Below are 288,358 nucleotides of genomic sequence, written 5' to 3' on the forward strand. Positions count from 1 at the left end.
TCCTCTCCATCTTCCACTTATTCATTTGTCTCATCTCCCCATTTTGTCTTAACCTTCCCCTTCTCCTACTTAACATCTTTGATTCCTTTACTTTCTTTTGCATCCTTCAATCCTTCTACCATCTTTTCCACCATCTGTCAGATGGCTTCTGGAGTCATAGCCTTTGAAGGCATTGAACTTGCTTCTAATTTTTCACAGTCTGACATACACCAAATCTTTCAAAGGGTGGCTTTGATACCACTCTGATGCAGAGAGTCTTGGAGCTTGTTCCAATCACCTTCTTGGTTTACTTGTCTACTCAACCCTCTAACTCCTCAAGCCCATCCAATGGCACTTGGTAGGGGTTTTTATATCTAGACCTCCAAGGTTTGATCCATTTTGGCTTGCCTCCCAAGTATAGCCACTTGAGCTTTGACAACTAACTGCCTATTGAGGATTCCACCTCAATCTCCAACTCCACTCCTAAGGCTCCAAGCACCTCTGCAAAGGATCACAATACACTAATTAGTTCTTGGTGTTCAAAATGCATTTACATTAGGTCTTTGATATCTTTGAGGGGTTTGGGCATCTTCAAACCCATCATTAAGGTTCCCTATCCTCTCTTTATCTCCACCAAGCTCAAATAGATCTAATTCAATTTGCCCTCCCTTGGCGATTTTAAGGACTTGGTTCAAAAACTTTCCACACAAGGATACAAACAAATTGTAGACTTGAGTACCCTTTTAGAGTTATAGACAATATTGGAAAAATGCATCTGGGTTATCCATACACATGGGGTTTCCAATAGTGCACTATTTTCAAGGGTTTAAGCCTCCGCAGGTGACTTGGAAAGATGGATTTAAAACCCTTCACCAGTCAAAACATCTACCAAATATAATTAGGGATTCTTCAAGGGAACTCAAAGGGATTTCCAACAATGTATCATTTTTTCTTCCACCAATCCATATGCGCTCAGAATTTGCATATCTTTTGTTGTCCTAACTCACCAACTCCTAGCGGTGAGCCTAGGGATTCATTATAGCTCCTCCACAAAGACCTGCAAGACAAAAAAACCTACTCTAATCATATGTACATACCCTAACCTAGCATTCCACTTTATTTCAATAGGTGCCATCAATGGATGCTCAGGGTAGAGCCATTTTACTCTTACACCCTACTTTGCAAGGGTTTTACACCTAGTTACAGAGAATGAATGAGATCTCTACAACCAAACACAAAAAAACTTACTGATCTACCTTTCTGGAAAGTAAACTCAACAATCACTCATTCCCTGCAATGATATTTCTCTGACAAGTCTGTATTGGACCGTACAATGCAATGAAAAATAAGGAAAAACTATCAAAAATGGTGAAAAGACAAGATTACTTGAAAACACAAAACTTGTTCTTGCATTCCATATTCTCCAACCCACACAATGAAGTATATTTTAGCTTATATGCTGATGGTTTATTTTTTTCAACCAACTTTGCAATGCCAATCATCAAAAATGCAATTTTTGCAAAAAGTTGCTCAGCAACTTTTACATCTTTTGACACCTGAGATGTAACTTTTCATTCTAGTGCTTTCAAAGGCTCCCAAAGGCCCTCAAGCATCCTAGAAGTCCTAAACACAAAACAATAGACCCCTATTACATGTTGACAATGATCCAGAGTACTACTCCTATGATCAACCTTAGCATTACAACTTCCTAGGTTGATAGCATACTGAACACAATTGACACAATCAATAACTTGGACAACTCAACCATGGCTCTACTGAGTCCCAAATGGTTGTTCAATTATTACATCATAAAAGACAACACACAAACTTAGAAGAACACAAAATTGTATTCTTGGAGCGTTAGGTTCCCTACACCACATATCTTGGCCCATTTGTTGTTTCATGCAGGCATGCATGTTTTGGGATAACTAGTTTGATTCATGGAAAAATGATGATAGTGTATGGCATTGTGAAGATCCAAGATCATGTCATAGGTTGTGGTGGATATGATGGAGTTTAAGGATCATCAGATGATCACATATGCATAGCCCAACCAGTATATAGAGCTGGTTAGAGCTCTGGTTTTGGACCTGACTGACATATCTTAGAAGAAAACAAATTTGTATGGCTGGAGCGTTAGGTGCCCTGTACCACATATCTTGGCCTAGTTGTTGTTTCATGCAAGAATGCATGTTTTGGGCTAAGTAGTTTGATTCATGGAAAAATGATGGCATTGTATGGCATTATGAAGATCCAAGATCATGTCATAGGCTATGGTGGATATGATGGAGCTAAAGGATCATCAGATGATCACATATGCACAACCCAACCAGTATATAGAGTTGATTAGAGCTCTGGTTTTGGACCTGACCGATAGTGTGAACCTGAGATGTATGACTCTCAGGGAGTTGATAGTCATGGCCTCTAACTTGTATCATATTTGTCGAACACATGGGGTGTGCAAGTGTCTATGGTTGTACCAGTGTGATGGTGTCTTTTGAAGTGTCCAGGGTTGTGAAATATTTCAATGTCTATCCAATTGAAATAAATTGGACCATCGGGAGTGTTGCTTGCTAAGAGAGAAACTTACCTGCACAAGAAAACATGTATTTCATATCAAAAGTTATAAATTGGTATCAATGTTAGCCTCAACACTTGGGGTCAAAATGGCTTTTGTATTTCAAGGCGAGATGATGCAGTCTGACCAGCTAGTAAGTAGTATATTTATAATTTGTATAAAATCTACATGCTCAATTGGTGTCATTTGATGGTTGAAGTCCTCCATCTCATGAGTTGTAACTTGAGAAATTGTACCAATTGGTATAAAAAGAGGAGATGCATCTGGTAAAGAGAAAAAGGGGAGAAAAATATCTGATAGTGACTGGTAAATACAAGGAGGTGAGAGACCCTGACAATGTCCTTTGTCATTGTTGTCAAAGGGGGAGAAGGATTTTGTAGTATGCCAGATACTACATGTATTGACATAAGTGCCAAAGGGGGAGATTTTTGGCATTGTGTTGTCATTGATGTCAACTGGTATAGAAGACCAACCGGTATGGGATTATTGTTGACATGAAGTCATTGATGTCAACCAGTGTTATAGGTCACCGATAAAGAAGAAGAATGTCATTCAGAGGAATGACCATTGGGGTCACTGGTACACAAGCTAGTATTTGACTTGTGTGGATGATATGCATAGGTTACCAATACAGTCTATCACCGATAAGGAGAGCATGTCAACTGGAAAGTGATGTGTTAAAATGGAGAAGTCAAATCAACCAAGTGAGTGGTTGTCAACCAGCAAGTTTATAAAAAGTGTACAAGAAGGATGTATAGGTCACCGATATGTTGTGTGGATGCAGAACAACAGGACTCCCACCGAATGAAGATGCAGTCACCATGTGAAGAGATGATTGATAGTGAGTGTGCCCCAAACTGGATCACATGTGCCTGTTTGAAGGTATGTTGCACAAACAAGGAAGCCACATGAGTACATTACAGGATGCAAATGACAAGGATCCACTACTACCGGTAAGTGGAGCTTATCTCCTATTATGCCTGTGAGATAAGGAAGAAGAGGTAAATGCAGATGTTTGAAGGCTAACATTGGATCTACCAATGAACCAAAGGGATGTCTCAAGTGCATGAAATCAGGAATATGCACTGGACTGACATAGAAGGCATGTTATGCCACTAGGATAGAAAAGGAATAGTGAAGAATTGATGAGTTTGTCAACTTGACAAACTGGCTGAGATAGTGTCTGGTCTAATGATGAAGAAGGAAAAGTGGCATAGCTATAGAGAGAGTGCAACCAGTATGCAGATGCCTTAGATGGAATTATTTGAAGGTTGATGACATGGTGTCATCAAGGTCCCTATCAATAAGTATGAGAAACGGTAAGGAAGAAAAGAGGCATGCTATGAATAGGCATGTCTGGCAACTGGTTAAGGTGTTCCACCTATAGATCAACAAAGTGCAAACATGATGGTTAATCGATAAAGTGTGAGAAACAAGGAGGGTTAGTGAACTGGCAGAGAAGAAGGACTGGTTGAGTGTTTGGTTGGCGATCATGTCTGAACTGACACAAAGGTCCAAGATAAGGTGGATGTTGACAAAGGTGTCACGTGGAGTCAAGGTGGCGGATATGCATGTAGTGGTAGATGGAGTATACACTGATGAAGTTGGTACAGAGTTGCTCAACATTAATTTTAGACCCCGTAAATCATGGGATGTGTTGCAGAGGCATTGCAAAAGTGTATGGCTCGAGGAAGGTAGAACAGAGGTGATCAATGCAGTATGTCCAGGTGCAAAATGAGATTGGTGTTTCAATCTGCAAAACCATTTATGATGATTGATCTTGTGTCTCATCGACTGACTGACTGTGTTTGCTAAAAATAGCAAATGTGTATTGGAAGGCACATTAATAGCGGTGATGTGTAGATAGTTGTCTTGGAGCTCAGAATGAATGAGATCTAATTGGATTCAATGTGCCTCGTGATCAATGGAAGAAACCCTAATGGCCTCAAGTTCAAACTCATGTCTTGATGGGAAAATCTAGCTATATATATGTATGTGAGCCAAAGATATTATTTATGATGTTGAAGGAGAGAGTGTTGTTGATGCATGTGAGAGAAAATGAGTCAAGTACTCATCGAGTATCTAAAAAAGGGACTGAGTGTGTATGATTGAGAATCAGGTTGAAAGGATCAACTAGCAATGGTGAGGAACTGGTAGTCTGCAAGTGAGTCTATGAGAGAAGTATACCAGTGGTGACCAAACCAGCAGAGAAGAGTTGCATAAGAGTACAGAGTAGGCAAGAAGGAACCGGCAGAAGATAGAATTGGTGGAGAATAGCAAAGTAGTTGAGAGAAGGGACAACCTGTGGAGAGAACCAGTTGAGGGAGAGAACCAGTAGAGAAGGAGAAAAGGCTGAACTGATAAGGTTGCAGCATGAGATAAGGTTGCAATAGTGAGAGGGTGAGAGAGAGAAAACCGACAGTAAACTAGATAGAAGATCTAGTAGAGAGTTTTGAAGAAGAGTTACAAAATCCATTTGTAATAAGGTTATTAACTTGTAAATGATTATGCTTTGTATTCACTGAGTTGTAGCTTGATGCAGGGGTTGGTGCTCCTTGGGTTGGGGACCTAAACATTGTATTCATAGATTCATTGTGAGGCTGGATTGGAGAAGTAATCTCCAACAGCATTTATCACCGATGTTTTTCCAATTTGGGGTTTTCCTCGTATATGTTGGTGTTATGTGATGTCTCTGTGTGTCTGATTGAATTTGTGTTGGTCTCCCCTCTAACTGGTAATTCTACATTGAGTTAGATCTGATAACCAGTATACTCACATAGGATATTTAAAGGGAAAAGATTGAGAACCACCGATTCCCCCCCCCCTCAGTGGTGCATTGTGTCTAACAATGAGAATCAATGATATAAACTTAAGAATTCATGATTTGATAGGATTGATAGCTTGTGTGACTTCATAATTGATGAGCATCACTAATAAGTTGAGTTTGATTGACCTCATGATTGATGAATGTTACTGATAAGTTGAGTTTGATTGACCTCATGATTAATGAGTTCCAATGATATAAACTCAAAGATTGATGATTGGTAGGGTTGATCAATTGCATGACCTCATGATTCATGAGCGTTACTGATAGGTGCTTGAAGAGATTGGTTAAAATCTCAAGTGAGTTGATAGGATAATTGATTGATATGATTGATTGATTTGATGGATTTGATGGATAACTAACATTTTCTTGATATTACCTTACAGGAGGATTTAGATGTGATGATGTCTCGGGAGAGATACCTAAAGAATTTTGTGATGAGAGGAGATCTCACTGATGTTGATAGAGCTATTATTGACTCTTGCAAGCTATCACACATTCTATTTATGCCTGAGTATAGGGTGAATAGAGGCTTGTTGACTGCTTTGGCTAAGAGGTGGCATAGAGACCACAACACATTCTGCTTTCCTACTAGAGAGATGACAATGACACCTGGGGATGTATATATGATTCTTTGCATCCCCTTGACTAGACAACCGGTTCAGTATGGTCATCATGAGATGGGAGGGATAAATTCCTTGTGAAGGATTTTTGGAGATGAGGAGATTGAGGGGCCTAATATTATTTTGGAGTACATGGTGGAGTTATATGATCCTTTACCATCTATCTTGGCTAGTTTGGTAGGAGGTTTCTTATGTTTGGATAGGAGATCGCATGGATTGGAAGTGGGGTGGGGCCAGATTCTGGAGACCATGGTGACACGAGGTAACCTGTTATGCCTAGGGAATCTTCTTGTTGGCCCACCTTTATTGTGATTTGAATTAGGTGGTGTATGATAGGGCAGCCAATCTATTAGTAGGAGTTACCTTATTACAGATATGGGCCTAGGAGCATATAGTAGTGACATGTCTAGTTGTAGTTCAAGCACAGGCACCTTGATAGGCTTACATTCATGCATACAATAGTTCAGTTTCCCAACCAATGCTAGGGAAACTAGAGTACTAGAGACAGGCCTTGGATGATCTTCATAGTGTGACATAGAGACCTTATCTTGATTGTAAGGTCTAGCACGAGGATGTTATAGAGGTGCCACAACTTTGTTTGTAAGTGCCCTCTATTTCAAATGTGCCAGAGTATATGTTCTATAAAATTTATCAAATGTGTTATAACAGAGTTCAAATGCACTAGCAGAATGGTCAAATGCACTATTAGAAGAGTCAAATGCACTATTCAAATTATCAAATGCATTATAACAGTGATCAAATATGTTATAATAGAGATCAAATGCACTATAAAAATGGTCAAATGCATTGATAGAATGATTAAGTGCACTAATCTACTATATTTTTGGGAATTTTCTAGATTTTTCAAATTTTACGTGAGTTTTCTAATTTTTTGGTCTTTTAGCAAGATGATTTTATGATTTCTAGCAAAAATATAGTAAGCAAACATGAACAATCAATGTGTTTTGTTTGTAATATAAACATCAAGTGTATGTTCTAGGATATTTTCAAATCCCATTGATTTCCATAGGTTTTACACAATTAAAGACACGTCACTCAGACTCTCCTATTCTCAAAGGTCATCATAATATCATAGACCATAGCTTGGAATCTTTGTCACCTCAAATAGCCTTGTTACACCCTAGGGTGCACCCTATTTTTTCCTTTTGCTAGCATTTGATTCAAAGAGAATCTATCCTCAATTGGATCATTTTCTTGAGAGCCTTATGTTGAGTGCTTAGGGGTAGATTCTTCCCCACCCTTGCACTGTGATATTATAATGTTTGGCTACTGACTCAACTGGATTCTACACTTGTGGCTCATAGTAAGGGTTTCCACTCAGTGTGTCAATGATAAACTCCCTCAATAGGCCTCCCAACCTTTAGAACAAAGGCTTTACACATCACAAGGATATTGGGGGAGGGCTATCAATGAATACTACTGTTGTTTTCATCACAACCACATTTGATTATACTAGTTTGGAATAACTTGTCTTTAGTCATTCCCACGTAGGTTATTCCCCTCTCACCTGACCTTATGGTCTACTTGGGAGGGTAGGTCTTCTAAAGGTTTTATCCCAATGCAATAAATTGAAAGAGTGAGTCTATATTTTTTGTCACCAAATTAAGGAGAGAGCATGTGCCTATCCCTTTACAAGCACGGTAGATGATGTTCAATTAACCCTCTACTTAAGCTATGTGCCTATTTTAAGAATGTAGATAAAATAAATAAGCAATTACATTGAGAATCTCCATGTTAGGTCCTGTAGAACACTGTCAGTAGTTTGCATTCTTCTCTATCTGGCTCTTAGTTGTCAGAATGTCACCTACAAAACAAGAGAGAAGCACTTTATCAGAGAAACTATGGTATTGGTATCAAATGCGCTAAAACATAAATTAAATGCACTACAAGAAAGGTTAAATGTGCCACAAAATATATTAAATGACTACATAATAAATCAAATGCACTAAGACAGATATTATATGCATTAAAAGAATTGTAAAATGCATTATAACAGAGATTAAATGCGTTAAAATAACTATTGAATATGTTATAACAGAGATTGAATGTGTTAAAATAACTGTTGAATGTGTTATAACAGAGATTGAATGCACTAAAATGGAACTCTAAATCTGTATTTGTCAAAAACTTGCAATAAAATGTTAAAAACGAGGCAAGGCCCCATGGTGGGCGCCACAAAAATGTCCTGCAAGAATGTGAGTCAATCAAATTGAACACTAAAACACATCAATGAGACTAAATTGAAAGAAAATTAAGAAAAAGGTTCAAATTCATCTTTCTTATGAATGTCCCATTGTCAACTATCTCCAAGGATTTATTCAGTCATATTAGCTCTCAGATTTGTGCAGTGATGGCTTTCAAAATGACAACCTAGAGAACGAGATTCAATTCAAAAGGCAAAAAATCCTTCCTACAATTTTATGATATTAAGCTAAATGAGATGCAATTTGGATTCTACATTATGTTAAAATGCACTATTGATCTATGCTAAATGATGAAAACTAGGCTATGCTATGAAATGCTTAAATATTACTAAAATGATGGAAATTCTTAATGCTCCTAGTTTGTGCAAAATTATCCTCTAGCTTCTAGACCTTTATTTATGCAAATGAAGGCTTATTTATAGATTTTCCAAGTCTCATGTCTTAGGTGGCAAAGATGGATGGTCTAGATTTGATCTAAGAAGATGAAAGGCTAGAGATGGAAAAGTTGGAGAGAAAAGTGGATCATCCTTCCTTAAGAGGAACCAAGTGCTATGTGGAGGATGGAGAGGAAAAAGGAATGCCAAGTGTCCTTAATTGGTTGCAAATGTCATGTGTCTCTCCAATTTTTTTGAATTGGTTGAAGATATTTGATCAATTAAATATTTGAGAATATTTAATTCATGAGACATATCGATATTATACTTTGATGTGGCATGATAAGACGAGTTGGTTAGATGATGTGGAAATGATTTTAGGATAGGAAGAATGAATGCCATGAATCACATAAGTAAATTAAAGAATTTATTTATAGAGAGAGGAATTAGACATTAGACATTAATTAAATAACATGTATTTAATTAATTTTTCTCAAGCCAATTATAGGTGTATACAGGTATGCTTCTACTATTCAATATTTAGTTTGATATATGTATGTTCAGATATAAGATCTTTTGAACTAAATCAAATTTGTATGTCAATAATTTGTTATGTAATGAATGAAATAATTGTTTGTTGTAATTATTGTTATAGTTAAGGTAATTTCAAGTGAAATATTGTTGTCAAATTCTATTATCTTGCACTGAACGAGACATTTCAAATGAACCATACTAATCAAATCAAACAAAGCATACAGTTAAAAAAGAAAAGAAAAATCAGATCCATGTTTCCTATTATAGTGGTCTCAGAGCACAAATCATCCTGCCAGCCAATGGAGTTTAGTTGAAGTGTGCATCAGATTTTATGAAATTCACAACTTGTTTAACTTAGAAAAAATAAAATGAAGCCCAAAGCAGATCAAAAAAGTGATCTTTTCTCAAAAGAATTCAATGATACATTTAATGGTGATCAGTTAAGGGATTTGTACAAAGAAAAGGAAGTAGGAAGTTGGCTCTATACAATTGGATTTGAATTGGGGTCTTTAAAACTTTCAGATGATTTTCTCTCTAAGTTGGAGGAATTATACTCATATTTGTCCAAAATAGAGTAATCAGATTGTAGGATTTTAAATTGGGCTTTGAATCTAGCAATGCTTGCTTTGGTCCAACATAGGTTATTAGAACATCCTTGTGAAGGAGTGAGCAGTTACCTCTTGTTGAAGTGAGATCATAAGAATAATAGCTCATGTAGCACCCTATAATGATGACATATTGAAGAAGGTTCTACAACTAATTATGGAGAGCCTTCATGGGTTACATGATGTCAAAGCCTCAACTTTTGGTAAGAGGGATAAGATTTTAGAAATTATGGAAAGAGATAGATCATTTGTTATTATGTTGGATCTCAAATGTGATAAAGTGATTCTTAAAATTTTTTAATGTTTTTTAACCAAAATCAAAAAACCACATTTAGATAGTATTAAAGTAAGTATGCAAACTATTTTGCCTCCAAACCCCCCTCAAAAATATTGGGGGAAACTGCACTGATAGAAGTAGGGAAAATTTAACCTTTCAGTCTAATTAGGCTCCATATAACAACAGATTGTGGAAGTATTAACACATTTTGATAGCACTCATAAGATCATTGAAGATCACCTTTGGAGGGTTCAACTTGAGAGAAGACAAAATGGATTTGAAGGAGAACTTTCTCATTTACAGGTAATGAAGGAAGCTATAAAAAAAAATAGATTATTTACATCTACTTTCAGATCGAGATCATCTCCTCAACCTAGCTGAAATATATTTTGATGTATTGAAAGGGAAAGAAGAAGTTGACAATCTTACCTATGAGCTTATGAATACAAAGAATTATTTGGATACTACTCAAGTGGCCCCATAAGAAGCAAAAAATCAAATTGATGAGCTTTGTTTAGAGTTCAGCTTGGCACATTTTTCTTAATCCAAATCAAAAAATCAGTCACTTATGGAAACCCTTACTAAAGGACAACCTAATACAAAATTATGGAGATCATATGTACAAATTATTGAAGAGATCAATGCACTTGGTAAGGATGAATTAATGGACAATGATTCCAATATGTTCCAAACTAAGGAGATCCAATATGTTGATAGGGACTAGGAAATACATCAAGAATCTAAAATCTTGAATTTGGAAGATCAATCTTCACATCATGATGTATATTGTAGCCTTGGGAATGCTGCTATAATAGGATATGCAAGTGGATTTATGTGGGGTACATTTGAGAGATCAACAACTGATGATGATCAACCAAAACTAGATGATAAGATGCATGAGACTGTTGATGTCAACAATAAAAGTGTACAATAGATTAAGGAATTTTCTAACTTGGTTCAAAGGATTTCTGTGAGTACTTTGATGATTAATTACTATCATATTATGTTGACCATTAAGTTCTTAAACTTTCATTGTGTTAGTAGCTGATTGCATGGGACGGGATGCACAAAATTGTTACTTCAATTCTTGGAATGTGATTTCCAATGTTGATGATTTAATATGTGATGCATATCCTTCCTCTTCGATAATTTCTAAAGAACTAGTTGTGGTATATGGTAATGTGGTGGATCCAACTGGGTTGAATATAGGGTCACCTAAGGTCTTATAGTTTACTTTCTGCAGTGGACTATTGTGGATTGGATTGTTTAGGGTTGATGCTTGTTTGAGGTTTACAAAATGATAGAGTAAATATAATTGATGTTGATTCTACAAACATCATCAACTACACTCTTGGTGGACATCATATGGGAATCAGAGTAGTGCAACGTCAGCATGGTGGAGTTACTCTTTGTGCTAGTACTTATACAGAAGGACCTTTTTAGGGGTTTTTGATGATTAATGATGATGGAAGAAATATTCCATGGGAAGTCAGGGACTCTAAAAGTGATATTGTTTTTATTGCTACCACTTATTTTAGAATACATAGAAGCTCATTTCAGTTATTATAGGTGGATTGGAGGGAGATTATGAATAGGATTTGGTCTCCTATAAAGTTGGTAACCTTTGGAAAGACTCTTTTAGCTAGGAGTACAAGAAAAAAATTATTTTTGGTCAAGATTTTTCAGTCCTGCATTGATAATTTTTCTTTGCATATGTTGCAACTTAAAAATTCAGAATTGCACAATTGCAAATTTGAGCTCTTGCAGTCCAATCAACTTAATGACAAAGCCATTTTTGCACCTCAAATGAGGATGATGACTGATTTGGTTAATTATTTTGATTATTGGTTAGATGTTTGGGCACCCAATTATTATTACTACTTGATTTCAAATTATACTCATCTTTGGAATAATAGATTGGTATTCAATATTAGCTGTTTTGGAGGAATGCAAGGTATTAGGAATGAGATAGTTTATGATGAATTTCTCAAGATTCCTCCTATTGTGTCTAGAATTGGGATCTTCAAAGGGAAATTATTAGAGGACTTGATTGATTTCTTTCTAGTTTTGGATTGCTCTTATTTCAAGTGGAGTTCAGGAGTTCTCTTGTACAGGTGATCAATAGAATAGTGTTTGGAGAAGATGATGCTATAATATTCCTAGGTTAACTAGGGACCCTAGGATCATTCTTGGTTTTAGTTTGGATTGATCAGTTGATTGTGGATTGCATTGTAATTTCTTGAGGACAAGCAATCTTTGGGAATGGTGGACTGTAATGTCCCCATTTTTTCAGGGTTCTCTCTAGTGTAGTTGGTGTTAGTTTTTGGGGGTTTTCTAATGCACCAATGGGTTCATATGCATTAATGGATATGAATGAAACCTTCTAGAGTGACTTTGGATAGCTTGTATGAGACTTTCTATTTTTATTAGTGGTCATTTTTAGCACTTACTATTTATAGTAAGTTTTAGTGCATCGTAGATTGGACCAATTTGATGTTTGGACAGACTTACTATTTTTATAAAGTCTCAATTTTTAGTAGTGAGTCAGCCTCTATTTTCCCAATAGTGAAATATGTCATTCTTGCATATTGGGTGAAGTTTAATTGTGTTAAAATATATATATTTTGATTTTTAGTTACTTAAGTCTATTATATTGTCACTTTACAACTTAAGTAAATTGTACCCCTTAGCCTTGTTGCACAATGTTGTTTTAAAAGGGGGCCCTTTTATGACCTTATGTGAGGCTTATTTATGAAGAAATTTTTTATCCCATATGGATTGGTAAAGAGAGTGGAGCCTCTTGAGAATGGTATACAAGCAAACTAGTGAAGTTCATTTGGGGCATGCTTGATTGGATATTGGAAAGAACGTTCATGTTTCTTTTGGAGGATTGATTATTCAAGGGCTTTGAGGATGAAATCCTTCATTGCTAATAGTCTCTATGCTATTTAAATACATAGTCTGGAGATTGGTCCTTTTTCCAATAAACAATGAATACCTTGGAGTAATGTTAGTCATCTTTAGTTGGACATTGTTGCATCTTAGTTGAGATTGGTGGTACAGTTTTCTAGGGAGATAATAAGAGGCACATGGTTCTTGTTTAGAGCTAGCCAGACCATAACTTGTTGGGGCCGAATAATATATAATAGGTTCATAAGTATAGTTGAAGTTGTAATATTGTTGTTTGGCACTCCCAATCACCCAAGCCATCTTTCATATTGGCTAGAGACTGAGTACTAATGGTTATTGTAGTGCATTGGAGGGAGTATTTATTGCTTTCTAAATTTTTTGAATTATTGAATTTGACTACAAGTTGCACGTACCTAAGAGTCCCTAACTGGGACAACATTTGGGGTCTTAACTATTTAGATTAGTGTATCAGACTTATGTATTGATAGATTGCACTAAAGGGTATGCTTATTCTATTCAATATTCAGTTTTATATATGTATATTCAGATAATAAGATCTTTTGAACTAAATTAGATTTGTATGTTAGTAATTTGTTGTGTAATGAATGAAACAATTGTTGGTTGTAATTCTTGTTATAGTTAAGGCAATTGCTAGTGAAATATTATTGTCAAATTTTGTTATCTTGCACTAAATGAGACGTTTCAACAAAACCATACTAATCAAATCAAACAAGGCATTCAATTAAAAAAAAAATCAAATCCAAGTTGCCTATTACAAGGAATCATGTGTAATATAAATATTTAGGAATCATCCTTTTCTTTGAACATGAGGATTTGATACATGAATACGAAGAGACCCAAGTGTGTATAATATTGAATACTATGTTTTAGGATGTTGAATTCTTATTTGATGTAAGAATATTCTTAGGTTGATATAATTTTAAATTACCAAAACTATTTTGTGGTTGATGTGGTTCCCCACATGAAATTCTAACTTATGTGCACACCTAATACTGTGGTAGTATGTTTGTATGCAAACTTAACATGTACAATCATGTTTTTATGGTGTCTAAGCATTTCCCTTTATATTGTGCATTCATAATTTATTCCATAATTTATTGGTCTTTGATATAGGAGCATCCAGAGGTGTAAGAGAAATCTTGCATCACCCAACAAAATTATTGTTGTTTTTGTCTGGTCTCTTTGGTAACCTACTATTTTTAGAAAGATTACATTTGAGTAAATATGGACGTAAAAAATTTCCTATAGCTTCAAAAGTATAAAATTGACTTTATGGTAAAAAATAGCCAAATACCATTTGCAAATAGTCGGATACTAAAGTTCCATGGTTCAAAAATCCTATAAAGATATTCAACTTAAATTTTAGGTTTTAAGTGATCAAAATAGGTCTTTATTGAAGTTTATCAATTCTTAATCTAATAAAATAATGACATATAGAAATTTAAGTTCTTTAATAAATAAAAATAAGCTCAATCGGGTACTTGGACAAAAAACTATATCTCTCAAAAGTTCCACTACTTTTAGGTAGGAAGTTAAAAATTTCAAAAATTTCCTAGATTTACCAAAACTCATTTAGGGCATATTTTGGGCCTTTCTCAAAACTTGAAAAAGGTGAGAAAAGTGGTGGGTCACCAAAAAATGGAGGGAAGGTAAAAATAAAATTCAATTTTAAGGAGGTTATAGAGAAGTAGAAGGATCCAAAAGAAAGGGGAATGAAGCTAAGATGTGTTAAAATCTTGCTTCATATTTTATTTCATATTTCTATTGTGTTATCAATCAAAATTTTGATAAAGGAATTCATATTTGCATGTATGGAATCTATGTGCTTTTTTTAGCCAACTTGTATTAGGTGGTGTTAGAGAAGGTTAATTTTTAGTATGTAAATAGATATCAAGGGTTAGGTGGTTCACACTAGAACCTTGAGGTTGTTTGTTTGAGGTGGAAGAAGAATTATTTATTTGAGGCAACTTTTCACTAAGAAGTTTAACAAAAAGTGTAAGAGGAGAAATATAAGATACCTCCACAAAGAAACCATGGTGGAAGAAATGATATAATAATAGAGGGAGGATTTAGGGTTTTGTAAAATAAAATTAATACAATCTAGGAAGAGTTGAGAAGAGGGTTTTAACCAAGAAGATAAGATGACAAGAGAGATGAAAATGGTGTGGCCCAAAATGATGCAAAATTTGAATCAAGTGAAGAGGAATTTGAATAGGTTAGGTTTTCAAAATCCATTACAAAAGTTGAAAGAGACCAAATATTGGTATATCCACATATTTATGTAGTATTAATTCTAAAGAAATAATGGATTCATTTAATGATATAGAAGAGTATTTTGAATATGAATAAACATAAGATCTTGAGAGGATTGAAATTGCTAAGGCCAAGCATAAGGGTCACACTGACATTTGGTTGAAGAAGGTATGATTAGAAATAAAATGAAGAGGAAAGGAAAAGATGACTAGGTGGGATAGAAACCCATTATCCAATACAAACTAAGCTTGGTTATATTGACAACCATTTAAGATAGATACTAGTTTGTGATGAAGGTAGAAGAAAAATTAAATAGAATATTTGAGAGCGAGAAAAGAGGAAGGGGTCATGGAAGAAGAAATAATGACATATCTTATGAAGGTCATAGACAAAAGGATGATAAAAATAAGAATGAGGATGCAAGAACAATAGAGAAAATACCTACCAACCTAGAGAAAAAAAATGATGAATATCAGAGAGGAAGATGAATATTTGGAAGAGGAGAATTCAAAGGAACGTGTCTTTAATATGGTGAAGAATCATTTAGAGATTATTATTGTCATTAAAATCAAGGAGTATCAAATAGATTAACAAAGGATAATACTATAATTCCCTATGTAGATGAGACTAGATTCGAGCATTTAGAAGGAATTGAAAGAGGAGAAACCCTTTTCATTAGTAGAGACATGTTGAAGAATGAAGGAAAACAAGAACCAAACCAAAGGAAAGTTTTATTCAGAAATGTGTATATTGAAATGTAACCCTATCGTAAACTCCTAAACAACCCAACCACTAGCTTGAAATCTAAAAATCAAATAAATAACACCAATAGAGCTCTAAATAAAGTATGCAAACAAAATAAATTAACCTATACCTTCACACACATGATAAGATTGACTTCATTGTTATCCAATCCTTCAAGGCCTTGTGGATAATAGTATTTCTCTCAGCATTAAGCACTAGCACAAGATGGAATAAAGAAATGAGATGTGGTTCACTGATGATGAAAACAAGATAATGATAATGAAAGCAATGATGACTGTACACAAATTTAAGAATAATAGATTTAGACAATAGTTGTAGATATCCCAAATGAGAGGAAAATGCCTCTTTTATAGAAATCTCCAAGAGAATCAAGGGCTTAGGTATAGAGGTTCAAGGATGAAAAGTCATGATTGAGATGTTAAAGGAGAATGAGATGAAGGGATAAGATTAAGAGGTGGAAGAGAGTGAATAAGATTAAGAGGTTAATTTGAATGAAGGAGTGAAATTAAGAGGTGAGCTTACTTTTTGAGTCTAATGAATCTACACGTGAAGAAAGGAAAAAGTGTAACACTTGTCACGTGACTATGAATTTAGATATAATCCATTTGAACAAGTTGAAGGCATAGAATTAATAAGAAGAGGATAATGAATTAAGTAAATAAATGTAGCATTTATTTAATAGTGGAAAAAAGATGGAATATTTAAATATAAATACTTAATATAGGAAATAAATAGCTAATGAATTATTTTTTTAAAAAAATTATTTATTGATTAATAGAATAGTTTAATAAATAAATAAAATATTAGTTTAATAAATAGAAGAAATAATGGTAAAATAATCAAATATATAATAAATACTTATTTAATCAAATGAGGATATTTTTAGGTGTCTACATTTTTCCCCTTTTTGAGACAATGTAGTTTATTACATTATTTCAAAGAAGAAAAATCAAGTGATACTTTCCCCAACATGCCCCAAGTAGGGAAGTAGTATGCCCCCTTGAGGGGCTAGATAAAAAATAAATAAAAAATTGGGTAATCTCTTGATAGGAATAAGGAGAAAGGTTTGTAGGCTAGGATGCAAAAATCAATGACAACAATACACAAAGGGACTAGGGCTATGGAGCCTATATATAGGAGGGTTAAGGTTAGTTTAGGTTCATTTGCACCCTTCACTTTAGAGAGAACCTTATCATAGACTAGAGAGCTACCTTGTTGCACAGATGATCGATATTGTAGTTGAAAACCATCAATTTGAGCACGTTTAATACAACCTTTGTTGATGGACATAGATCAGGATTTTCTCAACTTGTCTAGTTTGTGGCATGTAGTATCCATGCTAGAGATTTGAGTTAATCTCAAATTACTTACAATATTGGGAGAGAGATGACATAGTGAGAACAAATCATTTCACCTACCCATAGGCAAGATGATGGTGACACTTGAGAATTTGGATGCACCTAGTAGGGAGGTTTGTTGGAGGAAGATGGTATCATATTATGCACCATTACCATTTGTATTAGTAGAGGTTATCTAGGGATTGATTTGTCCCAATAGGAGGTCACATGGGCTATTAAAAAATAGGGGCATGCCTTGGAGCACATGGTCATGGATGTGGTGTGGTTTTCATGGGGGTCTTTTATATTGGCACGTCTCTATAATGACTTGCATTAGTTTATGTACTAAGGTGGAGCAATATTAGTAGTATGGCTGACTCTGCTATATATATGGGCCTGGGAGCACATCACAATTTTTAGACTGGTGTGCATGAGGTTTAGGAGTACTAGACAACCCTATGTCTATATGCATGGAGGTATTAAGTTCTTACCTAAGCTGGGAAAGCTAGAATATTGGCATCGAGTTGTAGATGATTTGGAGACCCTATATAGATTCTGAGGCCTAGGAGGAGGATGATGCAGAGTTTGCCTATGTGTTCTGAACTTGATGTCTAATAGGTAGGACACCCTAAACTATTAAGAGACACCTACTAGATCGAGTATTGGGATAGTTTGGATGAGTACAAGGTATCCCACAAGGTTCAGGTATGTTCACATAGACAATCTGGGACAGGGCTTGGTGGGGACCTACTCTGTCCTTTAAGGTGGTTATAGTAGATTTTAGGGCCTTAGCATTATAGCCATGGGACCTAAGGCAATATGTGGTAGATGTGGGGATGATGATAGAGTTCAAGGACTATTTTGTGTAGAGTAAATGGATTGAATACAAGATTCAATCTTCCAACATCCAACAATGAAGTTCATGTTAAACACACATGCAAACCAAAAAAATGAAAACTAACACACATGCATGATATGAGAAAACTACTCCATTACACTCCTTAAATTGATATCTTGTGTAACTAAAATGGCTCTCAGAAGAATTCACAAGAAGTTATGAATTATTGGAGATTTGAGATGATTGAAAGAAAGAGCAAAATGCAAGATAACAAGAATGCAGATGCAAAGATGGACTAAACGCTAGATTGCTAGATGGTTCAAATGAGAGGGAGGGGATGGGTTTTTATAGATATCCTCAGGGTGGAATCCAAGATGTGGTGAAAATGTGGGATAAAGAATAGGGTTTGAGAATTTGATCCCACATGCTTGAGGTGGATGAAAATAGGATAGAGGGAAAATGATAAATAGAGGATGTAGTTGATATAGAAGAGATTTGGAAAATGGTTTTATTTAAAATAGAATATGTATTATCAAATGGATGAATAATAGAATATATTTTGATTAAATGGATTTAATGGAATAATGGAGATAATGTAATTTCATATTATAGATGAATATAATAGAAAATAGGAATATTAAATAATGGATCCACTTGATCATGTAGGAAAATTTGAGTTTCATTAAGAGGACATTTTAATGGAAATTTTTATGTGTCTACATTTTGCCCCTCTTTGAGACAATGCAACTTGTCACGTTGTTTCAAAGAAAAATTGATCAACTGATATATGCCCCAGAGATATACAGGTAGGGGTGATGATTGAATGGTTGTGCCCCCTCAAGAGATTGAACTCTTGATAGATTATGAAAAGGAGATTGAATGATTGATATTGCACAAGTGATTAAGTTGAGATGTACATTTGATGGAAATGCACAGTTGATGAGATGTAACTGAACAATTGATGGAAATGAATAGTACAGTTGGGTTGATAAGTTGATTAAGCCGATTGAGCTAATGAAGATGGATGCTAGCACAAGATAAGGTGATCCAATGATTGATTGATCTAGGGGCATTGAGAGTCCAAGAAGCAAGTTGATTGATTTGATAAAATGATTAAATATTCAAAGATATGCATCAGTTGGATAAAGTGTTTGATCAATCTTGCTGCAATAAGAAGAATGACAATGGTGATGAAAGAAATGATGAAAAAGAGAAATGAAAGTGGGGATAAAAAAGAGAAAAGTGATGAGAAAGAATATATGAAAGTGATGAGAAAGAGGATACAAAGGTGATGAGAATTCTTGTTCTTTTTTAAATGCTTATATCATCATCGAGCTTATTATAGAAAAGGGATAAACTCATCTAGATATAGATAAGACCCAAATGAATCGTCACACCAATTGTGTGTAAGAAAACACATCAAATAGACAAGGAATGCCCCAGTTCAAAGGAGACCCATATGTCCTCGATAATCTTAGATGATCATGTCCTAAGATGAGTCGTCATATTACTAAAGAACATTCCACAAGGAACAAATAGGTGAAGATGCCCCATCCTCGCCTTTCTAGTCAAAGACATCCTCGAGATAAAGTCTCTAGTCAGAGACATCCTGGAAAAGCCAAAAGACATGTCACTAAAAAGAAAATCTGAAACAATCAAAAGACATAATCAATCAAACAGACATTGTGTTTTATGCCACAGTGATTGTTGTTCTTAGGTAATGTGTTCAGTTTAGAAGTTGATCAAATATTGTTATGTTTGCTCAATCGTAATGTCATCATGTCATGAGTTTGTTGAAGTGCAAAGTTGCATGCTTGTCCGAAGTGTTTGTGTCATTGCAATGTTTATTGCATGTTTTTTGGATTTTTATTATTTTTAGGGTTTTTTCAGGACATTTAATGATTTTTATGATTTTTTCAGGACAGTTTATGATTTTTTATATTTTTTTAGGACATTTTATGATTTTTAAGATTTTTTCAGGACATTTTATGATTTTTATAATTTTTTTAGGACCTTTTATGATTTTTATGATTTTCTCAGGACATTTTATGATTTTTTTAGGATAGTTTATGATTTTTTATGATAATTTCTTTTCAAGGCATTTTATGATTTTTTTATACTTTTTCAGGATATTTTATGAATTTTTATGATTTTGTGAATGTTTTCCCCTAGTGTCTAGCAAGGTAAAAGGCATTTTGAGTGGAAGCATAAATGAATGAGACATGATTGGATATGAATGATGGTAGAGGCTTATGCGATTTTCAAGGACTATCTCACAATAGGATAACATGTTAATCCAAGCATAGGGACCAAATATAGAAATTTATAAAGCAAGGATATGGTGTAATGAATGTCATGTGATCCAAAGGAATGGACATGTCAAGAGTTTTTTTCGCATTTTATGTCCTTAATTTTGATCAAGATCAAGAGATGGGTTTGGATAGAATAAGAAAGATCAAAGGGTGGTAATGAAGGATAGGAGCTAAAGGGTGTGGATCAAATGCAATAGATAGGGCACATGAAGCATGCAAAGATCCTTAACCTTGTCAAGATCAAAGGTGGAAAATAGATACATATGTAGGCTGAGTGAATGAGAGATAATAGAGGATGGAGGATAATGGAGGATGACAAATAATAGATGGATGTGGTGGATAAGATAGCATGGATCGAACTTTCCCCTAGTGAATAGTGCAAGAAATAATGGATTACACATGATGCATGTTTGCGAGGTTTTTATCATGGTACTTTACCAAGGTGCCTATTTGTCAGGTTTTCACCGGTGGACGGATTTTTTTTTCTTGACTTTTTTCAGAATTTTCACTTTTTTCTTTTTTTTTCCTTTTTTTTTCTCTTTTCTTTTTTTTCTTTTTTCCAATTTTTTTTTGGAAGATAATGGATGCATGGTAGGAGATGGAAGAAGGACTCCAACTTCTCAATTATTTGGATGGTGCCCTTGGAATATGTTTTGCAATAGACCATGGCTATGAAGTTATGCTCAAAGATGTTGGTAGGATGATGACATGAAACTAGGGTAAAGTATTATGCAAAGGATTGGATAAGAGGGATGGAAGGGTGAAAAAGAGGTGTTGGATAATGGATCAAATATTGAAGGGTTGGTTTATGAGTGAATTGAAATGTTGGTGGGATCAACATTGGCACACACCTTGAGGGGTGATGGAGTGATGGAGGAAAAGTGTATTTTGGATTTTGAGATTTTGATGGAAGAATGGCAATGGAGTTTGGAACATGAGGGCCCAAAACGGATTTGAAAGGTTGGAGAGATTTAGAAGTAGGGATAACAATCTTGGATGAAAACTCTAATTTATTCTTGGAATGTTGTGCTTCAAGGAGCTTCTTGGGAATCCACATAGTTTTTGACTTTTCTTTCGTTTGCAGTTCCTTGGGATGCATTGCTTATAGAAGAACCTTAGGAACCGATATGAATTTTGAATTTTCTTTCTTTTGTAGTTCCTTATAACGCATTTCTTCTACAAGTGCCTTAGGAACCCATATGGCTTTTGAAATTTCTTTCTTTTTCTCAATGGACCTTTGTGGCCTTTTGGATTTTTCTTTTTCTTTTTGGATCATATTTTTCTTTGTTATGACATGTCGATTAGATGGGACATGTTGATCCTTGAATACATGTGGATTGCTTGACTTATGACTTTTATGAAATGCATCCAAATCGCTTGGAGAGGAAAAGAAATGTGTGGATGGATAGGAATGATATGGAGATCTTTTGGATAGATGGAAGGTGCTCAAGTATGTGTGCCTTTGTTAATCTTGCATAAGGGATGGAGGGATGTAAGGACCTAAAATGAATGGAAGAGATGAAGGGGAAGGCATATGTTTGGACTTAGATGGAAAAATGTGGGATTTAGTAGGGATACAAATGTCCTAAAAGTAAGTTTGTTTGTTGGGACTATGAGTATCATAATTTTCTTTAATATGGTGGGCTTTTGATGTACCTTGTTCATGGAGGTCTAACCCTTTTCTTTGATAATGCATGCTTTGGAATATATTTTTAACAAAGGGTTTCTTATTACTTTTGATGCTAGAGGCAAGCCCATTTTGAGGTAGAGGTGACTTGCAAGGAATGATAGGATCATGAGAGGGCTTTATAGGCATGATGGACTCTTGAGGTAAACATGGAGAATCATGACAAGGGAATAAAGAGATACTATGATCTTGACATGAAAGAGGATCATTGGATATAGTAGGAAGGGTGTTTGACTCTTCATTTTAAATAGGATCATTTGAAAAGGTGGAAGAGGCATCATGATCTTTCTTAGGAAGTGGATTAGGAATGGGATTTGGAAGGATGCTTAGCTCTTGAGATGAAAGGGGATCATCTTGGAAGAAATAGAAAGGTATAAGAGGATCATCATGGGATTATAGGGAGGTAGGATCATTGTCAACAATTGGATGAGATTGGAGAGTTTGGTATCTTGATCTTGATTTATGATAGGACTCATTTCTTTATTTTTTAGATTATCTTCTTGACATGGAACCACTTCTAAGGAAGGGGTAGTATTTTCAATATTCATGGGGGATTCTTGGAAGGTGTTTATGTTTCGGCATGATGGGTAATCATTTTGGATGGGGCCTTTTAGAGTGGGTATAATTGTAATTGCAGTGCATGATGGCATAGGATTTAAGATATCCAAATCGTATAAAGGATTTGTATGAAAACGTGGATTAGCTTGGATTTGTAATGTTGATAGCCCTTGAGGGTCAACATGAGAAGTTTCATCATTAGGTTCATTATTTGAGAGATATGGCATGGATTGTTGTTGAGAAGCTTTAGAAGATGAAGGCATTGTGAAATAGATAGAGGCTACATGTGGAGCGTTCCTATACATAGGTTCATAATTTTGATCGTGCTTAGGAGTAGTGCCTTATTTCTCTTTAGGTGAGTCATTAGAATCTTCAATTTTGATGATACCATTATCAAGAAGGTCTTGAATCTTATGCTTTAATTCCATGCAATTTGAAGTCTTATGTTTGTTTTGTCTATGATACGAACAATAGTTACTCAAAAATATACATCCTCGTGGGGTTGTGTTAGGCAATATGGTAAGATTGTGCTTAAGAATCTCTTTCAAAGATGACTCAATAGATTGTCCCAAAGGTATAAATTATCTTTCTGAGGGATATTTGTTGGCAGTGGGCCAGCATCCCTCATGGAGATTCGCGACATGGTTTAACAACCTCTTGTGGATTCTATAAGTCTAGTGGTTGTATCGGGCATTGACGAGTCGATCTTTTGGTGCAACAGAAACCCTAGCTTGTAACAAGTGGTATCAGAGCTTGGTCACAGGTTCAAATCACGTAGGTCGTGGTGAGTGACACTGGGAGAGGGATTGTTGGTAGTGGTCCAGCGTCCCTCATGGAGATTCGCGACATGGTTTAACAACATCTTGTGGATTCTATAAGTCTAGTGGTTGTATCGGGCATTGACAAGTTGATCTTGTGGTGCAACGACAACCCTATCTTGTAAAAATATTTGGAATAAATGTCTTGTTTTCTTGGTGAAGGAGTCATGTGATCTTTCTTGAGGTTTGGCTTTTGATTTTCAACTATTTGTTGTTCCACCTTATATAGTCGTTTTAGCATTCCTTGAAGTTTGTCACTCTTGATATCATGAGTTTGTCTCTCAAAAGGGGTCATTGATTCATTTTGTTTGACTTCAATGTCATATATTTCCCTCTTGAGATCTTGAATTTATTGAGCCAAGGTAACCATGGGAATATGTGATAGTTCTGAATTTTGACCTAGGACAATGTATGAGACTCAAGATGGAATGCAAACCCTAAAAATATAGACTCAACTATATGATAGAATACTTATGATATAAGGCTCTTAATGAAGTATTGATGACTAATGGTGAACCTAGTATGATAAAATCAAAGGATTCAAGGCAACTCTAGGTTTGAAGGAAATTGTGGTGTAAGGTGTTACTTGTGCTATGATAGATAGACACAAGGAGAAGTGATCAAAGAGAGGGCATGCTATGATAGGATATGATGAACTCCAATCAGACTACCCAACTCAAAGATGCTAAAATGTTCCCTAACTCAAGGATGATGTGCCTCAAGTGATACGAGAGGATTAATAACCAATGTTTGTTTCAAGACCTTTTGAGAGTGACCTGAATGCAAGGCTAAGATTTGTCTGACCAATGAATGAATGCAAGGACTAAAATATGCAATGATATGAAGCGATATAAAGGATGTAAACACTAAAGATGGGATGCAAGGACAAAATATATGATTGAATGGGACGATCTAAAAGACATAAAGGAATAGGTATGACTAAGTGAAATATGCAAGGACTTTAAGATGTGACTAGGTGGAGACTATGCAAGGACCTAAAAGATAAAAATGGGAAAATGATGTGTCAAGAGATATAAAATGAGAGCACAGGTTCAATGTTTCAATGACAATGATATTTTGTAATATTTCCATTTTACAATGTGGATGGATACTTCAAAGTTTAGACCAGGGTTTTTGTAAAGTGTTTCAATTTCACGTGTGGTGTTGATTGTGAAATTTTCTTGTTTGTTTAGCACACACTTAGAAAATGCAGCAAATAGAATTTTTGTTTGATTTTACAATAAAAACACATTCAAGCACAATCCTGAGGTTGGCTAGAACAATAGTTGTTGAATCTCACTTGGGGGATTATCCCCAAATACACAATTCAGAGCGGATACTTAGATGCTTGACCCCACTGGCTCCATCCTTGGCACTCACTTCTCTAGGGTAGCCAAGAACCAGTCCCCACAAAAACTCCCCATGGTTAAGTTTGTATCTCTACTAAGAAGCATAAGAATGTGAGCTATTTCAGAGGTTTGGCCTCCTGCGTCAATAACTACAAGGTTTTTGGCTTCTAATAGAAAAGGTGTCTAGTAAGGGTATCCATTCGAGTGGCCATACATGCAACGGTGTATGCTCTGTTAAGGAAGGCTCCTAGTCTATAGAGGTTGTTCTCTATAGGGTTTATGAGGATACATGTCATCAATATTGATGGCTTTGAAAAGCACTAAGAGGGGGGGGTGAATCAATGACACAAAAATAAAACTACTTCAAACACTAACTGGTACATGAACTTAACAAAGCTTTTAAACACAATGCATGCAATCCAAAGTGATATAACATCATCACAAAAAGTAAAGCATCCACCATAACACAAGTGTTTATACGTGGAAAACCCAAGTAGGTAAAAACCATGGTGAGATGGAACTCACAAGTTAACTATCTACAGTAATAGCTAACTGATCGGTTAAGGTCTACAAAGTGCTCTGCTAGGAGCAAATCTTGTTAGACATCCCAAAGCTTTATTAGAATATTATACCCTATTAAAGGTAGTACCCTGTTAGCAATAACCTTGGTGGAGGATTTCAGAATCCAAACTAATAGATCACCCTATTAAAGGATTTATACATTGAAGCTTGTTAGAGCTTACCCGGTTAGGGGATTTGATTCTGCTATAATGGTTAGAAAACAACAAGAATGTTTTGATCTATTCTAAGTAGCACAATACTTGCTTAATTAGTTCCTTCTAAATATATTCAACACTTCTCTCCTTCATACTCTGCAACTTAACTCTTTTTCCTTTTGCTCATAACATAAGACTTTTCACTATATCAAATAATTCATTTGATGTCGATATATAGACCTTATGATTTTATGTCGGCCTTAAGAAATCATAACACAATTTCCTAGTTACAGTGTATCTAGACAAGTGATCATAACTCATCACAAAAATTACCGCCAAGCAGTCAATGCTAGTAACTCATCATGAAATGTGGTAACTCATCACATAATTACCAAATACTGGTTGGAACAATCAAATACTGGTTTGAATAAGACATATGAACCATTGTCCTTTAAATCTTTGCTTGATCTCCATCTTGATCTTCATCTTGATGTTGACTTATTATAATCACAAACTGTCTCTTATGTACATACCGGTTGACGCAAAGTGTGGGTTAGAGATAAACGTCTTGGTATAACCTCTAACATACCAGTTGACAGAGTAAACAACTGAAGTTACACCGGTTGTCAATATAATCATATGTGTGTGAGAGAGTGTTTCATCAATGACAACAAATGATGAATACATTATAATCATCATCAAGCCAACAATCTCCCCCTTTGGCAATGATGGCAACACTTAGAAAATTTTATAGTAATACCGCTAAGTGTGCATACACAAGAAATTTACACATATAATCATGCTCCCCCTTAATGCATACATTCTACAAAATTTTCAAAAACACACATACATATTTCTACTCCCCCTTTGACAACAAAGCCAAATTGAAAAATTAATATATATATATAGAGAGAGAGAGAGAGAGAAACTTTGTATCAAAGTTTTCAGCATATACAACAATAACTTAAAAGTTCATGCATTAGCTAATCTCATAAAAATAACATTGTAGCTCTTCTTCATCTATGACAAAGCATTTTCCCATGATTCCAATATGTTCTCATTATACTCAAATGTAGACAGTAGCTGTGAATGAAATTCTTCCATTGAGTCCAGTGTGCAGGTTTCAGGAGTTGCAAGAATAGCTTCTGCATTGGAGTGGGCTCTCTGAAGTATGTCTACCTGTGATGTGATCTGACTTTTGAGTTCTTTAAGAGATCAGAGTCTCTTTGCCTTCTCATTATCATAGATGTCCAGTCTACTATGCAAATCATCTACAGATTTGTTAAAGGCATGTATGGAGTCCTAGAATGGAACATATGCCTTGCATATCCTTTCCATTTCTTGCTCTGTTTCAATTTGACTTTTTGAAATGTCAAAATAAAAGAAAGTAACATTGGAGGTAGAAGCAAGATACTTTCCTCCTGTTTCAATAGCTTTACTCAACAGCCTTTTATTGTGTGATAGAGCCATTTTACCACTATCAATATCATTTGCCAATTTTTCTCCATATTTCTTCTTGTGACTCTTTTCAGCATACAGTTGACCAGCATCTTCTAGTGACTTGATTTGATTAGATGCATCTGCAACTAACTGACCAAGTTTTCTAATGGGTGTAGATAGATGTGTTGTAGATGTTTCTAGTAGCATACTAGATAAAATATCTACTACATTTTGAATTGTTTCAGCTTCAACCCTTTGCTCTTTCAATCTCTTCTTATGTGCTCTAGATTACATGACATTTGCAATCTTCATCATTTCTGATGCGCTCAAATTGTTCATATCGATAGGTCATGAGATAGTTAGAGAATCAACATCATCTTCTTCAATTTGTTTCTGATTTGATAGTTTAAGGGATACAACCTTAATGATAGCTTTCTCTGTGTTCTTCTTTGTTTCCTTTTCAGAGGATTGTGTGACAACATTTTCAGTAGGCTCCTTCTGAATAGCTTGAATGACCGGTGGAGATTGAGGTTTCTCTAGTTGTTCAATTGTCGGTGGATTGCCCACTTTTAGTTGAGTTGTTGATTGTTCAACTAAGGTAACCTATACATCAACATTTGCAGGAGGCTCCATATCTGCTGGAGTGTTATCTCCAAATAGGTCAATTATGTCCTAAACATAATCAACAACATGAATAATGGAGTCATCCTTTTTCTTGAGAGGGTAGACCTCATCAGGTTGAATAATCTCCTCTTCATCCATCTCTGGTCTATTAACATCATCAGCAACATTAACATCAATCATAGAGGATTGGATGAGTTCTTCCATCACTTTGATTTCACAAGCTATTTGATGGGTCTCGGTTTCAACAATTGTCTTCTTTCCACTAAGTAACTTCAATCTTCTTGCTTTGACTGTAAACAAATTTGTATCGAGCAACTAAGGCACTAATATCATCTTTAGAAAATTTAGAGAAATATTGTACAAATGCCTCATCAATGATTTCTTTTTCTAATTTAATAGCTTCCTCCCATTTATTCAAAAGAATAGTGTACAAGGAATTTGAGATATCCTTTTCTAGTTCATGTGGATATCTACTATAATGACACAAATGAGTGATTACCTATTGAATCACTTGTTCTTTCTCATTCTTAGTGAAGGAATCAAAATGCTCTTTTACATTGTCAAACCTATTCCTCCTTAATGTCTTCATTTTTCTTTCAAAATGGGTTTTTGGTTTAAAGGATGCTATATCAATAGGCACAGTTTCCTTTGGCACTTCCTTAACCTTCTTGGATGTTCTACTGGTTGCTTTTGTCTTCTTTGGATCTTCATCATAATCCATTCCCTCAAACTCTGGTTGCAAAATTAATTTTCTACCTCTCTTCTTTGTCTCCTTCTTAGTATATAGTTTGGGTTCTAGTTCCTTTTTGGTTCAGACACTCCAAGTAACCCTAGTACTCTTTTTTGCTAGAGATGCTTCATCAAATTTTTTATTCTTTCCTTTTGCACTTTTAACAAGTGCAGTATTGGTTTGTGGAGGTTCATCTTGGACTACCACAATGTCCAATTTTGCCTTATGTTTGTCTTTAGGTGATGCTAATAGAGTATTAGCATAACCAACCAGTAGGTCATATTTTACCTCATAGCTCATGTCATCCATTTCTTCCTCTCTTGGCTCAATTGCTTGCATCGGGCAAAAATTAGTGGTAACTATGAAGATTATATCCTTTTCAAAGTTCTTTACCACGTCTTCTGGTAGTCTCATTCTCATACTCATTTTCTTTTGGAACTCATTAAAATATTTGTTCATGGAAGTAGGGAAAGTATTCTTTACAGCCTTGATGTTCTTAATTTGTGTCGAGATGGGTGAGTCCTTTGACCACTCGATGTCTCCAATTCCTGGTAGAAAGTTCTGAAAATAGAAGAATAATCTGACCAATAGCTGACCATACTTGAATTTATGACTGTTATCCTTTTAACTGATTGCAAATTTTAAAATAATTGTCTTCTAATGGCTTCACAGAGATCATAATTTGCATTATCAACAATCATTTTATGAGCCGTATGAATTGTTGCAGATGGAACACTATTAAGTCTACTAGAGTAAAATACATGGTAGCCTATTACCATTGCTGCTAGTTTCACTACAAGGTCTCTAACATTGTTGATAGAAAAGGCACTCTTATCAAAAGTAGAACCGGTTAAAGAGAATACCGTGTCTTTTGAAATTCTTCTAAGAATAGGTACTTCACCGGTTGAGAAATAACTAGTTACAGTCTGAATGGCTTCCTTGTTGGCATATGTGATGACATGATGATATTGTATGTTGTCATTGATGTCAATATGCTAAAGTATGAACTGGTATATTGAAGATCAACAAACTGGCATGAGAATCAATATAACATTGTGAATCGGTATATGTGAAAAGGTGAAGCGGTATGTTTGTTCAAGGTGAACCGGTATGTTGGTATGAGAACTAGTATATGGAAGTTTTGCATAACTACCGGTTGGTAGTCTCAACTTCACAGTTTCTGGTTGAAGTGTTCCAAGCCTATGTGATTCAACTAACGACATCATGTGATGAGTTAGCATTGTAATGAAGATCAAATCGTGTTGCCACATCAGCCTTGTGCGCGTGAAGGATCTTGCATGAAGGAGATCGATCCTATCCACCTCAAGAATGTGTGAAGTCTTTGTAAATGGTGGAGCACATGATGAGTTATCACCTTCTTGAAGTGGCAAAGAATGAACGATGGAGAGTGTCTTGAGATTTGTTCAAAGACTATTGTATTCAATGCAGTATGTTCAATGGTCAGGATTGAACTGACTGAATTGCTTGACCTAAATATTTAGGGTTTAGGGTTTATGATACAGACCTAACTATTTCATATAAGGTTGATGGTTTTCATTTTGAATTTGTTGGTAAATGTTGTGTGTGTGTATCCAAGAGAAGAGATACATGATCCTTGTCAGACCAGATGAGAGAGTAGATACCTACAGAGTGTGATTATAGAAGGAAGGAACTAAAGCGAATATGCATTGTCATTGAGTGTTGTTACCAGATCATTGTAATACCTGTTGATCTCTAACCACTTCAATAGTTGGAAAATCCCTTAACAAGGTAGCTTTAACTGGCTTGCTATAAATCCTTTAACAGGGTGACTCAAAACCATTGAGTTCTTAAAATCCTCTAACAAGGTAACCTTTAACAGGGTTTAACCCTTAACCGGGTGATCCCTAGCAGGATCAATTCCTAACAGAACCTATTGTAAAGTCTTTAACTATACTAGGCTCCTAACAGAGCGGACTTCAAAAGGGTTCAAAGAACAGCTTGTGGGTATTCATCCCCACCGTGGTTTTTCCCAGTTGGGTTTCCACATGAAAAATATGTGTGTTATGTGTGATGCTTTTCATGTGATGCTTTGTTATTCTCTATCAAGCGGTAAAGCATGTTGAACCAGTAAGTCTTTACATTTATGTTGATGTGTTACTAGTGGGTGAAGTGGAAATATGATGTTAGATTGTGAGGAAAGCCAAGAATTACCGGTTTATGTCTTTCACATTCTTACTGTGTTTAACCAGTAGTAATCTGGTTTAGACTGGTGTTATTGCTTGCAAGTCAAGTGCAGTGTTTTTAGTCAACCCGGTTCAAGGAAAAGATATTTTTGTCAGTACTGATTCACCCCCCCTCTCAGTACCAGTTTGGTACTAATTGTTCATCATTGATTCATCATTCCTTAGTTATTGTGTGAGTTCTCTCTAAATACATATTCTCTCCATGAACTCGACTCAAAATGATTCTGATATGCTCATCCTAGAAATCTTCAAGAAAGTAAGCAACATTATGAAAACCCTTTTCGAAAACCCTAGCATACTTTGTTTCAATCTTTCTGTTCCTATCACAAAGTGATTTCGACTATGTATAAATGTATAGAGATCCTAAATCTTCTATTTTGCAGTCAATGTAACCAGACAAATCACCTTTGATCACAACTCCACTCAGAACTTGTGGCATTGCATTATACGACACAATTTGTTCTGCCTCTACAACTTCGATAGGCCCAGAAGTAATCATTAACCTCTCTATAGACTTTGAAGTTGATGCCATTCCAGATGAACAAGATTCAAAGTAGTATGTTCAAAGAAATACCTTGTTTAGCACACATTGCCTCATTTACTAGTTGAAATGCCCAAGTACACACCAGTTCGACCTTCTGCAACCTTCACTTCAGATTAATTTCACAAATCATGAAACAATTCGGCAATTTACAGCAAAACAATCTTTCTCAGCTCATCAAACACTTCAAAATTCTTTCTCAAATGTATTAGGGTTAAAATGACAAAGTAAAACTCACTTTTATCCTTTTTACCTGCTGCATTAAATGCTTGCTCGTTTATGGTTACAAACCCTAATTTAACTACTCAAGGGGAAAACCGATTGATAATATATTGACAAAAAGTTATCAAAATTTCATGTTTCAAATTTTTTTTCCCACTCATTTTTCTCAAGGGGTCCAGAGGTATTTTAACTGTTAAGCTCCCCTTAGCCATATTAAAAAGGCTTAAGTTACCAATGAAGGTTCTCTTCATTGGGTGAAGTAAAAGTTTCTTCTCTTGGTGAGTCATCACTTTTATTCTTCCAAATCCGATTCATTTCCTCTCTGGTTTCTTCAACATTAACTTTCTGCTTTCCTTTCCGATCCTTAGAAGATTTGACCGGTTTGTTGTTTCTGGATCTACAGAATTTTGCTAAGTGCCCCAGTTTGTTACAGTGATAACAAACCATACCAGATGATCTCCAAGGTCCTACATTTCCTCTTCTTGTTCTTCTTCTGTAGTTAATAGCCACATGACCAAAGTTATTATAGATGGTACAAATGACATTTGTTACCTTTTCCATCTCAAATGGACTAAACTAGTTGTCATAGGGTCTTTGCCAGTTCAGTTTTACTCGGTTGTCAAAATTCCTCATCCAGTCACCATTTGGTCTTGGATGCATGTGTGGTACAAGATTGTTTTCTCCATATCTATACTCAACAGATCTATGTCCATACATTCCACATGTGAAGCAATGACCTTCAAATTTCTTGGACACATACCTAGCATTAGTATTGTAACTTGCATTTTTGTTAGGTTTGTCTCTACAAACATTTGCAGTGTGACCAGGTTTATGGCAAACAAAACAAACAGGTTTAAAGACCTTCTTACCCATAGGCTTGTTGATCTTAGGAGCAGATTTAATCTTAGTATTGTTGCTCTTTGTACCAGAGGATTCACCTTTTTCAGTTGTGTGAAAACCAAGTCCGGAGATATTACCCTTCATTCTTTGTGATTGAATTTGTTCTTCCAGCATGGTAGAGCTTCTTTTGAACTTCTCCAATTTCTCATTGCCTTCAGTAATCTGTTTGATAAGATCTTCATTATGCTTTAACACGTTCTCTATTAGGTCCTGGAGACAACTGAGAGGGGCGGGGGTGAATCAGTTGTCCAATAAATTCAACCAAAATTAACTTAACCAAAACTTAATGCTTAATACCGGTAAACCAAACTTTATGCCGGTAAAGATTAATGCATGAAATAGAAGGACAATAACATCCACAACACATAACACAAATATTTGTACTTGGAAACCTTGTAAGGGAAAAAACCATGGTGGGAAGCCTTACCCACAATCAAATGATACTATTGTAGATATTATGTGTGTACAATATGGATTCTGCACATGCAGAAAGGCTAGTTGCCTAGAGCTCACTACTCAATCACAAAATGAGAGTCACACTGACTACAATTGGATGGTTAAATCCAATGATAATGTAGTGCACAAAATATCATCTTCATATGTTGGATTCAGTACCGGTTTAGTTCTAATTGTCTTCACAAAATCCTTCCTTCAACCTTCAAATGATGTATGTGTGTATAGCTCTGCTTATTTTTGCATATACCTTATTGCAATCCTTTTTGCATTCACACACTTGTCTCACAAATGAGATCTTACATTTATACCATAATCTAAGACCAATTTGAATAGGTTGGCTCACTAAAAGATATTACAATAAAATCAATTACAAATAAATCAATATCTGATGCATGATGTCGGCTCAATGCATTTACAATAATAATAAATCATTTCCATAATGTGTTGTATTGATCTAGAATAGATTTACCTATCGGTGCATATCCTAGACCAATTTGCTAATAACAGCAAATATGCAAACCCGAATAAACAATTAACCAAATCGCCAAAACCAAGTGATTGAATAATATCTTTGACATAACCAAGTAGTTTCCAAGTCATTCCAAGTGTCAGTGAACAATATAATCTATCAGTGAACCAAATACTAATGACTTTGTATAAGTCTGTGACATGTCATTGAACATAACCAAAATCTCTAAGTGCTAATAAGTGTTGAGAAGTGATGACAAGTGTTGACATCAATGACAAAACCATATCAACATATCCAAAATACCAACAATCTCCCCCTTTGGCGTTGATGGGAACACAAGATGGAAAAACCATCAAAGTGCCAAAAGAGAAATGCCAAAAACCAAAAACCAACAATCTCCCAAAGAGATCATTAACCAAAAATCAAAATACATAATATCTCTCCCTCTAGGAATAATCTCTCCCAAAAAAGGTAATGTGTTTTTCCATATCAATCTCTCCCCCTTTGACATCAAACGCCAAAGCAATACAAAACCAAATACAAAATACCAACTTATTTAATATACCAACTACTCCCCCTGAGAAGTAGCTCTCCTCATCAAAGTCGGAATAAAAGATTTCTCTTGTTAATTATGTCGGTTGATGAAAAACATCAACTGTCTAAGTCTCTACCGGTGAGGGTAGGACTCCAAGTTGTTCTCTGAGATACTCAAATGTTTCCTTAGGCAAAGGCTTTGTAAAAATATCTACAATCTACTCTTTAGTATTCACATAAACCAATTTCACTTCTTTTGTTTCAACATTCTCCTTTAGAAAATTGAATTTGATAGAAACATGTTTAGTATTAGAGTAAAATACTAGGTTCTTTGATATATCAATTGCTTCCATATTATCACAGTAGATAGTTATAGGTTCCTTGCATTTTACCTTTATGTCCTTCAACATTTGCTTGATCCATAAAACCTGTGTACAATTTGTTGCTCCTGCAACATATTCTGATTCTACTGTTGATAGACTTGTACAACTCTGTTTCTTGCTCAACTATGAAATTAGTCTGCTACCAAGAAAAAATGCTCTGTCGGTGGTTCTTTTTATGTCATCCACATCTCCTACCCAATTAGCATCTGTGTATGTGCATAAATCAAAATTTTCATCTCTAGGATACCATAAACCAATATTTTTAGTGCCTTCTAGATACCGGAAAATCCTTTTCACTGTTGATTCATGATTTTCTTTAGGATTACTCTGAAATCTTGAAACAATACATACTGCATTCATAATATCAAGTCTTGTTTGTGTCAAATACAGTAAACCTCCTATCATAGACTTGTATCTAGTTGGATTAACAAGTGTTGATTCATCCTTCAAAGATAATTTATCAGTTGTAGTCATAGGTGTGCTTACTGGTTTAAAGTTTTCCATGCCAAATTTCTTTAGTAATTCCTTTAAGTACTTATATTGACATAGGAATATACCTTTATCGGTCTGTAAAATCTACAATCCTAAAAAGAATTTTATCTCTCCAATCATAGACATTTCAAATTCTTGCTGCATTTTGTTAGAAAAATCTTTACACAATCCATCTTCTCCTCCAAAGAGTATATCATCAACAAAAACTTCAATAACCAAGATGTCATCATTAGTCACTTTGTAGTATAGATTGCTATAAACATTACCTTTAGTGTATCCAAGCTTCAAAAGATATTTGTCCAATCTAGCATACCAAGCTCTAGGAGCTTGTTTCAATCCATATAAATCTTTCCTTAACCTATAAACCATGTCTTTATTATCTGTCAAACAAAATCCATCAGGTTGTTCAATATAAACTTCTTTTTCAAGATCTCCATTCAGAAATGAACATTTAACATCCATTTGATATACTTTATAGTTCTTGTGTGCTGCCAAAGCCAATAAGAGTCTGACTACCTCAATTCTAGCTATCGGTGCAAAGGTTTCATTGTAATCAATTCCTTCTTTATGTGAATATCCCTTACACACTAATCTTGCTTTGTTTCTTATTACCATACCATCTTCATTAAGTTTATTTCTGAAAACCCATTTAGTTCCAATTACATTTTTGTCTTTAGGTCAGGGAACTAATGACCAAGTGTTATTCCTTTCAACTTGTTCCAATTCATCTTCCATAGCTTTAATCCAATATTTATCTTGACATGCCCCATTAATTGATGTAGGTTCAATTTGAGAAATAAGACATACTTCTTCATTTGTCAATCTTCCTCTAGTCATAACTCCTTAAAATTTGTTTCCAATTATCTAATCTTTAGAATGATTTAGTCTTACATACCTAGGTGTTTTTACTTGTTGTTTTTCTTCAGTGACTGTTGAATCTCCAGAAGATGTTGGGGTCACTGGATCACCATTTTGTTCTAGTGTATTCATAATAGGTTCATTTGTGATTATCTCTATTGTCGGTTCAGACTCTGTGTACCTTTAATTTCCTCTAAACTGTTCATCAATCTTCACATTTGCACTCTCAACAATTTTCTGCAATCTCTTGTTAAAACATCTATATGCCTTGCTCTTAGATGAATAACCAAGAAATATTCCTTCATCACTTCTAGGATCAAATTTGCCATTATACTCATCTCTTCTAATATAGCATTTACTTCCAAATATTCTGAAATATTTAAGAGTAGGAGTATTACCAAACCATAGTTCATGTGGGGTCTTACCGATTTCACATCTGATGTGAACTTTGTTGAATGTATAATCTGTTGTATTGACCACTTCTCTCCAGTATATATGAGGTAGATTTGCTTTTGATATCATACTTCTGGCTGCATCCAAGATAGTTATGTTTTTCCTTTCCACAACTCCATTCTATTGGGGTGTCCGGGGTGCTGATAACTCTCTTCTGATCCCATTCACTTCACAGAATGTATTAAATTCCTTAGATGTGAATTCACCTCCTTGGTCTGATCTCAAATATTTAATTTTCTTGCCGGTTTCATTTTCTACCATCACCTTGAATAGTTTGAATTTCCCAAATGCTTCAGATTTTTCTCTGAGAAAAGTAACCCAACGCATTCTAGAATAGTCATCAATGATTAGCATAGAATACCTACTGTTCAAAGGAAAAGGCATTATATCTTTTGATGGTGAGAACAATATTGATAATTTTTACAATGTTGAAGGTTTGAAGCATAATCTTTTGAGTGTTGGTCAATTAGTTGAGAAAGGATTTCAGTTACAATTCAAGAATGGTTAATGCAAAATCTTAAACAGAACTGGTTTGAAAATTGCAACCGGTAATCAGACTAGAGGTAATATCTTTCATTTGAACAACAATGAGAAAGCATGTTTGATTGCACATATTGATGAAAGTTGGTTATGGCATAAGAGACTTTTTCATGTAAATTTTGATTGCATTGTGAAAATCAGTACAACTAAGGCAGTTAGAGATTTACCTAAGACTGTTAAACCTCACAATCTAGTATGTAAGGAATGTCAATTAGGAAAGAAAGTTAGAGCAACTTTCAAGAGTATTCCGGAGAAGTATAACAATGTTCTTGATTTAATTCATACTGATTTATGTGGTCCAGCAACAAAAGCCCATCCATTGTCTGTCGGATCCTCATCAGAATCATCAGTAACTCCTTCATCAGCATAATAAAAATATTTGTCTCTATTCTTGAACTTGTATTTCTGATGGTCAGGGTTAGGCGTATATGTTCTTTTAGCTTCTTCTCTTAATCTTGCATGTCTATCAGGGCATCTAGAAGCCATATGACCAATTTATTACAGTTAAAACATTTAAAGGGTTATTTACCTTCATACTTACTTCCAATTGGACCTTTAGGCATTTTCCTTACAAATAGTGCTTCAAGTTCTTCAAGTTCTTCATTTTCTCTCCTTCTTTCTTCAAGTTCTCTTGGATAGAAGGTTTTCCAATCAGATTTATCAGATAATGATGATGATGTTGTAGTTGATGATGAAGCTTTAAAAGCTAGATATGTCTTGATAGTAGTAACATGACCAAATTCCTCAAGCTCAAAAGCTGAAAGTTTTCCAACCAAAGTGTCTCTAGATACTGATGCATTAGGCATTGTTCTCAATTCATTTATAGTAGTAACTTTCATTTTATATGCCGGTGGCAAAGCTCTTAAAACTTTATAAACAATCTCATCTTCACTTAAGGTTCCTCCACAACATTGTATGCATAAAACAATTTCATTTGCTCTTTCCATAAAAGAAGAAATTATTTCATCTTCTTCCATTTTTTAGACTTTCATACCTGACCTGGAAGCATTCAAGTTTTGCAATTTTGACTGTGGAATCTTCTTCATTCAATGTTTCCATTTTGTCCCAAATAGCTTTAGCAGTAGATTTGTCTGACAATCCCATGACTTGTTGATCTGGTAATGCGCTCAAAAGTGCTTCTCTTGCTTTGCAATCATTTTCCTCATATTTAGCCAAGTTAGGTGGATTAGGTTGACCTTGAGTAGGAGCGGTATAGTCATTCTTTGTAACATCCCATATGTCCTTTCCAATGCAATTCAAATGTGTCTCCATCCTGATCTTCCATATGCCATAGTTAGTTTCGTCAAGTTTTGGACTGTCCTTCTTGAAATAGTTAGAAGACATTGGACCTCCTCAAGCAGTCAAACTTCTTGTAAAAAAGAACTAGGCTCTGATACCAATTGTTAGGTCCCAAAGACAAATGAGAGGGGGGGTGAATCATTTGTCCAATAAATTCAACCAAAATTAACTTCACCAAAACTTAATTCTTAATATCGGTAAACCAAACTTTATGTCAGTAGACAGTCTTAATAGTTAATTGCAGTACCAGTAAAGATTAATGCATGAAACAGAAAGACAAAAACATCCACAACACATAACACAAATATTTGTATGTGGAAACCCTGTAAGGGGAAAACCCACGATGGGAAGCCTTACCCTCAATCAAATGATACTACTATAGATAGTATGTGTGTACAATATGGATTATGCACATGCAAAAAGGCTAGCTGCCTAGAGCTCACTACTCAATCACAAAATGAGAGTCACAGTGACCACAATTGGATGGGTAAATCCAATGATAATGTACTACACAAAATAACATCTTCATATGCTGGATTCAGTACCGGTTTAGTTCTGATTGTCTTCACAAAATCCTTCCTTCAACCTTCAAATGATGTCTGTGTGTATAGCTTTGCTTATTTTCACATATACCTTATTGCAATCCTTTTCACATTCACACACTTGTCTCACAAATGAGATCTTACATTTATACCATAACCTAAGACCAATTTGAATAGGTCTGATCACTAAAAGATATTACAATAAAATCAATTACAAATAAATCAATATCTGATGCATGATGTCTGTTCAATTCATTTACAATAATAATAAATAATTTCCATAATGTGTCGTGCTGATCTGGAATAGATATACCTGTCGATGCATATCCTGGACCAATTTGTCAGTAACAGCAAATATGCAAACCCAAATAAACAATTAACCAAATCGCCAAAACCAAGTGATCGAATAATGTCTTCGACATAACCAAGTAGTTTCCAAGTCATTCCAAGTGTCAGTGAACAATATAATCTGTCGGTGAACCAAATACCGATGACTATGTATAAGTCTATGACATGCTAGTGAAAATAACCAAAATCTCCAAGTACTGATAAGTGTTGACAAGTGATGACAGGTGTTGACATCAATGACAAAACCATATCAACATATCCAAAATACCAACATTCTCTCTCAGAGATGATGCTAGTTCAAGATCTAGTTGCAGGTTCTCCTTTTCTTCTCTTTCGGCAATCAAATGCTCATGCATAGTGAGACTTTCCTATTTGATCTTTGTGATCTCTTGATCTCTTTCCTTGATAAGATCTTCAGCAGCTCTTATGGCTTCCAATTCCTGACTCATGTGGATAGTGAGACCTTATAGCTCTCTCCTCAGATTCAGTTTCTCACCGTTTAACTTTTCAACTTCCTCAACTAATTAAACATCAATATTGGCTTCATCTGAAGAACTATTATCAGATATCTCTAATCATTGTTCAGTTAGCTCTCTCCTCTTGACTTGTGAAGCTTTTTGTTTGACCCTAAGGGTTTCAAGTTCATTTTTTCTAGCTTCTAGCTCTCTAGCCATCTCAAAGTAGCTCATGTCCCCCATGGTGGTTTCAAGGCTCCCTTCTAAGATATTAGGCTTCAAAGAAGTTAGGCTATGATACCAATTGATGGACTTGAAAAGCACTGAGAGGGGGGGTGAATCAGTGATACCAAAAATAAAACTACTTCAAACACTAACCAGTAGATGAACTTAACAAAGCTTTTAAACACAATGCATGCAATCTAAAATGATGTAACAGCATCCACAAAAAATAAAGCATCCACCATAACACAATTGTTTGTACATGGAAAACCCAAGTAGGTAAAAACCACAGTGAGATGGAACTCACAAGCTAACTATCTGCAGTAATAGATAATTGACCGGTTAAGGTCTACAAAGTACTCTGCTAAGAGCGAATCTTGTTAGAGATCCCAAAGCTTGATTAGAAGCTTATACCCTGTTAAAGGTAGTACCCTGTCAGGAATAACCTTGGTGGGGGATTTCAGAATCCAAACTAATGGATCATCATGTTAAAGGATTTATACATTGAAGCTTGTTAGAGCTTACCCAGTTAGGGGATTTGATTCTACTATAATGGTTAGAAAACAACAAGAATGGTTTGATCTGTTCTAAGTAGCACAATACTTTCTTAATCAGATCCTTCTAACATATTCAACACTTCTCTCCTTCATACTCTGCAACTTAACTCTTTTTTCTTTCGCACATAACATAACACTTTTCACTATATCAAATAATTCATTGTGATGTCAATATATAGACCTTATGATTTCATGTCGGCCTTAAGAAATCATAACACAATTTCCTAGGTGCAGTGTATCTGGACAAGTGATCATAACTCATCACAAAAATTATCGCCAAGTAGTCAGTGTTGGTAACCCATCACAAAATGTGGTAACTCATCATAAAATTACCAAATACCAGTTGGAACAATCAAATACCAATTTGAATAAAACATATGAACCGTTGTCCTTTAAATCTCCACTTGATCTGCATCTTGATCTTCGTCTTGATGTCGACTTAGTATAATCATAGACGGTCTCTTATGCACATACCGGTTGACACAAAGCACTGGTTAGAGATAAACCTCTTGGTATAACCTCTAACATACTGGTTGACAGAGTAAACAATTTAAGTTACACCGGTAGTCAATATAATCATATGTGTGTGTGAGAGTGTTTCATCAATGACAACAAATGATGAATACATTACAATCATCGTCAAGCCAATAGGTATGAACTAATTAGCACTCATTGCTTGCAACTTTCGTCACAAACACAATTATGTATAAGTGGTTTGGAAGCCTGTTACCACTTGGGTCGTTCCCTCTCACCGAGCCTTAAGGTCTTCTTGGGAGGTAGGCCCTCTAAAAGGTAAAACAAAAAGAGCCTATTTCTCAAGACACAAAAGAAACTGGTTAATTTTAGAGCACCAAATCTAAATGTGATCTAATCTAAAAATTAGGCAATCAATTTCAAATCACCATTTTTAACGACATGCACCCTGAATAATATGACATTAGTAGTTTCAAGAGATTATATTTGACACACGAGATTGGATGCCACAAGAGCGAACGTGGGTTGTAGTGGAGTTTCCTGTGTGAGCCTTAATGGCTTGGCAGTGTGGATAGATTTGCATGTAAAATGCAAAGCATAGAATAAGGCGATGTGAGACCTTTTTTTTTAAACTGTCTTAGGTATATTATCAAAGGAAAAGCAATGATTGCAGGGGCAAAATATAGATAGAAATAGCAAACCCCTCTAAATACTCAAATAATATTCATGCCCAAAATAGAAATTGTTACCAGACATGTAGAAATTGGATTCGTTGAAGTCCAGGCAGAAGATGTCAATTGGAATGCCAATTATTGCAATAAGTTTGTGTACCAGAATGTTATGATTGCAAGATACGTTTTTCTTTCTTCTCCAGCAATAAAGTGACTGCAAAATAAGTTGTCTCAAGCTTGGCATATTTCATAAAAGGATGTAGATATTTCAAAGGTATAAGGCATGCGATTGACAGAATATGGAAGCAAGCATAAGGGGGTGTGAAGCATAATATGTCGTCTCAATCCTGCATGGAGGAAGGAAATACATTGGAAATACTCTTGCAGACCTGTATGCAAATTCTAAAGCATAAACAAGGGATATTTATTGTTTGATAGAATGCTGCAATAAAATGTAAGGCATAGAGAATACTCTTAAGAATACACAGTGCCTACAAACACAAAACAAAAAAAATTCCTCAAAGAGATTCAATCATTGGCATTGCTTTGATCACCACAAACACAAAACAAATTTGTTAAAGAGGAACCAAAAAAATATGGAAGAAAAATAAAATAAAATGATGATTTTTTATTGAAATGAGTCTTCTTTGCCTGCAAAACTCGGAGAACTATTCTACCAGGCAAAAATTTAATCCATAAAGAGCGTGCCAATTGTAGACAGAGGAAATGGATTGAATACAAGAAGCTATGATTTATTGGAGATTTGAGATGATTGAAAGAAAGAGAAAAATGTGAGATATCAAGAATGCAGATGCAAATATGGACTAAACGCTAGATTGCTAGATTGCTAGATGGTTCAAATGAGAGAGAGGGGTTGGGTTTTTATAGATATCCTTAGGGTGGAATCCAAGATGTGGTGCAAATGTGGGATAAATAATAGGGTTTGAGAATTTGATCCCACATGTGTGAGGTGGATGGAAATATGATAGAGGGAAAATGATAAATAGAGAATGTTGTTGATATAGAGGAGATTTGGAAAAATGGTTTTATTTAAAATGAAATATAGTAGTAAAAGAATATATTTTGATTTAATGGATTTAATGGAATAATGGAGAAAATGTAATTTAATATTATGGATGAATATGATAGAAAATAGGAATATTAAATAATGGACCCACTTGATCATGTAGGAAAATTTGAGTTTAATTAAGAGGACATTTCAATGGAATTTTTTTATGTGTCTATAGTTTGCAACACACAACTTTACATGCCTGACAGGGCCTAAAGAGGCAATATTAAGACTAGATGATGATGAGGAGCCACAAACTAGGAGGAAGGTTGGGAGGAGGAGAGAGAGAAATGACTAGGGTAGATGGGGAGATGGTGCTAAGGGACATGGAGGGGTAGGAGAGGGTATCATCCAGGTATTGATTTAGAAGTTGGTAGTGATTCCACTACTACCTAGACCACAAGTGAGACCCCCGTATAAGACACATGTACAACCACATGCTCATCGATAGGATGATAGGGATGCATGCATAGTGGACTACAAGGTTAGGTAGAAGGGTTATAGGCACAAGTGGCTACCAAGGATGCATGAATCACTACATTATAGGGACAGATGAATACACTTGTGATAGAGAGGGACACTTCTATTATGAGGTATGGGAGGGTAGCGACTAGCCTTAAGAAGGAACATGTAGCTACATAGGGAGGTATGGGAGGGTAGCGACTAGCCTTAAGAAACAACATTTAATTTTTGGTTTTTTTTTTCATTTTTGGTAGAAACATAAAATTAATTTGGTTGGTAAATGTTTTGAAATTGGCCAAATCAGTAGAAAATGTTGGTGATGTTTATCTTTTATCCAAGTAAATGTGATAGTTGTTTTGGTGAATCATACATGCCTTAAAATTAAAATAATTGTTTTCATAAGCAAATTAGACTTTGATAAAATCAAATAAAATAATCTTACTAGTGAATTATATAAATATGCAAAATTATAAATTTTACTTTTGACGTATTATTTGTATATAAAAAAAATAAAATGATTTTAATGACGGATTAATAATTCATGTGACATAAAGTGTAAAAGTATTCTTTTAGATGATAACTACTAACCATATTGCTAAAATGTGAAAATTATGATTGAAACAAATAGTATTTCAGTAAATTTAGTGAAAATTTTCAAAAAAATTAAAATTTTGAAAAAAACAAAGATGAGACCAAGTCCTTGTAAGTATTAGCAAGATAGTGAAAAAGAGTGACCAAAAGCTAGTAAGCAATAAATAACCTCCATGTATTCAAATACACCCTTCAAATGCAATGACCTGGATGATAAAGTCATCAATCCAGTTGTAACCAATGGTGGGTCATATGACAAATACTTGTTTGAGGAACACACAAACCCTCCTAGTTTTATCTCAATGAGATGATGGAGTCATGTTACATAATTCTCTAAGAAATGTGTACCAATGAACATGTTCCTTAGACTCCCAGTACACCATGACATCTTGAGCCACAAGAATTCCATCACCTAGAAGAGAAATTGCTACTATTTCATCTAGACCGCCAAAGGAATTTTCACTAATCATCCCTTTACATAGTTCAAAAACCACAAGTCCACTCTCACCTATGTCCAAAAGAGAAGTAGCAAAGAAAGATAAGATGTTTGTGTTGACTCTGTAATAAGTCTCAGACATCATAAATTCATCGCCAAGGATCCATCTTGTCACAACATCCACCAAATCTATGTCAACTTTGAAAACTCATCATAAACAATTGACAATAATGAGGCAAACTAAGGCCATTTATCTCAAATCAAACATTAAACATATAGATGTTTCAACAAACATGGACAACTCCCTAGCCATGTTTAAATTTCAGCACAAATTTAAGAGAGGTGAAGTGAATCAAATAACCATATGCATGAGAATTTGAAGGCAAAAGGCATTAAATTTTCACAAGTGAAATCGATCTTAAAGATCTTTGTACCATAAATTCATCACCTTTTCCTTCATAGAGTAATAAATTTGAATGACTGATAGAGTCATTACTTTCAAAGTGGACACTTAATGTGACCAATTTTGTTGTCATACTCATTGAGGTTGGCCACTGAAACTTGAAAGAATAAATTAAACGATCTAGTGCATTTGTCGAGATGACATCATCATTTAAAATGATCAAGTAACATACACACTAGTTGCTTCAATAAAAGGGATTTGGATTAATAAATGAATGCTATTTGCGAATTGCAATAGAAAAAAAGATATTATTTAAAATTTAAAGGATTTCATAGCATAACTTTAAGGCTAATTAAGCCATAGTAAGTACTAAGCCAACAATGAGGATATGTAATTTACACAAGTTGCCACAAATGACATTAGATTAGCCAAATTGATTGGCACGTGAAATAATTAATTGAGACAAGTGTCACGTTTCTATTGCATCACACATGAATTTCATATCATGATTTTATGGAGGCAGTACCCCTACCAACTCAAATTAATAGTAGTGATGCTACAAAATTACTTGGTGTGACTGTTATTTACTTGACCCATACTACAAACGATTATTTGATCTAAATGTAAAATTCATAAATTTTGGGCCTCAGCTCTGACAAAACCAAATTCTTACTATAATATTTGTCTATGAAGGTATCCATCCAGGATCTAGAGGCCTAATGGAAAGCACAATAGAAAAAGAGAAATAATAATGAGACATAATAAATTGTATTCCTATTAGTGATGCAATAGAATCAATCAACTAGATTGAATTGGAATGAATAGTAGATAAAGGACTCCTTGGTTAAATGGGCCAAGATGAGAACATAGGAGTGTGCACGATTATGACAAGTGTCATAATTGTATGACATGAGACATAAAGTGATAACCTATCATCCCACCTAAATAGAAAAGTGATAGTGTCATAACACCACTAAAGGTGGATCACCCAACTCAGGGGGAAAAGTGAAACCGCGAAAGGTGGATGTGATAATGTGATAAGATCACTAAAGGTGGAGACACCACATATAGTGGAAATGACAACATGATAATGCCACCTAAAGTGGAGATGCTCCTAAAATATCCTATATAGTCTCTAAGTAAGATTAAGTGATGTGTAATGAGGATCTAGGTGAGGAATAAACAAGGTATAACACCTTAATTACACCAAAACCCCCCCTTAAGTGCAACTTAAAGAGAATGTACACAAAATATAACAATGCAATTGTTAAGCATTGTTTGTGACTTTTTCGAGAAAAAAATCATGAGGAGATTCTGAGTGACATTTTGATCCTGAAACTATATATGATATCTGCATCTAACACCTTCAAGACTAGGTTGCCTAGCTCCATAGTTCGTCATTTCCAAGCTCAAATTTTAGACACAAGTTCCTCTTTGCTTCCAATCTCCAGATTTGTAGTTAGAGTTTCCATATTTGTTCTAAAACTTCCTATTATTGCTTATTACTCTCAATTTCACATCACTAGCCCTAATTTTTATCATTTCCAATATCAAATCAATTCAACAAAAAGGAGAATAGTCAATAGTGCCCCATCAGCTCTACTTATCATCCCCTTAATGCATTTGAGGTGGTAATGTGTTTGATTCCTAGTTTGAGGTGGTAATGTGTTTGATTCCTAGTTAACATAATTAGACTAGTGGATCCCACTTACAACTACACTATACATTTTGGTGAACCTAGCGTGCCTTACGCTCACATTAACTTCTGATTTTTCACTTTTAGATTTGATTTGTATGCATTTAATTGACTCGTATTTACAATATTTTTTTATAAATCATTTATGCAATTACATTACATGCATTTAGAGGTCTAGTTCACCAAACCCTCTACATGTTGGTGAACTTGACGCTTCTTACAATTTTCATAATTATGATTAGGTGTTTTCAAATCTGATTTTTCACTATGGAATTTATTAAATTTGATTGGTTTGCTATTTCACATGTAATTACATTATTTATCAGCTATATTTTACTAAAATCATATGTTGAATGATGTTTCTTTCATTTTATGTTTCTTTCATTCATCCATAGCACTCTAATTTGTTGCACAATAATGGTTCCAAAGATGTTTCCTACATTCACTTAATTTCTAACAGCTTACATAAATGTTTCATGTTACCATATGATGATACTTTTAAAGAAGTTAATGGAATTTTTGGATTTCATTCAAGTTTTAGTAGAAATTTCAAGTAATACCTTTGATAATCCTTCTAGGCATGATGTTGAAATGAATCATTGCACATCTCCTAGATTATTCATGAGGAAATAGTTAATGCCTTCATAATGATCTCTTCAATGGAGATGAAGCATTAAGAAGTAATGATGAATCTTGTTCTCAAAAGGGTACTTTTGTGCAAGAGGGACAAACTAATAATGAATTTCCTAACACTTCTATTGTCTTAGATCCTCCTCATTCTCCAAGAACTTATCTTAGCCATCAATATGTTTTGAGACAAGATGATGTTATGCATTTCCATCATGATATGTCAACTAACATAACATTGAGTAGAGATGATTTTTTTGATGATGAGAATACTTCTTCCCAACTGAATAAAGTGGATAGGAATAATAATGATAGAGATAAGAATCTCCCTACAATAATTCATCCCCCTTCATGTATTCATCCCTTTGGTCCTTTAAAGTATACTTACACAACAAACTTCAATGATGTCTATGATGAAAGTCCCTCCCATTCAAAATTACAAATACATTATGAGGTTGGCTATGAAATAATATTTAAACAAGGATATAGTGCACAAAGCCTTGGAAAGATGGAACAAAGAGTCAAAGTTTCTATTGAACCTCCTTTGCAATGCACTAGAGAAGGTGTAGGATTTCTTCTCCCTTCCTTACCTATTTTGTTACCAAAGCCTAGTCCTCCTATCCAACAAGATACAAGGTCTACTCATTTCAATCTAGCAAAAAGAATCTTTTGTAAACTTAAACATAATAAAAATATTACTTTTCCTTACATAAGATATATGAATAATTCAAAGTATGGTAGTAAGGACACATTTTGTCAATTTCATCGAAGTCACTCCCTCTCTTGTTGATTGTTTTCATTTAAATGATTTGTTCAAGATTTATACGATATAGATCATATTCATATCACACTTGATCTCATTCTTTTCCTAAATCTAGATTTGGTAATGCCTTTGCACTCTTTCAGAGCCATTATGTTGCTCCTCACTATGTGACACTAGTAGCTTTCCATTTTAAGGATCTCTTTGTCATTTATGGTGGTACAATTTAATGTGCAATGATACTTGGCTAGCAACATAATAGCCTAGTTATTTTTATCTCCATGTTTGGGGGAAAAGAATAGTTTTTATTTTCTCTCTTTTCTAAGGATTCACTTTTCCTTTGTTGAGTTGCATCTTCTATACAGATATCCTTTCTTGCATAGAATTGTGTGTTCTTCATGACGATTTTACCCTTACCTTGAGGAGTGTATGACCTCTTCCTTTCTTGAAAGTGTATTGTCTTTATAAATGATCTCTCCTTGGTGTCGAGTGTGCAATCCTTCATCAAGAATTTCCTTCCCTAGTAAAAGGGAAGTTGTGAATCCTTCGTCTCCTTTCGCTTCTTGGATGAAGATGTTATTTGTGTTAAAGATTTCCTCTTGGAGATAAATGTATTTGGGAAAATATCTCTTCCCCCTTCTTTAATAATGACACATCCCTCAAAAGGATGCCTTTACACTTTGTGATGTACCCACCCTAGTCAGTCTTTGTAACTAATGGGTTAGCCTTTTTTTTTTGGACTCTCGTAGGCTAACATTCTAGATAGAGAGTCTTAGTGGCAGTTTCACTTCTTTAGTTCAGTCTTGGGTTTAGTTCTAGGGCCTTAGCAGTTGGTGTGTGGGCTTAGTTGTGGGCTTACTATTTTTAATAAGTCAATTTGGCATGTGTGCTAATTTTAGTCAGGGCACCTGGACACATGAAGGTTATTTAGTATTGACCCCTGCTTCTGACAATTTCTCAAAAGACTGAATATTGAGGGAGATATTAATATTTTAGTGGTTAAGTTATTTATTTAACTTATGTCCTTATATCATAAAGTCATAAATTGACTTTATTAATTTAAAAGGCCACTTAAATATTATAAAGTGATTTCTATTAAATCACTTAAATGATTTGGGAACCCAAGTTGAATATAAACTATGCAAATTTAATTAAATACATTTTAATGTATTTAAAATGCATTTGGACTTACTTATTCAAAATTGTGCCATTTAGGGGTTATAAGGAAATTGGAAGCAATTCAAAATCCATTATTGATTATTTGACATTGCTTGTTATTCTCTATGGATTGTCTTAGACAGGGGTTTCAAAGGGTTTTCTATTGAAGAATGTTCATTCTTCATGGATCTGTGATTCTGAGGCTATGAAAGATCAGCTGAATTATTGCAAACTAAGAGGGCTTTACATAGAAGCTTTCAAGTGCTTCATCAAAGGTTATTGGTGTTAGTTATTTGCAGATTTTGGAATAAGGAAGGAGGCAATATAGTTTAGAAGCCTCATTAGCAACATTATTTCAGTCAATAACTAGTCGTACAGGATTCATTGGTGGCCATACCAATCAAGTTGGCATGTGGGGCTCCAAAAAAGAGGCGTTTTGCCTAGGAGGCTAGAACGCCCACCCAAAGTGCATTTTGAATGCACAATTCCCAATGCCTAGTCTTTTTGAGCTATTCTATCTACTTTCTGACTGAGAGAAATTATTTCTTGGACTTGTACGGTCATTTGGGTCAGTTTCCCAGTTTTGGCTGGCAAACATCAAATTTGTTCATTTAAAATAAGCTAAGCACCCAAGGGTATGCAATTAGCAGTAGGATTTATTGTAGAAGGTATCTTATTCATAATATACTTGCAGTTACTCTCAATTTTAGTTCTATTAGATTTTATGTGCAATTCTTGTCTGGCACACATGTTATTTTATGCTTTAAATTTATTCAAAAACCTTGAAAATCCAAAAACACAACCACAATAGTATTTCAGGAGAGTTAGAACCAATAGGGTTCTTACAGTGGTATCAGAGCTCTAATCCTGCCTTCCTGGAGGGTTAGAAATTCTTATGCATCAACAACAGATTGGGCCTCATAGGTATTATACACACAGGAGACCTGGTTTGTAGGGTGGTCCTGATCAAATTGAAGGGATACCCTTGGAAATTATGGGGGACAGGAATGATGGTGAGCCACACAGAGAAACTGTTAACAATGAGGACCGAGAAGCTAAAAATATTATGAGGGGTCTTGTAACAAGACAGCGATGGGTGACAAATGTGTTGCAGCAGTTGACTACAACCTTATAGCAGATTACTAGGCCAAGGGGGCATAATCAAAACCAGGAAGAAAATGGAATTATTGTTGGTCACCTAAGGGGAAAAGTGACACCAAAACACACCTATGATAGGCCTACACGCCCAACCTTTGTTAGAAATGAACCTGAAAAAGAGGACGTGACTGAGGAGGAAGATGAGGTGGCCTTTATAGTTAAGCTAACCACACTTCATGATGAATGGGATGCATTACCACCAAGAGTTAAGGAACATCTTAACTTTGACAGGTTTATGAGTCAGAAGAGAGAACACAGCAAGAAGTGGAATTGGGATGACAAGAAACCTTGGAACAAAACTAATGATCTCAAATATGCAATCAACAAGATCACACTTTCTACTTTTGATGGTAGTGGTAGAGTTACAACCAGAGCTTGGATTACAAAGTTGGATACCTTCTTGACCCTACGTCCTATGTCAGAAGAAGATGCTATTAAGTTTGCATCTTTGCATTTGGATGGGTTAGCCCATGACTGGTGGCACCATGGGATGGTTACTTTGCATCATGAACTTATTACTACATACCAAGAATTCACTGACAAAATGGTTGAGCGTTTTGATAAAAGAGATCTAAAGTTGTATTTCAAGGATTTAGCTCAACTGAAACAAATGGGCAGCTTGAAATCTTACATTAGTGAATTTCAAAAGCTTTTGGTTATGGCAACTAACATCTCAGAGAGAAGGTTGGTCATTCTTTTTGTTGAAGGTCTTTATGAGACTATGAAGGGTTGGATTAAGGCTTTTGATCCCCTTACCTTGCAAGAAACCATGAGGAAGGCATGTAACATGGAACTTACCGCTCCTTGTAGTAAGTTCACTCCAAACAACTCAAAATTGTCCTCATCATTTAATGACAACAAATTTGATCCAAAGAAACCAGAAAATATGGACCAAAAGTAGAAGTTTGCAACACCTTTGGATAGGGAAACACTTAATGACATGCGTAGAAGTAAATTGTGTTTTCATTGTAAGGGCCGTTATGATGAAAACCATGATTGTCCCCTCAAGCCTAAGAGTCAAAATAGGCATATGGAGTGGTTTTGTGAGGGAGAAAACATGATTGATAACACAGACCAGCAAGCTGATCAAGATGATTCAGAGACTGAAACTCTAGAGAAGGGAGTTGAAAATGAAGGGGAATTTGATCTACAGAAAGCTCATATGTCTAGCATGTAGGGAGAAGGTTCTTTTAGGTTGTGTGGACTCTTGGCTGGTTAAAGAGTCATTTCTCTACTTGATACAAGTGCAACACATAATTTCATAGATGCACGGTTGGTGGAGAAGCGTGGGGTTCAAACTAAAAAGTTTGAAGGCATAAGGGTGAAAGTTGTTGATGGTAATGTTTTGACTTGTGATAGAATGATTTCAAACTTACCCATGAAACTTAATAACTATGAATTCAAAGCTGATTTTTATGTGGTTAGCATGGGAAACATGGATGTGGTCCTTGGCATGACATGGCTTCATGCAATGGGTGAATTTACACTCAACCTTAGAGATATGGAGATGAAATTCAAGGTTGATGGGACTAATCATGTTCTTAAAGCTATCAAGGCCAACAACTTAAAATAAATCACTCTTAAAATAATGGAGAGACTTATTAGACATGACATGGTGGATTGGGCAGCGAAGTGTAAACTAATGCCTACTTATGAGGAGCATCATAAAACACCTTACCATTCAAATATTTAGGATCTTAGAGTCAAGCAAACAAAGGTGTTCAGTGACATACCTCCTGCTAGGCCCCCTGATAGAGGCATAGAGCACATCATTGAGCTTGAAGAGGGCACCAAGCCCATCATGATTACACCTTACTAGCACCCCAAGTGGTTGAAAGATGAAATTGAGAAAACCATCAAAGTGATGAATAATGATGAACATCAGATACCCCAATTGGTACTGAGAGGGGGGGGGTGAATCAGTATAGGCAAAAACTTTCTCAACAAATTATCTGGTTAAAGCAATACCAACTGGTTGTCACCATCACTGAACTTAACCATGGCAATACCGGTTAAACACAGTAAGACATCAAACACCATAAACTGATAAGTCCGAACACTTCAAATACGATCAATACTTGATATCAACTTCACCTATAAACATATGCATGTGGTATACTAGTAATACCATAACCTAATAGCTCTGCATGCATAATCATTCAACCAAATAATACATAATCATCACATGAAAAATGCATAACACATAACACACAGATTTTTCATTTGGAAATCCAAATGGGAAAAACCACGGTGGGGATGAATACCCACAAGCTTGTTTTTGAACTCTTTGAAGCTCGCCCTGTTAAGAGCCTAGTCTGATTAAAGACTATACAATAAGGTTTTGTTAGGAACCGATCCTGTTAGAGATCACCCGGTTAAGGGATGGCTATATACCTTGTTAAAGGTTGAACCCCTATTAGAGGTTACCACACTAGAGGATTTGAAGAACTCAATGATCTTGAGTCACCTTGTTAGTTTTACAATAAGCCTATTAAAGCTACCCGGTAAAGGGATTTTCCAACTGTTGAAATGATTAGAAGACGACAAGTAAAACTTCTGATCTGATAATAGCACTACATGCCAAGGCAGATCCTTTTCATTTCCTCTACTCTGCAATCACACTCTGCAGTTTTCCTCTTACTGGTCTGGCAAGTATCTCATCACTCGGATACACACACAACATTTGCCAACAACTTTACCAGAACAAACATCATCGACCTTATAGACATCAACTAGGTCGGTAGCATAAACCCTAAACCCTAAGCATCTTAGGTTTACAACACAGGCGGTCCAATCCTAGTCGTCCAAACACTTTGCATAGAGCAATACAATTTCAAAGAGATCACAAGACAATCTGCATCGTCCATTCTTCACCGCACATAGAAATCAGTAACTCATCATGCTTTCTTCTCATATCACCAAAAAGAATGATCATTCCTGAGTTAGACATCAAATGCAGTCGATCTTCTCATGCAAGATCCTCGAGGAAATCCTTCACGCGCACAAAGTTGACGTGGCACCTCGATCTCATTCACATCACTTAGCTAACTCATCACAGAGTATCACCAGTTGCATCGCACAAGCGAGATTGCCAAACCGATAACCCTAGAGCTGAGACTGCCAACCGGTAGTCACACTTAGTGAAACCCTGACACCGGTTCACTGCATCTCCTCATACCTCTTCATACCAGTTTACTTGAACCTATTGACATCAATGACAACATATATTATCATCATATCAACGTGTCGGTTCATCGTATGCCAATAATATCCAACACAAAGAACTTGTAGCTATGGGACACATGAGGTCGAGTAAGTCTCCTTTCGCTTCATCAATTGTCTTGGTGAAGAAAAAATATGGCACACTTAGAATGTGCATTGATCATCATATGCTGAATAGAAGGACGATAAAGAACAGGTATCCCATTCCTCGCATCAATGAGTTGATAGATGAGCTTTATGGAGCTTGTTATTTCTCTAAGATTCACTTGAGGATAGGTTATCATCAGATTAGTGTTAGGGAGAAGGATATTGAGAAGACTGCATTCAGATGTCATTATGGACACTATGAGTTTTGGTTATGCCTTTTGGGTTAACCAATGCACCAGCCACCTTTCAGTCCACTATGAACAGGGTCTTCCAGTCTCAATTGAGGAGATTTGTTCTAGTTTTCTTTGATGACATTTTGGTTTACAGTTGAGCTTGGGAGGAACACCTAGTTCACTTGGATACTGTTTTAGGCATACTTGATAGGGAGTCCTTTTATGCCAAAGTCCAAGTGTGCATTGGGTGTGGTTGAACTCTTGTATTTGGGTCACATAATCAACAGAGAGGGAGTTCGCATGGATTCTAATAAGGTCTGTGTCATTGTTGATTGGCCTATGCCTGAGACCTTGACTCAATTGAGGGGATTTGTTGGTTTATGTAACTTCTACCGTTGGTTTTTTAGTGGTTTCTCAGGGCATGTTGCACCACTTACTGATTTGACAAAGAAGGGTGCATTTGTTTGGACACCTCTAGCACAGGAGTGTTTTGAGAAGTACAAGCAATTGATGACTACATGTCCAGTTCTAGCTTTACCAGATTTCACCAAACCTTTTGAGCTTCATTGAGATGCATGTGGAGAGGGTATTGGTGCAATGATTATGCAAGATCGTCATCCTATATCTTTCAAGAGTAGGAAGCTTAGGGGTCCTGAGAGGAGCTATAGTATTTATGATAAGGAAATGTTGGCCATCATGCATGCAATGGCTAAGTTCAGGTAGTACTTAGTTGGCAGCAAGTTTTGTGTCAAAACTGATCATAATAGCTTGAAGCATTTCCTTGGACAGCGGGATCTAAATGAGCGTCAATAGAAGTGGGTTAGCAAGTTACAATCTAATGATTTTGACATCTCCTATGTCAAAGGGACTCAGAACGTTGTTGTTGATGCATTATCTTGTCGTCCCCATTTGAACTCCATGGCAATTGTTTTCGAGGATTGGAAACACTTGATTATAGCAGAGTATGTCAAGAAACCATGGGCTTCTGGTATTATTGATGGTATAGTACAGGACAGTAAGTACTCTCTTATGAATGATCTTATAATCTACAAAGAGAGAATATTTTTAGTCCCAAATTCATATATGAGGAACACGGTATTGAGATTTCTATATGATTCACCAATGGCTGGTTATCCTAGTTACTTTAAGACCTATAGGCAAGTACGGGGGAGATTTACTTGGAAGGGTGTCAAATCTGATGTTCTCCAATATGTCAGGGAGTGATTTGTTTGTCAACAAAACAAGTAGGAGCATACTTTCCCTGTTGGGTTACTTCAGCCACTTCCTATTCTTGAGAGGAAGTGGGAATGCGTCTATGGACTTTATTACAGGCTTGCTGAAAGCTCAAGGGAGAAACAACATTTATGTGGTAGTTGATCAGTTGACTAAGTATGCACATTTCTTCCTGATCACGACTACTTATTTAGTTGCACATGTGGCTGACCTTTTATTTTGTGAGGTATTCAGGTTGCATGGATTACCTCGAAGTATTGTCAGTGATAGAGACGGTAGGTTCATGAGTAACTTTTGGTAGGAGTTATTTAGACTATGCGAGACAGATCTCACTCCGAGTACTAGCTACCACCCTGAGACTAATGGGCAAACAGAGATTGTCAACAAATGGGTGGAGAGATACCCGCGGAACTACATTTATGGCTAGCAGAAGGTTTGGGTGAAGTGGTTGCACCTTTGTGAGTATTGTTATAATTCTACTCACCACATGACTATTTAGATGACACCATTCAGAGCTTTGTATGGTTATGATGCTCCTAGTTTTTTGGATTTACTGCTGAGCAATTGCAGAGTACCGAATGTTGGGGATCTATTGCAGGATAACCAGGATATCATGAGCGCTCTTCGTCAGAACATTCAGAAGGCTCAAAATCAGCAAAAGCAATATGCTGATCAAAGGAGGGTTGAGAGATCTTTTGAGATCGAGAATATGGTGTATCTGATGCTTTAGCCCCATAGGCAGTCCTCTCTTAGGAACAAGGGCTTTGAGAAACTCAAGCCACATTATTATGGGCCATTCAGGATTATCAAGTGAGTTGGCGAGGTGGCTTACGAGTTGGATTTACCAACAAATAGTAAGGTCCATAATGTGTTCCATGTTTCGTGTCTCAAGAAGGCATTAGGACAACATATAGCTCCTTCTTCAGACTTACCACCCTTGGATGATGAGGGGAAGTTGATTTTAGTACCTGAGGTCATCATAAAGACTAGAGAGCATCACCTTCGGAGGCGAATCATTAGAGAAATTTTGGTTAAGTGGAGAGATCTATTGGATGCTACTTGGAAAGGTGAGAGTATTTTGCAGCATCCTGCATTGAGTTTGCTTGAGGACAAGCAAATTTAAGGAGGGCGGACTGTGATGTCCCCACCCTAGTCAATCTCTGTAACTGATGGGTTAGCCTTTTTTTTTTGGACTCTCGTAGGCTAACATTCTGGATAAAGAGTCTCAGTGGCAGTTCCACTTCTTCAGTTCAGTCTTGGGTTCAATTCCAGGGCCTTAGCAGTTGGTGTGTGGGCTTAGTTGCGGGCTTACTATTTTTAGTAAGTCAATATGGCAGTTTTGCTATGTTTACTCAGGGCACCTGGACACATGGGGGTTATTCGGTGTTGACCCCTGCTTCTGAAGGTTCGTCAAAAGACTAAATATTGAAGGAGATTAATATTTTAGTGGTTAAGTTGTTTATATAGCTTATGAGCTTATATTATAAAGTCATAAATTGACACTATTAATTTAAAAGGCCACTTAAATATTATAAAGTGATTTCTATTAAATCACTTAAATGATTTGGGTGCCCAAGTTCAATATAAACTATGCAAAGTTAATTAAATACATTTTAATGTATTTAAAATGTATTTGGGCATACTTATTGAAAATCGTGTTATTTGGGGGTTATAAGGAAATTGGAAGCAATTCAAACTCCATTATTGATTATTTGACATTGCTTGTTATTTTCTCAGTGGATTGTCTGAGACTAGAGTTCCAGAGGGTTTTCTATTGAAGAACGTTCATTCTTCATGGATCTGTGATTCCGAGGTTGTGAAAGATCAACTGAATTATTGCACACTGAAAGAGCTTCACACAGAAGTTTTTCAGGTGCTTCATCAGAGGTTATTTGTGTTAGTTATTTGTCGATTTTGGAATAAGGAAGGAGGCAATACAATTTAGAAGCCTCATTAGCAGCATTATTTCAATCAATAACCAGCCATACAAGATTTATTGTTGGTTGTACCAATAAGGTTGGCACGTGAGGCTCCAGAAAAGAGGCGTTTTACCTAAGAGGCTGGAACGCCTACCCAAATTGCATTTTGAATGCAAAATTCCCAACGCCTATTCCTTTCAAGCTATTCTATCTACTTTCTGGCTCAGAGAAATCATTTCCTAGACTTGTATGGCCATTTGGGTCAGTTTCCCACGAGTATGCAATTACCAGTAGGATTTATTGTAGCAGGTAACTTATTTATAATATATTTGGAGTTGCTCTCAATTTTAGTTCTATTTGATTTTGTGTGCAATTCTTGTCTGGCACGTGTTATTTTATGCTTTAAATTTGTTCAAAAACCTTGAAAACCGAAAAACACAACAACTATAGTATTTCAGGAGAGTTAGAACTAGCAAGGTTCTTACACACTTATTGCCAAATATCTCTATTAAAACTCTCTCTTCCTTGCATATAAGAGTTGTGGCCTCTTTCTAGCTTGGAGTGTATATGCATTGTTTCTTAAAGGGTATCTCCTTGAGATCAAGCTTATACATGACACATGTCCTACCTTTGATACATATGATGTTATATATTGCCATTTTACTACACAAACTTCCAAGAGCTATTATATCCATACTCTTCCACTCATTTCCCTATGTCATCTATTGTTGTTATGAAACCCATTTCTATTACTTAAGCCTCTCCTATGTGTTTCAATCCTACTTCAACTAATACACTTCACTCTCCCAATAAGATGTCCATGTCCATGTGGTCATTCCTTCCATAGCTTCTATATTCACTTCTACTACACCTTACCCTTGAGAACTCTCTTCTTCATTCTTCTTGTGAGATGTACTTGGTTGAGTTATCAAATCACTTCACCTCTATCATTGGTTGATTCCATATTTTGGTATATGTTATGTGCATGTGTGGCTTTTTTTGTTTTCTTGTTCCCATTTCATGGTAGCACAAATTCAAGTGCAACATCTTCACTTATCTTAGGTAATAGCACAGCCATCTTCATTTTTTTTGTCCTTACCTATCCTTTGGGGAAACCAAGTTCTATTTGACTATTTATGGGCAGCATGTCATAAACACTATGGGCATACATCCTATATTCATCCTTTCTAAGGATCTTTTCATTTTTTTAACCCCATTTTCATCTACCTTATAATCAATTCCACACACTTATTACATGAAAGTATTTTGGGGGGGCATACTTCTACCATTTGCATATTTTGCCATTCTTTCATGGTAGCTACAATTTGTGGCTCCAAGTGTAAAGAACACATGGATATTGCCACCTTTATCAAGGTTGTTTAGCAATTGAGCATGCTAACACATGCAATCCCTAGTATTGTACTTATGGATGAAATACCTAGCAATAGAATACACACTAATGTATGCGATTTGTTGGAGAATCATGAGTCACCTAGCAATAAAGCATGCAAGTACATGTGATTCATCTTGTTAACTAGTTTTCATGATTTCCTAGCAACAAAGTAAGCTAGAAATTGTGTCATGTGTTCTATTTTGTATCTTCTATTTTCATTTTTTTGTGTGCACATTAGTTTCTTATTTATGAAAAAAATATTCTCCTCATTACATTATTCTCGTCATATAATATTTCTTCTCTAATAGTTTCATTATGTACACTAATTTTATTTTCCCTATACATGTTTACAATGTTCTAACATAGTTGTTTTATAGGTTTTATGTTTTTCTAATATATTTGTGTTGCAGATCATGTTCTTCTAACACTTGTATGTTACTAGTGTTTTTTTCCTAACATGTTTTGCAGATCTCAGCATGGGGGCATAAATTCCTCACTCAAAGAATGTTGCAAATCTTTTTGTGTATTCTTTTTTAATATTTTCCATATTTTCATTTATGTGCATTAACATAATTAATTCTGGTGACCCAACCAAAAAAAGCGGGGGGGAAATATGAAAATTACACTCCACAATTTATATTTTTATTTTAATTGAAGAAAAGAATATTACATCTAGGAAAGAAGCTGGAAAAACACTGCTGTCAAAGCTATAACAGCAGTATACATCAAAAACACTGTTATAATACTCCAAAATTTTAACACTACATATTATCCTTATTTAGTGTCCACTCCTGTAGATGGTTTGAGGACCACTTTATCCCTCTTCCTAACACGGTTCCTAATCTAGATGCCAAGTTGTGTTGTTTTCATGTGTCTATGTTCTTGTTATGTAATTTTTAATGTTTCTATTGTTTATGCAACAATTTTGTGATGTTTCTTGCTTGTGTCTTCTTGGACATTAGTGCAGACAGACATCTGCGCAAGTGCACTGATGTCTCACAGCCATATGACCATACGCGCTGTTACTTGGCATAAAAAATTTGGGTCTATTTATCTTTTGGATATTGAATTGGGATTCCTCCTTCATACTTTGAAACTGATTTTTGGCTTCAAGTCTTCTTCACCTCCAAAATCTAAAGAACTCTATAACAGGAGCATTGTACACACCATGGACTCTGTTTTCTTGGGATATCGTTCTCTTTCTCTTTCCCTTATGTTTTTTATTCCATTCTCACATCTCTCAACTCTATTCCATACACAGGGATTATAGAAGACATTTATTATTGTTCCTTCGTCATATACATCATTACTTTTACTCCTAGATGCACACAGGATAGCAACACACACTCTTCCAATCTTTTCATATGACTACCGTGGAGGTTGTGGGGTTTGACCATATTGACAAGCTCCTAAGTAGTCATGAATATTTTTCATGTCAGAGCTACAAGTATTTCTTGGACACTCTCACATGAAGGTTTATATTTTTTAATCTTCACTTGTCATTTTGCTATTTCATTCAAATAAATTGGATGTACATTATAGTAACAACATTCTATATTTTACTGTAATGTTCTATGCTCTTGTCTTGGCTTCTCCCGTGCAGATATTGTAGCTTCCATACAGTCACTTTCAAACTATAGTGCAAATCTGAAAAGATAACATAAGCATGCTAGTGTTTGTATTGAGAACTCCAGTTTTTTAGTTTTATAACTCACTTTAATTGTCTTCTTGTTTAAGAACTAATCGTAGTACTAACTAAGCATCTATGCCTTCGCATGGAATGTATGAAAGCAATATGAATAAATGAATTAGAAAAGCCCTTTTCTCCACTAGTATTGCAATTAAATATAGTGAGAGACACTTGTTCTTCTGCAGGCCTTATGAGATGAGTTTAAGGGCTTTAGTGACATGAATCAAATTAAAAGTGAGAAACACAAAAGTACAAAATTCAGCTGTATAGAATTAAGTTTATCCACGTATAACATTTTACATTGTTGCAGCAAGAAAAACTAACAGGCATTGATACAACCAAAGTTTGCTGGCTGACGAGCATAAGCACATTCGTGGAAATGCTCATAAAGTACTGATGGCAGTGCCACAGCAACTATCATAAAGAGTCATCAAACTAAGTGTAAAACCTTCAAGCTACAGCCAACTCTAATCCTAACCTGAGAAACCCTTCTATAACAGCATCTTAGACGCTTCTTCTATATCTTGAATAAAGTTCACATGACAAGAAAGATATCACTTGCTGCAGAATGTCCCATTTGTACGGCCTATTGCTGTCAACCTTTGTGCTCAGAAATTTCATTCTCAGCTCTTTGCAAGACCAATACCGAATGGTCTACTAAATATCCTTACAGCCGAAGCTGTTGGGACTTGTGGTCAATACCATTAAACACAAATGTCGCAGTAAGAGGAACGAATTGCTTTGTAATTAGCTGCAAACAAATAGCTCATCACAGTAGTTAGCAAGTAAATCATATGATTAGCAATTACACACTAAAGATACAATATTTGATATTTAAAACATTAGAAAGCAAACTAACAGTTTTACCTTGATAGCTTCCTGTGATGCAACACCGCCCACAAATGCAGCAACACTGTGGATCTCAGAAGCTCCAAATCGACACATCTCACTAATGAGATCTTCTGATAATTTAGCACCATTACATCCCATGTCATTTAGGAGTCCAACAGCAATAGTTTTTAACCTTGAAACATCCTCGTCCATCTCCCTAGCATATTTACAGATTGTTGGCTTGAGAGTTAAAAAATCAATAGTTTAATTGTTAATGCCACCAAAAACCAGTCAATCTTAAACTTTTCAATTGAACCAAAGCAATACCGTATACATCAACATTAGAAAATATCACTATGAATGCTACATATGATTGACTCACTCTATTCGCGGTCTTCCAACAACTTCACTATGAACAAGAAGCGAGATATAAGTCAAAAGTTCTATCCTCAAAAGTCTGATAATAACACTGGTTTCTTGAATAAATTCTATCATGTTCATTGCCCCAAGCTTTCCAGGAAAATAGATTGAAAAGAGCATTATTGTATTCTTGATTGAGAACATACCCATCAAATACTCCAGGGTATCTATTGTATGCTGTTGCAAAGTGATCCACTGCTCGAAGAAGAATGTAAAAGCCCACAGCACCACTACAGACACAAAGCAACGACATCCTCTTGATTTATCATATCACCGACAAAAACAAGACAATATTATGAAAAGAATAATATAAAATAGATGACAAACCTATTCAAAAGTATGCATATGTGTAAATTTCAAATTTGATTCCATCTATGAAAGCCCCGTTCCTTGAGACAAAAATCTTGTGGCATGAACATGTATTCATAACTTTGAGAATTTGGAGCGTGCAAAATTCGATGACATTTTTCAAGGCAAAATGAAGAATTGTAATCTAATAAAAGACACATTGGCAAAACCAGGTCACATATCAATATCTTTATTTTATCATAATCCCATGGAGATGCACTAAATTATTGCAGTCTTCAAACAACGGTCCACAATTATCCTTGTTTATGTGTGATATTTTAGAACATATAATCTTAATTTTAGAAATCAATCAGTACTTAAAAAAAGTGATATTATAAATCCAATGGTGGTTATGCAGTGGAAGTTTGGAAACGATATGTGTGTTGACCCAATAATGAGAGATTTACTTGTAAAACAAATCTTAGTTGTTATACCTTACATATCTTCTAGGATGGCTTCAAACTTAATGTTAATTTCAGTATCAAAATTTTGCTGTGTAAATTAAGATCAGAATAAAAGATAAATAATACACAAAGCAGGGTTAATTTTCACATTCGTTGAACTGTGAAATTAATGCAAAAATAAGTATCAATATTGTATTCAATGCTAAAATATTTCATGTTTAGCATTACATGATCAAACTAATTTTCCAAAAAATCCCGTACAATAAGTATGCTTCACAAAAGTCTTTAATAAACAAAACCACATACTATCTGTATTGACATTGTTAAGAGTCAAGACATTATATGACATCTGTGGTTCCTCGTGGGTGTCAATTTATCTACTAGATTTCTAAATTGAAAAAGGATAGACCCTAGTAGAAATGCAATAAAACTGTGTATATTGGGTTAATTATATGTGATTATGTAACAACCAACATACTGCACATAAGTTTGACTAGGAAGTTAAAATTGGCAAAAACAAGTTAGCATGGAGAATAATTTACCTTCAATTTCTTAAATGAAGGCTATGTAATATGTATAGAAGTCAGGAGCATCATCAAAATCAACCACATAATTTGTGAAGATTATTGTTTGGCACTATTCTCTAAGGCAAAGTACCGGAAAACCAGACTTTACGCTCAAATAATAGGTGAGATATTAATCAACGATATTATGGAACTGTCTTTGTTTATTTGCTTCTATGATACAGTGTGTTTCGTCTTTCTCCGTTTCTGTATCTCAATATGTTTGTTTCCAATCTTGTCTCTCTGTGTTTCAATAGAGGATGTATGCGATTCTATTGTGGGTTTGTCATGACACTAAAAGAATGCCTTAAATTCTGATTTTTTCCTAAAATTTCAATTGTTTCTTTCCTTCGATTGTTTAATATTTTAAAAACCCAATCCCTAACCCAAATTTCATTGCAATTAAATTGTGATCAACTTGGCAACGTCATATTCTTATTATTGAATTCCTTTCAGCTGATGAAACAAAATTGTCCTAAAGTCCATCCTCGACTGTATAACAAATGAACTACCCTCTAAGAGAATAGAGAATTTGGTCTTCATTGATCGATAAGCAGGTGCCTGCAGGTTTCTATTTGAGCTTCATTGTTCTTCCACTGGATGGCATAGAAGACAAATACAGTGATAGTGTTATTGCTGAATTAACGAGCTGCTGGATTTTCTGAAACCCGAGGAAGAGTTAAACTCATCACCCCACCAATTTCCTAATTAGGTGGTATCATGCGGTTTATCTTATGTTTGCTGCTTAAGTTTTAGTAGTACAAGTGATTTTGTATAAAATTTTGAATTAAGCACAATGGATAATTTGGAATCTTCTTTTACAATAATGAAACTGCTACAATTTGATTATTGAAAATAAATTGTGAAAGAATAAAAGGCTAAAAGTATGCAGCCATTTTCTTCTTCTTTTTTAACATTTTCCTTCAAATTTTAACTCCAGAATTTCTCTTATTAAGATAATTTATACGGCAAAAATATTATAATTTTACAACAATTCCACAAATATTCCTCAAAATTCTAAGGACTACTAAACAAATAAGCTAAACAACCACATATAAGACCTTACTCTAATTTTATACGATATTTTAAATAGCTACAATTCTCTGTAGATATCTTGTACTACTCATTAATAATAATGTCTGAATATTGAATCATAATTCAGAGAATTTGATGTTTCATTCTAATTTCATATTTATTATTACAAAGAATTCGATGATTTCCATGGTGTATACATCTAATCCAATTTTGTAAGTGCAAGTCATTGTTCATATACACATCAACAGCGGACTTGTTCATTAACTCTACTTTCCACATTATATAGGACGTTCCCTGCTTTTAGGGGTCATAATCTTCATGTCGCTGGAGTTGCGGGGAGTTACCCTCTAACTATTTTTATGAAAAACCCAACCCAACATAGGCTGGAGTGAAGGAACAGATGGTTGTTTATGTGCTATCAAGGTAAATGAGCAATATTACAGTGAAAATAGCTCCTCTTTTGAATAGATAAAATCAACTTTGAAGAAGAAAGCTGTGCACAAAGTTTTTCATTTTAGGAAGAACTGATTATGCAGCTCATTACTAACAATTACCTTTCCAATTGAAGGCATATTTATTATTTCTATTAGTTTTTAGATGGAGGTATATCTACGTTTAAAAGTGCAGATATTGATAATTAATAGAAGACATTGTTAGGATTAGATGTGTTATTTACCTCCAGGTCTTAGTAAAGAAACATTGTAATCCCAACAAGAACTATAATGTTGTAAATATTATTCTGTGTATATCTCCAAACATTATGTGCCCATGCCATAGTTGGAGGCAGATTTGGAATGAACTCTCCAAGACAACTGGTAGTATAGGTTATAAGAGGCATAACGTGGGAGGTTTGTAAGATCCCTACTAATTTTTAACCCAATTTTTACAATCTTTTTTACGAGGAATTTTGTCAAACAGTTTGCTTGTCCAGAATTGTGAGAGTTTTCAGTTTGGCATTGGTACTGATCTTTGTTTATTGCAGATTTATTCTTATGAATTTAAACATAGAGAGGATGCAAAGAAGGATTATACAACTGGAATAGCTGAAGCAAGAACTACAAGCAGAGATATAAGATCTGACCACCATTGAAATTATCGACGGAGCATTATATACTCATAACAGTGAATTATGAAAGAAGATATCAATCTGAAATCAATGGCAGAGCTCAGAAATATAACAGTAGGGATAAAGAACTCATATTACAGCACCAGTCTTCATCAAACCCGCATTCAGCTCCCTTCATCTCAGTACATTCTTAATAGCAGACATAGACCAACAACTATGCTCTCAAACCAAGAAATGTGAGAGTATCGCTCCACATACAAGAAAGGGTTGCCCAGTCTGAGTGATTCTGCCCAGCATTAGAAGGATAACTCATATGTGGATTCTACATTAAGGAATACCATACGCCAAACACTGGATATCTGCTTACTCATTAATTCGACCCCCTTGAATCTTATTTCATTACCTGCTGGTCCGATAAAGAGAAAATATATACACTCAGACACAGAAGTTCATATTCATGCACTCAAGACAAGCATATTGCAACAGTAAAGAATAACTCCAGAGGCCCGAGTTAATTCTTTACGAGTGAATCATGAAGCGAATCCACCTCCAAGATGAATTGAGTTTTCGGTCAATTTGAGAGTAATCCCAAAGGTTTTCATCCTCGGGATACTGAAAGCAAGAATCTCTCAGAGCTGTTCAAAAGAAATTAATAAACCAAGCATACCTGAATGTTCCTCAAAGCCCTCCATAAATAGGCCTTGGTGTGACCAATCCTTTCAAATTCTAGACTGTCGGAATTTCTGTTCCTTTATTTGAATAATTGCAATTAATAATAAGTGACTTTTATTGTTTAACTTTTGTTGACAGAAGTCACTAATTGCCTTATTAAATAATTAAATTAATTTTTCATTATTATTCAACAGCTTAAATTTTAATTATTTAATTCATTTTTAATATCCAAATAAAGGGGTACAGTCTGAGTTGGCCTAGTGTTGGAGAACTTGTGCTCTTGAAAGAGAGGTCACAAGTTCAAATCCCGTAGGGAATAGGGTATGTACATCTTATCGGCTTCGGCCTATCACCGATCAAAAAAAATATATATCCAAATAAAGGGGACATTACAAGGTTACGCTGTAACGCATCCTTGACATTTGCATATATACATGTAAGGGGAATCTTTGGCACGGGTTACATGTAAGACAACTGTTGTGGAGGTTATGTGTAAGTCAATCATTGTGGAGGTTACATGTTGATATCTACCAAATGGGGTGCTTGGAAGACTGTGTTCATCATATTTTGTCCCTTTGTTGGGCTGCATTGTCCTATCTTCAGAACATCATGTTTGGAGGAAAGAGTGTAGAACCTTCTTTAGAGGTTTTTGAAACTCATAAACACGTCATGTGGTTGTCTTATATGGTTCTGTAATATCACTTGGTGATTTTATGCCTTGCTTGAACCATATAAGAATGCACATGGATAATGGTATTGTGTAGCAGCTGGATGCATGATTATGGTGCTAAAATGTTTTGGAATTTTAAAGTGTTGATCTCTTATTACTCTATGTTGTGACTTAGCAGTATGGTAATGTATATATGGTTGCCTGTGTTTGTTCAAGGTCTCTAGAACAATAAGATGCTCCTTGATTAATCATTGTATTGTAAATATGTTTTAATGTTAATGTAATAAATGTGGTGCTTTAGAAGTTGGGTTTTTTCCTTGAAGGGATTTCCCAAGATGCATTAATCTTGTGGAGTTTGCTTGTATTTCTTCTCTTGAATTCCCTATTCTATTTTATTTTCCAAGTCTTATTTCCAAGCTTTTGTGCTGTTGAAATTTTGTTAGATCTAAAAAATTGTAACTCTACTTATACAAATTATGTGGAAATTGTTTCTTATTTCCTAACATTTGGTATCAAAACTTGGTCAGCTTATGAGATTAGCGAGAGTGGACCATTTGTTTTAATCCTTGTTGCAGTGAGAGTTTTGCAATGATCTTGTTTTCAGGAAACAATCATGGCTTGCACTCGTATGGAGAGGGAGAGGTTTAACATGATACCATGAAAACTTCGGATCACATCCAATGAGAGTTTTTGGCAATGATGTGAATCTTGATCTTCTGAGATGTTGATTGTGTTATTGATTCCTTTTGAAGGTTAATTCAGTTTGAAGAAGCTTCTTGTTTTTCTGATGAGAGCTGAAAGTTACAACTTTTATCACTGATTCATTTTGCTCTTTGTGACCATTAACGAGTTTATTCTGAGAAAAGGGTGACATTTTTTCTTGGTTGTGATTTTTGGTTGCAAAGGGAGCATTTGTGTTTGTGGTGGAAATCAGATCCAAGGCTTGAAACAACAAGTAATTAAAGAGCTGAAATGAAAAAGCTCGACATGTAACACTGTTTTGAAAGATGAATTTGGGTTACAATCCTGAGTGATGTTGAATGTGTCATCCTAGGGGTATTTTCTGATGGGTAATTCTTAAACAATCTTTCATTTCCCTGTTTAGATTATCTGGTTTTCAAACAAATTGTATCAGAACCTTGTTTTGTTGGCTATAGTGTTCAACAGATTGATCTATGTTATAAGAATGTTCTTTTTGTTACGAAATGGTTCTCAATTATGAATGGATCTATGTTTATAGATGGTTCTATTAGGTAAATGGATGTGTGATCATAGACAGTTTCAATATTCATTGATAATATGTGTTTTGGAGCTTGTATGTAGGTTCTGTTTTTTTGCCTGGCATGAAAGTCTTGTTTGTGTGGCTTGTTTTGGGAGGAAGAGGGTAATTCCTTTTGTATGACAATCTTGGTACTGTGTAGGACTTTTGTGTGGTTGAAATCTGGTTTTACTGTTTTAGCAATGATGGCATGGACATTGATAGTGGAAGCAATCAGTATCTGCTGCTTGACGGAAGAATAGCAAGGGTGAAAGTCCTATTGCAATGTTCTCATGTAATAAATGTTGTTCTTATTAAAAAATGGATATTTCCACAATCAATGACATAAAAATTGTAATGTGTTTCTCATAGAAAACTGTGTATAGCTTTATTTACAGGAGTAAACTACTAAAGAGGAATAGTATGTGAAGTTATTATTGTGGTTAACTATAGGAACAAGATTGAGTAGAAATATCATGCATGATATTATGTAGTGAGTGGTTGACTTTGGTTGCAAGCTTGTGTGATTGAAGGAAGAATGACATGCGTGATATTGTTCTTGTATATGGTCTTTGTTGTAGATGTAGAAGAATAAATAGCATAGGTTTAAAAATATTATGAGATTTGTAACTATTTTGTTGATGCTAATATGGTGAGTGATCGTGTTGTAGATACATGCTACAAGTAGAAGACTAATGAAATGTTAATCATGATGGAAGATGTCCTTGATTGAATGCGATTTTTGGATAGTCATAACAGATCTGAAATCATTTGTCATGGATAATTGAGCTGGGGTGTGATTGCATGTAAGAGAAGAAGCCTCATCTGGTTATCTTGCAGATTATGTGCTTTTGAGTGTCTTGGGTCATGTTTTTGTGTTTGAAAGGCATTGAGAAGTGAACCATTCTGCCATGGAAACTGTGGATCACATGTTGTGAGAGTTTTTGGTAGTGGTTTGAAATTTTGAATCCATTTGTTGCAAATTGATGATCTTCTGCAAGGGATCTTAGTGTCATAAGAGGCTATCGGTTCCTACTACATATGAGCAATATATATTTTGACAGTTCTTTGATCTATCGGTAGAGGATGATTGATCTTCATTTTTCTGAAGTCAAGGTCAAATTGTTGCCTTGGAGGACTCTGATGCACTGTAAGTTCTTGGTTGTAAATTGTTAGACAGATGGTCACTTATATTGAGGATGTGTGCTACTAAGTATGGTAGATCCTAGGTCAGATGTAGGGATTGTTGACATGATATAGGTATTTTTACTATTTTAATAGATTTGCTAATTGGACACAAATGATCCTTTGATATGAAAAATAGGGAGTTCTTGGAGTATGCATTTTTTCATACATGCAATGCAAGAATTGGCTATAATTCAGGTAAAATCTACTAGATGAGTGCAAAGATCATTTTGCCTTGAAGACAGACTCCTAGATGTTTCAGTGATATTTTAGTGTTGATCTATTATAATTTATTGCTCTCTGTTGTGACTTAGTAGTATGATTTTGACAAGTTTCCAAAGGAATGAGATGTTACTTGAGGAGAATGTCATAGACAGTGAATATCTCTTGTGCAGCATGGATAAAATTATCACTGTTCTGTAGACATATTTTATTGTTATTACAATAAGTGGTTCTTTATAGGCTATGTTTTTCAACTGAGGTTTTTGTAAGAATATATTGATCTCTAATCTTGTGAGTTATGCTTCTATTACTTCTTTTTCCTTTCCTATTCTGATTCTTTTTCAAAGTGTTGTTTACAAGATCGTTATGCTGCTAATTCATTAGATTTGAAATTTGTAACACCTTCCTCATAGAAGTAGCGTACAAATTGTTGCTTATTTCCGAACAAACATGAACCAAATTTAAAGATTGAAGAAGCACAAAATTTCAGAATAAAGAAATCAAGATATTGGTGGATTTGGCGATGCCATATTAGAAGTTTGGAATCTGGACTCAGTCGCCTTCATTCAAAACAGTACGGGACATTTTATGAGCCAGCTTAAGCAAAAAGTATATAGTGTTTAATATTGTAAGGCTAAGAAAAAGAAATGAAACTATTAACAAAACATCTAAAATTGCTTCATGGAATGAAATAACTGAATACTTCAAGTCTAATGAAGTCAGAAAATAAGGAGAGAAAGCTACTGTGAAAACCCCCAACTAGATACAGACAGTTACAATATTAGGGGATTAGCATCGTCAAGAAGAGGCCTTCCTCAAAGTAGTTTAGATAAAAATGAAAAACACAATATGCTATACAGAGGGCCACTTATAGAAGTACGTGCAAAGAAAGGATGAAATTTGAATCCTACCTGTAATTTTCATCACCTAAATATTTTTGTAGCTCAGTTGAAACAGGAGCTTTGAATTCATCCTCCAAACTGCGGTAGCGACAAACCTACATCAATTAAAAGGATATAAAATTAATCATAAACAAGGAAATAATAATATTAAATATGATTTATCTTCAGCATCTATTTCTCTTCACAATACCTTGAATCAATAAAAATAGAAATCAATCTACCTGTGATTTAAGCTTCAAAAATTTATAGCACACAAAGAACAAGGATTTTAATGGCTTTATTTCAGTATTCATAGGACTCCTCATTGTTGATACAAATAGTTCTCCAGTCAATGTGTTCAGAAAGTAAACAATGCCAAGAAAGCAATTATATAGACATAATTCTATATCATGGCAAATCCAAGACTGTTATGAAGCGCGAATCAGAAAGTAAAACAGGGCAACAGTGACTCTGATTCTCATGACATCATATCTTAAAATAAATTATCTAATTTATTTTAATGGATTGAATCATTATACCAACCTGTGAAATCCTTAATACTTCAAGAATTAAACAAGAAAAAGATCTGCAATTACCTCCACTGACTTTGTAAACCTAACCCTAAAAACTAAGAAACTAACATAAAGAAAAGAGAGTTGATTTTCACATTCAAGTAGAGGAGCTGGAGAAAACAAGAAGAGGAAAACACTCAGCTAGAAAAAAATCAGACATTGTTGGAGCCCACGCACAAGTACAAGGAGCAAGGATAGCCATTCAAGCAGCTGAAGGCAGCCGTTACAGCTGCTGAAAGTGAACTAACACCAGCATATGAAATAAGAGAGGTTAGAAGCCCTAAATTAACCCTCTTTTGATTTTTTGATTTTTGAATTAAAAAATAGTACATTCCCTAGATAAAATTTCTGATTCTTTTTTCTCCACAATTCATTTCCAAACCAGCATTTGAAAAATAAAATGCTATTGAGTATTTCGCATTTGTAAAAATGAGTTCAGGCATGAAATTGAACACATTGAAGACTACATGGGGAATGATGAAACAAATTCAATTATGTACAGAAGCAGGGAAGAAGGGAAGCAGATGGGAAGGTGGAGAGGAAAGTGTGCTTGAAAGTGGCAGTGCAACTGGAAGAAGGGAATTTGAATGTCTTTCAGCTTTGTTGGGACCATATGCAAAGACTTAGTTCAAAGTACAAACCATAGTTGGAAGACTCATGGGACTCGCAAAGACTCACGAGTCCATTGGCAGGCCGAGTCAACTCGCCAAGGACTCGCGAGCCGAGTCCAGACAAGTCCTGGCACAAGACTCACGAGTCTGTGCCTCGAGCGAGTTTTAAGTCGGGACTCACGAGTCCAACTTAAAGACTCGTGACGCATGGGTAGATGCTCAGCCACATTAAAAAATGGGTTTTTTTTTTTATTTCACTCAGTTGCCTTTCTTATTTTCTCAAAACAGGTTTGTAGGGTTTAAAGGAGAGGAAACAAGATCAAAATAGCAAAAGAGATCTAGGTAAGGATTTTTCTTCTCTTTTTTGTTCATTTCCATTTTTTGAAAATCAAAAAAATCTTGAAAAACAAAGGGATATGCTGCCAAAAAAAATTTCTATTTCCCTTCCTAACTTATTTCCTTATATTTTTTTCTTGTTTTTGAATGCTATTTTTTTCAAATGATTCATTATCATTTTTTTTGTTTATTTCTCACAAAACCCTGCTGGTTTATTTATTTTTTCATGTTAAAACAGCAATGGCAAGTTCAACTCCAAGGACAACCCCAAAGCCAAGAAGACAAAAAGACAAAGCATGGAAGTATGGGATACCAAGAAACAAAAAGGGGGAGGTCACTTGCACCGGATATAAGAAATGGATGACTGGTGGAATCAATAGATTAAAATACCACCTTACACAAATACTTGGATATGGTGTGGAGATATGTGACAAAAGTACTCTGAAGATTATTAGAGAGATGAAGGCCCTTCTTGTTGAGTATGATATGCAAAAGGAAGAAAGGCAAAAAACAAAAGAAGCCATAGCAGCTGCAATGAATCCCACATTGTCCACTTTGAGTCCCCTTGGTCGCACTCATGGAAACCCAAATTTACGTCGATCGCTTTCATCTTTTGGTGACAATGAGGGTGAGGCTAGTGAAACTCCTCTTAAATCAGACCCTAATTATTTTGTTCCACGCAATGTTCCAAGAGCACAAACTTCACTTGAAGGTACAAGATGGAATAGAGAGAAGCATGAACAAGCAAGGATAGCAGCAGCTAACTTTTGGTTTTATAATAATATACCTTTCAATGCAGCGAACAATGCGTATTGGGAAGGTTTGATTAATGCATTTATAGTTGCAGGTTAGGGGTTTAAGCCCCCAACAAGTAAAGACTTTAGTGGGCCATTGCTAGAGCAAGCCGTAAAAAAATAGACAAGTTGTGGTTGATAATCAAAAAAGATTTTGGAGGAGAAAAGGGTGCAACATTTTATCAGATGGATGGGCAGGATGGATGGAATAGGACTCTCCTCAACTTCTTGGTGGCTTCAAATGGTGCAATGGTATTCCTAAAGTCTATTGATGCCTCAAATGAAATAAAAACTACAGAGACTTTGTGTAATCTATTGGATAGGGTGGTCCAAGAAGTTGGAGTTGAGAAAATTGTCCAAATTATCACGGACAATGTAGTTGTATACGTAGCTGCAGGTAGAATGCTTATGTAGAGGCATCCTACAATTACATGGAGTCCTTGTGTTGCACATTGCTTAGACTTGTTGTTAGAGGACATTGGGAAGATTGGATGGGTGAAAGGGGTGGTTGCAGATGCAAAAAGTGTCACCAAATTCATCTACAACCATACTTGGGTCCTGTTGGTGTCTGTTTTATCATCTACCAAACATTAGGATAGGATACCCGAAGGTATTCTATCCTCTCCTGAAAAATCACTACTGATTCCAAGGTCTATATGTGCGAACAAGCGACTTTAGTGGAATAGCTTCTTGGGTAGTGTATGTTGAAATTTTCAAGGGGGACTTACGTTTGACAAGTATTCTTGAACTACTGGACTTAGATGGATTTAGCAATTTAGGCTCTTCTTTTTTTGGGGGGGGAATTTTCTGGGATTTAGACTTTCAAAAGAAAGGGAAAAAGGGATAGGGTTCAGGAAGGCTAATCTAATCCTACGAATTTTGGAGACGATATCAACTGGGTGCTCTCGAGAAACCAAACCTTGCTTCGCCACACTAGGGACAACTACACAAGGCCGGTGCAATCTTCAATGGGTTGTGCTTATGATCGAGATGTTGGGATGCACAGGGGATGGGCTCAAACTAACTTTGCACGGTAGAATGGAAATCATCCATTTACCAAAAGTATGAGCGGAAATACACCATCAATTGATACTTATCAAATCCTTCATTCAAATTAACAACAATGAAAGCAAATCTAAATTAATTTTAACTAAGTGTTGAGGCAATTGAAACCATGCAAATCATTCAAATAATAGAGATTACAAAGCAGCGCACACGAAATATATTATCTGGAAATGACCTTAAGCAACAATACATCAAAAACCTCCCCTTTCAAATGAGAGGAGGCAACCTTATATAGTTTCTTGAAAATCAATGAATGGCCGAGATCGAACAACGATCAAGGGCCAAGATCGATAATCACAAACCCTAATTAGGGTTTCCCCAAAATACTACTTTCGACCAATTACATTTGGGACACTTGTCCTTCTTGCTAAAAATAAATCTTTTATGAAAATAGAATATTGTGACGTGTGCCCTTCTAGAAGCTTCTGGATGGGTCAGGTTCATTGAATCTGGACATGCTAACTTGGAGCGATCTGATTGGTTGGAAAAGATGACGAGACGCCATCCCAACATAAGCCACTTCTAATCTTGCTGAGGCGGTGCAGGAGCAGGTATGGGAGGTGGATTAACTTCTTGTTGTTCCCTCTGATTTTGTGCATCAATACGTGCGGTGATGTCTAACTCCTCGTCAAGGATAAAACTCATGCGATACCAATCAGGAGTGTTTCTCCCCACAGACCAGGCCAAGCTATACAGCTCAGTGATAACGTGTTCTTGTTCATCGCTGAAATCCAAGTCAAGTTGAAGCACTGGCTGAGGTTCCCTGCCTGGTTGAGGAGGAATGATGGGCATGCCCATGTTGAAATTTATCCGGCTGCGATCTCTATGATGATGATCCTACCTCTACTTCCTCCCGCGACCTATAAAACCAAAGGAAAAATAAGTTAGAAAATTTCTGCAAAATTTCAAAAAAATATATCGGGGTCGCGAAATGGCTAAGTGTTGGAAAATTTTCCATTTTTCACTCTCACACTTAGCCATAAAAATTGAATTTTCACCTCAAGACCCTCAGCCTTGAGGTTGGTTGAAGTCACCATCAAGTGTTAAAACTTTCGAAAAATTTTCATACTAAACCAAAAAAATATTTATTTTTTTTCAAAAAAAATTTGAAAAAATATTTCTCAAGTTCTTGAAAATATTCAGAAAAATCCATTAAATCTGCATTTTGAATTGGACTTTACCTTCGAATGTGCAGAACAGGGCTAGAAATCCTCTCGAAAATATTCAGAAAATTTTACGAAGGTTTTATAATCTTCTCGCGCTTAATTATTTTCCAAAAATCCGCGAAAAATCTGGTCTAAAGCGATTATCCAGCTTCCAAAAAATGTCAAAATCCTTGTCCAGATGTTCTTCGAACTGAACTTTTACCAAGCTTTCCTTAGTAATTTCGAACTCTTTGATGTAATAATGAAGTTAAAATGAAGTATTTGTAAGCAAGGTTAAATTCTCAAGTAGAAAACTTTAAAAAAATACTTCTAATTTCATCTCCAGTTCTTTCGGAAAGTTTTTGGTCATGTTTCCAATTTTGAAAATATCTTCCAAAAGTTTCTATTTTGGTTTATAAGTTCGAAATATTAATTAATCCTCCAATATTCTTCTCTGGAAACTTTCTATTTTGGTTGAAGTTGGAAAATATCTGACAATCCATGAATTTCCCTTTTTAGAAACTTTCCATTTTGACTTTCAAGTTTGAAATCTTTGTTAATCTTCCAATATTCCATTTTGAAAAACTTTCTATTTTGGTCTTCGAATTCGAAATTTTAGATAAGTTTTTTATGACATCATATTGATTGTGTTTGACTTTTCAATGCCCTGGTGAAATTTTTTAATTTTGAATTTCCAATTTTCTAGAATTTTGGCGCACTTTTGGATATTTTCCAAGGTATGGCGGACTTTAGCTAGAGCTCCTCCTTGGCCTCCATTATGGTGAAAATTTGGCTAAGGCATTGGGGCGGACTTTGACCCTTCTTCCCACATGACCTCCATCAAAGTGGGGCGGACTTTAGGCTTAGCTCCACCATGGTCTCTTCAAACATGGCGGACTTGGGAGTGAACTCCTCCATGGCCTCCTTCATGGCCCCCTTCAACCTTGGCGGACTTGGGCCTTAGCACCCACATGACCTGCTTAGGTGGGGCGGACTTGAGTGTTGACTCCTACATGGTGAAATTTTGGCTAAGGCATGGGGCGGACTTTGAAGGTCTCTCCTCATGGCTCTCCATCAAGGCGAAATTTTGGCAAAGGCATGGGGCGGACTTTGAAGGTCCCTCCTCATAGCTCTCTTTACCCTTGGCGGACTTTAAACTTGGCACCTCCTACCTTGCTCTCTTACTTTGGCGGACTTGGGAGAGGGCTCCTACATGACCTCCATCTTGGGCGGACTTTGGTGGCAGCTCCCATCTTGGGCGGACTTTGGTGGTCTCTCATCTTGGGCTGACTTTGGTGGTGTCCCCAACTTGGGCGGACTTCTATCATCTCTCCCACCTTGGGCGGACTTTGGAGACACCTCCTCATGGCTCTCTAACCTATGGCGGAGTTTAGACTTGGCTTCTCATCACTTGGCATGCTTGGGCGGACTTTAGGCTACACCCCTATGCACCCTACATATACATGGCGGACTTTGGAGTGTTGGCCACCATGGCCTCTTCAACCTATGGCAGACTTTGGAGTTGCTCCATGCAAGGCGGACTTTAGGCAACACTCCCACCTTGAGCGGACTTTGGAGACACCTCCTAAGGCGGACTTTAGGCATCTCTCCCACCTTGAGCGGACTTTGGAGACACCTCCTAGGGCGGACTTTAGGCATCCCTCCTCTTGGGTGGACTTCAAGCATCTCTCCCATCTTGGCGGAGTTTTGGTCTACCTCCCAACATGGCGAACTTTTAGACATCTCCAACATGGGCGGACTTCTAGACCTTTGCTCTTCAAGGCGGACTTTTGGAGGCTCTCAAGAGGGTGGACTATATATGAAATATAACATTTAAGTATAAGTGGCTTATAATTTAAGTTATATCTCATATATATTATCAAGATGTTTGAGAGTGGTTTGGGGCCTCTAGGACTAATAATGCAAAATCTAGTTTTTGGAGGATTCTCCAATTTTCTAGACTTAGTCAAATTTCAGGATCAGGATGACATTCCAGACTTAGCCAAATTTCAGGACATTTGAGGATTAGGATGATTTTTCGAGCTGATTATCCTTTGAAGGTGCCATGACCCCCTAAAATATAGGAACTTAGCTTTTTGGGTCAAAATTTCAAAATTTTGGATCGCACTTGAAGCAGGTCAGTGGTACAAGCATAAACCCTAGGTTTGCATCCCGAAAAAGCAAAAAGCCTAAAATCTAAGGATTTAGCTTTTTTAGATCAAAACTTGGAATTTTCGAGTTCCGGTCGAAGCTGGTCAGTGGTACAAGTGTAAACCCTAGGTTTGCATCCCGAAAAAGCAAAAAGCCTAAAATCTAGGGATTTAGCTTTTTAGGTCAAAACTTGGAATTCTAGAGTTCCGGTCGAAGCTGGTCAGTGGTACAAGTGTAAACCCTAGGTTTGCATCCCGAAAAAGCAAAAAGCAGACATCCCTAAAAAATAGGAAAAACTTTCTAAAAATAGCTATATCGGGGATCAGGCTAAAAATGCCAAAAAAGAAACTTCCTAAAAAATAGGAAAAAGCAAAAAAGCAAACTTTCTAAAAATAGAAAGTTGTCCAAATTCGTCCAAATCAATTGCGATCTTCGTCCTTTGGCCTCTCTAAGCACTCTGGTGGTGTTCACACTTCGGAATCACATAACTTGCAAAAACTAACTTTCAATCATCAAGGCCTGAAATGCTCTGAACTGGACAAGGCTTGGTAAAACTGCAGCAAAAGGTCATAGGACACTAACAAAACCCTAGAAAGCAGGAAAAGAGAGGGTCCCCATTTGCAATGGGGCGATGTGTGAAAAAGGTCACAACAGGTCCTTGCTTTGATGAGAAAACACACAAATGGCAAGGACCTTGTGCAACCTGGAGTGACAAGATTTGCTAGCCTTTTCTTCACTTTGCAAAGCATTCTTGGTGCCATTCCTCATCTTAAGCAGACGTTTGTGCTTGATGCTTGGTTGGAGTCTGCATACTCCAAAAAAGTTAAAGCGGAGAAGATTGTAAGCATTGTTTTTGATGAAGGGTTCACCAAAAGTGGAGGAGTTGATTGGGGTAAGTAACAAACACAAACATAAACTTTATACAAGATAATCTATTTGCTGATTTTTTTAGGGGTTAATTTTGTACTAATTTAAAATTTGTTTTCATTTTGTTTGGTGATAGAACCTTTGGTAAGAGTTCTTCGTATGGTGGATGGAGAGGACATGCCAATGGATTTTATTTATGAGGCCATGGATAGGGCCAAAGAGGCTATTTCACATTACTATAGCAAAAATACAAGAAAATGTGAAATCCTTTGGTGCATCATTGATCGTAGGTGGACAAACCAATTCCACCAACCGATAGATGCCTTCGCCTACTTCTTGAACCCAAAAAACTGATAACTCAATGATGAACAGTGAGTACTAAACCGGTACTGAGAGGGGGGGTAAATCAGTACAGGCACAAAAACTTTTCCTGAACCGGTTTGACTGCAAACAGGGAACTTGACTGGCAATCACTAACACCGGTCGGAACCAAATTACTACCGGTTAAACACAATGTGACTGTGAAAGACACAAACCAAAACACTTAACTTTCCACATAACCTATTTCCTCATTTCCGCTCTACCCTTGTGCATAAACAGGTAATCTAACATCATGACTATAATAACTTACTAGATCAACATGATTCACCGCTTAAACTGGAAATAACAAAACATCATAGGAAAGAGGCATCACACGTGACACATATTTTCACGTGGAAACCCAACTGGGAAAAACCACAGTGGGGATGAATACCCACAAGCTGTTTTGAACTCTTTAGAAGTCCGCTATGTTAGGAGCCTAGTCCGGTTAAAGACTATTACAACAGGTTCTGTTAGGAACCGATCCTGTTAGGGATCACCCGGTTAAGGGATGGCTAGAATACCCGATTAAGGGTTAAACCTTGTTAGAGGTTACCTTGTCAGAGGATTTTATGACCTCAATGGCTTTGAGTCACCCTATTAAAGGATTTACAGCAAGCTGGTTAAAGCTACCCTGTTAAGGGATTTTCCAACTGTTGAAGTGGTTAGAGATCAACAGGAATTACAATGATCTGGTAATAGCACTCAATGCCAATGCAGATCCGCTTAGGTCCCTTCCTTGTGCATACACACTCTGCAGGTATCACTCCTCTTATCTGGTCTGGCAAGAACCACGTATCTTTTCACTTAGATACACACACAACATTTGCCAACAACTTCAACATAAAACACAACATCGACCTTATAGGAAACAGACAGGTCGGCAACATAAACCCTAAACCCTAAACCTTTAGGTTGAGCCATTCAGTCGGTTCAACCCTGACCATTGAACACTATGCATTTGAATACAACGGTCTTGAACAGATCTCAAGACATTCTCCATCATTCATACTTCACCGCTTCATGGAGGCGATAACCCATCACGCGTTCTCCATCGTTTGCAGAGACTTCGCACATTCCCGAGGTAGATAGGATCAATCTCCTTCATGCAAGATCCTTCATGTGCACGAGGCTGACGTGGCAACACGATCTGATCTCCATTAGATCTCCAATACAACGCTAACTCATCACACAATGCCATCAGTTGAATAACACAGGCTCGAAACACTTCAACCGGAAACCCTAAAGCTGAGACTACCAACTGGTAGTCATACCATATTAAGCCTTGATAAAAACATTCCATATGCCGGTTCATCTTACAATATACCGGTTCACTTGAAGAAACATACCGCTTCACTATTTCACGAATATCGGTTCTCAACAGTATACCGGTTCACCTTGTCAGTTGCTTGGCTACAATTTACCGGTTCACTCTTTAGCATATTACCAGTTCACTCTTTAGCATATTGACATCAATGACAACACAATATCATCATGTCAACATACTCTGCACATATGCCAACAAAAACTACTTCTCTGATTCATTTAAAGCTGATGAATAGGTCATGGCAGGTGTTATTGCATGCATTGATATTGAGTTGAGAGACAAGGTTCTTTATGAGTTGGAGGTAAGATTTGACATTTGCTATATCTTTATTTATGAATTTGGAAATGTTCATTATTCAAGATGTACAAGGGTGTAGAGGGGAGACTCTTCTCTTCACAACAAGCAATTGATAGGAGAGCAAAAAATTTAGTTCAATACTAAAAGAAAAAAAATACAAACTTGATTCTTACACTTTTTTTCCCAATTATAATATTTCTAAATGATTTTTTGTAGATTTATGGTGGGAGAATTATGGTGCTAGCACGCCTAATCCTCAAAAGATAGCCATCCCTGTTTAGTCCCAGCCATGTAGTGCTTCTGAGTGTGAATGGAATTGGAGTTTATTTGAGAGCATTCACACAAAGAAAAGAAATGGGTTGACACAAAAGCACCTCAATGATCTTGTCTTCGTTCGGTACAACCTTCGCCTTCATGCTAGAAAGGTGGAGGGTGTTTCACATGAGGCCATTGATTTGGATGAAATTGATCCATATGGTGATTGGACCATCAATGAACAAAATGATGGTGATGATATCCTCCTTACCGAAAAAGATCTTGCAGAAATAGAAAGAAGAACAACACAAGAAGTAGAAACAGCAGGGTTGAATGAAATGGAGGAGGATGAAGATGAGGACGAAGATTTTAAAGAAGAATTATCTCACCATTTAGATACCTCAACGCCTATTGCTACTACTAGCTCAAGGCTTGAAAAATTGAGCTATATAAGGAGAGCAAAGAGGAAGATGTAGTTTTCTCTTTAGTTTCTTCATTGTTGTTTTTCACATTTGGACACATCATTATATGTAATTTTGTAAACATTTATAAACTTATGCTTCTTTATACATTTTAAAGTTTGAAACTATGAGTATGGATGATGAAATTTCAAATATTGAGCGTTTGGAGATCATATGACGTGTAATGTTTCAATTATGACTCTTATGTTCTCTAAACGCATTAATTTTTTTTTATTTTTTTTTTTTAAACTACAGTTTTTTTTTGCCAAGTCCTTTCACAAGTTTTTGCCGAGTCCGAGTCCGAATCCAATTTTTTGGGCTGCCAAGTCCGTGGCGAGTTCAAGTTTTCCAACTTTGGTACAAACAAAAGAAACCCTTACTTCGGTTTGTCAACATTTTAGAAAATAATGCGGCTAGAAAAAGTATTGGAAGCATAAACATATCAAATGGTCATTACTGCATTTCTCATCAAAAGCAGCTATACTAGCATTTGCTCTCACCTTCTATGCATACTTGGAGATGGTTTGTGGTTTTAAAGCAATATCACCCTTGATGAATGGGCTGAAATGAAAAGACTAAACACTGAAAGTACGCATTCAGCAAAATCTTGTGATTCCAGATCAGCTTTAAAAACTTCAAGTTCAGATTTGGGGCCACTCCCTCCCCACGTTCTCTCTCCTCTCTATCATGCTAAATCAAATATGAGGGCTGTTCATGTTCAAATTCAACCTAATGTGGGAGATGCGACTTCTCCTTTTGGTAGAACTTCAACTAAATGAAACGCCACCACAATTACAAAGATATATAATATACAAATATGTGAGGATGTGGGTGATGTTATTGCTGGATTGTTCTTTGCTAATGGCATCCAATTTGGTAAGATGCATTAAGTAAAGGAATTCAAGTTGGTCCATCCTGCATGCACTTATAAGAAACAGCAAGGATGCAAGAAACTCTCCTTGACAAAAACTATTCAAAGGTTAGCATGTTAACGGAAAAGTTAGGGAGGGTGGATGAAGTCAAGCTGCTCCATCATCATGGATGGGTCAACTGATATTGCACATAGGCTAGCCACTCATAAATATCATGGAAATTAGTCCCTTACTTTCTTAGAGCTATTGATTGTTCAAGAAAGTATTAAGATGCAACTTCCCCATCTTAGATATTTCAGGATGCTTTAGATGAGGTTGTGCCTTCCAATGTGGTTTAGGTGCTCATAGATGCAACCCATTTGTGTAGATTAATGGAGATGATCCAACACAATTCTAGACACATTTACTGGACTCTATATTGTGTTCATGCATTGAAAGGCACTAGCAAAACTTTGTGGGAGAAGTGTTGGCTATTGCTATAGAGATGTGCATATGTTTACCTCTCTAACACATTTCAAGTCCTTTTCAAAGAAGGAATTCCTCAAACTTGTGGAAATGAGATAAGCCATTTTTGTTAAAACTTATTTTTGCTAAAGAGGATGGTTAAGGTGCGGAAGGCCCTTTAGTCTATAGTTGTCAATAATTATTGAAGCAAATGGGAGACTCCAACATCATATAGTTGAAGCAAGCAATGCCTGATGCTAGAGATGAACAAATCTTTATATGCAACCATCACAACTCTGGCACATTACAAGTCCTTTTTGAAGAAGGAAATTCCACAAACCTGTGGAGATGAGATAGGCCATTGTTTAACTGTGCTATAGAGGATAATTGAGGTGCAAAAGACCCAATAGTGACATATACGTAATATTTATTTCAACAAAGCCATTAAGTTTGTAGCTTAAAGTGACAATGAAGGTGAATATGGTACATACATTATTCTATTTATAAGGGCTATTTTAAAGGTCAAATATGTGTATCTCTCTGTTTTCTTGACAGAAAACTATTTTGTTCACATGTCATCTGTGTCACATTCCCAATTTACAAATAGTACACTTATAACCTTTTATAGGATAATTGATTGAGATAAGATATATAAACAAAGGAGACTAACTCCTTATATAGAGATTACAAGAGATCTTTCCGTAATAGAAACGATCAAGAATAGAAACACGAATAAAAGAAAAGAAACTTCCTAAAACTAACTAAAGATGAAAGACATAAAAGGAAGTTTCTAAATACTAACTAAATGTCTAAAATGACCATTAAGTCAATATTACAATATTATTTTAATAACCTCCCTTAGTGGTCATTATACTAACTACCTCACACAAGATGTTTGCTGATCATTTGGCCACGAATGCATAGAAGGCTGCCCCCTTCTCAAAACGGTCTGTGACATGAGCCTACTGCTGAGATCCTCCCTGGTTTTGCAAAATCTCTAAATATGATCAAGTTTACCATAATCCTTTGAACCTTCCAACATAATGTTGGGTAACAAAGCCATCCCTCCCTTTATTCAAAGATACCGAGATCAACATCCCAAAACTTGCACAGAAAACCCATCATAATTTTTTGGGGAAAAATCTCAGAAAATAGCAACATCTTATTAAAAAATATTATATTTATTTTATAATGGTCATCTTAAGTTCTATTTAGTCTCTCTACTTTTAGCATCAGTTGTAACTGTTGTTAACAGTTAGTTTCTATTAGAAATAACCTCTTGTAATATATATTTAAGGAGCTTTCGTCTCCTTTGTTTAATATCAAATTATTTGAACATGGTATCAAAGCCTGTTTGGGTTTGACTCCCTCACGAGGAGCATAGGATTTTGGGAGGGTTTTTCCAATTCTGTAATTCGCGTAATTTCGTGGTTTTTTTGTGAAGCCATAATTCAAAGTTCCTTTTTTGTCAGCTTGTCTGCAACTCAAGATTTTCAAAGAGGCATTCAAGGTCCAAATTCGTGGGCATTTTTCACAAAATTTTTTGGAGGGATTTCCAAACAATTTCACGTTTTATGTGGTCGCACACGCACCGGGAATCTGGTCATTTTGCGACGGACACGTGTTTTGGCTCATGTCTATATTTTTTGTGCCTTGCCCGAGGGTTTCTTCCAAGCAACATCAGAATATTGTCCATGCATCTTTCTACAAATCGATGTGGTTTATTTTGTGCTCACAAATCTAAAAAATCACGTGATGTCAAAGGGCTTTCTGGGTGTCGTTTCTGTCTCTGCATTTTCCATAGATCTGTTCTTTTTTCAACCCTTTGTTGCCCACAACCTAGTGTTTTGCTGGAAGGTTTTCATGCAACAAGAGTTTTGATTTTTCCTAAGACGGGTTGTGTGTTCAGTTGTGCCTTCTGTTAGGGGTAAATAACGTATGTTAGCAAGAATAATATTTATAAGTGTGTTTATGGTTATGGTTGTGTTGTGACCTTTTCACACATCGCCCCATTAGAATGGGGACCCCCTCTTTTGTTTTTTGGTTTTGCCTTCTCTTTGCTTGTTTTTCTCTCTGCTTTTAGGATTTTGGGTGAGTGAGTGGTCTGTCTGAGCTAGCTGGATTAGGGGTTGAACTTTGGAGGCTTAGTATTAGGGTTTCATCCAAGTTAAGTCTAATCAAATTTTGGAAAATTGTTGGTCTTCCTAAAGGTTCAGGATTGTTAGAATGAGGTATACCCTTCAGGAGAGTCAAATTGGTTAGGTCAGGGATAGAACAGGACTCAGGACAGGTCTAGATTGAAGGAAGGGTTTGCCTGGGTAAGGTCCAGTTTGTTTCTAAGTCTGGGTAAGCTAAGCTTGGTTAGTGAGGAAAGTGAGTCTAGTGGGCTAAGTTAAATGGGGAATGAAATGGATCAAGAGCCTGAAAATGTCAAATTCGCTCCTGACCCTTGCTGAAGGTCCAAGGCGAAACTCTTTGTAGACTGGATTTCCTTCATAAATTTGACTAAGTTTTAACGTGTTTTGAGGTGAATTTGTGTGTTCTCGCCTGGAGAGGTTTTTGATCGATTTTTGGAGAACAAGATGATGCCTGAAATAGGGTATTCATTCCTAACCCTTGTTGAGGGTCCAGAGCGAACTTCATTCTAAACACAATTTCTTGTTTTGAGTGGACTTGCTAACTGGTTCCTGGCCTTGAAAATGACCTGACTTTGTCTTGTGAAATGGTTTGAAACTTAAAATTTGAGCAGTTTAGCTTGAAATGAAGATTTCGCTCCTGACCCTTGCTGAGGGTCCAGGGCGAAAATTTTGTTTAAGTTTATTTGTCACTAATTTTGGCTAACTTGTTTTGTGCAAGGTCTCCCGGAAGGAAGATTGGACATCACTTGATGCAATTGAGGGTTTGAAAGCATGAAAATTGATGAATTTTGGGCAACAAAGGCAAGTTCGCTCCTGACCCTTGCTGAGGGCCCAGGGCAAAATTTTGAATTTTCCTTATTTTGCAGTGAAAAAGATCAAGTTTTGAACATAAATAGAATAGGAGCAACTCCCTTTACCCACCCGAGAAAGTTTCAACTTGAAAAGATGAAGGATTTTGTTGAAAACCTAAATTTCGCTCCTGACCCTTGCTGAGGGTCCAGGGCGAAATTCCTTCAATCACCTGTTTTCCTGGCAAAATCAAGTCAAGCTTGGGTATGGATGAGAGAGGAATAGTGTTTTCTTCCTTGGAGAGGAGAAATCAACTTGAAGTGATGATGGAACAAGCATGAATTTAGAAATTCTCTCCTGACCCTTGCTGAGGGTCCAAGGCGAAAATCTCTATTGGATGTCATCTCTAGCCTTGTTTGGTCAAATTGAGGTGTTTAAGGCATGAACAAATGGCGAAACGAACATGATGAAGCCCCCAAGCGTGTTTGAAGATGAAAGAATTAATGAGTTTTGCCCAGGAAAGGCAAATTCGCTCCTGACCCTTGCTGAGGGTCCAGGGCGAAATTCCTTTCAAAAACATTTTTTTGGTTTACTTGGGCATGAAATCCTATTCATAGCATGGTACAAGATGAAATCTTACTTGGCAAAGAGGTTTCAAGGTGAAAAGTGAAACATTTTGGTCAAAATTGCAAAATTTGCTCCTGACCCTCTCAGGAGGTCCAAAGCAAAATTCTCAAAAACACCTTTTTTCTTGCAAGGACAAAATGATTTTTATGGTTGGAGTGGATGTGAAAAGGCATGTTTTACCCTTTGAAGATAATTTGGATGGCCAACAAGAAGCAACCAAGCCCAAAAAAGGAAAATCGCTCCTGACCCTTGCTGAGGGTCCAGGGCGAAATTTCCAAATCTTCCTATTTTCCTTGCATTTCGAGATGATATTTTGGTTCTCAAGACTCAAATAGGAGAGAGACATGTATGTAATGCCTTAGAAGTGATTTCAAGTTAAAAGCATGAAGAAATATGCCTAAAACTCAAAAGTCGCTCCTGACCCTCTCAGGAGGTCCAGGGCGAAAATCCTAAAATCTCCCATTCTGCCTTGCAAAACGAAATCAAACTTGGATTGGGAGCAAGAAGAAAGATATTTCCTGGCATTGTGAGGTGGATTGAAGTTGGAATGATCATGAATTTGCTCAAAAAACTCAAAATCGCTCCTGACCCTTGCTGAGGGCCCAGGACAAAAATTTGAAAAACTCTCATTTTACCTTGCAAAAACAAAGCAAACTTGGATGGAATCGATAAGGAAGGGCATTGCCTAGTGATGAGTAAAGGTTTCAACAAAAAATGATGATGGATTGAGTCTGGATTGCAAAATTCGCTCCTGACCCTTGCTAAGGGTCCAAGGCGAAAAACTTGGAAGGAGGATTTTCTTGCTTGATTTGGTTGAAATAAAGTATCAAAAGCGTGTTGAAAGGAGGAATGAACATGATCTTGCTTGGTGAAGAGGTTTTTAGATGCAGAAATGAGGATTTTTAGTCAAAATTGGAAAATCACTCCTGACCCTTGCTGAGGGTCCAGGGCGAAAATCTTTCAAACACGCATTTTGCCTTGCAATAACAAATCAAGTGTGCATTAAGGGAATAAAGAAGATCATTGCCTAACATTGTGAGCTAGATTGGAGTTAAAATGATGGAGGAGTAAGCATAAGTAAGAAAAATCGCTCCTGACCCTTGCTGAGGGTCCAGGGCGAAATTATTGTCGATCTTCATTGAAGCCTTAATCAAACATTGATATTCCTCAAATCCCCCAAAATTGCTAAGTTCGAGACATTTGGAAAGACTAGATCAAATTCGCATTAAATTTGGGGCATTTTTAATTTAATAAATTAATTTTTGACCTTGAAATAATCAAAAAGGCATCTTAGAGGCGTCTAAAATTAATTTTTTAATTTCAAATTTATCAATGAGCGCTCAAGGCATTATTTTTTTGCCTTTATTAGCAAGTCGGCTCACCTTTTTTTAAGGTTTTATTTATTTTTTACCTCCTTATTAGCAAGTCGGCCTTGGGGAAACAAGAGGTGAGCGCTCTATATAATGGGGATGCTTTGTTCAAAGTTTTAATCATTCATTCATCCCTTCTTAAATGAGAAGTTGAAGTGTTAATTTGAGGAGTGAAATATAGCATGTTTGAGGCGAATTTCTACTAAGTGTGGATAGTAAAGAGGGTGGAATTTATTCTTTTGAAGCTAAAGGAGGCGCAATCCATCCAAGGGAGGACTATAATCTAGGCCTTGTCTAGTCGTTCTTTCATCATTGTCAAGTTTTTTTTGAATACTCAAGAGGAGGTATGGCAAATTATCTTAATGTCTTTATTCAAGGCTTGATTTTAAAGCATTTTTTTAGAAAATGTCTAAGTGTTGGTTAATTAATTAGGAAATGGAGAATTATAGATCCATCATGAAAATTTCCTAATTAATATCTTAAATCCTCCTTTTGAGTCTTATTTTCTACCCTTCAATGCTCAAGGACTAATTTTGAAATGTTGTGTAGGTGTCAAGATGGCGACTCCAAAGGCCGGAGTATCTACTAGTCGCCCAGCTCTCATCAAAGAAGATGAGAAGAATGACGAATTGGAGACCAGGATCGTGTCCAAATGGAGTAATATCGGAGACACCAACTTAGGCAACTTCAACGTGAAGAAGTTTCGAGAGGTCCCCTACATTGGCAAGCCATCACCTGTTGCGAAGAAGATAATTGAAAGTGGCATCATCAAGGCGGCAGGTTTCCCTCCTGCAGTCAAGTGTCATGAGCTGATGATCGAGTGTGCCCGCCATTATGACTTACAATCAAGGACGATCGTATCTAAGGACGGGAACATCTTAGCTTACCTTTCAGAGGAAGCCATAAGCGAAGCTCTTCATCTTCCAGACCATAAAGATATGATTTACAAAAGCTTGGAAGGAGCTAGGTCGATCTATGAAGATGATCCTGAAACTTGTTTGAATCTCATCAATAAGAATTGGTTGCTCAAAAGTTGGCTTCCCCTGAACAAGATTCCCAATACACCGCATAGGATCGACTTCCAGGAGGAATACAGAGATTTGATAACTCTGCTCAATCGAGTTACAGGGGCTCCTCAAGCCGCCTTCTTCGAAAAGTGGATGTTCTTCTTCATTCAAGTGATAGTCCAAGGAAAAGGAATGCTTAATTGGGCCAGAATTATTAGCAATTGTCTGGACGTGCAGTTGAGAAGGCTACGACCCACCAAATCGTTCCACATGAGCTCATATGTTATATATGCCTTAATCAGGAGTTTCGAGTATGCAGGGCTACCTCATAGAGGAGTGATCGGAAGAGGACCCGGAGAAATGAGGGTTTGTGATTCCTATGTTCATCTGCATCATCCACCTAGAAGTGACTACAAGTTAGTCAATGACACCTTCATGATGAACATTACTAGGATATTGCAAGGTGGGATTCATAATCGACTATCTCTAGATGCACAGGAGCTTGTGAAGAAGTATGGTGCATGGTTCATCCAGTTTCAAAAGTTTACATACATCAGAGTTCAAGGGTGTCCTTCACCTCCCTACATGTTGCCAAGATATCCAACAGACAGGATAGTGCTACTTGAGGTGACTAGACAGTTGGCAGCTTATGCAAAGGCATCCAGACACAAGCACAGAAATGGGATTTCCGTGCCCATCATACTAGGGAATTCACTTGAAGTATGTCCTAACACTCAAGCCTCGGAAGATGCAGAGAAGGAATTATCTTTATATTCATTCACATCCTTTGCCTCGCGAGAGAATTTTGACCCTCACGGTTATATGGAGGAGACAATCGGTAAGAAGTACAAGCATGAGTTTCAGGTAGAGGACTTTTGGATGAATCTCCCAAGTGATTTAGAGGTTAAAAGAAAGATGCATTCCAGGCTACCCTTGGATCTCATCAGGAAATGCAAAGTTTATAGAGTAGCTGATCAAGCTCAGGATAATGGTAGATGCCTCCAGTCGTCCTATGAGAAAGAAGACAAAGGAGTGAAGATAGATTGGAATGAGCTCGAGGTTTTGGACTTGAGAGCTTTGATGGCTCCTGTGTTATCATGCACTCGCAGATGGGTGGATGTACAGCATCAGAAGTTGAAGGAGTAGAATGTATCAATGACATTCACTTTGGAAGCAAGACCAGAAGAGGGAGAAGCAAGCGTGAGTGAGAATGCTTCTCATTCCAAAGGCTCAAAGAGGAAAGAAAGACCTAAGAAAAGGGAACCCTCTAAGAAGAAGCAGAAAACAAACCCCGATCACCCACCAAGCACATCTTCTCGACATGAAAAGAAGGCAAGTCAAGGAGAAGATCAAGAGAGGATGGTACATGAAATGGATGAATCTATGGAATCCATGGTACAAAATGACAAGCCAGAAAAGGGACGGACGCCTCAGCATTCATCAAGTCAATCTCCCCAAATTAATGCTAATGAGTTACAAGAAGAGAAGAATGATGATGAAGCGACATCTCCTTTCCGAGAGGATGGACCACTGCTTAAAGAAATACAAGTAAGAGAAACAAGATCCGCCATTCCGGATTGGTTAAAAGAGAGACTGACAAGGGTAGTTGTGGTTGAAGAGGAAGAAGATGTATTTGATTTAGAAAGTCTTATAGGAAATTCTCAAGAGGCAATGGAAAAGAAGAAGGCCACAAAGATGTCCAAGGTAATAAGGGATGAGAAAGGATCCAGGAAATTGCAAGTAGCTACACCAATAGTGGACAAATATGAGGGTGAGATTCTTGCAGATGAGTATGACATAGAAACATTTGAGCTTGGTCCACTTACCACCGAACAAGCAATGGAAGAGGCAACCGATTCATTTGAAGCACTTAAAGACAAACTTAAAGAAGAAATGGAAAAGAATAAGAAGCTTGAGAGAGAGAGAGGTGCTTGGAGAAGCTATTTTAGTCATCTCAATCAGCCCTTGAGACGTCAAGATCTAGCAGTATCTCCTTTACAAGCACTCCCTCTTGAATCAGTTGGCGAAGCAGAAAGGGTCAAGAGCTTGGTTCAGCTTATGAGCTCTTGGATTGATAAATCCCACACGGTAGCCGTTGAATTTGCAACAAGAATGATGAAGACAGTTCATCGAGCTATCCAGGTCCTTGAAGTTATCCATAATCTAATGATAACCGTAGCCGCTTTCACTCACACTAGAGATGTTATCATTCCTGTCCTACAAGTGATAAGACAAACACCGAGACGGATTCTGGTACAAGAAAAGATAATGGATGGAGGAACCCATAACCTTCTACATCGGTCAGTGCTGCTCCAGATGAAAGAGGTCCTCTTTGAAGACATCAACACCAAATGCAGTCAAGTTGAAGGTATCATTCATCCAATTCAAGATAGGGTGTTTGAAGTGTTGTGTACCATTCTTGGCAGGCGGATCGAGATTGAGACAAATGTGGACATCCAAGAGTTGGAGGAGAGAGTCAAGGTCATCTTTTGCAAAGAGGAGAACATCATCACAGATGAGCAACGAGATCAGATGTTCACTACTATGTTCCTGATTGAGAAGATCAAAGAACTTGAACCTAGACGGGAGACAGCTCTTCTCACTGCTTTTGATCAAGTCCTTCACTTGGAAGAACGAATGAAGAATCTTCCTGAGATTCCCATTGCTGAAATTGAGGGAATTGTGTCCAGATTCGTTGGATATGCTAAAAGGGAGCATAGGAAAGGAAACAAAATTTTAGATGAAAAGTTGTTATAGGATGATATGGCAGCTTAATTCCTATTGGTCTATGTTTCCTCGATATTTGTGCCAATTAAATATTTGGCTATGCATTTAATAATGTTCATCTAAATGGGGACCTTTTTGTAACAAACCCTAATTAGGGTTTAGGTGTCAAAATCTCAACCATTGATCTTCTTTCGATCTGGGCCATTCATTGTATTTGAGGATGCTATATATACCCTCACTCATTTTCATTTTGATAATAGTTAGAAGTTAGAGAAGAGAGAGAGCTTAGAGAGAAGAAAGTTATTGTGTAGCAAGATTGAGTAGTGAAGAAAGAATTTTGAACAATTGTTGTCCATTTGGCTTTGAGATGAATAAAATATTGAAGTTATGGTGTTTTATTGCAATACTTGTGGCTATCTTCATGATTGTTTATTTTCTTGAATCACTCTCAGTTGAAGTAGTATTTAAGTTTAAGTTTGAAGGACTAAGTGTTGTGCTTGATCTTTGGTGAGATTCACGTTCCAAACCACTAGCTTCTTACTGATTGTAAGTACGCCTTGTGTGGTCAACTGAAAATATTGAGATTGCTTAAGAATTCAATCATTTTGGGAGTATTGATATGTATCTCTATGATAGTGTCTACATCCTTGATGATTTGAAAGTTACTGAATCACCTTAGAAGATCGCATCAATTCCAGTAGAGTTGTAATTTCTTGGCGATACTGAAATTGGTAGAATCTTACCAAGTCTAGCCTACATTGAGTCATTCTTAGGATTAGATTAGTATTCATTCCTTGAAACCCTTATCTTTTGATCTTTTTCGAAAATCTGTTAGTGTTAGGAAAATCCAGTTCCTGCAGTCAAAAGAGAGTAACACGGACAAGCTTTCTCAGAAAGTGCGTAAGACCCCTTGAAGAAACAGCATATATAACGACCACTGGTGCTTATCCACACGTAGAGATCCTACAACGAAGAACCTTGAAGTCATCCTGATTGATCCTTTTCGCGATATCTTCAGCATTCAAAGGCTTTAATCAAGAGAGGATAAGGTACCATTTGGGTATTTTATTTTGTGTTTGGTTGTGTACAAAATACACGTCAACAGGTTATCGTCGAGAGGTTCCAAACGAGTAGTTGGGAGTTGGTGACTTGGCCAACCATCGGGTCTATATATTGTCTAGATGGAACCTCGGTAAGGAAGATTTTATGTATGGACATTCTGGACACTTGAATAAAATATAACTCTTCTGGTACATTATTATTTATGTTGTGATGTATGACTGTTTTGTTACATGAGTATTTGGTACATGTGGAAAACACTGTATTATCTATTCATTCACCAACCTTACATTAAGGACTAAACATTTTGGCATCGTTGCCTGAACGAACCTGGAGATAACTATGGCGGCAGGCAGAAGGAATTAATGGGCCGGCCATTCAACCAGCAATTAATTGTCGTGGACAGCGACACGCACGAAGAGAGTACTGAGGAAGAGGAACGAGAGGATCAGTTGACGACAGACTTGGTGGAGTTGTGGGACGTGTCGGTCACGAAATACGTGCCAAGAGAGGCTCAAGAGAGAGCCGTCTCGAAAGGCACCGTACGTGGTGAACTCACCGTCAGCACCCCCGTCTTTGACCTGCTCGAAAGTATTCCAAGGTTACTCGCCAGAAATCTGATTGCACTCCAAGACTGAAGGGAGGAATCGACACAGGAACTCTGGCGGCAACAAGTACTCCGAAGGTACGAGGAGCGGAGCCATAAGGAGGAAGAGGAGAGCGAAGCTAGTCGGCGTCGTACCTCTGGCACTTGATGCCCCTATGACCAAACAAAGACAAACGTACCACTGCCACGGATGATGGTAGCGATGGTTTGTGAAAGGATTGGTACCGTCCCTGAGACGGACGATGAAAGTGGTCCCTTCGCCATCGTATGATGAAGCATACAACCGCACGATGGATATTGAAAGTGAAAACAAGACATCTCGGGGGAAGCGACGGTGACAGTATGGATGAAGACAGCGATTGGGGGTCCAAAACCGTGCAAGCACTCCGGAAGGATATGATGAGGATGATGAAGGAATTAAAGGGTGACAAGGAAAGTGGCAGGGAAGGAAAAGAACTATGGTGCACCGACTACAAGACTGAAGGACACACTAAAGGAAGTTGTCCCCGCAAATTTTTATGTGACATCTACCAAGTAATGGGAAATTCCACTAAGGAATGTCCATACAACTTGAAAGCACGAAGCACACAAGTGCTCTACGCCCATCTCGACCAAGCCACACCGTCGGCGACACCTCCGAAGCCAATAACAAACTCTAATGCCTCCCCTGGAGGGTACAGAAACAATCGGCGAGGTAACAATAGATCCAATAATAACACACTACGGAGTACAATTCAATACGACGCGAAGGGGCGACCCATGATTCAATGCAAGAAGTGCAACGAATGGGGTCACTTTGCGCAGGAATGCCAAAATGGGGGTGACGTAGGAAGTTTGTTGTGCAGATGGTGCGGCCTAGGAAATCACGAGGACATAGAGTGTCCAAAGCAAAAAGGGGTGAATATGCTGGACGTGGAAGGATCGGGAGAAGGCGTTTTGGAAATCACAAGATTGAAAAACAAGAAAGCCATGTATCCTAACCCCTGCACGGAAAAGGAAAGGCTTCAGGAAGTGAGGGCGGATATCAAGCAAGCGATGGCAGAAGAGCGGAGGACCTCGCACCTGGCTTCCAGTACACCACTCTGGTCAGGACTGGAGAAAACTATCATTAAGAAGATGTTACAAACCACAATACCCGTACGGGTATCCGATCTTCTACAAACCATGCCAAAATTGAGGATGGCCCTGACAAATGCAACCGGGGACACCACCCTCGGCCAGGAATACCAAACGGTGACGGAACCATGTAGTACGGACCCGGTGAAGGGACTTGGTACGGACGCCATGAACCCTATGCTACTCACGGTAAGCGTTGGACGGAAACCGGCAGTAGTAGAGATGAATATAATGGGACAAAATCTTACAAACACAATTGTGGATGGCGGGTCCAGAGTCAACATACTACCGGAGGAAACTTGGAGAAGCCTCGGCAAGCCTACGCTCTGGCCACCAACATTCCACTTGGTCGAGGTAGACCAACACGGTATCAAACCCCTCAGTACCCTCATGGCACAAAAGGTGGTAATCGGGACGCAGCAATTCCTCCTGCATTTCGCAGTTATCCAACTGGAAAGAAAAGCGTACGACGCCCTCCTAGGAAGGGGATGGCTGATCCTGGCCAGAGCCAATCATAACTGGAAGAAGAATACGTTCTCAATCGAGAGTGACGGTCATAAGTATGTAATCGATCTAAGGAACCAGGTCGTCAGTGAAGAGCTCATGTCATCCGACTCCGACTCAGAAGATTCAAAAAGATGGGAGTGGGGTTGTGAAGGGGACAGAGGAGGGAAAAAGCCCAACGAGGTAGGAGTGTTAGAACTGGACGGATGTTCCGAAGATGGAACTAGTTCACTGGCCGGACTCTTTCATTGGCAAATGGAGGACTATGGGGTATTCCACCCGGAGTGCCACATGTTGCAACTATGTCAAATAGGGGAATCAAGTGGAGGTATGGAAGAGCCGTCATTTCCCCCGGAGTACGGTAGGTGCCAGGAGGGAATGGCGTGGATGGACGACATGCCAGCCCACCAATTCGAACGAGATAAACCCATCAAGTACGAGGAAAGATGTGAAGAAGGTTAATCTCGGCAATGAGGAAGAACCACAGATGATACTTGTAGGGGATGACTGGAACCCCGTGTTGAAGGCAACAACCTTCAAGATATTTCTGGAATATAAGGACGTCTTTGCCTGGACTTACAAGGACCTAAAGGGGGTACCGCCGAAGCTATGCATACATCGCATAACCCTCGTACCAGGAGCCCGACTGGTACGAAGGAGGTTGTACAAGATGAATAAAAACTACGCAACTAAAGTAAATGAGGAGATCAATAAAATGCTAGAAGCAGGGATCATATTCAAAGTGGAAACTAGTGACTGGGTTTCCCCAATAGTCATCTCTCTTAAGAAGGAAGCTAATCAAATAAGGATATGCATGGACTTCAGGTACCTGAATGCAGTAACCATCAAGGATCCATTTCCGATCCCATTCACTGACAGCATCCTGGAAGAAGTCGTCGGGCATGAGATATACACATTCCCGGATGGATTCTCCGAGTACAACCAAATAAGTATTGCGGAAGAAGACAAGCTGAAGACCACATTCATGGTGGAGGAAGGGGTGTACGCCTATAATCGCATGCCCTTCGGACTATGCAATGCACCTGCAACCTTTCAGAGAATAATTTTGCACATTTTTGACAAGATGTCTGTAGGAAACTTCAGGGCATTCCTGGATGACTGGTCATTTTTTAGCGATCAGGACACCCACTTGAAGGCTCTGGGCGAGTGCATGGAAACGTGTCGGAAGGCTAGGCTAGCCCTGAACCCAAGGAAATGCAGGTTTATGGTACCACAAGGGAAGCTTCTGGGCCACATCGTTTGTAAAGAAGGTCTGAAGACAGACCCGGACAAGATAGGAGTAATTGTCAACATGGAGAGCCCAACAAATGTGACAAAGGTGAAATCATCCTAGGCCATGTCGGCTACTACTAGAGATTCATCAAAGGCTTTGCACAGGTTTCCTAGCCCTTAGACAAGCTGACAAAGAAGGGAGAGTCGTTCGTGTAGGGTACGGAGCAGGAAGAAGCCTTCAAAGAATTGAAAGATCGGCTGGTGAGTGCACCGATATTGGTATACCCGAACTAGAACAAAGAGTTTCACGTACACGTCAATGCCTCCAACTTTGCAATTGGTGCTACCCTAGCGCAAGTAGGGGCGCAAGGACTGGACCATTCCGTCTTTTTCACAAGCCGACTCCTATCAAGGGCTAAATGGAACTATAGCACAACGGAGCGAGAGGCACTAGGGATGGTGTACGGAGTACAGAAGTTTTGGCACTACCTGCTGGCTACATCGTTCACATTTTAGGTGGACCATCAGGCACTAATGTACTTGGTAAATAAACCAATCATCCAGGGTAGGGTAAGTCGATGGCTACTACTCCAGCAGGAATTCACCTTCACCATTATCGTACGGCCTGGAAAGTCCCATGTAATAGCTGATCAACTATCAAGGATCAAATTAGGGGAACCAGCCGAAGGGGTGAATGAAGACTTTCTAGATGCACACTTGTTTCAAATTGCAATACTACCAGCCTGGTATGAAAAGATAGGCGAATACCTATCTACCTCCACATTTCCGAGAGAGATGCCTTCATGGGAATGGAGGAAGATGGCGCTGAAGAGCAAGACTTTCCAACTAATTAATGAGCTTCTATATAAAATGGGTCCCGACCAAATCTTGAGGAGGTGTGTCATGGAGGAGGAAATTCGTGGCGTGTTGAAGGAGGCACACGACGGGTTAGCAAGCGGACATATGGGACCAGATGCTACTGCCAAGAAAGTGCTTATGGCCAGTCTATGGTGGCCAACTCTACACACCGATGCTCGAGAATGGGTGATTGGGTGTGACACTTGCCAACGGGCGGGAAAACCACTTAAGAGGGACTTCATGCCTCTCTTTCCTTCACAGCCGCAGGAGTTATTTGAACAGTGGGGTCTGGACTTTGTGGGACCTTTGAAGCCTAGTAACATGCACAGGTGTAGATATATTGTAGTAGCCACAGAATGCCTCACCAAGTGGGGAGAAGCTAGGGCCTTGCCGGACAACACGACTCTAAGTACAGCACGGTTCTTGTACGAACAGATTGTCGCAAGGTACAGGATACCCCTTCAAATCACCAGTGACAGGGGAGTGCACTTTGTCAATCAAGTAATTCGTACCATGACCGTAGAATTTAAAATATTCCATAACCTATCTAGTCTGTACTATCCTCGAGCTAATGGATAGGCAGAAGCAACCAACAACGTGTTGGTATCTATAATCTACAAATCATGTGGGGTGGAACATGAAGACTAGGAGGAAAGACTACCGGTCGTGCTATGGGCGTCCCGTACAACATACAAAGTCACTACCGGGCATACCCCATTCCAGCTCATGTACGGGCAGGAGGCAGTAGTACCAGCTGAGTACACCGTACCGAGCCTTCAGGTGGCGGTAGATAACAGACTTGGGGACAAAGAGAGCTTGAAGTCAAGGCTTGGCGGCCTGATAAAACTGGATGAACGAAGACTGATGGCACAATGGACGACGAAGGTGGCACAACGCCGACGGAAGCATTGGCATGACCAGCATCTACGACGGGCCAACTTACCGCCAGGGCAGTTAGTTTTGAAGTATAACGGCCAGAACGAACTTCGACCAGGGAAGTTCAAGGTCTATTGGCTCTGACCCTATAAGATCAAAGAGGTCGATGGGAACGGGGCAGTAAAGCTTTCGACTCTGGACAACAATCCGATTAGAGACCCTGCGAAAGGTTCCAAGCTGAGAATCTACAAGGAATAGAATAAACCTGTGATTGAGATTAACATGTTGGGATACACCACCAGAGGGCACTGGACCATTGGCCAGAGCAAGGAAGTCGAAGAAGACCCAGTGGTAAAAGGAGAACCCTACCAGACAGATGAAGATTGGGCGAAGCCTTTGGCAGCCATGGAAGAACGACTTGTACCGAAAAGGGTGGAAGGTGTGGCGGTTCCCAGGGTTCACAAGCACCTCACGAATGCGTATTTCAGGGACCCAGCTGTGTGTGCGGGTTTCAGGATATTGGATGAAGCAGACCCCATACGAAGGACTTCGGGAAGGGTACGTAGTATATGATATTGATGAAGAAGCGGAAGCTCGGAGGAGATCAGAGAATGCAAATAAAGAGGAGGTACCGATGGACCTAGAAAAGGAGCTCGACTTAGAGGTATATGGGGCAACCCTAGGTCCCTGTTTAAAAATGGCGCTGAAAACAGAAGATCTATTTGTCATCGCTTCCTAGCCAGGTGAGGTAGAAGCCAGACCCAATTCATTGTACCGGGTGATCCCTAACCCCGTTGGGCCACTGGAGGTTGACGGAGAGGGAGTAAAATGGTACCAATAGTACGGGGATCACTACATTAACCATTGATACAAGGGTGTGGGACCCACTCCATTGGTGGACAAGATATGGGATCTGGAGTACGTAGGGACATGTTGTACACAAGAATGTTATAGGAGACTCCCACACGTCTGTATGTGGTTGCACGACTCAGAGATAAGAATGAAGATGCAGAACGATCGCTCAAGAATGAAGAGGAACAACAGTGGGGATGAGGACACCAAACAGTAACCAAAGAAGAAATGGAAGGAAGACAGGACATGGAACAAAGGAACAGTGAAGAAGGTGAAAAAGAAGCATAGTATTCAGCCAACAAAGAGAAAACAAAGGGGGCAGAAAGATCATTCAGCAACAGGTGTAGACGCAATAAACTGGCCCATGGACCCCGGAAGACCACTTAGAAGGCACAACCTAACCAAGGGATACCTTGGTAAACTAAAGGTATGGGGACTGATATTTAAAAAGCTCTGCCAAATAAAGCAAGTGAAACGACTGTTAAAAAAGGGGGTACTAAAGGGTAAGGAGGAGAAATACATGGAGAAAGGAAAAAAATCAAAGCTAGCAAGTATTAGAAAATTGAAATGCCAAGTGAAAAAAAGCAAAATAACGAAGGAAAAACTAAAGCTGCTAAAAAGGCATTTATTTATATTCAGTTAATAAAGCATTTGCATCTAGCCCTAACCCTGAAAAGGAAGACTGATTATAAGAACCTTCAAAAGGCCCAATTATACACAGAGCAGGGGGGACAACGAAGAAAACCCGGTAGCCAGGCGAGAGTGAGGAGACAAAGACTGGTAACCGTACGATTGGGCCAAGGAGGAAGACTAAGTTCGTACACCGTACGAACCAATTGTATGGACGTACGAGAACACAAGGGAGCATTGACAACTCCGTACGGCGTACGGATTGCACGAGCTCGAAGGAAAGAGTGCCAGACGCCTAATCCGTACGATGTACGGCATACGGAAGACGTCGCCAAGGGAAGTGGGTGGGGTATGGTGGGCAGATCTGACACGTACAGTCGGCACCGACGGCGACGTACGGACGGAACAGAAGAAATCGGAAGACCACTGGAGAACTCGTACGACGTACAGAAAACACCACCCAAGAAGGCGGGTGGCGTACGGTGGGTATATCTGAGCCGTATGGTCAGCACCAAAGGCAATAAAGTATTCCATACGGATTTCAATTCAGACCGTACGGTCAGCACCAAAGGCAACCAAGTATTCCATACGGATTTCAATTTAGACCGTACGGTCAGCTAAGAAGCCGGTACCATAGTGTTCGGCCGCCAACGCAGGAAAGGAAGAGATTGTATGAACATAGTGACAAGTACTGTACGGAGATCAATACACAATAGTCCATACACGCAAGCAACAGGCAGGTATAAGAAGCAAGAGGGCCATTTGGCAAAGCACATTAGGGAAGTTGTACGGTAAGAGAGTTGTAGGTAGAACAATGGGCAGTACAAATTGGCGAAGCACACTGACCGATGGTTATAATAACGACCAAGGACAGGGCAAAGGAAGGAGAATAGAACAAGGCAGTTGCAGTGCAACCATGACTGCCACAGAGCTAGCCAGCAGCAAGAAAACGAGGTACAGGTCAAACGTACAGAAGGATTCAGAGGGAATCATAGCGAAGAATGTAGCATTTGAGAGTGTGACCGACAGCGAATGTCGTACCTGGTGGGAAGAAACCCCTCCAGACCATGTGACAAAGGATTCTCTCAGGAGGGCCTAGGTCGACCACGCCATCCAAATGCCCACATTCAGCAAGTTCGAGCCAGTTCTACGAACCATGGTGTCAGGATACAACCCACAGGAACGAGCTTCAATCATTCAGTTCCAAGGGTGAATAGTGCGAGTTTCGTTTAAACCAGAGGATTTCATAAGGGTATTTGGTATACCCAAGAAAGGGGCATCCGTAGCCAAACCAACCAAAAAACTCACCAAAGAAAAAAAGAAATGGTTGATGGATTTGGTATGCAGAGACGATCTCACGGAGGAGCAATGGAAGAGTGCCTGGGTTGATGGCAAAGGAATGAAGCGTGCGTTTATCGCACCAGGAGAATGGAGGATGTTAATGGAGCTGGTCAAAAGTCGCCTTACCGAAGCCAGTCGTGCCTCCGACATAGCTATCTGGATGATAGGATTAATGAATGGGATTAAATGCGGAAAGGTGTACAATTGGGGGCAGCTCCTGGCAGAGCGAATCCATGATTTCCTGAGACTGGAACACAAGACGTTCTACATGTGCCATCATGCTATCAGCTTATTCCTGGATGTCGTACGCCTGCAGGTACCACCAGAAATATGGGGAACATTTGAACCACGCAGACGGGTGGAACCGAACAAACCCACTATGTACTACTATATCCACCTGGACACATTAGGTGACACCGCGCAGCCGACCAAAAAGAGAAGGAAATTGGACGCATCCATCGAGGTCAAAGATGTCACCAGTGCAGAGGATTCAAAGGAAGAGGTGGAAGAGACTGAGGAGCAGGAAAGTGGTGATGAGGGGTTCCATATGGCAGGGCACATAGCTGTAGAGGAAGAAGGCGAAACAGAGTCGCAACAGCAGGAAGAGGAAGAAGAGGAGGAAGAGCATGGAGGGTTACAGCCCCAATGGAAAAGTACGAGGGTAAAATTTACACCTTCGAAATTATCCTCAACACACTTGGTACCACAGGAAGCACTCACGGTGGCCAGCCCCATGGGAGACGTACGACCAGTAGGGGTGTTGTTCCGAAAAATCAATGAAGGGGAACCACCAGCACAGCAGCGGGTATCACTACCACAGATCAGCTTGGTCGTACTTGCAGCAAAAACCATGGAAGGTACAACAGACATTGGTACAGCAGACACTGGTACGACAAACCTTGGTACAACAGACATTGGTACGACGAACCTTGGTATGACAGACATTGGTATTGTACCAACAAGTACTTGTACCAGCATGTGCAGGTACTGGTACGATCCCATTAGGAACTGGTACGGTACATGCACTGGTACGGGTCCATCAGAAACTGGTACAACCCTAGCAGGTACTAGTACGGCTCCAGCAGGGAAGGAGATAGGGAACATACGGATGACGAAGGATGACTGGAGGCAATGGCAGCACTGGATACTCTCACGAACGAAGATATAGACGCCTTGCTGGACGGATGGCTAGGGCAGTTCACACTCGCCCCGCACCTTCCCCCCTCCCCTGCACCGCATAACATGGCCATTGGGACGCGCATGACTCCGGACAGAGATATTACTATCTCAGACTTGGACAGAGGGAGACCAGAGCATCAGAACCCAGGGAGTGACAAGCAGGACCAACAGAGCAGTGGACCAGAGGAATCACTAGCAGGGCTCCACTAAACAGCTTCCATGTGGCTTGGAGTTTCGTTTTTTTTTTGTTTTTTCTTCTACAAACTGGTTTGTTGAAGGTTCTTCATGTTGCGTGAAGTCTTTGTTACTATGCCATGCGCTGACAAGGGTTTCAATTTTTTTCCTTCATTTTTATAATTTTTCCTCAAAAATTATATCTGAGCTTTATAATTTCTTTTTTTCCTTAAAAAACTATTCTAGGTTTTTATAATTTTTCCTCAAAAATTATATCTAGGTTTTATAATTTTTTTCCTTAAAAAATTATTCTAAGTTTTCTTATTTTTTCCTGAAAAAAATATTGTCTGGATTTATAATGATGGGTGTTCCTGTTGTAAGGTTTTTACCGTTTTTTCCAAAAAACGATGAATTGTAACTTCAGTTTTTAGGGTTTGATGGTTTTTTCCACAAAATTGTAGTTTCTTACAGTCTATTTTGGGTCACACCTAGAGTTGTTGGGTGAACATTAGCAAAAGTTTATACGGCTTTTGACAAAATCATGTTTGTTTCTCTTTGGAGGGTTTGTCGATTTTTCCTCAAAATCATGGTTTCAAGTTTTTGTCAGTTTCAATTTTGTTACCTGTTGTGACCATTTCACACATCGCCCCATTTAAAATGGGGACCCCCTCTTTTTGCTCGTTTTTGCTCGCCTTTCGCTTTGCTTTTTAGGGTTTTGGTAGTTCGTCAGTTGTCTGGATTTAGGGTCAAGCCTTAGGGTTTCCGTTACTGTCTTTTCAGGCCAGAGTCCAGTCAGTCTTGAGAGCTTTTTAAGCTTCCTTTTGTAGGATGCAATTTTGAATGGAATGAATTCGCCAGAATGGTCTATTTTCAATTGGAATTTTGAGTACAGAGTCTTAATTTGTCTAAGTGTTGATGATGAAAATGTGAATTTTATTCAATTGAGTAATTTTGACCTAAATTTTGAGTTTTTTGATATTTGGTCCTGGGCATGGGGAATGATTTGTTTTTGCCTTGTGAAGTGATTAAACTTGTGAAATCATGATATTTTGGCCTGTAGGAGCAAAATCGCTCCTGTCCCTCAGTGAAGGACCGGAGCTCGTTTTCAAAAATCTTACTATCTCTGCAGGATCAAGATGATTTTTCTAATGGAAGTAGTAAAGAAAGGCGTGATCTTTCCGTTGAATATAAATTGAAGAATTTCACGAACACAGAAATGCCTCAGGAAGCAAAATCGCTCCTGTCCCTCAGTGAAGGACCGGAGCTCAAAATCAAATATTGCTTTGTCCTTGCAGGATTTTAACAACTTGACGATTTGGAAAGGTCCAAGGAGATGCATTTTATCAATTGAATATAATTTGAAGGCACAAACATGAAGAAAGTGGACCAAATTGCAAAAATCGCTCCTGTCCCTCAGTCAGGGACCAGGGCGAAATCCATTGTAGCTCCCGTCCCTCATAAGGCATGTCTTAGGCAAAGATCAAGCAAGTTTTATGTTTGAAGGCAAGAAAGGAGGTGAATTGAACTCGTTGAAGACAAATTGAAGATTACCAAACATCTACAAGGGACCCGAATGCCCAAGTTCGCTCCTGTCCCTCAGTCAGGGACCAGAGCGATTTTTGCCTTAGACAAATTTCTTGCCAAGTAAGAGCAAACTCCAAGGCATGGATGAATGAAACGGAGCATAATAGGACCATTGAAGATAATTTTTGAAGTTAGCAAAGTGAGATGAAGCCTACAAGAGCAAGATCGCTCCTGTCCCTCAGTCAGGGACCAGGGCGATATGATGGTTATATTGCCTTTCCTCCAAGTTCAAGACACTCCAAGACGAAGTACAAGGTGGTGAGGACGTTTTAAAGCGTCTCAATGAAGAACGAAGTATCCAAGGTCGCCAATGTTGAAGAAATTACACCAAGACACCCAGTTCGCTCCTGTCCCTCAGGCAGGGACCAAAGCGAAAGTATTCAAATGAGGCTAAATTTGGGTTGCTATTCACATTTTGAATGATTGAAAGAGAGTAAAGGATATTGTTTTGCACTTTGAAGATAATTGCAAGTTAGTATGATGAAGATTTTGCATTAAATACCCTAGTTCGCTCCTGTCCCTCAGGCAGGGACCAGAGCGAAATTCCTATAAAGACCTAGATTTTGAAAGTTTAACAAGTATCAAGTGGCCAAGAGGGATCAAAGGACTTCATTTTACACGATGAAAGTAATGGCAAGTTGTTAAAAGCAAGCATGAGCTCAAAACCTTGAAGTTCGCTCCTGTCCCTCAGTCAGGGACCAGAGCGATATTTACCATATTGACCAAATCCTTCAAAGGATCACGTTAAGTCAAGGTTATGTGAGGTGATAAAAGGTCTAAGGTATCTTAAGAGGATGATATGCAAAGGTTTCAAACGTCAAATGACTATCAATTGAGCCAAGGAAGCTATATTGCTCCTGTCCTTCAGGCAAGGACCAGAGCGATTTTCATTAAATCCTTCATTTTCCTTCAAAAGCATGTCAAAACAAGGTCGCACAAGATCAAGATCGTCGTTTGGAAGGCAATGAACAAGAAGTTAAAGGTTAAGTACGAAGAATTTTGACTAGAACATGGAGATCGCTCCTGTCCCTCACCAAGGGACCAGGGCGATAATCCTCCAAACATCTATATGCCTTGTAGAAGTTAAGCGAAACAAGCGTAGAATGAAGAAGTGATGTTATTTTTCCCCTTATAAAGAGGATTGGTGATTAAAGAAGCGAGATCAAGGAGAGAAACACCAGGATCGCTCCTGTCCCTCACCAAGGGACCAGGGCGATATTTGTTAAAATACTTGTTATCCTTCGAAGATCATGTCAAAACGAAGTTACAAAGGGTTTAAAACGTCATTTAGGAAGCAATGAACGAGGAGTTGAAATCAAGAACGAAGAATTTCAATTAAGAACATAGGGATCGCTCCTGTCCCTCTCCAAGGGACCAGAGCGATATCACCTCAAGAGGCACTCATTTGCAAAGTCAAGTCACCCAAGTTCGAAATTCATAGCAAAAACGCCAGCTTCAACGTAAGGATGAAGATTTTGAACGTCAAAAGCACAAGAATCAAGACCAAATTGAAATTTCGCTCCTATCCCTCAGTCAGGGACCAGGGCGATGAGGTTTGTACTTTTCCATTTTCAAATTTTGGGCGCTCAAACATTTTTTAATTTATTTTAAATGCTAAATTCGATAAATTAAAAAATTCAATTAAAATAGCATTTAAAATATAGCGCAAAATATTAATTAATTATTTTGGCCTTGTAAAAAATCGAATTTGTTAATTAAAAAACGATGGCAATTAATTAATTAATTATTAATTAATTAAAAATCAAATGAAGCGCTTGGATTGAAAGGTCGGCCTTTTTATTTATTTAAAAATTGTTTTAATTACCTCATTTTTATCAAGTCGGCCTAAGGTAATTGTGAGAGGTGAGCGCTTATAAAAGGGAGGTGAAAGATTTCATTTTCACATCATCATTCAATCATCCCTTTGCATGCTATTTGGAGAAGACAATTACAAGGTGCGAAATTCCATTCAAAAGAGAAGTGCGAATTGTGTTTAGAGAGTGAGAATTTAGCATAGTGGTGCGAAGCATTATCAAAAGGAGAGTACGTGCGAACCTTAGTTTCATTTGTGCGAACTTGTCAAAGACATTGGAAGATCACGTCAAGGACATCCCAAAGATGGCGAAGTTGCTATTTTGAAGAGGAGATCACGTTAAAGCCATCTAATATCAATTTTGCCTAGGCGAATCCATTTGTTTTGCATTCTAGAGTTAGCTCTCAAGGGAGGTATGGCGATATGGTTTTATTGTTTTAATTTTGAATTGTTGATCGTCATAGCCTCGAATTTTGAATTTTGAAGTTTTGAATTCCCCTAGCTCAATCGTTTTTTTTTTAGGAAATGATAACTCAAAGGCTTATCATGATGTTTCCTAAAATTTACTCTCTAATTTATGATATATATTGCAAGATCTAGTTTCTCATTATGAAATGTTGTGTAGGTATGGCGACCCCGAAGGCGGGAGCATCCACCAGTCGTCCAGCTCTCATGAAGGAAGATCAGAAGACCGAAGAAGTGGAGACGAAGATCGTGTCTAAATGGAGCAACATTGGAGATACTAACTTGGGCAACTTCAACACGAAGAAGTTTCGAGATGTCCCTTACATTGGCAAGCCATCACCTGTCGCCTGGAGGATAATTGAAAGTGGCATCATTAAGGCGGCCGGCTTCCCTCCAGCAGTACAGTGTCATGAGTTGATGATCGAGTGCGCTCGTCATTATGATCCTCAGTCCAGAACGATCGTGTCCAATGAAGGAAACACTTTGGCGTACCTTTCAGAGGAAGCTATAAGTGAAGCTTTCCATCTTCCAGAGCACAGAGACATGATATACAAGAGCATAGAAGGAGCCAGGTCAATGTACGAAGATGATCCAGATGCTTGCCTAAGCATCATCAACAAGAACTGGTTACTCAAGAGTCGTCCTCGCCTGAGTAAGGTACCGAACACACCACACAGGATTGATTTCCAGGAGGAGTACAGGGATTTGATTACAATGCTCAACCGAGTTACAGGAGCCCCTCACGCTTTTTACTTTGAAAAGTGGATGTTCTACTTCATCCAGGTGATAGTTCAGGGTAAAGGAACAATTCATTGGGCTAGAATGATTAGCCATTGCTTGGACGTACAGTTGAGGAGACTCAAGGCTACCAAGTCCTTCCACATGAGTTCATACATCATCTATGCCTTGATTAGGAGTTTTGAGTACGCAGGACTACCTCACAGAGGAGTGATTGGAAGAGGACCTAGCGAGGTCAGAGTTTGTGATTCCTATGTCCACTTGCATCATCCGCCAGGAAGCAACTACAAGCTAGTTAATGATACCTTCAAGATGAACATCACAAGGACGTTGCAAGGTGGGATTCACAACAGATTATCTCAGGATGCACAGAAATTAGTAAAGAGGTACGGTGCTTGGTTTATCCAATTTCCGAAGTTCACTTATATCAGAGTTCATGGATGTCCTTTACCTCCATACATGTTGCCGAGATATCCGACAGACAGAATTGTGTTACTTGAAGTAACAAGACAATTAGCAGCTTATGCGAAGGCATTCAGACACAGACATGGGAATGGAGTTCCGGTACCTATCATTTTGGGCAATTCAGTTGAGGTATGTCCTAATGCTTTAGCCATGGATGACGCAGAAAAGGAGTTAGCTTTGTATTCTTTTTCATCCTTTGCTTTGAGAGAAAGCTTTGATCCACATGGACATTTAGAGGAGACAGTCGGTAGGAAGTTTAAGCATGAGTACCAAATTGAAGATTTTATGATGAATCTCTTAGATGATCTTGAAGTGAAACGAAAAATGCATTCTAGATTGCCTTTGGATTTCATCAGGAAATGCAGGATTTACAGAGTGGCCGACCAAGCTCAGGACAGTGGCAGACATATCCAGTCATCCTATGATCGAGAGAGTAAATCAGTAAGGTTAGATTGGAATGAGCCCGAGGTTGTGGATTTAGATGCTTTGATGGCTCCAGTCTTGTCTTGTACTCGCAAATGGGTTGACGTACAGCATCAGAAGTTGAGAGAGCAAGGCATAACTATGACTTTCACTTTGGAAGAGAAACCAGCCGAAGGTGGAGCTAGTGTAAGCGAAGGCAATCCTAATCCTAGAAATTCAGGTGAAGGTAACCTTCGAAGTGCAAGTGAAGGCACTCTCCATCCAAGAGGTTCGAAGAGGAAAGAGAGACCTGGAAAGAGGGAATCTTCCAAGAAGAAGCAAAAGGCCAACCGAGATCATTCATCCACTACTTCTTCTAGACCAGAGAAGAGAACACTTCAAGTAGAAGAATCCATGGAGTCGATGGTACAGAACGATAGGCAGGAAGAAGGATAGGCACCTCAAAGGTCACCAGGTGGATCTCTCCAGGATTATGAGCTAGATGAAGATAAAGAAGATAACAAAGTAACATCTCCTCCCAGAGAAGAAGAAGTAGTGCATAAGGAAACTCAGGTTCAAGAGACAAGATCGGCCATCCCAGATTGGTTGAAGGAAAGATTAACGAAGGTGATTGTGATCGAGGACGAAGACAATGTGATTGATTTAGAGAGCCTTGTTGGACATTCCCAGGAAGTGACAGAGAAGAGAAAGGCTACCAAGATGTCCAAGATGATTAGAGATGAGACTGGATCCAGAAAATTACAAATAGCTACACCGGCAGTAGACAAGTACGAAGGTGAGATCCTAGCAGAGGAATATGATGTAGAGACATTTGAGCTAGGTCCATCCACAGCTGAGCAGACACTAGATGATGCCACAAATTCCTTTGAGGCATTGAAAGACAAGCTTAGAGAAGAAATGGAGAAGAGTAGAAAGCTCGAGAGAGAGGTCGGTGCATGGAGAACATATTTCAGCCATCTCAATCAGCCTTTAGGACGTCAGGATCCAGCAAGATCACCTATACAGGCACTTCCCCTTCAATCAATTGGTGAAGCAGAGAGATTCAGGAGTATGCTCCAGCGTATGAGTACTTGGATGGATAAATCTCATACAGTTGCCGTAGAATTTGCAACAAGGATGATGAAGACTATTCATCGAGCTATTCAGGTTCTTGAGATCATCCACAATTTGATGATAACGGTAACCGCTTTTGCTCATACCAAGGATGTTATCATTCCTGTCTTGAAGGTAATTAGACAAACATCGAGGAAGGTCCTAGCGCAGGAAAAGATTATGGATGGAGGATCTCACAGTTTACTTCAGTGGTCAACCTTACTCCAGATGAAGGAAGTTCTCTTTGAGGACATCAGTACTAGGTGCAGTCATGTTGAGGAGGTGATCAACCCGATCCAGGACAGAGTATTTGAGGTACTACGTACCATTCTTGGCAGGAGGATCGAAGTTGAGACAGATGTGGATTTGCAAGAATTGGAAGATAGAATCAAGGTCATCTTTTGCAAGGACGTCAATATCACAGATGAGCAATATGATCAGATGTTTGCCACCATGCTCCTGATTGAAAGAACAAAGGAACTTGAATCTTCATGGGACGCAGCTCTTCTAGATGCATTTGATCAGGTCATCCACTTGGAAGAAAGTATGAAGAATCTTCCCGAGATTCCAATTGCAAAGATCGAAGGAATCATATCAAGATTCATTGCATATGCTAAAAAAGAGAATTGGAAAGGGAATAAGATTCTAGATGAGAGGTTGTTATAGATGACATGGCACCTTAATTGTCATTGGTTTATGTCTCCTAGGTTTTTGTGCCGAATTTAATATTTGGCTATGCATTTAATATTGTTCAGTAAAAGGAGGCCATTTGTAACAAACCCTAATTAGGGTTTAGGTGTCATGATCTTGACCGTTGATCTGCTTTCAATCTGGACCATTCATTGTAATTGAGGATGCTATTTATACCCTCATTTTCATTTTCATTTCATATATATATAGAAAAATAGAGATAGTTAAAAGATTAGAGAGAGAGTTTGATGTATTAGAGAGATTAGAGTTTAGAAGCAATTTATTTTGTAACAAGATTGAGTTTGAGGAAAGGAATTCAAGCAATTGTTGTACATGATGACTTTGGAATCAATGAAATGTTGAAGTTATGGTGTTTTGTTGCAACTTTCTTGGTTATCTTCATGGTTGTTCAATTCATTTGAATCATGCTCAATCAAAGTAGTGTGTTAATTTGAAGGACATAGTGTGAGACTTGATCTTTGGTAGGATTCGTAATCCAAACCACTAGCTTCTTGCTGATTGTAGGAACGCCTTGCGTGGTCGACTGGAGATATTTGAATCACTTAACCTTCAATCATTATTGTATCTTGCATATGTACCTTTGTGGTAGTGTCTTTGATCTTTGATGCGTTGAAAATCTTTTGTTACCTTAGAAGATCGCATCAATTTCAATTGAGTTGTTATTTTATGGCGAAATTGAAGTTGGTAGAATCTTGCCAAGTCTTGTCCACATGAAGTCATTCTTAGGGTTAGATTAGATTAGACCTCTTGCAAACCCTATCCTTTTGTTATTTTTTGAAAAAGCTTCTTTAGTTTGGTAAGACTTTCGGAGTGTAAGGCCCCTTAAGGATACAGCAAATCACATCATACCGCTGGAGCTTATCCACACGTAGAGACCCTACTAACCAGAACATTGGAGTCATCCTAACTGATCCTTCATGCGAATCTTCAGCAGTTAGAGACTTTATTCAAGAGAGGATAAGATGCCTTTAGGTATTTTATTCTGTGTATGATTGTGTACAAAATACACGTCAACAGAATTGGCGCTAGAAGGAGGGCTTGAACCTCCGAAAGTCCTAAAATTTTGAAGAGGAATACATTGCAAACATGATCATGAAGTACGATGGTGTTGCCACATGAAGGATTGAATCAAGTAGTGCAACCAAATTTGCAGATAGGCAATACTCAAGAAGATATCGTTTCAGGATTGAATCAAGTAGCGTGGAACGCAAGGAGAAGTCAAGTTGAGTATAACAGAGTAAGAATCATCTTGGAACAAGAAGAAGATAGAGCCGAAGAACATCAAAGGGTCATAGCTAGAGAACTTCGCAATCAAAGGAATCCACAATAAATCTTCGCAAGACTTCACGCTGGATCGCATTGGTTCTTTCTCGCCCGAGAAACATCAAAGGTTATTGAGGTCGACACCAGGCATCAAGAATCTAGGCGAACTTCAGTTTACTTCAAAAGCGAAGCGAGTCAAAAGAGAGGACACTCCCAAAGAATTCGAACTAAGATTGGAAGAATCTCCTGAGTCATCACAAGTTCTTCAAGAACAAGTACAAGCAGCGATCCAATCCAGTATCCAGGCAATTTCTCAAACAAAAGGCCAAGCTAGTTCATCAAGTTCAGTTTCAAACTCTCAAGCTTCAAAGAGTACGATGGCTCAACGTGCTCCGCCTCCTCCTCCTCCTCCTCATATACTTAATGGTGCGACTTGGCTAGTCAACAATCCATCACCATTGGAATTTGCAGTTTATCATGATATGCCGAAGAATCCAGAGCATTTTTGTTCCAAGTTTAATGTCAGTGATTTCCATCGCACAGCAGAAGATCATATCAAGATGTTCGAAGATCTTCTTCGTAACAGACAAATTGAATATGGAGATGTGGCATGCAGGCTTTTTCCCTACTCGTTGGGAGAAGAGGCATACTTTTGGTTTATTCACTTGCCTACAGGATCCATCAGGACTTGGGACGCGATGAAAGATGCATTCATTGCCAAATTTGGTATCCCAACTACACCAGCTGAGTTGTATAGACAATTTGTTGAGGCCCGAAGGAGAGAACATGAACCCATCACTTCCTTCAACAACAGGTTTCACCGCGCATACACAATGCTACGTCCTCCTTATCTCATTGCAGATCCCAGGGAAATTTACTATGGAGCTTTAGATCATCTCACTGCTATGTTTGTAAGGACGCATCCAACCCCGAATGATCTAAATGCAGCGTACGCAAAGGCTATTGAAGTTAGTAAGCACATGGGACAGAATATCACTGGACCGCTACTACATATGGGACCTGTCGCAGCACCAAACCAGATGCAGGCAGTTGGTACGGCGTTGGCCAACCAAACTCCAGTCATGAATCCAATTCCGCAAGCAACATATCCGAGCGTACAGCCGGCAAATCAGTTGGTCCTTCACCCTGGAGCTCCAATTTCTCAAGCTCCACCCGCACAACCTGTGTACCTGCAAAATGCTACGAGTTCATCAAGGACACAAGAAGAAAAAGATGAAATGAAAGAATTGATTGAACAAGTCAAGAGGTTATCAACTGAAGCGACTCACCTGAGGAACCAGAATAATCAACTCCAAAGCATGCAAAGGATCAATCACAATCAAAATTTCCAAGGAAACAACAATCAAGGGTTCAGAAATAACTATCAAGGAAATAACAACCAAGGCTTCCAGAGGAGACAATGGAACACGGCCCCCAACAATGGAAATGTGGTGACGCCACTAGATAATCCACCAAATTCGCAGAATCAAGAAAATCTTTCTACAAGTAAAGTGTTTTTAGCAGAGGCGGCCTTGTCCAGTTCGTGTAGACTCCACAATACAAACCAACATTCTGAGCTACAGTGTCCTGAATTCAAGATCGCGGCCGATATTTTCCAACAAGAGATGCGCAGCACTGATCCACCTGAAAATCCACCCACGACAGGATACGAAATGGTCCCAACCACGCAGAACGGTCAAGCCATGATTGTTGAAACCTGCAAGTATTCACAAGAAGAGATTAGTCAAACACAAAATGGGAGATTTCCACCAGAATCAGCTAATGGACCGATGGTACCACCAGGATCCCAGTTCCCACCTGCATCTGCAAATGGACCCATTGAAGATTCAGAATATTATTTTCCACCATTGAACAACAGTGTCTTGGTCGAAGGGATAAAAGAGGTATTTCACCAATCATCAGGGGGTGTAAACCAAAGGGTTTATCACAGAAATCAAAGGACTCAAGAACCCTTGACTACATCGATTCCCCCGAATAATTTCTCTACTCCACCGGATCCTCAAGCTAGCAATAATCCGAAGTACCCGCAGAACACACAAGAATACAGACAGAGGAATATTGCACCCCCCATGGGCAATGAAATGAAAAGATTGGCCGCATTGGTGTTAGATGAACTTAAGAAAGTCAAAGTGAGCCTACCACTCTACGAGTTGCTCAAGGTGTCAGAAATCAAAGAAGCAGTGATCAATGGCCTAAGTGAGCCTAGTACAGCTAGGTCAAATGTTCAAGCCACTATCAACGTGACCCAAGAGGAAGCCACTGACCAAGGACAATCCGAACAAAATGAATGCATGGTCCAGACCATAACCTTCCCAGCCAAAAAGGAAGACATGTTGGAAGGAAAAGTATTACTCAAAAGGGGCGAGACTAAGAAAACTCAGCCTACCGTCAAAGAAGGCCTCGCCACTAGCCAGACTCTTCCAGAAAAGGAAGTAGCGATCAAGAAAGATGTGGTCAAGAAAGGAAAATCCACAAACAAAGCCTATTACTCAAAAGAGGAGAGTCTAGCAAAGGACGATCATTCAAAGATTAATGAAGTCAAACATCAAGAACCAAGTCAGGAGACCTCAATCCCTTCCCAAGGAAAAGATGAACCGGCACCGTTCCTGCTATCAGTTAGAATATTTGGAAAATTACTACACAATTGCCTTTATGATTCAGGAGCTTCCAGTAACGTGATGCCCCTGGCCGTCTGTCAAAGACTAGGTATAACTCCCCCTCCTACTAAGAGAAAGGTCACTCAGCTGGACAAGACAGAAGTTCCAGTCATGGGCGAACTGAACAACATTCACATGCAATTGGCCGCGGACCCAAGAGTTCAAAATTTCATAGATATTTCAGTAGTGGATATTCCAGATTCATATGGAATGCTCCTAAGTCGAGATTGGTCACGAAAATTGAATGGATATGTATCGACTGATTTCGCACACATGTGGTTACCATGGAGAGGAGTCCCGAATCAAATCAAGATCGACAGCACTCCAAGGTTGAGATTAATGATAACTGAATATGGGGAAGACAATGAAGTCCTGTTTTTAGAATCCGACCTAGGGACATACAAGCCTAAGGTGGAAGAAGTCTTGATGATACAAAACGTAGAAGATGAAGATAGCCATCAAGAAGTGATAGAGTCTACAGAGATGGTCATTGAAAGTGATCAAGGATCCGACCAAGAGGATGAAGGAATGTTTGAAAATTTCAGGAGGTTCGTACATAGAAACATCCAGCAAAGTGTGCAACTTGGCAACTTAGCATCCGTCCGAGATTTGCTTCTTCCAAATTGGTGTAGAATTCACAATGCCGTCCACTCGGAACTATCTTGTGCTTTATGCCAGACTGCATTAGAACAAGTATACAAAAGAGCCTCACAAGCACTAATTATGGAAGAAATTCAAGATTCAGAGACCGAGAGTTCTGTGGAAGATGAAACTTTGTCCGATACATCAACTGAAAGTCAGGAAAGTCCAGAGATAGAAAACCAAGAAGATGCAATATGGACATTAAGGTTCGACGGATCTAAATCTAAACAAGGATCTGGAGCTGGTTACGAATTGATTAGCCCAACAGGAGAAACCTACCTTGCCGCTCACAGATTGCAGTTCCCTTGCACCAACAACGTAGCCGAATATGAATCCTTGATTCATGGGTTATTGTTAGCCATCAAGAAGAAGGCGAAAATACTACAAGTATATGGAGATTCAGAAATAGCTATAAGGCAAATCAGGAAGCAGTATGTGTGCCATGACAAAAGATTAACCAGATACAGAAATCGAGTCTGGGATCTCATTGAAAGTTTTGAAGCCTTCAATATCAATTCTATTTATAGACATCAGAATCAAGTGGCCAATTCACTTGCACAAGCCGCCAGTTCTTTGATACCATTAGCAATGGAAGGATTGAAGAAATTCACAGTCGAGTTAATATCAGTTCCTTCGGTCCCAGACAACATTACCAATTTTCAGGTTTTCAAAGACGACAAACACATTCTGGACTTCTTGACCAACACAGATGTCTTCTTAACACAGATCATTGATGAAGATGAAGTAGGTGAAGCAGAATTCGATGCTGAAGGTGTCCTGAATTTAAAGACAAACACTATTCCAAAAGGAATGGTAGAATTAGAAAGAATTTTTGATCCTGACAAGTTGAAAGAAAAGAAAAATCACAGCATGGAAGGAAACATGTGCGACACGATCAATTTAGGTGACGATATACAAGCTAAAAATGTCTTCATTGGAAAGTCCTGCACAGCGACAGAAAGAGATGGAATCCTGAAAAACATGAGAGACTTCCCAGATGTCATTGCATGGAGTTATGAAGATCTCAAGACCTATGACACTGCAATTATTACTCACACAATCCCGTTGAAGCCAGGAAGCAAGCCATTCAGGCAGAGACAAAGACCGGTTAATCCTTTATTGGAACCCTTGATATACCAAGAAGTTAAGAAACTGCTCTCAGCCAAGATCATCTTTCCAGTAAGACACTCGACGTGGGTCGCCAACCTGGTACCTGTCAGAAAGAAAAATGGAGAAATCAGATTGTGTGTTGACTTCAGAAATCTCAACCGAGCATCAGAGAAAGATAATTATCCACTACCATCATTAGATGAAGTGTTGCAGATCGTCAACGGATCGTAGATGATGTCCTTTCTAGATGGATATTCAGGATACAACCAAGTCCTAGTCGAACCTGAAGATCGACTGAAGACCGCTTTCACCACCAAATGGGGAACATTTGCATACAGGAGAATGCCTTTTGGACTTATAAATGCCGGGGCCACATTCCAGAGAGCTATGGATATCGCTTTCAGGGACTTAATTGGTAAATGTATTGTTATATATATGGATGACATCACAGTTTTTTCCAGGCGAAGGGAAGATCATGTGGACGACTTAAGAAGAGTCTTCCAAAGGTGCAGAAGATACGGTGTCAAAAGACCTACAGTGTCTTCTATACAGTAGTTAGTATGATGACCATTAAGGGAAGGTATTTAAATAATATTATATTTATTCTATAATGGTCATCTTAAATTTTGTTTAGAGTCTCTATTGTTAGCATTAGTTGTAATTGTTGTTAACGGTTAGTTTCTATTAGCAACACCATCTTGTAATCTCTATTTAAGGAGCCTTCATCTCCTTTGTTTAATATCAAATTAATTGAACACACTCTTCATATTTTTGTAGAAAAAATCAAAAAACCCTCCAATAGAGAAAGAACCCACAATTTTTGTGTGAAAAAATCATACAAAAAATGAACAGAGAAACCACAATTTTTGAAGAGAAAATTGTGCAAAAACCCTCCATGATTTTTTGTGGAGAAAAATCAAAAACTCTTCCATGATTTTGTGGGAAAAAAATCAAAAAACCCTCCATGATTTCTTTTGGAAAAAATTAGAAAACCCGCCATGATTTCTTTTTACTAAAGAATTTGCCAAAAAAGAACCTAAGCTTTGATACCATGAAATGATAATTGATTGATATTCGATATATACAAAAAGGAGACGAAGGCTCCTTGTATAAAGATTACAAGAGATCTTTCCATAATGAAAACAATCGAGAATAGAAACACGAAAAACAGAAAAGAAACAAAGACAAAGTAAGTTTCTAAATACTAACTAAATGACTAAGATGGCCATTATATTAATATTACAATATTATTTTAAGACATCCTGTTATGCCCTGCATATCTAGTCCCATCATTTTCATTTTTATGAAAATTCGGGTCCCCTCTTGTCTTTTTTTTCTATTAGTTTTTCCTTTGCTTTTTAGCTTTGGTTTTGTTCACCTTGAAACCCAGGTTCCCGAGTTTCTGAGGTGGGTTGTTTGCTTGTTCCCGTTTCTTTGTTCGGGAATCCGGGTCCCCAAGTTCCCGAGTTTGTTTGTGTCTCGTTTGTTTGTTTGTGTAGCCCCGGAAGTTCGGGTTTCCGAAGTTGTAGGTCGTGTTTATGTTTTCTTATTCGAAGTTCGGGTTCCCGAACTCTCGAGTTCGCTTTGTGTCATTTCAGAGCATCACTTCGGAACTTCGGGTTTCCGGAGTCCCGAAGTGTTTGTTCGTCTTTCGGTTTTCACCCCGGAAGTTCGGATTCTCGAACTCCCAGGCTGTTTTTTTGTCTATTTTTCCAAAACTTGAGTCCCCGAGGTTCCGAGCTTCTTGCTTGTGCATCTTCATTTTCGTGTGTGCGTTATTTCTTGTTGGTTGTTGTTGTTGTCTGGTTGTCTCTGTCTTTTGTAGGTTTAGGTTAGCATAGGCGTAAAAGAGATCCGCAAAATCAAAAAAAAAAATGAAAAACCCAAAAACCCTAAAAAGTTAAAAACACAAAATCCCTAAAAATCGAAAAAGCCAAAAAGTCCAAAAAAATTGCAAAATTGAAAACCATTGAAAATAAATTAAAAAAAAGTCAAAAACAAAATTTGTATTGATATTTAATTATATTAAAACTTAAGTTTAATTTCACTAAAATTTAAATTCTATTTAAATTTTAATATGCTTAAATCTTTGGAGTCCGAACTCTCGAAGTTGAAATTTTGAAATTAGAATAAGCTCCCCAACTCCTACCTTTCAAAACCCACAACATGCTAAGTAACAAAATCTGTGAATTCCGAACTCCGTAGTCCCGAAACCCCGGAATCAGTAGTGCATACAAAGGAAAAAAAAAGAGATTCCAGAACTCCAGACCTCTAAAGTCCCGAGAGAAAATTCTTGTGAGCTTGGGACCCCGTAGTCCCGAAACCCCAGAGTCCCCAATATATGCAGAATGTGTGATAAGGACAAGGTACAACACAAGCAAAGAAGCCTTGGGTCGCAATAGCAAAATCATTCATTGAGAGCACAATTTTTAATTTGGGTGACAAACCGACTGCAAGTAGTTTTGAAACTGAAATCATTCAACGAAGGCATTACTCATGGCATTCGCAGGAGATAGGAAATCAATTGTGCCTTAGATTGCAGGCCTCTCTACTCGAACCATCAAGGGAGAACAATGACCGAATTGCATCAGAAGATCAAAATGCACAAATGCAAATCATAAGAGGCATCACAATTGGATCAGCAACAAGAAAGGGCATCGTTGGAATGATCAATGAAGGCTTTCCGGAACTTCGGACTCTCGTATACACAGAGCAAAAATCCGGAACTCTATATTCCCGAACCTCCGGGGTGCCGAGGAAACAGTATTTTAAAGTTCGGAACTCTGTAGTTCCGAAATTCTGGAGAAAAAATGAATAATGCATCAAAACATAAGCAAGGGAGAATGCTTCCATTGAGGTTATACGTAAAACCAAAAGACTCCATTAATAGAAAACTTGTAAAGTGTGGAGTATAAGATTGCCACCGATAAGAATTTTTCCAAGAGAAGCGAATAGCCAAATTGAAACCTGCATGTTTAGAGAGGAAAATTCCAATTCGAACTAAGGGGGATTGCACAAGTTTAGGGTTCCAGGAGGAGATATGAAGCTAAAGCAAGGTTGCATGGGTACTCGTACCCAGCCCTTGGGTACTCATACCGGAGACTCGGACGCGTCTCCTACACCGGAAACTTCGTTGGAAACATCTCCATAGAGAGGAGACTTCTCGCTAACATATCCGCCCGTCTGCCACTGTCTCCAAGCCAAACAAAAAAAAAGGAAACCTTAAAATGTTAAAAAAAAAAAAACACAGGCAACAAAATAATCAAAATGTAGTACAAATGGACCAAAAAACAATGCTCAAAACAAATGCAGGTCACAAGGATTTCTTAAAACATTGCAACAGCCATTACTAAATTATTATATTATATTTAATGTCATTATATTTAATGTTCAATGTCATTATATTTTCAGAATTTCTATAAATTATTAAATTATATTTAAAAGAAATTGGCGTCTCCAAGTACCCACGTCTCGTATTTTGAAAAAATAGCCGTACCAGTACCAACACCAGTCTCCAAAGTCTCCAAGTACCCCCATACCCCTGCAACCTTGACCTAAAGGCTATCTCCGAGCGAAAATTAAGTTCTTCATCACTTCAATCTCGTCAAGTATAAATCAAAGTGGATCAATAACAAAGCCTCTGCGCTATAAAAATTCATGTTTGAATATACCATGACAAAGGCGAGTCGCCAAATTTCTAAATGTTGCAAAGCCGTGGGTAACAAGTGCGAATTCCTTGGAGAAAACAGTCCCCTAGTTCAATAAGAGAAGCCCGATTTTGGGCATCAATTTTGTGTAGTATTTAAAGCATCCAATCCCTCAAAACGTAAAAATATTGAATCTTCTTGAAGTCGCACCAATGAAAGGGGGGATAAGATTATGGTTTTCACATCAAGAATATGCAATTTGCCACGTAGAAAGAAGAGAAATACAAAATGAATTGCTAGCCATGGATAACTTAAAAGAAAATGCCACATAACTCCCGTGAGTGAAAAGCAAGTTAAAATTTATTAAACAAAGGGAAAAAAAATTATGAACATTTCATAGTTTTCATGTCCCACGTATTCCTTTTTACTTTGAAATGTCTTTATTAAAGTGTGTTGCCATATAATTTAGTTTGGAATGAATTTGGTTTCTTTCGAGGATTTGAATTTATGTAATTAATTTATAACTTTTGATTATAAATTATTTATCTTTTGTGATGCTCTTTAGAGGAAGCACGGAAAATCTATATGTGGTGGGGCATGAAAACATTTTGGTGGGCCATATCTATGAAAGGGGACTATTATTAGATTTTAATTTATTTTGAAATTTAATAATATTTGAGTTGCTTTATTTTATTTTATTTTATTTAGATTCACAAAGAAATTAATATTTTGTTTTCATTTAAAATTGTGAATTTAGAAAATAAATTAATATCTTCTCATTAAAATCTGGAAGTGATTTAATTGTTTTTTCTTTAAAGTGCAAGGTAAATATTGAATGAGAAGTTAAGTCGAGGCGAATTGGAGTTTACTCAAAGCACAAGAGGGAGAGTTGCCAAGATTGAAGAACTTCATATGTAGTCGAACTAGAGTTGAACCAAAATTGAACTCAGCATCAATATGAAAGACTACTCCAAATACTTGTCTGCATTCACAACTGAAGTTGATTTTGGAGTTGCAAGAGGGAATTTTTATTTTATTTTTTTTTTTATTTTTAGTATGCTTGCATGCATAAATGGGAGGTTTGGATCTGATGTTTCCAAAGGGAACTTTTTTGGGAAATTTCTATAAATTGGAGCTGAAAGCTCATTGTAAGGGGGTTAGGAATTCTGAAATCAGACTTTTCAGAATTAGGAATTTAGAACTTAGGAATAGTTTAGGAGTTGGAAAACTTTTGGAAAGTGGCTGAAGGTCATTCCAGATAGTTGTTCCTTTGCATTTCATCTTAGTATAGCTGGAAGCAACTTGATGTAGACAAAAATCAAACATTCAGTGTGACAATTCTGCTGAATAACTATCCTCATTCGAAGGCAAAATTATGAAAGTTTATTCGATTTCTTGTGTATTTCAGTTGTTTTCATCATATGGTGAATGTTTAATTTCATTTTATTTGATTTAACTTCCTGAATCTGGAGAGAGCTATGTTTGCATGGCTTCAATCTACGCATGTTTATGGTGATTGATGTTAATGCTAATATGGTTTAATATTTCCTTCCGTTGAATTTAGCTTCATTAATATGTTAAATTGATGATTTGCATGTTAATGTATGAATGTTCCATTGTCCTCCAGATTTAATTGATATTTTTAGATGGAATGAATGTTGAATGTTTGTCATACCCTTGCATCCCCTTTATCTTTTTCTCTTTCTTTCTCATCGGTTAGTTTAGTTTTAGTTTAGTTTTCTAATTTATGCAGATAAATCAGAAAGTTACGAATCAGCAAGCCCCTTAACAGGTACAGCTATGTCAACCACCGAGTTACCCAGCACTGTCGTGACCCGACTACAGAGACCTTGGAGTTGTCAATCTTTCAAGACTGGTTGTTTTTCAGGAGAGGTGGTGTGTGTGTTGAAACTTAGTAGCTTCGGTAAGATAAATGATTGAATGAGAGACTTCATTTTTCTCTCATTCAATCATCTACCTTATCGATATAACTACAAGCTAATGGTGGACTTCATGAAAAAATAAATAAATTTGTTATAATCATCTTTATATGCATTCACTATCCAAAACATCGGATTGCACAGTTTGACATTTGGACATCATTATCAAACATAATCGATCATGCTATGATCATATTACACATGTTGTGATTGTAATAAGAACAGACCGGACTTATGATAACTATCATAGCTATCATATGATAGCATCGATTGATGTTATCATATGATAACTATAATAGTTATCATATTAATCTCGCATTATACCGATCTATTATCGGTTGTTATATTAAATAGCATTTTGACATGACCCGATTTGTTATCGGTTGATTATATTAAATATCATTTGACATGACCCGATAGTTATCGGTATAACAATCTAATGAAGTGGTGCTTGTGCACCGATCAAGACACGTTTTGATTGGGCATGTCAAGAGACATGTCTGGTCAAGGCATGCCTTGATCGGTGGGCATTGCTTATTAGTATATGTCGTATGAAATGCTGTAGACACGTAGAAAAATATAATGTTATCTACAGCAACCTATAACATAAGAAGCAACAGTAAAATCAGTAAAAGAATAACAAAATTATACAACTTCAGACTTGAAAATAAATTTGAATAACATTTACATGGTATCAAAGCCATGCTGATCGAACCTAAGGCATTCAAATTTGAGAAGTTCAAATCGAAGATATAAACATCATATTTTCCATGGCTAATGCTATCAGATTAGAGGACAGACTTGAAGGAGGCGATAATTTCTCAGCATGGAAGTTCAGAATTAAGATGATTCTAAAAAAAAATAAAGTTGAATCATTCGTAAGAGTTGAATCTAAAGAACCAGAGAATGAACCTGACAAATCGACATGGATTGAGGGAAATGAAAAGGCCATGAAGATCATGGTCGATGGAGTGAGAAATCACATTATGCCAATAATAACAAAGCATGAGACTGCCTACCATACGTTCAAAGCACTCGAAAGTGCATTTGAGATAAACAACGCAAGTAGAACCCTGGCTCTAAAAAGGGAAATAAATCATATAACTATGAACAAAGGAGAGTCAATCAATGCATACTTTATGCGGATATCAGCCCTAAGGGAAGAACTGGCAACGCTTGGATATGAGATCCAGAGCAAAGAGCTAACGCTCATTGCTCTAGATGGGTTGCCTAGTACATGGGAAATATTCATCCAAGGCATTAGTGCAAGGGCTAAATGTCTGAAATTTGATAGGCTAAGAGCAGATTGTCTTCAAGAGGAGTCAAGGCTAAATAAGAAGGGGATCAAGCAAAAAAACATAGATGAAGATCTCCATGTTCTAAATACCAACTCCAACAAGAAAAACAAGAAGAAACATTTCAAGAAGAGAAAGAACCGACATGAGAAAAGGTCATCTAAGAAAGGTGCTTTAGGTGTGATCAATATGGACACTATGCAGCAAGATGTCCGGATAGAATCAAACAACAAGCTACATTTGCAAAAGTTAAAAGGGAACCGAGAAGCATGTATCCTACTCTGCCCTCTCCAGTCAAGTATCCAATAAATCTAACACCTGGATCATTGACAATGGGTCTTCAAGACACATCACTGGGTATAGAGAATTATTGGATTCCATGTTAGAAGAAACTCATGAAGAAGTAACCATTGGTGATGACTCTGCACATCTAGTGAAAGGCATCAGTACCTGCACCATTCAACTGAAGACAGGCATGTCTCTTCAACTCACTGGAGTTCTATTCGTTCCTGGCATCAAGAGGAACTTAATCTCCATATCTGCACTTGAAGATGATGGGTATGGAATAACATTCATGAATGGTAAAGTTCTAGTATGGCCACAAAACTCTTCCATCAAGAAGGCTACAACCCTAGGACATAGAAAAGGCTATTTGTACGAGGTATGTATTGAATCTAACAAAGCCCTACTTCATGAGATTGCAGATTCTAATGAAATTTGGCATAGAAGATTAGGTCATTTGAACTTTCGTGCTTTATGTTCAATGGAAAAATTAGTAATTGGTTTGCCTAAGTTAAAACAATACCATTCTGGTACACGTAAGGGGTGTGCCCTAGGAAAAAATACTAAGAGTTCCTTTCAGAATAGTTCTAGGAAAACAAGCAATGTTTTAGAACTAGTTCACTCTGACCTATGTGGGCCAATGTTTGTACCATCATTAGGAGGGTTCCTTTATTATGTAATATTCATTGATGATTTCTCTTGGAAGACCTGGATCTACTTTCTTAAGCATAAAGAATCTGAAGAAATCCTCAAGAGAATTAAGGAATTCAAATCTTTCTCTAAAAACTCTTCAGGAAGGAAAATAAAAACCCTAAGGACTGATAATGGGAGGGAATACACCTCAGACATTTTTACAGAATTTTGTAAAGAAGCTGGGGTTAAGATGGAGTTCACTATCCCTTACAACCCCCAACAAAATGGGGTTGCTGAGAGGAAAAATAGAACCATTGTAGAAGCAGCCAAAGCCATGCTTCTTGATCAAAACTTAGAAACTCATCTTTGGGCAGAAGCCTCCAACACTGTTGTATACATACAAAATAGATGTCCTCGCTCCCACATTGAAAATAAAACTCCTAAAGAAGTTTCACAACTATAAAACCTGATATCACCCACTTTAGGATATTTGGATGCCCTGTCTACTTTCATATACCTAAAGAGAAAAGAACAAAACTAGAACCCTCTTAAAGAAAAGGAATCTTTGTTGGATATAGTGAAACCTCTAAAGCCTACAGAATATTTGTGCCTGGACATAGCAATATTGAACTTAGTAGAGATGTAATATTTGAAGAAGACATAGCCTTCAAAAGGGCCAAATACTCTATTGAGTCAGAAATCTATATTCCATCTTCAGACATAGAAGAGGATCCCACTCCTGAGATTCAGAGGGAGCGTTCAGAAGAAAATGAAGTACAAATCCCTCCCCAAGAAATCTCTAAGAAAAGACCTCTATGGGTTCACAAAACAATGGAAGATGCAAGGGACTTTGCAGCTCCTTCAAAGACTTTTAGAGAAAGTAAGAGGCCCCGAAGATTCACTAGCTATGTAGCCCTAATGAATTATCTCTCCAAATCAGAACCTTCTAGTGTACCAGAAGCTCTTAAACATCAAGTTTGGAAAGATGCCATGTCGGAAGAATATAAATCCATCCTCAACAATTATGTGTGAGAAATTGTTCCTAGGCCAAAAGGGAAATCCGTTGTCTCATCCAAGTGGCTATTCAAAATCAAACATGTAGAAGATGGTAGCATAGAGAAACATAAAGCCAGATTTGTTGCCCGGGGGTTCTCACAAAAAGGAGGAATAGACTATGATGAGACATTTGCTCCAGTTGCTAGATACACCTCTGTCAGAACAGTATTGGCCATTACAGCAGCCAAAGGTTGGAAAGCACATCAGATGGATGTGAAAACTGCCTTCTTGAATGGTAAAATTGAGGAGGAAGTCTACCTAGAACAACTAGAAGGGTTTGAGATCCACAATGTAGAGACACGTGTGTAGATTAAAGAAAGCTCTATATGGTCTAAAACAAGCTCCCAGGGCCTGGTATGAAAGAATTGACAACTATCTGCTGGGATTGGGATTCTCAAAGAATGATGCAGATCCGAATCTTTACTTCAAGAAAGTCAAAAGTGACATGCTGATATTGATCTTATATGTTCATGATCTTCTGATACAGGAGAAGATCACCTTATTGGTCAATGTAAGAAAGACCTTGAAAAAGAGTTTGATATGAAGGATTTAGGCCTTCTACATTACTTCCTTGGATTGGAAGTTTGGCAAAACTCTAACAACATTATACTTAATCAAGGAAAATACACCTTAGACATATTGAAGAGATTTGGCATGATGAACTGCAGACCCATGACTTCTCCCATGAAAATTAATCTTCACAAACTGAAGGAGGCAGCAGCAGATTCCCCATTGGTAGATCCTACTCTCTACAGACAGATGATTGGATCATTAATGTACCTGATCAATACTAGACCTGATATCTGTTATCCAGTAAATGCCTTAGTCAATTCATGTGTGAACCTAAGGAGATTCATCTTATGGCAGTAAAACATATAATGAGATACCTTCAAGGCACTCTTAACTATGGAAGTATGAGAATATTGGTTTGAATCTTCACGGGTTCACTGATTCAAATTGGGTTGGGAGTGTGACTGACAGGAAAAGCACCTTAGGGTGCTGCTTCGGCTTGGGTTCAACCATGATATCTTGGATTAGCAGAAAACAGTCTTCAGTAGCTCAGAGTTCTACAGAAGCCGAATATATCGCAGCTTCCATGGCTGCACGAGAAGTTGTATGGCTACGGAAGCTACTTGTGGGATTATTCGGAGAACCACTGAAGCCTACTATAATTCATTGTGATAATCAAAGTTGTATAAAACTCTTCGTGAACCCTGTATTTCATGATAGATCCAAACACATAGAGATCCCTTATCACTATGTGAGAGATATGGTGGATTGGAATGTGATTCAGTTGCAGTATATCAGTACAGGAGACCAGACTACAAAATACTGACCAAGCCTCTATCTAGAGTGAAATTTGAACACTTCAGAAAAGGTCTTGGTATGATTGAGTTATAATTAGTTTTGTAATTTGTACTAATATATGAGATGTTTAATGTGTAAACTTGTTTTGTCGTGTTATGACTTTATGGGTTCCACCCCCTATGTACATTTCTAAAAGGTGACGATCTCTTAGACAATGAACACTTGTATTAAACATTATAAGGTGACGATCTTGTAATGTTGATATCATGCTGACTTGATATCACTCTGACTCATGGATGTGCCATGATATGTTATGGTAGACATTATGTGACATAATGTCAATGCACATACCATAACTTGGATATAAGGGAATTCAACATTCTCGAGTATTTTATATCCAAGGTCTCGCGTGTTATGCGATACTGATATCACGAGATGATGTGATATATTCCTGTGTCACTTATTATGTGATGCATCATGTCACGAGCATATCAGATATGATCATTTGTATTAAGAGGTCGTGTAATACATTCTATTATAAGAAATATGATGCTTATTTCAATATTTACATAGGTCTCCAGTTATCTTCCCTAGCTAAGAGGGAGTGTTGAAACTTAGTAGCTTCGGTAAGATAAATGATAGAATGAGAGACTTCATTTATCTCTCATTCAATCATCTACCTTATCAATATAACTACAAGCTAATGGTGGACTTCATGATTAAATAAATAAACTTGTTATAATAATCTTTATACGCATTCACTATCCAAAACATCGGATTGCATAGTTTTGTGAGGCCTCACCTCGACTCAGTCTGACATTCAGTGGATTTTATATTTAGACTATTATGGATACTTTATTTTGATGCATTTTGAGACTTAGAACTTATATGATTTCAGGATTTGGATAACATTGCTATGTTTTGATGAATTACTTATATGCTTTATGAGATAGAACACTACATGATTGTTAGATAGGATGATATTGCAATGATAGATGTCGTTATTAAATTTGCAGGACTTTACTATGATAATAGAACTATGATGTATGGTTAAGTTTATGTGAATTGGGATGAAATTGCTTATGTGAAATTGCTTGATAAAAGATGTATTTAATCTATGCACATGAAAATTGTATGCAAGTGATGATGTGTATTGTTATTCCTTTGAATTATATTATATGTGGATATTTGAAAGTACTAATGTGTAAATTGAGATGCGCAGGAAATTTACCATGTGACCATGGAAAATTACGGAGAACCAAACCTAGACTTATGTATGTTCATAAGCCAGGGGTTGTCTATTTGGAGAGACAACACCCCGTTTGTGTTGTATTTTATTCGTAACAGTATATGCTGCATGAGTGTTAAGTGTTACTTAAATTTAATGTGTAAAAAAACCACAAGAGACGATTTCATGTTTTAATTTGTAAAAGTGTTTTATTTGTGTCACTTGACACATGTGGATTTAAGTTTAAATGTTTTGTTTTTGTCTCTTGGTGGGAAAGTGTTCAACTATAGCTTTTTCAAATAATATAACGTGTTGTCATAAATACCTTGGGAAAGGAATCTTTGGAGAGGTCAACATATGTTTGCCCCGAAAATAAACTTTAGGGGGGTTTAAAATGGGTTAAATGAACACCTAGGGGTAGTTTAATAGGGTTTCCTAAAGCCCATAAGGTATACCTAGGGGTTAGGGGTAATTTTAGGCAAGTTTCTACTTTTAAGTGACCTTTTTGACGCTTTAAAAATTGGCTTTTTTGAGTTGTGCGAAAATTGAAAATTAGAAGTTTAAATCTAATTGAGATTTTTTCCTATTCGAATGGGAGTCTTTTTCCCATTCTGCTTTACTTTCCTTTTTGGTTTTTAGAAACTTGTGAGAACTCAGAGAATGAGCTTCTTGAGCAAGAATTTGAGAATTTGAGGGTAATCACCCACTCTCCATTTTTGGAGACGAGAGAATTTTTGAAAAGAAAAGAATAGTTTGGAATAGAAAATTTGACTAAGGGTAGAAGAAGAAGATCCGTGGATTGGGCAGCTCTTCCTCAAATATTATACTACCATTGGGCAAATTAAGGTTGGTTTCATTATTCTTTAAAATGTCTATTTTCTTGTATGTGTTTGAGAGTATGATTGGTGTAAGAAATCTGTGTTCTTGAATGTCTTCTTTTGGAATTTCATTTGGAATTTTTGCATTATGCTTTGTTGTGTTTTGGGAGTTTTCTCAAGACCTCTTACTCTTGGGAGAGAGGAGGATCTTGTGGGTGGTAGCAGTGACAACCCTCGAGTGAGAGACTCTCGTTTGAGAGCGATCACAAGGGATCTTTGTGTGACCCTTGCTGCATGGCCTGTTTGTGCAATGGGGGTCATAAGGAGGGATATAAGGCTAGAATGCCTTTGGGGGGCATAAGGAATAAGGGGTTGAGATTTTTGATGTATTTATTGTGCCATGAGGTAGCTACTTGTTTTTCCATACTTGCAATTCTCCTCAGGGTATTGGTCCACTACCACCCTTAAAAAGGTCATCACCAATGTGTGGTGCTGTGTAGCCAAGTTGGGAGTGTGTCTGAATATCGATGTGTGTGTATTTTTGTCTTCTATGTGTGTGCATGTTTGTTACCCGTCTAGGGCTTGGTTCTCCGAGCTCGGGGGTGGCTACCAGTTAGCCTAGGCTGGGAGGTGAGCACTCCATGGTCATATTTGTGTTCTATTATGCAGGAATGCCAGGAGAAAAGAATAGGAAAAGTGAGAGGTTGCAGAAGATTATTGTTGAAGAGATTTAAATTCATTTGCAGTTATTAGTTTTAATTTGATAGGAGAAATATACCCTCATTCGTTGGAATGAGAGGCAGGTTGTAATTTTGGATATAGACATGAGATTTGTTATTGTAGTTAAATAAAGAAACATCCTATATTTTTTTGCAGAATATCGTTAGAGTTGTAAAAAGCTAGATATGCTTCTATTTTCTATTTTTTTTTAAAAAGAAGAGGATTGCTTTTGGTTGCATGCAATAGTTTTTTTTGTAATATAAAGAAAAAAAAAAGAACAGTTTTGTTTAAATCTGAGTGCTTCTTTTTAGCTGAGAATCTATCTCCATTCTAATTGCAGAAAAAATATGATTTGTATTTGCTGTTAGCTTTTAAATAAATTAATTAAAAAAAAAACGAGAATGTTTAGTTAGTTGTTGTATTAGTTGTGAATTCAATGAATGTATTTATTGCAGAAAAGTATAATGCATTCCTAAAATAGTATTTCTTAAGTTCAAAAAAAAATAATAATTCTTAGAATTCTGTTTCCTGTATACCCATAGATTACAATATAGTTCTAGAAAATTTTTTTTTAAAAATAACAAAAAAAAAAAGGGAAAGGGCCGAGCACTGTGCATCGCACAGTGAACGGCGGCAAGCCGCGCACTGTGCAATGCACAGTGGACGGCGGTGCCGCACACTGTGCAGTGCACATTGAACGGCGGGGCCGCACACTATGCGCTGCACAGTGGGCGGCAAGGCCGAACACTATGCAGTGCACAGTGGGCGGCCATGGCCGAGCCGTCTCCATTGAAACCCCCGCCTCTCCTTGAATTCACCTCTTCGCCGCTAACCCTCTCTTAGTTCGGCCCTGCAACGCAGGGTTGAACAAAACAAAAAAAATATATCAAACCCTAGCCCGGGTAGGGCTAGGGTAATAAAATAAAATAAACTGTTTAACTCTTGTTTTATAATAAAAAAAAAATCCCTCATTAGGGATTACATGAAAATTATTTTTAAAGTTGTGGAAAAATTTACATTTAAAATTAGTTAGGGTTTCAATTTAGATAGATGGGGAAGTTTTAATTCCAATTAATTATTTTTAGAATTAACTATTTGTGAAGCCTTGATTAAATAGAAAGGGAAACTAATTCCTTGAAAACTAAATTTGGCTTTGGAAAGATAATTTTCCTCATCGAATAATGTCATTTAGAAATTAATTTGACACTTTAATCCATTAAATTAATTAATGATTTAAAATGTCTTTTAGACAATATGGATTCTTTGGAGATCAATTTTTTTATCTACGTCTACCATTTAAATGAGTTTAATAAATTAAACTAACGACTATATTTGATGAGAAAATAAATTAAAACATTTAGTTTTCCGCAAATAAATTTTAATTAAGTTTCGATACTTAGTTAGTATCAGAGTTAGTTCGATTTTTGTTATGGTCAACATGTTAACACATGTCGTGATAGCGAACTTTGTTAATTAACTAGTAGTTTAAAAAAAAAAACATTCCGTTTTTGCCCTAATTTTTGGGCATGACAAGTTTGACATTTGGACATCATTATCAAACATAATCGATCATGCTATGATCATATTACACATGTTGTGATTGTAATAAGAACAGATCGGACTTATGATAACTATCATAGCTATCATATGATAGCATCGATTGATGTTATCATATGATAACTATAATAGTTATCATATTAATTTCACATTATACCGATCTGTTATCGGTTGCTATATTAAATAGCATTTTGATGTGACCCGATTTGTTATCGGTTGATTATATTAAATATCATTTGACGTGACCCGATAGTTATCGGCATAACACTCTAATGAAGCGGTGCTTGTGCACCGATCAAGACTTGTCTTGATCGGGCATGTCAAGAGACATGTCCGGTCAAGGCATGCCTTGATCGGTGGGCATTGCTTATAAATATATGTCGTATGAAATGCTTTAGACACATAGAAAAATATAATGTTATCTACAGCAACCTGTAACATAAGAAGCAACAGTAAATATCAGTAAAAGAATAACAAAATTATACAACTTCAGACTTGAACATAAATTTGAATAACATTTACAGTGTGAATTCATGCTCTACTTGCCTGTTGGTGAGTGTGTCAAAACACCCGTCAACACATCCCTCTTGGCCTCATGTGGCTCTTGCCATCCATATGAGGTGGTGTACCTAGTGAGGTGTCCTATAACCATTCCCCTTCATCATGACATCCTTTTCCACTTCCTATGATTGGTTTCCTTAGCATAGTGATCCACCATGACAGAGGGTTGGGGTGCATTTACAATAGAGTGTCCTGGAAATCCTTCCCTTTTAAGCTCAAGGGCAGCTAGTCACCACCATGAGGTGACGTACTTAGAAGAGAATCCCAACGCTGTTTCCCCTCCTTGTAAGCCCCTAAAACCCCTATCATGACTGATTATAACATTTAAGCAAAACATATAAAGAGTCATCTATATATATATATATATCATAAACAAATATCATATTTCTAAACTGTATGCACATTAATCAACAGTGAGCAGTCATAAACAAGATTCATTATGCTATGTATATCACAAGAAACTCATAACAAAATCACAGTATATGATCAATCTGCTGTATACCTTAATTTATTATCGATATCAAATCAAATCTCTTAGATTGAATGAATTACTTAAATTGTATGACTCGAAATTGGTGAGTCATGATTAAGTGATGGTTGATTGAAGGTTGATGATGTAATGAATGCTGGTTTCATATATGGGTGAATGATGATTGACTGAATGCTGATTTGATGTTATGAGTTGCTGATTGATTGTTTACTTGATTTGATAATTGATGATTGCTTTTCTAAATCCATGAGTGATGAGTGATGATTGAGTTAGTCATCCTTGAATGCTTGGAATGATCTCTCCTTTATACTTTATTGGTGGAAGACTCACCACTTTTCGTTGCTACTTTTGAGAATAATATATAATTCTCCAAATTGATCTCGCTTCCATCTCTTCCTCAAATGAACCTTCTTCCTTTTATATATTCCCATGAGAGGGAGAAGTCACATCTCTTCATCATGCCTACCCTTTGGCAAGAGACACAACCTTTCACAATTTCCACCCTTTGAAATAGTCCAACCCTTCATAATCCTTGCTCTTTGGAAGAGACACAACGTTTCACAATTAGCACCCTTTGAAAGAATGCAACCCTTCATAATTTCTGCCATTTGAAAGAGTCACTTCCGTATCTACTTCCCATTCCTTTCTTCTTCCATTATCCTTCCTTGATTCACATGCTTAGTTCATTTCTATCCTCCTCCTTCCCCTTTTTAAATGATCTCTTCTCCCTTTTATATCTCATGTTTGAGAGAGTCACAACTCTTCATTCCATGCCTTTTGACCATTCATTAACTTATAACATTTTAATTATATTATATTATATTTTTATAATTTAATGTTTTCATTTATTATTATTATTTATTATTAAATCCTATTTCAAAATGGGTACATTACGTAGTCGATGTCATCAAATATATTCATACTCTCCTGGTCTTAAAGAGATTTATTAGTCTTTTGATGGCATGCTCAATCACATGAGGGCAGTTGTTGAAGGGAGGGATCCCACACTAGCATTTCATGACCAGCACATTCAACGAATTATTCAAGATGTAAGATAGAATGAAGACCCCATTGTATATGGCAGCATGTGTTGTTGATCCCAAATTGTCTGCATTGAGGACTAGGAAAGTACCTCCCATAAAGGAAAGTAAGGTAAAGAATGGGATCATGAAACAAATCAGAAATATGTACAGTATTGATAAGACACAAATGTTATAGACTCAATGGGTCAAATTTGTCAGGCTTAGAGATGAATTCTATACATGTGAGGCTAGAGACAATGGACTCAACACATTCAATAGATTATTCAAGATATGTGATAAGATGAACATCTAATTGCACATGGCAACATATGTTTTTTAATCCAAGAGGTATACATCGAGGCCTTAGAGAGTAACTCCTATAGAGGATAGTATGCTAAAGAAGAGGTTCATGAAAGCAATCAAAAAGATTTACACTAGTGATGAGACACAAAGGCTACGACCTCAACAGGTCAAATTTGTAGGGCTGAAAGTGAATTCAATACACGTGTGGCTAGAGAGAATAGACTCGCCCTTTCCCAAGAGGACCCCATTGGATGGTGGTGACTACACACAGATGCAGCTCCTTTACTACAAATGCTTGCAATTTGCCTCCTTTCATAGATTACTAGCTCCTTTACTAATAAGAGTAAATGGTCAACCTATAGAGTCATCCCCTCTATTGCGAATAGAATAACCTCTAGAAGTGCGAAGAAGCTAGTTGTAGTCCGAGTACATTGTGTCCTCAAGACCAGATGTTCAACAACAGGATGGATGTTGACCTTAAGGATTCAAGACAGATTGATGAGGAGGTGAAAGCAGCATTTTTAGAGTCTCACTACAAGAGCCCCATTATTCAATGTGTGGTGATTACGACATATTTGACATTTATGACCTAGGCCAAAAGCTAAATGTTGAGAATGATTGTTTAATGATTTTGAATCTATGATACATTATGGAGTCAGATTTTAATTATTTCATAAATTTGCTTTACTTTTGTCTATAGACTCTATACAATGAACATTTGATGTTTGAAATTTAAACTTCTGAATTCTCATTATTATAGCTATGAAATTTAGTGTTTAAAATTCTTACTTTGAGAATGCCTAATTGTTTGCTAGCAACTATGTGTTGACGTGTTTGAAATCGCATTGCTACAACTCCATCCGGTCAACACAGAATAGAATGTACTCGCTAAGTGTCCTATCCTCTCTTGAGATAAGGAAATCCCTAATGCTGGTTTTGTTGATCAAAGGGGACGACCTCAAGGTTTTGATTGTCAGGTCTTGACTGCGGGATTACTCAGCGGTTGATGTGATTTGTTGGGAGCACAAGGGGACTTACGATTTGCAACAAGCTAGTCTGTTGCGATTCTCAGACTACGAAATAAAATCAAAAGGGAAGGGTTCAGGAAGCCTAAGGACAAGGACGATAATAGCTGATGTAGTGGGTAGACAGATTTCGATAAACCAGTTCTTGTTTCGCCAGAGATACCCTCACAACTAGACAAAAACGGTGCAAGCTCCAAGGGATGAAGGATTTTCAGACCGGAGACACTCGTTTTAGGCACCCAATTCTGGCGTAGCATAAGACGAACACCTGTAGTTGAACTAAGCACAGTTTGGGTTCAAACTAACCATGCACGGTGACCTACAATCAACAGACCCCCAATGGTATGAACCAGAAATGCATCAAAAACCCCTCCACACTTCACCATTAAAATCCCTGCACTCTAAAATTTAACCAATTGAAAGAAACCATGCAAACAGGATGAAAACAAGACAATAAACACCAAATCAATGTTTATATATTGATTTCAGCTGCCTATTACAACAATTTCTGCAGCATCTCTATGCTACTGCTAAGATCTAACCTATTCTACCTTCTAAAATCTAACTACAAAATTCTAACCAACTGTCTAACTATCTTAACAAAAATCTCTAACCCTTTACAAAAGAAAGGCCTCTGCCTTTTATCGTTTTTACAATATTGAATCAGAGGCTAGGATTGACCGCATCCAAGGGCTGCAACCTGCCATCCAAAAGCTGGCAGCCTTAACCTATGCCCATTAAACTCTTAGTCATCTATCCAACTACTATCCCAACTACCTGCCACTATTTGGATTCAATTTGAGTCTATCCGGTAGTTGGACATCACTATCCAAAAAAATATCTTACGCGGGACCCATAGGCGGTTTTTTCAATAAAACAGTTTCAGTTTACAAAAACTGAACTTCTGGAATTAAACCCAATCGTGTGCTTTTCCTAAGAATGCATGCTTTGTAGTATCCGGAGTGTTCTTCGGTCTTTGGTGGTGAACTTTAGCTTGTTGTCCGGCGGCACGCTTCCCAATGCCTGGTTCAAATCTCGCGCTCTTGCAGCGCGTTCCTACATCCTTTTCTTTTCCAGCTTTCAGTGTCTGGCTCCTGGTTTTTTGCGATGACGTCCTACGACCTACAAACGATCAATTTCATTTTAATAAATCAATTTGAAAAATTAAATAATTTAACTTAACAAATATTAAATTTTAATGTCATCTGGCCCGAGAAGTTCTTTGTGAGATGTATCTTGAAATGTCGTTTTCTCTTCGAATGTGAAATCTGATCCTTGGTCTTGATGGTGTTTGGGCGATCTGAATCCACTAAAGCTTCTTGGCTGACTGGCGAAAAAGTGATTTTGCCCTATTGTTCAATTTCGGCCTACAAGTTGGTTTTGAAAATATCTAAGTTTAACACCCCTTTCTGCATTGGCATTTTCGAGCTAAAAGCCACTTTGCGAACTTGGTTTCAACGATTTTACCTTTTGCTTCTATTCGCCGAACTTCGGCTCAAGAACCGTTTTTGCAAACTTGGTAACTTAACGCCTTTTTATTTTTAAAAGTTTTCCTTTATCTCTCGAAAATCGGCAAATATGAGGGTTTTGGATGGTTCTTCAAACTTTTAACTTTTGTGTTTAACCCTTAGGCGTCGAACTTGGGCGATTTGCTCTCCTTCAACAAACCTTCAAACTTCTTCGTTTTACTATGTTGCCGAAAATAGGGTGTTTAAAGCTTTTCGCAAGGTTTATATTTCGCAATTTTCCTCATTTATCAAACTTCGGCGAAATGCACCATTTCACAAACCTTTAACCTTTTCGCGATTTTCCTCCAGGTTGCGAAATTCGGGTTTTGAGAGCTTTATGCAAACTTAGAGCATCGCGATTTTACCTACGACATTGAAAATGGGTTAGTGATCTCTTGAAAACCCTCTTATACCGCGATTTTGCCAAACTTCGTGATTTCTATGCCTTTTGCAAAGTTTTAAAAATCGCGATTTTCAAATGGATGCTGAACTTCAGCGAATGAGGGGTTTTATGCAAACTTAGAGCATCGCGATTTTGCCTTATGGCGCGATTTCGGGGTTTTGGTCTATTTTTCAACTTTATTAAATCGCAATTTTAGCTTTACGCGAACTTCGGCATTCATAGAGCGATTGCAAGGTTTTGGTGGATTTTGAAAACTTTTAAAACATTGCGATTCTCCCTTGTGGCGCGATTTCGGCGAATGAGGGGGGTTTGCAAACTATTAACTTCGCAATTTATTTATCTTGCAAACTCTAACCTTTTTCGCGATTTCCAAACTTCGGGATTTCGGACGCGGTTTATAACTATTCAAATTTCCTTGCAATTCTCCCTTAATCGCCGAACTTCGGAGTTTTGGGCATTTTTGAAAAGTTTTTTGAAAAACTTTGACACATTACATCTTGAAGGGTAAGTAGGTTGTAGGAATAGGACAGAATATACTTAATTGGACTGAAAAATAGCTATAACCAAGCAATACATCAGAAGAAAACAAGTACTAGTGACTACAATATACCATGAGAATTAGACAATTGCTCCCATTGAGGTCAAAAAGATACCATATGATAGTTTCCAATAAGATTCTATTCTACTACTCTATAACAACTTTAGCTAAATATGAATAGGAATGTAATGAAACATATCACATCATCACTATATTCCACATAACGAAAACCATTTATCTTCCTCAAATCATCAACAACTAGACAAGGGATTGGCAACGAAAGGTTAAGGATTGTCACCTTTCTGACCTTTAGACTAAGACATCCATAAGAATCTTTGCATTACAGTAAAACAAATTTGACCACTATACCTTGTTGCAAGTTCATAGTGTCAAGGATATCGTGAGCCACCTTTGTTGATTTAACCAAGAATGAAAATTATCCATGCCATTTGATAGCCACAAATTTTCCATAAAGCTAACTCCATATTTCTCTCATGACCACATCTTCTAAGTAGTTCGTGTTACATACAAATCCATTTTGTGCATATCTTGCAATCATTATAATCCCTAGCAATGCATATCTTTAGGCACTATGTCAAATGTTGGTCGTAAAATGGGTTTTGTACTGCTTGTTAAGCTACGTTGGTTAAGTATGTTAGTGTCGTCGAGGGTAGTTGTCTGTTGCACGACGGTTCCCCACGGGTGGTAACCGCAACCCTCGACCGTGTCTTTATATATGCTCTTGTACTTGTTGGAGACACGAATGCAGAGAATGATTATTGTACTAGACATTTTGGCATTAATGAAAGCATTGCTCTGAGTTTCTGGGTACTATTCTATCCTATGGTTATCATCTGACTGTTGATATGCAATATTAATAACACACCCCACGGGGTAAACATCTGGCGTCGTTGTCATCTGAATTTGGGTAGCCACAGAGCGTGAATGGCCTACGGAGGATAATGGGCCAGCCCATTGGCAATAGCATCGAGGGGGATGATCGCCGACTGAGAGAACTTTACGAAGGGGAGAACGCATTAACAGGCGACTTCGTGATCCATTTCCAAGCGGCTATAGAGACTTTCGTACAAAAGGGAGGCTAGACAGGAAGAGGTACCCGAGGGTGTAGTCTATGACGCTCTCAACGTCAATCCGGCGGCAAATAGGTTGTTGCACCAACTCCCGCGTCTCCTAGCCCAAGCAACCCTTGCCCACCAACACCGAAGGGAGGAAACCCAGCATGAGGAGCGACGCCAATAGGTCCTTCGGGACTACGAAGAAAACAACCGTCGCTGGGAAGAGGAGCGTAATGGCAAGCGACGACGGGAAACTTGAACCTTGAGCCTCAGGAGCAGAATAAAGAACACTCCTACATTATGTACAGGAATTAATGCCCAACTTATTAAATAAGGATAGAAATAAGAAGGCACAAAGTGAGGAGTGGGAGGCTGCACAGAGAGCCCTAATTCTGGAACAAACAAGTAGAACGTAGACGAAGGCTGAGGCAACTTGCCGAAGGACGACCTGTCGAAGGGTTGCCCAAAGGGAACCAAGGAGGTCTCACGGAGGGTGCAAGAGCAAAAACCGAAGGAGATTTCTACGTGTTGCCAGAACACCGTAGGGTGAGAAGCTACGAAGAATTTTTGGAGAAAACAAGACTACGAATAAATCTGGTCGAAGAGACCCGGGATCAGTTCAGGAATTTATCCCTTACACAGTGCACAAAGAACCACCGAAGGGAGCGAACAGACGACGAGAGTGAGAACGGAGGGGAGGGCAACCGTACGACCGTAGGTGCGGAGGAGGCACAGGCACACGGCAAGCAGGACCCCCTCTTGGGACCCATCACACCAAGCACAAGGGTACAAACCACCGTACCTCCAGTCACTCAAACAGCAAACACCACCGGCGTAGGTGGGAGTGGTGCAGGTGCACGACAGGTGACACAACCTCCATCAATGGCCAATAAACAGAAGTTGTCGAAGTTCATCGGCGATAGGAAGGAAGATCCCGCCCACCATTGCTGCACTTGCGAAACCATATGGTCAGCAAACGGTGTTACCGACCAGGATGAATGGGTAACACAATTTCCAGCAACCTTAAGTGGAGTGGCCATCAATTGGTACTCCAATACAGATAAGGCCAAAGTCGGCACATGGCCCAGCATGAAGGAGTTCGAGATAGAGTTTCGCCTCCTCAGAGACGACAATGAAATAGTAGCCGAAATCTATGGCACAAAGCAGAACAAGAACGAGACGGTCCGAGCCTATAGTCAGCGGCTCAAGGAATTGTTGGGGAAAATGGAGAGTCAACCAGAGGATGGGTTGAAAAAGAGATGGTTCGTGGAGGGACTGAAACACTCCCTCCAGAAGAAGATGAGAATTGTTCCACCAACCTCGTACGAAGATGCATATAATACAGCGATGGATCTTGAGAGCGAGACCAAGACATCCAAGAAGAAAAAGAAGAAGGATAGCTCGTCCGAGGATGATGACTCTTTTGAGGGACGCAGTAGCGATGGCGAGTCCGGCAAAAAGGTGCAAGCCCTGCAGAAGGACATGCTGAGGATGATGAAAGAGCTGAAGGTTATGAAGGGAGGTCCGAGGAAGACCGACGAAGGGGAGCTTTGGTGCATGGAATGTAAGACGGACAGCCACACAAAAGGCTCTTGCCCAAAGAAGGCCTATCGTGATATATGCCAGTTGATGGGGTATCCCACCAGGGAATGCCCCTACAACATGAAAACACGAAACCAACAAGTATTGCTTACATACGAACAACCAACTACATCGGGCGGTACCGACAGCTCCCAAGCGAACAACAATGCAACATCGGGAGGCTACCGAGATAACCGGTGAGGAGGACGAAACAACAAGAACAACAATAACAATACAAAGAGCCAGATCCAATACAACTCCAAAGGCTGACGGATGATACAATGCAGAGCGTGCAGCCAGTGGGGGCACTTCACCCGAGACTGCCCGAAGGGAGAGGCCACACAATATTTGTGCAAATGGTGCGGACCGAGAGACCACGAAGACGCCACCTGCCCGAAGTCCGGCGTCAACTTGCTCAATATCGAGGAAACCAAAGAAGAGGAAGTGTTGGCTGTAACCCGCGCCCAAGCCAGACAAGCAACGTGCCCTGACCCGGAGACGGAGAAGCGAAGGGTATGGGAACCACAGGAAGAAATTGAGAAAGAGATATGAGAGAGGGCGAAGGCAAAGGGTACGGCGGGTACTTCCGGCCGATCGGAGGCAAAGGAGGCTATACTAAATCAAATTTTCCTCCTCCAAACGATGCCTCAATTACGAATGGCATTGCTGAATAATCTCTCCCAACCACGCACCAATACCAACCACCGCACGGATGTTCCTAGGGGGTCTGCAATAGAACCCAAGCTGCTGGTAGTTAACACTGGAAGGAACCTAGCCATTGTGGAGATGGGTATCCTTGGCACCATTCTAGCCAATACCATTGTCGATGGTGAATCGGGAGTCAATGTTCTTCCAGAAGAAACCTGGCGGAAGCTTGGGAAGCCGACGTTGTGGCCATCTACATTCAATCTACTGGGAGCAGATCAGCATGGAATCAAACCCATCGGGACACTGATGGGCCAGCAAGTTACCATCGGGACGCAACCCTTCATACTGGACTTCGTGGTAATCCCACTAAAGAAAAAAGGGTATGATGCGATCTTAGGGAGAGGGTGGTTGGTGGCAGCCAAGGCCACCCACAACTGGAAGAACACTCTATCTATGGAGAATGGAGGAAGGAAGTTTATAATAGACCTTGGGACTCGGTTGGTTAGTGAGGAACTGGCATCATCTTCGGAATCAGAGGGTTAAGGAGAAGGCGACCTGAGGGACGAAGGACGGGGCTGCATGGAGCCCAACGACAAAGGGATTCTCAAACTAGGAGAGTGCTCCGAGGATGAGACGAGGTCATTGAACGGGCTCTTCCACTGGCAGATGGAGGATTACGAAATGTTCCAGAGCTACAAGCTCGAAGTAGAGGAACCAAAGCAAGTAACAGAGGAGGTGTACCTGTCGGAATATAGAGAATATTGGAAGGGAGAAGCCCATGTGAGTGACACCACTGCACACCAGTTCCCGAAGGAAGAACCCATCAAGTATCAAGAGGTAAAATTGAAGGAGACAAACCTCGGTGACGTAGATAATCCCAAGATCATTCGTGTCGGCAACGATTGGAACAATGTGTGGAAGGTCGCAGCCTTCAAAATATTTATTTTTCTTCTTCTCCTTATGTACGAGAAGGAGACTGTGGTCCCTGTAGAATTTATAGTTCCAGGTCTTTGGATGGCCATTGAAAACAGACTTGCCATCAACGGGTCCAAATTGAAACCCTACCACGAGAAGCGCGCAGGGGACCCGAGAGGCCGGAAGGACACCCGAGAGTTCGGAGGGGGACCCGAGAGGATGGAAGGGGACCCAAGAGGCATGGGATCAAAGCGGGAGACTCTCGGGTGAGGCAAACTGAGAAGGATGAAGGGTGATCCCAGAGGCACGGGACTCGAGCCGAAGACTCTCTAGACAATCAGATTAGGAAATTAAATTAAAAAAAAAAAATTCGATGGCCACGGTGGAACTGCTGTGCGTTGGGACCACCGTCGGGGAGTCCCCGTACGGTGGAACCACCATCGGGGGGCCACCGTACGATGGAACCACCGCGGTGAGACCACCGTGCAGTGGAACCACTGTCGACGGAGGTCACCGGCAGTGGAATACCACCGTAGGCCTGAAGGAGCACGGCGACGACGACAGTTTAAAAAAGGGTGAAAGGAAAAATACCACGGCACGGCAGGGATAAACAATGGTGATGGCATGTGAAAAGAAAAATGTGCCGACATTCAAACAAGCATGCATTTAATTTTTTAAAAAACGACGACCAGATTGAAAAATCATTTGGAGTCTGGAGCCAGGACGCTGAAAAAATTAGTGGAGAAGAAGGTTTTTGGCATCTTAAAATATCACAAAAATGATGTGCGCCATGCACTTCCGTGTGGTTCTGAAGGTTGATGTGCCCCTTGACCCCACTAGGGTGCTGCCCTTGACCCCACTGGGAGCACTGCCCCCTGACCCCCCCAGTTTATTTTTGAGCTACAATACACTTTTGAGTTGGGCGAAGGGCATCAAAGAAGCCACGGTAAGTGTTGGGGTTGTTCCGTACTGTGAGAAAGAAGCCTGAAGCTAAGCATTGGTGGGGAAGCCATAAGTCGTAGAGGGAGACGGATTTGGAGGTTGCGAACAAACAGAGTTTGAGGAAAGGCATTGCAAGAACGCGAAGTCGTACGACACCAGGGAGTTATTCAATTCATTTATTAGCCTTTGGGGAGTGTGATGGAGGATTTGAGGCGTCTCCTAGCCTTTGTGCCAGAGGGTTGTGGCACTTCCAGGCATGAATGGTACGCTTTGAGGAACTCAGAGTATGTCTCGGCTGCACGTGAGGTTGCCTTGGTGGATGCACAGAGGGCTCGGGAGGAGCTGACCACCAGGTTGGAGGCAGTAGTAGAGTGAGACTTAGCTCAGCATAACCAGGAGTTGGATGCCGAGAGGGCAGCGCGGGTGGCTATCGAGGACAAATTGGCTAGGGAGACTGTATCATTTGAGTAGTAGTTGGTGGAGGCTGAGACTGAAAAGCATGTTTTGCAAACAAGTTTGGTTTAGGCACAGGAGGACTGTGATGTCAAGGAAAAAAAGAACTGCTTGCGGAAGCAATAATGCTGAAATCCACACTTGAGCATCGGATGGTAGCAGAAAAGGGTTTTCAGGTGAGGACGTAACAGGTGTATGAGTTTCGGGCTCGACTGGCGTCAGCAGTTCCTACATCTTCTTCATCGGCAGTGCAATTACCTCCTTCATGGACACCCCCTCAGCCCCTTCTTCTCAGTGATTTTCTTATTGTATACAGTGTACTTCATCCCCATTTTGTTGTGTTAGTCCCGGATTTTTGTCCTTGTCGTCCGGAGACGACTTTTCTTAGGGGGGGGGATGATGTTGGTCGTAAAAAGGGCTTTGTACTACTTGTTAAGCTATGCTGGTTAAGCATGTTAGTGTCGTCGAGGGTAGTTGTCCGTTGCATGACGATTCCCCACGGGTGGTAATCACAACCCTCGACCATGTCTTTATATATGCTCTTGTACTTTTTGTTGGAGATACGGATGCAGAGAATGATTATTGTACTAGACATTTTGGCATTAATGAAAGAATTGCTCTAAGTTTCTAGTTACTATTCTATCCTATGGTTATCATCTGACTGTTGATATGCAATATTAATAACACACCCCATGGGGTAAACATCAAATAATCTACGTACATTATCTATGCTTCTGCATTTTACATACAAAATATGGCAATAGAAACTAACAATCTTGGTACAAGTATTTTGGTACAAGTATTTCTCTATCTTTTTGCTATGATGGATGCTACCATTTTGGTACAAGTATTTGTTTCTAGGCAGACCCTGTGAACTACAAACACTAAATATGAGAAAAGCCTCACACTAGAGTGGCATCGATCTTTTAATAGAATTTCAAGAAGTACATTTTACCAATGATCTTGGGAAGCAACATCACAACTATATTACAAAGGTCCATAGGTGTTGCTTTGTAGCTAACAAAGATGCATACAAGGGTGAATTTGTACTAGAAAGAACCTAGTACATCACTCATATAAAGCCAAATCACATCAAGGCTACATACCAACACTAAAGAAAATGTGTTGTTCCACTTTGCATTGTTGTGTTTTTTTGAATTCCATTGTTGATAATGTGAAGTAATCATTCTTTGAATCCAAACTAGGTATAAAAAAAATGCTCCCATTCTTCTAACAATAGTTAATCAGCTAGTTTCATTGTAGCATTGAACAAGTTGTAATGTCCCCTTCCTAATTTGACCTAGAATTTTCCCTAGAACCACAACTGCAACAAATTAGAGTTATGGCTACATCTTACCAAGTAAATATTTCTTTAAATAATGACATCCTTGATTTGAATCCTACAATCATATTCATGTACTATCAATAATATTATACAAGCATATAAGGGTTTGAAGAGACATGATGGGTTCACCTGAAGCTATTTCTACACCAAGCCCAAGAAAGGATGTCTACCACAACACTCTTGCTTTCTTGGCAGTTTGTACTTTCTTTCCCCATTCATGTCTCATCTTCCGGAAAATAGTTGTCGTCTTGTGGGGTTAGGGGGAGGTTGTAAGGGGTTACTTAACTCTGTAAGTGCCCTCTTTGTCCTAGGCCGCAATGGTCTTTCTAGGATGGCCTACTTCCAAGCCCACTCACCACCCTTCTCTTACACCTCAGGCCCTTCCTCTTGTTACTAAGAATCATCAACATATTAACACACACATGCATATATAAATAATGGATTGACAAATATATGCGAGTATCATACATACATATAATGGATTGACAAATATATGCGGGTATTATTTATACCAAGGAATGTTGAATGTAATGATTAGAATGAAATCTCTCAAATCTTGTTTCTTGATCGACTGGTTGTAACCTTGACTGATCTGATGTTTGATGTTATTGTTTCAGTCTGTAAGTCCTGGAGGATTCGATCTGCTTTTGTGATTGATGTTTTGCTGATGTGCTGATTGTTGTTGATCTGTAGAATGTCTTTAGGAATTGAATGCTCTTGACCGATTTCCCTATCGATGACAGATTCTGATCTAACCTTTATTGCTATTATGCAATTGCTGATGCTTCTGCCAATTGAATGGACTGCTGTATCTTAATTTCTTCCTTTTTCCTTCTGTATTCTCCCATCGTGGCCGTTTACCTTTATATCTTTGTGTCTCTTGAAGAGAGACAACTCTTGGTGGTTGCTGTCTGTTGTGACGTTTTCACACATCGCCCCATTGCAAATGGGGACCCATGTTTTTTGCTTTTTAGGGTTTGTTTTTTTAGGTTTTTTAGGGTTTTGTTAGTTAGCCTTTGCATTTTGAGTGTCGCCCAGGGGATCACATGGATAGCAAGTCCGGCTTGAGTGAAGTCTGGAATGTCCTGAAAATTTGGCTAAGTCTGATGTCCTGATCCTGAAATTTGACTAAGTCTGGAAACTGAAAAACCTCCAAAAACTAGATTTTGCAATATAACTCCTGGAGGTCTGAAACCACTCTCAAACATCCTGAAAGTATATATGGAATATAACTTAAAGTATAAGTGAAAGAAGGAAATGTCACTTATACTTAAATGTTATATTCCATAAAAATTATCCTGATAGAGAGTGCGAAAAGTCAAATTTCGCTCGTGTCCTTCTCCAAGGGTCCAAAGCGAAAAGCGCTCCTGTCCCTCTCCAAGGGACCAAGGCGAATCGCTCGTGTCCCTCACCAAGGGACCAGAGCGAAAATGCTTAGTTGAGCCATTCCTGACCTTGTTTGGACGAATCGAGACATCAAAGGCATGGTGAAGGACGAAATGAGCATGATAGAGCATCCAGACTTGATCAAAAACAACGAAATGATGAAGTTTTTGCCTAGAGGGTCAAATTCGCTCTTGTCCCTCACTGAAGGACCAGAGCGAAATTCTTCATAAGGTACGATCTGGGCAAAGATCAAGCAAGTTTTATGTTTTAAGGCAAGAAAGGAGATGAATTGAACCCATTGAAGACAAATTGAAGATTATCAAACGTCAACAAGGGACCCAAATGCCCAAGTTCGCTCCTGTCCCTCTCCAAGGGACCAGAGCGATTTTTGTCTTAGACAAATTTCTTGCCAAGTTACAATGAATTCCAAGGCATGGATGAATGAAAGGGGACATTACGAGACCGTTGAAGATAAATTTGGAAGCTGACGAAGTGTGATGGAGACTACAAGTACAAATTCGCTCCTGTCCCTCTCCAAGGGACCAGGGCGATATAATGATTATATTGCCTTTTCCTCCAAGTTCAATCACTCCAAGTCAAGGTGAAGGGTGGCGTGGACGTTTTAAGGCATCTCATTGAAGAACAAAGCATCAAAAATTGCCAAAGATGAAGGATTTGCACCAAGACATCTAATTCGCTCCTGTCCCTCAGGCAGGGACCAGAGCGAAATTCCTATAAAGGCCAGGATTTTGAAAGTTTATCAAGTGTTAAGTGATTAAGGAGAATCAAGGGACTTCATTTTACGCATCGAAAGCAATGGCAAGTTGAAGAACGCAAGAACAAGCTCAAAACCTTGAAGTTCGCTCCTGTCCCTCTCCAAGGGACCAGAGCGATGTTTATCATATTGGCCAAATCTCTCAAAAATCACGTGAAGTTAAGGTTTTGCAAAGTGGTAAAAGGTCCGAGGCATGATTAGAAGATGATATACAAAGGCTTCAAACGTTAAACGATCACCAATTTGTATAAAGAGCCTATATCGCTCCTGTCCTTTGGACAAGGACCAAAGCGATTTTCATTAAAATACCCATGTTCCTTCAAAATCATGGCAAGGCAAGGGTAGGCTAAGGTCAAGGACGTCCTTTGGAAGACAATGAACGAAGAACGAAGATCAAGTGTTTGCAAATTTGAGCCAGGACACTAGGATCGCTCCTGTCCCTCAGCAAGGGACCAGGGCGATATTTGCCAAAACACATGATATCCTTTGAAGACCACGTCAAAACAAGGTTGTACAAGGTTTTAAACATCATTTGGAAGGCGATACAAAGGGAGATGGACGTTAAATATTACCAATTTGTGCTTGAAATGGAGAAAACACATGGATCGCTCCTGTCCCTCTCTAAGGGACCAGGGCGATATCACCACAAAAGGACATTCATTTGCAAGAACAAGTCAATCAAGCTTGAAGGACCTAGTGAAAATGGCAATACCAACGTAAGGATGAAAACTTTGAACGTCAAAAACGCAAGGATCAAGACTAAGTTGATGGATCGCTCCTGTCCCTCAGTCAGGGACCAGGGCGATGAGGTTTGTACTCTTCCCAATTCTCCAATTTTGGCGTTCAAGCAAGTTTTGAATTTATTTTAAATGCTAAATCCGATAGGTCTTGAAAATTTAATTAAGTGGCATTTAAAAATAACGCATAACATTTATTAATTAATTTTGCCTTTTAAAGGCATAAAGTTAATTAATTATAAAAATAAGTTGAGCGCTTGAGTTTATTTTATGAAGGTCGGCCCTTGTTATTTATTTAAAAATCATTTTAATTGCCTCATTTTGGCAAAAGTCGGCCTAAATGGTGGTGAGAGGTGTGAGCGCTATAAAGGGAGGAGTAGTTTATTTCATTTTCACATCATCATTTATCATCTCTCATATGCGACTTGGAGAAGGCAAAAGAGGAGCGAATTTCATACAAAGGAAGGGCGAAATTATCATTCAAGAGGAGGTGCGAATTGTGTTCAAGGTGCGAGTCTTATCAATAGGAAGACACAAGCATTATCAAAGGAGTTCGAGTTTCAAGTTAGGCAAACTTGCCAAGGACATTGAAGAACACATCAAAGATTCAAAGGATGGCGAATTAATAAAGAGAACATTCATTATCCTTCAGGATCAAGTCAAAGGCTTCAAATTTTGATTTTTGCTTGGGCAAATTCCTTGTTTTGCATTCTAGAGTTAGCTCTCAACTAAGGTATGGCGATATTTGTTTTATTGATTTTGAACGTTGATCGTCATAGCTTAAATTTTGAATTTTGAAATTTTGAATTTCAATAAGCTCAGTCGTTTTTAGGAAATGATTAATAAAGGACTTATCATTAAGTTTCCTAAAATTTGCTCTCTAATTTATGTTATGTATTGCAAAATCATGGTACTAATTTTGAAATGTTGTGTAGGCATCAAATGGAGATCTCTTCAAGGAAAATCAAGCCGGATCCGGGACGATCAAGCCAGGACAGGGGCGACCTCTCTCAATCCAGCGTTCCAAGTACATCATCATCTTGCAAATCAAGGACAAAAGGAGTTAGGACAAGAGTTAATTAAAGATAGCCTCTCAACGACATCAAATTGAATATCTAGCAAGCTACAAGTGTCAGATGAGGTGGCATCCCAGTCATCACTCCTCCAGTCAGTGCGGTCCACCTCAGCATGTCCAGATTCAATGTACTTAACTCATGGAAGGTGGCACAAACTCCGATGTACCTACCCCGGCTATCCATTGGTCGATTTTTCTAGAAGGGACATGTGTCCAAGAAATACAATTTTATCATTGGTCAAGCATTAAATGTTATGTAATGGTTGTAACAAACCCTAATTAGGGTTTTCATTGTTGAATCTTGGCCATTGATCTTGAATTGATCTATGCCATCAAATTGTATTGTGGGCACTATATAAGCCCAGGCATTTCATTTGTAAAGGCTAATTAGCAATTGTTAGAGATAGTATGTAAATAGTTAGAATAGTTAGAGAATAGTTGGAAGCAATTAGAGTAGAATAGGAGGACAAGGCAAGAAATTGTTGCCATTGATTGTAAACAAACTCCATTTTCATTGAAGTAATGGTGAAATATGTCGTTTTCTTGCAATTTGCATGGTTTCTTGTTGAGTCTTCAATCTTAGATGGTAGATGATTAGATGAATGGAGGAAATGTGATTGATTGATGGTGGAATTCGTATATCCATACTACTAGCAGTTTGTTGATTGCAGACTTGCCTTGCGTAGTCAACTGGAATCGTTCAGCTTAAGCTCAATTTCAATTTGTTGCCTCTTCATTGATATGCATCAACTTGGATGGTATCTATGCTTGCGGTGATGATTTGAACATCATAAAGCTTCCCTTAGGAGATCGCACTAGTCTTGTGTAGATGTTCCATTGATGTCAAAACAAGATCTAGTTAGAGTTTCATCAAAAATCAAGTCATTGCTCCTACATTCTTAGTATTAGGATTAGATCCTCTCTTCACCCCCATCCTTTTTCCATTTTTTTAATCTAAGTTAGTAAGAGCTTGTGTTCTAGCAAAGTAGATCGGAAATTCAATCACCAAATGTAAGTCCCCTTGTGATTCCAGCAAATCACATCATACCACGGCGAGCTTATCCACATGTAGAGACCCTACTAAAAGGAACCTTGGAGTCTACCTAACTGATCCTTTACGCGAATCTTCAGCAGTTAGAGACTATTTTCTCAAGAGAGGATAAGATACCCTTAGGTATTTTATTCTGTGTTAGGCTGTGTACAAAATACACGTCAACACTGTCCCAATAGGAGGGTTACACCCTTTCCTACTAACATTTCTTCATAACCCTAACTAATCACTCTTTAAGTGATCTTTAATTGTTAGTAATAGATTGCTATGATGTTGTCTCCTTAATATTAATTGATACTCCTTCCTAAAAGGGAATTGCTGTCATTGCACTGTCCCTTCTATTAATTGCCGTCCAATTTATGGTTCTTATTAGTCACTGACCTAAGGAGTGACTTCTGCTCATTCTAGTGTGTTGTGTTTGGAGATATTAATCATCTCCTACCTTGAGGAATTTCCAGATCGCCGCCTTCGTATATTATTTTCTGGTATTTCTAATTCCAGTTAATCTTCTCTGCTTCTGCAATAGATGCGCATGCCTTCCTTTTTCTTCCTTCCCCCACACAACATATATATATATAGATACACTTTCAAAACACCCCTTTGCCCAAAGGAGGTGACCTTTCTAAAGAGGTCAGCCTTGTTTATTAATAGCTTTAATTTTATTTTAATCTTTCCATGTCGGCAGGCACCAAGGGGTCAGCCCATTTAGAATTAAATGCAAATTTATTAAATGCTAATTCATTCATTTTGAGTAGGCCCTATCACTTTAGGCACTCAGCATTATTACTTACTAATGCCTGAGTCGGCCCTATCATATTTATTTCATTGCTTAAATTATATTTATTAAATCTGTGATTAGTTTGTCTAAGTCTCCATGGCAGGGGCATGACACAAGTCCAAGTCAAGAGTCAAAGTACAACTTCCAAAGCTTTCTTTCCTCTTTTTGCACCCTATAAGAAATTAGGGTCCTGAGTGTGCAATATTCACCTCCATTATGGGCAATGACATGATTATCAATAGAAAAAGCAGAGACCCACATTTTTACAATTCTTATTACTTTATTGATTTTCCATAAGGCCAATCACTAACAAGATTAGGAACCATCTGAAGTGGAATGGATGGACTTAAGTCTATCTGGATAACATGCTTCATAAAGGAAGAAATATTTCATCATGAACAACTAAGAATGGAACAATATCTTGAAATAGTTTGTCTCTAGGCCATCCATTGCCTTCTTCAAACAACTCCACCAATTACACCATTATATTCTACTCCAAACCACAACAATTTAAACTACAGGCTTTAAAAAGATCTCAAGGCTCTCACTTACCCCTCTAAAGAGACACAACTATTAGATTTTCTAATGGACTTGATATATTTAATAAAGTAGACTAGAAAGTATTCAAGGGCTATATCATATGCCCTTTGATAAAGGACATTATATATTAATTAATAAGATCTATGATTATTTAATAATAATTTTAAATCATTTGATGTACAATAGATTAAACTATGTATATTTATATTTATAATTATATCTATTTGTTCAAATATATATATAACGAAACTCTAAACATTTAATTCTTATTAAGGTCCTTTAGTGTTACTAATTGTGATTTGAAAGATTATGCCTAACTCATAATGTATGATGGGTTTGTGTTTCATGGTCAATGCAAACACAATATTAGTTAAAAAATAAGAAGTAATTGGGATATGTTGTATTACTTAAAGATATGATGCCAGGAAGTAAATGTTGGTCATCGATCTAAGAGGAGTTGATGAAAATGTTGGAAATAATTTATGATACAAATCATTCCAATAATTATGGCTAGAATTTTTATTTGTCAAAGCTTTTACCCAATCACCATAATGTTCAAGCATTTCAAAAGAGAGGTATGGCTCAAGATACACCTTAGTATGATTCAAGCACATTGGAAAATATATTTTTTTGTGGAGGAACATGCTACCTTTCTATTATGGGCTTACATCTATCTATCTATATAGTACGTTATGGTGAGTTAGTGGTAGTTAAATACAAAAAAATCCTTGACAAAATGTATTTTAGCAGCAGAAGAAGCCATTGGAGGGAATTTCATGAACATTTTAGGAAAAACTAAGTTGCAAAGTACACAGGTTCTACCTGCTGCACCCACAACCAATTCGCCTGGGTCTGGGTTCGTCAGGTTATATGCCCAAGGTGTGCCCCAAATGCACCAGGTTACCTGTGGGTACACGCGAGCATACTCAGCACGAACCAGCAGGTCTTGGGGCTAAAAAGCGCCCAAAACAAAATAAAAAAAAACATTTTTTTTCTTTTTTCTTTGTTCTTTTTTCTTTTTGCATTGAAACCCTAAAACACCCCTAAAAGCATCATTTCACCTTAGATAGAACATTTTGCTCTCTTCACTATCTCTTTTCTCATTTTAGCACTTTGAAGGGCACCTGGTTTTAAACAACATTAGAACAAATAAATTTTACTCTGTTCCTCCTGCAATATTCTGACCAACATGTCTACATGATTATCTATGCCATTCAAAATGTGTGTTAGAATCTAGTGTGAGTATCATCATGATCATACAAACCAAACAACTGAGCTATGTGTAAATGGATTCAACTGTAGATAGTACATTTTAAATCCAGCGAGTCAAAGGAACAAAAGACAGAAAATCTCAGTAAACAACTGACTACACTCGGAGAATGGCATCTTAAAAAGATTACCATGTAAACAATTAAGCTTAAAGAGATTAGGCAATTTTGCCTTGAGCTGAACTGATATGCAATTTCCATTGTATGACTAAAGTGGAAACCTGAAACTCTGATGTGATTAAAAAACAATTAATGAACTCAAAGCTGTCAAGAAGAAAGGGACGGAAAGCAGTAAGCATGTGGGCTTCAATACACAAAGAAAAAATCACAACTCATAGAATTATCAATAGTTCACTTTATGAGGGAGCACCTAAATTTAGTAATTGTCTCTTAACAATTGGAAACTTCAGTAAAATTATTCCAACCCTTATGTAACCCAGAATTGACATTAATTAAATGTTGGTAACTGCTTACATATTTACACATGCGTGGAGAAATTAACAATAATAGAGATCAAATGAACAGAAAAGCAACAAATACATAAATAAACAGAATATATATGTTACAATCCAATACAACAGCTATAGAAGCACAAAAGAAATGAAAACTTACTCTTAATTTTTTTGCATTTTTGCAGAAGTTTTTAATGGCAGCATTTGGAATGGAATCAGGATCCCTTCCAATATTCTTTAGGATGGTTCTAACTCTAGATTCAACAGCAATGGAATCTGCTTCAGCCTTTGCTTGATAAACCTTTTGCAAGTCTACATAATACCTGTCAAGACAGTTATAGTGGCAGTAAACATAATATAACAATATTTCTGTAAATTTCAATTTCAACTTTTCTTCAAATAGTTATGGCCTGAAAAAAACCAAAGTGGTGTTTTGAATCTGCTTACTCTGTTAAGGAGGTCATATCAGGAATCGATCCCTCAAGTGGAACCTCCCCCTCGCCTTCATTTGCAACAAATTCCTAGAGAAAAAAAGAAGACCACAGAAGTTTAAGCATCAACTTCAATTGCATCATATTAACCCAGCTAAAAAATAGCAAATCAAAAATTTACACAAATCTCTGCCTATTGCCTATTTATACCCCAGTATTTAAACAAAACCAAAATTGAAACATGGATCTCCCTTGACAATGGGTTAAGGAATGATAAATCTTAGAATCTGTGTGGCTTGGCACATGAGAAGCTTAATGTGAGATGCCAAGCCGAGCAGGAGAAACATCTATGACATTGCACACAACAAATCTCACAGTTCATGATGTGCTTAGCAGGAGTAACCCTGGAAAGATTAGAGGAAAGATTTGATAGGTCGAGTAGCACATGAGGCACCTTCAGGCCTGTGTTGATGCCCTTGCTCATGCTGTGAAAATACCTCTTCCAACTGAACCAGCTCCCAGATCTGTTTCTGAAGATGTGAAATATGAGGGTATCAATCTGGACTGCACGTGACCTATTATCTTGAGAAGTTTGGCTAATGATGAACATGAATATTCAATCTGGTTAAAGAATATGCATTACTAGTTCCCTTTTCTAAGGCTGATTCTCAACCTATTAGAAAGCATCCTGTACTTTCCAAAATTTCCCAGCTGTTTCAAAGCATAAATTAAAAGACACATGTTACGACATTTTTATTTTTAAATGGTTTTGTGGAAAGTCAGGTTTTGCTGGGTTGATCTTTCTGTTCTACCCATACCTTTGCTCAAATGGCATGTTTGAGTAATTTTTAAGACACAAATCATAAAAATTGAGAGAATTGAACAGAGTACGATAGATATTAAGGGACCCTAAATGCAAACGAAGTGACCTCTCCTTGGCACCTCCTCCTCCTGTGTAATCATACTGTGATGGTATATATAGGTTGTTTTTGAAGATATTATCTGCTTCTGACCTTTACCTGAAAGAAAGACAGTTTAGATAATGTGAATCATGTGGCTGCCTACTACTTTAGTAGCAGAGGGCCATGGAGAATTTGTTGAGTAGAATTTCTTCTTTCCATTTCCATTGTTTTCTCTGAAGAATGAATGAAAGAAAATCAGTTTGATCCTTACTTTTACTTGATGATGATGATATGAAACTTCAAGTATGGAAGTAGAGAGAGACCATTGTTTTAGTTCTGTCTGACAGATTTTGGCAAGAGAATGTACTGCTTGTTATCCCCTTTTATCCTTAAACTGCAAGGTGCCAACTTGATCTAGATTTACTCAGATTCTCTTTTATGGAGAGAAAAATATCCCCAAAATGGCACAGCACAATGTTAGGAAATGTTGCGAGAAGTTTGGTCATCCTAGGTATGGCTGGGGACATCTAAAGCATCCCATGACTGTCCCGGAGACTTCAGGCATCTTGAACAGAAAAGGGAAATTTCACATGTTTAAAAAAATACTGAATTTATGAAAGAGCAAAAGTTTAAAAATTATAAGGCATCCCAGACATGCAGGTTTAGTAGAACTGTAAATGCTTCAATTATCCGAGCAATTCTTATTGCATTATGCCTAGAGTCTAAGTCACAAGGTTTGAATTCCAATTCCAATTCAGCGACTATAAAATTCGGATAAAGTTCGACAAGGGTAAAAATTCGAAAAAAAATTCGGTATAAAATTCACCTTATATAAATTTAATTTATTAAAATATTAATAACATATTGTAAGAATTTGTTGAAAATAGCCAAGATCAAGAGCACATTGAATAGCACAAAAGTAAGACAAATAGATTTGATAAGAATAAACTGTATTATAATCAAGATGCAAAATACTGATCAACTAGATCATCAAAAATTACATACAATGTAGATGAGCCTTCTTATAAAGGCAAGGCCATATGGATATTTGAGCACACAATCATGACATGGCTCAATGAAAAACAAGGGTAGGTAGGAGAAATAATAAAGTATTCCACAAGAGGTGGATCACCCACCGAAGGTACAATGTAACAACAAGATAAGACCACAAAAGGTGGAATTTCTCATACATGCATCATCCCTATGTGCACACCCTATGTGCACACTTCCCTAAGTGTCTCATATCCAAAATACTATGAAATACATTACCCTAAGTCAACTTAAGTAAAGTATAATTATGAGACATAATTTACACCAACACCCCCCCTTAAGTGCAACTTAGGGGAATGCACTTAAGCTAACAATGCAAGATGGATTCCGGCTATTAGACCATGTTAGGTACCCATGTACAAATGCAAATGCACGCAAACCAATAAAATCTCTCACAAACGAAGAAAGAGAGAAAAACCCAATGGGAAAAAACTCCCCCACAAAAGAGAGATGAAAACTATACATAAGAACTCTCAAAGTAGTATGAGAAGGACAAAACCCCATGTGAGGAAAAAGTCCCCCCCATATGAGAGAACAAGAGAGACCAAGTAGCCCCCCCTCAATGTAGAAACTACACCAATGGTAGAAGCTCGAAACTGAATGAAGAAACTGCTCCATGATCGTCGAACCACATTCCTCCCCTTAGGAAGAAACAAAACCAAAGGTGTATCCATGAAGTCTCCCCAATCATGAAGGGAAGATGTAGGAAAAAACTCATGATGTGTAGAGTCTCTAAAACCTGCTCAAGTGTCCCCATGTTGATGTTGAAAGTTACCCCCTCCAAATCAGGTGTACTGATCCACACTGCTGAAAAAGGCACTCCAAGATCTAGTGGAGATGAATGTAGAACATGATCCCAAGACTCACATGTCTCCTCCAAGGATAAAGAGACCTCCTCCAAATGTTGTACATAAGTATCCATAATCATGTCAACCTCGAAAGAATGATCATGTAGAGAATGAACAAGAGGGTCAGAATGTTCCCTTGCAACAATCAAAGAAGGATCATCTTCATCAAAGAGAAGTTGAATTTCATCAATGATGTCTCCCAAATCTGCAATGTAGGACTCCACAAACAAACCTGCAATGTTTGTCAAGTAGTCATCCCAAGAAACTGAAGCTGGAAGACAATGTATATCTCGTTGCACTGAATCACAAGAAGGCAAAACTGTTGCAATATCTGCATCATCAGGTGCAATAGTAGATGTGATATCAATAGGAGGAGATGAAATGCAAGGCTCAAGAACGGGTTCACATGTGAGAACACCCAAGTTCAAGTACCCAAAGTTCTCGATATTTGAATCATAAATATGAAGAATCAACCTCATCAATAGGACCAAAATGAGAAAAGGAGTACAACCGAGATACACAACCCACCACCCCAGTTGCAATAATAGCTCTAGTCTCCAAGTCTCTAATGATAATTGAATCAGAGGTGAACTCCACAGTTTTTCTTGTTGCCCCATGAGTGATCTGATAGATGGAAAAAAGATTGTTTGTCAAATGGGGTACACACAACAAATCATTGAAGGAGTTATCCTCAATGGCAATAGATCCTTTCCCAATCACATCCATGTATGTATAATTGCCCATCAAAATTTGTGACATGTGGCAAGGCTCAAATGAAGAGAACATAGATTGCGAAGATGCCATATGATGAGAAGCTCCTGAATCTAGAAGCCATCTCCCTGAATCATGACTTGTAGTAGCACAAAGAGCTTGTCCTTTATTTGTCCCAAAAGAGTGATCCTTCCCTTTATCCTTTTCTTTGGAAGAAGAAACCGAAGTAGACATTCTAGAAGGCAGACTGATTTTGTTCTTCTCAAGAAGATGTTTCAATTAATCAATATCCTTCTTGTAACAATGTTGATCATCATGTCCTAACTTCTTGCAATATGCACAAAAAAGATTGTCCTTGTATGATTTCCTCCTAGGTGAGGATGTAGAATCACCTTGTTGTGGAGAGGATGATTGTGCTCCATCTTGTTGTGGCTTTGGCTTAGGTTGCTTTTGGTTTTTGCCTTTTCCTTGATTGCTTTGATTCCCTTTATTAGCCACCAAAGCTTGTGACTTTGAAGACTTGAGAATCCCCATCTTGGTCAACTTAGATTGCTCAAGTATCAACATCTCTGTGAATGCATCAAATGATGGTGGAGTGTAGGAGGCACCTTGAGCCAACCGATGGGTGTAAAAATTGGAAACAAAGGCTGCATATTCTGATGGAAGCTTGTCCAACAAGTTGTAAACCAATTGAGCATCCTTTTTGTCAATGCCACAATCCTTAAGCTTTGCTCTTAGCTCATTTGCTTTCGTGACATAATCTTGGATTGTATCAAAATCTTGGGATCCAATGTTGTGAGTTTATCATCAAGCTTGTAGCCCTTAATCTCATCAACTTGACCATACAATTTCTCAAAAATATTCCAAGCCTTTTTTAACTGTAGTACACTTATCATTGTGAAAAATGAGGTCATCTGATACATACTTTCTCAAAGTTCCAAGAGCCATAGAATTTTTAGTGAGCCATTCAACTTGAGCATTAGGATCAGCCTTAGGATTAGGTGGTGCTGTTATTGTTCCATTTACATAATGAATGAGTCATTTTTCCATTAACATACTCCATGCTTTAATTTTCCATGATGCAAAATTATGTGGAGTTAAAAGTGGAAATTTAGGAGAACCCGTAGCACCACAATGAAAAACATAAAATAGGAGGCACAATCATACCATTTCACGTCTGACTGTGTGTACTCCTGGCACGTGGCAGATGACTCAATTATCTGTGTGGTAGGTTATGGCAAACCAGAAAATGTCGTGTGTCTACTAACTGTCGATGTGCACAGTTGGGTACCGCCACGTGGCAAATGTGTAACGAACTACATGGCGAATTATCGGGTGTCGCATGGCAAATGTTGAAGCGAGGGTTGTGCAGTGCAGAAGGGGCGTCGGCAATGAGGAAGGACGGTGGGCAACAAGCGTCAGCGGTGAGGGTGGGCACAACGACGGCGACCAAACACAAGGAAGAAGCCGACAAGTGTTGATGGGCAACAGCGCTGAAAAAGGACAGTCATCCGACAATGAGCGACAGCCCGACAGCACAACAATTGGCCGGAGAAGACACGCTAGTGAGCAAGGGTATACGAGCCTACAAAAAACGAATGCAGCGATGACGGCGAGAAGAACAATGTCGAAGGAGAGTACGGGATCATCGGGGAAACAAAACTCGACAATGCTGCAGAGAAGGTGGCAAGGCCCACAAAAAAAAAAAAAAAAAACCCTATAGAACTTAAACACAATATGGGACGGGAGCGGGGGGTGAAAAGCCCCTCGACAAAATTTTCTATTTTTTATTTTTTTTGACAATAAAAACTTTTACAATAACTTTTAAAACTACGAAACATAAAAATAAGAATAAAAGTATTTTTGCAGAAAATAAATAATTTTTTAATATTATTTTTCTTTTGAAAAATCTGTACCACTTTAGCCAAATTGGCTAAAAAAATTCTCCAAGGCTTGAAATTCAATTTTCGCCAAATATAGGCGAATTTATACTCAAAATTCATGGAAACGGCCTCCTAGTCTCAATGGTGAGATCAAATCGCCATAAAATGCTCCTCAAATCCGAAAATAGAATGCTTCAAAAGCACTCCAAAAGACTAATCAATGAAGCCCCAATGGCGCTGATACCATGTAAGAATTTGTTGAAAATAGCCAAGATCAAGAGCACATTGAATAGCACAAAAGAGAGACCAATAGATTTGATAAGAATAAATTGTATTCTAATCAAGATGCAAAATACTGATCAACTGGATCATCAAAAATTACATACAATGTAGATGAGTCTGCTTATAAAGGCAAGGTCATATGGATATGTGAGAACACAATCATGACATGTGGCTCAATGAGAAACAAGGGTAGGTAGGGGTAGGTAGGAGAAATAATAAAGTATTCCACAAGAGGTGGATCACCCACCGAAGGTGGAATGTAACAACAAGATAAGACCACAGAAGGTGGAATTTCTCCTACATGCATCATCCCTATGTGCACACTTCCCTAAGTGTCTCATATCCAAACTACTATGAAATGCATTACCCTTAGTCGACTTAAGTAAAGTGTAATTATGAGACATAATTTACACCAACAGATTTGCAGATCGAGGAACACGACAAAACTTAACACAGCCACGCCCTGGAAAAGACCTTGGCAAAATCCAAGCAATGCTTGGGAGGATCAGGATAGGTTTTTTCATTCCCACAAGCAATGGGGGGAGGCAATAGCAACACGAGACTCCAAATATTTGAGAAAAGAGAGTCTCAGAGCCCAAGGGCATCGCAATAAGGAGTATGGCCCGAAAACAATATGGCAGCACTACCAAGAGAAAATATGGCGACCAAGAAGAAATGTTCAGAAGCCAAGGAAGTCCCTGGAACGTAAAGAGGGTATGAGAACGGAGAAAGTATCATTGATGATAGATAACAAAAGCTAGAACGACTCTGTGACCTTTTTCCGGAATGTTTTGGGGATTGGCCGTCGGTGGGAAAGATGAAAGGATGGTGTACTGAAAATTGGAAATGCAAAATCGAACTCAAAACCCTTCCGAATAGGTTTTTCTTGGTAATCACAGAAGACAGTAAGGATAAGCAAGGAATTTTAAATAATGGACCCTTTTTCATGGGCGGAAAGGGTTTGTACATTAGGGACTTGGAACCTAACTTCAACCCACTGCTGGCTTCGATTGAAGTGGTACCTATCTGGCTCAGATTATATAACCTACCTAGAGAATACTGGAATGAGGAGTTCTTCCAAACTTTAGGTAACAAACTAGGTTTCTACATCAGAGTGGATGAGGCTATTGAGTCCAAAGACTTTCGCATGTATGCACGAATATGCATTGGATGGAAACCCCATTACCCACTTCCAGAACAAGTGGAGATCATAACAAATGCAGGACAATGGCTCCAAAAAATCGAGGTGGAGGAATCTAACGAATCTGCAAGCATTGTAAAAAAGGACATTCGGAGGAAACTTGCTTAATAGGCCCTAAAGGGAAAACTGTGGAGACAACGATAGAAGATGAGGTGACCTATTATGTGAACAGGGATAGTACAAGAAAGGAGATGAGACCCAATGAGGATATGATCCAAGCTATGCAACACCCTTTCGTGCAGGGCGAGGCCTCAACGGCTCTCAATAACACCACCCAGGAGGTGGAAGCGACTATAACAGAAGTTGCTCTTATCAACAAACATAGGGAGGCCGCAGGTTGGGTAGAAGATGCCATTGCAAGAGTCGAGAAAGCAGTTGATATTCTGGATGAGGTTAACACCAGGGCTTTTCCCCTTGCAGAAACAGGAATCACTTTGGAGACTCTACAACACTCGGAGAAGAATAACGACTCGAGGTCTGATAAGGAGGAAACCAAAGACAATAAAGAATCTGATGGAGTCGATGAGGAAGATGAATGGGGATGGATGGATGAGGAAGACATTATGGAAAACAGAACAATAGAGCAATCAGAACCTGTATGTAACAAGGTACGAATAGGGGAAAAGAGATCGAGAGGCAGAAAGTCAAATCAGTTCAAGATTGCAATGGCTGGTAGTGCCAATGGCCAAAGTAAATTGATAGTAGGGAAGGGTGTCACCCTTCCTGAAGGACAATGAAAATCATAACCTGGAATGTCAGGGGTTGTAATGCCCTTGACAAACGCCGATTGATCAAACGAGGGTTGGATCAATTAAGGTCAGATGTCGTTTTCTTACAAGAGACAAAGATGAACATGGTGGAAGCGAAGACACTCATGGGATCATGGAAGCAGTGGACGAGGGTCTTTGTGGAGTCGAAGCGAGCTTCGAGAGGTCTGGGTATCCTTTGGAATGCAAACAATCACAAGGTGGAGGAAGTATGTGCCTCCAATATGTGGCAGGTATGTAAGGTTCACTGCTACCCTCTAAATGCTGATTTCACATTAATCAATGTCTATGGACCATCAAAATCCAATCTTCAAAGAAATTTTTGGAGCTCCCTGTCCTCCCTCATTCAAGATATGGAAGGGGGTGTTTTCATTATTGGGGGTGTTTTCATTATTGGGGGTGATTTCAATGCTATATTGGAACTGAGTGATAAATCGGGGGGCAAGGGAGGATTTTCTGTGAACCAAGTAAATTTTCAAAATTTTGTGACGGACAATGGACTCAAGGAAGTCAAATTTAAGGACAGTTCACATGGTCTAATAGAAGGATCTTAGGACAGCATGTTGCAGAGAAGCTGGACCGTTTTTTCTTGGGTGAGCCTTGGGCGAAAACCAATCTCCTTTTCGCCTCAAATATCCATCCAATGGCTTCTTCAGATCACCTACCAGTTGAACTCACTATAGCCTTTGATGCCCCCCCCCATCAGATGCCCTTTCAAATTTGAAAAAATGTGGTTGAGGTATAAAAGCCTGAAGGAATTAATCAATGAATGGTGGTCAGGGGCTCCGGAGATGTGTGGTACTAAGGCCTTTGTTTTTGTCAAGAAATTGCAGTTTATTAAGTCAAAAATTAAAGAATAAAACCGAATCAAGTTTGGCAATATTTTTGCTAACAAAAGAGATCTGGAGGACAGACTAGCGATCTTGCAAGAAGATATAATACAAAAGGGGATGACATCCGAGATGTTCTGGTAGGAGCGAGAACTCAAAGGACAATACAGTGAAGTGTTAGCTCGAGAGGAGATTTATTGGAGACAAAAGTCAAGAGAGTGTTGGCTACAGGAAGGGGACAGAAATACAAATAATTTTCATAACTCGGTTAAGGCGAGAAGATCCCAGAACAAAATCACAACTATCCACAATAGGGAGAATGTCTTATTAGACAATGTGGAGGATATCAATAAAGAGGTGGTTGAGTTCTTTCTAGCATTACTATCTAAGGAAAATGAACCCAACTTGGAGCACCAACAGAATGGCATAATAGTTATCTCGGAGCTGATAACAGCTGCGCAAAATCAGGCACTGATGAAACCTATTCAAGTTGAGGAGGTTCGAAATGTGGTTTTCAGTATGGAAAGTGATAAAGCGCCAGGGCCGAATGGTTTCCCGACCTTTTTCTACCAAACTTTCTGGGAGATTGTAGGAAATGAGGTTTGGGTAGTAGTGGAGGAGTCACGAAGCAAGGCGAGTGTTGCAAAGGAGCTTAACTGCACACTTATCGCCCTTATACCCAAGGTGGAGCACCCTGCTAATTTCAATGAATTTAGGCCAATTTCCTTGTGCAACACCATTTACAAAGTGATAACTAAAGTGATCTCAAATAGAATAAAACCTCTGCTGAGTCTTATTATCTCAGAAGAACAGAGCAGCTTTGTCCCAAGTAGGTCAATTGTGGAAGGAATAATAATTGCCCATGAGGCCATTCACACAGTCTGTCAGGCGAAAGTGGATAGAATGATGATCAAATTAGATATTAGAAAAGCATATGACATGGTGGATAGGGAATTTCTTCTCCGGGTCTTGCAAAGATTTGGCTTCTCCAAAGAACGGATTAGCTGAATACGGGCCTGTATAGGGGGGGTGTGGACTTCTATATTGGTCAATGGTAGTGTTGTGACGTTTTCACACATCGCCCCATTGCAAATGGGGACCCTTGTTTTTTTCGCTTTTTAGGGTTTGTTTTCTAGGTCTTTTAGGGTTTTGTCAGCTGGCCTTTGCATTTTGAGTGTCGCCAAGGGGATCACATGGATAGCAAATCCGGCTTGAGTGATGTCTTGATCCTGAAATGTGGCTAAGTCTGGAATGTCCTGAAAATTTGGCTAAGTCTGAAAGTCCTGATCCTGAAATTTGGCTAAGTCTGGAATGTCCTGATCCTGAAATTTGACTAAGTCTGGAAACTGAAAAACCTCAAAAAACTAGATTTTGCAATATAACTCCTGGAGGTCTGAAACCACTCTCAAACATCCTGAGAGTATATATGGAATATAACTTAAAGTATAAGAGTACTTAAATGTTATATTCCATTAAAATTGTCCTGATAGAGAGTTCGAAAAGTCAAATTTCGCTCCTGTCCTTCCCTGAGGATCCAGAGCGAATTTCGCTCCTGTCCCTCCCAGGAGGACCAAGGCGAAGCGCTCCTGTCCCTCACCAAGGGTCCAGAGCGAAAAAGCTTAGTTGAGCCATTCCTGACCTTGTTTGGACGAATTGAGACATCAAAGGCATGGTGAAGGGCAAAATGAGCATGATAGAGCATCCAGACTTGATCAAAAGCAATGAAATGAAAAAGTTTTTGCCTAGAAGGTCAAATTCGCTCCTGTCCCTCACTGAAGGACCAGAGCGATTTTCTTTATATGCACAATTTTAGACCTTTTTTGGACATTAACTTTTATTCATAACATGAAGCAGGATGATATCTTCCCTAGCAAAGACATTTCATGGTGAAAAGTGAAGCATTTGGGCCTGGAGGACAAAAATCGCTCCTGTCCCTCACTGAAGGACCGGAGCTTGAAATCCAAAATTGCCTTGCCCTTGAAAGATTTGAACGATTTCGCAAATTGATAAGATCAAAGGAGATACATTTTATCGGTTGAATATAACTTGAAAGCGCAATCATGAGGAAAATTGACCCTAGAAGCAAAATCGCTCCTGTCCCTCTGCCAGGGACCAGGGCGAATTTCAATGATAGCTCCCGTCCCTCTCTCAGGGACCAGAGCGATTTTCTTATAAGACAAGTTTTGGCGAAGTGAAATGAGTTTTTTTAAGTTTGAGGCAAGTAAAAGGAGGCGTAACGAATCTATTGAATATAATTTTGAAGAGTGCAGGACGCCAATGAAGCCTATTTTGTCCTAGGCGCTCCTGTCCCTCTCCAAGGGACCAGAGCGATTTTTGCCTTAGGTCAATTTCTCGCCAAGTTTGAACAAACTCCCGGCCAAGGATGAATGAAAGGGGACACAACGAGTCTATTGAAGATAATTTTTGAAGTTAGCAAAGTGTGATGGAGCCTACAAGTCCAAATTCGCTCCTGTCCCTCAGTAAGGGACCAGGGCGATCTTCATTTTATTAACCAGTTCATTCAAAAATCACGCCAAGTCAAGGACGTACAAGGTTGCACAAGGTCGAAGATATCATTTGGAAGGCAACGAACAAGAAGCAAAGGTTGAAGGATAGCAAATGTTGGCTAGAGCATAAAATTCGCTCCTGTCCCTCACCAAGGGACCAGGGCGAAAACCATTTAAACATCGAATATGCCTTGTTAACGACAAGTAGAATATGCATGAAGCGAAGGGATAACGTCATTGCTTGCCATATAATGAAGATTGGTGATTGAAGAAGCAAGATCAAGGAGAAAACACCAAGATCGCTCCTGTCCCTCACCAAGGGACCAGGGCGATAATGGTTTGTATCTTTCCACCATCTCCAAGTTTTGGCGTTAAAACATTTTTTTTGAATTTTATTAAATGCTAGAAAAATCGATAAATTGGAATATTCAATTGATAGCATTTAAAAATTAACGCATGAGCATTTAATTGATTAATTTTGCCTATTTAAAAAAAAAAACGAATTAATTAAAAACAATGGCATTTAATTAATTAATTATTATTTTAAATGAAAACTTGGAGCGCTTGGATTTACTTGTTTTATTCTTACAAAGTCGGCCTTTGGTTTTATTTTAAAATTGCTTTTAATTACCTTATTTTGCAAAAGTCGGCCTAAGGTAATGCATGGGGTAAGCGCCTATAAAGGGAAGGTGATAATTTCATTTTCAAATCATCATTTCACCTTCATTCATATGCGATTTGGAGAAGACAAAGAGAGGTGCGATTTGTATTTACAAGGAGTGAATTTCATAAAGGAGAAGTGCGAATTTAGCAAAGGGAGTGCGAACTTGAAGTTAAAGTGGGGCGAACTTGCCAAAGACTACATTGAAGACCCCCCCCCAAAGGTGGCGAATTACTAAAGAGGATCGCTCGTTTGAAGGAGATCACGTTGAAAGTTTCAAACATTAATTTTTGCCTAGGCGATTTTCTTCATTTTGCATTTTTTGAGTTAGCTCTCAAGTAAGGTATGGCAAGATCCCTTGTTTTAATTTTAAATTTTGATCGTCATAGCCTTAAAGTTTGAATTTTGAAATTTTGAATTGTGATAGCTCAATCGTTTTTTAGGAAATGATAACTCAAGGACTTATCATGAAGTTTCCTAAATTTAATCTCTAATCTAGTTATTCATTGCAAAATCATGTTACTAATTTTGAAATGTTGTGTAGGTATCAAGATGGCGACTCCCAAGCTCAAAGGATTTACAAGTCGGAAGGTTCTCCTCAAGGAAAATCAAGCCAGATCAAGGATGGTCTCCTCAAGGACGATCAAGTAAAGACAAGGGCGGCCTCCTCCAATCCAGCGTTTCAAGGCAAGGTACAAAATCATCCTGCAAATCAAGGACACAAGAAGTCAAAGCAAAGGGTTCGTTGAAGAAGCAGATAGTTCCAGAAGAATTAATTAAAGCTAGCTTCTCAACAACATCAAGTTGAATATCTACCAAGTTCCAAGTGTCAAATGAGGTGGCATCCTAGTCATCGCTCATCCAGTCAGTGTGGTCCACCTCAGCATGTCCAGATTCGATGTACCTAACTCATGGGAGGTGGCACAAACTTCGATGTACCTACCCCGGCTATTCATTGGTCGATTTTTCCAGAGAGGACATGTGTCCAAGCAATACAATTTTATCATTGGTCAAGCATTAAATGTTATGTAATGGTTGTAACAAACCCTAATTAGGGTTTTCATTGTTGAATCTTGGCCATTGATCTCGAATTGATCTAAGTCATCAAATTGTATTGAGGGCACTATATAAGCCCTGGCATTTCATTTTGTAAAGGGGGATAGTTAGAGTTAGTTAGTGAATAGAGAGTAGCTAGAAGGTGATTAGAATGGCAATTAGAGTAGAGTAGAGAGAGAAGGCAAAGATTGTTGCCAAGAGGTTGTTGTAAAAGACTTGTAACTTCATTGAAGAAATGGTGAAATTTATGGGTCGATTCGACAATTTGCATGGTCTTTATACTTCTCATGTTTGATTTCATGTTATTAGATGAGTGGAAGAAATGTGCTTGATTGATGGTGAAATTCGTATATCCATACTACTAGCAGTTTGTTGATTGCAGACTTGCCTTGTGTAGTCAACTGGAATCATTCAGCTTAAGCTTAACTTCAATTGTCGCTTCTTCATTGATATGCATCAACCTGATGGTGTCTATGCCTGCAGTGATGATTTGAACATCATAAAGCTTTCCTTCGAAGATCGCACTAGCCTTGTGGAGATGGTCCTGCGATGTCAAAACAAGACCTAGTTAGAGTTTCATCAAAGATCAATCATTGCTCCTACATTCTTAGTATTAGGATTAGATCCTCTCTTCGCCCTCATCCTTTTTCCATTTTTTCCAAATCTAAGCTAGCAAGAGCCTGTGTTCCAGCAATATTCAAAGCAAATCAGAAGTTCAATCATCAAATGTAAGTCCCCTTGTGATTCCAGCAAATCACATCATACCACTGGAGCTTATCCACACGTAGAGACCCTACATACAAGAACCTTGAAGTTTCTCCGATTGATCCTTTTCGCGATATCTTCAGCATTCGGAAACTTTATTCAAGAGAGGATAAGGTACCCTTGGGTATTTTATTCTGTGTTAGGCTGTGTACAAAATACACGTCAACAGGTAGCCCACAAGGCTTTTTTCAAACCACACAGGGGCTTAGACAAGGAGACCCATTATCACCTTTTCTATTCATTATATTAGCAGAAGTCTTGGGAAGACTAATTCGATCACACCAACAACGAGGAAGATAGCAAGGAATTAAAATTGCGGAAGGGATGGAGCCAGTTACTCATCAGCAATTTGCGGATGATACCCTGCTGTGTGGACAGTCTTCACTTCAAGAGGTCCGAGTGATTAGCAAGACAATAGATGATTTCTGCAGAGCAAGTGGTTAGCAGGTTAACTGGACGAAATCGGAAGCTATTTTCTTTAATATAGAGATTGACAGACAGCAAGTAATTTCAAATATCTTAGAGGTCAAAATGGGTACCCTTCCTGGAAAGGGTTTGGGTACCCCCTTATTTGGTGGGAAGAATGGCCCTACCCTATGGAACAACCTTATTGATGCTTGTGCAAACCGCCTTGAAGGTTGGAAGAGTAAATGGCTTACTCTTTCTGGGCGGATCATGCTACTCAAAGCAGTCCTCTCTGCCCTCCCCATATTCTCCATGACAGCCCTAAAGATTCCGGAGAAAGTGATAAATTGTATAAACAGGGGGATGAGAAAATTTTTGTGGAATGACAAAGAAACAAATGACAAAATTCCTTTGGTCGCGTGGGATAAAGTCTGTTAAGACAAACAAGCAGGGGGAGTAGGACTGAGAAACTAGAAACTTTTAAATGAAGCAATGGGGGCAAAAGTGATTTGGCAGATCTACGCTCAGCCGAATCAGAAGTGGGTACAAGTTTTAAAACACAAGTACCTAAATATGAGCAGGGAACGAATATTCACAATCACCTCCTTACCAAAAGGCTCAGCCATATGGAATTTTATTGCCTCGTGCAGACATGTCATCACAAAACACATCAATTGGGAAATAGGTAATGGGACAATGGCCAAATTTTGGACAGACTCTTGGGAGGGAGACCAGCCCTTTCAGACAGACAAGATATTAAGAATATTAAACAGGTTACTAGAATCCAATGGGGAGAAAAGGTAGGAGATTTTCTCTTGAAAAACAAGGTCCAGGGGGTAGATATGTGCGAATGGAAAGACGTAGAAACTCTTCCATTATCAGCAAATCAAAAAGAGATGTTAAAGGGGATCATGCAGGAGTACACCCCTATGTTGTCTACAAAGGAAGACACTTTGAGATGGTGTGGTTCAAAATCGGGGCAGTACTCGGTGAAGATTGGTTACAACATTCTTGACAAAACGGAAGAAAGAAAGGAATGGCCAATAAAACGTATGTGGAGCTCCCCAATTCTACCAAAAGTAGGAGTCTTCACATGGCTGGCTCTGAAAAAGCGCATACTGACAGGGGAAAGATTGCGCAGATTGGGCTTCTTGGGCCCTTTCAGATGCATAATGTGCAAAAAGGCAAAGGAATCCCTGGATCATTTGCTTCTACAATGCGAGGAAGCGCAAACGGTATGAAGCTTCCTTTTAGGGTAGCTAGGATGGATGGCTCCTCTACCTAATATAGTCCTTGACCTTTTCTCTAGCTGGAATATACCGAGCCGTAGATCAATCTTTTCCAATCTATGGCTAGTGGTGCCATCCCTTGTAGTATGGGAGATTTGGAAGGAAAGAAACAGAAGGATATTCCAAGAAAAAGAAGACTCAACGGAGAGTTTGCTGTTAAGAGTTGAAAGAGCGATAGCGGAATCAGTCTTAGAGGCAGCCAGAAACCATAATCTGGCAAAACATCCCTATACTAGAGAGGACAGAATCATTCAAGCCAATTGGCCACTTGTGAATTGCCAACCCGTTAATGGGTCCTTGAGGGTTAATCCCCCTTTAGAAAAAGAAGAGGTTAAATGGGATCCGCCAACTAAGGAGTGGATAAAAATAAACTTTGATGGGGCATCTAGAGGAAACCCGGGAACCTCAGGAGTGGGAGTAGTCGTGAGAGATGATAAAGGGGTCATCCTTTTCAAGGGTGCATGAAGATTGCAGGATGGAACAAATAACAAAGCAGAGGCACAAGCGGCACTAATGGCCACTGAATTGGCTATAAACATGAAAATCCCAAAGTTGCACCTGGAAGGAGACTCCCAAGTGATTATCAATGCAATAGCAAAGGGTAACACCCCGTCATGGAAACTATCCCATTGGGTGGAGATCATTCGAGAAAAACTTAACTCCTTTGAGGATTTTCGGGTCTCCCATGTCAGGCGAGGTGCCAATGTAGTGGCAGACCTCCTCTCCAACATCGGATGTGACATGACAAGCCAAATGGCCAAGTGGTGGAAGGGAGATGGCAAAGTGTGGAAGTGGAATTAATGCAGTCCTAGAAGTATGAAAAAATCAATAAGCACGCAAGACATCCCGTAAGGACAAGGACACCCTTTCAAAAGCACTGCAATTAATGAGGCAGTTACTGAGTGTTGAGTGTCTGATCGAGACAATGGCGGAGGACAGCAAATCTGTTGTGAAATCCTTTTCCATTTATATCATTGATTATGCATTTATGACCCGTCGCAAATGACGGCGAAGGAATTACCAATTTGGCTTATGAGCAATGTATTATCAAAGAATCGGATTAATGTGAGTTTTTATGTCTTTTGCAGTGTAGTTTTTGGAGTTAACAGGTTTTGAGCAGGTTCAATGGAGGCAAATTTTACCCTAAGAACCGAGAAGAAACTGGTTCCTTTTCTGGGAACAGTGTCAGATAAAAGAATGCAAGGACTCTTCAAATACAAGGAAGAGAAACTATGGAGTGCAGCGCGTCTAATGCTAGGGGAGGAGTTGGTGCACATTCACTTCAGGTACAAGACGAACATGGAGATTTATTCCTTGATTATGGCTCGGGCATGCGAATTTGAACCAGAGGTGGAAAAAATTAAGCTCACGATGACAAAGTTGATTGATGGGGACTATTTGATCAACCTTGACTCCATTTTGGAGTGGGTGATCCCTCAGACTGGAATCCGCATTCGGGAAGGAGATGTCGAGGAGATATTACCCTTTGTTTGCGGGTCGGAGAATCGAATAAAGGAGCAATGCAGAGAGCGAGATCGCATAGGCTGGGAAGCCATGAAGCTCTGCGTCAAACTCATAAGAACAGATGAGGTACTGAAAGCCCTTAAGGTGGTGGCGCGCATGGAGGTGGGAAGAGAACTGCGAGACCGGTTTGAGGAAGGGCGGGCGGTCCAGTTTTTAGCAAGTCTAGAAGGAGACCCAGACTTTGGGAATTTGGATTGCATCCTGAAGATGGAGACTGAAGCAACCAAAGGAAAAGCTCTGGCAGACATTGCAGATGAGGAGGAGAAGTAGACGAACCAGAGCGATACCGACTGAGGGGATACGGTGCTAAAAAATCGTTTTTTGCTTTCTGCTAGTTGTTGGTTTTAAAAAAAAAAACAATATTTTATGGATGATTGTAATATTTAGTGCAGAAATGCACAATACTGGTTTTATTTCCGTTTTAGCTTGAACGCTCTTCATAGTAGGCTAGGACTGTTAGTTTTTTGGGCCGATTTTGAAATTTGTATGGCCTCGGATTATTGTAGCCTTTTTTGGAAATCAATATAACACAAAAATTACCAATCAAAAAAAAAAAATCATAATTTGTGAATTAAATAATAATAAATTTTAAATATATATAATACTATATTTATTAATTAAAAATATTAATATTTACATATAATATTTTAGACATATATAATATTATATTGATAAATTAGAAATATTTAACTTGAAATAGAATTATATTACATGTTAAAATCTTAAAGTTTAATTCTAATAAATTCATAAATTAATTATATTAAGACTATTGTTTAACGTGTATAGTATGTTATGTTGAGTGTCAAATTTTCGAATCTATCACTCCATGCAAATTGTTGCAGAGTCCTTAGAAAAGCCCTTTGCCATTCGTCAAATGCTTCAGAATGTCTAATGCTAGGTGATGTGATGTAAATTCAAGAAAGACTATTGAACCCATTGATAAAGGCAAAACCCTAACACGGCGGAAAAAATCATCCTGAACCCTTAAGCGATGGGGAAAAACACCTACAGAAAGTGGTTTCCTCAAATATATTTTATTAAAAATGTTACACCATTTAATCCATATGAATTTGGAGCGAATTTCAACAATTTTTCAGCAGTTCTTTGAAGTTCGCCGAATTTCGAATTTCATGGGGAAAATTTGGCGAATCCTATGACTTAGCCTACAATTAATCAATAAATATTACATGTGCATGTTTAACTTTCAATTCATTCTCAAATTGAATTGGTGTCTCCTATTGCAATTTGCCAACAATAAAACATTATATATGCATGTTTGACCTTTTAGGCCATGCTTATTTTGAAGATGCACCACACTTAGTCATAAGAATGCCATCAAAACCCAATCAAGATGTGTTTTCTCTGTGCTTGTAGTTCACACAAAAATATAGGGCGAGGAGAATTTATGCTGAGATTCCTTTTTCAAGTTGGTATGAAGTTCATAAAATGGTACATGCTTTCTGTTGAGGAGGCAGATCACACCAACAAAACACAGATCAATGTAAATCTGGAGAAATTATGTTGAAGCATATATTCCAAATAGAAAGAAATGGACTCCATAAAATGGTATACACAAGTTGAGGAGGTAGTTCATATGGAAATATAGGCCTATAAGATACATGGTGTCACTATCTTAATGATATACACAGCTGCCACTGTTGTCAGATACATTTATTGCTCATAATTTTTAATTGCTGCTATATTGCTGTCAACATTTTAATTTTGATGTTACATATAGATAAACTTGTAGAAATTTGAATACCCTATGTAATAATAATTTATATATGTATACACACTGCCAGCTCCCCATCATCCCAAAAAAGGGCTCCCACACTGCTATCCCTATACTGAAACACCATTGGAACATAGCCATAAGTAGTATGCATGTGAAAAAGATTGGTTATTGTCTAAACTTCTAAATAGCATTTTTTTCTTTTTCTTTAAAAGCAGTATGATGGAGGAAACAAGCTGGAAGCTTCTGTTATGGTGCATTCTTTTTATTACTGACTCAGTGTGATAAGTAAAAGCCATATGGATGTTGTCATCCCACCAACCTTTTTGAGACTAGTGTCCCAAAATCCCTTTATATGTTTAACAGAAAAAGTAAAGGCCTTATAATTTTCAAGAATGGCTACTCAAAGATAGCATCATTAGAAAAAGGACTTACGTAGAAGAAAAGGCGTAATAATATTGTCAAGCCAGGACACTTTTATATTCTGGAGAAGAAAAAGAAAAAGAAATTATTGATGAAGCCTATTAACTTATAGGCTTATAGCAAGATGAAGAAATCAAAGTTGTGCACACATACACGTTGCATATACAAATGATCACATATGAATATTCAGAATGTAAAAGTATTCAAATTTATGTTCAAAAGTGGAATGTTAAGGATTTTGTCTTTCTTTTAATTCCTTAGACAATATTCAATGCTATTAATGTATGCTCTCTAGTTATCTCTGATTATGAACTGAAACTTCTTTGTTTGCAGGTGGCTGTAGATAATATTTATTGATTTTGATATTTCTCCAGCATTCTTCACAGCACATATATATAGGCATTGCCTTGTAAGATCAAGGCATGCCTTGACCGGACATGTCTCATGACATGTCCGATCAAGACATGTCTTGATCAAGGGTGGTGCCTCTTCATAATGCAAACTGATAACTATCAGTTAATATAAATGCCGATACATAACAAATGATAATCGATGCCAATCGGTTTGTGATTTAATGCGGTTTGATTATCATTGTAACCAATAATGAATCGGTTAGTTTCTAATGCAATTTTAGTTATCATTAACCGATCACTAATTGGTTTATTCTTAATGCTATTTCATGGTAATCGATGGTAAATGCAACCCGATTATGGATCGGTATAAGAGAAAAATATGTTAATACGATAACTATTGTAGTTATCATATGACACCACTAATTAGTGTTGTCATATGACAACTAGAATAGATATGCAGAACCGATTACAATCCAAACGAGCTACTTTATGAGGACTTGGTCCTGAAGTTTTCTTCATCCTCTTCACTCGATATTGATTGTACGGAGTGGTTGTTTTCTAGGTCGACAAGATCTTCGTCGAGGAGTGGCAGGTTTTTGGCAATTTCCTCCCACTCACTCCACATACGACGTGTTGTGCCTTCTTCATCGAACGGTTTGGTTTCATGCACCCTTTATTAAATAAACCTTAAAGACACAATAACATCATCCAAAAGAATCTAATTTGATCACATAAGTATAAATGCAAAGTGTAGCTAAAAGAAATAGCACACTTAGATATATAAATATTGTCAAATATATACAAAACTCATAAAATATGAAATCCATGAAATCAAAAGTTCCATACAAATATCAAAACAATAACTAGAAGTCTATGGCTTGGAGGAGCCTGCATCCTTCCCACGAAGGCGTCTAAGGCAAGTCCTAGATGATGTTTCAGCCATGACATTTTTTAAACTATGAATATGTAAAGATTTGGAACAAGGCATATGTATTATGTAGATTTTTATGGCCATGATTCATCATTGGCCTAACTTGCATAAACTTATAGTTTGATGAAGGTTTGAGGGCAACATCAAAACAAGGTTGAGGGTGGCACACCTCATGGGGATCTGGAGGTGAGAGAGAGAGAGAGAGAGAGGTAGAGAGATAGGTCTAGATCTTGGGAGAGAGAGAAGGGAGTGAGATAGAGAGATAGAAAGAGGGGATAGAGAAAGTAATATGGTCAAGGTAGATAAACAGAGTGAGATACATAGAGCAAGACAATGTTGATAGAAGCTTGCTAATTACTTAAATTTGAGCAAGTTTAAAAATTTATAAGATCTTCTAAAACCTACAATTTGCATTATAACTCCTAGAGAGCTGAAACCACCCTCAAGCATCCTACCAATATATACATGAAATATAACTTGAAGTATAGAAAGGAAAAACACATATTGAAATGTGACTTATACTTTAATGTTATATTTCATGTATATATTTTGATGAAGATAATGAGACTAACTTGAAGACAAAGATGTGGAGTAAAATGTTATATTTCATGTATATTCTGGGGGCATTTCATAAACTAAAAAAGTATTGAAATTTTGAAACTTGAAAAAAAAAATTGAGTTTGGCAGATTCCAAGTAATGAGACTCACCTAGACTCAACTTGTCTGGCTAGTCCGTCAAACTCAGCGAGCCTATCCCAGACTCAGCCGAGTCCGAGTCCGAGTCCGAGGGTGAATCTATGACAATCTTGTTTCTATGGTATATGTATATTCATTTTAGTATTTAAATATATATATATGCCTCCAAGTACCCACCTACAACCTTTTTAAAAATGGCATACCAATACCCACCCCACCTCCTATAACAATAACAGTATCCATCTCGTAGTAACTATGTATAACACTATGATGTGTATTGCACTCCTTTTTGCTCCAAAATTAATAGAAAATATACCTATGCAGTCTCTAAACTCGGTTTTATCAATGTTTTTCCAGGTTTTAGGAATGGGCAAAAGGAAGCCATGGATCTTAGGGGCAGCTAAAAGATTTCAATTTTAGCAATGGTGACTAAAATACTGTATAGAAGTTAATGTTTGAAATTTTAAAACATGAACTAAGTTATAAATACCTAAAAATAACTAAACAAACTAAAAAAAGCTTAAATTTTGAGAAGTACTAAAGAATAAATATAATGTGTTGAATATGCAATACCAATCCATTGATTCCACAATTTATCTGATAGATTGACAATCAATCATGAAATTTGATTTAACTTCAATGTACTAACCTATAATAAAATCCAGGCAATTTGATTGTTTAAAGATATTGAAAATTATGGATGATAAAGGTTCAAATACCATCTGCCTTGTTCTATACAACAAATCCTGCTAGATGAAATGAAATCAATAATCATCTCTAAAATAATTGTTGAACAAAACAAGTAACTTCAAATTGTGCTAATTTTCATACTCTTTGTAAATTTCTCAACAGCCATAAGAGCTCAATTGGAAACGATTGCCTACTTACCATAGCAGAGAAGGCCAGTAAGGTTCTACTACGAATCCACCTTTGCACACCATGTTTCTAAACTTTAGATATTTTGGTGTTTTAGTTAAGTTTAGATATTTAGGTGTTTCAGTTAAGTTCTAAAACTATGTTAGCCCAATTTTGGGGGACAGGAAAGGGGACCGAGAGACCTGTTGATGTGTTTTTTACGCACATGCGAATACAAAATAAAATACCATAAGTATCTTATCCTCTCTTGAACAAAATCTCTCAGATGCTGAAGATTAGCTTAACGATCATTTGAGACAACACCAAGGTTCATGAATGTAGGGTCACTATGTGTGGGTAAGCTTGTTGGTTGATGTGATTATGCTGGAATCACAAGGGGACTTATATTCGAATGCCTGAATGCTTGATTTGCTGGAACTTAGGTCCTATCTACTCAATTAGAAGATTTAAAAAAGGGCAAAAGAGGTAGGGTTCGAGAGAGTCTATTATAATCCTAAGAATGTAGGAAGATGAGTGAATGACTAGATGAAATCCTACTGAGCGAGGTCTCACCATCAACTTGAACAATTTGACACAAGCTCAATGCAATCTTCTAAGGATCTTTCAAAGATATTTGAATCAATACCATCAAACATCAATTACCATTCAATTTAATGCATAAGCAATGAGTGTAGAACGATTCGAAGTTAAGCTCATATCAATCCAGTTGACCACACAAGGCACACTCACAATCAGTAAGAGGCTAGTGGTGTGGACTAGGCGGATTCCACATTAATACATTAAACAACTTCTTCCATTCAATCTAATCAACATGAAAATAAATTGAGAAGTAGAACCATGAGGCTTGTTGAAATAACAAATTTCACCATAACTTCAATGAAAACAATATCTCATTTACAAGTCATACCAACAATTCTTCCCTCTCCTAATCTACTTCTATTCTAATTGCTATTCTATTATTTCCTAACTATTAGCTATTCTCCAACTATTAACTATTAACTATTAACCTTTACAAATGAAGAGCTTGAGCCTTTTATAGTGCTCTCAATACAATTCAACGGCTCGGATCAATTTGAGATCAATGGCCAAGATTTTACAATGGAAACCCTAATTAGGGTTTGTTACAACAAACTCTCCTTAGCCAATGAGAAAATTGCATTTCATGAGTGTGGACCAATCATAGTTCCCAAACTCGCCGCAAGTCGTGCGAGTTATCTAAGTCGCCGAGCCGAGCAGACCTCGCCGAGTTTTTGAGACTCGGCCCGAGTCATGGGATATGATATATAATTTTATATATATATAATTGTAAAAGTATATAATTTCAAGATTTTGCCAAGTCATTGTCGAGTTGTTGCCGAGTTGTAGCCGAGTCACGAGTCGAGTTGGCCTTGCCAAGGACAGGACCTAAAATAAGGTTCGTTGGCTGACCTTCATAAAACATGTTCTTATCAATTTGCTGCATGTTATTTGAGTGGTTAAGATCAAGATAAGCATCTCGCTCTATGTCCTTTCCAAGGAGAGGCCCAAAATGATTAAATCCGCTCCATGACCGACTTAGGGACAAGACCTATAATAAATTCGCTTTTGACCTTGCTAAGGACAAGATCAAAATTAAACTGCATCATTTGATTTGATCGATCAAGATCTGAAACAAGTAGTTCTCTCTCTAACCGGCCTAAGGACGGCCCTAAAATGCATTTCACTTTGTGTCCTCTCCAAGGACAGGACCTATAACATGTTTTGCTTCGAGTCCTTCATGAGAACAAGGTCAAGGTAGGAAGTTGTTTGACAAGTTAGTCTTTCCATCAGGATTCATATATGGAATATAACATTTAAGTATAAGAAAGAGAAAAGATATTTATACTTCAAGTTATATTCCATATATATTGTCAGGATGTTTGAGAGTGGTTTCGGACCTCCAGGAGTTATAATGCAAAATCTAGTTTTTGGAGGATCCTTCAAATTTCCAGACAGACAAATTTCGGGGCATTTCAGGATCAGGATGGCATTCCAGACTTTTAAGGTGAGTTTGCTCTGACCTTGATGTAAGGGATGGGACCTAGGAGGACATCATGCATTCAACCAAGGTTTGATTTAGCAACTTGAAGCACGACCAGATAGTACACAAAAAATCCTAGGAATGATCCAAATAACCCCTAATCACTCAACTGACCTGACCTCCTTCACTCCATCTTGAGGAGATCCACCTAACTTGATGACCATTAAGAAACTTAATCCCTCAAATGCAAAGGCTAAGACACTAAAACGACTAACAACAAAACTAAAAGAGCTAACCCTAGAAAGCAAAAACGTGGGGGTCCCCATTTGCAATGGGGCAATGTGTGAATACCTCACAACAAGACCCTCAAAATTATAGACATAAAAAACATACCAGTTGTGACAAAGGGGTTCCACTAAAATATATAGAAAAAAAAAAAGAATTATTCGCATTATGATGAATTGCAAAAAAGTACATTATTATTTGTATTAATTCTAGAGACTGAATCACAGTTTCATAATATAATACCAGTTTTTATATGTTCTTTAAGAATGGAATCCTACATCTCTTTCCTTTCTTCCTTTTTGCCTATTCTTCCAGTGGGTTAGATGCTAAATCAGCTTGTGATGTCACTGGAGATGCCCAGGCCCCCGGTTATGCAACTTAGGCCTAGGTTTCTCCTTACTCTTCAAAAAAATCCAAGGTCATTTCTACGATTCACCAACTTGACAATGGATGAACCAGAGACATCACCAACATTTGGAGTGCAAGTTTAGAACATTTTCACTCAGTTTCTTTGTCTTCTGTCCCAGGAAGAAAGTGGAGATGTGTTTCACAAAAAGTAAGAATGCATGCCCAAGTAAAAGCTCTTCTTGAGCTATTTTTTATTGGTATCAAATTTTTATTTGAGAGATTAATTTCGTTGTGAATAAAACCAGAACATTTTTTGTTGCTTTCTTGATGGACCCGTTATGTTCTACAATCTCATATATTGTGTTGAGATGGAAATGGATAGAGTATAATCCTTCTTCTGGGATCCAAATCTACGTTTCTAAATTAAGAAAATATATTATAACATGAAAAATGCAAGCTGCTGAGCGTTCACAGATAGGTTCAAGAGGGTTCAAATCATCAATACAAACATAGAAATAACTCAAGAATTTCTTTTCAAAAACAATCTACATAGGGAAATTCAAGAAATTTGGCCAAACTATTTTACAATGCAGTATAGTCAGAACATTGGCCCATCTGGCAACCTATGGAACTTAAAAAGTCATTTAATGATTTGCTTTAACTAAATTTTCTTGGCTAAAATGTAATAACTCAATAAAATAGACACAATTTCAATCAGCCAATGTTTGAATTCATCATGAAAGATAAGTCTATTCAGACTATAACTGCCAGGATATCAAGAACATAGCATTACCTTCAAAGCTGCTACCAGCACCCAAAAGTCAGATGAATTAGAGCTTACTTCAGCTGAGCTGTCATTAATAATACAACGAAGATGTGAACCTGCAACATGTAAAGATTATTTGGTAAAAAAGAAACTTTGCATATGAAATTCTCCAAAGCATACTACTACTCAAGTTACACAAGGCCTGATAAAAACATATTACTGTAAAGAGTTACATCAACAATTTTCACCAATACATCTTATGTACCATTCGAAAGATCTGCATGAATGTTTTCTGGCTGCCACTTCAACTACCATAGCAATATAAGGGGAAGAAAAAAACAGGATTAAGAAGGAAGCTGCAACCATATTAGATACACAAACAAGTAATAAGACACGTCATGAGGTATAAAAGTGCCACCTTAAATAACTGTGGATCTCAGAAATGGTATAAAGTAAAAATTAGGCAATCTGAAAAGAAATGTGGACAAAAGAAAAGATAAAATGACCTTTGAAGATGAATAAAAATATTAACATTCAGGTGTAAAATATGAAAGTGATGAAACAGTTAAAATACATCTGGTACAATGTGCTAAAACAATTAGTAGATCGTTACTGTAGCTAACAGCACAAAGAAGGAACATAAACATAAAATATAGCATAAAAAACAATTTTGAATATCAGACAAAACACAATTCCTAAATTAGTAAAATTTAGTGCATGCTTCTGAGCTCTTGAACCACAAGTCTTATCAAAAATTATTGTAACTATTTTGTTATTAAACACTTTGTAAGCTTGAATACAGAAAGTCACTTATGAGGACACAATAATCAGTGGTTCATAATACTTGAGGCCAAGTCTGATTTGTATGTATTCCTTTGAAATTAAATTAAAACTTCATGTGCTCTGAATCTCTTGGATGCCTGTCAGGATTTGTTTTCTGCACCCAAAACTGCCTAAACTTGCTCATTGGATTCAAAAGTACTAAATAACATATCAAAGTTTAAAACAAAACCCTTTTTCCTATAAAATAACTCTTAAAATGTCATGATCCCGATCATGTCATAGCAAACATAATAACCACACTCACTGTCATATCAGAAATTCATAAATTGATTTAGAAAGACTTCACAAACAATATCAATTACTATTATTAATTCCACCACGAATAATATATATGGGAGGAAGTTCGAGTAAACAAATATCGATTAAGGGAACTAACAATTTCATTGGTTAGTTATTTACATAATGATTATATTAAGTTGTAATATCCCTTATATTATGTTCATTTATATATATATATATTCATTTTATGGATTACTTTAATCATTTCAGTACATTATTATTATTAAAAAGATTATTATTATTCCCAAACTTATTATCCACAATTTATTAAATATATATTATTAATTTACAAAGTTTATTATTAATATTATATTACTTACAAATTAATAAAGTCATCCACAATTTAATATCTTTGTTTATGTGCCTTACATATATTAAAATTTGTTTATATATCTACCAAAGGCACCGGGTAATATTTAAGGATCCTGACGGCATAGCCCAAGGGATCGTGTTCCCTTGGAATGTCACAGCCAATCGCGTTCCCTTGGAAGGTCACAGCCAATCGTGGGCTTCTAAATATTAGCAACCTCCCTCTCCAGAAAGACACGGATAGGAAGAAGGGAGGAAAAATATAGGAAGAAGAAATAAAGAACAATGAAAAGGGAATCGCAGGAAAATATCTTCAGCCATCTGACAACTCGGCAAACCATTTAGAAGTCTGGCTTTCTTCCCACGGACAGGTAAGATAAAGAAAATAAAAAGAAAGAGATCAGCAGTCACTTTGGCTGATAACATTACGGTAAGAATATAAAGGCTGTTAACAATATCATAGAGTGGTATTGTTAATACAATTTAATCCTGTTATTAATACAATTTAATCGTGTTATTACAATTAATACCACTAATACAATTTAATATGATTAATACAAATATGATACAGCTAGTATAATACAATGCTGTTAATATAATAGGGTGCAAATAAATAACTGTTAATAGTGTTAATATAATACAATATGTTAATTCGGTCACATATTAACACAGTACTATAATTAATGTAATATAACATAAAAATGACAAAATAACATAATGATGTCAATAAAATCTAAAGCTCATAAGGTTAATTAAATCTGATATAATATTGCTAATATAGTAATATATTAGCAATATATTACTGTTGTCATGATAATAATAAAACATGGACAATTCACACTCAGGTAATTAAGGACTAAGTAAATAATTGACAATGTAATTCGAGTAATGCCATATCAAATGTAATTCTTAACCTATAGATTCTAGTGATCTGATTCTTCATCTTTCTGTAGTACTTTCAAAGATAGGGAGTGTGTGGGGGAAAGGCAGAGTAAATCAGTCACACGGCGAAAATGTCCCAAGACAGGTAGGAAACCTTGAGGGGGCCACATGTAGACTGTGTCATGCGCCCTTGGCACAATAAATCTTCCATCTTGTAAGGATTAGCAGAATAAGGAAGAAGAGACTCATGCAATCTATGATATGTAAATCATACAACAATTGAAAATATTTTAACATTTCATTATTGGCATAAGTAAATGATTGATAGGTATGCATAATAATAGCTATGGTTGGATAATATGGAAGAAAGTCAGGATGAGCTCCTAATCCTAAATCCTAAAATTATTGCTAATTTATGTTTTTAGGGTGAATTTAGGAAGGGGAAACCTCATAAAAGCTGCACAAAATTAACATAAAAAGCTTTTGAATACACTTATACTATGGTGAGTAGAGAAGATCCCCTCTAAACATTTTGAATTCATACAAATTCAATACTAAAAGCACATTAAATCATTACTCTAAAATATGAAAAACGTGTCCTTACAGCTCATCAAAAAACTTATTATGAAGAGAACTCAATCATATCCAAAGGTGAGATCCTTGTTGCCACCATGATCCAATATGAGACGACTGTCACCAATATCATACTAATCTGGACTTTGTGACTTCGTTGAAGTTGCATAAATCAAAATTGGCAAACTAACGAACTTTACCGCAAAAATTGCATTGAACTCAACACTGATTGTTGTTGTGATTGGGAGGTATCAAATAAAAACGGGACCACATTTAGCTGACCATCAGCCCTACTGCCTTAGGTCCACTAGATGTCCTTCTTAGGTGCTTTTGTCAACCCAGCACTGAATTACTCCATCTAGGATTCATTGGAATTAGAAACTTCCTCACCAGTCATAGGTCCCTTTAAAACAGACTTGGCACATGCCCAATTCATCACTCTAACTTTAGGACAAATTTTTTGTGTTGTATCAAAGATAAAGATGACATAGGTATATTAAACACATATGTAATTAACATTATAAAATAAACTTTTCATTAACTTTTCAATGTGCTACCTCATTGGAGATTTTTGAGTTAGAACATTGAGTGCATGTGTTATATTTCTCACTGTTGATATTTATTAATATTACATATAGATAAAAATATTAGCTCATAATGTTGCATGTGCATCCATCACACAACCCACACCAAAACTCTAGGTTGATGTGGGTTGTAATGTTAAGAAACAAGGTGAAACTATTGCAAGAAAACTCATACAAGTGCATGCAAATCTGAAATTTGTTTCTTTAAACAGGGATTACCATAAGATTATTAAAGTGATTTCATAATCAGCAAGCCATGCCAACACAAAATTATGTAGAGAAACCCTTTCGAGAAAAAACTTCACACAAGAAAGAGAACTAGAATTTGTTAATCTGACACTAACACTCTTTACTCTAACAACAATTCAACAACACCTATGTAGTTGTAAAACAATCTCAATATAAAATTACTATCTCATGTCTCCAACTTATAGAGAAACAGGAGATGAATACCACAAATGGTTTCTCAAAACTATGTACCATCAAACCATGGTAAAACACAAAAACTCCCACATCCAAAATAAAGAGGTTCTCCTAAGAATAGTAAATGCAACTCTTGATGAGCCATGACCATACTAATAATAGAAAGCATCTTTGATTTGTAACTCCTCCAGAATGATCCATATCCCAAGGTGGGCTTCCAAAATCATTACCCAATTCATAAGGGACTTACCAACAACATTCAAAATGTTCTACTACTCAATTCCCACACCCAAGTTGAGAAATTTGCTAAAAATAGCTTCATAACTGTCACTGCCAACTCCACCCCTTCATGAAAGCATATAACAATTAATGTCGAAATTCTTGAAAAATCTAGATTACAAATTAATTTCCAATGACACCCTATGTGTCCAAGGACACATTCAAAGAGTGTTGGAAACACATGAATAATGCATAGGATCGAAACGTAAATGGCTCCTTAATCCTAACATATAGAACACATCTGTTGTGCAAAACACCACTCTTAACATCATGAAAAATAATTCCATCAATTAAACAATTGCAAATGATAAGGCATGCCCCCAGACAATTAAAAGTTTAAAAAAATTGCCACTTACACAACATAATTACCCACATATCTTATAGTTTGTTATTGAAAAAAATACAAATAGACTTATGCACAAAGAAGCAATGCTAACAAAGCCTTAAACTATGTTGCAGGATTCAACAACCCCCCCACCCTTGTGGGTTCAATTCAAGGCCGGGAAGGCCACTTGAACAGGCTGGACCAAAGCAAACCGTGGCATAATTACAGCTGCCCGCTCAAAAATAAAAAAAGTGCCTCAACACCTAATTTTGCCTTAAAGTGAGGGCTCTTAACCTCTTTTTGTTAATTTCACAAACACAACTAAAACAACATTTTTACCTCCAAGCTACCATTATTGATTTTTGAAGGTTGCTACATATTTCTGTAAAGATGAAAGCTATGAAAGAGAAATATCTACACCATCAGGGGAAAAAAACTTACATGGAACAATTTATCTATCAAGGGCTTTTTGTCCTTTTAATGTTTTGAACATTTTTTAAACCTTTTAATATTTTTATGTATAATATAAGGGTTATAATGCTGATTTATTTTTGTTTTTCTAGGTTGTGTTGTAAATTTGTAATATTTTTTTTATTTGTCATATTCGTACAAAAGCATTGGTAGTCTAGTTCAATTGCCCGACATGTAGAGAGTTCATTTAAATAAGAGACACCACCAACTCTTTGGCATCGTAGCCAATGTGGGAATGATATAAGACCTCATATAGTCAAGTGAATCTTCACCTTTGAGTTTGCACTATTACCTGCTTAAGAATAAAAGTTTGTCTAGGGCCGAGTAAAAAGGGCCAAAGCAACAAATAATGGGATATATCAAAGAACTAAAGGATGTTGACATGGTAAGTAACAAAGCAAAGAAAAGAAATGATCCTCTTTCCAAGAAAGGCACACAAAAATCTCCTAGTGGCTTAACACAACCTGTTGGAAAGTTTATCATTGATGTCAAAAAGGTACTCATTATCATTAAGGAATGAATGAGATTGATGGAGAAATTGTCATTGATGTGTTTCAGTGTTACCTAGAAACGCGTTTCCGGCCTTAAGGCACTCGTTTCGGAAACAGAAACCGTTTCGGGGACTTGGGGACAGCTGGAAACGTTTCCAAGCCGTCCCTGATCCCCAAAAATTTCCGGAAACCATCCCAGAAACTCGGAAACGGTCAACTATTTTTCCGGGGACCATTGACTGTACCGGGGACAGCAGGGGCGCCCAAGCCATCCCAGGGACAAGTAGCCGTTTCCGGCGCTAAGGGCAGTTAAAAAAAAAATTATAAAAAAATCTAAAAATATTATTTTTCAATTTTGAAAGCACATAATTTTTTTAAGGAAATCCGAATCCTTGATCACAGCGAGTAAAGTTTTTCTGATTTTTAAAAATTAATCGCTTGTAAATTATTATAATATTAATTATTAATTAACAATTAATAAATTATTAATTTAATAATTATTAATAATCAATAAATATAATAATAATTTACAAGCAATTAATTTTTTATTTTTTTCAAAGTTCCGTTTCGTTTTGACTTTGAAGTTTGAGACTTTGTCACTTTGAGTCTTCTCACTTCTGACATTATATGATGCATTGATACATTATCTTGATATATGATATTCATATGATACTTTAAGTCTTGACTCTTTATCTATTACTTTAACTTTTCAATGTTTCATTTTGTTGAAAGTTGAAACTTGAAACTTGCAGCCATTGCTTATTTAAATATTTTGATATATGAATCTATGATATGATACTTGATAGTGATACTTCTCATTGTTTCAATAAATTATATCTATGAATGTATGAAATTGAAATTTGAACTCTTATTTGATTAATTTAATCATGATGCTATCCTATGTTCTTAATCTTATTCAATGATGATTCGATTTTATTCGTTTGATGCTATGTTCTTAGTTCTATGATGATTTGATGAATGATCATTGATTCAATGATATTAGAATTAGAATCAAAACTCTAATTTATAAATGTTATTATGTTGCTATGATTAAATTTCAGATATATATATATAGCCGCCCCCAGTCGTCCCCTGTTCCGGGAAAAAAAAAACGTCTCGGAAACCCATTTCCCCGTCCCCCCATCCCGGAAACTCGGGGTAACATAGATGTGATTTGATTTATACACTATTACAGTGATTGTATCAAAGAGCAAAAGATTTTTAATAAATATTTGTCAATGATCAATAGAACAAAGCTGCAAAAGGTGAGGTTTATGATAAGTATATTAAAGAAAAAGGTATTGTCTTAGACAGCAATGAATATTCCTTCTATAGTTATACAGCGACTTCATAAAAAGGTGGCCAACTAGTTTGAACTGACTTCATTAATATGCAATCGAATCAACATGATGGCCAATTATGTAAGAAGCACTTATTCTATTCTAATTAAATTATTTCTTGGCTGACTATGCTTTCGTGGCTGAGGAAAAGGCATACATAAGTTTAATTACCCAAGTTAGATATGTAATAGTGATCCAAGAGGTGAGTGATTTAATTAATAAGCAGAAGCAATTAAGTCTTCACAAATGCAACAAATAATATGATAAATGGAGTGTTAATGTCTTAAAGAGCGCCAACTAACGGAAGATATGAGATGAGCAAAGGCAACAATTTATATGAAAAGCAACGATTCTATATAAGACAAAGACACCAATCTTCCATGGGCAGCAATTAATATTGTTAATGGTAGTGATAAAGAATAAAAGAGCAGCGATCAAGTTTATATTAAAGCAGCGATTATGTTTTAAGAAAGATAGCAATTAGTAAAGGAAGGGTACCTCCCTTGGAAAGCAATGCATCCTTTGTGAAGTGTTGTATCTGTTCATAGAGATATGAAGATATAAATAGAGTTTATGGAATATGAAGAAAAGGTATATGAAAATAAAGATATATCATATATACCCAACAGAACAGATAAATTGCAGAAGCAAATTTGAGGAGATAGAAGTGTGGATAATGGAGCAGATATAAATTTGGAGGAGAAATAAATATGAAGAATGTTGCAAATTCATGAAGCAATTAAAAGGAAGATTCAAGCAGAGTTGTGAGTAGATTGTTGAAGACATTTATGAGCAGATTTGTGAAGAGACTTTGAGCAGATTTGTGAAGAGACTTTGAGAAGACTTTTTAAGAGAGCTTGAGCAGATTTGAGAATATACTTTGAGCAGACTTGTGAATAGATTGTGTTGATTTGAAGATCTTGAGCAGATTGATGAAGCTTATCGATCAAGAAGTTTGTGCTCATTCATATTATATTGTAAAGTGATCGAAGGTTTAAGCCTTATTGCGAAAGAGATTAGAGTCTCTTACTGGATTGGAGTCCAGTGATAAGGGGATTGGTGTCTCCTATGGGTTGGGCTCCTACAAAGCTTGTAAAAAGATATATATATATAAAAGCAATATTTTGCCATGGTTTTCTCCCATAAGGGTTTCCACATAAATATTGTGTCAATATGTTCTTCTCATTGTGCATAATCATTGATGTTGTGTAAATGACGTTATTGTGATTGCTAAAGTGTTAAATTAGTAAAAAGTTGCATCAAACATTTATTGGACCCCTTGTTGTGTTCAGGCCCTGAACAACACATTGAAAGACATTGGGAAAATAAATTGGGTTATGAAGGTGGTATCAAGAGCTAGAGGCATTCAGACAGTTATTTGCAATCATCACAAAATCACAAATCACTTGCTCTGTTTAGGACTTTTTCGAGGAAGGAATTCCTCAAACCTATTAATATCAAATATACTAGCAACTTTATTTTGTTGGACAGAATGATTGAGATGCAGGAGCCTTTACAACAAATGGTGGCTAGTTCAGAATGGACCACATGAGAAAAGGAAAACACATCTGAAGGAAAAAGTGTCAAACAAATAGTCCTCAATGATTATTGGTAGTCCACAATGAGGTAAGAGAACGTTCTTTATTAAATCTTAATGCGTTGCTGATTTTAGTATTAATTTCTGATTTTATTATTAACCAATACATTGCTGATTTTATATTTTTTCTGGTTTCTAAATTTCTAACTTGTAAATTTACTAAATTATCTTTTTTCTTTGCAAATATACTTGCTCCATCATCTCACCTGTTGTGCAGGTCATAATATATGTTGATACTGACTCTTGTAGCTTTGGATAGATTTATGAAACATTTGACATTGTGCTTGGACCAATGATGCAAGCAATTCATAGCAGGGACCTGTTGTGACCACATCACACATCGGCCCATCAAGATGGGGACCCCCCTTTTATTTTAAGGTTTTGCCTCTCTAGTTTTAGTCTCTCTTTGCTCTCTCCTAGTGAGTGGAGTGGAATAGATCATCAAGTGTTGCAAAGAATTGATTAGTAGATGAAGGACTCAAGATTCAATAAGATAAGCAAAGTTAGGTGAAATAGTCAAGTGAAGAGTCATTCATAAGGTCGCCTACCTTGACCCAACTTGAGAGCAAAGTTTTCCTCAAAACTATTTACCTTGGTCCCTCATTGGAGCGAAATTTGCCTAAATGTCTTGACCCCATACCTTGCTCAGGTTCTAGAGTGAATTTTGTTTTAGAACCCGTCCTTCTGATGGTCACAAAGCAAATATCCTCCTTTGGCGTTCTTAAGGGTCGAATTGATGATGCTTTCAAGTGAAGAGATTGGAAAACTTAAGGCTCAAATCGATGAAGGAAAAGAAAGTGGTGAATTTCAAGCCATGACCTTAGAGAAGTCTTAGAGCGAGTTTGGTCCAGAACATGTGCGTACCTTTCGAAGGACACAAGCGAACTTAGACTTATTAATGTACTTTCTTAAAGATCCAGAGCGAAATTTGCTAAGTTGGGCGAATTTGTTCAAGCATGTACCTTGCTGAGATTTGAAATCAAAACTAGTAAGTCTTGTCCTTGCCGTGGTCCAAGAACAATTTTTATCTACCTTGACCTTGTCCTTCCAAAGGACAATGAGCGAATTCTATTTTTAGGTCTTGTCTGTTGTGATGTTTTCACACATCACCCCATTGCAAATGGAGACCCCTTACTTTTTAGGCCCTCTCGGTCTTTTGGCTTGGATTTTTGGGGGTCTTTTTGCAGCAGTCTCGTTAGTCTCTCTGCTTTGCGAGTGTTCGGGGGTCAAATTGATTAGGTCTTCTTTTCGTTTGAGCAAGTTTGGTAAAGTCTAGGGCCTGGTTTTGTCTTTTTTTAGGGTTTCTGCTTTTTGTCCTAGATTGTAGGGGTTTATGTTAGGGTTTTGGAAAAATTGAACATACGACTGGAATCGGGACCTTTCAAGGAACCTCCCAGTAAAATTTGAGCCAAAATGGAGCAACTTTCTATTTTTAGAAAGGTCCTATTTTTTAGGGATTTTATTGAGTCCCAAAATGTTGTCATTTTGCCAAAAATCAAAACTTACTATTTTAGTAAGTTTCTATTTATAGTAAGTCATTCCTGTATCATGTCTAGGGGTCTAACGCTGACACTTTGAAGGTTTCTATTTTTGGAAAGTTTGTTCTGATAGGACCATTCGGGCAAGGTGACAAAGATCAGGCATTCGCGAATATTTCTAATTCCAGAAAATCAGAAAGCAAAGAGAGAAACCCAAAAGATGGTTGAATGCGGGAAGCCCACTTCTGAAATGGAAAGCTCGCAAAAATTCTGTAAGTCTGGAAAAATGGAGGTCCCGTGGAGGATTCACAAATTCATTGAATCCTCCACCAGTGAGAAAATCCGCCCTACTACCCATGAAGGCGCCAAAGTTGATGCATCATGGAATTCACTCCGCAATCTGTGAATCCTTAGCCAAGGCAAAATTCCGCCCTAGGAGTTGAAAGGGCGCTCAAGGAGAAGTGTCATGGAAAAGCACAAAACAAAGAAATTCCATGCTCAAGCCCAAATAGCGCCCAAAGGGAGTAAAGGGCGCCAGATCCATGAAGGCATGGAGGAATGCAAGATGCAAGGAATTCCTTCCTTAAGTCAAAAACCCGCCCTAGGAAGATGGAGAGCGCTAAACTAAGCATTCCATGGAGAATGATGAATAATGATGAAGTCCTTCACCTATGCCAAATTCCGCCCCAGCCTTACATAGGGAGCTCAAAGAAGGTATGCATGGAAAGATGGAAAAAGTATGAATTCCATGACCAAGAGTAAAATGCACCCTTGCACTATGGAGGGCGCCAAAATGAAGTGTGCAAGGAGAATTGAAGAAGTTGAGAATTCCTTCCCTTAGGCAAATTTGCACCCTAGACCAAGGATGGGCGCCAAAATCAAGCATTCATGGAAAGAAGGAAAGGTTGTGAATTCCTTCCTTAGGGTGAAATAGCGCCCAAGAGAGGGAAAGAATGCCAAATTGGGGGATGCAAGGAATCCATGGAAGTGAAGAAATTCCCCACCAAGTGAAATTCCGCCCAAACACTCAGCAGGACGCCAAAATGGAGGTCTCATGGAGGATTCACAATTTCATTGAATCCTCCACCAGTGCAAAATTCACCCAAGATGAAGGACAGGCGCCAAAATCAAGGAGGCATGGAGGATTCACAAATTTCATTGAATCCTCCGCCAGTGCAAAATTTCGCCCAAGATGAAGGATAGGTGGCAAAATCGAGAAGGCATGGAGTATTCACAAATTTCATTGAATCCTCCACCAATGCAAAATTGCGCCCAAGAAGAAGAAATTCCAGGAAAGGTGAAAATTTGGCGCTGTTTCGGAAATTCCTTCCTTCAAGACAGAATTCCAGGAAAAGTGAAAAAATTGACAAAGTGACGGAAATTCCTTCCTTCACAACAAAATTCTTAGAAAAGTTGAGAATTTGGCCAAGTGTTGGAAACTCCTTCCTTCACGACAGAATTCGTAGAAAAGGTGAAAATTTGGCTAAGGCATGAAGAATTTCCTTCCTCGGGGGTAAGGAACAAATTTCTTTCCAAAGGAGAATTCCTTCACAACATGAATTCCATGCTGGGATGAATTGCAGGTAAAAAAAACAATTTCCAAGGCAAGCAAGGAATCAGGTATGAACTGAATAAGAAATTTCCCCTCAAGAATTTTTTTGAAAAATCCATTCTCGGGCATCAAATCACATCGAACTTTCAAAATTTACATAGATTTGGATTCGTAAGAGAATTCTCTCTCTCCTAGACCCGAGTCCTATATTTTAGGAAAGTTCCTAAAAAATAGGAGATGGTGAAAATTGATGGAAAATCTTCTTCAAGCAAGGATAGTTGAGGAGACTTCAAGAAAATTCTTCCTGAATCGAATTTTCCCTCTCCAACAATTCCAGATATGCAGGAGCAAATATACGACAACGGGGTCCACTTGCATGGCGAGGAACTATTGAACACGTGGCAGTAGAGTGGCGCATTCATTACCGAAATATTTGACCAAATGGCGACCCAGTCATTGCATGTTGAATTTATGGCAGATTCCTTATGCATGCAGTCATCACGTTCAGGAGATGATAGTGCATTTATGGCATCATGGGCAATTTTTTGCATGAGGGTACATTCATTGCATAGTGGGCACTTTTTAAATGTAATGGTTAATTAATGCTTTATGGGTGCCATTTCTAGCAGGATTGTAATTAATTGTATATGGGCATAATGGGCATTTATTGTTGATTCCCAACTTGTTGCATCTTGAGTGGAGAATTTTTAGGGAAAACGCTAATTAGGGTTTTGCATGTAGCCAGGGCTTGAAGCCTATATAAAGGGGTGACCCCCCTCATTTGTAAAAAGGGAGGGAGCTTTGTATGAAATTGTTGCGATAAGTTTTGAGATAATAACAGTGAAACATTGTTCTCTGATGGTGTCCACTTAAGTTATTTTTTTTAAGCTTGCATGGTTTCACCTTCCTCACTTAGAGTAGTAGTATAGTGCTTTGATTTCAATGGAGAATGTAATGGTGTGATGAATTTCCATGGTTCATACTTTTTGCATCTTGCTGATTGTAAGTTGCAGTGTAAAGTTAGCCTGAACCCCCTAAATTTGTGCTAAGTTCGATTGTAGATGGTCGTTTGGATTGCGTTGTTTTTGGGTATTCAAATGTACTTTCTCGATTTGAAAATCCTCTAGCATCCCCAGAAGATTGCACCGGTTCTTGCAAAGTTGTAGTTGATCTTGGCGAAGCAGAGCTTGGTTTATTTGGAATTTGTCCACCAAAGCACTATTCATTATTATCACTGCCCTTAGGAGTAGATTTAGATCCTTCTAGACCCTTTCCCCTTTACTTTTAGTTCATTTTAGTCCGCTTGAAGCAGCAACATCGCAGAATTGCCATATCCGATTATGGAGTTCCAGCCACAACAAAGAAGTGAAAGAATGATGCAAACGTAAGGCCCCTTGGATTACCAGCAATCACATCAGCCAACTGAATCACGTCCGTAGCATAAAGGAACCTTGGAGTCGATTGTTTGAGCTTCTCGCAGTCTTAGCATGCAATCGTACTTTGATCAAGAGAGAGTGAAGTGACCGTTAGGCAACTTTATTCTGTGTTTGACGTAGTCATAAAAAACACATCAACACTGTCCTTCCAAAGGACGGAGAGTAAATTACATTGAGTCTTGTCCTTGCCAAGGTCAGAGAGCGAATTCCATCTTGTCCTTACCAAGGTCTTGGAGCGAAATTCTTAGCCAAGACATTGAGCAAAATACCTATCTTGACCTTGTCCTTTCAAAGGACATTACTGAGCGAACTTTTTCACTTAACCATGTACCTTGCTCAAAGCTTGAGGCGAAAATTTTTATCAAGACCTTGTCCCTCCGAAGGACAAAGAGCGAACTTCATACATTGTCCTTGTTGAGGGTCCAGAGCGAACTTCATGCCTTGTCCTTGTTGAGGGTCCAGAGCGAACTTCATGCTTTGTCCTTGCTAAGGGTCCAGAGCGAACTTGAATATGTCTATCTTGGAGAAATGTTAAAGCGAACTTTGCCTAGAATCATGAGCATACCTTGCCAAGGTACAAGAGCAAACTTTATCATTTTGAGCTTACCTTAGAAAGGTCTTGGAGCGAATTGTCATATAGGTCATGTCCTTGTCAAGGACATAGAATGAAATTGTCATATAGGTCCTATCCTTGGAAAGGACATAAAGCGAAAATTTCACTAAGGTCATGTCCTTACTAAGATTCAAGAAGCGTTGTTCATTATAGGTCCTATCCTTGCTAAGGACATGGAGCGAATCATCTATCTTGACCTTGTCTTTCCTAAGGTCCTAAAGCGAACTTGACCTTGTCCTTCCTAAGACCTAGAGCGAACTGATTCCAAGATGCATGTCCTTGTCAAGGACCCAAAGCGAAACTCTTAAAGGCAAGCATTTTGGCGCCAAAATTCCATTTCAAATTCGAATTGGTAAATGGAGAGTCTGATCTGTTAAGTCAGCCAGCATCAAGGAAGACAATTTATATTTTTTTGTTTGCATTAGATCAAGTCGGCCTATTACCCAAAAGACACATCTCTACCCTAAATCGCATATAAAAGAAGGATCAAGATATTCATTTTAATCATCAATTCATGTATTTTCTTCTTTCAAGTATGAATTTGAGAGCAGGTTGAGTGAACTTCTCCAGCAATCAACGAATTCCAAATTCAAAACAGCGAAGTACATTAAGGAAGGAGAATTCAATTATTAGCAAGGCGAATTTACCCAAAGAAGCAGCAACATCATTCTCACAAGGGCGAATTCTAGCGGATTGGAAGGCAAAATTCATCATTTGAGCAGCAAAAGATTAAGGAGACAGCGAATCCTTGAGCATTAGCAGTCACATCATTAATCAGATTTTGAGGTTAAAAGTTCTGAAATCGGAAGTAAGTGCATCATTTAGACTGATATAAGGTCAGGAGCAGGTCTGATTTAGGATTGGTAATGATTTTGTTAAAGCCAATTAGACCCTCTTAATGCATATAGTAATTGATTTCATATTTTAGATGCAAGGTTCAGTTCATGCTCAAGTAGATAGGTTTCAATGCATTGATAATTCACCAAGACCCTAACTCGAACATCTCTCATAGGTGAATGATGGCAGCGCCCAAGGCAAATGGATCTACCTCCTGACAGGCTCTCATCAAAGAGGACCAGAAGAATGATGACTTGGAGACCAATATTACGTCCCAATAGAGCAACATTGGAGATACAAATCTTGGGAACTTCAATGTGAAGAAGTTTCGTGAGGCACCATAAATTGGCAAACCATCACCTATAGCCAGGAGGATAATAGAGAGCGGGCTCATCAAAGCAGTTGGCTTTCCTCCTGCAGTTAGGTGTCATGAGTTGATGATTGAATGCACCACACACTATGATTCACACTCAAGGACAATTGTGGCCGAGGATGGAACCGTTCTTGCCTACCTATCAAAAAAGGCCATAAGTGAAGCCTTCCACCTACCAGAACAAAGGGACATGATTTATAGAAGCTCAGAAGGAGCCAAATCGATTTATGAAGATGATCCTGATGCATGCCTATCAATCATCAATAGGGATTGGTTGCAAAAGAGTAGACCTCGCCTAAACAAGATACCTAATGGGCCACACCGAATTGACTTTCAAGAGGAATTCTGGGATTTGATCACCTTGCTTGGTCGAGTTATAGGTGCTCCTCAAGCCTTTTGTTTTGATAAATGGAGGTTCCTTTTCTTTCAAATAATTATTCAAGGGAAAGGAATGATTAATTGGGCAAGAATCATTAGTAATTGCCTAGATGTACAATTGAGAAGGTTAATTCCTACCAAGTCATTCCACATGAGCTCATATGTCATATATTCTCTAGTAAGGAGTTATGAATATGAGGGGCCACCACACAGTGGTAGAGTTGGAAGAGGGCCCAAAGAGATAAGGGTTTGCGATTCTTATCAAATATTGCATCACCCACCTAAGCAACACTATAGCACAATCAATGATACTTTCACAATGCACATCACCGGGACTCTACAAGGTGGGATCGATCCATCAAAGATTGTCTCTAGAGGCACAAGCACTGGTCAAAGAATATGGTGTGTGGTTCATTCAATTTCCCAAATTCACATATATAAGGGTCCAAGGATGTCCTTCTCCTCCTTATATGTTGCCACGTTATCCCACAAACAAGATAGTACTTCTCGAGGTGTCAAGACAATTGTTAGGATGTACCAAGTCATTGAGGTACAAACACAGAGTTGTCATCACTAATTCCATTTCACTTGGGAATTCAATAGAAATTTGTCCTTCCCTCCAAGTAGCTGAATATGTCGAGCCAGAGTTATCTCGATATTTGTTTACACCATTTGCTTCGAGAGATAATTTCGATCCCTATGGTATTGTAGAAGAAATGACTGGAAGAAAGCATAAGCATGTGTTTCAAGTAGAAGATTTTTGGATGAACGCACAAGATGACTTCAAGATAAAAAAAAAAGATGCACTCCCGGCTGCCTCTTGATCTCATCAGGAAATGCAAAATCTCTAGTGTCCGATCAAGCACAAGATAGTGGTAGATATATCCAAGCTCCCTATGAGATGGAGGATAAAGAAATAAAGATTGATTGGGATGAAAAGGAAGTCACAGATATGAGGGAGTTAATGAATCAAGTTTTAACTTGCACACGAAGATGGGTAGATATTCAACATCAGAAATTGAAGGAACAAGATGTGCCAATGACATTCAATTTGGAGACAAGGACAGGAGAAGAAGAAAGGGCAAGTGTCAGTGAAAACACCTCTCATTCCAAAGGATCAAAAAGGAAGAATGAACAAGGAAAGAAAGAAGCATCCAAGAAGAAGCAAAAGACAAATTCCGATCAGCCTCCTAGTGCTTCTTCTAGACATGAGAAAGAAAATCAAGGCAAAGATCAAAGAATAGATAAGGCATGATCCACGAAGTAGATGAGTCAATAGAGTCTACAATACAAAATGATAAGCATGATAGGCAAGATAAAGAAAAAATGCCTCAAGAATCCTCAAATCGAGCCCTTCATATCCAAATTTGTGATGATGAAGAACAAGGAGACAATAATGAAGTAGCTTCCCTTCCCAGGAATGAACTATTGCCCGAAGAAGTGAAAGAAAAAGAAGGAAGATCTTCTATCCCCGAATGGCTCAAAGAGAGGCTTACCAAAGAGGTAATAGAGGAAGAAGAAGAACAAGCATTTGATTTAGAAAGTCTTCTAAACGGACCTCAAGAAGTCATTGGGAGAAAGAAAGCTCCAAAGATGTCTAAAATAATAAGAGATGATGCAAGCTCTAGAAAGATACAGATTGCCACTCCAACAATAGATAAAAATGAGGATGAGATTATGGCAGAGGAATATGATTTGGAGACATTTGACTTAGGTCCACTCACTTCTGAGCAAGCCATGGAGGAACCAACCGACTCAATGAAGGCGGTCAATGAGAAGCTAAAGGCTGAAATAGAGAAGAACAAAAGGTTAGAAAAGGAGGTGAATGCATGGATAAACTATATTCAACAATTTCAGCAATCATTGACACATCAAAATCGGGCGGCCACACCAACTCCCTTGCTTCGCACAGAGTCAGTTGATCATATGGAGAAAATGAGAAACTCAGCAAAACTTCTAGAGGCATGGATCAACAAATCCTTCACGACGGCCAATGAATTTGTAAGAAATATGATGGAAATACTTGATAGAGCCATTCGAGTTCTTGAGATAGTTCATAACCTCATGGTGACAATTGATGCCTTCGCTCATACTAAGGACGTCTCCATTCCAGCATTGCAAGCAATAAGGAAAGCACCTAGACAGATAATGGCACAAGAAGGGGAAATCAGAAAAGTATCAACTCCTAATCTATTACAGTGGTTGACCTTGCTTCAAATGAAGAAACTCCTTTTTGAAGACATTAGTAACAGATTTAGTCAAGTTGAAGATACTGTCCATCCATCCTATTCATGACAAGATAATTGAGGTGATGTCAATCATTCTTGACAAAAGGGCAGAAATTGAAGCAAATGTGGACATTCAAGAATTGGAGGACAGGATAAAAGTTATCTTTCAGGGAGAAGGTGGACCGATCACAGAAAAACAGTTAGATCTTATGCATGCCACTATGTTCCTTATTGATAAGACAAAAGAACATGAGCATGGACGGGAGATAACACTTCTTGCAGCCTTTGATGAAGTAATCCACCTAGAAGAACGTATGAAGAATCTACCTGAGATTCCAATTTCTAAAGTTGAAAGTATGACGTCCAAATCCATTGAATATGCCAGAAAGTAGGAGAAATGAAACAAAATTCTAGAAGAAAGTTTGTTATGATTCCACTTGGCATTTCATTTCCCTATTGGAGGATGCTTCCTCGATTTCCGTGTCAGCACGTGTTGTCTTCTTATTGGTTGATTCATGATGATGATTATCATGATAGGATTTTCATTTGTATTAAACCCTAATTAGGGTTTAGGTGGCAAGATCTTGACCCTTGATCTTCATTCGATCTCGGCCCTTCATTGTATTTGGGAGTCTTATATAAGCTCCACTCATTTCATTTATAATGGTTAATAGCAATGTTAATGATGTTAGTAATAGCAATAGAGTAAAAGAGAGAGTACTAGTATTAGAATATCGACAAGAGAAAGACTTGAAGAATTGTTGTTGTTTGGCTATTGGATCAATCAAACATTGAAGTTATGGTGTGTTTGCTCAATCCTTGAAGCTTATTGCATGGTTCTTTTGTCATCTCAAGTCAATCTTTTATGTTAGTTTTAGTGTTTAGATCAAATGATGGAATGTTGCACTTGATATATTGTGAAACTCGTTATCCATACCACTAGCCTCTTACTAATTGTAAGCGAGCCTTGTGTGGTCAACTGGAACTCCTGAAATTGTTTAAGTTTGATTATTGCTTGATCATTGATATGCATTCAACTAATGATGTCTATGATTAGTAGTGATTTGAAAATCTCTAAACATCCTTAGAAGATTGCACTAGTTCTAGAGGAGTTGTTCAAGCTATGGCGATGCTATAACTAGTTGAGTTTCACTTGTGTCATTTCTTCATTCATTCATTTTAGGATAGCTTAGAACTTCTCTAAACCCCTATCTTTTGCCATTTTTTGATAATCATTTAGTAGTCTTAGGAAGAAATTTTATTGCATATCAGCTGCCAATGAATTCATGAAATCTTTTCGAACCATAAATGCCCCTTGATGAAATAGCAATCACAACGACCAACTAAGCTTATCCACACCTATTGATCCTACATATATGAACCTTGGAGTCTTTTTGGGTGATCCTTAAGCTAATCTTCAGCATCGAAGAGATTAAATTCAAGAGAGGACAAGACCCCAATTTGGGATTTTATGACCACATTAGGCCCATTGTGATGCAACAATGGAGCACTATGAACACCCCACTTCATACGACAATCTACACTCTAAATCCCAAATGGTATGCAGCTAGACCTAGAAGAGTACTTGTATTTTCGGTCACTTGACTCACTTCAACATCATAGCAAGCTTCGGCTCTCTCGGCGAGCACCGGCCTATGTTAGCATTATTGTATGGTTTTCACAAGACCACCTCAATAGTCTATCACCCTACCTCTATTCTACCCAACATGGCAATGCTCAATGATGACCTTTAGCCAACAAACTAAAACCTCCAATACACTCTTCATTAATCCATCCCTGGGTTTTCCATGCAAGATGCAAGTATGTCATGCCACTGTGAATAAATACATCATCATAGTCATAGACTTCTTTAATATTAAATCTAGGTGTTAGAAAAATAATATGAGCCAACCTCCATAAATTGACGTCATCCTCTTTATGGAAAACAAGATTACCTTATTCTACTCCTAGCCGACCTCCTACTATGGTGCCCTTCACTAAAAGAATAAAATTTTAGGGCTGACTTGTTATTATGGCCAATTAGTTAATAAATTATGCTGGCCAACTTCCTTGGTGGTTATAAAATCATTTATGTAGGTATGTATGTGTAGCGTCCTAAAATTGCGACACTTGCAATTTCGACCGCATTTGGGTCTTCATGATGGCGATGCAACACTGAACCTGAATGGAGACCCCGAAACTTGCTCATGACACCAAAAACTGCATTTTTCCAGCACCCTGCCTGATCCTCCTTGCACCCTGTTGTCCCGGGAGGTGGGACCAGAGCGCCCAGTGCCCTGGTCCCTGGCCCTATTTTGGGCCCGGTCTCCTATGGGACTTCGAGCCTTTTTGTTTGCAAATTGGAAAATAACATTTCCTGGTCGGCCTAAGGTCGGGAAAATCAGTCTTTTAACCCTAATTGGCAAGTATAAAAACTACATTTCCTCTCCCATTTGAGGGGGAAGGACATATGTGTACAAGACGTGGAAACTCTATTCAAACATTCAAGCATTCAAGCATTCAAGCATTCCTTCAAGCAATTGATCATTCTAAGTCTCCATTCAAGGCTAGGTGTTGCATTCAAGACAAGGATTCAACCATTGAAGAGGAGATCACATACTACAACATACAACATACAACATACAACAACATCTATACCTTCGCATATAAGGATACAAACATCCTTACAACAAGGTATTAGTACTTGTTTTACATTACATTTACAGCATTTCTCATTTCTTGGTTAATTCCAAAACCGGGGTTTGACCTAAGGGCAAACCCCTAATCCCTAACCCCCCAATCGTCTTCGCTTTTCTGTGTGTAGGTTGCAGGTACGCGGCTGAAATTGAAGATCTGGAATCCTTGTGCAGAGACGAACAGATCCCCCTTCGTTTCGCGGATTTTTCGGAGGACCGTGTGCACGCCGGGCGCCATCATCCCGTCAACTTTTGCTCAAATTTGCAGGACAGCGCCGTCTCGACATTTTACTGCTAATTCCAGGTCCGCAGCTTCATATCATATCCCTATCTCTATTTATAAGTGAATCTTTCTCACTTTCTATGTATTCCTAGCTTAATCTTTCTATCTACATTCTTTACAAAAGAGGGTATCCTTGCTATCACAACCCTTGAAACTCATATAGAATCCAATCTTGCATTGCGTGGGATTGGATCTTGTGGGTTTCAACCCCTCTTTTGAATGTAAAGTCTCCCCTAAGTGAAAACCATCAACCCTAGTGACTCTCCCTTCTCTCTCCTTGGAGTTGGGGAGGGGAGAACGACTAGGGTTCGATTTTTTTCCGCTTTACAGTATGCATGTATGCATGTATGTATGTATGTATGTATATATAATGTATATGTATGTGTATGTATGTGTATGTATATTTATAAAATATGTATGTATGTATGTATGTACATATATATATATATATACATACATATATATATTGCCTGAATTGGGAAGGCCAAGAGAAGGATTGAAGCGATTGATTAGAGACCCTCCTCAAAGACATAAAAGGGCATTCCATTATGAGGAAAGGCGAGATCAAAGAATAGATATTTTTGATCAAGGAAAAACACAAGCAGATCTAACTATACAAAAGCTATGTTACCCCAAGTTTCCGGCATGAGGACGACAGGGGACGGCGTGACGAGTTTCCGGGACAGCAATTTTCTTTGCCAATTTTGGGGACAGCGGGGGATGGCTATATAAAATATATAGGGAAATTTTAATTTTCATATGAAAAATAGATAAAGCATGTATATATACATTATATTCATATAAAAACATGGATAAAGCAGCTATATGTACATTATAGAACCTTAAAAATACCACAATTGTGTTCAGAATTCATTGTCAATACTCAATATACATTCATAATTCAAAATTCAATGTCAATACTCAATATGCATTCATAATTGAAAATTCATTGCCAATATGCCAGCACTTTTTGATTTGCTGAAAATTTGATTTCTCTGCTTGAACAATTATCACCGGAAATAATTGTTTTTATTGCCTGTATCACATATCCTTCCCTTTTAAATATATGAATATCATATAGTAAGAGATGAAATATTTATATTGTTCCCTTTTAAAGGTTTAGATATATCATATAGTCAAACATGAATATTGCAACGATATTATGAATTATCACATAGTCAAGACACACATTAATAATTTAATATCGTTGCCTTTTAAATTTTTAATAATGTTGTTATGTGGAGCCTAATCAGACTCGGAGATTAAATTTTCCCCACTTTTCTCGATGCAATTCCCCCCCAAATTATTCAAGTAGGGTTTGGGGGCAACACCCCCGAAAGCTCAAACAGCTTTTATTATTTTATTTGCATTTAATTGATATTTTCTGCGTGCAATTCCTAACAAATAATTGGAACGATTTCGGGCAAATAATTTGGGGCCCATATTAGGAAAAAAATAATTTAAAAATGACATTTTTTTTAGTTTTTAACTAACCCCAGCCGTGGGGAACATCCAGTCATCCCCGGGATGGATTGGGGACGTCCCAACTGTCCCCCTCCATCCCTGGGATGTACAGACGTCCCCCGTGGCTGGGGCAAACGTCCCCAACAAATTCCCACATTTTGGGGATGGGGGGAGGGAAACATTGCCTAGCCGTCCCCAAGTCCCCAAAACATCCCCAGGATCAGGACGAGAGCCAAGGACGCGTCCTCGGGTTACGTAGTACAAAAGAGATCAGTTTACAAAACAACAGCTATCAAGCATATAGATTGATCGGTTCAGAAACCACTATATATTGCAGACCATAGCGATATTATTTATATGTGGTATGATAATAAGTAGATAATCTATTAATATTATGTGATTGCATATATGATCTATATATATCCTTCATGATAGTAATTAATCATTTGTTTATTGAAATCTCCTATGAACCACCATGTAAGGATTAGGGAGGACCTCAATAAGGTCAGCAGGTGCATCTTCCCCTTCTAAGTAGCCCACCTCATGTTGGATGGACAAGAGTTCCTGCCACCTGGGGCCAAGTATGGATATCCCCCACTCTTTGTCGTGGTGCAGTTAGAGCATCTTATTGAAGAGTAATAACTAGGGGGGTAGGTGTGTCTTCCCCTTCTAAGTAGCTCACCTCATGCTGGATGTACAAGAGTTCTTGCCACTTGGGGCCAAAAGGTCAAGTATGGACACTTTGCACTCTTGGGCTTAGATGTGGTGAAATTAGGGCACCCTAACATGCTTCCTCTCCAATCCCTATTATGGTGGATTATGGGAATGAAACTATTGATTCTCGTCTTCTTCAATTAGATTGAAATAATGAATATTTTATATGCATTTATATGTCACCCTAAACCTCATTAAAATATTGGAAGAATTATAACTTTATAAGTTATCTAACATGATTGCAAGGCCTATTCCAAGGTTTTATCTTGCTAAAAACATATTTATTCGTAAAGTTAAAATTCTAACTATATGACACTTATTGTTTAATTAAACTTGTGATTCTAGGGCAAAATTTAGGGTAATCCAAAAAGAGGATATTACAGAGTACACAATCATGGCACATGTAACCTCATTTTATATGCATGTAGCCTACAACAAAGGTGACATGCCCATTGGCCAAAAATTGAAATCAAAGAAAAGCAAACAAAAAAAATGCAAATCTCAAAAATTGTGCGAATTGGAACCAAGAAAACTTGTTAATTCAACCCTCCAATATTAATAAGGAATAAACAATAGAACTGAAACATAATGTTAATTCTTATCATGGCACAAACATCAGATCTGAAACATCCTCAAACACGAAATGCCATAAGTCCGCAACTACAAGACAACTGTAGGTCAAGAACCAAAGACAAATGAACAGGCCTCACCATGATCAAAAGTATTCATGCATATCGGACACTTGGGAATTACAATCCAAAAAAATAATCTTCCACAAATTTGCAAATAACACATACAAGAAAGTGTTTCCACAATCCACAATAGTGATTTAAGTGTGTTTTTTGAATTTAAATGTGTATTTGTTTTTTGCATCAACATTTTGGATCACACTATGTGATCCATCATCATGATGAGGAAAAGCTATTAGCTAGATTTCCGAACTTCCTCCTTGAAAAAAGGAGCGGGATCAAGAAACATTAGATCGGGAAGCTCACTTCTTCAAAGAACACATTTAAACAAAAATATTGCTAAACATACATTAAATAATGAATGCCTTGTGTGTACCAACAAGCCACACACAACCACCATGCATATTTGAATCAACTGAAACACATCCAAAGCAACCCTAAATCTGCAACCACAAGATTCACATTTTGAATGATGGAATATCATAAATCTACAACATGCAACACCATGAATCTGCAACATGCAAGTGTTACGAGTATTTGTCATTGATGTCAAAATATACGATGCAGATGCAGGAATCAATGTTTTGGAAATAAAGATTAGAATGGAGAACATGCATATATCTTTGATGCTTAATTGTTTTGTCTATAACAGAATTGATGTGATTTATAATGTTCGAACTATATGGATTCATGGTTCTGCACAATGTATATACCTTCTAATGTACATGGAGACTATATTATGTTTAGACTATTATGTAGATTTTCCATACACAGAATATAGCGGACAGTGACTAATACGTTTGAAAATGCTTCACTGACTTCTTTTTATTATTATTGATCGATGCATTATTTATATTGCCTTTGATAAGTTTTTAGAACCTTGTCCTTCATCGATATAAGCATTCAATGAGAAAGAAGTTGGACAGTCGGCAGCAGTTAGTTGATTGGTTGCAACTATATGTAACTCCCTAACCATATGGAATTAGTCGATTCTTTTAGAGCATTTCTATATATACTCTTTTTCATTCGAATGGTTTGAGATGAGAGGGTGTGTGAAATGAGATAAAGCAGTGTGCTACGTAGAGTCTGAAGAAGAGAGTTTTCACAGCGTGAAAGATGAAGTGTGTCACATCATATGCTTAACCTGTTTTGAAAAGTAATTGGAGTTGTGATGAATTGAATGCTGTTGAGATAGTTTGAGTTAAGATAAATACTTTGTGTACATTGATTTTGATGATGACTTTTTCAAGATAGCTTGCTGATGGAGTCTGAAGAAAGAAACGTAATCTGGAAGTAGAAATCAGGTATATCAATAACAGTGATTCTTTTTCTGCCTTTACTTGCAGTACAAGTCTGATTATTATTCTGTCAAATATAAAGACAAAGTTGTTTCAGATATTGCTTTGGCAGTGTTATTGTTTCAGTTTGATTTCAATTTGCAGAGGCTGTTATAGTTTCAGTTTGAATTCAGTGTGCAGAGGAATAGCTGTTATGATTTCAGAATTGATTTCAGTTTCCAGAGGGGCAATTACTTTGTTGTATCTGGAATCTTTGTTCATGCATTTTTACAAAAAGAAGTCATAGAACTGTAATCATTTGTAATACTTAAAAAAATTCTGAGTTGGTGCTCAGATCATTGATGAGTTGGTGCTCAGATCAGAAAGAGTTGGTGCTCTTAGAATAGGGGTTCGGTGACTCCTTACAGTTGGTGCCCTTAAACATTTTAATTGAATTTAATTGTGAGGCTGGATTAGGACAGTAGATCCTAGCAGCATTTCTCACTATGGTTTTTCCCATCCTGGGTTTCCACATATTTTCTTGTGCATTGTTGTCTCTTTCAGATTTCAGTTTGGTGCTTTCATTTCAAAATTCAGATTAAAAAATTTTAATAAGGCTATCATAAGTTTTAGTTGGATAAGGATTTAAGTTTTATTTACTACTGATTCACCCATCCCATGCCCGCACCCTCTCAGTAGTAAATATGTGTTCTACAGCAAGTATGTGCATCCAAAGCACCAAGGGCTAAACAGGAGCTTGAGGTCACCATATGACCAACTCCACAACATCCACATAACTAGAGATTTATACCATGTTGTTTTGTAACTAATTTGGAAAATATTTATAATGGATTCGAATTGCCAAAGGCAACATTCGAATCCATTACGATTAAATAGGGTTGGGCCCTATCTCAATCTAATATGTAAAACAAATAGGGCTGGGCTATTCCAATGTTGTTCGGATCATTATAGGGCTGGGCCCTACTTCCCTTATATTCCTAACATATAATGTTCAAAACGCATGGACCTATTTACCAAACGTGTGGGCTAACAGGTGGACCCATCCTCATTATGTGTTGTGTGAATTAAAGTGAGTTTAGGCGCCAAAATGTATTGGGCCCTATATGCATTCCCTCTACCTTGTATAAATACAGATTCATTTTGGAAGGAAACTATTCAAGCAAGTTCACAAAATATCTCTGCTCCAAAAGTGCGATTCAGATCTGCCCTAGGTGCGAAATCTCCAGCTGTGCAAATTATCCTTGAAGGTCTGCAAACTCAGTTAGGAGGACAGCGAATTGTCATTGTATGGTGCAAATTACATCTGCTGGGTGAAATCCATCTGCAGTGCATCTATTGTATGAAGACAGTGAACATCATTGATGGGCAGTGCAGCATATCATCATAGAAGCACAGTGAACCATCATCGAAGGAAAGCGAATTCATTGTCTTGTGATTTCCTTGCATCCAAAGGACTGAGATAAGTCGGTTTCTATCTATTGTCATCTGCTGTTATTGTGCCTTAGCTGGGTCAGACTTGTAACTATAATTTATGCCTATTATAATGAGATCTGAAGATCTGTTGTTGCTGGGTTTTTCCTCCAAGGGGGAGGTTTTCCCAGGGTAGTCTTGTGTTGTGTGCATCTCTATTTATGTGCTTTATTTCTGTTACTGTACATTATCTACTTCTGCACCTATATGTTAAGCGATTGCAAATCTGATTACTAAAATCTAACATCCCATACTGCCAAAGAAGAGCTTTGGGTCACCATATGACCAACTCCACAACCTTCACATGACTAGGGACTTATTTCATACCACCAAACAAGAATGACCAACTCCAATAGTATGAGAATGAACTCCAAAGAAGCTTAAAACATGATCAATCCACTCATCACGAACAAGAAGCAAATTCTCCAACTTGAGCCTCTGAAGCTCGAACCATTCTCCATCTCCATTCTAGAAGTGCTTGCCATGATTGTCTCTAAAACATGATCAATTGCTAAACCCCCACTTGAGCAAGGATTAACATCACACGGAAGAAATCCCCTCATATCACTCAAAACCAAGCTCTAATACCAAATGGTAGGAAATACAAAACAATTTACTCCTTAATCTTATGAAGAGAGATGTTACAAGTTTATGATCTGTACAAATTTCAACAACATTCCAATATGGTAACACTAAAGAAATAGAAAGAATGGAAGAAAAACAGAACCACACAATAGAGAGGGACACAAATATACCATTAGAAAACCTAGTTAGGAAAAACCAGACTTTGAAGCACTAAAACCAATGCACTATTAGCAACAAGTTTACAATACAATATCAAGCTTTAAGCGTTCACATGATATCATTAATCACAATCGAGGAAGAAATCACCATGCAAGATATGTCTTTCTTTAACGATAGTGACCAACCTAATTGCACTCCTCGTGAGATTGATCCAATAGTACTTGGGATCCACACATCCCACACCATGCCTCTCAAGTCTCTCAACAACCAACTATTCACTACTCAACCTTGTGGTAGTACACCGAATTTCACTCTCAATAACCATACACAATGCACAAACAATCTCCATCACAAGCCCTTGATATTGTCAATAAAGTAACAATAAAACTAAGTAAACTAGCCACCCTTAATCAATGCCCCCAAGTGGTATTTTCCAAGGTGGCTGCCGAGATTTGACTCTATTTTCAAGATATTAGAATAATATCTTTTTATTTTGTTTGTTAATGATCAGCTTAGTGTAATTAGTTAGTTTCTAATTTCGTCTTGTGTTATCAATTGTTTCTTTATGGAAACATCGATCTTGAAACTCTATAAATGATCTCTCGATCCTTCATTTGATATATCCAATTACTTCTGTAATATGGTATCAGAGCTTTAGGAGAATTTTTTCGGAATTTTTTTGAAATTATTCGAGTTATTTTTTTTAAACCCGTCTAGGGTTTTTCAGTTTTTTTCCTGGCTCCTGTGTCTGTATCGTGAGTCTGCCTTGGAGAATTTTTTCTCCTACCCGCATTTGTTTTTCAGCTCTTGATCGTGGTCAATTTACTACAACCCAAAAAAACGCAATTTTGTGCCTGTTTTTTTCTGGGTTTCTACGGCTCTGGGTTTGCGTTCATTTATAGGCTTTAAAAAAAAGGCCCACGCGAACTGCTTTTCTTCGTCCATCGTGTCCGCGTGAATTCCTTTTTGCCCAACGGGAAGGCTTCTACATTTTTCGGCGCCCGTGTCTCGGTCTGCGCAATTTTGTTTCGGCTTTGCATTGCCCATGGTTGATTTCCGATCGGCTTCTAATATTTTCGGTGGTGATTTTTGAAATATCTCGTGCTTTTTTTCTTCTGTGCGAAACTACGGCTTCCTACTTGCGTGATTTTTCACGATCTGGGTTTTCTTCTTCTGCAGGCATATGTTTCTTTCTTTTCTGGCGTCATTTGTATTCCGGCTCATTCCGCGATTTGATTCACGAGATTCTCGTTTGCTAACTAGAGTTTTTCTTGAACCCTCCGTACTGTTTCCGCGTAGCTAGGGTTCGTGCTTCTCTTTGCCACCGGCGAACATCATGTCTCTTCCACAAAAAAATTTTGCGATATGGAGTTTTTTAATTTTTAAAAAAAAAGAATTAATCAGTGAGTTTATAAATTTACCCCTTAAAAAATTATTGGTGGGTTTTTACTTTTAGTGATTTTTATCCCTTGAAAAAATTACTTCTTGGGTTTTAATAATTTTGTCCACAAATTATATTCTGATGGGTTTTCATAAATTTTTCCCTTAAAAAATTCTGCGAGGGTTTTAATAATTTTTATCCCTAAAAATTTATGTTGGGTTTTACTATTTTTCCTCAAAAACGAAGTTTTGTATTTTGGGTTTTGATCGATTTTTCACCTCAAAAATCGTGTCTAGTCATCTGTAATTCGCAATGTTCGCATGAGATTCTAGGTTTTGCCTGATTTTATCCTCAAAAATCAAGGGTACAGGTGTTCCTGTCTTAGGGTTTTTACCGTTTTCCAAAAAAACGATGCTTTGAAATCTTCAATTTCGGGGTTTGGCGATTTTTTCCTTAAAAGTTGTGGCTTCTTGCAATCTGTTTTGGGGCATCATGCTCATCTACAAAAGTTTGTGGATGATTTGTGTTATCCAGAAGTTCTCTAGATTCTGGGAGGGTCAATGGCTGGCTCATCTCAGTGACAGGATCAGTGGCAGGCTCATGTTGCAGAACGCTCTGAGAAGAAGGGGGCAGCCTTCTTTGTTTTTCTTTGGGTAGTGTTGTGACCTTTTTCACACATCGCCCCATTGCAAATGGGGACCCTCTCTTTTCCTGCTTTCTAGGGTTTTGTTAGTGTCCTATGACCTTTTGCTGCAGTTTCACCAAGCCTTGTCTAGTTCAAAGCATTTCAGGCCCTGGCGATTGAAAGTTAGTTTTTGCAAATTATGTGATTCCGAAATGCGAACACCACCAGAGTGCTTAGAGAGGCCAAAGGACGAAGATCGCAATTGATTTGGACGAATTTGGACAACTTTCTATTTTTAGAAAGTTTGCTTTTTTGCTTTTTCCTATTTTTTAGGAAGTTTCGTTTTTGGCATTTTTAGCCCAATCCCCGGTATGGCTATTTTTAGAAAATTTTCCCTATTTTTTAGGGATGTCTTCTTTTTGCTTTTTCGGAATGGGAACCTAGGGTTTGCACTTGCACCACTGACCAGCTTCGACCAGAACTCAAAAATTCCAAGTTTTGACCTAAAAAAGCTAAATCCCTAGATTTTAGGCTTTTTGCTTTTTCAGGATGCAAACCTAGGGTTTACACTTGCACCACTGACCAGCTTCGACCGGAACTCGAAAATTCAAAGTTTTGACCTAAAAAGCCAAATCCCTAGATTTTAGGGGGCGTGATGCCTCGGATGATCCACCTAAGCATGGATTTCAAATTTCAAGTTAATCCGGTTAAATTTGATTAAGCTGTGAAATTTTGAATTTTTTCTAAGAAATTTGGCTAAGTCTGGAATGTCATCCTGATCCTGAAATTTGACTAAGTCTGGAAAATTGGAGAATCCTCCAAAAACTAGATTTTGCATTATAAGTCCTAGAGACCTGAAACCACTCTCAAACATCCTGACAATATATATGAAATATAACTTAAAGTATAAGCACTTATACTTAAATGTTATATTTCATATATAGTCCGCCCTCTTGAGAGCCTCCAAAAGTCCGCTTTGAAGAGCAAAGGTCTAGAAGTCCGCCCATGTTGGAGATGTCTAAAAGTCCGCCATGTTGGGGGGTAGACCAAAAGTCCGCCATGTTGAGAGGTGTCTAAAGTCCGCCATGCATGTTGGAGAGGCTATGAAGAGGGAGCATAGAACTCCGCCCTCAAGGAGACCTTCCTAAAGTCCGCCTTGAGAGGCTTCAAAACTTCGCCATGTCTTGTGGACTCTCCAAAGTCCGCCCAAACTTGTTGGTGAAGATGGTAAGGACATCAAACTCCACCCAAGCATGTCAATTGGTGGTCATGCCTCTTAAACTCCGCCCCATGCGTTGTGGAGTGAGAAAAGAAGATGTGGGAGCACTCTCCAAAGTCCGCCCAGCCTAAAGAGGCCAAGGTGGCCAACATTCTAAAGTCCGCCATAGGCTAGGAGGGTTATGTAGGAGCTATGCTAAAAGTCCGCCCAAGGTGGAGAGCCTTCCAAAGTCCGCCCAAGGCTAGAGAGGTCATGTGGGAGCACTAACCAAAGTCCGCCAAGGCTAGAGAGGTCATGGGGGAGCTAACACCAAAGTCCGCCCAAGGTGGAGAGCCCTCCAAAGTCCGCCCAAGGGGAGGTTGCTTGAAGTCCGCTTAGGGGATGGGTTTGAAGTCCACCAAGGTGGGAGCCTAGCCTAAAGTCCGCCAAGGTTGGGAGGCTAAGGAGGAGGAGTGATAGAAGTCCGCCCAAGTTTGGGACACCACCAAAGTCCGCCCAAGATGGGAGCCGCCACCAAAGTCCGCCCAAGATGGAGGTCATGTAGGAGCCCTCTCCCAAGTTCGCCAAAGTAAGAGAGCAAGGTAGGAGGTGCCAAGTTTAAAGTCTACCAAGGGTAAAGAGAGCTATGAGGAGGGACCTTCAAAGTCCGCCCCATGCCTTAGCCAAAATTTCGCCTTGATGGAGAGCCATGAGGAGAGACCTTCAAAGTCCGCCCATGCCTTAGCCAAAATTTCACCATGTAGGAGCAAAGGCTAAAGTCCGCCCCATGCCTTAGCCAAAAATTTCGCCTTGAAGAGAGCCATGAGGAAAGGTCTCCAAAGTCCACCATACCTTGGAAAAGATGGAGATAAATTTCAAAAGTCCACCTACGCATTGAAAAGTCAAACAAAATCAACAAGATGCCAGTGATGTCACAAAATCCACTGAGATTTCAAAATTAAATCCAAAATGAAGAAAATATCTAAGGATTATTAAAAATCCTTGAAATAAATCCAAAGTAGAAAGTTTTCAAAAGGAGAATATTGGAAGATTGATAAGGATTTCGAACTTAAATCCAAAATGGAAAGATTTTTTAAAGAGAATAATGGAAGATTAATAAATATTTCGAACTTATAGCCAAATTGGAAACTTTTGGAAGATATTTTCTTTGAATTTGGAAACATGACAACACTTTCCAAAAGAATGAAGTTAAAATTGGAAACATGCTTTGGAAGAATTTTCTGGGTTTCTGATTGAGGATTTAACTTTATTTACAAATACTTCGTTGTAAACTTCATTTCTAGACCAAGAAGTTCGAAAATATTAAGGAGAGCATAGTAAAATACTTTCAGTTTGGAGTTCATCTAGAGAAAGTTTTGGATATTGCGGGAAGTTGGATAAACTTTTTTGACAAAAGTTTCACAGATTTTTGGAGAAAGACAACCAATATAAGGACGAATTATTGAATCTCTCCTGAATTTTTGAGTATTTTTGAAGGTGAAATTAAATTCATGATGCAGATTTATGTATTTTCTGAGTTTTTCCAGAGTTTGAGAAATGATTTTTAGTGAATTTGTTCGAATTTCTAAGGGACGAAAACCATTTTTTTGGCTAAGTATAAGAAATTTTCGGAGTTATAACACTTGGTGTTGGATTGTGATCACAGTTATCTTGAAGGTTGGAGAATTTACATGTGAAAATCCCATTCTCATGGCTAAGTATGAAAACGAAGTGAAATTTTCCGAACACTTAGCCGTTCGCAGCCTTGATTTTCTTTAATCCAAGATAGATTTCTAACTTATTTTCCTTTGGTTTTACAGGTCGCGGGAGGAAATAGAAGCGGGATCATCATAGAGATCACAGTTGGAGTTTCAAGCCAAACGAAAGATTGAGGACAAGTTCACAGGCAAGGTTCATCCGAGCATGAAGATAGCCAAAATTTGGCTAAGTATGGGAAATGTTTCACAAAGAAAATTCCAATTTCCTCAATCATGATGAAGGCATGTCAGGATATCGAGAAGAGGACATGATCACAGCGAATGCCTGAACAACTTGATCCCATCATTTCATATTTGCAAGGGGTTATCTAGAGCTTTTACCCTCCTCCCACGCAACAAAAATTGGCAACTGAAGGCAGGATCATCACAGAAAACACAAATGGAGTTTCGAGCCAAATTCAAAATTGAAGACGGGACCATGAGCAAGGTTCATCCGAGTATAGAGAGGGCCAAAATTTGGCTAAGTATAAGAAAAACTTCACGAGGGGATTTGTTCTCCAAATTCGAGGCACTTGAAAGAATCTCAAGGCATCAAGAAAGAAAAGTTCTCAGACTTGGTGAAAATATGGAAAAGTTAGATAAACTTCATCAAAAAGAATTAAAAAAGACAAGCTCCCAAACAGAATCAAATGGTGACAAAAAGGAATCAAATTTCCATACTTAGACAATTTCTTGACACAAATTGGAGAATTCAAGGAAGACATCCAACACGTTGAGGTGGCACCTCGTCATTTTCCAACCAATCAGATCGCTCCAAGTCAGCATGTCCAGGTTTGATGAACTTGACTTATCCAGAAGCTTCTAGAAGGGCACACTTCACAATGCAACAACCTTCTATTTTCATTGATGGTTCATATTTAGCAAGAAGGACAAGTGTCCCAAATGTAATTTTCTCATTGGTCGAGGGTAGTTAGTTTTGGGAAACCCTAATTAGGGTTTATAGCTTTCAATCTGGGCCCCTGATCACTGTTTGATCTCGGCCATTCATTTATTCTCGAAAACTATATAAGGTTGCCTCCTCTCATTTGGAGAGGGTGAGGTCTTTTGATGAATTGTTGCTTAAGGTCATTTCCAGATAATATATTGCATGTGCGCTGCTTTGTAATCTCTATTATTTGAATGATTTGCATGGTTTCAATTGTCTCAACATTTAGTTAGAATTAATTTAGATTTGCTTTCATTGTTGTTAATTTGAATGAAGGATTTGATAAGTGTCAATTGATGGTGTATCTCCGCTCATACTTTTGGTGAATGGATGATTTCCATTCTACCGTGCAAAGTTAGTCTCAACCCATCCCTTGTGCATCCCAACATCTCGATCATAAGCACAACCCATTGAAGATTGCACCGGCCTTGTGTAGTTGTCCCTAGTGTGGCGAAGCAAGGTTTGGTTTCTCGAGAGCACCCAGTTGATACCGTCTCCGAAATTCGTAGGATTAGATTAGCCTTCCTAAACCCTATCCTTTTTTCCCTTTCTTTTGAAAGTTTAAATCCCCAAAAAAGAAGAGCCTAAAATTGCTAAATCCATCTAAGTCCAGCAATTCAAGATACTTGTCAAACATAAGTCCCCCTTGAAATTTCAGCATACACTACCCAAGAAGCTATTCCACTAAAGTCGCTTGTTCGCACATATAGACCTTGCAATCAGTAGTGATTTTTCAGGAGAGGATAGAATACCTTCGGGTATCCTATCCTAATGTTTGGTAGATGATAAAACAGACACCAATAGGTAGTTAGGACAATGACCATTAAGGGAGGGTATTAGAATAATATCTTCTTATTCTATTTGTTAATGGTCATCTTAGTGTAACTAGTTAGTTTCTAATTTCGTCTTCTGTTATAGATTGTTTCTTTATGGAAACATCGATCTTGTAACTCTATAAATGATCTTTTGATCATTCATTTGATATATCCAATTACTTATGTAATACAAGAGTCATTGCAACCTCCAAGACAAACCCAAATGCTCTCTCCAATCCAAACACTCAAGATGGCTTGTCTTCAGGTTATTGCACATTAAACGCATTTTACATGACCTCCATAAATTAAATGTATTTCTCCAATGCACCTCTAACATTAAATCATGAACCCCAAAGCCATGTGCACACTAAACGATGACGCCCTATATTAAATGCATTCCCTTAATGTGCCTCCCATGTTGAATGCATTTCCAATGTTACACACAACTACCTAATAGAATATTACACTACCTAAAGTGTGGCATCCCACTCCAAGGTGCAAAACTTCACAAAATATTAAGCATTTTGTACAACATATACAACACCTTTTCCAACAAGAAATTTGTCAAGTGACAGCATCAAACCATCTAAAGTGGATGGGCCTTCTTGCACGTCACTCATCTAAATGGAATTCTAGAGACAGCAATATTAACATGAGCATTCATGCATTGTTACTAATGATAGCAAAGGACATAAAACCAACCAAAATAGTGAGATAAATTAGATTGAACAATAATGTGAATCAAACAATGAAGAAAGAGGAAACCACATAAGGTTTGTACGATCCATAAAAGCAGGTGTAAAAAAATTGATTGATTGTAAACCACCGCTGTTGAGGTTATTAATTCCTCCTTTAGTCACTCGATCCTTCTAGTATAACCAATTTGCTTATATATAAATTGCTGGGTGAAGATGCACAGCAAATGATCTTTATAAATTACACAGCAATTGTAATATCCTGACTTCACACGTATATTTTCTGCAGACCACAAACAGATATATATGTGTTCGAAGAGAACAGCATAACCCTCTATATCGTATACACTAAATTTACATCAGCCTCTCCTATGACGTATATGTCCGATCAGTATTGGTCTCTCACAACCACACGCCTAGCAATTGCCCCCGATAGAAGATAAATACTCATTCAATTTCGGTGAGGGGTTGTGACCTCAATCGGGGTGGCATACCAAATGAGGGGGTGCGATGTGTAATCACCGATAGGCAAACAAGACATAATACGTGCTAACTAAACATAAATAATTAATGAAAGCAATGTGCATATTGGTGATTAGAATGATATATATATTATTAAATGTTGAAGGCCTTAAGGCCAATTTAACATTTAATTTTATCCGACTGAAGCTATAAATCATCAACAACCGCAGGTTGCAATTTTCTCCATATATGAATCGCTAATTTTTGCCAAAACTGTGGTCAACAATTTTGATCAATCTTTGCAGTGTAATCATGTTTAATCATGACAAAAACATTAAAACAGCTGACATGGATTTTCAAAGCATTTTTCACCTACCCATGATTTTTTTTTCATTTCACTTTTTAGTATTTTTCAAGCAACATACAAATTATGATGAAGGATTTTTTGATGGTTTTTAGCATTTTGAAGGCACGTTCCAAAGGACACAGCTAGGGTTTTTTTCTGCTATTTTTCTCCTACTCCAAGTTTGGTGACAGGCAACAGATTTCCAAGGTAGTCACACTGTCTTTGTAAAACTCTACATATTTTCGTGGGTCTCCTTGTTCAACAAAACCTTAAGTCTTGAAACACCAGCATTCTGAAGTTCTTTTAATATTGCTAATAAAACAAAACTTTCCTCACCTCCCTGTTTAAATGTTAACTTAGAAATAAAGGAAATTTTGGTTTTTCCATAAATATGAGGGCATTGTTGCATTTTTTAGTGGTTCTTATTGAAGGTTTTCCTCTGCATATTTTTGTTGTATACAGCTGGAGGAATTTCTATTGATGTGCTGTGAGTTTTCTTGATAAATATATTTCTTTTTTGTCTACTGTGCTTTGTCTTTTTGTCTATCTGTGAAGTAGAATAGGTTGTCATAGATAAGGGAGTGACTACAATGTCAACCAATAAGTTAGACATGTAACAAAAAAAATCAATGAAATGACTTGTTCAGTAATGTCAAAGCAATAATCTATAGAAGAAGCAATGCAAAGTTACACCGATAGGAATATTACAAACAACTGATAGGAACAAGAAGAATTTCAAACAATGCTGTTGATGTGACAGCTGCTTTTAAGTGTAGCAAACCCCATGAACAAACAAATCATGCAATTACCACACATCCCATGATATACACAACAATAGACATTGCATACACATAGAAATCAAAAATGCTTCTTAGAAGTAGTGTGAAAAATTGGGCAATTTAACATTATTGGAGTTGGGAGCATCCTATACTCTTAAACATTTGTTTGAAGGTTAATTTTTCATACAAAATTAATAAGGCCTGGACTTATAAGCTAAAGAAAGCTCAAGATTACACTTTTAATATAATATATTTGCAATCATAGATATAATTGTATTCATTATTTTTTCACTTTCAATTGCCAAGACTAATTTCTACATGGAGAAAATCAAGTACTTTTGAGGATGACAAGACAATTGACCTTGATGAAATTGATTCAAAGTCTGAGTGGATTACAGATGATGATCACTTTCTCAAACCTAAGGATTTTGATATTTTAATGATGTTGATTGTAATTAGGGAAAGGCGGATTCCAATTGCCTTGGGCAACATTGGAATCCGCCCAAAGGGCTGGCCCCTTTCTCCAACGTGTAGGGCTGGGCCCTAAACCCCACGGCACCACTTAAACTTGCTCACGCCACACTCAACGTGCTCCCCCAAAATAGGGCCGACCCTATCAAGGCTAAAAAGGAAAAGTAATAAATAAATAAATTATAAAGCAAGCTGACATGAATAAAGTCATTGCTAACCATATAAATAAAGAACAACTTCACATTATCATTTACCAATTCATCATTCCATGCGAATTATACCTCTGCCTAAAATGCAAAGTTTGAAGAAGTAATATTGGCGATTTGTATCTGTCATAAAAGGGCACTAATATCAAGAGCAAATGCCATTGCAAGGAGGGCGAACTATTCTGCAAATACCATTACTTGGAGGGCGAACTATTCCAGATTCAAACAGCTAGGGTTGCAATCCAGTTTCAGGCAAAGGGGCAGACTTAAGATACAATAAAGTGCTGACCTAGGGTGTGGATCTGATTGCTGATTACTGTGTTAAATGGGGCAAGCTTGAGACTTACAAAAGTGCAGACTTGTTGAAGACCTTATCAGCCCTATGTGCAATCATCTTCAAGTACTAAAGATAAGTGTTGTAATCTTCATATGAATATAATCCATAATCAGATCTGAGGATCTTTTCTAGCTGAGTTTTTCCTCCTAGGAGGTTTTCCCAGGGTAACCATGTCTTGTTCTTACTTTGTTCATTTCTATGTGATGCCTAAACCTAGAAAACTCTAAATCTTGCATCTAATCAATTTAGTTAGAAACTAAAATCTGTTTTCTAAGTTTATATTAATCTGAGAGTGCTAAAAGTTAACAAATGAGGGCCAACGTTGGTAGTGATGTGATGGAAGAAATTAGAAGAGGCTCTGACCCAGGAGCTTTGTTGTTAAGACCTGCAACCCTCTAGTGTATCTCTCTTTGTAGTAGCAAGAGTCATTGGCAATGTCTGTTTTATGGAATTTTGTACATAGTTTGTATGTTGACTTCAAACAAACTAGATTGAAATTGAAAAGTCTTTAACTCTTTAGCATCTAGTTATTATTTATGCACTATGAAGTATCAAGGTTTTGTCCATTTTTCTACATTTTTTAACTTTTTAAAAAAAACCAAATTTTTCCCCATTTTTTCAAAAAATACTTTTGGTTTACTGTTTTTTTCCCCAAAAGGTTTTTGCTGTTATGTTGCAAATGGCAATGCCCTTGACAAAGGTGATGATTATGATCTCCTTAAGGAGTGCAACTATGATAGTAATGTGGTTGACTGAATCAAGGGAGGCTCTCACTTGAGACCTTCATCATCAAGACCTACAACTCTCTGGTGTAACTCTCTTCATAGCAATGAGAGTTTTTAGGAATTTCATACTCAATTTGCAGGTTGAATTTATATGGAGTGGTTGAAAATTTGAAAACTGTTAGCATCTAGTTATTATTTATGCACTATGCAAAATACGTTGTGCAATGCAATGCAATCAACAATATGAACATAAATGACAAAAATCTATATTTCACAATTCATAGGCCAAGCTCTCAATTTTATTTACTCTCTATACCTCTATCTATTGAAATGCCTTTCAATTTTAAAAATTGACAGATTTTTCTCCTTTTTTTCTTGCATGTTTTACTCTTCAATGTTTTGAAAAAAATATTAATCTTTTGGTTTGCCAATTTTATCACCAAAAGATTTTTTGCTGCTCTGATACAATCCACCAATCACATCCAAAGGGAAATCATTGCTCTGTCATCAAAAAAACCCCATTGTGCCTCTTCTTTCCACCCAACAGGAATTAACTACCAAAACACTTTTTTCCATTCTATGTCACCATGTTTCAAAATTAGGCAACTATATCCTCTACTTTTTTGCATTAGAGGTTGTGAGACTCTTCTCACTCTGCAGTGATAGGTTTGAATTGCATCTTCTGCTTTGTAAATTATTTTTCTTCAACAAATACTTGTTGGCAAGCACCATGGCATTTCAATGTTTGCGGAGGAAGTGGCTGCTTGGAATTATCCTCTTTATTTTTCTTTTACTCAACCAATCACAACAATTTACAAAAGGCCATTCTGCCACTGCCAAATTCATCTCTACAAGTGTCACCTTCCACTCTCTCATTATTCAGGGTTTTCTTAAAAGGAAAATGTTTATAAGTAATACAAGGGTTTTGTTAAAAGCTGATGATTAGATATCTTTAAGGTCCCAATTGCTTTTCTTTTCTATTTTTCAATTTTGACTTCGCTGTATATGGGGTTTCAATACATGTGATTGTGTACAATCCTTTGGGTGGAAAGTGAAGACCGCAGATGTAGATAAGCTTGAGACAATGTTTAGCCACACCATGCTGTATGAGTTCAAAGTTTGGATAGGGAAGGCTGTAATATCTCTAAGGCTATCCAAAAGTAAAATTGAGAAAGTTTTTGGATGATTCTATACAATAAATTTGATCGCTGAGCTGGCTGAATTATGTGTGAGAGTATGCATAAATATACATACATACATTTATACATGTGTGAGTATAAAATGTGTGTTTGTAGATACATATACACAGGTGTGTGTGCCTATACATACATACATTTAGACATGTGTGCGTATGTCATGTCCCCTCAGTTTTCTGTGTATTACCGTATTCTCACAATGAATCATAATAATATTTCTTTATTATTTACTGATTCTTGTATCCTTAAAAAGAATTAATAATAATATTTGTTAATCATTTACTGATTATTAACTTACCCATAATAATAAAATATTATTGATCATCAATTATCTTTAAATGGAAATATTTGTTTTTTATTATTATTAATTTAAATAATAATGAAATATTATTCACTGTATTAATTATTAATTATCTGTAAGAGAACATTAACAAAACAATGTTAAGAAAGATATCGATATTAAGGTTAGCGCTGGAGAGGTAGAGCTTCAGCAATGACACGAATGGTGGAAAGCGGTGACTTTCCAAGGAGTCACTGCCTTCCAAACTTACCCCAACAGACACGCCTCGCTGCTGCAGCCACAAAAAGGAAATAAATACGAGGTTTGGGCTGAAGGAAGATATACGGAAAAAATAGAAAGTGGAAACCTCTGCTTCAACGAATACGTCCAGCATTTCACTCCAACTCCGGTAAGACTATCTACCCTCGAATTCCCTCCATATTGATAGATAATTTTTGAATAATAATGCTGTACTACTGTAATTAAGAAATTGACCCCGTTGAGTATCCATATATAAATATTAATGCTTATTCGATAGCATAATCTACAGTGAGAATTAATCCTGCAATAATTCTAATTAACTGAACGATTTAGTTATCATCTATACTGCATATAGATTAATAAATGAATTATAATGTTGAACTCTGTACAGACAAATAATTGATAAATAATCATATACTAAAGAAGGCACACAAACTGAAGATTATCACAATTTACAGATGATAGATAAAATGAATATTATTAAACTGATAATCAATCTGAGAATATAAGATATGGGTAATTGTATTAATGATAACAATCTGGAAGTTAAACTTGTCCAAATAGAGGGAACCGCTGATCAAGGGCACCTTATACAATAAGGGGAACTGCTGTACAAGGGCACCCTACGTAATAGGGGGAACTGCTGTACAAAGGCACACTATACGATAAGGGGAACTGCTGTACAAGGGCACCCTATATGGATACATTGGGTAGGGGGAACCGCTGTGTTAAGGTACCCAACGAAAATTCACAATGAACATCACTACGCTCACAATTTTATGTTTCTTAAATATTCACAAGAACCCCTCTTTTGATTATTAACAGCTAATTATATATTAACTCTTTACATGATCCTTCTTTAATATAATTTGTAGTACCTTTTGACTCTGTTTATGCAGGTTTCTTTGATAACAGCAGAAGATTAAGTGCTCTTCCTGATCCCGTATTCTAAAAACTGAGACCAATAACTCAGAAATTAATAAACAATCCACCTAGGGACATTACAGCGTATATAATATGTGTGTTTGTAGAAACATATACACAGGTGTGTGTGCACATACATAACATACATTACATATATACATACATATGTTTTATTGTTCAGAATGTTGACTATTGTTATATACTATGTAGATGTTGAATGTGCCTGCAACTTATGGATATTACAGCATGCATACATACATATATATATGTTTTATTATTGTTCAGAATGTTGACTATTGTTATATGCTATGTAGATGTTGAATACACACACACACACATGTTTTATTATTGTTCGGAATGTTGACTATTGTTATATACTATGTAGATGTTGAATGTGCCTGCAACTTATGGATATTACAGCTCACTACCATCCCTGGATGCAGCTATAAGTTATGCCTCTTGGTGTAACAATAAAACAGTTCTACTTACCATCAAAGATACCATAAGTAGCAATTGAAGTTATCCTTCTCTTTTACAATTGTATCCACCATAAAAATAAACAAAACTTACTTATTCCAGAAGAGGCCCAGACTTCAAACGATGCTTTCCTAGCTTCTTTATAATTGTCCTCATCCAATGAGATCATCTTGTTTATTAAATTATCCTGGACATATAGGACAATAAATACATACATGTTGCATTCCAAAAAAAACAAGAAATGCACCAGAACATAGTAATGCAAAAATTAAATAAACTGCCTCACCGTAAATTGTTTCTGCTCCTCTCGTTTTACTGGTAGCAAGCCATTATGCATATGTTTCCACTCTTCAGCCAACTTTACAAGAATCACAACATAGGGTATATTTTTGTGTATAACAGGATCCTCTATATGGATATTAAATCCATCCACAAACCTGAAGCAATTCCAACCAGTATTAGTAATATAAACAACTGTCACTTGCTGATAATACTTTTAGAAGAAAGTCAGGCAAGCTTGCTTCCAACTCAGTGCACATTTGCACCGGATTCATTTGAACTTGGAATTTAAAATAATCTCATTTAATAACCTTTTAAGTTCAGGCCATGGTTTATGGAGTCTGAGATCACTAGCAAAATGCACTGGCTTGGACTCAACTACATCATGCTCCTGCAAAATAAAAGTACAGACATATGGTTATTTCACATAGCCATATTGTTTTATATAGAGAAACAAATAGATTTTCATTTTTTGCATTGATAGAACATTTATGAAAATCGAAACATGGACCTCAATCATTGACCTATATAGTCTTGAATCACAATACCTTCAAGCTAATCCGAACTAGACCAGTGAGTCCATAAGAACGTGCAATTATAAGAATCCCATTCTGTTGCCTGCATATTCTATCCAATTTCAAAAGTGCATTTTCTGGGAGCTGCAGTATTAACAAATTAAGAAACCAACAAGAAATCAGGCTTTGGATCTAAACCATGGTTGGTTGGTATGTTTATTTTCTAAAATTCTTATTTACTTTAGAAAAAATTAAGAAGGTTTTCTTTCCTATTATGGAGAAGTAGAAAGAATCCACAGTTCATAAGTGCATGAAAGGAAAGAGAGAAATCAAGGTACCCTAGAAAAAAGCAATGCTGCAATCCATTCAATAGCAATCGCTCCCTTGAGCAGGGATTTTACTTTTTGAACATCAAAAATTCAGTCCAAGAAACAGATATATAAATATCGAGTTATATTGGCCATTTTGACAGTTGATTAGTGAAAATTTACAATAGTGTATGGATCGTGCATATGGTACAGGTGATGTTTTATCATAATCAATGCTTTTCTTTAGTTGTTGCAACCATTCCATCAAATTTTCATCAAATCAATAGACTTTAATACACACTTTGAGTAGGTGACAATTGTATAATAGTCGGTCAGATTCTGCAATTCAAATTGATCCATCCCTTCCAGACTATTTTTCAATTTTAAAATTTTAATGTCTACCAAGAAAGAAGAATTTGTTACAGTTGTGGCAAAATTAAGGTTATGAAAACTTGCCCTAAATGATCTAAAAAAAGGGTGAAGCTTCAATGATTTTGCCAATTATGTGAAGCTGCATTCAAGAAAACAAAATATACTCATGATCTTTGAAAACCTTCACAATAGCTGTCATGAATATTTAGTGAGAGAAAGTTGCAATTCGTGTGCCAAAGATTCAAGCTTAACTGGTATCTAATAGGAATTTTTCTAGTTGTTTATGTTTGGCAGATCCTCAAATGTATGTTATCCCTTTATCATTCATAAGAAAATAATATACAAAGGATCTTTTCTGCTATCTTGCCTGGATTCTTTCCTGTGGCAGTCCAACCTCATCCAGGTTCCACTGGCTGGAGTCCACAGCAATTTTAGACATCACAGTTTTCAAAGACATCTTGCATTATCCAGGCATTCACTGTCTATGTTGCAAGAAGCAGCGTGGGAATCCTGCATCCCAGCCTTTTCTTATAACCTGCATTTTATGTTTTATTCTTTGTCTCATTTTCTGGGTCAAGCAGAGCTCAATTTCAAATCCAACACAAGCGGGATGTGAGAATAAGGGAACCCCAGGTATGACAGCAACAGTGAATTGTTTGTGGAGAATCTCTCGACAGACCATCAGGTTGTAAGACAACAGATCAAGACTGGAAATAGCAAGAGAAAAAGATTGCTAGCACTCTAAAAAACAAACAAGGATGGTGAATGATGTACAAGAACTTAGAGAGAGATGGAGGAATAACAATAATGAAAAAATAACATGTTCTGATACCAATCTCAGGCTTGGGAATAGAATGCCAGAAAAAGATTGGTGTATGAAATGCACAGGCTTAGAGCAGCAAAAAGATACGCAATAAAAGCTTATTCCATACAATCAAAATGTACGTATTTAACAATATAAAAATGACTGTTTCTTAAGACTCGATCAATGATAACTGCTATGGCGTTTACTGTTTGCTTCAATACAGTTGTAATATTTACATTTATGAAGGTGAAATCATAAATGTAAAATTCTAGCTCAACTTAGAGATATAAAAATGACTGTTCAGTTCACCTTCTAGATAACTGTCCAGCTTCTACTATAGCTACAAAATACAAAATATAAAATATTTTTCTACTGCTAAGATTATGTACATTACTATTACAGTTCTTAAGACTCAATCAATGATAATTGCTATGGTGTTTACTGTTTGCTTCAATATAGTTGTAATAATTACATTTATGAAGGTGAAATCATAAATGTAAAATTCTGGCTCAACTTAGAATTAGTTATATGAATTTTAAGTCTAAAATCTTATGAAAAAATATTGCCATCTCTGTAATTTTTACATCAAATACATATTGATGTTTCTTGTGTGAAACATTTGGATCCCTCGCCCTCTTCTATTTGTCATTTTAAGATTCCTGTGTTATGCATTTTCTTGTGTATTTCAGGTTTGTGACTTCTAATAGCTATGCTATAATCTTTCCAGGGACGATATTCAGAGAGAGAGATTCCAAAAGGTTTTGCAAAACCAAAAGGAAAAAGAAAAACGAAAATTTTCTATGCAATTCTCATGTGATTATACTATCTTTAAAAAGCATTTGAATCTTCAAACAAAAGAAGATGCTTGATTTTGTTCAAATTCCAAAGGTACTTACCTGTGTTGCTATAATCAGAGTGAATTGCGAGAAGAAGGAAGGATCTCTCTCAAGTAAAGCCTCGGGTGGCTCTTCCACAAACTTAGCTCCAACAGCATCATTTAGCTCTCGCAGAAATGTACACACACACTTTGCCCTCGATTGGCCAATGCTATTATTGTCAACTGCACAAACCAACAACCAACTTAAACTCCACTACAAGAGATAAGATTAATTCTAGTACAAAATCTCAAGCTGTAACAAACAACCAAAAGACATACCCAAGAAATTGTTTCCAAGGTCTGCCACTTCCACTTTTGAGCCATCAACAACCATGACACTTCCTACACCTCCTAAAACAAGATTTTTCAATGTTTCTGAGCCTGTGGGGCCACAATTCAGCAAACAAACCCTTGCTCTCTCAAGAGCTGATTGTCCCTGTTCTCCCCATATCCTGCATTAGCATTCCAGTAAAATTATCAATCCAAAGCAAAACTTCTTGATGCACATAGTTATTCTTTAAAATTCTGTCTCTGCGACTCTGTTACAGAATCATCAAACATTCAGATGATCAAATTAAAATCTTTGCCAAGCATGTAAATAGAGCAAATTTGTTCATTTGCAATTATAACAGAATTTATCATTTCCCTGTTCATCGGATGGTCATAAAATCAAAGTATTGTTCTAAATGTCATTAGAATCCTCCTAAGAAGAGATATCTCAAGTTGAATTTTGATGGTGCAGCAAAGCATATCCTGGTCAGACTGGTGCAGGGGTGATCATCTGCTTAAATCATTGGTCTTTCTTTAAAGGCAATTCTTACTTTCTTGGTTTTAAATCAAATAATGACGCAGAAACATTGATGCTATTGGAAAGCATGAAGTTAGCTAAATCCATAGATTGTAAAAGCATAGAGGTGGAAAGAGATTCTCAGATTATCATCAACAGATATGTAAGTATTTATTTAAAGAATTGGAAACTAGAGAATATTGTAGATGAAGTGCTGCTCATAGGTAAAAACTTCTCCAATAGTTTAAAACATTGTCATAGGGAAGGTAATAGGGCTGCCAATCGGATGGCCAACTTTCAGTTTTCCCAACTCCCGTTCTCTGCTAAACTAAACATTAATCCCTCAGAATGAAATTTAAAAGGCTTTCTAAAGAAAGAATCACTGTACCATTTTCAACCTCCCTTTCCAAATTTTTAATCTCCACCTTGATTTTTCATTGAATTCAGAAATGCAATAATATTGTTTTATTTCACAGTACATGAATATGTGAGACCACAAAAGAAAAATTATGAGAAACATGGCAAAGGGATTATATTTGTGAAGGTTGTTTCTCTGGTTATTGCATTCCATAAGAGAGAAGGTGACATGCATGCAAGTTTTCAATCTCCTGTGTCCGATTAAGTGTCAATATTGTCTATGTGAAGGATTTAGTAACCTTGGTGTTTGTAAAGCGCTGGGTGTTGATGGTGTGGGCAATAGTGGTACACTGTGTGCAAGAGCCTCTATAGCAGATGATTTCATGACAAAGCTAGAACAGTAGAACAGAATGTGTCTGATGATATGGTCCAATGTTAGGAATATTACATCATTAGGTTCACTAGTGTTTTATTTTTTATAGTTAGAATGAACATTAGAATATCATGTGTAGAATAATATAATATTATAATTGGTTGTGCAAGAATTTGCTTGTATCATGAGCTGTTAGAAACTTAGAACCATAGTTCAAAGACTCTGCAAGTACCCTGCAAGACTAGCCAAACTCATAAGTCGCTAAGCTGGCCAAGCCAAGCCGACTAGACTCCCACGCCGAGTTTGGCAGAGCCCTACTCCAAGACTCTTGAATCTTAGGCTCGGACTTTCAAGTCCTAAGCTCAGACTCTTCTGGTGCCTGAACATAACAGAAGTGATGACTGAAGTATCAAATCTTGAGAGTTTGAGGATCATATGACATTGTAATGTTTGAATTATGACAAATCGCCAGTCAAATTAGTCTTTTATGTTCTCTAAATGCATTGATTTCTTTTTTTGTGTAATTATGAGGTTTTTTTGAGTCCTAAGTCTGAGTCAAAATTTTGGGCTGCCGAGTCGAGTCGAGTCTGAGTCTGAGTTTTTGAACTATGGTTAGAACAATCATCTATGTAAAGGAGTGATTAAAGGAGCTATCCTGTAATATAGATGTAAGTTCTGTAAATTAGAATTATGTATTATCAGAACCATAATTTGAAGATTTGGGCTCGGACTAGACTTGGCAGCCCAAAATTTTTACTCGGACTTGGGACTCGGCACTAACTTGGGAAAAAAAAACCTCATAATTACACAATAAAAAAATGAATGCATTTAGAAAACATAAAAGTCTTATTTGACTATCAATTTGTCATAATTCAAACATTACACGTCATGTGATCCTCAAGCTCTCAAATTTGAATTTTCTTAGTTTCAAAGTTGAGAAATACATTATAATACAACAAAATTATAAATAATAAATGTATAACATTATAAATATTTACATATGATAATATGTCAAAATGAAAAGAAAAAAACAAATACAACCTACATCTTTGTTTGACGTATGCCCTGCCTTACATGAGTCAGACTACAAACTGGAAGTTTCCTGACTTACGCACTTTAGCTGATAATAGAACTGAAGTTAAAGATGGTGTCTACCTAAACCTTAAAAAGCAAGTTGCTAAAAACAAAGAGAAAAAATCAAAGTTTCTAAGCCTCAAACGCATTCTCCTTTTGAATGAGGATGAGATTCGCATCCTACAGGCATACACCAATAAGGTCCAAAATTACCTACTTAGCAATCTCCACATTACATTTATGCACTCATTATGGTGTTCATTCCCATAGACATGATTAGGACTTACCTGGCTTAATCTTGGCCTAAAACCAGTACTAATATGTTTTATGCTGCCCATAGACCTATACTTACAGTAAAATCAAACCTAAAAGTCTCAAGTCAAATCCAATTTTGGGACAATTTGCATCCAAGCACTAGTGAGGACAAATTACACCTGGGTACAATAGTCTAAATTAATTCTGTTTGATTCTAAATTTAGAGTGTTGAAAACCTAACCTATAGTTGCCTTAATCTGAATTCAAATGGTCACATAGAGTGGAGAATAACAAACTTCCTCCATTTTAATATCTAAGAAGAACCCTCTCTAATTTACACTCTCTTCATACTAAGTTTTTCCTCTTCAAGAGATCATACTAAGTTTTTAGACCTCTCATAATTATTTGCTAAAACCTGAAAATCCCCATTGTTGAACCTCTCTTAGTGATCATCATTGTTTCCCTTCAGCATTAGACCCCAATCTTGCTCCTATATCCTCTAGAGCTTTCCTTCATCCTAATGCTTCTCTCCTAATCTCCCACTGATGTCAAATCTCCTCTCCAAAACTCTTATTGCAAACATATCTCTTAATTCTTTCTGCCAAGTTCATCGGTGATTTCCATCTTATATTGTATCCCCAATTGCACAAGCAGACACCAAAACTTAAGCAATTGACATCCTCTTAAGGTATATTGGTAGCTACAACACCTTGCACACACCACAACAAATAGGAGACTGACTGAGGTAGTCTCCTAAACAGCCTAAACCATTTTTCTTGTCCCCAAACTTAGAAGTGGAATATCCAAAAAATAATACTTATAGACAAGGTACAAGTGGATATGGAACCAACAGAGGCAGGTGATTCACCCGAAATTTCAAGATTGTAGCAAACGGTAATCCAACTCTAGCACTAGTGCCTGCATTAGCTCCCAAATTCAGTGCTAATGTCTACTCCAATGCCCAAGTACTGGGGTTTCTGAAGACTCCCCAGCGCCCAACCACAGTGCTAGTGTCTACTTCAGCACTAATGTCTACGTCAGCACCACCTTTAGTATCAGTATCTACTCCAGCACCTAGGTTCATGTAACTTGTCATGCACAAGTCACGAAAAGCTGAAATTTGTCCAATACACTCCTTCAGCCTTCCTCAGTCTTCTTCTACAGTCAAATACAACATTCAAACACTTCAGGGACTCACACTCTCAACTCTTCTCAATTCCTTTACACATTTACATTTCCCAGCTCATGATTTAAAATTTTAATCTATTTGAATAAAAATCTGATTTTTGATAACTACTGCTGTTTTCAATGTCATATTTCAGTTTATAATATGATTTAGATAGATTAGTGCAAAGAAAGATAGTGCAGTCCCAGGTTATAATACCCCATTTATCAACATCTATTTAACCTATGGTTTCCAAATTTATTGTTTCAATGCCCTGTAACATATTCAATAAATTTTTCAGTTCTTATGTGATAAAGTCCTTCTAAGAATCTTCCTATACTCAGCTTATTGACTATCACATTTGAAAAATCTACAATCGTCAGTGACACATTCACCAGAGTTATCACAATTTATTAAAACCTTCTACCCATGAATTAGCAAAGTATCCTTGATACTGATTAAGCATTTGTTTAATTACTATTAAGTCTATCTAATCCCCTTTCACCTGAACCTTCCTGTAGGACTCAACCTATTAACTACCACACTTGGCAAATTTACATTCCATCGGTAACTCTTTCACCAGAGTCACCATAATTTATTAAAACTTCTACCTACAAAGTTAGTAGCTATCCTTATCTTGATCAAGCATGTGTCTACATTAGCAAAAAGTTCATCCAATTCAGTTTTAGCTTTTTGTAAGTATCTAATAACTAGCGAACTTCCCTGCACATCATCATGTTATCTTGCATGGAATAAGCTTTGACAACCTTCACATGGGATGTAAAACTGTCTGCGCATGAATTACAAGTCATGGAGAAGGAACGATCAATTGCAGTCCTAAAGGCTATAATTGAAGTTGAAGACTGCGTGAATGCTGTAGAGGAGCGTTAAACATGTCTTCATTACCTTGAAGCCCGTTCCACATCACCCTGCCCAATACATACATGTTTGACAGTAATATGAAGATGAATAATATCGCACAAATGAGCCAGTACCCACTGCTGCAAGTCAAACTCTTTTGAAGTGCATTAGGGATCAAAGGAGCAGAAAGTTCACTACAGGTAAATCTACTTCAGAGTTTTGATGTTTTATTCATTTCAAAGTTGTAAAGGTTTAAAAGGAAGATATAATTTGTTTGCATTATAAAAGGAGTCTTACATTTAATCACATTTGGGAATAAGAGGAAGGTGTGAAGATTGAACCGTCAAATTTGTCAAATATTCAATAAGTTTTGATGGAAATGAGAATTGAATAGCTATCTTAAAAGAATCCACCAATATTTGGGATGTGAAAATTAATTGGCAAGTAGTTTCAAATTGGTTATAAACTTATAAGGTTTGAAAGGGTAGTGATTGAGTTTGTGGAATTTTTTTTGAAATAAAGAGAGCAATTAGAAAAACAATTTAATGCAAGACAAAGCAAGAAGACTCCAAAGTGCATTATAGGGGAGATATTGTGTCAAAGTCCAATTTTATGGAGATACAAGGTTTGAAAATGATTATACCTAGGATTGAAGTCAAAATCTTTTTCATGAGGACCCAATTTAAAGTCATTGAGGTAATTTATGATGGCAATGCAAAAGAACTTGTTCAGAAGTGTCTTGTGAATGTTTTTAATTGGGCTCTTGGAGGTTCTATTACTTCATCTAGCGCATCCTTGAAGTTCGATCCTTGATCAAATATAGATTGGAGGTTGGAAGCAATCGAGGCAGAAGGTGTTTTATCATCCCAAGCTAGCTTCTCACTCTAGGATGACTCATTGCATAAGAAGCATCCTATTTGTGTCCTTGAAGAAAAGAGAGGGCTTGGCATTATGTGTCCCTTCAAGCAGTAAAAGGGGGCAAGATTTCTTATGGGTTCACTTGGTGTATTCACATTTGGTTGGTGATTTGTACAGCACTCGAGGCATTAGACACACTCGGAGGAGATGTGGACTTTCGAAGGAAAGATGTCTCATGTGCAAACGTTTGGTTGGTGATTTGTATAGCAGAGGGGGGATTGTTTCCACAGCACTTGAGGAGGCATTAGACGTGTGGACTTTCTGAGGAGATGCGTCTCATGTGCAGCGCTAGAGGAGGCATTAGACACACTCGAAGGAGATGTGGAATTTTGGAGGAAATGTGTCTCATTGTGTATGGAGGTTGGGAACACTTTTATAATCTCTCATGATGTGCAGAAGGTTACAAGTTCTACAGTCAGGAGATCCACCGATGCAGTCAATTTGGTGTTTCCTGGGTGAACGAGGAGGATTGGTGAAGGCACTTCATTAAAGTCTCTAGAAGGGTTGTATTCAACCCTTACAATGTTCCACTCTTGTTCGATTAATGTAATAAGAGGGGGAATGTTTGAGATTTACATTAATTAGTATAGTTTTAAGTTGATAGTTAAATAATTAATAAAAATTAGGTCGGTTAGTTTTTGGGAAGTTATTCCCATAGGCATTTTTCATAGGGGAAAATAAGGCTTTAAAAAATCTATTGCACTATAATGTAGCATCAACTAGTTGAATCCCGATTGAATCAATTGATTATCAGGTTCTGTTTTTTTTTTTCCTTTTGCGCTCACATAGAACTCAAAAACTAACAAGATCAACATTTTGAAATTGGTGCAAGTGTATATGAATAAATACGACCATGGTAAATCTAAATTTTGTCACCAGGACTTGTGCCTCGCTGAACACAAGATTCCAGGTATGTTGAATAGAATCCTGGGAGCTAAAAATACTACCAAAAAGCTGAAATACCCCACTGATTTAAGGAATGGACCTTAGAAAAAAAATTGACTTCTATGCAACATCAAAATGGACCTAAATTAACAATCCATTTTTCTGGTAAAACATAAAACTTGCCCTGCTTTAAACCAAAAACTGGGAATGCACAATCAAGGTTTTAACACCTTTCAGGTTAAAAGCCATATTTCTAGTGCTTTAACTCCGCCAAAATATCTCTGGATTTGCTTGTAACCTCTTACCACTGCAAATTGTTTTAACATGGTGAGCATGTCCAGGAAAGCTTGAACCACATCATCATCTACATAGCACTCCTTATTTATCCAAATCAAGTAAGTCTTCAGATTTGAGATTGTTTCAGAGGCTCCCATTATATCTCAAAACTACTCTATGATATCCTCTCTAGTAAAGAAAACTAGATAGAACACATTTCAAAATAATTTCAATCTTTTTCACCATTGAATTCTTAAATAAGCATTAGTTCAAAAATATTCTCATATGTTCTTAAGTTTCATAGGTCTTACATACAAAAAAGATGAATTATCACTAGGAATTGTACTGGACATTGCAGTGAATCTTAGTGTTCAAATGTTCTCAAATTGAGGATATTACTGGGGAGATTTTGACTTAAAATACCACTGTCAAATATTATACCCTAACTTAACAGAGTGTAATACTGTTGTTTTGTATAAATTAACGCAAATCTTGATTTTCAGAATAACAAATATAATCCAAGCCCCTAAAACAATCCCTAGAACACAGTGTATAATTGTTTACTAGAAATTGAGACTAATCTTGTTTTTCGAGTAATCTGTAACTGCAGATATGCCGGAAGGCAAAAAGGACAAAAAAGTAGCCTCTTAGTGATTACCAGCCCCTCAAACTGGATGAAAACAAACAGTTGGCACTTGTTAAATGGGGTTTTCGACGTTCCAAATAACAAACAATATGCTGGCTGTTCAAGCTCTTTGCCTGAAATCTGTTTCCAAATACACGTCCAAGAAGCAACTCTTTGTTTGGAGATTATGAGATCCTATGAAGCTGATTCAAGAATGAAACCATGGGAATCGAGGGATATACATTGCTTAGTAAAAACGCAGACAAAAAAAGAAGTGTCGGGGATTTGAACCCACAACATAGTGTACCTTAGTTGCCGATCATATTTGCTCTTGTTGATTTCGGCCATTGTTTTCTTCTCCTGTAAAATTTAGCGAGGAAAACTGAAAAGAAATTTGCAAAGAATGTAGCTCCCAGAAAAGGTGAATTGCTGACTTATGACAGTTAGGAATCCGTTGATGAGTGTAATATTTTTCTGTTCGCAATTTATTTTAGGAAGTGGTCCCGCCAGAAAAAATTATCTCCTTTTTAATTCCATAACCTAGGACGTACTACCTATTTGTTCTAACCCGTTTTTAAAGTTTTGTAATGATATGAATGAATAGATTTTAATAACTTTCACCAGATTAAGTGGTCCAAGGAATCAAGAGTTCCAAAACAACATTAATTCATATTTTTTTTCATTTAAGTTCTTTCTTAATGAATCTTGATTAAAAAAGTTGCAGTTTTTGTGAAGCCTTGCTTTTTCAAATAGATTGTTCAAATTGTCTATCTTCAAATTGATGAATAATCAAAATTTATTGATTAGATTCAATTATTTATTTATTTTATATATATATATGTTTTGTAATTATTATTAATTCATATTTTTGTTTTATATTTATTTTTTAGTATAGTTGTAAATAATGTCATAATGTTTAAATTGTTTTGTTTTGTAGACAAATCAACTCAAACCTTACATCCCTAACTTGGAATAGCTTCTTACTCGTCGTAAAAAAGGTTAATTTGAATTCTCTATGATTTCTATCATCTTGAAGTAATAGCATATTGTTATGTCATCTATGCTATATCACATCATGACCTTGTCTCTTGATTAAAAGTTTCAAATTTATTACTCTCAAGGTTGACCAAGTTCAAATTTTGAGTTACCTATCAATTTGCATGCTAAATACCTAGAATTGAGCATCTAAGATCTTGTATTGAAGAAAAGTCATAGATCATTAGTTGTCATCATGAAAGGGAATCACAATGCATTATCATGGAGTGTACATCTACATTATATCTTTGCACACATTATTGAAGTGGCATCATAGGCACTTGCATTACTTGTTTGATATTTCTTTAATATTCGTTTATTAGCAAGGGGTTGAGGAGGTTACCAAGGAAGTCATGAACCTTCCTTTTTCACACCACAAACCCTCATGATGCTTTCTAGCACCACCTCTTTTTCAAACATAGGTAAAGGCACAAACAAGCAAAATTATACATGTTAGTTTTAATGAGGATAGAACTACATTGAGAAGTATGTGTTTGTAGGAGACAAAATGTCTAGGGACTAAAGCACTAATGTATAATAGACGTACAATGCAAGTCCCTCACAATATGATTAGTATGGATCCAATTATAAAATCTTGATTTTAATCATTGATGTTAGTGTGCCACAAAATATCCACATATATTGACAACAGTTCAATTCAATAAGAGTTAAGCCCATATAACATCTTTATAGCTCTCTCTTAGTAATTTATGCATTATTTGTTACTGAATTCATTCATAAATATCTTTTAGAAGTTACTGAATACCATGTTGTTGTAAATAGAATTATATTTTAATGACAAAGTTCATATACTTCCATAAATAATTTACTACGTGAAAGTGGGGATGACATTATCTTATTGATGTCACAAAAAATTATATGATAAGAATAAGAAGTTTGTGAACCTCTTTAAGTTTACCTAATCAAATATTTGTATGATAATAATTCAATTGCTTAATTGAAGTTCTTAAGGCCTAGAGTTGTATATGCTTTATGATACAAATAGGATTTGACTTGTGTATTAACAAGACAATGGGTATGATGATAAATAAATAAATGAATTAATATATTGACTTTGATAGTTTATGGCTTTGAATGTCGATGAGAAAATCAACCACACGGTCAAATCCAAAAACTATCAAGACAATTTATAATGGACTGTGGAAATTTCATGCATTTAAATGAATATATGTTGAGTATAGACAATGTAACCTCAATATAGGAAATATCCAACAATATCTCCATATCACATTTCACTATGATTGATAAAAGAAGAATATGCTTTGGCCTCAAATAATGCATATTTTTAGTATAATAGAATTCAATCCTCAAATATTAAATAGAAGTCGAGATAAAAAAATGGTCTAAGGCTTTCAAACCTCGAACTCTTCATTTACCCTAATCTTTTTGTAGTTTCTACTATAGGAACATCTTAGTAAAAAATATTTTTAAAGAATTTGATAGTCTTTATGGTAATATTCTACCTATAGATTTCCAACACATGTTTCTTTCTCCCTTAAACCTACCCTTAGACATTTGTTTAGGAAAGGTTTCACAAATCATTTATTGTGACCCATCAATTATTCATGTTACCATAGAGGATAAGATTAAATATAATCTCAAATTTGTACAAATATAGTCCTAATTATTGTTAATAGAATTATTTTCCCATTTTTAAAATTACTCGTGATAAATATATGTAACACTCCAATAGACTCAACAAAAACCAAACTATTATTTCTTTTTTCTTTTGTTTGTACTTCACAATCTCTCACCCATACTATTTGTCATAAAAGAATGTGTTATTTCAATAGTAATAAATTTGCTTGGTAAGTAATCCATAGATTCTCCTAGATTTGGCATACTTAGCCACTCTAATATGATATTATCATCCAACTCTTGCATTTGTGTTCGAGTATGAAAGAGTCCTTAATTTATCTAAATGTAAGAGATATTTCAACACTAAGTCTACTTTGAGATAAGCCATCAAATTTTATTAGACTCAAAAGGGGACATGTAGCCATCTTATTTCAATCTCTTCTTTTGAAATCCCAAATGTGAAAATCTTGCCAAGTTTGAACATAAATTGTTTGTGTCCAAGAGATATCAACACTACAAACATGAGGCAAGACAATCTAATAAATTGAATATAAGTCTCACATGTTAGATATGTGATTAATTATATCTATAATTCATTGTTCTACACTATCAAATGTGAGCTTGAAATAGATTAGATTCAACTCACTCATATAGGTCCATCATGAAATTTCTAGTCTAAATTTCAATCGATTTTAGATGTGAGCTACCAACAAAATCAAGAAATAGAACTGCCATGGTTTAAAGAGTGACATAACTTTGGCATGCCACATATATGTCGAGTGATAATAAGTTTTCATTAGAATTAACTTACTTGCAAGTTAGGATATAGGAATGTAATAGTAGTAACTTGTGGATGTGTTGAAGTGAGTGAATTAGTATTGTAGACACCTAAAACTTGCACAACGGATTAAATGAGCTAATTCGCCTATTAATTAAATCTACATTTAATTAATATCCTCTTTTCTTCTATTTTGACCATTAATCAAATTAAAGATTTGATTAATATTCCCCTTCTTCTATCTAAGCCATTTAATTTTATTCACATTTAATTTAAAATCTTCATTTATCCCATTTTCCATTTTAATTAAATCTACATTTAATTAAAATCCCTTTTGCATTTAAATAAATCAAATTTATTTGTAAATCCCCCCACTTGCAAAATCCTACAAATGCAAGTTGCATCCCTTTGTAAATTAAATCATTTTAATTTAACTAAAAATCCTATTTTCCCTCACCCACTTGCATTCTCTTACATCTCCCACTTGCATCCTAGTATTCTTCTAGAATGTCTCTAACCCCTCATTAATTAGCCTATGTCTTCAATCATGTCATATCCCTAAATTTGGGGGAGTCACTTCTTCAACTTTGGAATAAAGTCTTCTAAATGTGTTGAAGACTCTACCTTCTTTAACAAATTAACTTGTTGAGTCTTCCAAACATCTAAGACTCTTACAAAACCACTAGAGGTTTTCCTCTTTGGGCAAGTTAACCTTCCAAAGCCTTCCCAAGAATATTTAATGCTCTTACAAGTCCACACCCCTTAGCCATGATGGTTGTCTCTTTAACCATTTTCCCATGTTGCACAAGAGTTTATCTCTTGGGTAATAGCATGCCTCCCTAGTTAATGACATTATCCAATGATGCCACCCCTTGAGGTTATCCTCTCAAGCCATCTCAAGGTGACATTTGTCAACTTGAGATTGGATTGAATTCCTCCCATGGATTGATAACTTTCAATCCTTTCCCTTGTTAAGATTTTTCAATCTTGGTCATCCATTTCTCTATTTTCTCTATAAATAGAGCCCATTTCTTCAATCAACGATCCATCTTCATTTGGTTCCAATCTATAGCTAAATTGTTTTGTGCAGGTTATTAAGGAGCTCCATTGTCTTTGCTTAGCATTTTTAGATCATCTTAGTTGCATTATAGCATAGATTTCATCATGTTTTAATATATCATGCTAGTTTCTTTTCCATGATAGATCAATCTCATCTTCATAACATTCTCATGCTATCTTAATCTCATACTAATCTTCTTATTTTGGTAACATATCTAGTTTCATATCCATTTAGCATATCACTAAGATCTTAGTTGCATTCCATTTAGATCCTAGAGTCATACATATCTCTCATTTTTTAGGTAGTCATCCTAGAGATCAAGTGCTCTTCCAAGCTGAGAGCCACCTTGATTTGAAGGATCCTTGGAGATAGAGAACAATGAGATGCTTTTAGATTTTTTGGTTGAGTAATATGTTTTGCTCATTTGAATCCTCTAACATAATGTTTCATTAGTGTGTTTGTGTTGTTTGTGTCTCTTTTGCAGGTACCACAATCTAAACATACATTAATTGGCGCCCACTGTGGGGCTCACATCCATGAATTTGATATTTTTGCAAGTTTTTGTGTTGTGATAAATTGTAGGTTTCACTTTAGCGTGAAATCTCGTACAATATTTTGTTAGTTATAGTGTGATTCTTTTTATTTTGTTGTATGGGAAGCTGAGAATTATCGTACGAGATTCTGCCAGTTATCGTGTGATTCTTTTTCCTTTGTCGTAAGGGTGAGTGATAATTGTCGCATGGGCTTTTAGGAAAGCTCATATGGTTTTCTGCTTACTCGTATGAAAACAGAGAGGCTTTTTTTAGGAGTTTTCTTATATGAATTTGGTGATGGCTTAGATGGATGGATGCAAAAGATATTATATGAACCTAGGCTTGAAATTAGGCTTGTGGAAGGACAATATATATGGAATATAACATTCAAGTATAAGTGGAATTCCCTCTTCTCTTTTCTCTTTCTTATATTTTAAGTTATATTCCATATATATTGTCAGGATGTTTGAGAGGGGTTTCGGACCTCCAAGAGTTATAATGCAAAATCTAGTTTTTGGAGGATCTTCCCAATTTCACACAGTCAAATTTTAGGGTATTTCGGGATCAAGAGTGAAAAAAAAATTGTAACTGAGATTTGAAATTAGGCTTGTGCAAGCCCACCAAGAGATTTGATATTTCACTAACTTTTTCTTTTTGTAGGTTTTAACAATTTGATTGCAGATTTGAAGGAGTTAAATTAGGATTTGATTTTAGTTTTTCTAACTTTCTTCCTAAAGTTGGTTAAAATTGAACTCATTTTATTTTTGAGGTAAAAAGAACCTCACAATCTTCAATTGGTGCTCTAAAAAAACCACATCTTTTCATTTGGGAAATTAAAAAGAACCACACTTGCAAGGGTAAAATTTACAACAAACTTCAAACATTTCTTTTGCAAGTTAAAGTTCGCATTTCAATTTGGGTTCTAAAAATAACTAGACAAACTTTCTATTTTCTTGCAAAGGTTAAAATTCACAATCAACATTACTTGCAAGATTAAAAAGAACAATCCACATTGTGCTTGTTTGGAGCAACATCTCCAATTAGAGGTTAGCAAACAAATTGACTTGAAGGATAAAACAAACTTTTGAGTGCTTTATCTTAAGTGGTAGGTATATGCTCTCCCCTTAATTGGGTGACCAAAAATCCAAACCCACTCTTTTTCATTACTTTATTTTACTTAAAGTATTTTACAACCTTTAGAGGGTTTGTCTTCCCGAACTCCTTGAGGGGGCTAGTGAGAAGAGAATGACCCAAGTGAGTATGGCTAAAGCCAAGTATTCTAACTCACTATAAACAAATCACCTTTTGAGATGAAAATCTCAGGGGACAGAGCATATTTGAGTTATCTCTTTTGATTTATCTCATATCGAGCACTTTGTAGGGTCTTGAGGTCTCAATCACGCTTGCATGACTACATCTTGTTTGGTACTTTGTTGCTATAGGCCTCAATCATGCTTGCGCGACTTCAAAGGGTGTCTTCGAACGTAAGCCTTTACTAAAAGCCATAGCGGTAGAGACTTTGAGCTGAGTTAGTTGCCAAACATTGGCAATATTATAGTGCAAGGGTGGGGAACAATCCACCCCCAAGATTACTCACCATATATCTCCCAAGATAACTGCTAAGTTATGAAGCAATTCACTTTGGGTTAATTTCTGGAAAAAGGCAAAAAAATGGGCGCCCTCTAGGGGGTGACAAGGTTGTTTGAATTGACAGAGTATCAAGACTAGTGGGCTATGATATTGTCAATGACCCTTAAATAAAGAGTCTACTTGGTGTGTCTTATTTGTATCCAAACCAGTGAAAATATCGGGGATTTGAACACATCCCCAAAAGAACACACACTAAATGTTTAGCATTAGGATGACCATTGTCTTCATTTGTGCTATGTATTCTTGTCACAAATGTTAAAACATCTTGCAAAAATATCAATCGATCAACTAAAAAATCAGTTCAAACAAGGAGAGGTCATAAGTGAAGAAAAATTTCAAATCCAACAAAAGCACCTTTTGAGGTGGTTATTAACTTTTCAACTATCTTTAGGCAAGACTTTCATCCAACAAGATTAGGAGAGTATCAAACCAAGTGATCACAAGTTTATCATCCAACTATCTCAACGAAAACAATACCAAGCTAGATATTCAAGTTAGGTCAAATCAATTTTTCATATTGGGAGACTTTATCCATGTCATTTGGTGTGCTTTGTCATAGGGACCTATCAAACAAATCCTCTATTTGACTTGGTAAGCTTGAGTATCTGAAACAAAGTATCCATCAAGCCAACAACATCAACCTATCCAAATTGAAACTTTGATCACTCATGTGACCATCCCTTGTCACTTGAAAAATGAGAAGCTTATTCAAAGGAAATGAGTCCTAGCCTAAATCAAGATCAAGATATCATGGCTCTCCAATCTAATCCCATTTTGATCAAGATCCCACCTATCAAGAATCTTATGATGATCCCCTAAGATTTTGGTATTCCATCCACGATGATTCCCTTTTATCTCAAGAGCAGAGTCCCATTCAACATCCGCCTCCTAAGAAAGAGCATGATATCCCTTCCATCTCTTTCACTAATCTAATTCAAAATCAAGAGAAAAGCACAAACTCAAATGATCCTACTCCAAGTCAAAATAAAGATCAAGGAATCATTTCATCATCCAAATCCATTTTAGGTCCTTTCATTCCAAAGTCAAACTCTCCATCCCTTCCATCCATCTTGGGTCCTTACCTCCCTCCATCCACAAATCCATCACCTCAAATAATCCATAAGAAAGATCAACAAAGGTACCATCTTTGAACTTCTTTCAACCATCTATCTAAACATCTTTCTAAAACTATTATTCCATCATTTCTTTTATCTATTTTGGGTCCTTATGTCCCAAAATTCAATTTTTCTCCATCACTTCTCAAGTTGTGTACCAACACTCATCTTGAATGCATATCCATCTATCCTCGCACAAATCTTCAAACATTCTATCTATTATCCAACACCACTTTTCTATCCTTCCATCCCTTTCATTCAATCCTTTGCATAAATTGATCATCTGTGAGATAGGCATTTGTGTCATTTTGTCACATGCTTGCCCATGCTCAAATCTCATGTTTAGTCCTTTTCCTAGATATCTATTCATGAAACACTTCAAAATTCGAGGTTGTTCCTCTTTAACATTTTATTTTGGTTGGGATACACACTCAATCAATAAAGGAACCACTTATTGTATCGTTGTATCGACATCCTTTGATTACTATATCTCATACACTTAATCAATTGCTCTAAGTCATTGTGATCTCTTAGTCGAAGAAATGGCTAGTGAAAAATCTAAAATCCTACTTCAGTGCCACTGTAACTCTCAAACCCACATGAGCTTCATTGCTTACGAGCCAATACACAAAAGAATCAATGACAAGAGCAAAAAGGCAATATCAAAAAATCAAAAGCATGAGCAAGAAAAGAAATATCAAGAAAAGAAAAGAAAAAATGCAATGAAATGAAATATCAAAATGCTTGGCTATAGGAACATGCAAATAACTCCATTGGAGCTATGGACACCTGGTTGGCAATGGAGCAATATTTATGAGATTACAACAATAACCTCATCGGGGCTATGGACACTCGCTGGTAGCGAGGCTCTATCCAGGATGTTTTTGAAGTCAGGGCAACTCATGTAGTTGGCCATGCTGGATTCTGAAGATTACAATGATCATATGAGCCGGAATGAACCCACTTGCACACACATGGGCAATCAAAGAATAAATACCTTGATTTAGTTTGGGATTCTTCTTCCCTTTCGAGTATGCTTCCTAGCCGCTAGTGTTGGCATTTTTTATGTTTATGTTGTAATTGTCATTGATGGACACACACTTGCATTGAGATCCTCTTTATATGTATGAGTTAAAGCACAACTGGTATTTGTTCCAACAGGAATGTTGTATTATAGTCTTTAGACTATTGATGTTTTGTAGAATGTGTTTCCCGGTCTTAAGCGGCATGTTGACCCCAAGTGGTTCGTGGATCCCAAGCGGTACGAGGGATTAAAGTGGCATAACACATTTTTACCAGTCTTCATTTTTGTCAAACGGACAACCAGCATTTTGTATGAACCGGTAATACTCTGTGGTGAGTTACCAACCGACATTTTGTGATGAGTTATTATCCACCGATTGTTTGACGGTGCCGACACATTAACGGTGCTTTTTGTGTCATGTTACCAAGTATGTCCAAGTTCATTGAACCTAGGAAATTGTAATGTAATCCTATTGGACCGACATGAAATCAGATTCCTTTATAAGGACATCATGTCTAGGGTTTTAGGTTGTTGATATGGTTGTAGCGAAAGTTTATGTTGTTGCTAGGGTTTAAGGTGGTTGAGGAGTTGGAAAGAATATGAATGTGTAGAAGACTGAAGTAATGCTGGAGTGCATTAGGAACAAGCTATCAAGGATCTAACCGAGCAGTCTGTGCTATTAGCTAGATCAAACACTTGTTGATTACTCACATCTTTGACAAGTCTGTAGCCCTTAACCAGGTAGGCCCAAAAGCCTTTTGTAAATCCTCTAACAAGGTGATTCACATCTGTGGATCTAAAATCCTCTAGCAAGGTAGTCTTTAATCGGACTTATCTCTTAACAGAGATTGAGATTCCTAACAGGATTTGTTTTGGTAAAGAACATTGTAAGACCTTAACCGGTCTGGTTCCTATTCTGCAGATAGTTACTTGTGAGTTCCATCTCATCGTGGTTTTTCCCATTTGGGTTTCCACATCAAAATCTCTTGTGTTATGGTGTTTTTGCTCCTGTGGGTGAATGCATTATTAGCTATTTGGTTTGCATGTGTGTTAACAAGTTTGTCTGCTAAACTATTTTACCGGTTCGGTTTACTATTAGTCTTGCAAAGTGTTTAAGTGCAAAGATTTTTGGCATACTAATTCACCCCCCCCCTCTTAGTATTCATCAATTGGTATCAGAGCCTGCCTTTCTATAAGTTTAACCACTTGGAAAGAGATATGGGGGAATACTCTATAAGGGAACTTACTCATCGGCTCACTCAGTCTGAGCAAGCCTATGATGATCTTATGGTCAAATACAAGGCATCTCAAGCAAAAAGGAGAGAACATGCAGAAAAGCTGATGGAGCTATCTGAAAATAGTTCTTCAGATGAGCAGACATGGAAGCCCTAATTGCAGAAGTAAATAAGTTGAATGAATCAAACTCCAACCTGAGAAAGGAGCTGGAAGGACTGACTATTCGGATGTGTCAAGAGCTTGAGAACCAGAGGAAAGCTGAAGATCTGGTGAAAGAAAGAGATCATGAGATCTCCAAGCTGAAACAAGAGATCAGTGCCCTAACTGCTCAACTCCATGCAAGCAAAGTGGAAAAGGAAGACATGCAAGGAGAACTGAACATTGCCATCTCTGAGAATGAAAACCTGTTGGAAACAAATGCTGCTATTTCCAAAGAACTCTCTGAGTCAAAGGAAATACTTGCTAAGTTCAACAAGAGTACTATCAAGCTAGAGCAAAAGCTTGAATCTGCTAAACTGGTCAAGAATACCAATGGACTTGGTTATTCCGGTCATGAGGAAGGTGAGACCTCTGGTACAAATGCTGGAACATCAAAGAAACAATCGACATCAAAGGATAAAGGTAAGCAAAAGTTTAAACCTATTTGCTTCAACTGTCTTAAAGAAGGACATACTGCAAATGTGTGGAGTAAGGCTTACAACAATTTTCCTTATTTCCTAAATGATAAGCCTAGATCCTTTACATTCAATGGTAACTGTTATGCATTCAACAAGTATGGGCATAGAGCATCTGAATGTAGGTCAGTTATGAACAAAATTGATAGATATCCTCAGAGGACCCAAGGAGCTGGTCCTGAACCTTTTGTGAGCCGAAATCACAACCGGTTTAATGCCTTCAATCATCAGCAAAGAAGCGGTGGCTATCAAGCGGTGACTGGATGGAGAGCAAACTGTATGGTCTGTCATGGTTATGGTCACATTGCTACAACATGCAGAAGGAAGAATGAAAACATGAATAATGGACCTTGGAGAGCACCTGGATTGGTCTATTATCACTGCAACAAACCGGGTCACATTGCCAGATTCTGTAGATCAAGAAAGGACATATCTGATGATATACCGGTCACTCCGAAAGGAAACATTGATGTTGACACTGTTCAAGTGGACATGAACAAAACCTGGAAGAAGAAACCAGTGGTGGTACAAGAGGAACCGGTTTATGCACCTAGTGTGGAAATCACGGAACTGGCAAACTAAGCTTCAGAAAAGCTTAGGGGGAGCAAACGACAAAATGTTTCGAACCCCTGGTTTACACCGGTAAAAGACCTTAGCCGGTATGTGATACCTGTCATTTGGCAGAAGACCGGAAAATGGTAAAAAGGCAAATTAGGGTTTACGCCTTAATGGAGGATCATTAATGATGGTAGGTGAGGAACATGCTTAAAAGAATTTTTAAAAAAATCATTTCTCAATATCAGTTTTTCGAGTGAAGAAATTTTTTTCAAAGAGCAGAGCGATGAAAAGGCGATTTGTGCTGAGATTTTGAGAAATTGAGAAACCGTGAAGGAGATTCAAACTCAAAATGCAAATAGTCAAGTGGAGAACTCAAAGTGGTGATTCATCAACTGATGGAGTGTGAAGTGAAGGAGAATCTACAAGCCCTAAATTCATGTGTTTCAAAAGGTATTTCTTGAGTTCTTAAAATTTATATTATGGCTTCCGCATCTCATACCAGTTCTAGTGCATATGTCGAGTTTGCAAGTTTTATTCAACGAAAGTCTAAGTATAATGCCCTATCACAAGTTCTGGCTGGTGTGATAGTAGAAGAGGGAATTTCTGACTACATAGATTGCAAGATTAAAGACCTAGGGTCTCTAGCCATCTACTCCCAATTAGGTTTATTTTGTGGAAAGGACAAGAAGATCAAACCGGAGTACAATATTTTGGAGAAGAAGAAGCTCCACAATGTTGTTTACTTCCTGGAGGATTTCACAGAGGATCATATAAGGATCATTCTGAGCAGAGTCCATGGTGACAAGATGTACCTAGAGAGAACACGTGACATCACACTGCAGGCAATTCATGCAGTCACCGGTTTCTACAACACAGGGGAAGTGCCAGCCCTAAGGATGGTAAGCAAAACTGAAATGTCCAAGCTCACTGGTTCAGTGAGTGACTCACGAGGCATGATAGTCAATTCTATCAAGGATGATCTGGTTAAGTATGCCTGCATGGTGATAGGCTACCAGACATTCTCTGCCAGCATAATTAACTCTATATCTGTTGCAGTAGTAAATGCTGCTTACCGGATGATAAAGGAGGATGCATCATTTGACTTGTGCACCGGTATGCAGAGACAACTCCTGTTGAATCTGAAGTCGATCAAACAAGATAATGCATTAAGGTTCAAGTTTGGACAACTACTGGTTGGATTGTTCTTCTATTTCCGAGGCTACTTTTCAGGAGTAGGAGATGTCCAGTGGTCTGCTGACCAACCGGTGACCAAGCAAATCAAGGAAAGCATTGAAGCAATTGGAACCGGTTACCCTGATGTTCTGAACAAGTATTTTGATGAGTTTAGATGGAAAATGAGCCAAATAATGAGGATATCAGGTGACATCATCAAGAAATATGAAGATGATATCTATTTCACCATCCAAGTGGAAAAATGCATAATGGAGGTTGTTGAGCCCAGACAGGAAGAAGTGGAACCAATGGGCTATGAGGTCATGTACGATATGCTGGAAGGGTATGCCTCTACCCTTATTGCCTCACCTCTTGATCCTAAGGCAAAAAGGACCAGAACCTATGTGGAAAGGGTTACATTGGTCGAGGAACCCTCTGTAAAGAAAGGAAAAGAACCTGCAGTAAAGAAGGCAAAGGCAGTGCCTGCAACATCAACACCGATTACTACTACAACTCCAAAAGTGACCAAGCGGTCACCAACCAAGAAGAAACCGGAAGCAACACTGGCTAAAGTCTTCGAGAGAAAAAGGAAGACTAAAAGCAATACACCAGACTCAGAAGAAACTGTGTCTGAGGAGAAGCCCAAGAAGGTGAGACAGACAAGAAAGAAGACGAAGAATGAACCGACATCATCTGCACTGATAAATATTGATATCTCCTCCTATAAACCTTTGACACATTGTCAAAGAACAATAAAGAATATTAGGAGAAAATTGCTACATGATTTAATTAAGTATTTTGATGACTTTAATGATGATGAAAAGGAAGTAGTCGAAAAGGAAATAATTTAGTATTTATGTGTTAATGACTGGTCACCTTCAGAAATTAGATCTGAAACATCGGATTCTTTGTATAAGTCCTTAGACAATAAATGGCGCATTTCCATAGAGCAGGAATAGGAAATGAGAGAAAAAAATTTTGTTGAACATTTTCCTGATGTATCAAATTCGGAACTATTCGATGTAATGAACAAATTCAAAGGTCTTTTCTTCATGAGAAGAAGAATACTCCTATTACTGGAAGGGAAGGGTAAGGAAGTGCTCGAGGATACACACACTCGTGCTCTACAAGCTCTGAAGATGCATCGAGTGGCTGAAGCTAACCGACAAGCTGAGAAAGAACCGGTTATAACAAAACCGGATGAAGCATTTGATGATGAAGGAAACCCGGTTGATGAACCGGTCGACACTATTGATGTCAATGCCCTAGATGTAGAAGATGTTACTCAGGAAACACCATCTGAGGCAACAGGATAGGAGCAACAGGCTAAACAGGTTGACAAGCAAGCCGAGGACAGTCAGGAAGCGGCAAAGGAACAGGTCAAGCAAAGGAAAAAGGATGAAGAAGAGAAGAAGAAAATGGATGAAGAGAAGAAGAAGAAAGATGAAGAGGAGAAGAAGAAGAAGGATGAAGAAGAGAAAAAGAAGCAAGAAGATGAAAAAAAAAAAAGAAGAAGAGGACGATAAGGAACAGGAGAAAAAGAAGGAAGCAGAGAGGAAGAAGGCAAAGGAAGACAAAGCAGAGGAAAAGAGGAGAGAAGCAGAGAAAAAGAAGAAGGAAGAGGAAGAGAAAGAAGAGGAGAAGCGGAAGGAAGCAGAAAAGAAAAAGGTTGAGGAAGACAAGGAAGAGGAGAAAAGGAAAGAAGCAGAGAAGAAAAAAGCAGAGGAGGATAAGGAAGCGGAGAAGAGGAGAGAAGCGGAGAAGAAGAAAGTAGAAGAGGACAAGGCAGGAGAAGCTTAGAAGAGCACCCAGATGGAGACTCCGAAGGCAACCGGGAGTCAAGCCAAACCAACTAATCTCACCAGTCATATCGATCTCCAGTCTGCAAGTGAAACACAACTAATGTAGAGCATCAAGGTTGCTCAAGAGTGCCTTGAAATCATTCGAAGGAAGAAGGAGCAAGATGTAATTCAAGCGGCTATGGAAACTCTTACTGGTTTGATACCTAGTACAAATCTTCCCAACACCGATTCATCACTAGCTAAACTTAAGCTCCTATGCATAGTAGTGGATGATCACGTGCAGAGCCTAGAAGAGGCAACATAGGCAAATGTCAAGAAGGAGCATCAAAAAGCTCTTAATATAGCTTTGGTGAAGAAGTTGAATGAGCTTCGGTCTGAATTGAAGAAAGAATAAAAGGATATAAGGGACGCTCTGGATGAGGGGAATCTGCTACTCAGCAAGATTTGCCAACCCCATCTGTTCTATGATGATGTGCTAACTCAGAAGCAAAAGCTTCAAACGGACTTGTAGTCCTACATGAGCACATTCAAGCCACCTTATGATTCCTTTACAACTTATGGGCAAACCATTCATCGGTTTCACATCCAGTCAGCAAAAATGGAGCAAGAGATCAACACTCGGTCTAGAGATTTGCAAGAGCTACAACTGGTTCTACTCCCACGATTGCAAATTCTTCAGAAGTGTTATCTGAACCTAGATGCCTTAACAGTCACACAGGAGATGAGCACAATTGATGCCATGGAAGAACATGTCTCCCAGATGCAGACAAAAAAAGAAGTAGCCACCTCCCTACTTGAGTCCTGGTCTTTGTTGATGAAACAATTCTTGCAGGACTTTAAATCTGTTTTTGACAAGTATCATTCCTTATTGTCATAAACTTTTATTATTTTAATATCAAATGGAAACATGGTTGTACTTTGTCATTGTTGGCAAACAGGGAGAAGAATTCTATTTGGGAGAAGTATCTGGTAATCAAAATTTTGATATATGCTCTGATTATCTCAATGTTTATGCTCTTTAAGCAAAATTGTTATACATTGTATTGCCAAAGGGATAGTGTATATGCTTAGGGGGAGCGATTTTGCTAATGGCATGATTTTGTTGTAAAACACTTAGATGTCAAAATTTTATTTTCCTAAGTGTTGCCATCAATGCCAAAGGGGGAGATTGTTGGCATTTTTTATGTTTATGTTGTGATTGTCATTGATGGACACACATTTGTATTGAGATCCTCTTTATATGTATGAGTTAAAGCACAACCGGTATTTGTTCCAACTGGTATGTTGTATTATAGTCTTTAGACTATTGATGTTTTGCAGAATGTGTTTCCCGGTCTTAAGCGACATGTTGACCCCAAGCAGTTCGTGGATCCCAAACGGTACGAGGGATTAAAGCGGCATAACACATTTTTACCAGTCTTCATTTTTGTCAAATCGACATTTTGTATGAACTGGTAATACTTTGTGATGAGTTACCAACCAGCATTTTGTGATGAGTTACCATCCACTGATTGTTTGACGGCACTGACACATTAACAGTTCTTTTTGTGTCATGTTACCAAGTATGTCCAGGTTCATTGAACCTAGGAAATTGTAATGTAATCCTATTGGACCGACATGAAATCATATTCCTTTATAAGGACATCATGTCTAGGGTTTTAGGTTGATGATGTGGTTGTAGCGAAAGTTTATGTTGTTGCTAAGGTTTAAGGTGGTTGAGAAGTTGGAAAGCATATGAATGGGTAGAAGACTGAAGTAATGCTGGAGTGCATTAGGAACGAGCTATCAAGGATCTAACCGAGCAGTCTGTGCTATTAGCTAGATCAAACACTTGTTGATTACTCACATCTTTGACAAGTCTGTAGCCCTTAACCGGGTAGGCCCAAAAGCCTTTTGTAAATCCTCTAACAAGGTGATTCACATTTGTGGATCTAAAATCTTCTAGCAAGGTAGTCTTTAATCGGACTTATCTCCTAACAGAGATTGAGATTCCTAACAGGATCTATTCTAGTAAAGAACATTGTAAGACCTTAACCGGTCTAGTTCCTATTCTGCAGATAGTTACTTATGAGTTCCATCTCACTGTGGTTTTTCCCATTTGGGTTTCTACGTCAAAATCTCTTGTGTTATGGTGTTTTTGCTTCTGTGGGTGAATGCATTATTAGCTATTTGGTTTGCATGTGTGTTAACTGGTTTGTCTGCTAAACCGTTTTACCAGTTTACTATTAGTCTTGTAAAGTGTTTAAGTGCAAAGATTTTTGGCATACTAATTCACCCCACCTACCCGCCCCCCCCCTCCCTCTTAGTATTCATCAGCTAGATATGTTTAGTTTAATTTTTCCAGAGGTTCTAAGTGTGGGTTGGGTCTCTATTTTTGAAAAGTTCAAGAATACTTATTCGGGTGGTTTTAGATGTTGTGACAATATTACATATTATCTTTTTGAAAATGGAAACCTCTATGCTTGGGGGCAAAGTTCATCCACTCTATTCTTCCTACCACATCTCCCATTATCCTTCCTCCAATATCCATTACCCTATCTAAATTCATCCCATGCTATCTACAATCTTGCTTCACACTAATCCATATCATATATCCTAACTATTCATTTCTTGCATCATCTATCACTATCTATGATCTTGTTTCTCCTATCCATATCCTATCTCTATCCATATCCCCTTTTCCATCCTTGATCTTGATCAAAACTAAGGACAAAACATGATTTTGAAAAGCTCTTGACATGTCCCTTCATGTTCCATAATAAGCTATCTCCATCTTTCACCCATTCATATTCATCTCAACAATTCTTTCATCCATTATTTGTCTTGATATACATTAGGGAAACCAAATACATCTTTCTTCTAATCCAAAAATCACAAAATTCAAAAAATTAAAAATCAAATAAATCGACAAAATCAAATAAAATTGAAAATCAAAGCATGAATGCATGTCCCATCCATCAAATCAACAATAGGAAAACTCTCGAAGTCTGCAATCAAATTGATCATGTGTCTTGTTAATCAATTCATCACTTGAAATCTATCAACATCAACCTATCTTATACAGGGATAGGTACACTCAAAACTAGACAAATCATTCTTATACATGGTACTCACTCTTTGAAACCAGACATTCCTATCGATCATTGAGTCTTGTTAATCAATCCATCTATCAACATCAACATCAACATCTCTTATACAAGGATAGGTACACTTGAAACCATACATATCAGTTTTATATGGAGTACTCACTCTTTGAAACCAAACATTCCTATCAATCATCGAGTAATCAAAACAATGGCATAGATCAATATGACTACTGGATTTTTATTCTAGTTATCCTTATCTTTATCAATTGATGGCAGTACATGTTTCATCTTTCAAAAATTAAAAAAAAACAAATCAAAAAGTGCAATAAAAGCAAGTGGTGAAAACCTAGGAACAAGCTCGCTATTTGTGATAGAGTGGTTCCTCCATCTATTTGTACATATCATATCCACCCATCTGAGCCATCATTAGAAATTCACAAATTCTTATCAATCCTAGACATACTTAGCATAATCATTGTCCTTGATTTATCTAAATTGGTTATCCAAATCATATCCCACCATCTGAGCCATCATCAGAAATTCACAAATTCTTATCAATCCTGGACATACTTATCATAATCACTATCCTTGATTTATCTAAATTGGTTATCCAAATCATATCCCAGCATCTGAGCCATCATCAAAAATTCACAAATTCTTATCAATCCTGGACAAACTTAGCATAATCATTGTCTTTGATTTATCTAAATTGGTTATCCAAATCATATCACAACATGGCTTGGTGATCAGTGTAAATATCCACATCGAAGTAGTATCAACAACAAGGGGCAAAATCCTGATCTCGTTGGGGGGAATTTTCCTTGAGGGTTTTAGACATCAGACCAAACACGTAGCAAGACAAAAAGGATCAAAACAACCAACAATGACAACAACAATGCAAGAGGCTAGACATTGTGAACTTGAATTGATTTGAACTAAACAAATGATCTATTTGCAAGATGTTTTATTTGACAAAAATACTTTTAAGATGGCATGCATGCTTACTTATGGTTGTTAATTTTTTCTTATCATATCTCCTAAGTGACTCAAGGATGTCTCAACGACTAGGGAAGCAAGGAAGGAATGTGGTGTTTACTTTGTTTTCTGGTTGTGAGTGAAGCCTTTTTACTGTGCAAATTTGTTCTACAACGTGATCCGGTGGCATATCACTAAGGAAATTTCCAATGTGTATAGGACAAAGGTTAACTCTTGTCTGTTTATGCAAGTCACACTCAAGTCATTGTGGTTCAATTATACCTTGACACTTGTGTTATCTTGCAATATCAAAAACCATGTAAGTTATACTCAAGTCATCATAGTTCAATTATACCAGAATGCTTGTATCAACTTTCAACATATAAAAGGCTCAATGATGATAAAAAGGAAGCATATCTAATTTGATCAAAAAGGGTGACAATATCAAGAATGAGAGTGCATTTCATATCAAGTTTCATATCATTGTTAAGTACTTAGGTGCATTTTTCAGATCATTCCTAAAATCTGCATTTAGTTGCATAATCATATCATGGCATTTAGTTGCATATAATCATCATCATCAACTAGTCACATTCATCATTGCATCCACCACATGCATATCTATCACATTATCATGGAATCTTTCTTTACTTTCATATCTTCATCACTCATCCAACTCTCATCTATCATGTCTTATATAGGATATATCTTTCCCGAAACTAGACGTTCTCTCATCTATCATGTCTAATACAAGATATATCTTTCTTGAAACCAAACATTCTACCATTCTATCATGTCTTATACAAGATGTATCTTTCCCAAAACCAGACGTTTTGATTAGGTCTTATACATGATATATCGTTCCTGAAACTAGACGCTTTGATAATCTTTGTCTTATACAGGATGTGTCATTCCTAAAACTAGACTTGATCTCAATCTTATTAATTCTATCAATCTTATCAATCTAATCAATCCAATCAATCTGATCAATTCTATCAATCCATTCATCTGATCCATTCTATCATGTCTTATACATGATGTATCTTTCCTGAAACCAGACGTTTTGATCAGGTCTTATATAGGATATATCGTTCCTGAAGCCAGACGCTTTGATCATCTTTGTCTTATACAGGATGTGTCATTCATGAAACCAGACTTATCTCAATCTTATCAATTCAATTAATCTTATCAATCCAATCAAACCCATGCATGTCATCAATTATCCACTCTTCTATCTTTCAAATAACTTTCTTCTTCTTTCAAGAGATCATCCATGCCCTTAAGGCATGAACACTCTCTCAAGGGGGCATCATCATATCGGTTTCATATCGTCATCTCATATCAAAATGAGTTTTTCATATCTGGGGCATCATATCGACAATTTTGGCAACAACATCATATCAAAAAAATTGGCAACATACCAAGCGTTTTTCTTTGAAGCAACATGTGGTCACACATTACTTCAAAGAGGGGCAAAATGTAGACACCTAAAAATTGCTCAATAGATTAAACGAACTAATTCACCTATTATTTAAATCTACATTTAATTAATATCCTCTTTTCTTCTACTTTGACCATTAATCAAATTAAAGATTTGATTAATATTCCCCTTCTTCTATCTAAGCCATTTAATTTAATTCACATTTAATTAAAAATCTCCATTTATCCCCTTTTCCATTTTAATTAAATCTACATTTAATTAAAATTCCTTTTGCATACAAATAAATCAAATTTATTTGTAAATCCCCCCACTTGCAAAATCCTACAAATGCAAGTTGCATCCCTTTTGGCTAAATTAAATCATTTTAATTTAACTAAAAATCCTATTTTCCTTCACCCACTTGCATTCTCCTACATCTCCCACTTGCATCCTAATATTCTTCTAGAACCTCTCTAACCCCTCATTAATTAGCCTAAGTTTTTTAATCATGTCACTGCCCTAAATTTGGGGGAGTCACTTCTCCAACTTTGGAAGAAAGTCTTCTAAATGTGTTGAAGACTCTACCTTCTTCAACAAGTTAACTTGTTGAGTTTTCCAAACATGTAAGGCTCTTACAAAACCACTAGAGTTTTTCCTCTTTGGGCAAGTTACCTTCCAAAGCCTTCCCATGAACATTTAATGCTCTTACAAGCCCACACCCCGTAGCCATGATGGTTGTCCCTTTAACCATTTTCCCATGTTGCACAAGAGTTTACGTCTTGGGTAATAGCATGCCTCTCCGGTTAATGACATTATCCAATGATGTTTGTTGACAAATGCACACTCCAATGAGATATTGTAGGTGATTGAAGGTTTTGTCATTGATGGCAACCTTACAATCCTATGACACCGACAAGGCAATCTACCAGCACTAGCAAGGTCAGACTCTACACCGACACATAGACCACCGACACCGGCAGTGAAAAGGAAGCATACCAGCACAGAAGCCGACATGAATTTTGTCTGTAATATATATTTTTAATTATTGTAAAATCATTGTAAGCCGACTTGGCAAGTTGTAAAATGACTCATATATATAAGAGATCATTGTAAAACATTTTGTAATAGATGGAAAAAAATATATAGGGAAATAAGGCAGACCTATTATGTGAATTATAGGTTAAGGGTTTATGTATGAAGCAAAGCTATAAACCAGTACTGGATCTGACATAGTAGATGCTATCTTGAAGCAGTACAAAACATTGGATTTATATAATCCATTTTTTAAGTCAGTGAGACTTCCCATTTTGTAATTGAGTAGTGAGCTCTAGGCACTTGGCCTTCCTGCATGTGCAGGCCCCTCTTGTAGCAGTAATATTCTCTTATTGGCCAGTAAGTGAATATTATGGGTCACAAATCCCACCAAGTTTTTTCCCACACTGGGTTTCCTCGTTAAACTACTGTGTTATGGTGTGTTTTTCATGTGGTTGATGTTATCTTTGTTTATTGTATTATTTCTTGTTTACCGGTATACATTATTGATATGCTCTACATTTTTTAAGTTAAGAAAATCATATAACCGGTCAGATACTGATTCACCCCCCCTCTCAGCATTAGTGGGAATCCTAACAATTGGTATCAGAGCTTGGTCCTGTATTTTCAGAAGCCTAACAGCTTGAGGAAGATCTTGACATCGGTAGAGATGGAAAACTTGATGAAGCAATTAGAAGGAGCTCTCTCAGACTATGATGCAAAAAAGTTGAAAAATATCAAACTTGAAGATGACCTAAAGGCTGCACAGGATATCATTCAAGCACTTCAAGAAAATCTTACCATTGCAAGAAACAAGAGAAGAGAACTTTGTGAAAAGATGCAAAATGAGAATGATGAAAAGGAAACTCTTAGTGATCTGATAAATAAGCTGAAACAAGAAAACATGACAACAAAGAATGAGATGTAGGATATGACTATGAGATTTTGTAAAAAAATTGAAGATAGGAAGAAGAATGAAGAAGACTTGACTAGAAGACTGAATGATGCTGCAAATGGAAACACAAGACTTAGTTATGAAAATGATATGTTGAAGACAGATCTGATGCATGCACAAAATAACTCAAATGAACTCATGAGACAGAAAGGTATCTTGGAAAGAGAACTAGATACTGCAAATTAGCACAAAGAAAAATTCAAGAAAAGCTCAGAAGAACTTGGTGACTTGCTAAAGAATCAGAAACCAAATGGTGACACTAATGGCCTTGGCTTTGAAGCTGGTGAAAGCTCCAGTACTGCAAACACAAAGGATCAAGACAAACCGGTAAGACAACCTACTGCTTATAAATTTAATGGCAAATGCTTTAACTGTAACAAGTATGGTCAACATATGTTAGAATCGACTGAGGACAAATACACAATGGAAGCGGGAGCGGGAGCTCAAATTTCAAATTCTCAGCAAGGCGGGAACTCTGGTTCCAATGGTGAGATCGGCTAGATCAATGGCGCTGGTCCTATTGGCGATAAGGACAAGCCCCCAAACTTCCCAGTTGTTGTTGCTGACTCACAGTCTGATGGTACTCTATTTGCGGTGACAGTGGATTCATTTGGGCATCTGGGGGAAGGGTCCAATGGGGGGCCCATTCCACGAGATGACCCCGTAGATAGCGGGAATGAGGGAAAAAATGGTCTTCCCTTTTTGGAACTAGACCATCTGGTAAATCCTCTCTTCCTCCTATTAAGAACATTTCTGACCCTTCTGGTGGTAAGTTTTCTATCTCCATCCTTGACCAGGTTTTGGACCTTAATATCAATAGTATGTCGAACTCCTTAGTAGGGAAATTTATGGGTCGGCGCCCCAACATTGAAGTCGTTAGGGCCTTTGTCAAATGAAAATGGGCCCTTAAAGGAAACGTTGAGGTCTCGGCTCTACCCAAAGGTCTTCTGTCTTTCTCCTTTTCGTGTGAAGAAGATAAGTTCAAGATTTTGTGCGGGAGTCCCTGGATGGTAGGAAAGATAGCTCTGGTTCTAAGAAAATGGCATCCGAAACTAAACGTGAATGATTCTCTTCTGGCCTAAGTTCCAGTTTGGATAAAGCTTCTTGGATTGCCTCTTGAATATTGGGCAGAAAGTATCTTCTCTAGAATAGCAAGTTCTTTTGGCAAGCTGCTCTCTATAGACCCAGTCACTGCTTCAAAAAGAAGATTAACCCACACAAGGTTCTGTGTTGGAGTAGCCCCTGAGGCAGATATGTCGGAACATATAGACCTAGTTTCAAAACTTGGAACCTGGAAGCAACATATAAAATATGAAACTATTCCTTTCGCGTGCTTCCACTGTAAAAAAGTAGGTCATTGGGCAAAATCTTGCCCAAAAAAGCAAAAGGCGGAACCCAAGCAGCTCAAACCTCAGATTGAAAGTCAGAATATGCCAGAGAAACAAATGTGGCAAGTTAAAAACACAAAAAATAAGGAAGAAAATTCCAATCGCTTTTCTCCTTTGGGGGAATAGAAGGAAGCCTCAAACTCTACATTCAGTCCCACTATACAGGAAGCGGAGAGAAATGAAACAATCAAAGCCAGCCCCATAAGAACAACTAAAAAAAAGACATTGAACGATCAGAATGATCTTCCAAATGCGATAGCTGAAGTGGTTGATGACACATATGAAAACAAGGCAGTGGAAGCAAGAGATTATCAACATGAGGAAGGAGAGATCCCTGATTCCCAAGTTGAAAGGACTGACTCTTCTGTAGCCATACCTAGTTTTGAAATTCAAGAAGCCCAAAATTGTGCAATTTTGGGTATGAATCTTTTGGATTCGGATCAGAACTCAAGAACAACAAACAATGTTTCAACTGATTCTAGAGCTCCTAAATGGGGTTATGAAGAAGAAATTTCCAAAATCCTCATCAATCCGGAAGCGGCTCCTGTGACAGAAACAGAATGGAAGCAACCCAAGCACAGGAACAAGAAAGCAGCAACTCCCTCGACATCTCTGATAAGGAAATCCAGCATAATAGCTCAAGTTGATGTGGGATACATCTCCTCTTCCCCAGGATGACCTTCTAACCACAAAGTTAGAGATGTAGAGGCCAATAAGAACATAGCAGATGGAACTCAAAAAACTCTCAAAAGGCTGGGAATTGGTAAGTAGCTATGAAGATAATTTCTTGGAATATAAGGGGACTAAACAATCCCCATAAACATGACATTATTAGGAATATGATAAGAGACAACAATCCTGACATTTTTCTTATTCAAGAAACCAAAATGAGTAGAGAAAAAGTTGAATCTTTGAAGTTCTTAAAAAATGGTACTGTTAGTGGGGGCAGTTCTGAGGGTGCTTCTGGAGGCATTGCTACCATCTGGAATCTTAACACTGTTAAAGGCCAGGTCATTATTCAGGAAAGTAATTTTTCTTGTATCAAAATTGAGCATCTTAAAGATGGTTCTTCATGGGTTCTCACAAACATTTATGCTCCTAATACCTTAAAGGCTAGAAACTCTTTTTGGAAAAAGATCAGACAGGCTAGGGACAACTTCAAATATCTTAGTTGGATGGTTATGGGGGATTTTAATACGCCTTTGAAAGAGGAGGAAAAATTTGGAGGCAGTCCTCCTCAGCTGGAAAGTAGGATGGGCCTCATGGATTTTATTAATTCCCAAGCTCTTAATGACTTGGAGATACAGGGTTGCAATTTCACTTGGACAAATAGGAGAAATGGTAATGACCTTATTTAAGTAAGTCTTGACCGAACTCTCATTTCTGATGACTGGTATAGTCAGTACTTCTGTTCTTTGTCTGTACATATTCGAGTAGGTTCCGATCACTTCCCAATCACTTTCAATGCTGATCTGATTAATAGAAGGAGAAACTATCCATTTAGATTTGAAAAAATGTGGACCCTTCACCCCGACATTAACAAAAATATTCAAAAATGGTGGAGTATCCAAGTTGAGGGAACGACTATGTTCAAAGTTGTTAAGAAGCTCAAAAGTGTGAAGGACAACATTCGACTCTGGAATAAGAACAGCTTTGGGAATATATTTGAGGCTAAGATTAAAATTCAGGAAAACCTTAAAGAAATACAGGACCAGATCCAGAAGGATGGTTTCAGTATTGTGTCTATTGCTGATGAAAACGAGATCCTTAAGAAATACCATGACATTATTGCTAAAGAGGAAATGTTTTAGAAGCAGAGATCGAGATGCATTTGGCTCAAGGAAGGAGACAAGAATACAAGATTCTTCCATATGTTGACTATCAAGCATAAAGCAGCCAACAGGATGAACAAGTTAGTTGTGGAAAGTGGGGAGCTGGTCAAGGAGGATGAAATAAGGAATGAAGCTAAGAGGTATTTCTCGGACCTCCTAAAGAGGGACCACAGTCTGGATGTTGAAGCTCAATCCTCTTTTCTTCAGAACATCCCTTGTCTCATTGATGCCCAAAATAATGCCTTCCTCTCTTCCATTCCATCTATCTTAGAAATTAAAAATGTTGTTTTCTCCTTTGATGGAAACAAAGCACCTGGACCTGATGGTTTCCCAATGCTCTTTTTTCAAGAGTTTTGGGACATTATTGGGATTGATGTAGCCAATGGGGTTAAGGAATTCTTTGGGGCTAGAAAACTTTTGAAAGAAATCAATGGTACTTTTATTGCTCTCATCCCCAAGATTCAAGGTGTTGACTCTTTGGACAAATTCAGACCTATTAGCCTTTGCAACTCCTTTTACAAGATCATATCTAAGGTCCTGACTTCTAGACTTTTGTCTATCCTCCCAGCCTTAATTAAACACCAACATAATGGGTTTGTTCCTGGAAGACAAATTCTCGATTCCATTATTACAGTTCACGAGAATATTCACTCTCTTGTAAGAGCTAAGAAGCAGGGTCTCATCCTTAAGCTTGACCTCTCCAAGGCCTATGATAGGGTTGATTGGTCTCTTCTTTAGAAAGTTCTCACTTCTTTTGGGTTTGGCCCTAGAGTTGTGGATCTTTTCTCCCAACTTATCACTTCTGCATCCTTTGCTGTTCTTGTCAATGGTTCTCCTTCAACTTTTTTCCAAGCATCAAGAGGTCTTAGGCAAGGAGATCCTATCTCCCCCATCCTTTTCATTATTTTGGCAAAATGCTTTGGTCGGACCATGGAAAATTTGGTAGCAAGGATCCTTAAAGGGCCTCCAACCTTCTTCTACTGACCTTATTTGTTCTCACTAGCAGTTTGTTGATGATACAATTATTATGGGGGAATCAAGCATCTCAGAAGCTAAAGTTCTGAAGAGTACCTTGTGCAATTTTGCATCTGCAACGGGGCAGCTTATTAACTGGGCCAAAAGTGATGTCTTTTTCATTAATACTCCTGAGAGAAGACAACAAAGGATCAGTAGAATTCTGGAGTGTGAGATTGCTGACCTTCCTGCTACCTATCTTGGACTCCCCATGGGGATTGCCCCGCCTGACTCCTTCTGGAGTTCTCTAGTTGATAAATTTCACAAAAAACTTGCAGGTTGGAAAGGCGCCCTTTTAAGTCAAGCTGGTAAGCTCCTTCTCCTGAAGGCTACTTTTCAAAGTATCCCTATTTATGCTCTTAGCCTATTCAGAATTCCAGTCAAGTATGCTGAAGCTATTGAGAAAATTCAAAGAATATTCATATGGTTTGGGGTTGAGGAAAAGCAAAGAATGTCCTTGGTGGCATGGGATCAGGTTTGTAGGCCGAAAAGCAATGGTGGTCTGGGGCTCAGGAGGATTCGCACTTTAAATGAATCTCTCTTGTCCAAACAAGCTTGGAGATGGTTTCATTCTGATTCTGAATGGTGCAAAATTTTGAGAAGTAAGTATTCTCTTATGTCCTCTTCTCTCTCTTCTTTTCTTAATTCGGATTTCAACATAAATGGATCCCATATTTGGAACCATGTTTCTAAATGTAAAGATGTGATTGCTAAAGGAGTGATATGGAAACTTGGAAATGGCAGAAAAGTTAGATTCTGGGAGGATCCCTGGCTTTTTGATAAACCCCTCTTGGATTTCCAAGAGTGGGCCTCCCATGCCCCTTCCTGTACTGGCTCTTTTGGCTCTTTAGTGGCAGATTACTGGGATGGGAACAATTGGCAGAACATTGATAGTATTCACCCTAGCCTCTCTAAGCTCAAAACCCAATTGTCTGCTATTTGGCTGAATAAGGAAGAGGATTCCCTGATTTGGAAACATGATCCCAAAGGCATTTTAACTGTGTCTTCGATGTATTGTATCCTATCCCCCCCCTCCTATTAATCCTTTTTGGTCTAAAGCTTGGTTAAAAGGTCTTACTCCTAAAATCAATTTTTTCTTCTAGACTATCCTCCAAAATAAGATCCTTACTGTTGACAACCTAAAATGCAGAGGCTTTGCCCTTCCAAACAAGTGTGTGTTTTTCTTTCAAGAGGAAGAGTCAGTGGACCATCTTGCCCTCCATTGTTCCTTCTCAGCCTCTGTTTGGGAAAGTTTCCTCAAGAACTTTAGCTTAGCTTGGGTGTTTCCCAATAACATCAGAGATTTGTTCTCCTCCTGGCAAATTCAATGGACTAATTCATTTCTGAGTTGTATGTGGCAGCTCTCTCTTCCTCACATTTTGTGGGGTCTTTGGAAAGAAAGAAACAACCGAATATTCAGGGATGTCTCCCTAAAACAAGACACTGTTTTTCAGAAAATTCAAAGGGCTATCCAGGAAAATATGGGGATCATGGAGGTTTCTTGTTATTCAAATAATTCCCTGGAGTCAAATATCTTAAGAGCGTGGAATATGAAGATCACTGATGGTCCTAATCTCAGCTACAATAAAAGGCTTGAAGCTAAATGGCAAACCCCTCCCCAAGGTTGGCTCAAAATCAATTTCGATGGTGCAGCCAAAGGAAATCCAGGTCCTTCAGGCTGTGGAGCTATTCTCAGATATTACAGAGGCATTTGCAAAGGTATGATTGCTGTCCCTATTGGCACTCAAACCAATCATAAAGCGGAAGCTATGGCAGCCCTTCAAGGCATTATCCTAGCCAAAAAATGGAACTGCCCCTATCTTTGGATAGAAGGGGACTCCAATAATATAATTAAGTGCCTCAATGGGACTTCAAAGCCCTCATGGTCGATTCACAATATAATTATTTCTGCCATTGACATCATTATAACTTTTAAAAAATGCCATATATCCCACATCTATCGGGAGGCCAATTGTTCTGCTGATTGGGTTGCAAATGTGGCGGTTAAGAATGAGACTATTACCACGTGGATGGGTGAGAGCGGTCTCCCCGAAGATGTCAGACAAATCATAATTGATGAAAGATATCGAAGTACCCCAAAGACTCTTGATTGACAGGGTAATTATGAAAAGCACTGATTTAAGCACCTTGAGTTACTTCTATAATGAGAAAATCACTCATTATAACATCAAAGCCAGCAAAACTTGTTTTATTATCAATCAGATCTTTAAGGTCACACATGCTTTCTGGGTATTTGTTCTCCAAAATGCACTCTATTTTACCAGTTCTGTAATTTTCAAAATTTGGCTGTGAGAAACGACACCATGGACAGAAATAGGAGATGATATGAGCCAAGTAGTTGCAAGGAGTGGTGATAGAAAGAAGAGGTGTGGGAAATTTTGCAGAAGGGTGGTCTTTCAAGCTTCATAGGGAGACTCCACGGCCGTGATGGAATGGTAACTAGCCTCTTCTGCAAAAATTGGAAGAAGGGCATGCTAAAAATGGGTGACCAAATGGTGGAAATTGATGAAGACTTAATAGCTAAAGCTACGGGTCTCAACAGGGAGGGCTGCAACTTCTACAGAGACAGGAAGGTCAACAGGGAAGCCATTGAAAGGTACCCGGTTATAGAGAAAGAGAAAAAAAGACTGGTAAAGTTGAGCAAAACCTATTACTCGCCTAGGGCTTTTGCAAAACCCTCGCGGGAAATTCTGTTTGTTTTAATGCGGTATATAACACTAGATGGTAGGTTTACGAAAGTCTATGGGTATCATTTTGTTCTGTTAAACCATTTTAGGCATAATGATAAGGTGAATTTTTCTTACTTCTTGCTCTGCTCAATGAATGCCTCCTTAAAAGCCTACAAAGAAAATCCTTGGGGCGATACCGCAATGCACCAAGGTCTTATGGTCCTCATTTATGACCATTTAAAGGCCAGTCAAATCAACCGGATGCAGCTCTTTGTGGACTCTAACGAAGTTTGGAGGAGGAGGAATCAGACAATGATTCCTCGAATGATAATGTGGATAGCTCTGATGATTCAGAGTATGAGAGTAGTAAGAAGAGGAAATCAAGACCCTCTTCTTCTAAGAGCAAAAAAATTCAAAGCAAACCCTTGATCAGTATCTCTTCGGAAGAAGAGTACTCTAATTTTTTTGAGGAGAAGAAGAACCCTAAGGGGTTGCTAAAGAAGAAAAGTAAAATCCAAGCTCAGACCCGGAAAAAGCATAAGAAAACAGAGGAGACTGGCAAGGAACTGGAGGAGACTGGTAAGGAACCGGAAGATGACAAGAAAACTAGGGCCCTGGAAGCCAAACACAGCCTAGACATGGAGACAATGGAGGAGACTCTCAGGGCCGCTGACACTATTTCCGCCCTCCATATTCCTAAAAATGAATAGGTAACCCCTGGAAAAGTTACTCCCTCTTCTGGCCCTCCTCCCGAGGCCTTGAATTGTTTTATGAAAACTATTGAATGGCTTATTGATGAGTATAAGAAAGCTGCGGATGAGTATTACAAACTTTGCAACAGAGTCCTAATCCTGGAGACTATTAACATTGGAGAGGGGAATACAATGGCCGATTATATCGAAGATCTAAAAAACACTATTGCTAAAGTGGAAGCCATCAGAGATGCTTTTAATCCCAGGTTTGAGAAGATTGAAAAGGAGATGCTAGACAAAAAACCCTGGCGGAAACCAGTGAAAAAACACTCTCAGACACAGTCATCAAAGTGGAAAAAATTGAGGAGTGCCTTAAGAATATTGCGGAGCAGAACCTTAGCATTCTAAAAATCTTGGCCAATAATACCCATACCCTCATCAGCAAGCTTGATGATGACAAGGAAATCCAAGAAATTGACCTGGACGCTGAAGGAACAAGGGAAGCTCAAGGTCCCAGAACCCGCACCAGAGGCAAGAGGAAGGAAAAGAAAGTAAATAAGGATTTGGAGGAGCTGAAAGCAATCGGGGTGACCTATGATGAGCTAGTGATAAAGGCAAAGGATCTGCTAAAGAAAATTGCTATGTAGTGTCTCCTTGGTCTCTTTGTTGTGTTTTGTTGGTTTGTTGTTCTTTCTGTTTGCTTGTCTTTTGGCCAGTCGTTTTGTATTCAGACTTTAATTCCTTTCCCTGCTATCTTTCTTTCTAAGATGTAATGGTTTCGGGTCCTTAAAACCTGTTTTTCAATCAATCAGAACAAGTATGGTCATAGAGTAAATCAATATAGATCTAGAAATGATCAAAGCACAAATACAACCACCGGTCAATGTTCAAAATGCAACAAAGTTGGTCACAATTCAGAGAATTGTAGAATGAATGTAAGATGTTATGTTTGTGGAATATTTGGATACTTATCTAATCAATGCAGGACACAAACCGGCATAGGATATGGGAAAGCTATTCAGAAAAATAATGTGACTTGTTATGCCTGTAATAAGATTGGACATATTGCAAAATTTTGTAGAAGCAAGTCCTCACCGGTAGATAACAAAGGTCCTAGTTTGAAAGGTAAAGAAAAGGTTGAAGAAGTTAAGTAGGAATTCTCAAAACAATGGATTAGGAAATTAAATCTAAATGGTGATAGGAACACTCCTCCATCGACAGAACAGAGTAACACTCCACCGGCAAAAGAGAGTAACACTCCACCGGCAGGAGACTCTTCATCTAACTGAAGAAAATTCCCTTGAGGGTTTAGCAATCAAATGTGAAACATGCTATTATTCCCTTGGTTGATGGTAAGAAGTTGAAATTACCTCTATACTAGCATATAAGTTAAGTGATTACTTAATCGACAAGCATTAAATGTGGTGGTTGGCAAAAATAACATTATAAATCAATGTTTTGGCTCCAATTTCATTTCACCAAGCATTCAAACATTTGAAGAGTGCAAAAATTCCTAAGCAAAGGCATTTCGAGCAAAGAAGTGAAGCAATTCAACAAACAATCATTCCTAAGATAGACAAAGGTATTTATAATCATGGCTTCTTCATTTGTTCCTGAATTCATAGCAAACCCTACTATAGTCAAAGTGATTAAATGCCCTAGACCCATATTCTAGTTAGTTCCCGAGATTGCCAAGAAAGATGATAATGTTGGTGCATTTTCTCAAATCCCAAAAGGAGTAGTTTTTGCTGAAGACCCTAGAATGTACATTCATTGTCACATAGAAGAATTAGGTGATGAGGAAATCATGAGCATGTATAAGACTGTAATTTGTGATGAAACTGGTAATGTTAAACCTAAGCACAAGATAGTGGAAACCCTAGGTTTCACTAAAATTCTCAGTATTCCAGATTCCCCAAAGATGTTATAAGGATAGTTCTAAGCAGGGTTCATGGTGAATTCTTTTGGTTGGACTCAGTTCACAAAATTACAAAAGAGGCAGTAAAAGTTGTGACAGGGTTATCTTTCACCGGTAACAGGCTTGATAAAACAAAGAAGGTCTCAAATGACCTAGTGATTAACCTAACAGGTGCAACATCTGATAAGAGATCTTTAAGAGTAAATGATGTAACCGACATCAATGTCAGATTCATTAGCATGATTTTAGGCTACAAAACCACACATGCAAATAGGTTAAACTCAGTATCTAGCCTATGCATAAAGAGTACCTATGATATGATTAAAGATAATGCAAAAATATATGTGTGTGAATGGTTGAAAGATGAACTTATTGACAATCTTGGAAAGATAAATAAAGACAAAAAGGGGACATTTAGATTTGGAAACCTACTTGTATGTTTAATATTGCACATAACAAAACATGTGCCCGGTATCGATAATAAAAATCTTGGTTTTGATATATCGGTAGGCAAACAATTGTCTGATTTACTAAATAACATGGGTGAAAACAAATAAAAGAATATAAATGAGTACTTTCAGGCATTAAAGGCCCGGATGAATACCAAAGTCAGATTATCACAAGCAATTGTAAATAAGTATAAGGATGAAATATGCTTTGTTATTAAGAAGGATGAGATTTGGATGGAGGCAGTTATCCCAAGAACCATTTGGGTTACTGAAATGGGTTATGAAACTGATGACCACATAATTGAAACATATGCAAAAGCCCTCCTAGAAGCACCCAAGGAACCTAAGGAAGAGGTATTTGGCAGTGCTGAGATGATTGAAAATCAAATCCAATCAAAGAAAAGGGTAAAGAAGGTGGAAGAAACAGTTAGAAGAGGATCTAGACAAGCTAAAGCTATCAAAGAAGATGTACTTAAGCAAACTAGTATTACTAAAGATGAGTTAGAAGCACAACAACCAGAAACTCACCTTTCATCGGTTGCAACCTCTTCAGAAAGTGATATGCCAGCTGAATTTAAAAGAGTTGTGAGAAAAAGGGAACCTTCACCGGTATCTACACCTTCTTCTAGAAGAACCAGACAGAAACAATAGGTAGTAAGGCCCCCAGCTAGAAAAGTAACTCCAAAAGAAAAAGTTAAAACCCAAGAAGAAGACTCAACAAACCATTGCTCCAATTGACAAACTTCTAAATGAAATTACAGAGGATAGAAAGCTGAAAAACATCAATAAATTATATGATTCATTATCAGTTGATGACAAGGAGAAAGTTTAAAACAGTGTAATTCTACACTTGGACATTTACAAGAAATTTCTAATGCAAGTTGTAGATGAATTACCGACGAAACTGTTTAAAAGACTTGAAGCTAGAAGGCAAGCTGTTGTAGAGCTTGATAAGAAAATGAAAATTGAAAAACTACTTGTTGTTTATCCTATCAACTCACCAAAAGAGATAGATGATATGATCTCTGAGGCTAGCCGGTCAGTATTTTCAACTGCACATCGACATGTAGCACTTATGGTTGGTAGAGTGAATGAGGTAGCAGAGGAAACTGCTAATGCATGGGACATATTCCTTGTAGAGAAGGAAATGCAGGAAGAATATGGAAACCCTAAACCCATCAAAGTATATCAGAAGGATAAGGATAAGGGAAAAGACAAGGTTGGTGGACCACCTAGCATAAAAATAAAAGATAACTTATCCCCACCACCTCTGGATACTCCACCGGTAGTTACCATTGACAATCAACTGGCTAGTGAGAGTATGGACATACCACAAGAGGACACCAATCCCAATTCTGAGGTGTTATATACAGTGGACGTTCACACACAAAAAGTCAATATTGTGGTAGATAAGGTTACAACTGGGAAAATAGATACTGCTAATGAGCCATCGGCAACAAATAGTATAGAAGGTAAACAGGTACAGCAACATGCTCCATCACAACAACAGGTTCATACAGAGACAGTGCCACCGACATCAGCTGAGCAATCCAAACCTTTGCTTAAAGAAATGGAAACACAAACTGACCTACTAGAGGTCATCACAAGCTAGGAAACTGCTCCCACCGACGTAATACAGATTGTTGGCTCATCAAATACAGAATTCAAATCAACTAATATAACATAAGTTCTTTTGGATTCCATTAAGAAGATAACATATTGTAGCTCACAAGCATACAAGGCAATAGATGATACCATTCCAATTTTGAAAATGATACTGTATATGGTGAAAATGGAAACATCAATGTTGAAAGACTAAATAGAATTCAACCACAAAACCCTATCCTAACAACAACAAAGATCCACCATAACATATGAAGATTACCTAAGACAATGCAAATCAAATGAAATCACAAAGATTATACCATCACATGTCTAATAGGGTTTGGATCTCCATTTTTCCTATCTCCATTGATCTTGTTTGATATATTTGCTCTTAGATTTTATGTGTACAAGAGCTCAACAAAGAATGGAAATGTGGTTGCAAGTAGGCTTGATCGCATATGAAAGTTTGAAAGCGTAATATAGTCGGGTGGTCAGCTGATCAGTTAGGATGCATTGATTAGATTGATCATGATTGATAATGAAGGAAGCATCTCCTTATATAGAAGACACAATAAGAAATGGAGGGATAAGATTAAGAGGTGTAAAAGATAAATGGTCGGCTATGATTAGAGGGTAGGTAGAGAAAATAAGAAAATAATGAGAGGGTAGGTAGTGTAGGAATTAAGAGATGAATGACATGTGTCATAGGTAGAAAAGGTTAATGAATTAATTAAATTAATAAAGATTTATTTAATTAATAGAAGAAGTGGGATTAATTAAATAAATAAGATATTTATTTAATTTAGGAAAGGATTATTTAAATAAATAAAAGTATTTATTTAAATGAGAAATAAGGCTAGAAGAGGATAAATGAATTAATTAAATAAATAAAGATTTGTTTAATTAATAGAAGAATTAGCCTAAAATAATTAAATAAATAAAATATTTATTTAATTAGAGTGGACAATTTTAGGTGTCTACATTTTGCCCCTCTTTGAGACAATGCAACTTGTCGCATTGTTTCAAAGAAGATAATATGAACTGATACAAAGTTGCCCCAAGATGGGAATGATATGCCCCCTCGAGAGATTGGATGAAAATGTCTGAAAAGATCGCAGACAATCTCTCGATAAGAAAGAAAGGCTAGAATGGACTGATCGGGTAGAGTGATAGAGTCACCGGATAAAGAAGACTGACTCGGGATACAAGGGCTAGGGCTAGGGCTAGGGTAGTCTATAAAATAGACCATGAGGGGAATACATCCTCATTGTCATCCACACCTCCAAGAGATCAGAGTGCAGAGAGAGCATACCACAACAACGATGGTAATGGTGTATAGATTCGATCGCGTTCGCCAATTTCAGAGGCCAGCAGATGTAGGAGAGCCGGTGAGTACCACAAAACCTCCTCGTACTTTATCGCATGAAATATTGTCATTAATGCATGTTAGGTAGTGCAATAAATGCATTTTAGAATATGTCAAACAAGGTAAAAAAATGTCGAGGCGCATCTGTGTTGGTGCACGCATCTAGGTTGGCTAGGTGCATTTGTGTTTGTGCCAGGTGCGTCTGTGCCAAAAAAAGCGTCTATGCAAAATGTGAGCGCATCTGCGTTGTGCAGGGGCATTTATGCTATGTGGGCATGTTTGTGTAGGACAGGCATGTTTGTGCAATATGTAAGCGTGTTTATGTCATGAAGGTGCGTTCGTGTCTTCTAGGCCAAATCGATAGTTCTGTGATGAACATACGTTGTCGATTGGATAAACTGCTGAGAGGATACACTCAAGCAGGTCCTCTAGGGAAGACTAGGATAGCAGATAGGGCTAGGATTGACAATTCTGTGATAGAATATACATTGCCAATTAGGAAACTACTCAAGAGGATGCACTCAAGCAGATGCCCTAGGATAAGATAGATCGAGGCACTTTGTGATGAACAGTGAGTACCAAGACATAGTACTTTGTGATGAATAAGGAGTACTAATATGAGCAACACTTTGTGATGAACAGCGAATGCAAATATGAGCAGCACTTTGTGATGAACAGGGAGTGCAAAAACATGTAGTACTTTATGATGAACAGGGAGTACCACTAGGATAGAAGCAACACTTTGTGATGAACAGTGAGTGTCACTAGGATAGAGTATCATAAGCACTTAAGATAAAAAGAAATATTTTGTGATGAACAGGGAATACCACTATGACTGACATGATTGATTTGTTTGACTGCAGGAGTACTTACCTATGCTGGAGTCACGGGAGAGATTCCCATTGACTCAGAGGTTACGACCAGAGCTGACATTTGAGGAAAAAGCCGCAATTGAGGTTATGGGTTTGCGATTCATTCTGTATGTGCCTGAGTTTTGGGCGAACATGGGTTTGCTGACTGCACTTGCTAAGAGATGGCATTCTGAGACATTCACATTCCATTTGCCGATGGGTGAGATTACAATCACCTTAGAGGATGTGTATAGGATTATGAGGATACTGATTGATGGGGAGTTGATACCCTATGATCGAGATGGAGATAGGGAGGCATTGAGACGAGTGTTCTAGGATCCAAGACTGGAGATGAGGGCAGGACATGTCGCCTAGGACACCATGATAGTGATAGGACTGGTGCTACCAGCAGTGCTAGGAGGAGTGATCAGTGGGTTCATGTGTCCAAATAGGGCGACACGAGGGTTGGCTGTGTAGCCATATGTATTTGGACATCATTGTATCATGACACTTATGATTTTGATATATATGAGATTCATCCTTGCAACAGCTATATGCATGTGTATCTATGTGATGAGATGTTCTTATGATGTATGTTACTATGTGATGGTTATGATATGGATGCAAATATGTATATGATGCAATGCAATATTTTTGTTCTTTTACGTTTTATATGTGTATGCATGATGCAAATGTGAATGTATGAAATGTTAATGAATATGATGAGGCAAATGTAAAATGTGCTAATATGTGTTGTGTGCAGGATGTGATGCAATTGTGATATCTATATGTATGTATGAAATGATTATATATGGTAATTTAGGTGCAACTACATGAAATACAAATATTTTTGGTGTGTCATTATGCTCAGTCAGGTGATAGTAGGCTACACAAATTCAAGAAGGACTATGGAGGTCAATCAAGAAAGGGGGATGGAAGATAGAAGATGTGGAAGTGAAAGAGCTTCTTGTGTGTTATCATCATTGAGATTTATTATGGCAAAATAGGTTATGACAATCTAGATATATGTTCAACCCAAAAAGTCATTGTACCTGTTTGCATGGAGATAAGACAGTCACAAACAAGGAATGCCCCAGTTCACACTAGACTCACAGTATCCTCATATCCTTGGACAAGTCATAGCATTACTAAGAGACAATCCATAGACAACAAAGAAAATAGGTGACGATACCCCATCCTCGCCTTTCTAGTCAAAGACATCTTGAAGATAGAATCTCTAGTCAGAGACATGCTGGAAAAGCTAAAAGACATGTCACCCAGAAGATAAAATCAAAAGAAAACCAAGACTCGACACCAACATCCACAAAGTTTGAGTGTCTCTTGTCACTTGTATAAGTCTTATTTGATTGGTCACAATATTTACTTTCACAAAAAGGATAGATAGCACTGAGCCATAATGTTGTCCGAGTCTGTTGAAAGATTTGATTTGTTGAAGCCCGTTGTTGCTGTTGTGTCTCATCTGAAATTGACTGAATCCATGAAACTGATACTTTATTGCAAAGAAGACAGACTTTATTGTAGATTGGTGATGCAAGTGTTTCTTTATTGCAGATTGTGCGTGAATAGATTGAAGAAAATTGGAAGAAACTGTACTCCTCAAAACATGTGATGCCCTCAGTTCCACACCCATTACTAGATGTAGGATTTGCCTTAGCCATAGATAGGAGTTGATTTATTATGGATGAAAAAGGGGTGAAAAGGAAGGATTATTATGAATGGCTAACCAATCTTAGGTAGATCAATAACAAGCCATGATGGGAATGAGTAAGGTTTATTATGGACGGATAGGTTGTGAGTGTGTGCAAAGTGAAGGATGAAATGGAATCCTGAAGGAGGGAGGAGCAATGTCTCTACACATAGTGCCGATGACCCGGTTTTCACCATGGCACTTGCCCAGGGCGCCACTGAAGTGGTTTTCACCGTTGGACGAAATACTTTTTTCTTTACTTTTTTTATTTTTCAATTTTTTTGTGTCACAAGGTGCCTATTTGCCAGGTTTTCACCAAGTAACGATTTTTTTTTCTTTTTTTTGAATTAGGATACTCGAAAGAGATATGTGTAAAACCTGCGAAGGTGCATGCTGTTGATACGATCCTCCAAAGGTTCACCCTCTACGGTTGGGAGCTGATATGCACCAGATCCATATGCTATTGTGATGATGTAAGGACTAAGCCGGTTTGGTTCGAACTTGCCCTTCTTCTCTCTGTCTTGTTGATTTTTTAGGATTTTCTATGAGAACTAAGTCACCCACCTCAAATGTGCAAGGCTTTATCTTATGATTGTAAATGCATTGTTCCTTGATTGAATGTTGTGTAGCTCGAGTGACTATCTTCCTTGATGAAGAAAATGAGATAGAATTACTAGTGTGTGGACTATATTTTCCCATATGCATGTCACCTAAAGAAGTTTGGGCATCCTTGATAACAAAGTCCCTTGAGGAAGCTCTATTAAAGGTCCATGATGTATCGCCAGAAGGGAATAGATGTATGGAACAAGTGGATGAGTGATGAAGGCTTATGATTGCGAAAAGAAGTGAAAGTATCATGACCTGATGGAGACTTAGAATCAACAAGTATTCTTTTTCACTTAAAATTTTAGAGCTTTTGCCCCCAATTATTTTGATATTAGGGGAGATCAATTCTTGTTCTTTTTCTTTCATAGGATTTTTATCCTCGACTTTGATTTTTGTGGAGTCTAGTAGCTTTTGATTTTTATTTGGACTAAAGGACTTTTCTTTATTATTGACTTTTAGATTTTTCTTTTCAAATCTTGATTTTTGATCCCCAATAAGTGAGGGCTTTTGTGATTCTTGTTGATCCAAGTCTGGAAGTGGAGTGGAAATGGAATGAGTGGATGATATGGTAAAGCTATGTGAGTTATCAAGAGGTCTAGTGATACGCTCAATGGATTCTTTGCTGGAATCACTCTTAGGACTATTGATATCAAGAGTTGCTTGCACCACTAGAGGAGATTTGCATTTAGACTTAGTGGCCACAACATTAGGCAGTTCACACCCAATTCCTTGCAAATTGTTTGTAGGTTGTTCTTGTCGACTGAATTCCTTAGGAGATAGTGGGAGTTGATCAACATGAAAGATATACTGACCACATCCCATGTCTTTAATCTTGAACTTTTCTTTGATCTCTGCATGCTTTGATGTAGAAGCTTTTAAGGATTCCAGATCAACATATGCTGATAAAGGAACAACTTCTCTGTTGACTGGGATTTTTATTTCTGATCTAGGATGCATATTATTACAATATATGAATGGATTTGGGTCAGCTTTGACAGTCACTTCAACTGCATTGAGTGGGAACTTGATACATCGATGATATGTAGATGGAACTGCACTCATCTCATGAATCCATGGATGCCCCAAGAGTATATTGTATGTGAGATCCAAGTCTAGTATTTGACAAACCACATCCTTTGTAACTGGCCCAACTTTGAGGGGCAAGGTGACTGTGCCCTTAGATGAGCGCTCTTCATCATCATATGCCTTGATGGTAATTTTGTTTGTAGAATTCACAGCTTTATCTGAATATCCCAATTGTTTAATTGTGCTTAATGTACAAATGTTTAGACCAACTCCTCCATCTATCAGGACTTGTTTTATTTGATGTTTGTGTAGGAAGGCTTCGATGTGTAAAGGTGCATTATGTGGCTGACTTATGGAGGCGTCATCGACTTCTTTGAATGTAAGTGAGTGTGGAATGGAAAGGTATCCCACCATGGCTTGAAACTGGTCCACGTTCAGATTAGTAGGGATAGAAGTGTCTCTCAAGATTTTGTCAAGAATAGCTTTATGTGCGGGGGATATGCATAAAAGCTCAAGGATGGAAATAAGTGCGGGTGTCTTCCCCAACTGTTCTACAAGGTCATACTCAGGCTTGGTCGATGAGGAAGCGGTATTTTTAGCTGGAGCACCTTGCAAAGTGAATTTACCTCGATGAGTTGTAACATTACATTCAGAGGTAGGTTCAGAAGAAGATCCAATGCCTTTTAGGACAATCTTGGGTCTTTGGGTAGAATTTTCTAGCGTTTTGTCCTTGATGATAATGGTAGAGACATAATTGTCCATCGAAATGTGACTGATAGTGGAATTCATAGTTATAGGATGCTCTGGTATAGTTGGTTTGGTCATTTGTGTCTGTTGCTTTTCCCTTGTCATGCTTTGGGAATGGTTCCTTAAACATTTCATGTTCTTGATTGGATGAGTGTCCTTCAATCTCAATGTCACCTCTATCAATAAGATCTTGTATGATGTTCTTCAACCGATGGCAATTTCCTATTTTATGTCCTTTTCTCTTATGAAATTCACAATACTCATCATCATTCCACCAATTTGGTTTAACCTTTGGCTCATATGGAGGCAAATCTGGAATTGTTATGATTTTGTTTGCTACTAGCTTTTTGAAAACTGATTCAAGTGGTTCTCCCAATGGAGTGTACTTCCTTCGTGACTTGGAAGTTGTTTGAGTATTCACTTGATTGTTTGTAGAGCTTGATCCAGAAAAAAATGATTTTTGGTCGTACCGTATTGGCATCCACAACGCCATCATTGACTGTGTTCTTGTTTTTATTCCAAAATCTTGGCTTATCTTTTCCTTTAAAGTCATCTTTGTTTTCTTTGAATATTTTAATAACTCCTTGTTCAATTAGGACCTTCTCTGTTGCTAAGCCTTTTTCAATGACGTCCTTGAAGGTGGACAAACAAGCTTTTCTTAGGTCATAACCAATGTCTTTTTTAACATTCTGAGTGAACATTTCTACCATTTGTTTTTGTGAAATTTCACAAGAGCATCTGCTGGCTAAATTCCTCCATCTTTGTAAAAATGATGAAAAAGATTCTCCATCCTTTTGCTTGGTGTTGCACAAAGTAGTGACTGATATGTCTGTCTCTACGTTGTATGAGAAATGTTGTATAAATGCCTCATCTAAGTCACCCCATGACTTAATACCAGGTGGAAGTTGGGAGAACCATTCCATAGCTTGATCACCTAAGCTCTGTGAGAATAATCTCATCAAATATGTCTCTTCTGCTGCTACCTCAATGCAAGCTGTGAAAAATTATCTTATGTGTGCCTTAGGATCTCCTTTTCCTCTATACTTATCAAACTTAGGTGTCACAAAGTGTGTAGGAAATGGAGGCATTGGAATGCTTTTGTCAAATGGATAGGGACATATGTCTCTCATTGTGTAAGTTGGCTTCGGTGTATTTATGTCCTCCATTTTCTTTTGTAAGTCCTTAATTTGCTGCTCCAAATTGTTCTTAGGTGGAGATCAACTTCTTGGACCATACCCCATGCCTAAACCACCAGGTGGAGCAGCATGTTGCATATATGGATGATATTGATCATACACATGTTCATATGGAGGAGGTCTATAATGATGCTGCGTATATGGACCACTTGGTATAGAGTCATGATGAGGAATGGAATATTTGCTTTGTCCATGTATGCCATACTCTACAGGAATGTCATGAGTTTGTTCTAGTGTGTTGTCCCCAAATTTGACATGGGGTTTCCTTGTGTCCAAATTTTGAGCATGCCTTTGAATATCTAGTTGCTTTGGTGGTTGATCCTTAGCATTGGTATGTGATTGAGTATATTTTTCTACATAAGACTTCCATAATGGTCTACGAAGGTGAGTATCATATGCTTGACCATGTGTGTATGGGACCTTTGGTTTTTGAAAAAGATGATGGTGATGTAGGCACAAGATGTGGTCCTCTATTGTCTCCACTATTAGGCCTCCTTTGATCCATGTTGAGGTGAGGTTGTTGCAAAGGTCGTTTTTCTATTATTTGAGACATATCAAAATCATGAGGGATCTTGGCTCCACTTTGTGCCATCACTTGTAAGAAGTATTGTTTATCTCTCCTCATTATTTCCTCAACCAATCGATTGAAACGAGGATCCATAATGGTGTCTTCCACTTCTGCTGAATGTACTGAAATGTTGTCCATATTGTCATTGTGTGTATCATTGTTGTTTGTATTGTCCATGTTCTCAACATTTGGAATGTTTTTATAGGCATCCATGTCAGGTAATGTGGTATGATCAGAATTGAAGAAGATATCATTGTCATACTCATAAGAACTCATGTTTGCAGACTCTTGAGCCTCTTTAGTTTCTCTCCTAGATTTTTGGGAACGGGTTTCAACCATGAACTAGGTATTGACCAAGATGTGTGAGACCAAATGAAAATGGAAAGAGTATGGAAGACCAAGAGTTTGGATGGAATGTAAATGAATCTGAGGTGTATTTGCAATGTCCAAAGTGTAAGACCAAGTATGTATGTAGTAGAGTAGGTGTGACTTCCAAAGAGATGATAGTTTCTCTTGATGAGGTAAGTTGACCTTGACTCTAAGTAAGACCAAATGAGACCCAAAGGTGAGAGACCTTGATGAGGGACCACTTAGCAAAATGTTGTTGTATGTAGTATGTTGACAAAGCAAGATGAGGACAAGCAAGTGACCTTTTGACTCAAGTTTAGACAAATGTGAATGTAATGCAAGGTGTAAAGCAATGATGGAATTTGTGAGACCCAAAGGTAGGTTGAATGCTAGATGAAAACCTGAAGAGATAGCTTAGGAAGCTCAAGAATTCTGAAACTGATTGCTCTTGTTTGTTGGACTATAAATTTTTCCAATTTGTTTGTTGTTTGTTGTGAGCAAATCTGAATTTTTGACTATTTTTTTTCGTGACAAGAGGACACAATGTTGATGGAGACTCAATGTTAGCAAGTGTTTAGACTCAAAATGACTCAACGAAAAGTGTGTTGTTTGATGTAAAAAATTGTTTTGCATACACTTGAAGACACAAAAGACACAATGTTTTGCTGTTTGGTCTTGAATGTTTGATTGTTCAAAAAAAGACACGCACAATTCTTATGGTTGGCCAGGACAATAGTTGTTGATCCCACAAGGAGTTTCCCCCGAGGCTACACTATTTAGAGTGGATAATTAGATGCTTGACCCCACTGGCTTTACCCTCGACACTCACTTCTCGGGGCAGCCAAGCATCAGTCCCCATGAAAACTCCCTGTGGTGAACTTTGTATCTCTACTAAGAACCGTATGTGTGTGGGCCGCTACCAGAGGTCCGACCTTCTGCCCCAACAACTAGAAGGATTTTGGCTTCTAAAACAAAAAGGTGCTAGTAAGGGCATCCACTCATGTGGCCATACATGTGGTACTTTCAGCTCTGTAAATATAGAAGGCTCCCAGCCGGTAGGGGTTATGCCCTACAACTGATCAAATAAATTTGATCAAACAGGTTTATGGGGAGACATAGTGTCGCTATGAACTAATCAGCACACATTATCCATAGTTTTCACCATGAATACAGTTATTTATAGTGGTTCAGAAGAGGATGGCTTTTCCTCGCTACCACTTGGGTTGTTCTCTCCTCACTAGTAGTCCTAATGACCACACGGGGAGACATGCCCTCTAAAGATGAAACAAAAAGAGCCTATTGCCCAAGACACAAAAGACACTGGTTCAGTTTTAGTGCACCAATTGAAATGTTTGATAATATATGAAAACAAGGCACAATAAAGATCAAAATAAATCCTTGTCAAGGTCCTACAACAAAGATTTATTAGTAGTTTGGATTGTTTCAAATGATCACCCCTTCCTGCAAGCACACAAGTTAGGTAAATTTTAGATCCAAAAGACTTTGTGAAATAAGGGCCTTCAACAATGCGTTTTGTTGACTAATTCAAAGATATGATTCATCATAAAAAAATACCACTTGTAAAATTTCAAGAGATTTCTAGAAATGTAAGAAAATCCAAAAAATTTGCTAATTTGCTCCAAAGATTAATTTTTTTATGAAAAATCATAAAAAATTCATATAAAATGCAAAATCGATCCAAAAAATCTGAAATTTTTATTGGATAGTCCTGATGGTCTTCCAAACATACATAAATTTTTTTTTGCAACAAATCCAAGCAGTTTGTGAGATATAAGTAAAATAATGCAAAACCCTAATTTTCAAAGATCCAATTTTTGAGGAATGATTTTGCATCAAATTTAAAATTACAAAGAACAGATCATATGTATAATTCTGAGAGATTTCTAAAAGTGTAAGAAAATCCAAAAAATTTGCTAATTTTCTCTCAAAATTAATTTTTTATGAAAAATCATAAAAAATTCATATAAAATGAAATTTTGATCCAAAAACTCTAAATTTTTTTTTGAACACTTTTGATAAATTTCTTGACCTGAAAAAAACTTTTATGCTAAAATTCAAATCTGTTTGGGAGATCTGATCAAAATAAGGAAAAACCCTAATTTTTAAAGATCCGATTTTTAGGGAAATATTTTGCATCAAAATTAAAATCACAAAGAATAGATCCTATGTATAATTATGAGTGATTTCCAAAAATGTAAGAAAATCCAAAAAATTTGCTCATTTCCTCTTAAAATTAATTTTTTATGAAACTTCATAAAAAAATCATAGAAAATTAAAATATGCTCCAATAGATCTGAATTTTTCTTTTAGAGCTCTTGATATTGTCTTGAACCTGCAAAAAAAATTTGGTGCAAAATTTCCAATCCGTTTGTGAGATATGATTGAATCTCTCCAAGATCTTGATTTTGTTTCCAAAACCCTAGTTGTCCAAGGTTATTCTCCAAATTGTTTTACAAAACAACAATATATGGTTAGGAAAACCTGCAAAAAACATAGATCTAACAAAAATCTATGTCCCACAGGGCGTGCCAAAATGTATATGGTGAAAATGGAAACAACAATGTTGAAAAACTAAATAGAATTCAACCACAAAACCCTAGCCTAACAACAACAAAGATCCACCATAACATATGAAGATTACCTAAGACAATGCAAATCAAATGAAATCACAAAGATTATACCATCACATGTCTAATAGGGTTTGGATCTCCATTCTTCCTATCTCCATTGATCTTGCTTGATATATTTGCTCTCAGATTTTGCCATCAATGCCAAAGGGGGAGATTGTTGGCAAATGCACACTCCAATGAGATATTGTAGGTGATTGAAGGTTTTGTCATTGATTGCAACCTTACAATCCTATGACACCAGCAAGGCAATCTACCGACACTAGCAAGGTCGGACTCTACACCGGCACATAGACCACCAGCATCGGCAATGAAAAGGAAGCATACCGGCACAGAAGCCGACATGAATTTTGTTTGTAATATATTTTGTTAATTATTGTAAAATCATTGTAAGCCGACTTGGAAAGTTGTAAAATGACTCATATATATAAGAGATCATTGTAAAACATTTTGTAATAGATGGAAAAAAATATACAGGGAAATAAGGCAGACCTATTATGTGAATTATAGGTTAAGGGTTTATGTATGAAGCAGAGCTATAAACCAGTACTGGATTTGGCATAGTAGATGCTATCTTGAAGCAGTACAAGACATTGGATTTATATAATCCATTTTGTAAGTCAGTGAGACTTCCCATTTTGTAATTGAGTAGTGAGCTCTAGGCACTTGGCCTTTCTGCATGTGCAGGCCCCTCTTGTAGCAGTAATATTCTCTTATTGGCCAGTAAGTGAATATTGTGGGTCACAAATCCCACCGAGGTTTTTTCCACACCAGGTTTCCTCATTAAACTACTGTGTTATGGTGTGTTTTTCATGTGGTTGTTGTTATCTCTGTTTATTGCATTATTTCTTATTTACCGGTATACAATATTGATATGCTTTACATGTTTTAAGTTAAGAAAATCCTATAACCGGTCAGATACTGATTCACCCCCCACCTCTCAATATCTAAGGGAATCCTAACAATGTCAACCCTTGAGGTTATCCCTAATGCTTACTTAGAATCCTCTCAAGCCATCTCAAGGTGACATTTGTCAACTTGAGATTGGATTGAATTCCTCCCATGGATTGATAACTTTCAATTCCTTCCCTTGTTAAGATTGCTCAATCTTGGCCATCCATTTCTCTATTTTCTTTATAAATAGAGCCCATTTCTTCAATCAATGATCCATCTTCATTTGCATCCAATCTATAGATAAATTGTTTTGTGCAAGTTACTAAGGAGCTCCATTGTCTTCTCTTAGCATTTTTAGATCATCTTAGTTGCATTATAGCATAGATTTCATCATGTTTTAGTATAACATGCTAGTTTCTTTTCCATGTTAGATCAATCTCATCTTCATAACATTCTCATGCAAGCTTAATCTCATACTAATCTTCTCATTTTGGTAACATATCTAGTTTCATATCCATTTATCATATCACTAACATCTTAGTTGCATTCCATTTAGATCTTAGAATCATACATATCTATCATTCTTTAGGTAGTCATCCTAGAGATCAAGTGCTCTTCCAAGTTGAGAGCCACCTTGATTTGAAGGATCCTTGTAGATAGAGAACAATGAGATGCTTTTAGATTTTTTGATTGAGTAATATATTTTTCTCATTTGAATCCTCTAACACAATGTTTCGTTGGTGTGTTTGTGTTGTTTGTGTCTCTTTTGCAGGTACCACAATATGAGCATACAAGTATATATAAAATCTTTGACTGGTGTGTTGCGCACCTATATAGATATGTATGTATGTTTGTATATATTAAATTGTGGTGCATATTAAATATGTGGATATCATATAGGTTAGATATTCTTGGGGACACTTTATACACTGAATGAGACATTTAGATAAATATTTAATGTGGGTGTTACATTGAAAAAATATTGAATATTGAGAAAATTCAATAAAAAATATTTACTTTGGGATCATGGTTTTGAGGCACATGGTTTATGTAATACCACTTGGTCATTTTATGCAAGCTTGTCTCTATAAAATAAATTGCATGAAGTAGTTGTTAAGGTTGGCTTGTTGAATATTTGGCATGTTAGCTAAGGTTGTATTGAGCATTTATTGTAGGTTGGATATGTGGTAACATAGACTAGATGAATGGCGACATGGTTTTCTTTTTCTTGTTCAAATGGAGGATTATAACAAGGATGTTTGATGTTTCAAAAGTCTTATATGGAGACTCTAAAAGTACATTAAAATCATGTCCTTGAGATAATACATTGAGTTGTGTGGGTGCTTTTGGAAGTTGGCTTTTTCCCTTGAGATGGTTTTCCAAAGTTACATTTGGTGTTAACTTATGACATGCTTATGTATCTCTTGTGTTAAAATCTGAGAAAACAAATTTAAACTGGGATTGAATTGAAAGTATTAGAACAAAAAATTGGAAATAAAATGGACAGAATAACAATACTAGAGAAACTTGATGTGAATGGTCAACGACAAAATAACATCAAGAGAAATCTCTATATCTTCGATATCCAATATAAAAATACAATCTAGGGAGCATGTTTATATAGACTCAAGCGAGGGTTGGAGGTGTTAATACCGGCCAATGAGGAGAGACCACCGGGTAAAAGTACAAATTTATGTCACACTTTTATAAAGGAAATAGCCAATGCTGGTTCAAGTTTTTAAATTAAATCAATAGAAATTGAAATATATGTTTCAAAATTTGAAATTGTTGTCGTCAATTTCAGCTGGACTAAATCATGAGACAACCCCTATAAAACTTGTCTATTTCGTATCTCACGCACTTCAAGATGGATCAACTTGCCTTGTAAGCCATGCCCCTTTTGCATCTTAGTTAAGCATCTTTTGATTTTTAAGAGTTATCCTTTTGTTTTCTCTTTTTATGCATGTCGAGTTTAAAAACCCGACTTGCATATTTTTAGCTTTCAAGTCGCACATCGGGTTTTAAAACCCGATGTGCAAGTTTGTTGCCTTTTTAGAAGGTAGGTCGGGTTTTAAAACTTGACCTACAGGTCGCTTCTTTTCTAGTGGCAGGTCGGGTTTTAACGAGTGCAGATCAGGTTTTAAAACCCGACTTGCTCGGTATGCTAAGTGCATTAAATGCACTTAATTAACCTTTTAAAATATGTTTTTAGGTTTTCTTTTGCCATTTATTTTTCATGTTTTTGGCATTCTTGTTCTCTAATCTTCGGATTTCACCTAAGCATAGGCGTGAGGGTTTTGCAAGCGATTTTTTCATCGATTTCTTCATCTCTTTGCATTCTAGGTAAGTGTTTATCGTTTTCTCCTTTGTTTTTTTTCATTTGTGTTTTCTAGGGTTTGTTTTTGTTGTTGCTTTTATTTACTAAGGGTTTTTCTTCTAGTTTTCATGTCAGGATTCAAATTCTGACATTTCTTCTTCTTTCTTTCTTGATTTTTCCTATTTCCAAGCCGAAATTTCCAACCCGACCTGCGAAGTTGACCTATTCATTCATGAGCAAGTCAAGGTTTTGATCTGTTGGTGTAAATACATATTCATTTTGGATATTATTACACTTTACTTAAGTTAACTTAGGATAATGCATCTCTTCGTAGTTTGGATTTGAGACACTTAGGGAAGTGTGCACATAGGGATAGGGATAGAGCTTGTAGGAGAAATTCCACCTTTTGTGGTCTTATTTTGCTGTTACACTCCACATTCGGTGGGTCATCCACCTCTTGTGGAATATTATATTATTTCTCCTACCTAACCTTAGTATTTCTTACCTACCCTTGTTTCTCATTGAGCCACATGTCATATTTGTGTGCTCATACATCCATATGACCTTGCCTATATAAGCAGGCCTATATTCATTGTATTGGTTAATCCAGTTGATCATTTTGCATATTGATGAGAATATGGTTTGTTCTTGTCATTCTATTCTCTCTCTTTTTATGCTTTTCATTGTCCCCTTGATCTTGACAAAATCCTACATGATCTTAATTTGCTATTTTGTTCTTTCCCCTAGTATATTTTTCATGTCGGGAAATAAATCTTGACATGAAAGTATGATCTGAGAAATTCTGACATGAAAGGTTTGTTTTTCCCCTTGGGCATGTCAGGTTATAAAACCTGACATGCCATATTGGTGCAGGAGCACCTGAGCACCTGAATGCTCAAGTCACAGCAGGTATAGCATTTTGTTGCAAATTAAGCATGTGTGTTTATTTTATGCTTCTAGTAGGTTTAATAGGTTTGTTTTGTGGTGTAATGAGGTTTGGAACTCATTTTGTTTAAGAGTTTCCAAGATTTTTGGTTTTTGCTCAGTGGGCCAAAAATTGTCAATTTCGGGTCCAAATGAGCATTTTTGAATTTTTTGATGTTGTAAAGCCTTGAAAGGCATTGGAGCATGTTTATTTAGTGTTTCTAAATGATTTTGATTCATTGGTTTGAGTGCCAAGTCACCGGAAGTCAAAATGCAATTTTTGAGCAACAAAAGTTGTCAAAAAGTTGTCAAAAGTTGTCAAAAAAGTGATTTTTGGTGGTTTTGGTTAGTTCCAGCCTGTACCTGTCTGTACAAGGGCTTCAACAAGTTGGCACATGTATATAAACCATGTTCCAATCATTGTATGGGTTGTTCATTTTGGAAAATTAAGAGAAATACTTATTTTGCTCTCATTTTTGTGAGTTTTTAACTAATTTTTTGCACTTTTGAGAGTACAGTCCGTACCATGGCTCCATGAGTCCGTACTACTCCTATTTTTCATTGCTGTGATCTCTCTTGATGTTTTAGTAGTGATCTCTGATCTTTTCTTGGGGTTTGGAACAAGTTTTGTTTGAAGTGCTCTTGAGAAAGGCATTGTTTTGTGGTTCCACAGGAAGATCATTCATGGTCCAACTAATTTCTTCAAAGTCTCTTCATCCATGGCTTTGAGGGAATTTGTTGGATCTATACATACTGTACCATACATCCATTTTCCTTTTCTAGCAATGTACAAGTGTTTGTAAGCCCATGGCAAGTGTGTGAAGTGAGCAACTTGGCTTGGGTATTCTCAAATTTGTTTAAACGGTACTTTGTTGTTCATAGCACTGTACCTTGAAATGTTAAAGAAGAAACAAGTTGGCAAGAGACAACATTGTGCTTTACCATCCTTTTCTCTCTCATGACTTGGTTGGTTACAAGAAGCAAAGGTGTAATCAGATTGTAAAAACAGTGTATCATTGTTTCATGGATAAAACCTCATTGCCAACCTCCCAAATGGATAGTGTGGAATGATGGATCCCTTTTCTATGCATCATGGAAATGTATTTGCAAGTGGTTCCAATGTTAAGTTGACAAGTTACACAATTTGATTGTAAAGGACCTAAATAAGGATCCAAGAATAGCGTACTCTTTGTCACAGTCATATAATATTGTCATACTTTGTGGCATCCTTTTTGAGTGTTCAAACTTACAAGCTCTTTGGAGAGGTTATAGGCATTATTATATCTTGCCATTAACACATGTTTGCAGGCCATGAACAGATTGAAGAAGCAGGTCAAAACAGAGAAAGAAAGTTGTCACAATTTTAAGACTGTAAAAAAAATAAAAAACAGTGAAGGCGGGTGTATGAGCAAACAGTCCTAAGAAAACCTTTCCTAATTTGTATTGTACGGTGTTACGACTTCTAATAAGGCATTGTTGCTTCTATATTTGTTAAATCTTCATTGTATTTGCTTAACCAATGTTGGAAATGCATGTAGAACTTTGAAAAGTTGCTGTCCCAATCCTTTAGACTGTTTTTCTGTGTAAGGGCAGCAGTGTGGCACTTGTTTGATATAATGACAATATTAGAAGATAAGTTTTTAATCTTTGGAGGTGTTTGGCATATGTTAAAGAAAGGATTGAAGAATTTAAGTTGGCCTAGTATCATGAAGAAAACTTGTAAATTGCAAACCCTCACTAAAACTTTCAAAAACCCTTGAAAAGTGCCTATTTTGTGGGACAGCACTAAAACAGTCCGTACAGTACTTGCCATAGCAAAAATCCTTGATCTTTCATCATCAAATGACCACATCTCCAAGGGTTTTCCATGAAGTTTAGCAGATTGAGCAGGGTGAACAAATTTCACTAAAAACTAGGGCTAATTCTAGTAGCCTTTTTGGAGCAAATTTGACAATTTCATGAAATCGGTAAGGAAGGAGAAGTAAATGATTGTTTCAAATCATCAAAACTGATCAGTTAAGACCTGAGACACCCTACTACAAGCTCCATAGCATTTCATTAAGTCATTTGATCAAAATGACCACTTGAACCTAGAAGTTGCCTTGAGTAAACCAACGTTCTTTGCATCCAATTTGGATATTTTCACTATTGAAGGGTAAAGGACAGTCATCATACTTTGCAGACCTGTTTAGATGCTCAGTCAACACATTAATATGATTGAAATCCTTAAAGGTGCAAACAAGATTAGGTAAACCATGGTTCTCCAACAGTTGCCCATTCCGGGAAGAGAGGAGATTCAGCCAGTTGGACAACCAAACTTGTTCATTTTTGGTGACACTCAAGAGGACCTCATTTCAGACTTGAATGCCTTAGCATGGAAGGTAAGGAGGTGTGATGTCCAATACAATAGGGTGCAAGCAGTGTTGAATAGAGAGGAGGAGATAGGAGAAAGGTTTAGAAGAATCCCATTTGTGCCTAGGGATTGATTTGGGAAGAACATTGAGAACAAAAGCCCACCAAACTCAAAGAAGACTAACCTTCCTCTATACCTCCTCATCACATATGATCTACCTCAAGGTGCATGTCAGGTTTTAAAACCCAACATGCCTTTTGATTTGCATGAGGATGCAGATCGAGAAATAAATCCCTACCTGCGAGTTGATGTACCCCTGGGAGCAGGGCGAGATTTATTTCCCGGCCTGCAGCTTTCGATATACCCTTAGGCATGTCGGGTTTTAAAACCCAACCTGCCAACCATATCATACCTTTGACATGTCAAGTTTTAAAACCTGACATGTTGATTCATGTGTTTTATTTTGCAGATCGGGTTTTAAATCCCGATATACAAGGATGACCTTCCTTTGTGCAGATTCGCTTTTAAAACCCAACCTGCAGTTTTTGTTGTTTTTTCTTTCTAAGGCATTTTTGCCTTCCGATTCTGATTATGATCAATGAAGATGCAGTTTTGATGATGTTGATTCTTTGGAAACTAATCTCTGGTGTTGAAATGCATCCTTTTGCAAATGTCTAAGCCCTCTCCTAGCAAGTCAACAGGAAATAAAATGAAGTACAAGTACGACAAGTACTTGAACATGTTCTCGGAAAGCTTTGTTAAGTCAAATGTGGACCAGATTCGAGACACTGAAATAGGGTATGTGGACATGGAGGAGTTTCTGAAAAGAGTCTAGGAAGCCCCCTTGAGGATGACTCATCTTATAGCCAGCGATCTCCACAAGTATGCATCTTTTCCAATGGCAACTCATGATCCTGACTTCGTACTAGCAGCAACCGAGCGCTTTGATCCCACTACCAGGCAAATCAAAGATGTAGATGGGAATTTAGTCATCTGTCTGGATAGTGAATACTTTAATAGTATTTTCAAAGGTTCTTATGTAGAGGAAGTTGTGGATATTACTCCGGCAAGGGCACAAAAATTTTACGAGGAAAATGAAGATAAGTGTAAGAAAACAATCAATAATGTTTTCTTACAAACTGCTAGAAACTCCACAACAACCCGTTGGTCAAAATTATTTCACAGGAGTGACTTCACTGAGGAGTATAATAATATTGTCACCTTGTTGTCATAGATAAGAGGGCTTTTAGATTCTCACATTTCTCAAACATGAATGTGTTGGTATACGAATATCATTAGGAAAGGGAATGATAAAATAGACTGGGGTGAGCAAATCAGTGGTGCGATTTGTGAATAATTGAAGGAAGTTAGAACCACTCTGAAATTTTATTTGACTTCCTACCTTTTGTATGCATCTGCCTCCATGAGGCAATTTCTAGGATTGTCTATGAAAGGTGTAGAAGACAAACTCCAATATGGGATTATTATTCTCAGTTGACCATTGCTAATTGGAGAAGTCACTTCTGAAGGGTCAATGATGCCTTCTTTGTTGTATGGAAATGTTTGTTTGAAAAAGAGTTGTAGAAAAAGAGGATTTTTGATGTAGCATTTAATAAGGTTTATGAGCATGGGTGTGTCTTCTTGTAGTTTCTAACATTCACATACATCCGTATAGGTTGATTCACTGGTGAACCTTTTAGTCTACCCAGGTATCCATTTGATAAAATTATTATGATGGAATTATGTTGGCAGTTAGTATATTTACATGAGAGGAAGTCTTCTTCTCACAAGACTGGTCTCAACTCCACTCAGTCCATTGGCAGGTATTCAGTATTGACCACTCCTAAAGCCAAGAACATGTAGGAAGAAATGCAGTGGGTGAACATGAGAAGATTCAAAGCCCACAATAAGTTTGAATTCTGTGAGATGAAAAATAAGATCCATCATAATTATATACATGTACATCAGCTAGAGGATGCTTGGGTAGATTGCAGAGATGATGCAGATACGAGGAAGCTTTATTTTAGTCGCCTCACACTTGAGCATATTGGAAACCTGAATTTGGCCAAAATACCAAATACATGGGAGGATTCTACTAATGATGTTTTGGACCCTATTTATTTCAAGAAAAATATTTCCAATACTCTTCTTGCACCTATACAGTGGTCACATAAGGAAAATAAATCCATTTTTGCAAGATTTGCCCCCATCATGGCAAATACTAATGCATGGCTTCTTAAAAAGGGCATAAGGATGAAACAACTTCTACAAGTTCAGGTGATGGATAGGATGATGAAGGTCCTGTGAGAAAGACATTAGAAATGAGAACTAAGAATAGACAATATCCATAGGAGCTACCACCAATTTCATCTCCTAGGTCAAAGGGAAAGAAACCTACATACAAGTCCACTATCAAGGGGCCAAAGAAGGGAGAATCTATTGACTTGACGATGATTGTAATGTATTCATCACTTGTTGTCATTGATGAAACACTCTCACACACACATATGATTACATTGACTACCGGTGTAACTTCAACTGGTTTACACTGTCAACCTGTATGTTTAAGGTTTATCTCTAACCGGTACTTTGTGTTAAGCAATTTGTGCATAAGAGACAACCTGTGGCTAATGTGAAAGGAAAGAAAAAGAAGTTTGATGAAATGTCTCCTGTGATAAAGACCACAAGGGTGACTCGGAGTGTCCTAACCAAAAAGGAACCGACACCTAAAGTATATGTAAAAAAGGAGAGTGCACCAAAGTAGAGAAATCAAAAATTGATTTTGCAACCAGAGTCTGAGGGAACAGATTCCGAAGAAGAACCAAAGAAGGAAAAAGCAACTGGCAAAACATCCAAGAAGGTAAAGGTAGTGCCAAAGGCAACTACACCTATTGATATAGCTACCTACAAACTTGACACAATTTTTGAGAGAATAATGAAGACACTAGGAAGGAATAGGTTTGACAATGTCAAAGAATATTTTGATTCTTTCACTGAAGATGAGTAGAACCAAGTCATTCAATTGGTAATCACTTATTTGGTTCATTACAATAGATTTCCACTGACTTGGAAAAGGATATTTCAATCTCTTTGTATAATACTCTTTTAGATAAATGGGAGGAAGCTATTCAATTGGAAAAGAAAATTATTGATGAAATATTTGTACAATATTTTCCCAATTTATCCTAAGATGGAATTAGTGCTTTAGTTGAGCAATACAAAGTACATTTTGATTTTAAAATGAGAAGACTGGAGCTTCTTAATGCAAAAAGGGCAGTTATTGAGTCTGAGACACATAATATAGCCCGTGTAATCAAACAGAGGGAAGAACTCATCCACTCTAGAAATAAGGATAATACTACAAATGATATTCATCTATGAGAAATGGATGAAGAAGAGATTGTTCAACTTGACATAGTCTATCCAATCAAGAAGAAGGATGATTCCATTATTCTTGTTGATGAAGATGTTTAGAACACAGTGGACCTATCTGGAGACAACACTGCACCAGATATGGAGCCTCCTACAATTAGTGAAGTACAAGTTACATTAGTTGATCAACCGACTATTCAACTAAAAGTGGACAATGAACCAACAACAGAATGATCGGACAAACCCCAATCTACACCGGTCATTGAAAATACTCAAAAGGAGTCTACTGAGAAAGTTGTCACTCAATTACCTTAAAGACAATAGAGTAGAATACCGAGAGAGCTATCATTAAGAGTGTACGTCCTGAACCAACGAAGCAGAAACTACTTGAAGATGATGATGATGATTCTTTAAGTATTTCAGGACCCATTGATATGAACACTTTGAGCGCATTAGAAATGTTGAAGATTGTTAATGTTATGCAATCTAGAGTGCATAAGAAGAGACTAAAAGAGCAAAGGATTGAAGCAGAAACAATCTAGAATGCAGTATAAATTTTGTCTGGTTTACTACCAGAAACAACTGTTGCACATCTTCCTACACCATTAGCAAACTTGGTCAATTAGTTGCAGATGCATCTGATCAAATCAAGTCACTTGAAGATGTTGCTCAAATGTCTACTGAGAAGAGCCACAAGAAGATATATGGAGATAAACTGGAAAAGAACATTGAAAGTGGCAAAATGGCTCTATCTCATAATGGAAGTCTATTGAGAAAAGCTATTGAATCTAGAGGAAAGTATCTTGCTTTTACCTCCAATGTTTCTTTATTTTATTCTGACATTTCTAAGAGTCAAGTTGAAACCGAGAAATAAATGGAAAGGATATGCAAGGCATATGTCCCACTCCAGGACTCCATTCATGCCTTTAACTGGTCTGTAGATGATTTGCATGATAGATTGAACATGAATGATAATGAGGAGGCTAAGAGACTCTGATCTCTAAAAGAGCTCAAGAGTCTGCTCACATCACAGGTCGACATTCTTTAGAGAGCCTACTCCAATGCAGAAGCTATTCTTGCTACTCCTGAAACCTGCACGCTAGACTCAATGGAAGAATTCCATTTCCAGCTTATGTCTACATTTGAGTATACTGCTAATATATTGGTATCATGGGAAAATGCTTTATCAGAGATGAAGCAGAACTTCAATGATATTTTTATGAGATTAGCCAATGCATGAACTTTTTTAAGTTGTTAATATATGCTGAACACTTTGATACAGATTTTCTATATATATGTATATATTTTACTTTTTCATTTTGGCATTGTTGTCAAAGGGGGAGTAGAAATATGTATGCGTGTTTTTGAAAATTTTGTATTTATGCATGCATTAAGGGGGAGTATTTCATTAAGAGGGAGTATGAGTATATCTGTAAATTTGTTGTGTATGCACACTTAGCAGTATTGTATTACTCTAAAATTTTCTAAGTGATGCCATCAATGCCTAAGGGGGAGATTGTTGGCTTGATGATGATTGTAATGTATTCATCACTTGTTGTCATTGATGAAACACTCTCACACACACATATGATTATATTGACTACCGATGTAACTTCAATTGGTTTACATTGTCAACCTGTATGTTTAAGGTTTATCTCTAACCAATACTTTATGTCAACCGGTATGTGCATAAGAGACAACCCGTGGCTACACTAAGTTGGCATCAAAATGAAGATGAAGATGAAGATGGAGATCGAGCTAAAGATTCTAGGACAACGGTTCACATGTTTTGTTCCAACCGGTATTAACTGTTCTAACTGGTATCTGATTTTGTGATGAGTTACCAGCACCGACTTCTTGGCGGTCATTTTTGTGATGAGTTTTGATCACTTGTCGAGATACACTGCACCTAGGAAATTATGTTTTGATTTCCTTAGGCCGGCATAAGATTTGAACGTCTATTTTAAGACATCTTAGTGAATCATTTGAAAGATATAGAGAATGAGTATGATTATGATGTTATGCGAATACTGATATGCATGAAGAGTGAAAGCTTTTGTTGAAGAGCGATAAGTGTTAAGATGAAGAGCAGTGTTGAATGTACTTAGAGGGATCTGATCAAGCAACTATTGTGCTACTCAGAACAGATCAAACTGTTCTTGTTATTTTCTAATCATTACAACAGAATCAAATCCCCTAATCGGGTAAGCTCTAACAAGCTTCATTGTACAAATCCTCTAACTAGGTGATCCATTAGTTTGAATTCTCAAATCCTTCAACGAGGTTACTCCTAACAAGGTAGTACTCTTAACAGCGTATAAGCTTCTAATCAAGCTTTGGGATCTCTAACAATATTTGCTCCTAGCAGAGCACTTTGCAGACCTTAACCGATCAGTTATCTATTACTGTAGATGGTTAACTTGCAAGTTCCATCTCACCGTGGTTTTTACCTATTTGGGTTTTCCATGTATAAACACTTGTGTTATGGTGGATGCTTTACTTTTTGTAGATGTTGTTATATCATTTTGGATAGCATGTATTTTGTTTAAATGTTCGGTTAAGTTCATCTACCGGTTAGTGTTTTATTTGGTGTCATTGATTCACCCCCCCGCCTCCCAGTGTTTTTCAAGTTCATCAGAATCCTCATCTAAAGCTGTACAAAAGGATATTTTTTGAGGAACCGACATTACAAGAATAAAAAAAAGGACAAGAAGAGGGTGAGATACCACTGGAAGAAGAAATACAAGATGTAGGAGAATCACTTCCATCGCTAGTTACCACCATTTCTACAACATACACAGGTTCCTGCTTCAAATTAGGTAATCATTCATTCTATTGAATCTCTATACACCTAAAAATGGTCTGAAGATAATTAATTAAATAAGAAATTATTTAATTAATCCCCCTCCCCAATTTAATTGAATTCACTAAGCAATTTGATTAAATCCTTCCCAATTTAATTAAATTCACTAAGCAATTTGATTAAATTTCCCCTTTCATCTACTTATTAATAAATCTAAGGATTTATTTAATGGGTTCATTTCAATAATCCCCTTTAATTAATTAATTCCCCCCATCCAAAATCATTTCTTCTAATCATTTAATTAATTAAAACAAATCAATCATGAGTTGTTGAGATTAATTAGCCTTTTTCATATTATTTGAATTTTTAAATTCAAATTCTGCTAACTTCTACCACTCCTAAACCTAACCATTCCTAAACCTAACCCATTCTACCTACCCACCATGTCCCCTTTCATCCAACATGTTCTAGAACCTTTGTGACACTTGTCACTAAGTGTTCCCTTTCATCCTACTCCTTCTAGAAGACTCTTGACACTTGTCACCATAGAGATGACAGATGTTCCCTTTAATCCAACCCCCTTTGCCAACCTCCTCCAATTTAACCATTAATATCTTCAGATCAATCTTGACCATTGATTTTCGCCACATCACCCCTAGCCTTGGAAAATCCTATAAATAGACCTCATTTTGAGCAATATGGATCCCAATTTCATATCATGATTGCATCCCATCTCATTCTCATTTTATGCATTGTTATTATAGGCATCTAGCTTATAACTTATCATCTTTAGCAATGTTATCATGCTTAATTTTAGCTTAATTGCATCTTCATTCTAACTTATTTTCTAGATCAATCATGAAATCATATAGCTTAATCATGCTATTCTTGCTAGATCATGTATTTTCATCATTCAAATCCTCCATCTAAGTGTAGTCAAGTCACTGGAATATGCATAATCAGATTTGAGAGCATTTTTCATACTCGCATTTACTAGGAGGCAATAAGTCGATTAGCTATGGTTTTGTCTTTCATTGTTTCAATTTAATAACCATTGCTTGTAATGATTTATTGAGTGCATTGTGGTTGTAGGTGCACGTACACTTCACAAAGCACGACATTTTTGGCGCCCACCATGGGGCCGAAATCATCACTTTTGGCCTCTTAATCCTCAACAAACATCTTCTCTTTCCGGCTCTAGTGCAGAAATTCGTACGAGTTGCCTTTTCAGCTCGTACGAACTTCCTTTCAGTTTAGGATGACACCTCATCCTGACTCGTATGAGTCCATTTCCCTTGTCGTATCAGGTATAAATTCATGTCGTACGAGTTAATTTCCTAATAAATCCTGTATCGTACGAGTTGATTTTTACTGTCGTAAAAGAGCTAATTATGTTTCGTACAAATTTTTGCTTATTAACTCCTATGTCGTACAAGTCTGTTTGTATTATTGTACGAAATCTAAAGTTTTGTTGTACTAACCGATAAAGCATGTCGTACGAATCCCTGGTTCTGTGATTTTTTGATAAACTGCAAATTAGAATTTTCAAGTTTGTCTATACGTTGGTAATTTGCATTTTTGAAGGCCTTCTAGTCATTTTTAGCCCTTGAAAGTGCCCAACCAAGCATGCTCTTTCAAAATCTCACCTACAACTCTTGGAGACCTTTCTAATGAGTTAAACGGTTCGTAATTTCGAGTCTCCATAAGAAAGTTATGCCTATTTGAAGTTAGGATAAAATTTCATATAATTTTTTTTGAAAATTTCGTAGTTCAGATCACTAATGCTAATCTTGTTATGTCTATGAGATGTTTGCAACCTAAATCTTTTCTGCAGGATGCTTATCAAAGATATGCTTGTCAAAGATATAATTCTAAACACAATCATGACTACTAATGGATCTATTTTGCAGGTTGCCTAAGGATTCAGCGAAAAACTTTGTGTATTCTTTAAGATTTTTAGGCACACTTCAATTTGGGCTTAAAGAAATGAACTATCATGTCTTATGTGCTTGTGATGATAGGCGAGTATGCTCTCACCTTTCTTAGGGGATCAAAAAGCTAGACTCATCTTTTTGCTTTCATTAGTGAATCTCTTTAGCAGGCCTGCCCTCCCGAGGAGTTATTAACTCTTAGCCCTTAAGGCCGGTGAGAGGGGAATGACCTAAGTGGGAATGACTAACACCAAGTAATCCAACCCACTATAAAATAAATGTGTTTTTGATTAAAATCAAAGCAACGGCAGTGCTCAGGAATAGCTCTCCTCCGTACCTTCGGGTATATCAAACCTTGGTTTTCAAGGCTGGGAGACCTCTTAATTGAGTTTATACTCCGATGCACCAAACAGATCCCTTACTAGTGTTGGTTAAAATAGAAGCTACCCGATTCACCCCCAAAAGGGTGATAATATTTGTGCAAGAGAGATAGTAACTCTCCTAAGACACTTGCCATATTGTGCCCCCATTAGCGTTTGGAGTCAGATAATATGACGTTGAAAATCTATTGCGTGAGACTCAGCGACCATATTCTAATTAGCTATTGGGTGTGTACCTAAGTCAGCAAGCAAAGGTTTTCATTCTCAGCCAACTTCCTTAGGGTTTAGCTTGATTGGAGTCATTTATCACATCATGTGTTTGCTGTTTATTCATCCCTAAATTGAAAAATCAGACACTTACAACTGGAAAACCAAAGTAAAACATCAAAATTCAGTGATCAAAACTCAAACAAACAAACACTTTTTACACCTGTTAAAATACCTGTTGTACGAGTCAAGATATTATGTCGTACTGTTTGATCTTCTGTCATACGAGTCAAAGTTCTGTGTCATACAAAACACTACTTTACACATGAAGTCACTAGTCTGTCATTCTATTTTGTATCTCTTGTCATTCTATGCTGCATAATCTGTCGTACGAAACTCTACATCTGTCAGTCCAAAATTATGTCTTACATGCCTATTTCAGACTTGTCAATTTTGCCTAATCAATTTGCAATAAACATAAACACATGTTATCTGTCAATCCGTGCTTAGATTGTTTTCTTGGCTTTCTTGGTCAAGTTATCACCTGTTAAAATCAGACTCTAGAAGATAAACACCCCAAAATTTTCAAAGTGCTCACCCCCAACATGTTCAAGATCTAAACATCTCAAAGTGCATTATCACCCTCTTTGATAAACTGATCACTCAAACATAGTTTCTCATTAGGATCAATCATCCTTTATCATGGAACTAAAACGTTTGGTCAGGATAACCTTGTCCCACATCGTAGGATATATTATTCCTACTAGACTTGGTTCTTATCAAATCATCATCATTGCGCTCCTAAACCGAAGATCGAAAACCTTGCAAACTTTTAAACACTTGAATCATCTTTTAGTGTTATATCACTCTATTGCCTTGAAATTGACTATTGATCACTTACCCAAAATAACTTTTAGACAATCAAACCCCTGAAATGGAAACAAAAACATTTGAAATAGCTAAAAATCATATCAACATGACATACCAAAGCAAAACACAAGAAGAAAACAGAACAAGGCAACATATCAGAGCAATCAAACAAGTTCAAAATTAGAATCCAACTATGTTAAAACCTCACAAGGATTTAAATACATCTCAAAAGAAAGGTGGTTCTTTTATGCACCTCTTAAAAAGATCCCTAAAGGATTTAGCTAAAGAAGATCAAAATCATGCACCCATGTCTAACAATGATCCATCCATCCATAAGCAAATTGACGCTCCAAAGGCATCTATTCCTACACCTCTTGAAAGCTTGCAAGAACCTTCAATATTATCCTTTCCAACTAATGCATCCAAAGTTAAAGTTCCCCAAGCGATATCTAGGATTGCCATCAAGCCTATTTCAGAGGATCCTATTCAAAGCTCATCTCCTTCATATCCAAGCATTAATTCATTGCAGCATCCCCATAACACTTCCTTGCAAATTGAAGTCCTCATTCATAGAACGCTTGTTAAATGTGTCTTGATAGATGGGGGAGCTAGCTTGAACATTTTCTCTATGAATCTTGTTCATGCTCTAGGCTATTCAGAAGATGTAGTTGATCCCCTGAAAAAGATAAAAAATCAAAGCACATAATGAAGAAGAGAATTCATCTAAAGGAATGGTGATATTACCTATCAAAGTGGGACCCTTACAAAAAGATACATCATGCCAAGTTCTAGACTTGGACCTACCATACAATATACTCTTGGGGAGACCATGGATACAGGACATGTAGGCTATTACATCAACATGTGAACAATGCTTAAAATTTCCATACAATGAGAAAGAAATCACAATATTAGCAGACTCAAATCTAGTGCAGTGTAATAATCTGAAATCAGTGCAAGAGGTCAGTGTTTCACATAACAGAGAGGCAACATCTTCAAGAACACAATCCAAGCAACAATCATTTGAATCAATTTTGTCAAACATTGAAAAACAAATGCAGCTAAAAGATCAAGGGACCGGAGAATATTTTCTATCGTGAAAAAAAAAACAAGAGCAACTTCAAATTGAGAGGGATGAAGAAGCAGATATAGAAGTCCATGTAGTTCACACGTATGCAGAACAAACGTTAGGAACTAGCCCACTTGAATCTGAATCACATGCGACTGACATGGACTTAACCGAGGACGATCAAGATTTTCTTATACGAGGTCATTCTGATGAGAGTATCGTTCTAGACATGGAAATACATACTGAAAGCTCTGACATCTCTACCATGACCACTAATATCTTTGACACTATTCAACCTGAAGATCCTTTATCCTTAAGCTATCCTAAACCTATGGACTGGGAAAATGAAGAACATACTGACATTGATACCTTACCTAATGACCATGCCATATCCTTATATCTTAATGAAATCAAACCTGTAACAACTTTCACTAGGGATTCTGCTAACATATCTTTGAGTCAAGTGGGTGTTAAATCTTCTAGTCACAAAAGTGAAAATCAAGAAAACAATATCAGGTCTAATGCTGAAAACCATTTATTGGCAACATTGGACCGTGAAAAAGTAAAAATAAAGGACGCATCTAACGGTGAAAACCTCCTTGAAGCATCGAAAGATGGGAGATTTGACACCTTACCTGAATGTTATCAAGAGAAGTTATCTATCCTGATTGAACTAGCAGAGGCATTTATCATTGGCACAACTGATCTACATCCAACAATCTCTCTATCAGAACCAGCAAGACAAAAATACTTGAAACCATTCAAAAAATGGCAAGTCAATTTTACCTGGACATATACAGTCAATTTTACCTGGACATATACAGACATTCCAGGGTTCGATCCATATCTTACAATACATCACCCAAATATCAGTCCAAGAGAAAGCATTCTACTCATCATACAACAAGGGCATACAATCCCGAAAGCATACAAATAAATTAAGATTTTCGTGTACAAACAATATAGCAGAACATGAAGCATTGGTAACAGGTATCAAAATTGCTGTAGAATGGAATATTAAACAAATTCAAGTCTTTGGAAACTCTCAGCTTTTCAATAATCAAATCAATGATGAATATCAAACAAAATATGACAAACTCATGCCTTATAAAAAGATGGTGGATGATATCGAGAAGTACTTTGTAGAAATAACATTTGAACAGATTCCAAGAAATGACAACAAAGTAGCAAATGCCATGGCTACACTTGCTTCTCTATTGCAGACACAGGAAAATCAACAACGTTATGAATTCCTGGTTGAAGAGTTGTTTCATCCCACCTTTAATTGTCCTGATTCCCAAATCATCTGTCAACTTATTGGACACGATTCCTCCTGCTATGGCCAAACTTACACATACTTGAAAGACAATATCTTACCTCCTGACTTATCAAAAAATCAAAAGAGAAACTTTATTCGCCAATCCTCTCATTTTACTCTTGTCGCAGATACCTTGTATAAATGAGGTCTAGATAGTAGTCTCTTACGATGTCTCGAACAAGAAGAATCTGAGAAGGCTTTACATGAAGTCCATAATGGCATTTGTGGCACTCATTCAAGTGGTCTTACCCTTTCAAAAAACTCATACACTTGGGCTACTATTGGCTGACTATGGAACGAGATTCTTTTAAGATAGCAAGAACAAGCAAACAATGTCAAATCCATGGGAACTTGATCCATGCACCTGCACAAGAACTACATGCTTTAGCAACATCTTGGCCTTTTTGCCAATGGGGTCTTGATCTAGTAGGAAAGATAAATCCTTCCTCATCTAATGGACACAAATTCATCCTTGTAGCTACTGAATATTTCACAAAATGGATTGAAGTGACACCTCTCATAAATATCACATGAAAACAAATTGCTGCATTTATCTTGAATTACATCATCTGTCACTATGGAATACCAATGACCATTATCACTGATAATGGGTGACCATTCAAGAATTAGGATGTACAAGAGCTATGCAAAAAGTTCAAAGCCCAGCACAGATACTCCACACCATAATATCCACAGGGAAATGGCTAGGCAGAAGCATCTAACAAAACTATTCTAAAAATCCTCAAAAAGACAATGAATGATGCTGGGAAAGATTGGCATATTCAACTAAACCCTGTTCTCTAGGCCTACCACACCAGTATCTGCACACCGACATGTGCCACACCTTTCTCTCTTGTATATGGATCAGAAGCCATATTGCCAATCGAAGTAGAGGTACCCTCTCTACCTGTATCACTAAAAGGTCTCATCCCAAATGAAGAACAAAGAGTATCTAGACTACAAGAGTTAGAATTGATCCATGAACATAGACATAATGCCTTTGATCATCTAAAGGTATATCAACAAAGGATGCGTCGAAGCTATAATCACAAGGTCAAACCATGAATCTTTCAAGTGGGAGAACTA

At 37.4% G+C, this 288,358-nt stretch overlaps 1 protein-coding gene across 4 annotated transcripts; it reads right to left on the reverse strand.

Moving 5' to 3' along the window:
- Positions 1–59,401: 59,401 nt before the first annotated feature.
- Positions 59,402–225,017, reverse strand: LOC131076289 (NEDD8-activating enzyme E1 regulatory subunit AXR1). Of its 4 annotated transcripts, none has more exons than XM_058013405.2 (15): positions 224,785–225,017; positions 217,181–217,353; positions 216,921–217,084; positions 214,573–214,683; positions 214,336–214,415; positions 214,032–214,182; positions 213,839–213,932; positions 173,243–173,331; positions 148,142–148,215; positions 147,855–148,017; positions 68,741–68,826; positions 60,553–60,636; positions 60,369–60,443; positions 60,023–60,203; positions 59,402–59,906 (listed from the first exon to the last, which is right to left on the reverse strand). In XM_058013405.2, the coding sequence occupies exons 1-15, from the start codon at positions 224,823–224,825 to the stop codon at positions 59,823–59,825; spliced, it is 1,650 nt and encodes a 549-aa protein (XP_057869388.2). In that variant the 5' UTR covers positions 224,826–225,017; the 3' UTR covers positions 59,402–59,822. The 4 variants fall into 4 exon arrangements, with proteins under 4 accessions (XP_057869388.2, XP_057869389.2, XP_057869390.2 ...); XM_058013406.2 differs by having other exon boundaries at positions 60,369–60,395; positions 224,785–225,015; XM_058013407.2 differs by lacking the exon at positions 60,369–60,443 and having other exon boundaries at positions 224,785–225,014.
- Between the last annotated feature and the right edge of the window lie 63,341 nt (positions 225,018–288,358).

Source organism: Cryptomeria japonica, chromosome 4 (assembly GCF_030272615.1).
Source record: "Cryptomeria japonica chromosome 4, Sugi_1.0, whole genome shotgun sequence".
Lineage (NCBI taxonomy): Eukaryota > Viridiplantae > Streptophyta > Pinopsida > Cupressales > Cupressaceae > Cryptomeria > Cryptomeria japonica.

Excerpts from the sequence above, each read along its gene's own strand:
- LOC131076289 (XM_058013405.2), bottom strand. The coding sequence starts at position 224,825 with ATGGCCGAAATCAACAAGAGCAAATATGATCGGCAACTAAG. Across the intron at positions 214,416-214,572 it reads TAGTTCGGATTAGCTTGAAG|GAGCATGATGTAGTTGAGTC; the intron begins GTATTGTGATTC and ends TTTATTTTGCAG. Across the intron at positions 213,933-214,031 it reads AGGAGCAGAAACAATTTACG|GATAATTTAATAAACAAGAT; the intron begins GTGAGGCAGTTT and ends CTATATGTCCAG.